We start from the raw sequence: 250,608 nt of genomic DNA on the forward strand, positions 1-250,608 counted from the left end.
GTGTGTCAGGAGGGTGTGGCCCTGGGGACTATATCTTGTCCCTGACTTCCTCCTGCCTGGTACTCTTCCCTCTCTGTTCTGCTTTCTGGTCCTCGCTAAGTGAGTAGCTTTGTTCTGCCACCATGACATTCCAACCCTGGAGTCAGCTCACCATGCCCTGAGTCTCTTGAACCCTGAGCCAAGTGGAGAGCACTGGGTATGTTGTCCCAGGAGCAGAAAAGCTTCTCAGTGCATCATCTTTCAATTTGGAACAAGCCAGTTGGTGTGGCAAGCAGGAATCCTTTTACTGAGGCTTGAGGAGAGAGACAGAGGGTGTGGGTCAGCTACATACCCCTCCTTTCCATGGCTCCCCACAAGCTTAGAGCCCAGCCCATCCACTCCATGGGCCTCTAACAAGTCCTTTTTCTGGGCCGAAGACCAGTACTGGGGACACACATATGCATTATAAAGTTCCTGCCTCCAAGGAGTAAAATTCTAGTATGCAAGAGAGTGCTGAATACCATGCTGGACCCCTGGACCAGCTGTCTCCAACCCATGCCATCCACACCCTGGCTCCTCTTCCTCTGGTCTTTGCATCCCATGAAGATTTTTTGAACAAGATATATGGTTCATCTCTGTACTGGCAAACATGTACTAATAAAAATGGAAAATTGTAAAACAAGATATGTAGTGGTGCTCAGGATTTTAACCTGCAGTAAAGGACACTTTGCCATTAACCCCCCACTCCTTCCCATCCAACTTCTACACACACTCACCCCACCCTTCTTGCCACTTTCTGAAGCAGCTCTGGAAGTCCACTTTCGTGTCTTTTTGAAGTGTGATAAATATCATGACTGTGGCTTCCAGGACCACCCAATGGGAAGGCACTTTTTTTTCTTTTTTGAATCACTACACAGAATCTCTCTGTGTAGTGCAGGCTGGCCTTGAACTCACAGTGATCCTCCTACCTCAGCCTTCCAAGTGCTGAGATTAGAGGCATGCGCCACCACACCCAGCTGAAAGGCATGCTCGTAAAAACATCACCGTGTGCCATCATCCACCTCATCCACCTGATCTGCTGAGTGCCAGGGAACCCCAGAGTCTGAGTTAGATGGAAATTCGGGGTCAGCACCTCTCGTCCAGGCTCTACCAGCATCTTGGGGCTGCAGTGTGCTCTTGGCTTTGTCCTGGTAGTGGAGCTCTGGCTCATGTTTAGGGAGAGCCCTTCCATTGTGAGAAAGGGCCAGGCAGTTGGTGGGGAGGGGGAACAAGAGAAGAGTCAGGCAAGAGGGTCTTTATGTCAAAGCCAGAAAGACAGGGACCATCCCCACTTACACAGCGGACTACACATTGGGGACCCCTGCAGGCGCCTCATACCAAGCACCCTCCACACCTGCAGCAGCCTTTAGAGGACACGGCCACTTGGAGAGGCAAATCTGTAGTCACACCAGGAAAGGGGACTGCTGGGATTTGAACACCTCCCACTTCATCTTTCCAAGACACCAGACTAAGGGAGCCCCGCTGAGAGAGGAGAGAGCAATGGATGTGGTGTGTTCCGAGGGTCTGGGTCTGGGGTTAGAACTGTGCCCTCTGTGCTGCCTTGGCACTGAATCACTCACATTCAGTCAATACAGTTCAAGGACCCTCATGTCATCCCCGTTTCTCTGCCCTCCCCTCTGGGGGCAGGTCTGACATTCATGGGTGCCTACCATGTCTGCGTGCCTGATCACAACGCTTCCAGCCCTGCTTCACAGGCTTTCGGCTCCTTCACCTCCTCCTCCAGGCTGGTTTTCTGAGGGTGGCAGACCTTAAACCACTGCTACGGTTAACCTCCGGGGTGGAACACTCTGGAGTTCCCGCACAGGCATCCTAGAATCCTCCCCACACGTCTCCTCTGCTTCACACCGGCAACCCACCAGTGGCAGAGAGCAAAGCCAGGAGACAAGTTGGGGAATGTGCCCATCTGCCTGCCACAGGACAAGGGGAGCCATATCCAGCAGAGGCCACGGCGGATACCAGGATGCCCAAGCAACTCCAGTACACTGACAGCAGTGACCTCCTCTGCCCCATCCTCTCTATTCCCCAGAAAGGCGCTACCATAAATGGGTTACACCGTGACCCTTGATGGGGCGCAGCCTGGAGCCCAGCCTCCCAGGGCGTGAATCCTCTCTGGTGACAGCAGAGAACAGAGCGGGACAGGTCAGCTGGCTGCAGGGAGCAGACGAGAGTCCAGCTCAGCTCCAGTTGTATTTAGTTCAGGCAAAGATTAAAGTGTTTTTTAAGTAAGATGTGAAAATATTTTGAGGAAGAGGGAGTCCCATGCACCGTCAGGAACATGCTTCTCAGCGAGGCTGCAAATGAGTCATAAACAACCAACAGGGCAGAGGCTCAAGGGATCGAGCAAGCTGTCCCGTCTCATGTGGCCGGCAAGCGACAAAGATTTAGACTGATTTGATTCTAAAATGTGCCTTTCTCCAACTCTGCTTCAGAACACCGGAGATCAGGACAGGCAAGATGATAATGTCCCACAGAGGTGTCCACGTGTACCCAGTACCTGTGCAATCCATGGGACAGACAAGGTGCTGTGCGTGCCTACACACTAAAAGGACTCTCCCTGGGTTTCTGCTAGATCCAATGTAGGGGAAGGGCCCCTCAATGTGACAGGGACACCAGAGTGACACATGACATTGGGAACAGAGGTCTGGGGCTGAGCCTTGAAGATGCCACACTAAGGGCTTGGGAGATAGTGGGAAGGGACACAGTCAAAGTAAGGCCAGTGACCTCTAGAAGCCAGGACACCAAGCCCCAGCCCGGCCTGCTGCAGAATCGAGATCTGACCCGCGCCAGGCTTCTGGTTCCCAGAACTGAGACAATGCACATTGTCGCCTTGTGGTACTTCAGCCTCGGGCTCAGTACCATCCATCCATGCAGCAATTCAATGGGTTCTACAGGAGCTGCTGGATGGGCATACCATGGTTTGACTGCTGAGGAAGTGATGTATTCAACACTGAAACAAAGAGTCATTGGCTGTATGTCACATCACTGCTTTCGGAGTCATTGTGTGTCACATCAGGGCTCCCACCACTTTGTGGCGGGAACCAATAACTGAGGACAATCCAAAGGCACAGAACCCTCTGTGTATGAAAAAGCATACATTTTAATGTACAAAATTACACAAAGTATACATTTAACTGATGTAGAAAAATACATCTCAGTAACAAGAGAAAACCCAGCCTCCTGTACACAGACAGAACCATCAAGTGGTACAAAACTCAAAACCCTGCAGGGAGGCTGAGCGTGCACACGGCAGGCTGGAGAATCTGATGCCGCCTCTGAGGACTGAGTGCTCTGCTGACTGTGGGCAAGGGCTGGGGACAGCCAGGGTTTGGTGACCTCCGGAGGGGTCTGTGTGCATCGCAGGACCACGCCTAGGCTGCACTGTCCACATCCATCCTGGGGTGGCTAACACTGACCTACAGGACGCCTTCTCATGGGTGTGCGCAGCTATGGGGGTGGCATCATTGTCCCTACAGTACCCAAAGGGGAGGCGCATGCTTTTCAAACGGATGTGTGTATCACAGTCTCTTGTGGTTTCTGCCCAGGATTCAACCTGGGAGGAAGGAGACCAGGAAGGTTCTGCCAAGAGAAACAGCAAAGATTACTCATGGCTATGGCCCGTGACACTCGCATCCTTCCCTGCCTGACCAGTGGAACCTGAGCTGTGTCAGGCTCCGGCTTGGGGCGGCAGCGCACACTTCGGCCCTCTGAGCCTCCACACAGGCCCGAGCTCATGCCTTCCCTGCTTTTGCTACGGAGAGGCGGAGGGGTGTACACTGTGCAAGTGTGCACAGCTGAGTGCAAAGCCAGGGGGTGTGCTCCACCCCCACCCACCTGTCTGCTAGGGCTCTGTCCTTGTCCTGGTGAAAAGTCCAGGTTAGCACTTCCAAGATCACTGCAAGGCCCTTTATCTCTGCGTTTCTGTCAGTCATCCTTGCAGGAAGACCAAAGCTGTGTTATGTCAGTCTACTTTAAAATATATTGACAGAGTCAAAATCTAGTTTTGAGCCATGTTGAACAGTCTGATTTATAACAGCAAGATGGTCTTCCTCTTCCTTTTCTTCTACCATAACAACAAAGTGCCAGAGCCTGTTGTTTTCAGAGAAAGAGGAGAAAAAATGTTGAAGAGAAGCTTACATTCCCGGGATCAGCGCTCCCGTGGTCTCCCCACAACTCTGCAAATCATGTTTACGCCAGGCACACGGGGACTGGATTCGGACGGAAGCTGCGCTGCTGAAACTAGGACGGGGTTCAGAAGGGATCACATGGGATAAAGAAAACCCAATCCTTCAATCCCACGTCCACCCGACTTACTGAAGACAGTTTAGGTGCAATGTGTGAATTATCTTCTAGAAATTCTTATGACACAGGGAGAATGTCTAATATGCCAACAAACCCCAGGGGGTTTCTTTCTCTGCTTCCTTAAGGCCCCAGGGATTTCATTTCGAGGCCAAGTAGGAATACAGCAAGCAATCGTCGAATAAAAATCTACTCCTGTTTGCTTCTCCCAGAATTTCTCTTTCTACAAGAGTTTGGGGTGCTGGCCACAACAGAACCCAAGAGATTTATTCAGCGTGGCTGTGGGTCAGTCACACATTCTGTGGACTTTCAGGTGTAGGGTAGTGACCAGCCACCAAGGGTCAGCATGTGTCACATATGCCACTCCCTTAAAAATTGTCACTTCAAAGGCTTCCACCGGATACACTCCAAAGGAGACTCAGGGCCGGAAGTACCCTCGGTTAAGAAGCTTAAGCCAGAGGAAACACACCAAGGATGGTGGGATTTAATTAGCACTGCATACAGGGGCACTGGACGAGACTGGCACTGTAGTCTGCAGAGGGGCCCTGCTGGGACAGTGACCCCAGGGGCTCGGGAGGGGCTGGGTGCCCTTCCACCTTCTAGCTGCAGAGCATCCAGCCAGCGAGTGAGGTGAGAGTGGCCACCATAGGATCCAACCCTCAGGTCCTAAACACCCTAGCCTCTGTGGTGGGCCACGGGTGCAGAGTGCTGGGGACCCCCGCACCCACCACTGGCCTCCCTGCCCATTCCCTCTGGGGCAACAACAGCTCAACAGAAGAAACGGTCGCGTGTCTGAAAGATGCTGAACGCATCCAGCACTGCCCTCTCAGAAGCTGGGCGAGTCCTGGAGAAGTTTCAGGATCTAGACCTGGGATTTCACTCTGAAATCCAGCCAGAGCTGGGGATCTCTCAAAAGCAGCTCAGCAGCATGGGGGTGAGCAGTTCCTCCTCAAGTTTACTGTTTTTTCAATAAAACAAAAAGGCCAAGTAGGAATACAGCTGGGTCCTGGGGCAGAACTGGGCTCCCACCCTCATGGTGACAGGTCACTGGACTCCCATGGTAACCACTCCCAGCGGTTCGTATGTCTGGGATCAGTTTGGCTGCTTGATGTCACACACTGAAGAAGGATGCAGGGAAGGCCACTGAGGGGTGGGTGAAAACCTCAATCCTGAGCCAGAAGCAGTGGCACTGATCTGCAGCCTCAGCTCCTCAGGAGGCTGAGGCAAGAGGATGCAGGCTCGAGTCCAGCCAGGGCAACTTAGCAAGAGCCTGGGCATGTAGCTCAGCACAGAGGCCACAGACCCCACCCTCAATTCCAGAAAACAATCAGCCATATGAACCTAGCCAAGAAGTCAGGGCTCCCCTTACACGAATGGCTTCCATGGAAAGGAATGACACCCTCACTCTGCCCCGCCCCACTGCTTGACTAAGTAGGGCAGACTGCAGCCCACCGGAAACCCAGGACTTCCTAGGTTTGCTTCCTAGGACTAAGACCAGAAAGCACTGCACTGGGCCATTGCTGGGGACTCCTTTGAGAAAGCCACAGAACCAGGCTCCATCTGTCTGGAGCCAGGGGTGGGATCACGTGACTGTGGATTGCCTGGTGACCTGCTTGGGGTTCAGCGTCCTCACTTGCAGGACAGGGAAGGATGGGCATCTATGCTGAAGTCTAAGGCCCTCCCCAGCCCCAATAGTGGGTGTTCCTCACCAGTGTTCACAGCCCCTGCACGGAGGGCAAGGGCATGCTGCACCCTGAGCACAGGGCCCTTCTGGGTGGCACAGCCACCGAGCCACACTGCCTCCTTGGGCTCAGCCCCACCACACCTCCAATGAACCTATTTTAAGCCACGCTGCCTGGCAGTTCACAGGGAAACGTTGCCATGCCAACCCGCGGGCTGTTGCTAATCGTGATCTATGAATGTGCCGTGCAGCCATCTGACGGGCGAGTCCATCCTCCCTTAGCCCGAGGACTCTTCCGCATTGTCTGTAGATGCACGGTCTGGTCTTAAATGGCACACAGCAGGTGCCTAATGAATGGCACCGCATTAACGACCCGAATCTGCATGATGCTGAGGCCCGCAGAGCGCTTTCCCACAGATCCTCCACACTGCTGTACCGCCAAGGCAGACGTTCGCTACCCCATTCGCCAGGTGAGGAAACTGAGGCAGGGAAGTCGCTCTCACTGTTCTCAGAGCTAACAAGCTGCACAATTCTGATGGCAGCCTCACTACTCTGATTTGAACCCGAATCTTTTCCTCTGACACCAGTGGCCTCTGTCATCTCTCTAGCACTGAAGTCCATGTAGTTCTGCAGAATGCAGGAGTCTGCCAAGTGCCTTTCCATCCGCATTCTCACCTCACTCAAAGCCGAGGGGCCCTGTGGGAAGGGGGCGCCTGCTGCTGGAGGGCAGAGGTTGGGGTTCTGCTTTCTCCCATAGCCACAGGGCCTACTGCAGAGCCGGGGACCCCATGCTCATCATCAGGTTCTGTTGTTGAGTGAATGAGCAGTGACACCGGTGAGTGGCCGGCCATTACCTCAGAGCCTGTGCGCCTGTGGCGGGCCTGGGAAGGTCCCTGCCCCTACCAGTCTGTGAATACTTGGAAAACACACCAATGCATCAGCTCGGCAGGCAGATTCTTGCCTGGGAAGGGAAGACAGAATCAGACGACGCTGAGCCCATGCTGCTGCGGGCCACCGCCCAGGGCTCTTGTTCCTCCTGGTGTGAGGAGTGCGGCGCCGTGGCCCCAGCTACCCACAGAGCACTTTGCGCATCAGACCGGTGGCTTTGGAATCAGGACGCTGAGTAACAAAGCAGGACTGTCCCCCACGATGTCCTGCCCCTCACAGGGAAGGTGTGAAGCCCCCAAGCATAGTCCCGCTCATGGTGCTCCACATGCTGGGCCTCAGGGGTCCTGGGGAGGACGGGGGGGGGGCGGTCCCCTTCCGCATGCAGCTCAGGGATCAGACCCACACGCCAGGGTGCGAACCTGCTCTGGGTGCTGTTTGTGCTTCAGTTTCCTGAACGTAAATGGGTTCCCTGCTCTGTGTCTTCGCCTTCACTCTCTTCCTTCTAAAAGGGGAAACTGAGTCTCAGAACAGTTAGGGGCTCCGCCCCAGATCCCTGCAACAGGCAGGCAGCAGAACCAGAAATGGAGCCAGTCCAGACCCCCTTCCTGGGGGACATTGCTGGGGTCAGTGTCATCCGGGGAGTTTGGGGCGAGATTGGTGTCCCTCCGCAGGCCTCTACATCATCACCGTCCCATGAGGTAGCGTCACCAGGGCCCAGCCAGTGGGGTCAGGCAACTTGTGTGGTGAGCAAGAAGAGCCCCCGGGGCGGCTGCCCTGCAGAGGTCAGGGAGGGCCAATCTCGTGCAGCTCCCACCTCAGCCAGAACGACAGGCGTCCGAAGCTCTCAAGCCCACTGATTTTCTGACAATCAGACTTTATAAGAAATCTTTGCTTGTGAAAGGTGAACTTGTTAATTCCAGTATTAAGAAACACAGCAGAGGTGCATGTACACTGATGTTCACGGTGGCTTCGTTCACGACAGCCAAAAGGTAGAAGCGACCCTGATTGATGAGTGGAGAAGCAAAATGTGACCTGGCTCTATGGTAGAATACTATTCAGCCAGAAAAAAGGAAGGGAATCCCAACCCATAAACCTTGGAGGCATCACACTGTGTGAATTAAGTCGGTCACAGGAAGTCCTAGGATGCGTGATTCTATCACATGAGGCCTGGAGCAGTCACTGTCACAGAGGAAGAGAGCAGAAGGAGCTGGCAGGGGTGGAAGAGGGGAAGGGAGGAGTTGGGGTTTTAGGAGGACACAGTCCAGCCTGGAAGATGAGGATGCTCTGAAGCTGGGTGGTGGCAATGTCTGCAGAACCATGGTATGACAGGGATAGGTTTTGAACTCATCAGGTATCAGAGGGGGACAAAAGGGCACATGGTCATCTCCATTGGGCAAGTGAGCAACAGAGAAGCCAAGGGTCGGTTTGAAAGTGGCCAGCAAGGCAGACTCAGAGTTGGACATCTGGATACCTCGGTGGCCTTCTCTCCCCCAGAGCAGTGGCGCCTGACCATAGAGGGTCCCAGGGCCTTCTGAGGAACTGGCAGGACCCCCGATTCCTCTCTCTCCCTAGACAACCTCCTGCACAGGCTGGCAGCTGCACGGGAGCTACCATGCACACCCAGGGTACCGTCCCAGTCAGGAGACCGCAGTCATCACACGGGCAGGAGGACCCCACGCAGGTGAAGAGCAGGATGGATGGAGATGGTGAGAGATCAGGGCAAGGTGACATGGCGTGGAAGAGATAGAGCCAGCCAGGATCTTGGAGCTCCAGACCTGTTTCCTGCCTCCCTCCTGGGCCAACAAAATCAGCATCTAACAGTTGGCAGGCACCGCTGGGGCTCCCCGCTGGCTCCATGCAAGGTGGAAAGGTTTCTGTAGATGGCTGGGCAGGCTGTGGTGGTTTGGCTTCTACGCAGCTCCAAGGAAGTGGTCGTAAATCATGGAGCCACCTCCACTCCAGGGGTCCTGCATGTTCCAGAGGGATGTGTTTGCCTCTCTGTGGTCTTTCCTGCAACAACAAAAGCAAGATTAGTCCTGAAAGGAAGCTAGCAGCCCACAGGACTCCTGCATGCAGCTGTCCTATGTAGCAGCTTCCTCCCTCTGGTGCTGGGTCTGCTGGGGGTGTCTGTGCTACAATCTTCAGCTGCTCCCTAGAAATGAATCTACTTCTTGGAATTCACAGAGAGAAGCCTCTATTTGGGGTGTTTAGAATCCTGAGTGTAACCTGGAGGTTTTATATGACTCCACATCCATGTACATTGTGCATAAAGGGTTTCTAAACCTCCAAGCCTGTCCCAGAGCCCAGTGGCCAACAAGAGGTCAAGAGCCCCTGGGCCAAAAGAAGAGGGAAACTGAGGTTCAGGGATGTGTTCATTCCTCCGTCCACCTGCTACATGCAAGCCCCAGTGCCAGGCTCCAGGGTTATAGGCTCAAACAAAGAGGCAGAGGGTAGTGTAGGTGTCATGGGATGAGCGCACAGACCAGCTGCCACCGTAAAGAGGGAGAGCAGAGTGAAATGAGCTCAGGGCACCGAGTGGAGGCCAGGACAGCAGGAGCATGGCGGAGGGCAGTGGGAGGGAGTGTGAGAAACCAGTGTGCAGAGATGAGAGAGGCTGCATGGCAGGAGGCCTGGGGGGTGCTGGGGTGCTCTTAGGCAGTGCTGAGATCTAGTGAGGGCTCCATCATAAGTCTGAAGGATGGAAGGGAGGTAAGAAAGGGACCCAGGATGTGGTGATACTTGGACAGAGTGCTGGAGAATAGCAGAATCTTCTGGGCAGGAAACACAGCTTGGGTGGGAGCCTCGAGGTGTGAGACAGTGCAAGCCGGAAGGGACGCAGGGAACTCAGTTTCCCAAGAGAAAGAGGAGCCCGTGGGGGCACTGCCAGATTCCTAAGCACATCCGGGAGATACTGCAGCTTGCAGAGGGGAACCCAGGAAAATCAAAACCCTTCGGAGCTCAATGTCCATGGGTAGTTCTGAGTAGAGGCAGGCTGCACTGTGTTGCAGGGTCCCTGGGGCCCAGAGGGCCTACAGGGCTGTACAGTGACAGTGCACACACAGCCCACACTGCACCTGTCACGGGGATGGCAGTGAGGAGACCATCCCGGCCACCCGCGTGGCCCCATCTTGGCACAAAGTCAGATCTTGCTCACTTAGCCTGTGTGTAGGTGTCTCAGTCTGCTTTTCCTCAAGTGTATTTTTATCTCTGTGCACACAGCATTGCAGGCTTCTTTGTGGGGGAGGGAATTAGCAAGACAAAAATAAACATAATTCAAATCTTCCTTCTTCAGAGGACCGAGCGCTGGTACCCACACTTCACGACACATCAGAATTGCTTAGATTTATAAGAATTCAGATCCCCAGGCTCCATCCCAGATTCCAGCACCCAGCGTCTGTGAGGCAGAGCTCGGAAGTCTGGGTGCAGTGAGTCCTGTACCCCTGCATTACGTGGGGGGATTATTCACTGTGGAACCTGAGCTTCTCCTTGAGCACCTGACATCCAAGTGTCACTGCACTGAGCCACGTCCGAACCTGAGGACGGGCAGAAAAGCAAAGTCACTAGAAGCAGCTGAGGGACGTCAGACACAAGATGTCGTCGGTTTCTCGCCTGCATTCCAAGGAAGGCTGCTCATTCATCTTGCACTCGCCGAGAAAGTAACGTAACAACTGTCCCAGAATTAATCAATTCCATGGTCACTGCCAGAACCCAAGGGGGACACTCGCATATGATAATTCCTGATAAAGATACTTTTATTTATTTATCTTTTTTTTTTTTTTTTTTTGGTGCTGGGGATCGAGCTCACGACTTCACATTTGCCAAGCAACTTACACTGCTAAGCTAAACCCACTACCCCAGATACATTAAAATACACACACACACACACACACACACACAGTTACAAAGATACATCCTGAGAGATCGTCAGCCAATGTAGAAAATAGGAGGAATCACTTTGAGGGTATTCAGATTCCAGAGAGGACTTTAGCATATGAATGAGCACAGCTTTGACTTATGTCTTGTAGGATTAAAAACTGAGTCACTGTCATAAGACACCTACAGGCAGGTTAGATGATAGTCTAGACACAGGTGGAGAAAGACTGAGGCGACTGAAAGACAGATCAGAGGAAATCAGCAGGATTCAGCATGGAGAAGTAAGACATTCTCAGGAAAGGGCTGCTGCAGATTAAGTGGTCTCACTGCAGAGGTGACATTTGAGTCGAGGCCCCAATGACAAGGAAACTGAGCCATGTAGAGAAACAGGGAAAAGGGTCCTGGGCATCAGGGGCAGAGCGCACAGCACCACAGGTGTACTGGGCAGGAGCGGGCTGGTGCCTGTGGAGAACAGGAAGCAGACCTGCAGCGCCAGTGTGGGAGGCAGGGAAGGCCCAGCTCAGACCTGCTGGTGACGTGAGGCATGTTCTGGCCGGAGGCGAAGGAGGACTTTTTGTTTTGCTTTGTTTTTTCATTTTTTGAAGCACAGCCTTGCTATGTAGTTCAGGCTGGACTTGAACTCGCTTCTATCTTCCTGCCTTCGCCTCCAGAGAACAGGAATTACAGGTGTAGGACTTTCTAATGGTGAGAGCTGACCACACAGCCACTCACTCACTGACCTGACTGCCCATTAACTCACTCATTTGTCTGCCCATCACCAAGTACCTACGCTGAACCAGGCACCCTGTTGAAGGCCAGGGGGCATGCAGGCCCTCCATCCTTGCAAATGGACCAGCACACAGACTTCAGTGTTGCTGGAGTGCACAGCTGTGGGGAGCAAGGGTGAGACCACAGAACAGACACGTCAGGCAGGGGGCAGGGAGCTCGTAGCACCGTCAAGTGGGCACCAGAGAGACTCCTATGCTTGGGGAGCATTTAACCAGGACCTCCCAAGCCTGTGCTGAGCGAGCTTATACAGTGGTGGTGGCACCCACAGGACAGGGAGGTGAGCGTGGCCCTCAGAGAGGAGACAGGAGTATGGAGCAGGTGGTGGCGGGGATCCTAGGAAGGGCGGCGGCCACATGGCAGGCAGGAAGAGGCCTTGGGGTATCAGAAAATGAGGCCAAAAACGGGGACACCAGTCCTTGCCCTACTTAGCTCCAGACTCCCGTGAAGAGGAGCGTTCCTCGATGGCAGGGCGCAGGCGACCAGGAGAGCAGTACAGACGTGACTGCCCTTGACGCCAACCCCAAGGTCTCAGCTCTGCAGGGATGCACAGTAGGATGGCAAGACCAGGCTGGGGACTGCTGGGTCACTGTCCTTTGTCCCACCCTGACCTGTCACTCAAAGCAGAGTTGACCTGACCCTTTTTGCAGATGAAGCGTACCGGGAAGAACTGGAGTCCCCCCTGCTGTCCTTCCTTCCTTGTGCTGTCACCTCCAGCCACCCACTGTCGTACCTGGACCCCACAACAGCCTCCTCACAGGTCCCTGCTGCAGCCAGGTCCTGCCCCATTCACACAGAAGCCAGAGCTTCTAGAAAGCGATCATGTCCCTCCCTGGCCCACATCTGTCTCTGCTCTGAGATATTCCCAAGCCCCTAGGGAGAGGCACTGGTACAGAATGTTCTGCAAGTCTAGATCTGCCCACCCATCCAAATGCTCTCTGGAAATTAAGACCCTCACAGCCGTGCAGTGCCACACAGACTCCCTGCAGACCAAGACACCATGCGTGGGGCCAGGTGCCCAGCGGGGTGGGTGGCGAGCGTTCCGGGGATGATGCAGGCTGGTGCCTTCTCTCTTCAGCTTCCTTCTCTTCTTGCCATTTGAGACTCAGGGTCTCCCATTTCCTCTGCTGCTCCTTCACGGGTTACTCCTGGGCCAGAAATAGCTTCGCTTTCCAAGTGCTCCTGTCTGTGAAGGCCAGCTTGGTCCATCAGGCAAAACTGTGCTCCAGGTGTGTTCTGGACACTGCCCAGAGCTTGGGGCAGGTGGCAAAGCAGGGTTTGTGCTTCCAGGAGTACATAGCTTCCAGAACAGAGGGATGGAAGCCTCGAAGGGCACAGGAACCATGAGGAGGATGTCTGTAGGGTGCAAGTGAAGAAGGTAATTTGGGAGCAGCAAGGGGGCACCTGTCCCAGGGGCCCAGCATGGAGAAGTCAACCTGGTGCTCTGGTAGGAGGAGGAGCAGGCAAAGCATGTTATCCATGGTCACAGGACAGCTGCCTGCATGAGACCCGCTGTTCAGTGGCCACTACACCAAGTCCTCACAGCTCCCTTTGATGTGTGTGTCACTCCCTCAGGTGCAGATGACACTGGCGCTGACAGAGACATCCCCAGAGATCCTTGTTGCAAATGACGGTGCTGGATTTTAAGAAAATCTCCCTTATGAAGGCCACAGAGCAGCACACAGGACACAGCCTCTAGCAGATGGGAAAAGTTCTCAGGAACACATGAGGACAGATCGAACCCAATGCCACAAATGCAACTCTTAGGCCAGGAGTTTAGCTCAGTGGCATAAGTGGCTGCCTGTCAAGTGCAAGGTCCCGAGTTCAATCCTTGATGCGAAAAAAAAAAGCGACACTTACTGAAGAACAAAATCGTTTCCCCAAGTTTTACCCAGCACTTCTGTGGCAGGTAAAGGGAATCAGATGTAAAATTCATGCTTTTTCCAAACAAAAGCCCTCAAAAGCTAAGCAGCAAACAGTCTGCTCCATCTGGCCACTAATTCTCATAGTTCCAGTGACGTCTGTCTATGAGTCCCACTACACTGTAAACAGGATTGGCGTGAATCTTGGGGTTTTGATTAACACATTAGTAATGCCTACGGAGTCATCTAGAATACACCCTATAAATTAGCCAAGAAAATAGAGCCCAAAGAGGAAAAAGTGCTCCTGGTAACAGCCCTGCTTAATCACGGCAAAGCATGGGACAGCTTCTGGGTTCTCCGACCAATGCCTGGTCTACTCACCTCGGGGTGCACTCACTGCAGAGCTTCTGGGTCTCCAGCCTTGGGCAAGCACCTGTCTGGGGCCCACGGAGAAATCAGAAGTCTCCCTCCTTGAGCCATACTGTTAGGGGGATGCTTCCCTGTTGCACTTGGACATGGTCTTAGCATGTTTCTTTCTCCAACAGATTTCAACAGGGATGATGGGGTTCTTTCTGCTCTACGCCTACACATCTTGTGGGATTGTCACAACCTTCTCGGAGCCAGATCCCCAACCCTGCTAGGGTATCTGTGAAAGATGGCTATAAAACTCTACTTGGATCCATTCTCCAATGGGGAGCTTACTACCTGTGCCTAGGAAGCCTGTTCCGTTGGGCAGCTCTACACACTGGGAAAACCATCTGTGAGCACTGTTATAATGAGACTTGCTAGGATGTGTGTGGAGGAATGTTTCACATGTCATCCAGGGTCCACTTACAGAGAGGGGCCTCTCTCCTGACACACAGACCTGGCCCCAGGTGACTCCCTGGCCACCCTGTGGCTCCTTAGATAGACAGAGAACACACTGAAGGCCAGCTGTGCCTCCTTCTGCTCAGAGCTGCATGATCCCTCTGACCTCCACCAAGCTGAGGACAGGAAGGAGCCTTGCTGCTCTCAGGCCCTGGGCACAGAAGAAGAGGACCCAGTGGGAGCTGACAAATGCCTAAGAACTGACTCCCCAGTGAATGCAGACCCCATTTCCAGCATCTGCCCATTTCTGTGGTATAAATGAAATCAAGTCACTGACACAATGACTTGAATGGAGGGACTGGTAACATATGCACACCAGTGGGTCTCAAAGTCAGGAGAAGCTGGCTCCAGCTCTGTGTGTGTATGTGAGAGAGAGAGAGAGAGAGAGAGAGAGAGAGAGAGAGAGAGAGAGACAGAGACAGAGAGAGAGAGACAGAGACAGAGAGAGAGAGAGACAGAGAGAGAGCGAGCACGAGCCTGGGGGTGTATCCACGAAATCCATGTAAGAAAATGAATGAATGCAGGTATGGACAAGATGAGAAGGGGACCTTAATTTTGCAAAGTAAGAAGCGGGAACTAGAAAAGGCAAACTGCAGAGCTTCAATAAAACTTTGGGAAGAAAGCCAACTGGGACCAATGTCAAAAGCATTTTTAGCAGGGTCTCCATATCACCTTCAAGGAAATATGTCCCCACATTAGACGCATGATGGCAAAGGGAGCTGTGACCTAACAGCTACCTGGGAGTTGGTTGTAAGCAGCTAATGGAGATGTCAGTGCCTGGAGAGAACAGTTTACCACTCACTGTCCATGGAGGAGGACGAGCCCAGATAGGACACCCCCGCAAGCCCTAGGCAGCTGGAGGCCAAGGGATAGAGGAAAGCAGGCTCCAGAAAGTCTCTTAGGAATAAGTGAGGCACAGTGACAGCTGAGCAAGCTCCAGATTAGACCGTCTGGGGGACGCTGGCAGCTTCAGTCCAGAGAAGGGTCGACCCCAGGGTGACATGGGGCCGTGGGCTTTGTTTGCCCTGCTGAGGTCAGACACAGAGGCAGCAGGGTGCAGGTTTGGGCCATGAGCAGTGCCAGGCTGCCTTTCTGAGTGTAAGCCAGCCTGACCCAAAGAGTCTGTGCAAGGCATCATAAAATACAGAAAACAAAAACCAAACGGATTCATACACACAGCTTTGGAACTTACTACTCAGGCTACCTTGGGCGTCTGACAGGGCTGCTCTCCTCCTCCTCAGGTTCACAATGAGGACAATAATTCCCTCCCTCAGAGTCCCAGCAAAGCTGGGTCAGCAGACACCAGCCACCGAGCCTTCCCACACAGCCGCAGCCCTGCGTGGCAGCAGCAACCCATTCCCCTGGCCTGGGCTGTGGGTGCGGGTGTGAGTGTGGGGGTGCTGTGTGTGGTGTGTGTGTAGGCGGCGCTGGAACCCTCAAGATAAAATGCTCTTTTCTCAGCATGTACTAATCTGTTTCGATACTGAGATTCATCAAGGCCATTTCCGCTTTCCTGTTCTCAACATTCTGCTCTAATTGATGGATTTGTTCAGGAGTCGGGCCTCTGAATCTCATTATGCTGGGGCTCTTGGGCGTATTGATCCTGTGTGGAAATACAGCAATAAATTGTCCCACAGGCTGCCGGGAGGGAGCGGAAAGCAGGGAAGCCCCCTATACGGTATTGTCTGCTTTTAATTCAGCTTTCATCATGAGTTCAATTTCTGAGCCAGCAATAGGTATCAATGACTTTGAAAATGTTTCTTCTCTCTCAGGTAATAATCTGATTCCTGCAAATCAGTCTCCCAGAAACAGCCTTTTTATGAAGACAAAGATACACACACACACACACACACACACACACACACATATATTCATACTATGATAATCAGCACAATATTTACTATAGAAGAAAGGAAGCCGCCTGAACACTCAGTAACACGTATCAGGAAAGTTCTGTGTTAGAAAAGTGAAGTTGAGGGAGCCAGCATTACCCTGGAGGGACTGCCTGCAAGATGAGGCCACATTGAAATGCAGTGTATAAATTGCATATCGATTAGGATCATAAACACTAAAGGAACTCTCTCCATGAGAAGACAAAACAAGGGCCAAAGGCTAACAGTGATTCTATGTGGATTTTGATGTTTTCTTCGTAAGTATTTTTCTCTTATATTTTTTTCTAAAAATAAACCCACATCGCCTAAAATTAAGTTGAATAATTTAAATTTTTTAATAGCTGCTTAGTAAACTATGGCCTTTTTACAAAGCCAGCAGATGTGGTGGAAAGAACATGCACATTAGTACATCTGCCTCTTCCCTTGCTAGAAATGCCTAGAGGCCCACGTCCTAGTCCCTGGTGTGTTTTTTTACATTTTTATTCAGTATATGTTTGCAGTTCACAGTGGTCACACTCAACACAGAAAGCTGGCCCATGTATGTTGGAGCCATTGAGGCTAAATACATATGCAGGGCTGTGGGGTGGCCTAGGCATGGCTGAATTCAGAATGAGGAGGTGCCTCAGTGGGCAAGACAGGCCACAGCTGAGGCCACCAGGAGGCTATCTGGGTAGTTCTCCTTAATTAGCATTGTTGGTTGCTCGGAGGGGTCCTTGGACCTTCCCAAGATCCTGCTCAGGTTTCCTCCATTGGCCACTCAGTTCCTTGATGTTCTGATTAAACACAGGCTGCCCAGTGTCAGCTGGTCAGGCTGGCTAGCAGAGTTACGAGCTCTGCCAAGGACGTGAGTCCTCCTCAACCCTAAAGACCATGCCACGTGTCTCATCCCTGTGGGCCTTTACCGTGCACCCATCTGGAGGTCTGGGGGGTTGGCACAGACCCCGACACATGTACTCAACATGTCTTCACTCTGTTTACTTCCTCTGCCCCCGCCCTCCCTCCCTCTCACCGCAGCTTGTTTACACGGCTGAGTAACTGTGTGCAGCCTAGAATTTGCTCGTGCGCACAAAAATGCAAATGAAACCACGTCCTTCAACTAAAAGTCAGATTCAGGTGCCATCTCGGTCCATTTCCGCACCAGGACCGATTCTGCCACCTTCCTCATGAGCCTTAGGCTCAGCTGTCCCTCCCATCACTTCCCAGGTCCACTCAGCCACCCATGAAGGCGGCACTCTAAATTCTATACCGGGGAAACAGCAAATACTTCTGCTCTTCTCCCAGGCCAAATACCTTCCCAGCCCGCTCCTCCAGGTGTCAGCCAGAGAGAGCTGTCCAGGGGGTCCAGTCCCGAAGCACCCCCTTCCACCACCTGGCTTAAGAAATGGAGAAAGTGACCCCTTCTGCCTTGTTGGTGGGAATATAAACTACGACGACTAATGTGGAGATCAGCCCGGAGATTCCTCACAAAATGAAAACTAGAAATCCCACTCAACACCGCTACTCTCATTGGAGGAATTGTCCGCAAAGAGTTACATTGTAGTACAGTGATCCCCGCGGCGTGTTTACAGGAGCACAATGCATAATCGTCAGAGCTTGGCAGCCATCTATATGCCCATCAAAAGTAAATGGATGGGACAAAAGTTGAGTCTCACACAATGGAGCACTGCCCTGTCATAAAAAGTATAAACCTGAATCATGTCGGAAAATGGATGCACCTTGAAATCTTAATATTAAGTGAAATAAATCAGACACTCAAGATTAAGCATCCCACAACTTCTCCTATATGAATAATCCAAAGTATAAACAATTTTTAAAAATAAACGACAGATAATAGGAAACGGAGATGAGGCTCTTGCAAATGAGAAAGGGAACCAGAGTCGTGGGGAGGGCATTAAACGGGGAATTAAAAAGGAATTAAAGTGCGTTAAGTATATGCACGGCCTCCTGGAGGTGCAGGTAAACATTATGTGCCGCAAACACACAGTAGGAAGATTAGAAACAGCTCCCTCCGGCTCCTTTAGGTCCTCCTGCCTCCTCCTGTTGGCTCCTGGTTCCTGTCCCACCACACAGGCAAGGCGGGATCACTGCCAGGCGCAGGCTGCTCTTCATGTCATCCGGCGTACTTAGAGGGCTACCGGGGAAAGACACAAGCCGCGGGCTGGGCCGCACTATTCCCAGTCTCTCTGAAAAGGTGGCGATGGCTCTCACACTGATGGGCAGATCTGGCCAAGGAGACACCAAACAATGTCCCCTGGAGCCATGTAGGAGACTGGCCTCCTCCTTTGTTCCTGCACAGCTTGAAGCTGTAGCAACAGCTGTGCCTTATGACCCTGAGGCTGTCACCACCAGGAAGCTACTCAGTGACACGAGTCCATGAGTCTCCATGTGCCACTGTGCCACCTGTGAAGTCGGCCAGGCACACGGGAGGGTTTCTGGCAGGCCCAGGACTGCCCCCAGGAGGCCGAGAGGACAGACTGTCACCACCTTCCGGCTTCCTGCCAGATGCCCACAGAGAACTGGCTGCGGTTGTTATGGAAGCTCAGAAGAGTCTGTTTCAGCATGAAAATTCCTTCACGAGTTCTGATTGGTCTGGAGCAGGTCAGGTGGCATACTTTCAGCCAATCAACATGGGGAGGTCAGGGCCATGTCACATGACACGGAGCGCTGGGGTCTACGCATTACAGAGGCGGTGCTAGTGTAGAGCTCAGAGCACCCTCTGCACGCCCTCTCGGCATACGGTACCCCGGGTGGGTTTGGTGGGGGCTCCCCCAAATTCAGAGCCTGAGACCAGGATATGGGGGCAAATGGGCTCAGGAAGAAGGGAGGAACCAAGGGAGGCAGGGAAGGCAAGAAGTGACATCCAGTTTGGGTATTGAGGTCGCTCCTGCAGCCTCGGGATCCTGACTGCAGAGACCTCATAGATTTCCACGGGGAGGCTGGAAGCCCGTGCTGGAGGCAGGCCCTGGAGGTTGAGTTCAGCAGCTGCAAGCTGAGGGGAGAAGCAGGCTCAGGAGCTAGGGCTATGGGCCCCAAAGCATCTGCTGCACAGGCAAGCAGCTGTGGGGCCAGGCCCGGCTCTCTGAGAAGATGGAAACTACTAGCCTGAGACCCTGCCCTAGCAGAAGTGGCCCCGGCATTTTCGGCCACCCACACCCTGCCCACCCTGCCCATGCCACCACATCTTTTCAGAGTAGTTCTCTAATCCTTCAAGGCCTGCATCTTTATCCCTGCATTACAGATGAGGCAAACAGATCTGCCTTGGTCCATGCCCAGGCCCTGAGAGGCACACGCTGTCCCAGAGATTTTCAGCCACAACAAATGCTGAAGGAGATCTGGTCCCCACGGCCCCCGAAGAGGCTGCCTTACTCAGGCCTGCACATCCAGCCTGGGTGAACAAAGCTGGCTTCTCACTGCTTACAAGGAAATGCATTTGTGAACTGCGATGTGCAGCAAGTATAAGGGAAATGGAAGCGGCCCTTCAGAAAGGGTAGTGACCCGGCACCTAGATTCAGGAGCGGCAAAGGGCGTCAGCCCCTGGTCTCAGTGGAAGCCATGGTGCTTTCATTCGGAGTCTGGCAGCCCTCATCCAGTCCCAGAAGGGTTTTAATCATCCAGCACTCCGGCCTTTCAGCTGCGCCCACCCCAAGCCTTGATTTGCACAGGTTGAGTCAGTCAGCCTGCCTCAGACTCTCATAAATCATTGCAGCCCAGCAGAGGCCTGGGCGGGACGGGATGGGGCCACCCAATCAGTGCACCATGGGATGAGACGCAGAGGGTCATCCATCAGCGTGCCAGCAGGACCGAGGCAAACGCCTGGGCCAGGCACCAAGGGGAGGGCAGCCCCCGGAAAAGAAACCATGTTGTCACTCTGTCGTCAGGAAGAAGACCCCAGAAACAGGAGCACCTCCAGCTGAGCCACAGCGAGGAGAGGAGAGGTCCCTCACAAGGCTACCTGTGCTGTGTGAAGGGGGCTGGGCTGTGCAGGCTGCAGGCTGGCCATTGCAGTTTTCAGAAAGCAGCTTTATGAGGGAGGGAAGAGAGCAAAGCTGTCAGCTGGGCTTGTAAATTGACTTTTCCCCGCCTCCGTGTCCCAAAGGGACACTCAGAGTCTAGTAGCCACTCTGGTCCTGCTGCATTTAATTCCCTCTCTGCAAGTGGCTCCCGGCACTCCTGGGGTGCGGGTGGGCTCCCACCTCAGGGGTCACCTGCTTGTGCCCGCAGCACAGCCCCATGGGCTTTCCAGGCTGTCAGCCCCTGGGCCCTCCATGCACACCTGACGTCTCAGGGCAGAGACTGGGCCCTGCTGTCCTTCACTCCCCAGGGGTTCAGATGTGTCGCCAGGGCCGAGACTCCCAGTCATCTTCCCCTCTGCACAGGTGGGGAAACAGACTGGGGTGCCCAGGGCTCGGTGCTTCTCACAGAGCGCTGGCCAATTCTCTGGCAGACTTGGCTCTCTCTCAAGGAAGACAGTGCTGAGTGCCTCTGGGGCTGGAATTGGGTCCAGGTGGTTCTTCCTCTGCCCTGCTGCTATGCTGTGTTTCTGGAGCAGAGAGTGCTGCCCCGACTAAGGGCCATTTCCACTGAGAGGAGCCAGAGCCTTTCTCTGGTTTCCATGGGTACCATAGCTCCGAAAGGTTCTAGAAGTCTGCATGGGCTTGCCTGGAGGAGGTTTCAGGGCCCTGGCAACACAGCTCATCCTGTACTCATTCCTCGGGTGAAGGGACTGAGGCAGGTGTGGGTCACAACCTCCTCACCAAGCCCCTGTGGGTGGTGGGGTGGGGTTGGCTCCCAGGATGGCAGCTTTGGCTCCACGGTCCCTGCGTCTGTCCTGACCCAACCCAGCCATCTCGGTAACCCGGGTCAGCAAACCCCACAGCCACTTCCACAGGGCTCTGGAAGGACCTCACCACCTGAAAGGTCACAAAAGAGGCAGGAGTAGAAATGTGCTCTCACTAAGCTTCCACAAGGAGCACAGTGGACAGTGCTTTCTAGGAGCCCACGGTGAAGTAGGAAGAGATCGTATTCATTAGATCGTGGCATTGCAGTGAGGAGCTCCGGCTCTGCCAGGTTCCAATTGGCTGGGTAACCTTGGGCAAGCGAGTCAGCCTGTCTTCACATGGCAAAGACGGTGTGGAAACCGCTCCAGCAGAGCCAGCCGTCATGCTCAAGGGAAGTGCTGCACACAAAGGCCTCGTGGCAGGGCCTAGAGCGTCACAGGCACTTACTATGCACTGTGAATGTCACTTCAGCCTGGATGACAGGGGATGGACCAGTGCTGCCTTTGCTTTTCAATCATGGCTACCATAAAGTGGGGCCCATCAGTGACTGCTGACTGCAGACATGTCAGTTTGGTGCCTCAGGCAGGACAGGGAAGCTGAACCCCAAGAATCTGCTCTTTATGAGGTGAGTGACCTGTGACCTTGAGACCCAGACCCAGCAGCTAGAGATGGGTGGGAAGAGCCAGGCCACACCCCCACATGCCAGGCGTGGTTCCAGCTTCCCATCCTGGCTGGGTGCTTCCAGCGAGAGGATTGTCAAAGGCAGAAGGGGACATCTGTGTCTGTAGATGGTGGCACCCACCCAGATGTGGACAGAGAAGGGTTAGAGGCATGGACAGGGCAGAGCAGGGGATGAAGCCAGAGCTGGACCTGGCTCCCAGCTGCCGGGCCCCCTGCAAGGCAGGGAAAGCGTGTGGGCTTCACCTTGTAGACACCAGTGAGACGAGTGGAAGAAGCATTTTTGCACACAGAAGTGACATAAAAAGTGCTACCCTTCTAAAGAAAGCACAGGCTCACAGCTGGAGCTGGGAGACGTGGAGAACAGGCAGAAAAGCAGCTCTGTAGGCTCAGCAGAGGAGGCCCAGCTCTCCCAATCAGACAAGAAAGGCACCATGGGCCCTCTGATCCCACCGGGGAAGTCCCATGAGAACACAGCAGAAAGTGACCATAGCCACGCTCTGCCCCAGCACATGGACTGCAGCAGGATAATGGTGACACAGAGACAGCCCAGGCCTGGGGGGTGGCAGGTGCAGCCCAGCTCAGATCTCAACACTGCTGCAGGAAAGAAGGGGACATCGGGGAGCAGGTTGAGAGCCCAGGGTGCCAACAGGTGTGGAAGGAGTGCAGGGGCGCAGTAAGCTGAGAAGGGAGAAGGCCGGAGGGGGAGGGACCCTTTGTGACCACGCCCCTGTCCTATCCCTTTCACCAGGCCCCGCCTTCTAGCAGCGGTCAGTTGTGAGCACCGGGATCCATCACCCCCCAAAGGCCCCTTCTGAGTGCAGGAATCTTTGAAGGACATCTACATAGCACCCACGACAGAGCGGCTCACTAATGCCCCACCCACACATTAGGGCAGCTCAAGGGCAGAAGCTCAGCTGACCCCTGCCCTGCCTGCCCACCACCCGCAGTGGTGCCAGGCACAGGGCAGCTGCCCATCCTGGGCTGCCGGAAGGGGCAGAGGATACTGTGCTGCAGCCACCTGTCACCAGGTACCACAGCTCAGGGCTTGTCCTGCCTTATGATTTCTTGCTCTGTGTCTCAGAAAGCCTCTCGGAAGGAGAGATGATCAGCGCACACCATGCTGCTCCCCCAGCTGCCCTAAATTTTAATTAGTAATAATCATCATAAACGGTTTTATAGCACTTCAGCACTTACAAGCCACCTTCCTCTGATTATCTCCCCAGGAGCCCACCACTGTGAGCAGGTGCTGGCTCTTCCCGCCACAGGGGCCCCACCCAGGCTGGTCCTGGTGCAGTGGCTGCTTCTGCACACGGGTCTGGTTTGTCTCAGCAACACCACCAGGGGGTGCTGGGCCTCCTGGCTTCTGGGGGACACACAGGGTGTGCGGACAAGCTGGGCACCACTCTGAGGGTGCAGCTGGACAGTATGGGGCTGGGACCCAAGCCAGGCTGACCGTGACAAGAGTGATGACCACGAGGACTACTGCCTGATGCTAGCTTGGAGCCAAGCTCAGGGCCAGGTCCTTGGCATTGTTTTGTGGTTCTGGAGACTGAACCCAGGGCCTTTGCACTGAGCTATGTCCCCAGCTCCTCTACCCTTTTTAACTTTTGGAACAGGTCTCACCAAGTTACTAAGCTGCCCAGGCTGGGCTGGGCTTGTGATCCTCCTGCCTCAGCCTCTCAGAATGCTGAAATTATAGACATGTGCCTCCATATCCAGCTTACTGTTCAGCACAGGACTCCTGGGAGACTGTGGGGTCTGGAAGTCACAGGGAGGCCTGGGAGAGGGGGCTGCGGACCCCACAGTGTGCAGGTGGCGAGGAGGCCTGGCCCAGCAGTGAGGGGATGGGAGGGCGAGGGTGGAGGTGACACAGAGCAGAGCACAGCCATTCCAGGAGATCCTGTGGGTGCAGACTGGCTGGGGACAGCCCAAGCTTGGGGGCGGGGTCAACACCACAGGCCCCTGGAGGACCTGATGGAGAACAGTCACCCACAGAGACGGTGGTCCCCAGGGCCAGTCAGTGGGAGCCACTGAAAGGATGGCTGCACCCCACCTCTGAAAAGCTCATAGAACGGGGTGTCTGTAGCAACCTGTCTACCCCACAAACCTCAGCTGCACAGGGCACTTTCCAGGGGGTGCATGTGGGGTCCCGGCCTGTGGTCTGCTCAGTCAGGGAGGCAGACACTGCCCAGGTGCAGGGTGGGATTAGGGCTGGGGCAGCAGCAGGGTGGCCCAGGGTGAGCTACAGTTACAGGAGCTGCAGGGCTGCGCAGGGAGGACACTGCCAGGGAAAAGATCGGCAGTCACAGAAGACCTCAGGGAAGGTTGTGATGCTACATAAAGGGGTCCCAGAGGAGCTCACTGGTCAGAGAGGAGGCAGAGCCATGGAGGGTGGTGGTGATGATCGCTGGGAGGTAGGCCCAAGGGGAAGTTTCTTTTACTCTGTGTGTGTTTCTGTAAGATTTAGATTTTTACAATTAACATGTATTAACTTGGTAATTTAAATATGCCTAACTGATGAGCAATGGAAATAATCCAAACATTACCAACTGAGGGATGGGAAAAGGAACTGTGGTATGCCCATATGGCAGAATATTATTCACCCACTAAAAAGTATGCCATGCTCTGTCTGCTACAGTGTGAAAGCACCGTGTGAAGCTTTGAAAGAAGCTAGGCACAAAGGCCACATATGCAGTGTGATTCTATCAATATGAATACCCTAGAAGAGGCAAAGTCAAGCAGCAGCGGCTGCCAGGAATGGAGGGAGATTTCCCAAAGGGAACCGAGACTCTCTTTTCAAGACAATGCAAATGTTCCAGAATCAGACAATGCTGCCAAGTGCCCACACTGCCACCATGCAGATGCCGCTGGCCTGTGCACCTTACAGTGGTGACCCAGCCTGTAAGACTGCCTCTCTGAGCCAGATGGGAAGCTAAATAAACTGGGTGAAGCCAGGTTATAAACACCAAAGCCACTGTCCCCTTCTCCCCTTACTGCCTAGGGCTTCCTATCTCCCACACCCCTGGAACAGTCTCAGGCCTTGGAGGGGTCCTGTCACCCATGTGCATGTTAATCCATACACCCACCCAACCATATTCACCCACCCAGGAAATGCTCTATGAATGCAGGGACCAGATTGCTGCAGGGGTCCCTACTTCCCAGGTCTCCCCAGAAGCAGTCCCCTGCATGGCTGTACAGGTCCCTGCCATAGCTCTGGTCATCAGCAGGGGACTACATAACCAGGGACTCGAAAGCAGATCCCTAGGTGACAGATCTGATGGTCACCTGGGAGCCAGGCCACCAAAGGGACCCCTACTACTACTCAGGGGCAGGGTCCTCCAACCCAGCCCCTCTTCACTGCCCACTGCCCACTCCCTGGCCCAACACCCAGCTCCTCCAGCTCTCCATCCATGCCCCCTGCCAGCCTTCATAGCTCAGCTGGGTGCAGCCTCCTCCTGAGAAGCCCTCCAGGAAAGTTGTGCCAAACCCCTCCCTGGGGCTCCAGCTTTGTGTCCACAAGTGTGGACCCTAAGCCCCACCAGGACAGGAGCCTGGCCTCCCCCTTTCTGAACCCCAGTTACAGCTCCTCCAAGGCCTCTACAAATACGCAGCTGATATTAATATGGGAAACTTGCAATATTAAGAACCATAACGTTTACAATCTTCTATAAACCGTAAAATGTTCATAATACACATGGCGATTTAATCCAGGTAGAGTTCATTATGGTGAAAATAAAAATAAAATCCTTTCGTGAAATTCCCTGAAACAGTGCTGATTTTATGCTCACCGGGTGACTCCCGTGGGCAGGTCCTGGAACAGAGACGGCACGAGCTGGCTATGCACAGGGCGAAGCGGACTGCAAAGCCCAGAGGTAGGCTCAGCCATGCTGCACCCTGCATGTGCCCGCACTGAGGCCTGTTGGGATCAGTCCCTGCCTGGGGACACCTCAGGTCACTGCCCGGGGCACAGAGCCTCGCTTCTACCTAAACGTGGCAAATGCTTCCCAAAATCATCCTCGTTTTCCCCACTGTGCAAGTTTCACGGGCCCCTTAAAGACATCGGGGAAAGAGATAAAAACAAAGCAAGTCAGCCTCACCAGGTCGTGTGTGCAACAGCCAGGATCACACAATTTCCCGGGAGTTTCGGCTCCGCACTGCACAACACCCCCAGCCCCACACTCCCAGCAGGCATTGCTACAGCTGCATGCCCGCCCACTGAATGCCGAATGCCCAGCCCCAGTGCTGGCCTGGGTATACAGCAGGCACTCAATAAATGTGTGCTGGATGCAAGGTAAGGGGCCAGTGTTTTGTCACATGGACATATCATTTGCTTAATGCCAAAGGAGACATTTCTATTCCTAACATGTTGCTATATCAGTCAAACCATGATAAATTGTGCAATTAGTTACCTCTGTGTCTCTGTGACCAACCAGTACCTACTCCAAAGTGTAAACACTTCTCAGGCTTCTGACGTGCCTCCCAGCAGACATTTTTTAAAGCCAGCACCGTATGGCATCCTTCTGAAGGTGGTACTCGAGCTCAGTCTCCTGTATCCCAAACCCAGCAATGGAGGCAGGCAGAATTCCCATTGTTTTAAAAGCGAGCATGTGCCACTCAGAACAGCACTGCGTTTTCTTGACTTTTGTACCCATGAGAAACAGATCCTTTGGACAAGCCCCAGAAGGATGGCTCCACAGTGAGTCACATCTTGATGCATGTGCAGCCCACAGGACGCTGCCAGAACCTCCCCAGGGAAGGAGAGCTACGGGACACTGGAGTGAACTGGAAGTGTGAGTCTGATCCTGCCGGTTGCTTCTACTGTCACCCCATAAACAGCAGCTTAGGGTTGCAGATGCCACACCAGGAACAGCTGTTGTGACAACAGACCACTTGGACAGGGGCCACACCACAGCATGCAAAACGAATGGGGCTCTCCCAGAGAGAGGAAGCATGGGACAGCCTTACATGACAACTTGATCCACTTGCGAATGTTTCAGCCTCTGAATTTCACTCTGGTCTGAATTTCACTCAGGGGACACTTCCAGGCATGATGACAACCTTGCTCGAGGCTCTGGCTCTCCAGTCTCCTCTGCTCGCAGGGCTCCTGGGCCAGATGCCCCTCCTGCGCCTGGTGTTTCAAGGGCACCTGGAGGCTGAGGCCAGACCCCGAGATTGTGGAGCTCTGGGCAGGGGCTTCCTCTCTCCTCCTCCCCACTGCATGTCTCCAGCTGCTCCATGCTGGGTTCCCCTGGGCTCTCACACAGGACACCCCAAGGGCTGAGCCCACAACTCCCTGTGTCCCCAATCAGCATGTGGTGGTCCAGACTCCCTAGGCGTTTGCTATCAGCTTCCTCAAGCAGGGCTCAGTCACCTTGGGACACTGGCTGGGGAGCAGCCCCGTGCCCCATGTGCTGGCCCCACATGGAGGGCACTGTCCCTGGGTAGCGCTGGCCCTAAGTGCCAGGCCGTGACAAGAAAGCTCGGGTCAGCACAGTACTGCCAGAGTTGGAGCTGTGTGCCCATCTGCATCACCACCGCCTTGCTCTCTTCCTGTGCAAAGAGCACTGACTGCAAATTCCTTCTCATGGGGACCCTCGGCACAGGTTCGAGATGCCATTTTGTACCTCTCGCACAGAAGGCGCCTGTTATCATCCCCTTGAAGGGCAGAGTCCCCGCTCACCTGCCTCCTCTGGGCTTTGCTGTTCCTCCACAAGTTTCCCTCCCAGCTACCCCGGTCCCTGGTGCACTCACGAGGCCACACCCTGTAGGCTTAGGAGACAAGCCTAAGTCACTACGTCACCCAGCTGAGGCTGAAACTTGTGACCCCCTTGCCTCAGCCTCCCAGAATGCTGGGATTATAGCTGTGCACCACAGTGCCTAGTGGGTTGAACTCCTGATGAGCGTTTCCCTCGGAATCACCTGTGATCTCGAGGTCACCGCAACCACACGAGCTCGGCCTCCTCCTGCTGCTGTGCCAGCAGCTGACAGGCTCTCTGGGCAACTGGTATCACCCTGGCCTGAAGAAAGCACTGCCCATGAGCTCCAGGAGGGCAGGCCTGGCAGCCTCGCTCCCTGCGGATCTTGGATCAGGCAATCTGGCCGGCAGGATGCATGGGAAGTATTCACGTTCCCCTTCTAGGCAGGGTGGACCGTGGTCACAACCAGGCTCCTGGCAGGAGGCCCACATGGTGCTCACAGCACCCCACAGAAGGCCTCAGCTGAGTAGTTCCCCAGCTGGCCTGTGCTTTCTACAAGTGTCCCTGGAGCCCCAGACTGAGCTGGACCTGTGCAAGGTGTATATGTGGGTGGGTGTGCACGTATGTAACAACCAAGGGGCTTCTCTCTTCTGTGTCATGGTGACTGGTGCACTCTCATATGGCAAAGCACAGAAAGCATCCTCTACAGGAAGCCATGGGGCCTCAAGCCAGTTAAGAGACACCTTCATGAGAAACGATGACTCTGCTGCAGGGAGCCAGAGACATCTGGGCCAGGACCCTTGGAGGACTGCTAGGAGGTGACAAGCATGTCAGCCAGATTTCCATCATGGCGACAAAGAGCCTGAGAGGGTCAGCTTCCAAGGAGGAAGGTTCACTGTGCTCTTGGTTTCAGGGGTTCTGTCCATGGTAGCTTGGCCTGTTGCTTTGGGCAGATGGTGGCACAAGACATCATGATAGCATTGGTGGCACAGGAGGCCGACTTACCTCCTGTGGGCTGGGATGGAAGAGGCAAAGAAGCTGCTGTCCCATATCCCCTTCAGAACTATAAAGCCCCACTGACCAAACTCTGTCCCACTAAGACCAAAGTCCCAGTAGTGACCACAGGCTGGGGACCAAACCTTTACCACAGAGGCCTGGAGGGGGACAGTCACAATCCAAACATAACGAGAGAGAAGCTCGCTCAGCCCAAGTCCATGTGGGGACAAGCCTCCCTTGAGGGTAAGGAAGCGCAGGCCTCCACCTCCTAGGATTGGGGGTGACCTCATGCCTCCCACATGGCCCAAACCCCCGATCAGCATATGACCATGCCGTTCCTGATGCCCCAGAACAAAAGTCCTCTGATGTCCTGAGCCCAGATGCCCTGGGACTAATCCTGAGATACAGGAGTCCTACGGATACAGCCCATGGGCCGATTTACCCGGTGCTTGGCACAGCGCTGCATTCGTGCAGACGTAAGACGTGTTAATGAACAGGCCAAGTTCCTTTAAGAAAGCAAGTAACAGAATGACTGAGGAGACCCTAAAGTAGACTCTCGAAACATTAAAATCAGGTCCAGTGCTCACGCAGCCCTCAGTCTGCTTTATCCTGATCACTTCATTTACCCGCATCGAGCCTCAGAGCGTTGTGGAAATTCCCACTAAGGACGAGGGAACTGAGGCACAGATCTCAGGGCCTGGATCTGAGCCCCAACACTCTGGCACAGTCTTCCTGACACAGAAGACGGGGAACTTGGGACCCATCTGAAGAAATTACTCAGCTTACGGTCAGAGAGGCAGTTGGAGACACAGAAGAGAGGCTGTGCCACTGCTGAAGGGAAAACAAGGCAGCCCACGGGGTTACTGTGGGGTCCGGCAGGCAGAGCCGGTGGAGGGGGTCCCCACCCTAAGGGCCCAGACCGGTCCAGGGACACTGAAACACACAAATGCTTCGATTCAGTATCACAAGCCCCAAGAAATACAATTAAAAGTCAATATATATCTCTTGTTACAGAGACATAGAATCCTAAAGACTAAGAGAAGATGCTAAAGGAGACAGACACAGAGACACACAAAGTGACAGACAGAGAGAGAGAGACAGGGTAAAACGGCCATTACACCAGTCACAGGCATTTGACAAAAGCCACCAGAAGACAGGGTAAAGCACCATCATATTGTGAAAAGGAATGGTCGCCTAATAGCAAAAACAAAATATTTTCATGCAAAGATGAGGCATTTTACTGAAAGGTCTTGCTACAAAATACATACCAATAACGAATGCGTTTCAGAGAGAACTGAGTTGAGTCCAAAAGGGGAAATTAAAGTCCAAGAAAGACAGGAAGCAAAGCAATAGGCAAATCTAAACAGGTGTGGCGATGCAGAAACGGTCATGAGGAAGCAGCAGTGTGAGAGCAGGGAGGAAACGTAGCACCAGGCCGCTCAACAGATACAAAAGCAGGGGCTGAAATTAAAGCACCGGGGCCCTGGAGGAGTCCAGCGCCAAGAATCAGTGTGGCTGCGTATCAGACTGGTGGTCAACTTAACTTAACGCCAGCTGGATTACATCAGCATGCACTGAGTGAAGATGCTCCACCTGAGAAGGGTTGCCAGGATAAATAGGTGGAGAAGAAGGGAGGTGTGGAGGGTTGAGGCGTTAAGGAGGCATTGTGGGTTCTCCTACGAGGTGCTGTCTGAGCTGTTGGTTCTCCTGGAGAAGCTTTGGTCCTCACATCGAGCATTGCTTCCTGGCTCCGGAGGGGAAGACATGTGCTGCTTGGTCTCCAGGATGAGCTCGTCATGCTGCTTCCTGGCATGTACCCGACTATGCTTGTCGTCAGAGGAGCTCGGGGCCTCCATGTCGCTGAGGATGGCTGTGATGCCTTTCAGGATAGCCCCGGTCTTTGTTGTGAGTGTGACTTCTTGGCTCCAGTGTAGAACCCTCATCCCACTAGCACAGCTCCTTCATCCTGCTGGCATAGACTTTCTGGCTTCCACCGCTGACCCTTGGGCCTTCCCAGCACAGATCCGTAAAAGAGACTGGCGTGAGTCCTTCTTATGGGCTCTGGACCTCCAGTTGGACTTGTGGGAGGTAATGTCATGAGCTCTGGGTTTTCATCTGGACTCCTTTGGGACATTGCTGTGGGATTCAGGCCCTTGACTAAATATTCTGTATCTTTAGTGTTGTGGATAGATTTCCTGTGTTAACTTCCGATGGCCATTAAAAAAATACTATAAACTCCATGTCCTAATCCTAGCTGTTCTCTGTATACAACCCCTGACTACAACACAGGCCAAGAGTGCACACTGAAATTAGAAAGAGCAATCAGTAAACAAATAGAAATATAATGTACACCCAGGGTGAGACGTGGGGTGAAGAAAATGTAATTGGTTTTACAGGAAGCAGGAAAAGAGAGAAACAAGAAACAGCAACGATAATAACCATCAGTGGACTACACCACGGAATACAGCAGCGCTTTGCCTTCCCTTCCTTCCCTACCCTAGAGAAGGAAAAAATAATGCAAGGCAGTTATGCTGCTGGTTTCTCTGGTTCACAGAAAAGAAAAGTTCATGCTAACATCATCTAGAGAATTTTTATGCCCACATCTTATACTCTGAATAACTACTTTGAAGATAACAATATACAACATATTAACTATCTTTAGTCTCATTATTTTGTTTTTGAAATTTCATTTTTTCTGTAAAATAAATAAAATAAAATGCAGGGGTTATTCTAAATTTTGAAAATTTAAAATGTAGCTAACTGCTCTTACCAGAGACATATCTAAAGTAAAATGAAAAATGTTAGCTGTAAAAGACTAAAAGTTCTACCAACAAACGCTAGTCAAGGGACCTCAGTATCGGTACATTAATACTCAAACAGGCTCAAAGCACAAGAGTGTGGTTAAAACATCACAGTCACCACCTAACTGCAAAACAAAGATTCCCAAAATTATTAAAAAGTTATAGATGCCTTTTCACTGAATAACACAGCCTGAACATATACAAAGCAACTAAGAAAATTTAGAAATTATGAAATCTATCATCATGGTTAGATGTTGAAACACGTCTTCCTCAGAATTTGACAGATTATGTACACAAGAAATACACTAATAAGCACTGAGAATTGTGAAGGCTGCAATTAACAAATTTATAATGCAATAGGCATAAGGAGAAGGCTGAAGCCAGCAGTAACCAAACACTTGCTATTCTCAAGCACACCTACAACATTTGCAAAATGTGTTAATGATCGGGAAGCAAGCAAAGTCCGCACAAGTAAAAAGAGAGATGTCTTGTAGACCATCTACTCTGATTAAAATCCAAACAACAAAAACAAGGAAAAACCCAAACACTATGAATTTGAAAATGCCTTCTTAAATAACTCACGGATCAAAGATGAACTGTACAGTAATACAAACTGGTGGGCTCACACAACTTCCACCACCTAGGGGCTCAGCCAGGGACACTCCCACAAGGGATGTATGACAACAGGCTAAGTGCAAAGAGAGGGACCACCTGAGCCAAGGGGCGGCTGAGATGGGAAAAGACAAGACTTCCCAGCACTGGGCAAGAAAAGACAGGCGTGACGGTGCACACCTGTAACCCCAGCACTCAGGAGGCTGAGACAGGAGGATCGCCATGAGTTTGAGGCCAGCCTGGGCTATGTAGTGAGACTCTGTCTCAAAAACAAAGAAGAAAGAAAAGAAAACAGGATTGTTTTGCAATCCGGTTGCTGGATCCTTGAACGAGCCGCTTTCTTCTCCCTGGGACTCAGTTTTCAGTAAAGACAGAGCCAAACTGATCTGTCCCCAAGTCTTAGGTAACTGTTTTATATTTTTTCCAACTTAATTTGACTCTATCTCTCATTTCAGTTCTGCTTAATATCCCACTGATCAAGATAAATTTTTCTCTCACTGCAAAAACCTGCCCAGCCCCTTTCATAATATAACGTCAGCTTTCGTTTCTCGTTCTCACTGAGGACGAACGACAGTCCTCGCCCGCCTGGCTTCACCCGCGCCTTCCCAGTTTGCAGCCGAGACAGATGGCACCTCCGTCGAGTCTCCAGCCTGCTTCTGTCTGCTCCTGCGTATCTGCTTCTTTGATTTATGAAGGAATGGGACAAATCAATCACTACCCGGCCCCCATCATGGTCCACAGCCAGGCGAGTCTCACCGTCCCCTCCTCCTGCTCTCTCCTTTTCTCCAGTCCTCTCACTACTGGGTCCAAAATGGTTTCCGAGCTCCACGTGGTCGTCACATTGCCTGCAGCTACCACTTGGCTCTCAGGGCCAGGAGCTCGAAGTCCACAGCCTCCACCAGTGGGCCGTTCCCTGGCAGAGCCTCACTATGAAGGCAACGGTGACCTCTCTTCCATTTTCCTTCTCCCATTGGCCCTGCCCAGCTGCAGGACCTGGCACACATGTGGGCAAGAATCCAGCCAGTTTGTGAAGTCCTCCCACCTCTGCTGTGTGGTCCCCCTGGACCAGAGATGACTGTCAGCTTTTGTTACTATAACCTGAGATAATCAACTTAAAAACAAGAAAAGCTTATTTTGGATCACAGTTTTGGAGTCCCATTTCATGGTTTCTTGGCCCTGTGGCTTTGAGGGCTGTGGTGACATAGGACATCGTGGTAGGAGCACGATAGCAAACTTGCTCACCTCCTGGGAGTCAGGTGCATAGAGAGAGGGGGGAAGGGGTAGGAGCTCAATATCCTGTCATGGCCACGCCCCCAGTGACCTCACTTCCTCCTGCATGACCTCACTTCCTCCCACATGGCCCCTCCTCTTAAAGGTTCCACCACCTCCCAATAGCATCACAGGCTGGGACCAAGTCTTCAACCCACAGGTCTTTGGAGAACACTTAGATGTAAGCCTAGCACCAGGCTGCACTGTCAGCTTGTACCCTGTTCCTACAAGGCAAAGGAGCCCAGCGACAGACTCTCCTTTCCAGAATGTGGTTCCTTTACTCCTAACCGCTTCAGCTGCCCTCTGAGGATCTAGTTGGATAATTTTTATATTTCATATGAAACGGCCTTTTTCATTGCTCTTGGTGGAGAAACTTTCTGCTGCTACCCACTCCATCAACTCAGAATGGCATCCTTCTTTTTTCTCTCTCTCTTTTTTTTTTTTTTTTTTTTTTTTGTACTAGGAGTTGAAACCAAGTGAGCTACTGTACATCTCCAGCTTTTAAAACAATTTTTATTCTAAGTTGCCCAGGCTGGGCTTGAACTTGTGACCCTCCTGCCTTGGGGTTCCCAGAGTGCTGGGGCTGCAGGTATGTACCCCCATGCTTGGCTCTGCATCTTACAGGCTTTCCAAGTTCAAAGGGTGGAGCACTGAGTGCGTGCATGGACAGCCCTGGGACAAGGACATTTAACATGGCCGCAAGATCGACAGGAGCCAGGTCATTCGACCTCCCCAGACCCAAGGGCCTCCAGAACCTGAGTCCTGTGCCTGTGAGCTGCAGGGGTCTGTAAAGCCCGGCCTGCCCATACGGCCTATCCACCCTCACCAGAATACCATGTGCCTCACCTTCCATGTCCCTGGGAGCCCACTGCCCCTGGGCCTATGGTGGAGCTGGAACCCCACCTCTCACCATGTCACAATTCTGCAGACCTGCCCTGGACATTCCTAGCGACGCCGAAAAGTCCTGGCCTCACTCTGCTGGCCAGGTTTGCTTGTGTGGGTGATGTGTGTGCCTGACAAAGGGCCCGGAGAGCCACTGGGGCCTCAGCTGAGCCCTCCCTGCAGGGGGACCCTTGCAAACTGCCTGCAAGTCCCCTCCCCCCATGTGCACATTCATGCAACTCCCCTGGCCCCATGCCTCAGGCTAGCACTGTCACTTATCCACACCAACAGAAAGGGAGACAGGTCAGGGTTAGGGTGAGTGACCTGACCACAGCCATCTTGAGTCCTGTCCACCATGACTGCCCCTGAGTAACCTTGGCCAGTTCTCCCTAAATGATTGCCCAGCCTAGATGACAAAACCATTAAAGGGGTAAGAGGACCCCAGCTCCAGAACTGTGCCTGACTCTTTGCTATTAGTTGAAACCGAGACAGGGATGGTCCAGTCAGGAGGAAGCCACTCATCCTAATGCTCACACCTGTCTCAGACCGAATTGTGGGGGTCCAACAGGATGGTGCTAATTTCCACAGAAGCCTCAGAGCCTGAGCTGGCGCCCAGCATGCACAGGAAGCGTGGAACACACTCTCTGCTGCCCTTGCCCAGTGGGGCCGGAGAGGTAGCATCGCCCTTGTGGATAGAGGAAATAAATAAATGTGTCCAAGGCCACATGGAGATGGAACCAGGGGATGTCATCCTGAAACTCTCCCCAATTTACCATGCTCCTGGGGTTTGCAAGCCCCAAGTCCTCTCCAGACTAAAGACTCTGCTTCCTGTCTTTACCCCGTGGGGTCCCAGATCCCACTCCAAGCACCTCCCCAACTGTCCGGCCATATGTAAGAGCGGTTTTCAGCCTGCTGGTGCACATTCATGGAATGCCAGGCGTCTGCCAGTCCCTGGGGAAGAGGGGGCTCTGGGGACTCCAGGTCCCAGCTGTGGAAGGGAGCCTCAGGGAGAAGTGGCAGCTGGCTGGAAATAATTGGGGGCAGGGGTTGGGCTGCAAATGGACTGCCAAGGCCTCTGCTCTGCAGACTCAGCCCCGGGGAGCAGCAGCAATAAACACCAGACAGGTGGGAGGGAGCAGGCTGCTGGGCCCAGGACAGGGAGGGGTCCAGGGCTGGCAGTGTTGGCCTGAGTCTCATCAGCTTCAACGGCTGCACACTGGGCAACTGTCATTCAAAAGGTAAATAGGCCAGCCTGTGTGGAAAATGCCCAGCTCAGAGTAGATGGTGGGTGGGGCTTACAAATGATAACCTGGTAATAATGAAATAAGAGTTCTGTCACACATTCCATGGAAACCCAGTGTGCCAGGCCCCGTTCCAGCCTTTATCCACTGACTCTGTGTCTCCCATGAGCATGCAGAGAGGGGCCGTCCCCCCACCCCATCTTACAGATGAGGAAACAGAAACACAAAGGATGTAAACCTCCACACAGCCAGGAGGAGGTGGGGGACAAGGAAAAGGGGAAGAGGGAGGAGGAGGGGGGAGGAGATGCCCAAGCAGGGCACCACCATCCTAAGCAAATGCCACCCTGCAGAACAGTGCACTGGTGACGCTCACCAGAGACAGACAGGGCCGTGAACTGTCACGGTGCCCAGCTCCACCTCGGTATCTGTGAAAAGGACAGGTGTCAAGGCACAGAAAGCAAACATCTCTCACTTGGGGAATTCTGTGCGTTTCTATGACTGGACTTCCTATGTTTTCCAAGTGTTGTGGATTAAGAACTGGTGGTCAACTTAATGCCAGCTGGATTACATCAGCAGGCACTGAGCGTAGATGTCCCACCTGAGGAAAGTTGCCAGCATAAATAGAGAGATGGAGAAGGAAAAGCTATGTGTTGAGGCGTTGAGGCATTGTGGGTTCTCCTATGAGTTGCTGTTTGAGCCGTTGGTTCTCTTGGAGAAGCTCTGGTCCTCACATCAAGCATTGCTTCCTGGCTCTGGAGGGAAAGACGTGTGCCGCTTGGTCTCTAGGATGAACTGGTCATGCTGGCTTTCTGGCATGTACTCCACTGTGCTTATTGTCGGAGGAGCTCAGGGCCTCCATGTCGCTGTGGTGCTTTTCAGGGCAGCCTTGGTATTTGTTGTGAGTGTGACTTTTCAGCTCCAGTGTAGAACCCTCATCCCACTAGCACAGCTCCTTCACCCTGCTGGCATAGACTTTTTGGCTTCCACCACTGACTCTTGGGCCTTCCCGGCACGGATCCATAAAAGAGACTAGCGTGAGTCCTTCTTGTGGGCTCTGGACCTCCAGTTGGACTCGTGAGAGGCACTGTCATGAGCTCTGGGTTTTCATCTGGACTCATGTGGGACATTGCTGTGGGACTCAGGCCTTGACTAAATATTCTGTATCTTTAGTGTTGTGGATAGATTTCCTGCATTTTCTTATATTAACTCTGGGTGACCATCATAAATAATATTATAAACTCCATGTCCTGATTCTAATTGTTCTCTGCACAGCCCCTGAGCACAATACCAAGTGTATTCAAGATAAACACACAGTAGTTTCTAGAAGCAGTACGGTGTTCTGTGAAGCATGTTTCTTACTGCCTGCTGTGCCAGGCTTGGTTGACGCTGGGCACATTTATTGTAGCTCCCCAGGCAATCATGGGGTATGCAGAGGCTCTGGAGCCATACGCCACAGCTCCTGCTGTGACAGTGGGGGTCCCAGTTGAGGGGCAGACGCCAGCAGCTTCCTAGCCGGGTCACATCTGTTCCCAAACCACTCTGAACACCACAGAACCAAGCGGCACCCTCATGAGCTGCACCTCTGCCTTCACTTTGGGGAGAAGCCTCTGCCACTCTCCAGGGTGACATCTTGGAGCCTCACATGCAATGGATGGATGTCACCAGGGCTGCACAGTGGTGGGGTGTCGAGTCCCAGGAAGGGACTCCAGGTGTGCTTTCTAGAAGGTTCTACTGGAGCTGGCAATCAGAGTAAGCCAGCCTCTGCCCTCCATCCAGCTGAGCAATCATGCAAAGATTCATTAGCCTCACTGTGCCTTAGTTTCCCAGTGTGTTAAACGGGAACCCTCCTCCTGCCCCTCATCCTCACAAGGGTATTATGAGCACACATACGGAGATGTCATCCTGAGTCCCCTCTCTCTTGACAAACTGTGTCACAGCCAATAGGACAAAGCCTGGACAGGAAGTCAGACCCACACTCCGGTCATCTAGCTGTCAAAGGGTCCCATACTCTCCCTTGTCCCCACCCAAGTCTCAGGCAGACTGGGCTCTCAGCATCTCCTGGGCCTGCTAGCTCCTCCCTGAGCCCCACACTGGAGTCGGAGACCCCCTTCGCCCCTCTGCCCTTGGTGGGAATGGGCTCTGTTTACAGCACTGGGGATAGAACCCAGGACCTTTGACCTGAGCACATCCCCAGCCACTGCTTTTTATTTTTGAGACAGGGTCTCCCCAGATTGCTCAGGCTGGGCTTGAACTTGTTATCTTCCTGCCTCAGCCTTCCCAGGTGCTGGAGTTGCTGATATGTACCACCATGCTTGGCAAGGAATGGCCTGTCCAGATTTTCTCCCCCTTGCTCCCTCTTCCCCTTCTCCCCCCCCTCATCCCCTCTGGGAGCTCCCCTCCCTCTGCTCCCTGCTACCCCACAACACAAAGCAAGCACTGTGGGACAAGTGATTTGCACATGCCAGGTGTAGGGTAAGCACCAAGAACGTGACCTGAGCTTTCTGGTCACATCCTTCATCAGGACTTAGAAGTTTCCAGAACCTTCTGGAAGCACAGGAAGGCAGTGCCACCTGACCTTCCCTAAGTCACAGTCATGAGACCAACCCAGGGACACAAGCTGGGCCTGTCCTCTGGGACCCGCTGTGGAAACCCAATTGGGAAAGCAGGCAGCCGTCACCAGGGATCCAGTCAGATCCACTGCTGACCTTCACTGTCACACTCAGCCTGGGGCAGACACACCCAGATGTCACCATAACACAGCGTCCCAGCCCCTCTGGCTCTCTTAGAGGGGTGCTCCTTCTGTGATCCATGGGCTGCTGTCTACACCCCAGGGTCACTGTCCCCTTGCACAGAGGTCCCTGCTCTCCTGGCTCTGTGACAACTGGGGGAAGGTAGTTCTGTGACCCCCCCCAGCAGTGCACAGCGGGGTCCAGTGACCGTGAAAGGCTCTGTGTATGTGCGCAGGCCCATGTGCACATCCCCTGGAGGCCGCTGAGAATTAAATGAGCTGAGTCACAAAGAACACACACATGGAAGCTGCAGGGTGACCCCACAGCCAAGGGAGGGGTGTGCAGTGAGGGTGCTCTGGTTTGCACCCACGAGCGGGTTCAGGAACCCAGGCTCCTGCCTGGAGGCTGACATCATGAAGACACAGCCAGACATGTGGGCCCTGGCGGAAGAACTCAATGCACAGGATGAGGCTGTGGAGGCTCATGCACTCTGATGCCGGGAGGCTGAGGCAGGAGGATCACAAGCATGGTTAACCTAGGCAATGTAATGACTTGGATCCTAGTACAAATTTTTTAAAAATTTAAAACTGGCTGAGGGATGCAGGTCAGTGCAGAGGCTCTGGATTGGACTCCCAATACCAGAGTTTTAAAAAGTCTTAAAACATACCATTGACGCTGGACCACATGGAGGTCCAGCAGCTACCTAGAGGGTACAAGGGCAAGGTCAGTGGCCTGACTTCTTCCACAGAATATTGCAAGAAAACAGAAAAAAAGAGGAGGAGGAACTTAGAGATCAAAAGAGTGAAAAGACTGCCACAGGGGTCACTGAAGCTGAGGGCAAAGCTTGGGGGCCTCTGCAGTGGGCAGAGGATTCAGCCTCAGAAGACTGGACATCTGCGTGCGCTCGGCACAGCCCCCAGGACTCATGTTGAACGAGATAAGCTGGCCACAGGAGGAGCATGCCGGTGACCCCGCTCTTAGGGGGCCCCTGGCAGGCCGTGCATGGATGAAGGTGGACAGAGGGTGCCAGGCTGGGGACAGGGTCCAGTGTGGAAAAATGGAGCGATCCAGAGATGGAAGGCGACGGAGGCTGGGCACACTGTGAACACTGCGATGGTGACCGTGGTCCATCTCATGTTACCTGTCCCGCCCGGCTCTTCCCTGCAATCCAGACCTCCTCCGTACATCCCCTCCACCCCGTCCTCCCTCTGCTTCATCACCCAGGTCCCCAGGCTCTACTTCAGGGGAGCGGGAGCCACGGAATCACTCGGATTCAAGCTCCCTTCTCCCTGCCCGATTTGTCTCATTAATCTGCATCCAGGCCCCTTTCATACCCACCCCAGCAAACACAACCAGAAATGTCAGCACCTTTTGCACACTTATGCTCCCTGTTTGGGCTTTAGCTCAGGCCACTGCTGGGCCACAGGGGCCTTGAACCAAATCTTGAGGAAGGAGCTGCAGCTGTCCCTGGGGCCAACCCAAACCAGGACTTTAACCCGCTGGGCTTCTTGGAGGAGCTGTAACTACATGTCACTTGCTTGGCTGAGGGCTCTGCAAGGCAGCACACGAGGGAAGTCAGTTTTGCCAGGCTGAAGGAGGCCACCCAGACAAATGGTGAAACTCTGGCTCGGTTTATGTCCCGCCCGGCTACCGCCCTGGGGTGTTACATGGCCCTGGACCCAGGAGGCCCAGAAAGCAAACCGATTTGACAGATGCATTTTATCCCCAGTATACCCTAGGTATTCAGAAAGATCCAGAAACAGGAGACAGGCCTCGAACCCCCCAGTAGGAAATAATTTGGCATTCAAAGCTTCTAATGACAGGGACGAAGCTGACACAAACAGCACCTTTCTGACGTTCAGCTCTCTGTCTCAGCCACAAGAAAGCCACAGCTGAAAGCCAGACTAAAGTCCCAGCCACTGAGGACTCCCCACTCCTCCAGGGTCAGGATTCCAATGCTGACAGCCTGGGCTAAGGAGTGCCACAGCCCGGGCTCCTCCATGCCAGTGCTCCCACTTTGCGACCCTTCACTGGAGGTCACACTGCCCTGAGTTGGGTTCCAGCCCTGGAGTCTGCTCTCAGGGTCCCCCGGCCGGCTCTCTCCAGATTCCTCAGACTGGTGACAGATGACCGACACTGTTCAGAAACTCTTTAGGCCTCCTGGGCCATGTTGGACACTGAGCTCCAGGTCACCTCTGTGGGAGGGGAAGTCTGTATCTTTTGTGACAGAATCGGGACAACTCTTTCCACCATCCCTTTCCCAAGAGCATTTCCTTTCTGCCAACATCCATGGTTGGTGAAGTCTCCAGGCCTTGCTTTCAAAACTCCTCTCCTACTGGAGAGCATTGAGGCTGAGCAAATGTACAGAGCTGTCATGTGGCCCAGGGAATGGCTGAACTCAGAATGAGGAGGCGCCTCAGCGGGCAAGAGAGGCCACAGCTGAGGACACCTGGAGGCTTTGTGGCTAGTTCTCCTTAATTAGCATCGTTGGTTGCTCTGAGGGGTCCTTGAACCCCACCCAAGGTTCTGCTCAGATTTTCTCCATTGTCCACTCAGCTCCTTGCCTGTTCTGATTAAACACAGGCTGCCCAGGGTCAGCTGGTCAGGCCGGCTAGCAGAGTTACCAGCTCTGCCAATGATATGAGTCCTCCTGCAGCCCTAAAGACCATGCCGTGCGTCTCATTCCTTTGAGCCTTCACTGTGCACCCGTTTGGAGGCTGACACTCTACTTTGGTGTCAGTCAGGACAATGATTTTCTCCATTCCTTTCCAGTCATTCCCCCCCCCCCGCCCTGGCCCCCCTCAGAGGTGCTATCCCAGCCCCCTCACCATTCCCAGGCTCTTCAGGGTAATTGCGCATTGATCCCGTTAGCCTCCACTGGTCATGTTAATCACTGAGTAACCCCAAGGTCCCCACTGGGGGGACCCAGTCACCTCTCACCCCCTCTCCAGATTGTCACTGCTCCATTGCTTAACACACACACCCATCTCCACGTTGACTGGCAGCTCCCAGGCTCTGATTCGCACACGTGGAATCGCACACTCAGGCCCATGCTGACCACCGCCTGGCGCCCACTCTCCGTCACCCTCTGAGCAGCTGGGAGTAGCCACCAGAGGCTTTTCCTTTGCTGGAAAAACCGAACCGCAGCCACTCCTCAGTCCTCAAACTGGAGCCTTTTCCACCGCTAATGGGTACCATTCCGTCAGGCACTGTAAACATTCAGGATTAAGAGGATGGGAATTTAAATAGCTTTCTGACGTTCATGACTAATCGTATTCACCAAGTCAAGCTGCTTTCTTCCTCTGCGGACCTTCCACCTGCCCACACCTTCTCCCAACTGGACTGGACCTGCACCCTGGAATACTTACCCCAAACATAGACACAGCCCTGGGAAGTCGGAGCCTGGCTGGTAAAGGCCCAGGTTCAACAGCTCAGGGCCTCTCCTTGTTCCTGCGGCAGAGAGCACCCCACCACTACCTCTCCTTATCTCACTCAAAACCTTAGAGAGAGGAGGCCACTGTCACTTTACAATCCTAAACCGACTCTTCAGCAGCAGTAACCGATGAGGCTTACAGCTCCTAACAGCCGTGATAGGTGGCCGATGCCCCTTCCTAGGACAAGAGTTGGTTTTACACAAACCCACAGGGCGCGGTGCAAGATGCAGCAAGTAGGCTTGCTGAAAGGGCCTCAGACCCTGGACCGCATGTGTCTGACTGCTGGACGATGCCCGAGAACGGGTCAGGGCTCCTCCCCTCAGCAGGGCCCAGGTCTGTGTCACCCGCTCCTTCTCCTGTTTGGCCCCGACTTTTCAGACTCCTGTCCCAGTTCTCACAAGAGCATAGCCAAAGTCACCCATCAGCAGTGGCTGCCCTTCTCCCCGATGTAAAGCAACTCACCAAGGCCTCCTTCTCATGAGGCCGCCCACCCAGCCCACGTGTCACGCAGGAGGCTGCCACTGGCACCCATTTTTCTCTTTTCCTTCTTTTCCCTTTATGTTTATAGTAACAAAAAAGACAGAATGTGGGGTCGGAGTTGGACCCGACTCCCCCAGCACCCAGTCTGCTTGCCCGCAGAGGCAAGGCTCTCGCAGGGACTCAGCTCAGTACCAAGGCTGTGCTCGGCAAACACAGCATGTCATAAAAGAGATTAGAGAGGACAAGCAATCTCACAGGTCCCCAGAATCTGGAGACCCCCAAATTTTCCACTGGACGCCTCAAGGACTCTGCCCCCTGAGGTGCAGAGGATCGTGAGCAGAGATGTGTATGAGCGTCTCCCGCCTAGTGCCCCTCGCCCTCTCAGTCCCTATAAAAAGGCCTGCTTCTCCGCATTCCCCACAAACGGCCTCTGACCTCCGGCTGCCTGCAGGTTTTATTCCAAAAGCCTGTCCAGCGGTCTCTGCCTTGCCTCTCATTCCTTACTGTGTGATGTCCCCTTTTCCAGGAGGAAGCTGGCCTTGGGTGAGTGGTGGACAGGCTTGGGCTCACACCCCAGCCATGTCTTGTGGGACCATCTGTCCACGTGTCCTCAGCTGTGCCCCAGCCACCCCCATGTCTGGCTTCCTCTGCAACTACCAGGCTTCCTGTCCCTGGAGGTTTCCCTATGGGAGCACCATGCCCAGCATAAAGCCAGGGTCTGTGTACCTGCCCTCCAGGATTGCACCGCTGTGCCATCACCGTATCACCCCTCTCAGCAAGAACCAAAGGCCACCTCTCTGCTGCCCACAGCCCTCAGACTCCCAGCACTTTCTCAGCCCCCACAGCAGCCAGGTGTGCATGGGAGCCAACGCTTTCATCCCGAGATGGCCCAGCCCTCCATCTCCTTCCACCACTGTGCTACCGGAGCCCAGGACCCTTCCTCCAGGAAACCCTGTCCCTTCTCACTGCTCAACTGGCCCTGGCCCCCGCAGCCTCCCCACTCATTCTTTTTTTGGCAGCACTGCTGGGTCCCCAGAAGTCAGGAGGGCAGAGACCTGGAGCAAGAGCCCTGTGACCTTCCCAGCAGGTGCATGGGGACCTGAGGGCAGCAGAAGGCCTCAGCCTCTGCCTCCAGCTACACCTCCCCAGAGGCAGGAGACCAGCCCAGCGCAGGCAGAGACACTGCAGGCCACACACCCCCCCAGTGGTCAGTCCCCCTGGCTCTTGTTGCCTGCTGACAGCAGATGACAAGTGGCTTCTCATTGCAGCCACAGGGCTGCTCCTTCTGGCCCATCTCCAGAAGCCCCCAGGTCACGCACTGGTGGTGCCCACAGACCAACATCCTGCCTGCCCCTCTGTCACTCAAGGTAGTATCTGGCCCCAGGTGTCTGATAATATCCGGCCTGCGAGGGGGTGGCAGAGGCCACTGTGTGCCTTGCCAAGGGCTGCAGCTTAGAGTCAGCAGGGGAGGTCAGAGTCTGCCACCCATGCTGCAAAAGTGCCCAGGGGAGTCAGAGTGCAAATTAGGACACGGTTTGAGGGACCTCAAAGTGCCAGCCCCGGGGGGGAATTCACAGCCAGCAATGGCATTTCTGGCCTGGCATATGATTTATTACAGGATCTCAGGGCCAAGCTCTATAGATTGCCTGGCTTCCGTTCATGGATTTCCCTAATGTCTCTCTGCAAGGCCCAGAGGCGGGAGGAACAGAAGTGTGACGCCTTACTTCTGATCCTCCCAGGAGTGTGGGCTCCAGCAGTGACTGAGCTGCACCTCGATGGCTCTGCATATACCTCACTGGCCACCCTGCCTGCGACTGAACCTGGTTACTATCCTCTCTCTCTGCCATGTTTCCGATATCATCAGCTCATAAAATTGTCCCAAAATAAAGAGGCAGGAAAAGGGATCACAAGGCCAACATATTAACCACCTCTGCAGATGCCTAACCATTGCAAATGATGGTTGATTATGTGTAGGTATGAGCTTCAGAAAAAAGCTTTAAAAATGATCACACCAGTGCTTTGCAACCAGGAGGCTCCATCAGGTAGTGTCGCGGCCATGGGGTTCCCCAGGGGCCTCTGAGGTCGGAGACAGAGACACCTACTTTCCTTCTCCTCCCCCAGCATCTACACCAGGACCCGGCATGCAGGCAGCAGCAACCATGCATCCTCATGAATAACAGAAGGACAGGTCCCTGGCAAATCAGCCCAGGCTGCACGCACAGGTGTGGTGGCCCCCATCTTCCCTCGAAGCTCACTGAAGTGACAGCAGTTCAGGGCACTTTGCTTCCATCTCAGTGGCTCCTCGGCTGCCCTGCAAACAAAGCTGATTTCTAGAATCGTCCAGTGGCCAGCACATGAGAGGCTGGAGACAGGAAATGCATGAGGGAGCGCTCACTTTTTCTTTCAAAATAAAAGCTAACACAGGTCAACCAAAGTTCACGAGCCCTGCTCACTTCAGGACCTTTGGTCCCATCCTTGTCTTTACAGGAAGCCACTTTGGGGAAAGGAGGTAGTACGAGCCCTCAGGCCCCTTCCCCAAGAGGTGGGTCCTAAACCTGACTTCCCAGGCCCCTAAATCAGGGCCACCGAACCTCCTGTTCTCCATCTCTTGGGGCACATGTGTCCCCTGACTGCAGAGCGATCGATGTACACATGCATCTCCACCGTTGCTGGTGAGGGCCCAGGAAGAGCCCGGCATCAGCCTGTGACTTTCAAGCCACATCACACTGTGCCTGACATCCAGTCAGTTGCAACAAATGATTTTGGAGTGAATGGGCCAATTAGGAAATTCTAAAATAAAACTATTCTCTGTCACTGACAATTAGGCGCTACTAAGCCAGTCCTGGCCCTCTCCTCTTCCTCTTCTTCCTCCTCCCCCTCCTCCCCCTCCTCCCCCTCCTCCTCCTCAGCAGTGGGTGGCCCTTTGTTCTGGAGGCTGCTTGGTGCACAAAACACATCTCACGCTGTCCCTGCCCAGTGCCCACCAGGGCCAGCCGCCTCCCAGCTGTCATCACCAAATGTCTCCAGGCACAAGGGGCAAATGCCCACCTGGCTGAGAACGGGACCACCATGCAAGAGGCTTGGGTGCAGGAGACCACTGTGCCACCTCCCTGGCCTTTCCCAAAGCCGGCTCCTCGGAACCCATGTGGCACAGCCTGAATTCTTGTCCCCAGTGGCGGACACAACTCCCCGAGCCAGGCAAGACCACTTGCCACTAAATAAGGGCTTTGATTGCTACCAATTTCTTAAAGCGCTCTCTGAAGGTTGTGCTTCAAATATTTATGGAGTCTGTGACATGGCCCCGGAGAAGGAGCAGTCCTGTGAGATTTATAACTCGGGCGGTGATTTATTGACCCGGGAATTGCTTTGAAGGCTTTGTCTGAGCTTGGGTGGGAAGAGGGGAGCTTCACGAGGCTCAGGAACTCAGGCGCAGCCGGGCTGTGGGTGTGGAGGGCAGGGTGGAGCACAGCGCTGCTTTCTTGAAGACCTAGTGCAGGGGCCAGGCTCATGGCGACCGACACAGCGGGGCAGCTGAAGGCCAGGGCACGGCACTGGTGTCTGCATCCACATGTTCACAACGCCCCCTGGCACCAAGGATGGGCACCTGGGGAGCACTTTCTGTACCCGGCACCAGATGCTCCCGGCCCAGTGCCCATCCTGCTGTGACAGCTCCAGGGCTCCAGTGGCACCGGGTCCTGCCTGACGTGCCAGGGCAGGGCTGCCACACCAGGCCACCGGCAGGTGCCTGCCAAGGCCAAGGCTCACGGGCACAGAGGCGTAACTGGGGCAGCAAAGGGGGTGGTCTGTGCTGGGTGGCACATTTTTAGAGCCCATTATTGGCCAACAGGAAAAGGCTGCTGTAACAAAGTATTCCATTTTAACCCGGCCAAATTTAAATGCACAGAAAAACAAATCCGAATGTTGCATCTGCAGTTTGTCATGCTCTTAAAATGGTATCTGTTTACTGTATGCACCCTTTGTAGCCTTTGTAATGTTTAAAGTATTCTTTTCGAAGTATCATTGCTAATATTGTTATATTTTCTTTATTCACATCTGCTGACCATTATCATGACTAACTGTGGATCATTATTATGTTAGCAAAGGCTTCCAGCACTGTCTCTAGCCACCAGACTATGTGCCCACAACTGTACTGCGTGGTTTTCATACGGGTCCCCTCTGTTGTGCCTGCTTGGGTACAATTCATGGGTGCACAGTCAGGCGGTAGAGAGGATTGATGCACTGACCAGTGAGATGCCCCCAGATAGAGACCACACTTGTACACTGGTTCCATTTTCCTGACTGTGAGATATTGCAGAAATTTTGTGGGGTAATTATAGCAAACTATATATTTAACATCATGCCTAAATCTATGCAAAAATCACCTTACTTTTTCTCTGTAGGTCATTTTAATTTTCTACTTTAAGTAGCATTGTAAAGTACTTTATTTTTATTTAATAGATAAATAATTGTTTTTAAAAATCTCCGTTTTCTCTCTAGGTCATTTTCATGTTCTGTTTTAGCTGGTGAATATATTCCCATAGGCTAGAGGGTGGCAAATTGCAGTTCACCCAAGCAGCAGGAACTCCCCCTGTACCGCCGGTGGCTGTCCTCACAGACGTGGTTTTCTCTGAAGGTTCTCGTCCCCAGTGGGGACCTTGCACAGAAGGCCAGGCTCCTGTCCTGGGTGTCACCATCACAGCCAGCAGGCCCAGGCCTCTCTTAGAGCTCCACTGTGCTCAACCCCTCCACTCCCCGGGAAGCAGGATGTGGCTTCCGGGACTGCACACACTCAGTCCAAAGGAGCAGCTGCAGAGTACCTCGAGCCGGGCCTCACCGGGCTGTCTGATTCCAGGCACCCTCTGTCTATCTGTCCCTGCCAGCCACTTCTGCACACAGCCAGCCTTCATCATCCGTGTCCCATGCTCACCGACACCCCCCTTCCCAGACATGCAGGAGGTGAAGCCTGGCTCAGCAGCCTATGCATCCTCCTGCCTCTTCCTCCTCTCTCATTAGAGCAGGAAATCAAGGGACGGGCAGGGAGCAGAGGAGAGGGACAGTGGTTCCAGGTATAGCCAGCCCCGCCCTCAGAGTGTGCTGCCCCTGTAGGCAGCCCACACATTACGCCAACTGTGCTGCAGAGCTCAGGGGAGGAGACCCCCCAGGAGTACAGTGTGACTGGCCACATCACTGGGACAAAATATCTGACACAAAGGACTTCAAGGAGGGGAGCTGTAATTTGGCTCACAGTTCGGGGAATTTAGTCCATGGCTGGCCAGGCCCGAGGCAGAAGCTGCATGGTGCAAGGGCACGGCAGCAGACAACTGCTCATGGCATGGGAGACAGGAAGCAGAGATAGAAAGGAAGAGCCAGAAACAGGGACCACTCCTACAGGTTACCCCAGGGTTAGCCTCTTCCCACCGGGCCTGCCTCCTACCAGCTCTGAATGCAGCCCTGGATGAAGCCACAGATAAGCACAGCCCCCCCAAAGGCCCATCACCTTCTGCACATGAGAGTCAGGACGGCGCTTTAGGTCTAAACCATGACAGGAAGGGTGCAAGCTGGACTTCCAGGGAGGAGCAGGACACCACTGCATGTCAGAAACTGAGGGCTTCTCCGGGCGGAGCAATTGCAGGTGGAGTGCGAACACCAGCTTCACACCAGGAGCTTTTCTGTGCATTGGTAAAAATCACACTTAAACCATATGACAGGACCGTTTCTGCAGGGGGAACAATAGTGTGACCTCATATGGTCTAGCTCATACGGACGGTGACCATAACTGAGTTTATCTGATGTATCAGTGTCTGTGACAGCACCCTACCATGTGGCATCATTTAATCCTTCCCAGAATGACCCACAGAGGTAAGTGTTGAGTCCCAGACAGGCTTCATGACTTGGCCAGGCCACAGGTCTCAGGACGCTGAGGCAAGATGGGAACCAGCCTGGGTAGCTCCTGAGTTCTCACTGTCGTCTGCACCCCACCCCTCCAAGTCTGCCGCTGGATCCAGGGATGGGGCCACAGGATTAAGTGGATCAGGCTTACAAAGTGGGGTTTCAAAAACTAGAGAGAATGTTTAAATTTTATATATATATATATATATATATATAGTCATGAGTCCCCTTCAAAAGCCACCCCGCATAGAAACACACTTCTCCCAGCCTCTGGCCACTTTCCACAGCAGCTCTGGGGTCCTCTTTTGTGAGTATCTAGCTGGGCTGTGGTGGCTGCCTTGGTTTCCTGAACTGGTTCACATTTGCTTTGCACGGTCACCTTGACCTTGGGGAAGGGACAGAAGCCTTGGAAGAGGACACCGCGTGACGCTGTGAGCTGCCTTTCCTCGGACGGCTCCGGGCAGCAGCACACACAATCACACCATGAAGACAGGAGAGAGGATCCCAGAGCTGCTCTGGGAAGGGTGAGGACGCTGGGATCAGCATGTTCAAAGCCAAGGAGGGGACGCTGAGGGGGCAGTGGCAGGGAGCCCTCGCTGTCGTAGCTTTAAGACTGAAATGCACACCAAATTTCTGGCTCAGCCCTGGTATATTAAAGAGGGCTAAGCAGTCTCCACTGGCTGGTGGCTTCCCCACCTGGTCAGGACACTGGGCGTCTTCCTGGCCCGTCCTGCTTCTTTCTTCTCTCAGTTCAACCACACAAGGCCATGACTGACTTGTGTGCCCTTCCAGACCCCGTGACCTCCTCTGTCTCTGGTCTCTGGTGCCCTGGCCTGGTTCCCAAATGCAGTTCCCCAGGAGGCCCTTCCCAAAGCCAGCCCCACAGGCACTCACCCCGAATCTGCTTCCACTCCCAGGGGCCTGAGACACTGGACAAGACCAAGCCTGAAGCCACACATACAACCAGACAAGGTGCCTGTGGCCTTGCAGAGAAACAGCCCAGCCTCCCTGCCCTAGTTATTCACCCGACACGGACTCAGAGGCCTCTGAAGGGCCGTGAGCTGGGCAAACACAGGGACCAAACATTTCAGCCTCCTGCCCCAAGACACACAAACTTCTGTAGACCAGAGGTGACCTCCAACCCTCAGAGGCTCCCCCAGGGGCTGTTGACATTGTGGAGTTGATGCTGAAGGACCCTGGGATCGGGCACTGAGCTGTACCTCAATGTCACTGCTCACTGCCCCCTGCTCCCCGTCCCCAAAGTTCTGCCATAGATTTCTTCCCAGGTCAGTGAAAGCAGGCATCTGCGGTCCCTGTTCCAGCACAGGGCTGCAGGTTGGAACTTGGGGAGAAAGGAAGGACTGGGCCTGCATAATGGGCAGAGCACCAGTGCTGAGACCACCAGCCAGGTCGGGGCCCCAGCTCTGTCATGCAGAACCATGTGACCCGGGACACAATTCTATCCCCTCTACTCCATCCTCCTGCCAATGTCCCTGGTACCCCGTGAGTGCACATTCCAGACCAGCTTTGCCCACGGTCCCTGCTGCCTGCTTGAGCTCACAGAGGCGAAAGTCAAAGTCCCAGGAGGGGACTGCAAAGTTTCCAATACTGAGCATGTTGGCAAGAATTCAGCACCAAGTCTGCCAGGCAGGGCAAAAGAGTTCGGCGCGGTCACCATAGCTCTGGCTTTTTAAGGTTTTCTGTTTTTTGTTTTTTTTTAATCCGCTACCTGTGCCAGCACCATAACCAACACTTTATAAGCACAAGTTTACTCAAGGTCCCAACAACCCCAAGAGGCACTGTCTTCACGTTTTAGATTAAAAATTAATGTAATCATGGAGATGAGAAAGAAGCCACTGGAATAAGAGATGGAAAAGGTAACGGAACATTGAACTAAATCAGTGATCAGTCTCCCCAGAGCAATGGCTGCTTCTCCTCCCAGCACACAGAGCTCAGATTTTTATTTTCGTAATGGCAGCAGGCGCTGTTGGCCCCAAATAGACAGGGACGGAGAGTTACACGCAGACAGAGAGGGTGGTTAATAAGGCGCAGGGCAGGGGCTGGAACTCGGGTCTGCTCGCCCAAAGCCCCTCAGTTAGGGACGTTGTGTCTGGGAGCCAGTGCAGTGCTTGCTGCTGCCTAATTAGGGACTCAGCCCGCAGTAAGCACAAAAATAAAATCTAAGAAAAATAGAGAGCCACCACACAAGCTGTGAGTCCAAAGCAGAAAGCAAGAGAGAAGCCACAGGAAGACAGCAGAGCATGTGGACACGGTCCTCACTGAGGGAGTGGGGAGCCTTCGTGAGGGGGAAGAGGACTCGGGAACTCCTGGGCTCTCCTCCTCGGGAGCAGGAGGAGGCGGGTGTGGGGCAGAGCTCCTCAGGGCCAGGACCCATCTTTGCTCCAGCCCTACTGTGAGAGACAACTTCCAGCCGGCTGCCACAGCAAAAGGAAGTCCACTCTGCAGGGAGTGACTGTAGGCAAACCCCAGATCAGGCCTCCAGGTTTCCATTCGTGATGTCTGGCACTCAAGGGAAAGTAGCAAGACACACGGCACACAACGTGACCAAAAACAAAACAACTAACTAACAGAAGGCAGGCATGAGAAGCCGGGCGGGCACGGAGTGGTGGTCAGGGTCTACTTCTTGACCCGGTGGTAGTTTTCTTGGGGTTGTGACACTTGGATAATTGGATGAATTACACTCTTTGCACACATGCTGTGCTTCCAATAGAAAAGAAAGGTAGGACATTAGTTGACAGGGACCCTCTCACCTTGAGAGACTCCGGTTGGGCCATCAGTGCCGGCCACTCAGCTTCAGGGATAGGCCAGGACCCTGGGGCCATGGGCTCTGGAGGACAGTGTCCGTTCTGCAATCTGGTGGATATTCCTGAGCTGGACTAGGATATTCCTAATGATGCTTCTACCCAGGTCTCTACTTTTAAAATCAAAGAATCTCAAGCCTTTAGTAGCCTTTTCCTTCTCTTGCTGCCCCAGCTATCCCCAGCTATCCCCAGCCTATGACGGCCTTCGCGTGCCTTTGAGCTCTTCAAGGGCCACGCCCCACGGTGAACCCGCCATGGTCCGGAGCTTTCTAGAACACTGCTTGCCTCAGCTTCCCCTGCAACTCCCTCGGTGCCCGAGCCACCACCTCTGCCCCTGCTGTATCCTTGTACCCCCACAATCTCTGGTGGTGGGGTGCACAGCAGCCTCCACAGAGCTTTCCTGTATATAGAAATATTTATGGGGAAGAAAAAGCCCAGTATTCACAAGGGAACCCCAGGACTGCGGCGCGTGGGCCTCTCCATCTTTCCCAGGGGTGCCCTGATGCTGCCCGACAAGATAACAGGGCGAGGGAGAAGTGGGCCTGGTTGCCTTCGTCTGTCCCACCCTGGTGGAGGGCGGGTCCACCGGCCTGCCCAGTCCACTGTCCTGTGGTCCAGGCTTTGCTGAACGCATGCTCTGCTCATGGAAAACAGCACTGACCTCTTCCTGTGGCCGCATCCTCGAAGTCCACGTCCAGGCAGCAGCTGGTCTGGAAGAAAAGACACCAGCAGTCACTCTGTGTGCCTGGGACCCCCCAAGGGGCGAAGCTGGGCCAAAGCGAGGCCTGGACACCACCCTGCACCCCCTGTCCCCCAGGCCAATGAGCTCTGCCTGCAAGGGAAGCTTCGGCCGCCCCGGCCACCATGTTCCAAGAGGCTGGACTCAGCCAGCTTCGGCCTCGGGACAGGGCAGCCAGGAAACAATTCCATGTCCGTTACTCAGATCCAATCTCCAGCCCGAGCCTGGAGCCAGTGTGTTTTAGGAGCTGTTGTGCTGCAAGCAGGAAGCAATCACCATGCAAATTCAACAATAAAAAGAAATTTAAAAAATAAAATGAGGGCACGCAGTGTCCCTGTGCCACCCAACGGCTGGTTCACTGCCTGGGGATGCCGGGACATGATCTTGAGTCTCCTCACAGACCTGCAGCAGCAGACAGACTGCCACAGACACTCTGAGGATTCCCACCCAGCCCCAAAGCCACCAGAGTCCCTGCCAGCCCCTCAAGGCAGGTTGGGTGGATTCCAGCCACAGCATGGATCCTGCAACCTCTTGGGCATTTGTGGTAGGGTGAGTCCTCTGCCCCTGGCCCTGTGACATCTCCTGATCTTCTCTCTGCACTTTCATGGGTGCCCTCATGGTGTTGGGCACCCATTCCCTGTGCCAAGAAGCCCCTGCTTGCTCACTTTCTCAGAGAACTTCTATGCAAATGCCAAGACCTAATCCAAAATGGCCCACTTCCTATGAAGTCTTCACCAGCTATTCCTGGCAGAGTTCAGCCACCTGCCTCCCACACGGCTCCTCCATGCTGCTCTGTCACAGGGTTCTGTTGCTCTGGGGTCTCTAAAACAGACTGACTCAGGCAGCGGCTGACACCTGGGGTGTGGATTAGGTTCAGTGCCCTCTGATAGGAGCCCAGCTGCAAAGCTGCTTCCATGAGTCCTGGGCACCTGCCTGGGGCCTGCTCTTTGCTGTGCTCTCAGTGCTGATAGCCCTGGCTCACAGTAGTTTGGTTTGTGGCTGTCCAGGTAACAATGGTTGGACAGCAGTGTGAATTCAATAGGACCCCGTGTGAGTGTAACCCGCCTGGCCACAGGTGAGAGATGCTGGCTCCTGAGGCCTGATGCCACCATGTGCCCCAGTCACTGTGCCTCAAGGGAAAACGACAAAGAGAGCCCTGTGAGGCCGATGGCCAGGACTGGCAGGGAAGGCGTGTGGAGCACTTTGCAGCAGAGGGCCCTTGCCCCTGGTAGCGGGCACCAGGGGAGACCCGCTGCGGCTTCTCTGCTGACACCTGCTCCCACGAGCAGTGGGTTTCAGGACTAGGATCTTGCACACCCTCCGGCCTTTGCACATGCTGGTCTCAGCCTTCAGGGCCTTTGCTTCCGCCTTCCACCCCAAAGGCCCCTTTGGTCCTCCAGGCCGATGAGGTGCATCTGCTGCACCAGGAGGTACCTGCTCCAATCTGCTCCACTCTCCGATGGCCCCTGGGCTGACGGCAGGCCCTCCCAGCAGGAGATTCTTTGGAAAGATGTTAAAGCCTCCCTGGGCTTCACATCCACGGAGAAGCCTCAAAGCACTACTGACTTCAGGGCAGCTCTGTCCTCAGTAGACACAGGGATCCCAGTCTCCGCCCTGGTCTGCATCGATCCTGTCACCCGGGAGGCTGGTGGCCAAGCATCTGCAGGCCAAGCATTCTGCTGCTTCCGGTTCCATGACTGGGTCTGAACCCTGCTTCTCTCTGCTCCCCCTGCTGCTGGTGTGTACCCAGCGTGAACCCGGGGGACGCATTCCAAACGTCACACACAGCAGGAGCTGATGAGAAAACCAAGATCCGACCCCCAGCAGTCTAGGCTTGGGCCCAGCTGAGGTGGGTTAGGGGAGACAGCCTGTCCCCACGGGGCCCAGGCCACCCAAGGTGGGGCTGGGACAATGTGGGCACCTGGGGTGTACACCCCCCAGGGGGGCTCTGCCCTCTCCAGTCGGGGCTTGGGGCCCATGATGGCCCCTGTCTGTTCTGCACCCCGAAGCATCTCCCCAGCTGCCAGCTTCCCCTCTGCTCTCAGCCAGCGCCCAGGGTGGCTGTCAGGATGGCCACCTGCAGTCCCTGAGGTGGCAGCTTCTGCCCACAATGGGAGTGCTCTGGACCTGCTCTCCATCTCATTGCTGCTGGTGTGGGGAGCATTGTCCCACACCCAGCATCCGCTGGGCTGTCCAAGCAGAGGGGACAGCCCGATCCAGGACCTCTAGCACCCCATCTCCCCATAACCGCACCAGCAGCCAGGTGACTAAGGCAGTGGGAGGGAGGTGCCTGCAGTGGCTGTGGGTGCAGCCTCCGCCCCCCAGGCCTCGCCCTCAGCGGCCTTGGGCTCTTGGGTCCCTACCCATCTTGCTCCTTCTGTATTTCACACACTGCCTAGCAGGGCCTGGCAGGGCTGGCCGCCTGCCTTCCCCCAGCTCCACCCGGGACCCCTGCTGCCATTTTCTGCATGGCCAGGTACAGGCCCACTCACGGCCCGGAGCTCAGGGGCTGGCCAGGTTGTCTCTCCGCCTGCAGAAGGTGCCACACCTCTGCCTGGCAGCTCGGACCACCCCCACCGTACAGATGAGAACCCGGGGCTCCAGAAACCAGGGTCTCGCCCAGGACACACACATGCAAGTCACCCCCGTGTGGGCCCCTGGTGTCTCCTTCATGACCCATAGTACAAGGAGCCAATGTGACCTCACATAGCCCCTCCCTGCCCCACACCTCAGCCCCAGGCCCGGCTCCGGCTCTGGTCAGCAGGAGATCACTGGCTAGATTGGCAGGAGGCAGCAGAACCGGGGAAAGGAGCCGAGGTGTCCCATGGCAGGACAGGGACCCAGCAGCCCAAAGTGACTGCTGGGCTGGGGCATGCACGGAGCTCAGACGGAGCCTGAGCTGGAAGCAGCTGCATGTAAGGAGCACACAGATGGGCGTCTGGGACGGGCTATCGAGGACACAGCTGGCTGTGTGGCCTCAGAAGGTCACACCTGAAGTCAAGAGGAGGTGTCTGGGCCGCAGAACATCCTTTCAGAAAACAGCAGTGCTTTGGACCCAGACACCCAGGCCCCCTCTCATGACCCGTCCTAAGGAACGAATGAATTAATGAGCTTGATGCCCCAGGCTCTGAGAGGACAGTCGGTTGCTGCCTTATCCACGCATCCTGCCTGCAAAGCCCTGCGGCCTGTCCAGCTTTCACAGGTGACAAGTGAATGTTCCCATTCAGAGCAATCCGCTTCTGTGACTTGGGCCAACCCCATGGACACCTGGGCTGTCGCTTCTGGGCCCAGCAAGACTGGGGAGCCTCACTGCTGCGAGGCCTGTTGGTCAGACGCCTGCTGCATACGACACTTCTTGGACCTTTGCTTCAGTCCTGCCTCACTCAGCAGTTATCAGCTGGGAACTTCAGCAGGACTCGGGGTTCCTTCGTCACCCCCTCCGCCAGCCCTGAAGACCTTGGTCCCCTGGAGCAAGCCTTGGGGTCTGCGCTGTGGACCCAAGCTCTGACTGAGCTGCTGAGCTGGGCCACCAGGCAGACCTTGTGGCCTGAGGTCCCCTCCCACAGGCAGGGAGGGTGAGAAGGGGACTTAGCCCACTTGGAGCCACCCGGCACAGCCCTGAGGCAGTGGGCATGCAGCCCTGGCGGTATTTACACAGGAGCTGCGTCCGCCCGCGCACCATCAGGAGCCTGGCTCGTCTGTGGGGCGTGGCTGGCTAGTCCCCAGGAACAGAGTGGCTCGGGTGTGTGGGCAGCCCTGGCTAAGTGCTCACAGTGCCCAGCGCACTGCTGCTCAGAGCCAGACAAAGCCCAGGATCGGTAGGCGCCCTGGGCCTGGAGACCGGGTACCCTTCATGGCCAGGGGATGCTCAGGGACTCTGCTGCCAGGCAGCCCGTGTCTGCTCTTGTCTTCCCACAGGACTGGACAGGGCAGGACAGGACTGGACAGGGCAGGACAGGACTGGACAGGGCAGGACAGGACTGGACAGGGCAGCCTCCTTGCTCACAAAGTGGTTATCTCACTGCTTAGCGAACTTCTCCACTGGGCCAGGCACTGGGGAGCCAGAGGGGGCACTGGGGGCTGCTCGGCCCCCAATGTGGGCCATGTCATGCGTGTCCATGCATAATGGCACTCTGGACATGGAGCAGAAGGATAAGAGGGAGGGCCACACCAGGTGCCAAGGGAACCACCAGGGCAAAGGTTGGAGGCCCATGCGACAGTGCCAGCAGGATGGAGACACAGCACGATGCTGACACACGAAGTGTCCCCTCTAAAATGACTCATGGGTTGAAGCCTGCTCACCACGGGGCACTGCTCAGAGGTGGGGTCAGGGAAGGGACTGGGTCATGGGGTGCTCCCCTCATCGGGGACTACAGGTGACAGCACAGCCTCTGGTCTCTCTCTGCCACTGCCTCTCTCTCTCTCTCTCTCCTGCCACACTCTTCCTCTATGATGTTGCAGAAACAGCAGCACCAAGGGCCCATGGACTACACCCTCTGAAAGCCAGCACTGGACCTTTCTACTTAGAGCTGAAGTCCTGGGGCATTCGGTCCCAGCAGCAGAACACTGACCTACACGGTGATGCTTGTGGGTCGGTGAATTCCAGTCACCGTGTCATCCCCTGTGTCACCATGTCCCGAGCTCTTTAAAGGGATGCCAGGCAGAATCCCCACCTCAGCCCAGAGCATAAATGCTGCCCAGAGGCGGCGGCAGTGATGCTGCAGGTGGGATCAGTCTACAGAGGGGAGGAAGACAGTGGGCCAGGCAGGTGGACGGGGATGGACTATCCCCTTCCCCCAGGTTTTCTGGGACTGGGCCATCTGTGGGACGCACCTCAGTGACTCCAGGGATCAGGAAGGTGGCCGTGTACTCCATCAATGCCTCGTCGTGGACCATGCCCTGCACCAGCTCTGTGAGTGACGAGCTGGCCAGGCCATGTCTGCTCAGCTCCTGCAACAGGCGCATGATCAGGCGGTTCCTCTGCAGGCACTTCTGGACCAGGGACGCCAGCTTGGCCTGCAAAGGGGAGACAGAGGGTATGGGGGCCCTGGGGTGCCCAGCTGATCTGGGGACACCTTGTTCTTTTTTTTTTTTTTTTTTTTTTTTTTTTTTGTCTTTTTTGTTTTTATCGGTACCAGGGATCGAACTCACAACTGCCTGCTTGCAAGGCAGGCGCTTATGCCGCTGAGCTAAATCCCCAGCCCCGGACACCTTGTTCTTAGCTAGACTTTAGCCCAGTGTGGCCTCCTCCTCCCCCTCCCAGAAACCTGGCCCTGGCTCCCCACTGCCCTCCTCTAGGGTTCAGGCTAGGAGGCAGGGACAGGAGCAGGACATGGGTGCAGGCTCTGTCACTGCCCAGCTCTGTCCACACTTGTCCTTCTGCATAGCAGGGCTGTGGAGGACAGCAGGTGCTGTCACAAGCCAAACCCCAGGGAGCCCTGAGATGTCATTTCTCACTCCCGGTGGTAAGCACAGGAACCACTGAGGTCCCCATGTAACTCGGGGTGCATTGAATAAGGCACATAAGGCAGGGGCTAGCACCTTCCCCCAGCCTCAATCTCCAGTTTGCAGACACAAACTCCAGCTGAGGACGCAGCCCCCGGGGAGGGGAACTGGCAGTGGAGACCGTGGGGATCCAAGTTCTGATCTAAGAGCCAAAGACACTGAGGCCCTGGAGGACCAGCAAACCCAGGTGTCCATGGTCCTGCTGACACCCAGCCCACGACCCTGCCCTGCCCACCGCCCCTAGAGCAGAGAGGCAGGACAGATCCCCGGCCTGGGCCCGATCTGGCTGAAGGAAATGCGCCAGGTTAGCAAATTCTGGCCCAGGTAGCAAAGGACATGTGAGCCCCTCAGGCCAGAGGGTCCTTTTGGGGGTTCTACGCCAGGCACACATTCCAGACAGGGGCGCTCCTCTAAGGAAAACACACAGCACAGTGTCTGTGTGGAGTGGCATGCATCAGGGACACAGACACAGACAGACGGATGCAAGCCTGTGCTCAGACACCGAAACCACCAGGAGTGGTTCCAGGGACTGAGGCCGCAGGCTCTCTGGCCCCATGTGACTAAGAGTCTCCTGGTGACAGGCTCCAGGTTAGTCACCATAGAGACATGCTTTTTTCAGAGCTGGGCACTGAGCTGAAGGCCTCTGCCTGGAGCTCCCATCCACAGCATGTTTGGTGTCACCAGGCCTCTCCGGATTCCTGGGATGACAGAGACAGGTGGTGGGCCCCTGCTCCAGGGGCCAGGCCCGGCTCCAGGGACCCCTTACCTTCAGGGGACTCACGGCCAGGCGCGCTTCCCGCTGCTCCCTCCGAAGCTCTTCAAGCTGAAAGGGAAGCACCAACAGCCTGTCCCTGGGCCTGGGGCTGGCTCTCCCCAGCCTGCATTTGGGCTCCATACCCATGCAGGGTCCTCTCCAGGCCCCTGGGCAGGACCACCAAAGCTGAGCTGAGTGACCCACACCTGCCCAGGGTGCCAGCAGCATGAGTCGGCAGAGCTGCCCTGGACGCGGCCTGTGTGCCCCCCGGAGTGGGGGAACAGATAAAGCAAATGCATCACACGGTGTGGGGTACTACTGTGCCATGAAAAGGACACACATGTGTCTCCCAGAGGAAAATGGGGGCTCCTGAGATCATAATGCTACGTGAAATAAATGAGAGACATGGCTTAAATATCTCATGGCTCCTCTCACACAAGAAGCCCAAAGTATAGATAAATCAAAAGGTAGAATAAACACCAGCCGATAGGAGACGGCAAGGTGGACTTGGTAAAGAGGTGAGGAGAGGTGAGGGGGAGGGGAGAGGAGAGGAAGGCAGAAGGACCAGGCTGTGCACAGCAAACGTATGCAGATACACAGCGCCAGCGTTTTAAAGACTGAGCTCCGTGGGCCACCGGCCCCTCCTAGGTCGGTTCTGAGGGCTCTGCCTTAGGAAAGACCCCGACCCTGATTCCTTGGCATAGCTGCCAGGCTCAGGAGAGACACTCAGTGCTCCCAGGCCAGTGGCCTGCAGCCCCCCAGCTGGGGCAGGTCACGGTTTCCCCCGCCTTGGTGTTTCCATCTGGAAAGTGGGGGTGGACCCAGTGCAGCCTGGAGGCTCCCCAGTGACGATTCAGGGAGGTGAAGAGCACAGAGCAGGGCCGGCATGCAGGCAGCACTCAGTACTCTTTCATCGTGAGCCTGACTCATAACTGTATTTTTTTCTTTGTTGTAGGAACGAGGCTTCTGTGGACCATTCTGGAAGCTATTTTGGCCGGAATTCTGAACAGAGTCAGAGGCCAGGTCCACCTCAAGCAGACTTGGATTTGAAAGGCGCTGGAGGACACCCTCGGGCGGCACGGTGCCGCCTGCCAGTTTAGGGCTTCGTTCCAATTCCTCTGTGGTGAGTGAGGTCACCGCGCTCGCATGCAGCTGTCAGAAGAGGTGTGGAGAGGCTCCAGCCTGGGGTCGGAGGGATGCGGCTGTGGCAGCCAGGTGCCCTCCTCGGTCTCCACAGCACGTGGGGGCAGGCTCGCCCAAGGTCAAGATCCTGAGTGTCCTTGGCCCCAGGTCCCTCCCACTGCCCTTTACAGCCACTCGGTCTTCCCGTGCAGAGGAAGGATGTGCGGCTTTCTCTGCAACAGCCTGTCTGTGAGTTTTCCTAAATTTCAGTTCAGAGTGGGGTGGACGGCAGATCCACACCGTTTTCTGCCCCGAACTGTTCTGTGTCTTAAGCATCTGATAAACCGTCCCACGCGCAGGGCACAGGAACCTGGTGGGAAACAAGTCTTACTCCCTGCTGGGCCTCCTGTGCCATGGAGGGAAGGAGAGGGGAACCCCGCATGCCACCCCCGCCAGAGGGGAAGGAAGCACCCGCCTACCTCACCCCTGAGCGCATCCTGGAGGTGGACAGCCTGGTCCCTCGCGGCCTGCAGCTCCCGGTTTGCCCAGCCCTGGTCCCTGAGCTGGCACTGCAGAGTCTGCACCTGGTGACAGAGCCGCTGAATACACAGCCGGGGCTCTTCCTCCGCCACCTGGGCCTCGGCGTCCTGGGGGTGCAAGCAGCACAGAGAAGGGGTGGGGAATGCCCAGGTCAGCATCCCTGAACTTGTTTAGCAGACAGCCAGCACTGTGCACCTCCTCCTTCCTCTTTCTCGACCGAGTACATTTTCCTCACAGTGAAAAGAATTTAGAAAATAAGGGGCCAGGAGCCGGGTATAGCTCAGCAGCACAAGTGCCTGCCTGGCAAGTGCAAGCTCATGAGTTCGAATCTTAGTGCCGAAAAAAATAGGGAATATAAGGGGACAGACAGAGGTGATGGTGCACACCTGTCATCTCAGGAGGCTGAGGCAGGAGGGGACTGCCACAAATTCAAAGCCAGGCTGGGCTACATAGTGAGTTCAAGGCCAGCCTGGGACACATATTGAGACCCTGTCCTAAGAAAACAAAAGAAAGGGGATAAAACTCACCCTAAAGGCTACCGTCCAGCACAGCCGTGTCACGGCCCCTGTGTGTTCTACACAGCCTGTCTGCTGTACCCATGGGCACGCACATGGTTTGGGGCTCAGCTCTGATGTCTGAGGGGTCCCCAGGGCCTGGGAAGTCTCAGAATAATACCCTAAATGTTACTCTTCGAAACATGCAAGACGGAGTCAGACATGGCAGGGCCCGTAGGAGAGCTGCCCTCCGCACAATGGAGGATGCTGCAACCCCAACGGAACCCTGGGGCCCGATCCACGACAAGGCACCATACACTAAAACACAGCATCACCTGAGCGGCAGGGCCACGACTGCCCTAGCAGCCCTGCAGTGTAAATCCTCAAGTTTACTAACCTGCTCAGGACTGACACAGACATGTGCGCACGTGTACACACTTATTTTTTTTCTTTATTGAATCTAACACGTGACACTCATCCTCGACTTTCTCTCTGAATGCCGCAGCCCATGGCTGCCATTCTGACAGTGGGGGATGAGGGACATCCTTGTCCATGACACTGACCTCACCTCTGCACTCTCTCCTGGGACAAGCGAGGGGAGCCACCAGGAGGGTGGCATCCAGAAGGAGGGTTCCGCTGCCACTCTAAGTTTCCGTCTGGGCAAGGATGGGGAGCCTAGAAACTCACAAACGCCCTTCCCTGGCGTGCAGTCTTCCACCTGCATTCAAAGCAGCCACTGGGCATTTTAGGGCATGTTAGCTCAGGTCCCCTGCTAACCTGACCTGTGGGCGTGGTCAGAGGAGGACCCCCACCCCTCTGCTGGGAAAGACAGAGGAGACAGTAGGGTCAGAGATCTGCCTTCATCATCCCCTGCTAACAGGGACGGTGACAGCTGGGCGTGATGTATTCTTCATAACGACTCGAAATCCACTCTGTGCGGGCCTGCTGCACAGGCGGAGCCCGTCAGGAGCAGATGGGCGCCCACTCCCAGCGCCTCCATCGGGTTCAGCTCCAATGCTTCAAAACAACTTGGCCTTTCAGGAAATTTGGTGCCGAGCAGCCGCCTCCCTCCTCTGGCAGTGCCTTAGACCAGGCTTCTCCCAGGGGTCCTAGGAGGCATCCACAGGGTCATCTGGAGAGGACAGCAGTGGGGCAGGGCCTGCTGTCATCTGGGACTGTCCACACGCTGCCACCGAGAAGCTCCGGCAGGTGGGGAGAGCGACAGAGACTCAGGAGACTGCACGGCGAGGTGTGGGGAGGAGGGGCTGAGCCACGGCCCCATCCGTGCCAAGGGGCAAATGCTGCGGTTCCTGCCTGGGGGCCACGCCACTGTGTGGCACTTGCCCATTCTCGTGGTGTAAAAGCCCCACCACAACCAACTGCAAACCATCTAAATGACACCAGTGGACCCAGCTCTGGGAGGAGACGCGTGTGAGTCAACCCCAATGCCCCTATCCTGAGCCCCCAACATGAGACCTGAGGATGGGCAGTGATTCCCAGAAGAAACTGGATCACAAAGAGGGGCAGGGAAGGTGCTGAGAAGCGGCAACCTGGAGTCTGGAAGACCGGGTGTGGTGGGTAGCTGAGGTTTGTGGACTCTGGGCCTGGGCTATCACCAATCTTGAGAATCTGGGTTTTACACCCAACGCAGCAGAGAGCTGCAGAATGTTTCAAGAGCAGGGATTCTACCTCCTGCCACTGACTCCAAGTTCCCAGCTCCAGGACACTCTGGGCTGTGAGACCCAGCCTGATCCTCCCCCTCCCTTCAGTCCACCTAGCTCCTCCTCCTTACAGCGGGCAGTGGTCTGTTAACAGCAAGCATTGGGCTGTGTTGTTTTCCTGCTCCAGATCATGGGGACTATAGAAGGGGTCAAAGGAGGCCACAGAGCCTGCTGTGACCCCAGTCATCACAGCTTCAGCTTCATCTCCTGCCAGCTGCTCCGGCCTCCTGAGTCACAGGACACCAGCCACCTTCGGTCTTCCAGCAAGTCCAGCCCTTCAGAGTCTGGTCATTTGCCCTGAAATGCTCTTCCTCAATGTTTCTTTCCAGGCTTGAAAGTCCGAGCCCCACAGTCCTCCGAGCTCCAGTTCCTGCTAGGCCAAAAGAGCCAGCATTGGAAAACTCTACACTCTGGGGAGAACACACAAATGTAATTCTGGGAGCACTGGAAGGCAACCAAGGCAGAGCTACATCCTCAAGCAAGAGGGAGCACAAAAAGGCAAGTTCCCTGGATTTCTCTCTGAAATATTTTACAACCCATGGTTCAGTAAAATTCTCCATGGGAGGGGTGTTGCAGCTGGGTGGAGGGGAGAGAGGGAGCCCAGGGACGAAAAGAAGCTGGGGTTTGTGGGACTGAGAGGAGACAGCTGCTGAGGAAACACCCAAAATGCTGTCTTGCAAATGTTCCTGGGATCCTCAGCAGGATCATAAGCTGCGTGGCATGGTGGAGAACTCCACACTGTGCACAGCACAGCAGCTGGACGCTCATTACGCAAGATCCCTGAGGTCACATGGCTCTGAGAAGGTGGCATCGGTCTGGCTGAACCAAGATGAAGTGGCCTTGGTGAATATGCTGGGAATTCAGTCAATATCTTCAAAAGCCGATGCCCAGGGGTGAGGGCCATACTGTGGGAGCCACAGCAAGCCCAAAGGCTGAAATGGTCTTGCATATGAATGAGATGAACTGCTAACCATTCAACTACCTGTCAATCATTCAACCACCTGCCAATCATTCAACTACCTGTCAATCATTCAACCACCCACCAGAATGAAACCCAGTCAGCATTCCCTGGAGGTAGATGGAAATCAGGGGTCTCCACAGCGTATGTAAGTCCTGTGTCAAAAATTCTTTTAATTCCTGGACATGTGATGGAGCAAGAAAATGTGGGTGTCATCAAAAAGAAAACCACAAAGAGAAGCAGGCAAGGAGATGATCTAGGCATCACCAATAACAGGTAAGGTCTGCAAAAGAACTTTCTTGTGTATGTTTATACACATGAAAAGACAAGTAAATGGAGAAGATGAAGTATGTCAACAGAAAACTGAAATTTATTTTCTAAGAAAAGAGTAAAATGCATATTCTAGACCCACAAAATATAATTACTAAAATTAGGAACTCATTGAATGGATTTAACAAAAGGCAGGTGCAGTGGAAGACATGCTTAGTGGATAAAAGAAAGGTCAGTAGAAAATACAAACTGAAATAAAGAGAAAAAAGGACAATGTGGTTTTCAAAAGATGTGGGATTCAGTCAAAAAATCTGGATTTCTTGGAGGAAAGACAGCAAAATGAGGCAGGATAAAATATCTGAAGAAATAACCAAGAGTTTTTCAAGTCTGACAAGACATAAATATATGACTTCAAGCAGCTCAGAAAATCCAAGAAGGATAAACACAAATAAAACCATCCCAAAGGCACATCAGATTCAAGCTATCAAAACCCAGAGAAAAGGGAGTTCTTCAGTGCAAGACATTTCTCTCAGGGAGAAAGACAGTTATGACTGATTCCTAAGCCAAAACTATGGGAGGCAGAAGGCGATGGAACAAGTGTACAGAGACAGGGAAACACCTGCTTATCCAAATTCTGAATCAGGGGAAGAGACTTGTAATAGGATGACAGACAGCTGCTTTCATGAAAAGTAACATGAAGCAGCCAATCAGCAGTGAGTCTCAGTATAACACACACCAGTGATCTTACAGCAGAAAGAAAAAGAACCCAGCCCAAGAGCTACAGTAGTAAGGCAGTAACCATGTTTTGTAAGACTGAGCACACACAGGTACAATCCACAAGGCAAACATAAAAAAAAGAGAGAGAGCAAATAAGTAGAGTTAAACCATTAAAAGACTTCTGCATGGTTTGGGACATGAAAAAACACTAATTCAAGATAACTAAATGGATAAATTTTGGGATTTCTAGGGTAGTCACTGAAAGAATGGAACTAAAATATATAACACAGTGTATTACTGAAAAAGAAAATAGTTATTAAAAAACTATATATGACTAATACCAAAAACAAGAATAGGAAAGGAAGAATAAAAGAAAGTAGAATAGATAAAACAACTTAAAATAGCAAATAAGTAATATTCTAACACAGGTGTGTAAAATAATACACCTGAAAGAAGAAATGTCCACAAATGCACACTCAGAGCTGGTGATTTCACAATGCACCTCAGTACAGACAAACAGACAACACAGCAGTGAGAATATGAAGATCAGGTCAGCACCCCTGGCCATCGGGGTGTTCTAACACCCACTAGTCACAGAAGGCCATTGTTTACGAAGATGCTGTGGGTTATTCATCAAGATAAACCATTACCTGGTCAATAAAATAACTCTTGCATTTTCTGACAATGAGGTCAAACTAAAACTCAATAGTAAAAATCATACAAATCCCCCAGAGGCTTCAAAATTAAGAAACATTCTTAAATCACCCAGAGGTTGAAGGGGAAATCACAAAGAAGTGGAATGAGAAGCCATGGCAGTTTGCCCCAAATGCAGAGCCTCTCGTGTGTGGGGTGCCTGGAGGAAATCAGAGCTTTAAATGCACAGATTTCAAAAGAAGAAGTTGGAAACCAATGACCTAAGCTTTCAACACAAGAAGAAAAGAAAAAAAGAGAGAGAAGAGAAAAAACAATGGAGCTATAAAAAGAAGCCCACTGAAATGAAATACAGACAAATAAGAAAATCAATAGAACCAAAAGCCGCTGCTTGTCAAAGGGATGATAAAGGGGGAGAGGAAGAGAAGAGACTGAGAGACCAATGGGGAGGCAGAGGAGGTGGAGAGAGAGGGAGAGACACAGTCAGAGACTGAGAGCGGCTGACTGACCCCAGGACCAGTGGGCCCACAAGAACACCTCGTGCACATGGCCCTGGGGCTACTGGATGCGCACTGTTACAGCCAGAAAAGTGACTCTGAGATTTGATTGTGTCTGGGCCCGCTGCTCTGTCTACTGCACCTTCAGGACCAGTATGCAAAGTGAGGACCCGCACTCTTGGGACACTCCCAGATCGGGAAATCCTGGGTCCGACCCTGAAGCAGAAGTGACCCCCTGCACACTGCTCGGGACCCACCTGGAGGCAGATCTCAGCCAGGCTGCCTGGTGAGGCCCCACTCACCTCTCCCTACTGTGTGACCCCAGGGACCCCCTTTGCCTCTCTGTGCCGTGTTTCCTCCCGTACCTGGGGGTGCAGAAGGCACCTCTCTCCTGGCTCCCCAGGGCTGCGGAGTGGACCCTGGGACAGACCTCACCCTGCAGGAAGTAGTGAGTGACTCACCTGGAGGCCACTGCCGGGGGGCCTCAGAGCTTGTGCCCAGTCCACGGAACACCAGCGTCCTTTCTCCTCTCTTCCCAAATGTGCCTCTCCTGCTGCTGCTCTACCCGTGCTTCCTTGCTGGGTGCTGGGTCCTTCTGCATGTTCCCAGGGTGACGATGGACTGGGAGACCCAGCACCACATGCAGAGTCGTGCCCTGTCCCCACTCCGCACACACCCTCCTCCTCCTCCAAGGGTGGGCCTGGGACTCTTGTCATCAGTCTCCCCGAGGCTCCAATCACCTGAACTTCTTTGTCTAAAGCGTGCACCTTGTCCCCCATCCTCGTGGCGTTTCCCTGGGGGTGCTGCCCGTTGTGCACCAAGACCCCCATGTCGCTGCTCATCTGTTCCAGCCCTCGGACCCTGCATAGAAGATACTCGTTCTCTCCCTTCAAGGCCTGGAGCATGTCCCTTACGGCCAGCTCCACGTCCCTTATCAACTCCTGATACCTGAGCCCAAGCTGCGGTATCAGAGCCTTGAGCTCCTTGTTCTCCAGGCTGATGCAGTCTATCACGCCTCGGGGCTTCCTCCTGCGTGCAGACCTGGCTTCCCGCAGCTGCCCCAGGTCCCCCTCCAGTCTCTCATTCTCATCCTCAAGCTGCACGATCTTGTGGTAACTCTCACGGTTGCAGCGCTCCAGGTCGGAGATGGCCTGCAGATAGGAGCCCCGCTCACCCCGTAGGTGCGCCAAGTCTGCCGCCAGCTCACGGTTGGCCTGCTCCAGCCTGCGGATCTCGCGGGCGTCTCTTGCCCTGGCTTCCTCGAGGTCACACACTTGACGATGGCACCTGTCCCGGTCACTCTGAAGTATGGCGTTGTCACTTAAGACCTGCCTCCTTTCTTTTTTAAATGTGGAAAGGAGCTGATAAAAGCTGTCTCTCACCCTCTCCAGGGTCCTCCACTGCCCTGCAGGGTCTGGGCTGGCTGCACTGCAGTCAGGCGCGGTCACTGGAACCGCTGTGCCGGGACACAAGGGCTCAGTCTCCTGCAGTCTGATGCGTCCACTGCCCACCTTGGGCTCTGCTTCCCAGCCCTGGCTGTGACCCAGCCAGTGACAGCCGCTGCCAAGCTGCAGGGCATGCAGCTGCTGGAAGCAAGCCTCCACCTCCCTCTCAAACTCATCTATTTGGAGAACGCAGCCATCTCGCCTTTTGCCTAAAGGAGAACTGGGGGCTTCACACCTGGCGGCCAGCACAGCCAGGCTAGCAGGCTGCAGCAGACTGCGCTCTCCTGCACAGGAGAGCATTTCCTGGCCCATGAGTGCCTGGGAGTCTGGCTGCCCAGGGACAGGGCTGTTGCCCAGACTGGACGCATCTCCAGGTGGAAGCTTCCCCTCTTCCTCTGCTCCCTCCTGTTCCCCTTCCTCCTGCAGGGCCAGGGTGCTCCCAAGGTGCCACTTCCGGTCCTTCCCATCCTGCAGTATCCAGGGGTCTCTGTCTCGCCCCACAGGGAACTGTAATGCTCCAATCCCATGAGTCCTGGAGCCTGTGGCTGGGGGTGCTGTGTTCTCTCTGGCAGATGACAGCCCTTCCAGGAAGCCTGAGCCACACCCTTCCCCCCTCCTGCTCCTGCTCAGAGGCTGGGGACCCTCCAGCGCCCCTCCTCGGAGAAGCAGGACTGGACACTCCTGCCGGAGCCACAGGCTGCAGGCAGGGGCTGGGGTCTCTGGAGCCTCATGGTCATCCTGTCCACCCTCAGAGGCTCGGGCCACAGTCCCCAGGCTCAGGTCCTTGCGGTCTCCATGCCCCAGCTTCCATTTGGCCCCAGGCCCTCCCTCTACCCTAGCTGAAGCCCTCCTGACCTCTCCTTCCTCCACTGTTCCTGCTGAGGTCCCTCCTCCTTTGTTCCAAGTGTCTAGGCCACCCATGGGCCCCGCCCTCAGAAACGTGTGGTTGGAAGTACGTGCTGACTCCTGGCAGAGGTGGCTTCTTGCCTGGTGACAGTCCCAGCCAGGGTGTACAGTGGGTCTGGGGGCTGGCACGGGCCTGGTGTCCAGCTCTTCCTGGGCTTGGAGCCCTTCTGGGGGCTCCTGCAGCAGCAGTGGCAGCACGGACCCTGCGTCCCTGGATGGCCCCCAGAGAGGCAGCACGGATGCTTGCGCCAGCACACGGGGCTCCTGGATGGCTGTGAGACTCTCAGAAATCCAGGCAGGATCCAAGGGGCACAGCGAGGCTTCTGGGGATGGTCCTGGGGGGCAGCCACACACCAGGAGGAGCACCTGTCCATCTGGGCTGGGCTCTGCCAGAGAAAGCTGTGGGCGGAAGGGCAGAGCAGTGTGAAGCAGCCCCCCACAGCTGGCCGCCCCGCTCTGGTCTCACGTCTGGGGGTGCCCTGAGTGCCTCACCCCGAGGCAGTGCCTCCAGCTCTTCCCCACACAGGACGAACCTGCAGCTGCCCCCAGACCTTTGTGCCAGCTCTTTCCTCTGCACAGCACCTCCTTCCTGTCACGTGCCCACCCTTGATTCATTCCCAGCCCAGCTCAAAGGCCGCTTCTTCTACATGGCCCCAGTCACTGCGGCTCCATCTGCCACCAACCCATCTCCCCAGCCTATGCCTCCCCACCATGCCCTGTCTTCCTGTCCTTCCCTAACCCTGCTAACACGATGTCCCTGCCCCAGGGCCAGCAACCATGGGCTGCCCTCTGAAACCGTGAGCCAAACAGCCATCTCCCTTTAAGTCGCTGGTGTCAGGTGTTCAGTCTCAGCAAGAGAAAAGCTGATGACTACACTCTGCTCACACAGCAGGCCTGGTCAGCTGTAAGACAGATCCGTGCCCTGTCCTGCTCAGAACCACAGAACTACGCTGGCACTAGGGCTGCAGCAAACAGCTCAGCTCTGTTCTTCAGCAAAGGCAGACAGACGTGGAGAAAGGGAGTGACCGGGCCAAGCAAGAGGAGACCCAGAGCGGCCAGTGAGGGGCAGCGTGAGGATGGAGCCTGGCACTCTGGGTGACCCAGGGATGGGAGACCCAGCTGCCATCAGGGTCTCACCCTCCCCTCCAGGGCGGCATGAAGTCCCCATGCCACATGGCAGCCCTGTTGGGCTCCTTCCTCCCCCTGTCTCGCCAAGACTCAAGATGCCACTTTCTATGGCCCCAAACCCCCTCCAGCCACTTCTGCCTCTGCACTGTAGCACCAGCAGGGCACGCACCACGGCTTTTTTCCTCACCTGTTCACACTCAGACCCCGCACATTCTTCCGGGAACTCGCTTGTGGTCTCTGGGTCTGGCACCATGACACAGGGACCCTGTCCATCTCCAACGCAGCCACAGGTGCAGAGTCCCTCAGACAACTGGCCTGGGAGCAATGTGACACAGAGGTGCTGAGGGTTAGACCCAGAGGCCCCTGCGGCTCACATGCCCAGGATGGTGACTGGACCGAAAGGCTCTGACTTCATGGAGGATTTATCCACCAATGAACTCACTATGGCCTTGTTGGGCAGGACGGAAACAGGAAGTGGGCCCATGTGAATGGATGGGTCATGGGGTGTGACGCTGGGGACGGTGCTGGTCCCTGGCCCTTCTTCTCTGGTTCTTCCCCCCTTTTTCTTTTCTCAGCCATCAGTTGAGCAGCTTTTGACCTTGCCCATCCACCATGGTGTTTCAGTTTTACCACAGTCCTAAAGCAATGCAGCAGCTGACCATGCACTAAACCCTCTGCAACCCTGGCCAAAATAATCCTCTCCTCTCAGTTGTTTGCCTCAGGTATTTTGTCACAGGAACAGGGAACTGACTCACATGCAAGGTTAGAGAACGTCTCCTGGGACCTCACCGGAGTGGCCACCAGGGACCACCCCATCTGTGTGAGGATAAATGGCCCATCCCGACCTTGGACACACAGTGGCTCCCAAGGCAGCCTGATGGTCCCCACCCTCATCAGGTGAGGAAACTGAGATTCAGAGAGGTGGCACAACCATTGATTACCTGGCAGAAGACCCAGGCCACCATGCCACCACCTCAGGGCCCAGGAAACTTTCAGACTCACATCTCCATAGTGGGCAACCAGCACCACCACCAAGGAGGCGTGGGGATGGGTGAACAAAAGCAGTTCACTCAGACGAGACCTGAGCTGGCTGTACCTCTGCTCCCCAGAGACAGGCTGAGGGGCACATGGGTGGTCAGCCGCACTGGCAGCGCTGCACAGGACAGATAACACACAGCATGCATGGGCAGTGCGGGGCCAGCTGCAAGCGTGGCTGTGCTCAGAGACAGGAGCAGGGAGTGAGGTTTGTTATGAGAGACAGTGGTGCCAGAACCATGGTGGTACACACCTGTCATCCCAGCCAGTGCTCTGGGAAGCTGAGGCAGGAGGCTGGCAAGTTTGAGCCCAGCCTGGACAACTTAGTAACTTGGAGTCCCTGTCTCAAAATTTTTTTTAAAAAAAAGTGAAAATGGGCTAGAGGTGTGGGTCAGTGCAAAGGCCCTTGGGTAAGACATCAGGAAACACAGACTTGTTAGAAATGAGAGGCTTTTGAGCCCCAGCAGCTCCCAGACATGCTGGGCACAAGTCTCATTCCCTCATGCCTGAGTGCACCAGGTTGTCATCCCCCATCATCCTGTGGGGCGGTTCCCAGGCCAGCACCCCCAAGGCCGTGTGTGTAGCTGAGTCTTATATGCCCTCAAGGGTACCTCACACCCTGACCCCACTTTTGCCAAAAAAGTGACACTACCTCTCTGTGCCTCAGTTTCCCCCGTGTCACCAGGACGTCATGAGGACTGGGCTGACCTAGTCCTGGGGGCGCCCACCCTCCACACACTCTGGTCCCCACAAACCTGCTGAGGCCCCTGGTTCTTGCGCCTCCTCCTGCCTGCCTTGGCTCGTGCAGGGGTCCTGCTGCCTGGACAGGGGTGGGGAGTCGTCCTGTAGGCAGCCCAGGGTGGCCTGGGGGAAGCAGTTTAAGAGAGACTTCTGTGCCCACGCCACTCCTGTCCCCACAGATCTCTCCCCACCTCCGAGGTGAGGAAGCCAGGGCTCTGAGAGCACAGCCAGGCCCCACACTGGGCCCTGGGCCCGGGGGCCACCCAGGACCCTGCTCCTATTGGCACCCAGCCCTCTCACAGATGACAAGGGGCAGCACTCCTGTCCCGAGTCTGTCCCAGGCTCTGAGCTCCAGGAAGGGCAGTGTCTCCCAGCCCCACCTTCCTGCTGTCTGCTTGGGCCCTGACTGTCCTGTTCTGTCCTTCTGCCACCACCAAGGCCTGGGTGCCTGGGCATCACCTCTCCCTGCTCTGACAGTGAGCTGAGTGCTCAGGCAGGAGCTCACCAGTGGGGGGTCCATGTGGACCCTGAATTCCAACCCGCTTCTCCCCACCACTGCCGGGGTGGGGCGAGGGGCAGGTCTCCAGCACCATCCTGCCCCTGACCAGCAGCTCCTGAGGCAGGGATGGAACTCAGCTGCCATCTGCGGACAAATCCCTCTCCCTGTCCCCACCTCTGCACTGGCTCCCCACCCCCTCCCCACAGAGAAAGCCCCCGCTCGGCCCCACCTGCTCTGCTCATGTGGGAGACTCAGATCCAGGCTGAGCCCAGGGCTACCTGGAGCCAAGGACTCTGGACAAAACGCTGGCTCTTTGGGCCTCGGCTTCTCCTCTGCAGACGAGGCTTGGTGACGGGCCTCTACAGGAGCACACTTGTCACAACACAGTGATAAGCAAAGAGACTCAAGGACAAGTGCCCAGGCCCGTGGAAATGCTGGCCAGGTCCACAGCAGGACTCCCTGGCCTTCCTTGACTCCCCCAAGTTTGGTCCCCATCACCTGCACTCATGGTCTCATCCTCTTTATCTGGCAGTTTGTGCTCATCAGCCAGGGACCCCAATCCTGGCCACAGCACAGAACCTCCAGGCAGAACCCTTGACCCACACCTGTGCAAACTGGAGGACTCGGCACCAGCAGCCTCGCGTCCTTAGGGCATCTGGGACTGTCCCCAAGCTCGCAGATGTCCCTGCCTCTCCTGCCACCGTGCAGCTCCCACTTGATGGGAACCGAAGGCGCTGTCCCCAGGGCAAGAGGCGAGTGGAGGAGAAGCACCAAGGGAGGAGGAGGAGGGGCAGGCAGCAGGGTGAGCAGGGAAGGAAGGAGAGAGCAAGCTGGGGGGAGAAAGGGAGAGGTGGAAATTTAAAACTAACAAGAGAGAAGTAGGCAGGAAAAGGCAGGGACTGACTGATGGCAAAAGGAAGAGGCCAGGAGGCAGTGCTCAAGGTCACTCATCACACTCGAGAAGGGGACCTGCCACCCGCACGGATCCCAGGTCTTGCTTGGATTTGTTGCAATACCCAGCTTGGCTTCAAAGCAGTGCATCCAGCGCACACAGCACCAGTGTCAGTGGGGCCCGAGCTGGGTAGGGGACACAGCCAGGGACAAACACACACACTGCTGTGCACCTAGGAGAGGCTGTGCCAGTGACACCAGCTGCGGGGCAGCCCTCTCCATCAGCATTTCCTGAAAGCTAAGGGAAGGCCAGCGAACGAGGAATCAGGAGGCGCCCAGACACAGACACTGATGCGCTAGGACACGGCCCTGGCTTTCCCCAGGTGTAGACCTCTCCTCCCGCACAGGCACCATACAAACGCTAAGGGTACGAAGTGTACCACGTTTTCCAGAAGGATCGATCCTGACATCCCCTGCCATGCATGGTCTGAGTCACCAAGCCGCCTCCTTCTGACGGGACAGTGGGGTGGTTTCCAGACCGTGCCCACTGCCAGCTGCACGCACCCTGCTTCCTTCACACAGCTTTGTAGGCATCAGATGGCCAGGCACCAGCATTGTAAGAGATCTTCCCCTCATCCCCCAAAATGTGCCGTTTTATACTTCCAATGGCTGAGACCCTCCAAAGCAGGGAGGCCTTTAAATAGCCAAATATAGCAGCAAAAATGGAATTCTGAGCAATCTTTTTTAGGTTTTTTTTTTTTTTCAGACAAAGTTTCACTGTGTAGCCCAGGTTGGTATTGAACTCACAATGATCCTCCTGCCTCAGCCTCCCAAGTGCTGGGCACCATAATTAGCTGCTGAACAATCTATTTTTAAAAAAAAAAACTTTCACCTCATAAATGAGTACAATCAAAAATAACTTTGATTGGAAAAAAGAAAAGTCTCCCAACAATTCCGTATTATTTTAGCAAGCTTCCACCTCGAGAATCAAAAAGATGAGCAAAATAGATCCAAAACACTAAAAGGCGAGCAGAGACAAGCTGATACAGCTCGCTCTGACACTGCACCGTGGCTGTGACCTCGCGCATCGCAGGATGGATGCCTTTCTCCAAATCCCTGATCCCTAACGCACCTGAGCTTTGGAGCCCAGCTTTGGAGCCTCCCCGAAATGCAGCCACTCTTGGAGCGGCCACCAGGGGTCGCGCTACACACGCCGTTGTGGCGGTGGGGGGGGGGGCCCTCCTGGAGATGCCTCTGCCGCCCCCTAGCGGCCAGAATCGCCACTGTCCACACTTGAACCTGTGTCCCCCAAAGTTTGGGGAGACCCCGTCCTGGTCAGGTCATCTCCTGCATTCTCACTGCGCAGACACAGCACCAGGCTTGACGGAGTGGCCTTGACTGGAAGTGACTGGCAGATGCAGGAAGAGCCTTTGGATCCAGGGAAGCTGCGGGTGCACATCTTGGACACAGAGCAGAGTCTGGGGAGCCACTGAGCTGCAGGAGGCCTAGGCAGGGTCACCAGGGGCCTCCCCAAATGGCATGGTTAGGAGGGTGAACCCCCAGTGGGGAGCCAGGGGCTGTGAGAGATTTAGCAGGGCAAGCTGCTAAGAACCTGAACAGCCCCATGGACAATGCACCAGCAGCTCGGGGAAGTCACACAGGATAGGGCAGGCTCTGGACTCACTGGAAGTCACTGCCTGGGCCACTGAGGCTGCACTGCTCCCGTGCAGACAGGGCGCTCAGCGCCTGGCCGGGCACTTCCTCACCTGCAGCTCCTGCATGAGAGCGAGGCTCAGGCCACCTCCCCTGAACCCTGGTGGCCCATGGCCCTCTGCCGTTCACTGTGCCCCAAGGCCAGGCTGTCACCACCCTCCAGGAGAGCAGAGCATTGGCACCTGCAGACTGGGGTCCAGCCCCGGGGCAACACCAGGGTGCCCAGCGGGGCCCAGTCCTTTCCCCGCCCTGCCACCTTCACTGGCTGGTTAGTCATGCTGTGTATGTGTCTCAATCCTCACCCTGTCCATGTGGACCTCAGTCAGTACCAACCTGGCAGTGTTGGGCGAGGTACAAAGCCTGGCCACACCATGCTGTGGTCTCAGTGTCAGTGTCCCCAGGCTGACACACATCCAACCTAAATCTACGGGGTGATGGCATGACAGGAGTGGGGTCTCTGGGGTAACCCAGTCATGGGCAGGGAGCCCCAGTGCAATGAGGGCCCTCACGCATGCCCTGCCCTGGACACCACCATAAGCAGGAGGCACCCACACCTGTCACAAATACCCAAGGTACCAACTGGGAAAGAAGGGAGGTTTATTTTGGCTCATGGTTTTGGAGGGTCCTGTCCATGGCTCCATGGTGTTTGGCTCTGCTGCTTCGGGGCCTGTGGCAGAGCAGCCGTTGCAGCAAGACGCACAGGGAGGTGTTCCTCTTACAGTGCCCAGGAAGCAGAGGGAGCGAGGCAGGGGAGGAGCCAGGTCCCCAGGTGCCCTTCAGAGGCATACCCCAGTGACCTGACCATCCCTTCTCCCAGAGGTTCCTCACTTCCATAGTACCACGGCTGGAGACACTCAGGTCCATGGGGACACTGATTCAAATCCTGCAGGTGCCTTGATCTTGAACATCCAAGTGCAAGAAAGTTGCCAGGTCTTGGCGACTTGTACAAAGGGACTAAGAAGTGACACTTGGTATCTGTGTGACCAGGGAGGTCAGGGACCTCTCAGTGTCCTGCCCCTTGTCTGTCCAACAGGACAAAGGCCAGCAGCCATGCTTGGCACACAGCACCCTCGGTACTGTGTGGGGCTGTGCACACCCCAGGCACAGCTAGACACCGGGGCCCTGGGGTTCAACATCTTATGGGTCCTCGTGCATGCAGAGGATTCCTTCAGGGGTTGAACTGGGTCCCCATGACTCATGTCAAAATCCTGACTCCTGGCACCCAGGATATGACCTCATTTGGAAATGGGTCGTGTGGGTATGACAGTCAGGATGAGGTCACACTGGGATATAGTGGGTGTGTGATGGGGTACACGAGATCATAATGGGGTACGACGTCCTCCTGAGGTCACATGGGGTGTGAAGACAGCACAGTGGGGCCAGGACGAGGTAGGAACCGAGCATGATGAGGTAAGGAGCTCGCAGAAGGATGAGATAAGGTCACCGTGGAGTGGGACGGGAGGGGAACAGGAGGCCACGAAGGGTGAGAAGAGGTCAGAACGGGGACATGCAGTCTCGGGGGAGGGGATAGGTACAGTCCAGAGAGCTGAGGTCACGTGGGCTAGGATGAGGTCAGAGTGGAGCGAGACAGGGTGCTGGTGGGGGCCCCATTCTTATACTGCGTTTATGCTTTATTTTATATTTATCACCTCAGCCTTGGCCAGCTGATAGACCGTGCAGGTCGTGTTTTACAGGTAAACTATTGAGGCGGAAGAAGTTAGACGACTTTCAAAGCCCATAGGACCCAAAGGTCAAGGTCAGGGCTGTGGGCCCAATCGGGTCTCCCAGCCTGAGCAGGGAGCCCCGCCCTGGGGACACAAGGTCCCTGCTGGTCCCCACCTGGACAACCCTTACCCTGTGGCCTCAGCAAGCAGTTGAGGGCGGTTCCACAGCCTATGGGTGACAGCAAGGTGCAGGCCTCCTACAAAGCCCAAGGAGCAGCCACGCAGATGCCACCACCCCCAGCCCACACTCATCGGCACCCCAGCCCGGCCAGTCACACACTGCTGTCCCTGGAGGTCACACTCATCGGCACCCCAGCCCGGCCAGTCACACACCGCTGTCCCTGGAGGTCACTGGACCCTGAGTCATGGTGGGTCATAGATGAACCTGCACTGGTCTAATGCTGGAGGGCCCCTCCCAAGCACTGCATTTAAGGGAATGAATGCAGGCCCTGGGCTCAGCGGGGGGCTCGGCCCAGAAGGGTCTGAAGGACCAGTCAGCGTGAAGGCCTGGTGCAGCCAGAGCTGCTCCCTGGGGAGTTAATCAAGTCTCACTTATCCATGCTTTGCCCTTCCCACATCCGCTCTGCTCTTGGTAAAGAAAAGACTGATACGAAGCCAGAGGAGACTGTAAGGGCTCCCACAGGCTGCCTCCACCCCATAACGGGGTCTCTCATTTTCTTTTCATCCTGTCACCTCATAGAAACCAAATCACACTGTCCCTCGGTGCCGTACGCCGTTGCAACCCGCCGCTCTTCCACCCGCCAGGTCCATCTGTAAGGGGCTGTCCCCTTCAGCGGTCACATTCTCCTCTAAGCCCCTGGGGAGACAGCAAGCCCTGCCGCCTGTCACCCGTGCAGAGCCCAGAAGCCAGGGATGGGGCTCTGAAGCTTCTCAGGGGTGGCTCGGGCCGGGCCCTTGTGACCAGGGCAGTGGTCTCCCTGCTTCTCCTGCTCCTCATGTCCTCCTCAGGCATCTTTCCAGGGGCAGGTATGGCATGGACAGACTGTGGGGCAAAAAGGGCACTGACGCAGTGAGATTGGTGTCCTTGCATGGAGACTCGAGCAGACATGTGGAGGGAGGACCCCGTGTGTGAGCACTGCTAGAAGGAGCAGGGAGGAGGCAAGGCGCACACTGCCCCCGCCCCACCTCGGATTCAGACTCCTCCTCCTGGGCCGGACAGCAAGGCTCAGCTTGCTCTGAGGGGATTCAGCTGCCCCGCTGGCACTGTTCTGTGACACCGCCTGCAGGACCGTGCCTCACTGGGCCTCACCGGTGCCCTGGGGACCCAGCAACCTGGCCCTCTGAGCCAGCCAGGGGTGCCCAGCTTCTCCTGTCATGCTCTGAGGCTCCTCCTATTTCCATGTCTTTTCCTCCCCCAGGGCAGCCCCTGAAGTCCCTGCTACTGCCTGGGGACAGGAGCAGATGCCATCCCCACTCACACAGAGGGCCACTCTCCAGGACATAAAGGGCAAAGCTGCCAGCAGGAAATCCCCAGATCAAATCCGCACTCTCACTCCTGGGTGCGTGAAGGTGGGCAGCAGGTGACGCCCCTGCCCGATATGAAGCCTGGGCACACCTACCTGGGGTAGGAAGCTCCTGCCATGAAGGCCTCCTCCCCAGCTGGGGCTGCCCTCCTGAGGGGGGTTGGTGCATCCCTGAAGGTCACCCCAGGTCCCTTCCCCTCGGCCAGGCCCCAGGGTGCTGTGATGCCGGAGACCAGGGACCTGGCAGCCTGCAAGTCTGCCGGGCTCCGACAGGTCCACATGGGCAGGTGAGTCATCGGCCTATGGCCCCCGAGGGTTGGCCTGGGGAAGACTGAGAAAGGGAACTCAGACAGGCAGGACAGGTGACCCCACACACACACAAGAGAGGAGGTACTGGCAGTGGGAGTCTCCATGGTGATGGGAGAGCTAGCTCACTATGGAGCCAGTCCCCAGGTTCCTAAACAGGGCCCTACTGTCCCCTTGGCTGAGCCATGAGTGGCGGGTGTCTTCCAGTGCCAGGTGGGGCACTGGCTGCAGACCATACTCTATGGGCACCTTGGGGACCTTTCCCAAGACTCTGACCATGCACCCCAGCCCCTCACGCAGCCTTGAGAGCTTGAGCCCCATATAAGACGCAGCATCCAGGATGCCAGGATGCTCAGAGGTCACACAGGCAAGGGACTCATGTGCTGAGGCCGTAGAATCTGCTGACACGGCTAGTGGGACAGTCCACACCCAATAGCCACCCACTCTGGATCCCACGGGAGGGACAGCAGGGGTCACAGCTCCAACCTGGCTGGGCCTCCCTGCCACCTGACACTTGGTCCTAAACCACCTCCCTCCCAGGCGGCTTCCCTATTTGTTGGGGCAACGGCCCCCACCCCTGGACCCATCGGGGTGAAAGGGGAGAACTCAGAGCACGGAGTGTGAGCAGCACCCGCTAACTCTCCCAAAGAGCCTCTGGAAAAGATTGGGAGCGGCAGGGCGCAGGTGTTGGAGAGGCGGAGAGAGCCAGGGTCTCAACCCACTGCCTACACAAAAGCCAGATTTAGGAAAAACTGCAGAAAAGATTCTGCGTAACTATTTCCATGGAGGCCGGATTTATTTTCCAAAATTGAAAGGAGGCGCCACTGTTAAATGCACACTGTTTTCCTTCCACCTGATAAACAGAGGCAAGGAAGGACAGGAACCACATGAGTGACGGGGGAGAAAAAGCGGGGAAAGGCACACTGCCACCAAAAATGAAGCCATTATTAAAGTGACGTCAGCAAAGCCGGCAGAGGTGTAACCCAGCTCTCAGGAGCTAAGGCAGGAGGACTGCGGCTACCCAGTGAAACCCTGCCTCAATAAACAAACAAATGAGTAAGTAAAAACATAAACAAATGCTCTCGGCAAGATATACATCATTATCATGGGAAAACACAGGGCACTTCTGGTTCCGGGGTCGATCCTGCTGTTGGATGTGTGACCCTCGTAGGGCTGGGGTTCCAAACTGCAAACGAACACGGAGAAGCGAGTGGATGCCCCGTGGAGGAGCCAGGGAGGGGGCCTTTCCAGGGAGGCGGCTGTGGGGCAGAAGCGCAGGCTCTGCACCGACGCGAACTGGGCTGGCGCTCCAGTTCTGCTCCTTGGGAGCTCTGAGCCTCAGTTTCCCATCGCTGGAGCGAGATGCTGAGGCCTGCCTCAGGATGGTAGCAGGGCCGAGGCCGATGGGTGGGGGTGGAGTTGCCAGCGTGGGTGCATCCATAGGGGCTGGGAGTGACTGGTTTGGATGGGTGTAGACAGAGAATGAGGGAGTTCAAAGGTCAATGATTTCCCCAAGTTGCTGGACCACAAATTCCAAGAAAAGCCTAGCCGGGCATGGCGGCCCACACCTGCAATCCCAGCACTGCGGGGTGAGGCAGGAGGACTGCCTGGGGCTGGAGGCCTGGCTGGCTCCTAGTTCAAGGTCAGCCTGAATGAACTGCATAGGGAGCGTCTGTCTCCAAAGCAAGAACAGGGAAGCACATCGTCCGTCACTCCTGCCCCGGGTTCCGGCCACTTACCAGGCTGAAGTGCCTGGCTCCCAGCTGCTCCCGCAGGCGCAGGCCGTGCTTGTGCTCGGCGAGCTCCTTCTCGCGGCCTGGCAGGCCCATCTCCGACAGTCGCAGCCGGGACACGCGACCGCCCAGCTGCTCCAGCTGCCCGCATGGTCCGCGCTCCCCTGCGCGTGGCTCCCGCAGCCTGCGCGCCGCCTGCGCACCCTCGCGCTCCGTGCTCTCAGCTTTGGCCTGCAGCGCGCGCGGCTCCGCCAATGCCTTGGGGGAGCCCAGAGCTCCTGCTGAGGTGCCCACTTGGGCCAGAAGGAGGCCCGTGGCGCGGCAGAGGCGCCGCACGTCCCGCTCCAGCCGCTGCACCTGCGCCCGCAGAACGCGCTCCTGACCTCGCACCAGGCCCAGCTGGCGCCGCTGGCTCTGCCTGCAGTGCTCCAGGGCGGCCGCCTGCAGCCCCAGCGCCTCGTCCTTGAGCCGCAGCCGCTCCCGCCACCGCCGCAGCTGCTCCCGCTGCCGCTGGGCCTTGAGCTCCTCTTCCCGGACCTACAAGTTGGCGGGATGGAGGTCAGGAAGTCCCCGAGGCACGTGATCGGCCACGCTGATCCCAGCTGAACCTAACATTCCCATACCTGCACACAGTGCGGTTCACTGCATTAAAATATCGCATCACAGCAGCACAGTGTGTATTTCGGTGGCAGAGGCCTTTGGTTGTCGCTAACATTTTGTCCAGGACCACCCTGGCCCTGCACCCCTATGGGCTCCTCAGTCCTAGGAAAGGAACTGTGCGGGTGATCCGAGACGCAGAGGCCAGGCACAGCCCCAGTACCAGACACACCCACACCGGTTTGGAAACTCCACTCCAGAGAAACAGTGCCCTGCCCGGCCAGGTCAGAGGGCCGGGGGCCACCATCCGCCGCAGCTCCCCAGAGGGACGGGCTGGCACTGTCCCTCTGTGCCACTGTGAGCCTCATGGAGGTGCCTGTGTACCACGTCAGAATAGGGCCCACCATGGAACCCGGGATGGGACTCAAGCCATTTCTTTCCCTGTCTGATCCCTGCCTGTCCCAAGGCGTTGCTGGCCTGTGGTGCACCATGACCCCAAATACTGGGAGTCCCTGCCTGATTTTCAGAATTAATTGTGGGAAAGAAGTGAAAGGATCTCTCCACTTAGCGCCCTCTTTCTCTCATTTTTATTTATTGTTGCATTCCTGGAGCTGAAACCAGGGCCTGATGCATGCTACACAAGAGTTTTACCACTGAGAACTTCTCCAGTCCTTGGCATGGAATTTTTTTTTCGAGACAAGGTCTCACTAAGCTGGCTGTGAGCATTTGATTCCCCGCCTCAGCTTTCTGAGCAGCTGGGATTGTAAGTGTGCCCCAGCAGGATCCTCTGTGAAGCTGTCCTCCAGCCGCCGCCGGCATCTGCTGCCTCACCCTCTGCCAGAGAGTTTGCAGGAGACACACAGGAGCAGTCAGCAAACAGGAGGGAGACCCCTGGGGAAACCTCAGGTTGGCTTTGTTCAAAGGAGGGGAGAGACTGATTAAGACCAGGCAGAGTCTCAGGAAGGAAAATTGTCCCAGTTTTCCAGCTTGCAGGGTGCCGGGGCCTTGGGGTGTGCAAGCCCGTGCCAGCATAATAACCACAGCCCAGGGTGGAAGTGGGGTGTCCATGTGCACACGCCTCCCTGGTGACCACAGAGCAAGGGGCAAAGGACACAGAAGGCGCACCCACGTGCACCCATTAAGTTTATGAGGATCAGAACATGCTGTGGTGAGAGTGTTGTATGTGGATGGAAGTTTATGGCTGAGGCTGCTCATCCTAGGAGTCATTACATTAGAGAAAAATGGGAAGTATTAGAATTTGGGATATAAATGATGGTAAATCTCTATTTTTTAAATAACTTTAAAGATGGTGTTGCAGAAAATATTGAATTGTGAAAGTTTAAATACATTTTTTTTGTCTTTTTGAAACAGAGTCTTGCTATGCAGTTCAGGCTGATCCTAAGCTCACTTTGTAGTCCACGATGGTCTCGAACTTGCAAAGATCCTCCTGCCTCAGTCTCCCAAGTGCTGGGATTACAGGCGTGAGCCACCACCCCTGGCTTAAATACATTTCCTAAAATTTATTACAGTAAAAACTGCCATTAAAGCACTCCCAGCTACTCTACACCACTTTCCCCATCAGTCATCCTTTGGGGCGGTTCTTGGATGTTCTCTTTCCCAGGTGTCACCTCGTGGCTGTCTTGCTGTCCTGGATTGATTCAAACTGCTCATAACGATTTCAATCAAATAAAACATGTGACACTGAGTCCTCGTCCACCTCCTGCACCAGACCTGGCACCGTTGACTCGTGGCTCTTCCCGAAGGTCACGATGACCGTGACAGGTATACAGGACACTGAGGCAGCTACACTAGGACAACCAAGGACACTCATGAGGGAGGACTCCAGAGCTGCTCCAGAAAGTGGCGTGAGCAGTGGGAGCAATGAGGTGTGTCCGAGCCAGGCGGATGGGCTCTGAGGGCCCCCGATGGCAATGTGTCTGCTACTGTGATACTTTCTAAAAATGCAAAGGTCCCTACATTTCTGACCATGCCCTGTACTGCACAATACAGATGCCTCCAGCTGGAGACTGGGGGCCAGGCTGCAAAGCAGCAGAGGGTCCCGGTCAAATATGAGCCCTGCTCTGAACTTCCGGCCCTTTTCTGGAAATGGGATTGGTGAAGGGCCTGTTCCCCGTGCACACCTCCCAGGAGATGATGACACACACATGCAAGAAGGCTTAACACTGGTCCTGCCCAGGCTGGTCACCCCCTTGCATGGTTGTCACCACTGCCCTCCTCTCCATCACACTAGAAACCTCTCCACTGCTGGGAAACCCCATGGGTGGAGGAGGGCATGGCTCTGAACCCTTGTCAGGCGCTTTCCCAATAAAACCCCCTCAGAGCGGAGGGAACAGGTGCTGGGAGCCCAGGCAGGAAGAGGCTGGACTTGACACTGAGGGCCAAGCCCCGGAGACGTCAGGCTGGACCTGTCCCTCGCACCCACAGACTCAGTGTGCCCGGACTCCCTACAGCCCACTCCCCCGGCCTTCGGAGGGCGCCCAGCCAACGCCCCTCTCCTGCAACACCCTCTGCTCTTGGCCCGCACACTTCCCCTGTCCCCACCACCTGGGCCTCCGTACACACCGCGCTTACCGACTGCACGCTCTCCACAGCTTCCTTCTACTCTGCCCCACACAAACTGAGCAGTGTGTCCCCCACCCTGGTCCCCAGCCTGAGGTTGTTTGCCTGTTTTCATTTTGGTTTTGGTTTCGGTTTTGGTTTTCTGAGGCTGGACTTGAGCTCATGGTGACCCTCCTGCCCCAGCCTCCCACTGGAATTGGAGATGTGACCACCACACCTGCCTGCCAGCCCCACTTCTCTGTCATTGCTGAGGGTGGCGATCAGGTCACCATCTCCTGTCCTTGGGCCCAGAGGCCAGTACGCTGAGCCCGCCCCTCCTGTCCCAGGGCTTTCAAGGCCAGCAGGGCAGGACCGGATCCCATTTCCCAAGGCAGCCTGGCTGCACATCTGGGACAGAACAAACCGTGGGAGCAGGAAGGACACAGGACACACATACCTGGCTGGCCAGCTCCGCCTGCAGCGCCCGAAGCTGCTCGTGGGCCCTGAGCGACGCGCTGCGTTCCCGGACCAAGCGGGTGCTGAGCACATCCACCCTGCGCAGCAGCTTCCTCTCAGCCAGCTCCAGCTCCCGGACCCTGTGGCCAGATGGGGGATGGGGTGCTCAGGACAGGCAGGTGGAACCGGGGCCGTCCCCCCTCACCCTGTAGTCACTTCGATGTCCTGACACTGCAGTTTTAAAAGCGCCCCTGCCTCACCTCCCAGGCTTCACAGCCATCCCTGGAGTAATAAAGGGGCCGGGGTCAGACTCGCACACTCTTCTCACTCCTGAGTGGCAGCCCCACTTCCGCTGAGCCCACTGCTTAGGCTGAGAGCTTTGTCTACACTGGCTTCAATTAATTCCACCAACATTACCAGCCATGGGGGAGGGGTTGCCCCAGCCCTACTTCCCAGGGAGCAGATCAGAGAGGCCAGGCGGTTTTCCCAAACCCACACAGCACTGTGGAGTCCAGTCAATTTCTACACTGAGTTTTTAACCCTTTACTATATTGCTTCCCCTTTAGCTACATCCACAAGAATCTCTTCTAAGGAAAAGGCTATATCCTCACACTTTCAAGTGAGCAGGGAACAGAGCCTGACCATTCAGCAGTGTGGGAGGCTGGAGCCCCAGGGGCCCAGTGCTGTCCTGGCCGGCAGAGGCTGGACACTGCCCAGTCCCCTGAGGGTTCCAGCCTTGGCACTGTCACAAGAAACCAGGGTGCCCTTTGGGGTCCTTTCCCTGAATCCAGGCCTGGGGCCCTGCACACTCAGGACAGACACCCCCACACACGTGTGTGTGCACACACATGTACGTGAGCTCTGCAAAGACTCGGCCAGCACAGGGCTCTGACTGGTCTCCTGCGCCTGGGGACCCCAGGATCTTATCTGTGGAGCGGAGGTCCTGCACCCTGCCCCCCAGGTTAAATGGAAGGAGTAAATGGAAGGCAGCATGCTGTTGATAAATAGTCCCAGGGTCCCCTGTGCTACCGCAGAGCTCAGGCCTGGGAGGGTCTGGAGGTGGCGAAGGGCATGCGTGTGACCCCCGAGGCTCAGTGATGACCTGATAAGCCCTTTCAAAATGAGCAGAAGAGCAGCCCCGTCCCAGTTGTGAGTCAGGCCGGGCCATCTGGTCCCTGACACGACATGCTGAGAACCAATGGAAAAAGAAAGGCTTTCCTCTTTTTCAGAGCAGCCAACAACAGAAAATGTAGGCCGAGATTCCGACCTGACACGGTGGCTGCACACGGGCTGAGCAGACTGCCATGGTTACTGGAAGGCTGACCTGGGCCCCAAGACCAAGGGACGCAGCCTTCAGAGGGCAGAGGGGCTGCCAGGTGGTCAGGTCCAGGCCAGGAGTGGGGGGCACCCAGAAGACAGGGGTCCTTGGCAAAGCGGTCGCAGGTCAGTGGGACTGGGAGGGCTGGGAGGGAGAAGCGGGATAAGCAGGGAGCCCAGGCCTAGAAGGAGCCAGGAGTCCTGGACCCACAAGGGAATAGACAGATGCCCATGAACCCTGGGACAGTGCAGACCAGGACACCTCAGCAAGAGCAGGCTGTGAGACAATCCTGGGGCACCATGGTCACTTGTTACAGCCGCTGCAGGGGACTCACGTGCCCACCAGTGTGGACAGGCAGTGAGGCGCCAGGTCCTCACAGTTCAACCAAAACAGGTTTAAATACCATGCAGTAAAGAGCCACTTCATTCCTGGCTCCAGGGTCCCCATAGACAGAATGAGGAGGACTCCATCACCCCCTGTCCAGCTCTGTGCTAAGCGCTCACCACGGGATTCTCGTCAGGCACAGGAATGCCATCCAGAACCTGCTGTCTTTAGAGGAAGCAAGTGTGCAGGGTGGGGCTGGGAGTGCAGTTTCCCTGTCCCAATGTTTTAACACTGCTGATACACTCTTTAAAATAAGTACTTTTAAATTCTAACTCTTTTTTTTTTTTTTTTTTTTTTTGGTCTTTTGAGACAGGGTCTCTCTATGCAGTTCATGCTGGCCTTGACCTCACTTTGTAGCCCAGGCTGGTCTCAAACTTGCAAGGATCCTCCTGCCTCAACCTCCTGAGTGCTGGGATCACAGACATGCGGCACCACGCCCGGCTTTCTAGCTCTTTCTCTGAAGTAAATCCCTTGTGCACCACCTCTATTCCCCTCCAGCTAGGCCAAAGCCAGAGCTGAAATTAGCCTGCAGCCTGCCTTTAGGGTTGTGCTTGAGGGGACACTCAGCAATGGGCTTCACCCTCCCTGCCTCAGTTTCCCAACCTATAAAAGGGATGAGGCACTTTTGCCTCTTTACAACTCAAGGGAGTTGGGGGCAGGGTTCTCCTTCACCCACCACGAATCTGACCCCCTCACCCCACACCATCTCCTACAAGATGTGACTGATCTTCAAAAAGATGCGGGCACAGATCACAGCCCCCTCCAGCCTGGCTCCCAGGTGGGATCTCTCCTCCCAGTGCTCGTGATGTCCCCAGGCCTCTGTCCCACTCCCCGGAGGGGTCTCCCGTCCGCCCTTCGCCCTCTGCTCTTTCCTCTGCCTCCTCAGGAGGAAGCACCGTCTACCCCGGGCTGCTCTGAGCTGACTGCCTATCATCCTCCAGTGCCCAGCCCCCAGGACCTCAGAAGCCCCTGTGCTGGGAGACAGGGCTGGGTGAGGTGACTGAGTCACCAGGGCAGCCCGTTTCCCATGTGCCCAGAGCCCTCATAAGAAGAGATGGGGACACAGAGGGACAAACACCTGCCAGCTGAGCAGCAAGGCCTCCAGGGCACCCTCCCTGGACTTGGGCTCCAGACACTCGTGGAAACTGGGCAAAGGGCACCGCTTCCCTGTGACCCACGGTGCAGATAGAAGGAAAGAAGGAAGGAGGGAGGGAGAGAGGGAGGGAAGGAGGGAGGGAGGGAGGGAAGGGCAACCACACAGCAAAAGAGAAGAAAAGAACTGCTCTGCTTCGTGGAGTTCTTCATGTGAGCACTTTACCAAGGTGGAAAGCAGAGCATTGTCTGTAAATTCAGTTCTTGACTCCCCCTTTGAAAGCAAAGACAAAAACCAGAAATCAGGGGCGCCCCACAAAAACCCGAGGTGCTCGGTTGCTGGGATACTAGTAAATCACCATCGTGGACCCAGCCAGGGAGGACTGTGGGCTCTGTCCTGCTGGCCAAGGGCGGAGACGTCTCTGCGGGCGGGAAGCGTGGCTCAGCTGCGGGGCGCTCACCTAGCAGGCTGGGGCCCTAGGTTCCAACCCCAGCACAGGAAAGAAGGATGAGAAGGGTGAGGGAAGGAGGGATGGAGGAACAAGGGAAGGAAGGGAGATGGATAAAAGGAAAGCAGGAAAAGAGGGAGGGAAAACAGAGAAGAGGAAGAGACAGAGGGGAGGAGGAAAGCCTGGGCCTTGGAGAAAAGCCCGAATGAAACACTGCCTGGGGATGTCATCCTGTCACGGGGGCAGAGCCACAGCAGGGCAGAGAAACAAGGCAGAGCTCCTAACACAGATACAAGAAGACAAGGGGCAGAAGGCAGGCAGAGACCACAGCCACCCAGAAGAACAACTCTGGAGCTGGGCCACCCCCAGGGCTGGGATCACAGAGGAGGCTCAGCCAGGGTACGAGGAGGAGACACGTGGCCTCGTCCCCCATCCCTCCCTTCAGGTGCCTCGAATGGGCAGCTCCCATGGGAGCCAGAGCTGGGGAACCACTGCAGGTGGAAAACGGAGGCTGGGAAGGGCAGGGGACCAGGGCGAGGGGCACATCTGGCCAGCCAGTCCCTCCACAGGAGAGATGGCACTGCATGACATCACACACAGCTGTGATGCCCACCACAGAACACGTACCTGCTCCTCAGCTCGGGGGACTCCAGCGGGACACCCTTGTCAGCTGTGGCCACCAGGTTCTGTTCCAAGGATTCTAGCTGCCTCCTGAGCCCACCAGTGTCCACATCCAGGCTGCCAGCCACTTCCTCTGGAAGTCGCCCCTGTTCCCCACCGCTGTCCGCTGCATCCTGGAATATCCAGCACGTGTCAATCTTCAGGTCAACGTCCATGACATCCGACCCATCACTGCCGGGGACTCTGATGACATAGCTGAAGCTCTTCTCAGTCCGTCCTTGGGAGGTGGGCTCCATCCCGCAAAGATGTCACAGGTGGAGATTTATAAAATTAAGCCAGGTTTCATGATGGAGTTTCTGGAGATTCTGAGGAGGCCCTGCGGCCAGCAGATTGCTCAGGAAAATACCGTCTGAGGAGCACAAGGACAGGTGGATTATTCATGAGTGGGGGCTCGGGTTTCACTGGCACGAACCTCATGCAATATGGATGAGGCTCTTAGCTTACACATGGGTGTGCCACAACTCACCCAATGGGAGGCCACAGCCCTGAAAAGTCAGCTGGGATCAAATGTTAACACTGCACACAAAGGAAAAATCACACCTCCAGGCAGGACCATCAGGATGTCACAAATTCTTGGAGGTCAGTGGAGCTCAAGTGTCCACCTCCTAATGAAGAAGGGTCTGCCATAAATACGTGCTGGGACCTGTTTGTGCAGAACCTGAGAGGCTGGCTGGGTGAAGGGAACCGAAATCAGCACTGCCCCAGGGTTCCCTTCGTGCCCTGCCCGGTCCAGTTCTCCCAGTGACTCTTCAGGGGATCAACATGACCGTTTTACAGAAGGCAAAAGGAAGGCTCTGAAAGCTTGGGGAGTTTGTTCCGGCCCCACAAATGGGATGGAACATGGCAGGATTGGGTTCAAGCCCAGATCTAATTCCAAAACTGAGAGGCTGTTTTTCCCCCGCCGCCAAGAGCTACAACTCAGGGACAGCGCAGACCAGGCCCCTACGCAGGGGAACACGTGAGTCTGAGGGCCACAGATTGTGCAGGAGCCGAGGGCTGACAGAAGTGGCCAAGGACTTACGGGTGCAGCTCTCAGGCCACAGCCATGTGGGACAGAGTGGCCGGGTGGGGCTGTCCCAGCATACCCGGGGTTTAGGACCAATGCATCACTGCAGGCTGAGCCCCGGGGGTTGGCAGGGCTAAGCAGGGAGGACCCAGGAGCAGGGATGGGGTGGCCAGGTTGAGGGAAGTGAAGTGGAAATTCAACTCCAGAGGCTGAACTCCTGCTGTGAAAGCAAATGCTGGACACCCTCCCTATCCCCCCACCCCCCCACTGCCCACCCCCGCACTCCTTTCCCTTAGTTCCCTTAGAAGCCCTGCCAAAGCTTTTCTTGTCTCTTAGAAACACCGCCCTCCTGTGGTGTCTGCAGGGGACCCACCTGGACAAAGTCTTTCCTCTTTGTGCCCACTGCCACGGCTCTCTTCACTAGTGACTCTTCTGGGACCCTGCCTGCTCTGGATGAACTTTGGCAGCCCAGGACACCCACAGTGCCACCACCCACAGGGCCCAAGGCCCTATGTGAGATAGCGCAGTACTTTCACAGAAACTGCACTATCCGCCACCGCTATAAATCACCCAGTGACCATGGTCCCTGATCCCGAGGCCCAGTGTAAATGCAGTGCTGCACACAGCTGTCACGCAGCCCCACTTAGGGAACAGTGGCCCAAGAAGTCTGTCTACGCTCAAGAGAGACACAGTGTCTTCAGATATTTCCTGCCTGCAGCCGGCTGGATCCAGAGCAAGGGACTGTGATGCCGGGGGCTGAGGTCTGTATGAATCTTTCTTAAGGTTAAACAACCTGGCATCAGCGTTCTGACCTAGCAAAGTCTTCCTCAAGGAGCTGGGAAACAAACCCTGCTGGGGAGGACACAAACCAGTGAAGGCCTGGGACCAGCTGGACCCTCACCAGGGGCCCCTCTAGCCCTCCCCTGCATCCTCCCTCCACCCAGCATAGCAGAGAGGCGGCTGGCACCAGGCCTCTGCCTGAGGAAGGACTTGCTAGGGAGAGCCGGAGGAGGTGGCTCGCACCCCCAGGATTGCCTAGGTGGAGGCCAGGCCGCATGCAGCCGCTAGCTGCACCGACCGACTGGTGAGCCCTGAGTAGGGACAGAGCAGATGGATGGGGAGCAGCTGTGAGGGCAGGGCCTGTGCCTCCCGGGGCCTTGGTGACACCCCACCGTTGAAGGTGGTCATACGAAGGACAGAGCAGGGCTTGGAACCGGGTGAGGCACGGAGGCAAGTGGGGTGGGAGATCCCCCCCACCCCCGACTGACCTCCACCTGCCCCAGAGCACCCTCTGGGGCTCGGGCTGGCATCTGCGGAAGCCCCCATGAGAGCTTCAGCAAGCTGGGGAGGAAGAGGGGCCCCTCGCTGGCTGGCTATGGGGCCTTTCCACCGCACTGTGTGGCACCGTTTTATGGTTATATCTAGATGTCCCCGCGAGCACCCGAGAGTCCCCAAGGGGCTCATGTGCTATGATCATGGGCCAGACCTTTGGAGGTGATGGCCGGCTGTGAGGAGGCGGGGCCTATGGAAGAGCCATCGTGGTGGGCGTGGCTTGTGAGGGTTCCGCCCCCTCCTGGCTCCTCCCTTGCTCTCAGCTTCCTATCCCCCATGCCATGAGCAAGCCCTTCCACCGGGGAGCCTCTGCCGACCAGGCAAGGCCTGAAACGTCTGTAAACTGTGAGCCAGGACGAACCTCACCTCTGTAAGTTGTGGCTGTGATATTTCTGTCCCAGCAATGATGAAAATGACCTAAGACCCTTTTCTAACAGGTTCTGGTTACAGGTACAAAATAAACTGAAATCGGCCATCAGAGTTTGTCCTGGGTGTGTCAGGGGGGCACTCCGGAGACCAGCTGGTGATGGGAGTCAGGGAAAGTGGGAGCCACTGAGCCCTGACCTGTGGAAGGGAGAGAAACCAGAGTGGACACAGCCTTGCCCAGCGCCCTACTCTGAGCTGCAGGTGCTTGGTGAACCTCTGGCTGGGCCCTCGCTAACCACTCAGCCTGGCTTATAGATCCTGCGCCCTGCGTCCTGGGTGACAGCACCCACTCTGGGGCCAAAACCTGTCTGAGAGTATGGGAGCCCCAGAGGGAAGAACATCGCAGTTGTGGGGACATTTCCTCATCCCTGGCTCCCTTGTCCCCTGGCTGTCACTGCTCAGAGGAGCAGGAAGCAGAAACGCGTATGCAGGCTGCTCTGGGAGGGGAGGAACAGGACAGAGAGTTGTGGGACAGGGTCCACCGCCTTCCTCCTTTCTGCATGAGAAAGTGACCTTGTAGCTCCGCCCCCCGGGAACCCCATAGGTGTTGCTAAGCAACACAGTACTGAGGCTGAGCCTCCCCAGATGTAGGCATTGTGGGGGAAGACCATACCTGATGGCCCTCGGCTCTGTGGCACCTCAGGCACCATGACCTACACCCAGGCCCGCCCTTAGGGACCTGGGACCTGGGTGGGGATGAGAAAAGCTGGGCCTCCAGGGGCAAGCAGCGCCTGCATCCGATCACGTGCGCCTCCTTCCCCGGGCCTGAGCTGTTGCCTGGGCCCAGATGGGGCTACTGCGAAGAAGGTAGCCCAGGTCTAAAGCAGGGACATGGCCGGGCTGGGAGTGACCAGGCACATCTGACTGCAAACCCAGGCCACTCCATCGTGTACTGTCTGGGTGGGATGGCCAAGTAGACAGGGAGAGAGCCCTGGTCCTTGAAAGGCAGGGACAGAAGGGCATGAAGACCCGAGTCCCACAGAGCCCCATGCAGGGGACCCCATGCCCTGCCAGGGCCTTGACTGCCCTCGGGTCCACTTTTTCACACAGGAGGTCACCTCCGTGGTACCTGACCACCTAATCTTGATTCATCACGGGCTGGACTTGAGGATGGTTTGAGGTTTGGGTTTCAGCAGAGATGGGCTCATCTCAGCTGTCCTAGCTGTGTCCATTTCGAGCCCAGATCCTCCCGTGCTGAGCTCACATCCTTTCCTCTCTGTCCTTGCATCCGGCCCTCTAGGGATATTGGTTTCTCTTGACAGCGTGAATCTCAGTTGTTTCTGTTTCCTGCAGATCTTGTCACGGGGCTATGGCGGCTCCACAGCCAACAAACACAGAGCATGGATGGCGGCTGCTGACGTGATGCTGTGTCCTGGTCTGTGATTTGTCCTCTGTGTGGCCTTGTGGTCCCAGTCTTCACGCTCACCCTCCTTAGCTATACCATGGTGATGGCACATCCTCCCTACCCCACATTCAGGAGAAGACGGCCACCTGAGCAGGTGACTTGTGGGGGCCCTGCCCCACCCTAGCACAATGGCAGGGATGGCATTCGAAGGTCATTTGTCTCTTCTCCGGAATTTCCTCCTGGGGTCCGCTTCCGGCAGCTGGTATCCAGCCACCCCAGCCTGCCCTTCACCCACTGTCAGGGGCATCCACCCCTCCCCCCAAAAAAACTCTCCTGCCCCACTCAGGAGTAAGGGTCCTTCCTGTATGATGTGGCAATGACCCTGCTCTGACCAGGAAAGGCTTTTTCCCAAGGGGCTTTAGTGGTTCCCTCCTCCCTGGTGGTCCCCCTCAAACTAACCAAATCTTGAGGCAGGTGAGTATCACCTCCTCGATGGTGGTGTCTGTCCTCAGTCCTTGGGCTACCTGGCCCTAAGGATACCATGTTCTTGGGTTTTTGCTGTGTCATGCCCACTAGAGTGGCATATCCTTTGGCTTCCCGTGGAAATTGGGGGCTCCTGAGGCCCACCCCATCACTTCCACAAGGCTGCAACCCTGTCGGCCACCAGCTGCTGCTACATCTGGTTCTGGGGGTTCCAGCAACAGGGCCCAGCTGAGGGCTCAGATTCAGGCAGACAGACTCCGAGATGCGCACAGCACAGTTCCTAGGGTTTATGTACACAGGGCAGAGGGGGCTTCTGTGTCCAGCTGTGCACACACCACAGCCAGGGGAGGCACGTGCGTAAGGACAAGGACTCGAGCCCTTCCCCACTGTGCAGCAGCACTCCTGCCCCTTGGAGTCTGTTAATTGCACTTAGTTTCCTGACATTCGGGTCTCTGCCCCTCAGGTTCTGGAAGGTGCTGTGGCTGGGAGACAGCCCTGGCTAAGAGGGTGACAGCCCCATTGTCCCTGCCAAGTCTGTGCAGCTTGGGCTAGCCAGGACCCAGGGGTACACCCAGAAGGCCTGCTGCTGTCAGACACATGTGAATTCATTTTCCAGTCTTGGACTTCGAACAGCGTGTTTTGCCATTGAGTTTTGGTTTGAGTGGGGTTGGAGTGGCTGGGAGTTCGGCTTATTCCGCAAGCTCTTTCTCTAGCCTGTAAGGTTAAACACAGTCGGAAGTGGCACCACAATGGAGGATCACAATGGCATCGTCCACTCCTGCTACCCTCCCCACATTGGGGCACCCCTCCTCCAGCCCCCATCCCAGCCTCACACCCCATACCCCTATCAGCAAGGCTTCCTGTGCATTGTACCCAGACTCAAAGTCACTCCCTCGTTTACTCCACCAAGGAAGAGCCAGCCTGTCCCGGCTCCAGGACAGAGGTACCAGCCCATGCGCTACGGGCAGGGTCTGCATCAGGGATGCTGGGGAGTCAGGGGGGGCTGGTATCAGAGCTCAGCATGTGGTGTCCTGACATCTAGTGGGTCCTGGTGGTCTCCGAAGCTGGGGACCTCAGACTAGGCTGGTCCAGCAGCAGAGCTCTGGAATCTCAGGGTCCTCACGGACCCCACCCTGTAATGGGTAGTATGCAGAAGGGCCTGGGTGTTGGGGCATGGACTCAGGATGGCAGCTGGGTGCTGGGGACCCCGGTCAGGGAGGGATGAGATGCCACATGGCTTGATTCTGGCAGAACAACACATTGGGGCGAGGGCAGCAGGAGAGGAGGGAGGCAGCAGTGAGAGTCTGGCCTCGTGAGCCACTCGCCTTCCAACCTTCTGCTCCTGCAGACCCCTTACCAGGGAGCCCTCTCACTCAGCAGAAAATGTACCCGTCCCCTTGGCAACAGAGAGGACCAGAGGCTGAGCAAATTCGAAAGAGTCTTCAGGATAAGCAGAGGCTCCTGCTCCTGTGGTGGGGCTGCAAAAACCCCAAACCCCAGAGCTCAGGAGCCAGGGGCGAGAACCCCAGATCCACCCATGTTGCAGGGTGCTGGTCCCTTACAGAACGCCCAGCCAAAGCAGGGAGGAACCCCATTGGGCTAGGAAGCCTGGGCTCTACCGGGGGAGGGGAAAGGTACCAACCTGAGTGCTCAGCTCCCTGGGGTCATCAAGGCCACAGAATGAATGCTAGTGAGAAAAACAAAAAAAGGAACAAAAACTATAACATAAGACCAAAAGAAAATGAGGAAAAGAAAGAAAAGAAAAGTAGATGTAAGATAGGTAGCATGAATCCAATGACAGCATCTTATAAGAACTACGACACAAGGCAGGGAGGAGCGAGAGGCAGGCTTCAGGAGCGGCGTGCACCTGGGCACCGGCCTCCAGCATCCCACACCGAGTGAGTTTCCCTCCATGCTCCCCAGCACCCCACCAGCCCTGGTACCACCCATTCCAGAGACCCGGACTTTGCTGTGATGCTTGACTTGGCAGGGCAGGGTAGAATGTGGGCATCCAAACCTTAGGCGGGGGCCAGGGACATAGTTCAGTGGCACAGTACATGCCTGGCAAGTGCAAAGCCCTTGAGTTCGATTCCTGGTACACAAACTTCTGGTGGGCCTTGGCCACACTGAGAGAAGGGGGATTGTTTTGGGCCACAAATATATATGTTAACATTTATAAGCAGCAAAACTGCTTTTTATATTGTCCGTTATAACATTTAAAAGAAAGGGTGACAGAAAGCTCGTAGCAAGACACCATGGATTTTTCTTTTGAGGCAAATGTCTGACTGTAACTTCATACATTTCCAAAATTAATAAGCAATTCGCTTATTTTCTAGCATTAGTGACACTGTATGTGATCGTAACACTATCATGAGCGAAACCTCCTTGATACGTTTGTATTTCCTATATCACAGCTACTGAAAAACCACTTTCACTTGTTATTCTATGAAATAACACAAGCCCAAGTTTAAGAATATAAAAGTGCACACCGCTGCTTAATACCCACGAAAGCCTTCTGCACAGGTGCACACATGGGTAGCTGCTTGAAATACTATGATCTCAAAGGGAAAATGTCACATAATGTTAAAGTCATGATCTTGTGGGGCTTCTGTCCAGGGCCACATGAGCCCTTGAGCTGGGGCTCAGATGCCCCTGGGACAGAGGTGAGGACACTTCCACGGTCCTAGCTGGCTGCTCCAAGGACCCTGTACACCAAGGCCAGGAGAGAAGCCCTCCAGATTGCCTTCCAGCTCACAGACAGCAAGCCCTCCCACCCGGTCTCTGTGGCTTCTTCTTTTAAGACAGTCATTGTTTAAATTATTTTTCTTTATTCCAAATCTTTTTTTCCCCATTCATTGATTTTTTAAATGGGGGGGGTAGCCTTAAAGGTATTAAAAACTATACAAATCAGCATAAAAGACTTTTTTTTTGAGACAAGAGTCTCATTATGTAGTGCAAGCTGGCCTTGAACTAGCCTACGCAGCCAAGGCTGGCCTCAAACTCAGCAATTCTCCTGCCTCAGTCTCCCTAGTAATCCCAGCTGTAATCCCCAGGTCTGTGCCACCACACCAGGCTCAGACTTTTTTTCCGTACTTATTCATGACTTGCTTCGTTACACAGAATTGCTGGGAATTAGATGAAGCGTATTTGCAACATTACTTCCAGCTCCTGAAAATTATTCTTTTGTCCCCCAAACAAAGTAATAGTGCCCCTATATTGTTCAGTGGTGGTAAAGAAACTCCAAACAGCCACCAACTTCTCTCAGAGTCTCAGAAAGTAAGAGCTGGCAGGGCCACTGGAATCACCCCGCCTTCACGTTCTACGTGGAGAAACTGAGGCACAGGAAGGGGAAGGACTTGCCAAGGCCGTCCAGCAGGGCATAGCCAAGTCTCTGACCTCTGAGGAGAGACAGATGAGCCACCAGCGACGGCAGCCAGAGTGCGCAGTAAGACACAAGTGATGGGGCCTCACAGAAAGCTCCAGGTCCTGTGGCCTCACCAGGGGCCCAATATCCTCTCCTCCTGCCCCGCCACCTGCTGGCTCAGTTCCCTGGATCGAGTGAGGCACATCTGCTTTCAGAAGAGCGGAAGACGGCCAACAAGCCATCCAAGCGCTTCTCAGTGTAGCTGAGACTGAAAGTGTCCCCAGAGCCTCCCATGCTCACAGGCGGGGCTTTTGGAAAATCAGAAATGGTGAGGATGCCACAACTGACTTCCGTGAAGAGGCGGGGCCTGGTGGGAAGAGGCGGGTCCAAGGGCGGGGCCTGCCAAGAATAGGCGGGACCCAGGGGCGGGGCCTAATGGAAACAGGCAGTCCTGGGGTGTGGTGTGGTGAGAAGGGGCGGGCTCGAGGGTAGAGCCTGGTGAGAAGAGGTGGGCCCGGGGGCGGGGCAGATGGGAAGAGGCGGTTCTGAAGGTGGGGCCCGGCGGGCAGGGCCTGGAAGGACTCCTTTCCATCTTGGCTCCTCCTTTCTCTCTGCTTCCAGAGCCATGTGCTTTGAGCAGCTCCCCTCTGCCAAGCCCCTGTGCCCTCATGTTTTGCCTTGGAGCCAGCCAACTGTGTACTGGAACCATGACCCAAAATAAACACATCCTTGCTTAAATTATGGGTATTATGTCCCAGCAACAAGGAAGTGACTAAGGCCCCATGTATCCTCTCCTACCCAGTAGGAGCCCATCACTTTGCATGTGTGCCTTTTCCACCTGAGCTTTTAAATTTTCATCCGCAAGGACAATCGGCCATGTCCTAAGCCTTTTTTGGCTGTCATCAATGGCTGTGTGATCCATTTGGCCATCGAAGTCACCAAGCTGTTGGGAGACCAGAAGTGCCCCACTTCAAGAGATGGTTAACCTCGGGGACCTCGGGGACACTAGGTACACGCACAGAAAGTGATAAATGCCACACTGGGTCCTTCTGCACATGAGGTCCTCAACAACAAGTGTGTGCCTGCCCTGATGAGTGGCATGGTGCCAGCAGGCAAGGGGAGCGCCACACTCCCAGGGTGTGCCACCCCTTCTCACTGGGACCAGGGGCCAGGATCCCAATCTGCCCCAGTCCTCAGCACATGGGGCTAAGTGGAAAATCCTGATCAGACCGAGGGGGCCCAGGGAGGCCAGCCTTGTTTGCTTCCTGGAGGAGAGAGACTGTGGTTTTTTTTTTTTTTTTTTTTTTTTTTTTTTTTTTTTCTTTTTGAAACAGGGTCTCGCTATGCAGTTCAGGCTGGCCTTGGGCTCACTTTGTAGCCCATGCTGGTCTCGAACTTACAAGTCTCCTGCCTCAGCCTCTCTAGTGCTAGGATTACAGAAGTGTGCCACCATGCCTGGCTGAGACAGCATCTTCTTTGAACATACAACTGGTTCTGGTGTGTGGAAGTCATTTATGATGAATGAATCCTTAGGAAAGGACCATGGCTATGGCAGGGGACATGATGGCCTTGTCACAGCCAGTCATCTCATGCTTCCTAGTGAGGTGGCAGCAGATGTGGGTGGAAAACACACAGGTATATGCACACACACACACACGCATGCATGCAAGCATGCTGCCTGGCAGTGGACATCCAGACAACCCTAAGGAGGGGGAGTCTCTACCAGTAAGCACCCACCGGTGGACGCTCAGATTTCCTGGGGGTGCTGATATGGGGAAGGGCAGAGCCTCCTTGTGGGACTTTAGGAAACCATCAGGAAGACAAATTCCCCACCCATATCTGGGGCCACAGCTGGCCCCTACCTTTTCCTCCAGCTCCTTCAGGTGCCGCTTCTGGAGCTCCAGCTTGCCCTCCAAGTCCCGGATCCTCTGAAACACACAGGGCATGCATCACACAGCAGCCTCTCCAGGACATGAGCAAGATGACAAACAGCAGGCAACTTCAAGAGCCGGGCTCAGCACCAATGCCAGTGGCGCCATCACCCACACTGACCGGGGTGACATCCCAGCACCCCAGGCTGGGTCCAGATGTCCCCAAAGCCTCATAGAGTCATAGGTGGGGATTTTCAGAGGAGGCTGGATCTGACGCTAGGACTTGATTCTTGGTGCAATGCTAGGATCGATGGCGCTAGGATTAAGGGTGTCAGTGCTGCCCGTCCTGAGTAGTCTGGGTAAGATGTAAGGGGTGGAAAGAGCTGTAGTCACCCCTTACTGCTTTGTTGACGTCTGCCTGCCATGAATTGTTCTCTTCAGTGCTCCTCTGCCACGCCACCCTGCCTTGGAGCCAGCCAACTATAAACTAAAACCTCTACAAGCTGTGAGCTAAATAAGCCTTTCATCCTTTAACTGTGGGCATTGGGTATTTTGTCTCAGCAACAAGAAAAGTAACTAAGACAGTGCCACTCCCCTCCAATCAGTGCTCCCAAAGGAACTGCATTGTGGTTTCTGTTAAAGATGGGTGGATTTTAGCTGGGCATATTAGTAATCCCAGTAATCCCAGCTACTTGGGAGGCTGAGGCAGGAGGATCAACCTGAGCACCTTTACCAAAATCTCGCAAATTTTTAAAAAATAAACAAGGGCTGAGGACGTAGCTCACTGGTAGAGCATTCCCGGGTTCAGTCTCCAGTAGAACAAAAAAGACAATGACAGATGGATGCTGTCTCTTCCTCACATTCATGGAAATAGGACTAATGGCATATGCTTTTAAAAGAAGATCTTTCTAGTATATGAGCATCAAGACTGAACCTGGACCCTGGGACACCCGGGGCAGACTGGTAGAGAACAGAAACCAGGCACGAGTCCACATCAGGTCTCTGCACATATTCATTCTGCAAAGAGCTGCAGGAGGGGGTCAGGACAGCAGCAGGTGACAGCACACCCACCATGTGGGGCCTCTGGGCCTTTCTCAGTTCAGCATTGAGCCCTGGATCCCTCAGTCCCTGAAGACCAGGATGGCTGGTCACACTTGGCACTGCCCCTGCCCTCTCCAGGTCACCAAGCATTCTTCCAGTGCCACCACAGTGCCCAGCCAATGCAACCTTTCCCAATTTAGTTTTCCCTGTGCACTGGGGAGGCCATCACCCTAAGGCAGTACCCCAGCGACCTGTGTGCACCCGTGGCTAGCATCACTCATTGGGCTCCTAGGCCCAGGCGGCCAATGTGTGGCCTGGAGGTTCCCATTCGCTCCACGAATGGGGGCATCCATGCCCACGGGGACCCACAGATGTGTGGTGTGAGGTAGAGACATGGGAGCCCCACCTGCTGGGCCTGCTGCAGCATCTCCATGCGCTCTCGAAGGATCTGGCTGTCGAACTCACGGCTTTGCCGCAGGATCTGCCTACGGACCTTCTCCACCGCTGCCTGCAGGTCCTCGCGCTGGCCCGCACTCAGGGCCTCGCTGGCCCGCAGCCCTGGCTCCTGCTGCAGTGCATTGTACAATGTGGCCTCCAGGTCCTGGATTTTCTGTGAGGCCCAAATCACACAGACAGGGACAGGTTGCAAAGGGGTGGACAGGCACCCTCAGGAGGCTGTGGCGGGACAGTTCTGGGGCAGAGAGGAGATGTGCAGGGCCCATAGCGCAGCAAGCCATCTGGGGGTACTGGGGGAGCCTCTGTCCTGTGCACACATCACCAGGAACATTTCCCCCTGGATGGCCAGGCGAACCTCCAGCTTATGTGGGGGACAAAGGCAAGCAGGAGAAATAACCACAGCCTCCCCTCCTGTGTGAGCAAAGGGCTTTGGGGTTCACCTGCTTGGATTTTTGTTCTGATTTTTGATACTAGGGTGCTAGGATTAAGGGTGGGTGATTGCTAAATCAGCCCACTGACTGGTTTGACACTGCCCTAATCCTGGGAGCCCAGACAAATATAAAAGGGGCAAAAAGAAGCTGCCGAGGTCCCTGGCTTGCTTTGCTCTCTTTTCCTGCCATGAACCATTTCTCCTTTGCCATGTGCCACCCTGTCCTGAAGCCAGCCACCTACAGACTGAAACCTCTAGAACTGTGAGCCAAATCAACCTCTCGTCCTTTAACTCTGGGTGTCGCAGATTTTGTCTCAGCAATGAGAGAGGTAACCAGGACAGCCATGTCTGACACAGCTGCCTCCCAGTGGGAGTGGCACCGAACCTGCAATTCTCTCTGGGATGGACACACCCTGGAAATGTCCATCAGCTCCCCCATCACCGCAGCCCAATGGGACACAGTCTCTCAAAGACATAGCATGTGGCTTCGAGGGTGAAGACACAGGAGCCCAAACTTTAAGCACAGGAAGCTCAGAACCAGTTTTGTGGCCAAATATAATATTATACAGAACTTTACAACCAGTTGCTTTGGCTTTGATGTTGTCTGACCTCAACAGCTTCTGTTCTGCATTTTGGGGGAGCATCTCTTCTTGCTATTTATAGAAAAACTCACTTTGGGGCTTTAAAGATAAATAAATATTTAAGCACAAATAAACATAAGAAATAGTTCGTGTTCATCTCCAATGATGTCTAGAATATCATAAGCACATTGAGAAAAAGCATTAAGGTAACTTTGAATATTTTTGAAAATCATGATCGGTTTGGAAAACCAGCCACCTGCCAGTCTTTGTCTACACTGGTGGAGCCGGAACACTACTGCACCCCCTTACAGCCCAGCGAGCACCCCAAATGCCCTCCCAGCCTGCAGAGGGAAAAGCAGCCCTCTAACGGTCAGTCTGAAAAGCCAAAGTGTCACACCCACTTCAGGTCCTACCAGGTAAGCCTGGTCAAGCGCTTGCTTCCTGTAGTCCAGCTCCTCCTCCAGGTAGCCCTTCTGCCTGCTGAACAGGTCCTGCAAGACAGGGGGACAGGTCAAGGATGCGGCCAGATCGAGCGCCCAGGGCAGCCCAGGCCTCCAGAGCCCAGCAGTAGAAGGGCCCTGTCTCTGAGCTGGGATGGACACTGGCTGGGGAGCTCAGTAGCCTTCTTGGCCTGTTCCTGCATAGAACCTTGGCAACTCACGACCCGGTCTGTGGGGACCAAGATATCCAGCCTCGCCTGGCCTCCTTCCTCCTGTGTGCCTCGCCCCATGGAGGAACGAGAGGCCCAGAAAGGTGCAGGGCCTCGTCCTCAGTGCCCCAGTGCATTGGTGGCAGGCATGGACTAGAAACCTAGGCCTATGACACCTGTCCACGGCTCTTCCCACCTCACATCTGCTCCCGGGCACTCCCGCCCTCCTTCCCTTCATGGTTACTTGGGTTTGGAGAACTCGAGACCTTCTGGGAAGCCACCTCTGCGCATCCTGGCCAGGTGAAATGGCTCTCCTGTGCACCTTGGCACCCGGTGAGTGACCCTCTGCTACCACTGCTTGGGAACCCAGGTGCCCAGGTGCCCAGGTGAGCCCCTCATGACACTGGCTCTGCATTGGCACCCTCACATTCCCCAGAGGGGGTGCAGAGAAGCCAGGTTCACCCACAAGCCCAGCTCCCATGCGCTCATTGGCCCACAAAGATCCAAGCAGTCCTAGTGTTTCCAGAGCAACCTGGCCCAAACCTCAGCATCACACTGTGTCTCTGATGTCCCAAGCTGTGCCCATGTGGCCACAGGAGCACAGGGCCCCATGGACACAGCAGAGGCTCTGCAAACGGGCTTTCACTGATAACTGTGTGTGACAGAGGACACAAGGGGATGCTAATCTTTTGGGACAGCCGTGAGGCAACAGCAAAGCTTAGAAAGGTGTCCAGAGGAGCAACGTGGAAAAGTACGCCACGCCCCCTCAGGGGAGGACTCCCTGCCTCTCCCTGGCACCTGCCCCAGCCATGGGCCTACATGTCCTACCTTTTCCTTCTCAAGGTCCAGCATCTTCTGGGTCAGGGCCGCCTCAGTCCCCTCTATTTGCTTCAACCACTAGAAAACAGCAGGAACAGGAGGAAACAGCAAGGTGAGCACCAGGCCCCAGGCCTGAGGTTCACAATCCCTACAGGGAGCTTGCATCACCAGGTCACCAGGTCTGCGCGGGCTGGCAGGGTCCTGAGAGTCCAGGGCCTGTGTGTGTGCATGGTGTGGCTGTGTTACAGCCAGGCCTGGCAAAAGGAGGCGGGAGATGTGTGGTGACTGGTTCATGGGTGCATAGGCGTGTGTGTGTGTGTGTGTGTGTGTGTGTGTGTGTGTGTGTGTGTAAGGAGGGATGTGTGACTATGTGGGATTTACAGCTGAGCTATTAGCATGTATGTAGCTAATGTCACCAAATGCATCATATGGGTGACCTCACCTGAGCCTCACAACCTCCCCATCTGGCAGCGGGAGATGAGGAGACTGACCACTGCCCTGCCCAAGGTCACATGGTGGGGATAGGGATTTGGAGCCCAGCCTGCAGGACCCCCAAGCCTCGCCCTCTCCCCTTCAGCAGGGTGTGACAGGAAAGCAGGTGCAGACGGGGAAGGGCTGAGCAGGCACAGGAGGGAGCTGCAGGGTCCTCACAGGAACCACCCAAAGCCGGAGTCCAGTCCCAGTGGACTGACATGCAGAGAGGGTACAGGGTGGCACAGGCACGGGGCATCCAGATGCGACAATGGGTCCCAGTGAGCACCTTTGGCTCTCCTTGCTAAAGCCCAAGTTCTGGCCTGGACACCCCACCCCTCACCCAACAAGGTGCTCCCCATAGCTGCCCTGGGCTTCCTGCTGCTTCCTCCTCTGACCACAGTCCTTCACAGCCACCCTGCCCTCTCCTGCCTCAGCTTCCTGCTCTGACCTCCTTCCTCCGCCCTCTGCTTGCTCCAGCCCACCCCTGACCCTAGCACCTGCTGCCCCCTGCAGTCTCGCCTCTGCTCCTCCCTTTGTAAGACCCAGGGGAGTATTCCCTCAGCTCCTCATTTCTGTTTCTCAGGCCACCCCCTGGCTCCAACCTCTGCCCAGCAACCAAACCCCAAATCCGTCCTGCCTCCTGCCAGCCTGGGGTCCCCAAACCCTCATCTGCCTGATAGGCTGCAGCTCCTCAAACAGCTGGCCTCCCTCTGCTCAGGGCCTTTGCACTTGCCACTCCCGCTGTCTGGAACAACCCCACCCAGCCAGACCCTGATGGAGCCAGCATCTGCCCAAGCTCTGGCCTGGTGCTTCTGATCCTGTGTTAGTGTCACCTCCTCCAGGATACCCACCCTGCTACCTAAGCCCCAGGTCACCGTGTGACTCCTTGTCACCACACTCAGAGGCTGTGATTAGCTCCCCACTGCAGCCCCAGGCGGGGACACATCTGACTCCTGGTGCCTCTCCCTGCCCAGCCTGGGGCCTGGCACATGGCAGGTATCTAATAGACGCTGGCATTGGGGGCTTGGTGTGGGAAGGGCAACTGCACCCAGGGAGGGAGAGGTGGCAGAGCCATGGCCACAGAGGGTCCCCAACAGTGTCGAGGGCAGCAGGCTGAGCCCAGCAGCAGAAGCAGGGCAGAGGGTGTGTGGCCCCTTGCAAGAACAAATTAAGCTTCTCTCTCCTGCTATCCCAAGGCGAACAGTCACAAAAGGAGCTTGTACCAGGAGTTTCCCAGTCTGACTCTGCCACCAGTGGCTCTTGGGACAGCTTCTGTGGAGCCTCGGGGGATGGCTGGCAAGCATAAATACTCATGCGTATGAGGAACCGTGACGGGACAGAGAGCTGGCCCAGGTCTGGGCTCTAGAGGCTGGGATCTGTCCCAGCCTATCAGGTAATCTCAGTGCCCTCACTCCCGGAGACCCCGGATGCCTGTGGGCCACTCAGTGTGACCTTGCTTAGCAGGGAGACAGGAGTCTGCCCGCGGGCATGCAGCTGTAAAGCTGGGTCTCTGCGCCACACTCCCGGGGCTCCCCAAGGGCTGGCCTGGATCCACCACAGCTGGGGACTGGTCTCTCCTCCCTTTGGGAACGATGCCCCAACCTGGAGAAACTATCAGAAAGCAGACCTGTGGCCCTGGCCTCAGCCTCATCCTCCAGTCCACTATGACAGCAAGAGCTGGATGGGTCAGTTCCCTCTTTCTACACACCACACCGTGCCTCCTTCCTGATGGGCTCAGCTGGGTGTGAAAAGCAGCAGCCTGGCCCCGGCTGCACACCTCCATGGGTCTCATGCTAAGTCCGTGTCACAGTTGCTGGCCTCCAGGCAGCTAAACAGGAAGGCGTCCAGTTGGGCCTGGACAGGATGGCTAGCCTGCTCCCTAGCCCTGAGTGGGCAGCTGTGGGTGAGGTAGGCACCGCCCAGGAGATGCCACTGCGGGAGGATCGGCCTGGGACACTCCAGACCAGTTGTGTAATGCTTCAGTGAGGCTCTGAGGCTCGGGCCTGCTGCCTCTGCCAGGACCCTGCACAGCTGGCCTCTGCATGCCTGGACACTGCACTGACCAGCCGCTCGTAAGATGAGACGCACAGTGTGGGAGTCCACCCAGGAGGAGCCCACTGTGGCAGCGACACTGCAGGGACCCGTTTCCTCTGCCTCCCTCTGCAATACCCATCAGTTCTAGGGGGACCAGCTTGCTCCTGCTGTCCTTCCACTGTCCCTGTTTTAGCACTGGAGTTCCCACATCCCAGGACCCCTCTGTCCCAGGCAAAACACACTGCTTATCATAGAGCCATGCTACTGGCACGTCAGGGTGCTGCTAATCCAGGGCCCACCCTGCCCAGCAGCCCCCTTTTCTTCTCAAGTCTTCTCTCCAGGCAGGGAGGTGATACATAGCATCTCCCAGACCAATGTCACCTTCACTCACTAACTAGCAGCATGGCCCAGTCTCAGGAACCCAATCTGAGAGAACACTGCAGTCCTATCCCTGAGGACAGTTCCAGAAGGGAACTGGACTCCTCTGGGGGCACCATAAATGTCAGTCATGGGGCTCCCCTTCCTCCCATTCTCAGGCCTGTGCAGAGGCTAAGGTCAGCGCATTACTCTTGGGCATTCAGGGCGCTAAGCATGGTGCCAGGCTGGCCAGTGGGGTCCAGTAGATGGGCAATAGCTAGCAGAGGGCTGGTGGAAGCGGGCAGGGTACAAGCCAGGAGGTGGCATGGGTGGCAAGGGTCAAAGCAGACAGGGGCCAGATGCCAGACAGGTGCCTCTCCCCCAGCTGCAGGAAGAGGAGCTAACCTGGAGTAGACAGGAGGTGAGGCTCCGGGGATGCAGGTGCATGGCCAGGGGCAGACGGGAGGGCTTAGGGGTACACCCAGCACCCAGCAGAGGCCAGTAAAGTCCTGAGCCTCCTTGCCTGTAGCCCTGGCCCTCCAGAAACTAGGAGCTGGAACAATGGGAACTCCAACACCCACCACCCCCAGCCCACCGCCAACCAGTCACACAGAGTCCTGGGCAGTTTCCTGCTGTCAAGCAGCCCACAAGCACTGATCTGGGGATCCTGCATTCTGTGGCCACACAGCTGACCTGCAGCAGTGACAAGGACCCAGCTGGGAAGGCCTCTTTGACGCTGAGACAGGAGCTTGCAGACCCGGTGTCTCTTGTGTCCCCCAGGGCAGTGGGCCACACTCAGTTCCTGGAGGCTCTCTTTCAGCAAAGCCTCAATGCATGGTGACTAAACAGCCATGCTCGTGTCACCAGCACTCACAAAACACAGCATGGAGCCCTGCTCCAGGGCAGACCCCGCTTGGCTCTGCAGATGGCAAAGGTGTGTCCCGCAAGTGCCCTGTGCTACCCCATGGGACCTGCCCTGCACAGCCCATGTGGGCCACCATGGACCCTCTGTCCCCTGGGGAAGGTTAGGGGATCAGAACAGCAGCAAGGGCTCAGCTCCACTCCAGGCTCCCCCTTTCCAACCATGTGACCTGGGGCCAGGCCTTAGTCTGGCCATAGTCTGGCAAGGACATTTAGATCCTTTGTTCAGCTCCATTGGGAGAGGCTGGACAGATGCCCAGGAAGTAAACCTGTACTCTGAGTGTCCTCCCCAAGACACTGGAGGGGCTCTTGATTAAGATCATTAAGACCTCAACCTTTCAAAAGTAGCACTGTAAAGTTTAAATAAATGTTTTGAAAGGAAAAGGTATGTTGGAAGGACCACAAAACCACTGCGTATATCTAACATATCCTACACGGTTCATAAGACAAACAAACGAGGAAGGTGTTTTTACAAAACAGGTCAATGTTCGCATCTTTAATATGTAAAGCACACACAAACACACACACACACACAAAAATAATTACACAAATACCAGTGTGTTGGATGGATGGATGGATGGATGGATGGATGGATGAATGTATGGATAGACGGGGTGCATGAATAAATGGACCAGCCCCATAGGAAATCCTCAAAAGAAATGCAATTTCAACCACACAGAAGAATAAAACAGATACTATACATCAAAAACATTCAGTGACACTCAAATAAGTGAAAATGAAAATGGTGACATCCCACATTTCTCTCCCTGTCACAGGACCAAGCTTGCTGAGTGGGGAGACGCTGTGTGGAGGATGAGGTCAGACATGTGGCGGCCAATGCTGCAGGTGGGAAGGGAACCAGAACCACTATCCAGGACACCGATGCCACCACCAACGCCCTTGGGATGTTCTCACCATCTGGCCCAGGGCTTCCACTTCCATACCCTCTCCTGGGGCGGAGTGGGGCTTCTCCAATGAGACAGAAGCTTATGTGCAAAGATGCTCACGAGTGCATGAGCCATAAATAGGAAAAGAGTGGGTTCGCCCCTAGACACCTCGCTGGCGAGGCTGACTAGGGAGCTGGTGTATAACCCCAGGATCACTGATGCAGAGCCACTGGGATGGTGTTGGGGAACCGTTCTACATGGCTGATAGGACAGGATAAACAGTCGGCTATATGATTTTAGTATCTTTCTTTTTAGTTCCAAATAGAAAATAAAAAGAGCACTGATGTCCAAGGAAGCTCATCTGCAGAATAATTGTATGTCTCATTCAAGTCACTAAAAACAATGGTCATGAAACTGTTTCCAACTACAGGCACATGATCTCACTATGCCGGCTTGCAGTTACTGCCAGTGCCCGGGCCGGACAGATCAAGAATTTTAGTTTCTCCTGGCCATACTTAACACTTGCTCAGAATAAATTATTATGTTCAAAAAAAAAAAAAACCATGGGCTATTCAAGTATGATTTCTACTAAGCAGAGAAAAAAGGGCGTGGGAAAGGCCGGGAAGAAACACACCGTGTGCCAAATCATTGCTGATGAGGTGTGTGTTTCCTCCTGCAGCCCTGCCGCTCCACACCAGCACAGGAAGAGACATGCCTGAGCACATGCAGACGCAGACAGACCCCTCGCATGCGCCCCAATCAAGCATGACACCAATGTACAGTTTCTTGTATGGAGCTGGGGTGCCAGGACGGGCGTGCGCACAGAAATGCGGCCAGGCTCTGACCTTTTCACATAGGGCAAGCACAGTTCCGGCCTGGATTATTGCAACCTGTTCTTCATTTCTCAAATTCTAAAACACAAAAAACGGGCAAGGGCATTTTACACTGGATCCCTGGCCCGCAGCCAGACAGTCAGCATGGGCTCCTCTCTAAACTGCACCCAGAGAATCCACCCGGCTTGCTAAGGGGGAGGGGAGCTAGCTGGTGATTCAAGGCAGATGGCTCCTGCCCCTCTGCTGGGGGACACTTTGTGTAGTGGCACTTTGCAAAACAGAGCCTCATGTAAGCCAATCCTTTAAAAAGACAGAAACCTCACTTTCTGACTTCAGCACCCTCCAGGGACCCCGAATTCCTCTGGGGGACTCGCTCTTAGGCTTCTTGCCCCCTTTGTCACTCACTGGCTCTAAGGACGAGTCACTTGGGAACCCCACTTCTGACCAATGCAGACCCAACCCCCTACTCAGAAACAGAGCCATACAAAAGCCTTACATTGTATTTATCAGGTCTCTTAAATTAGTAAACAATTTAAACAAAACAAAACAAAAAAAATTTAAAAATCACACAGAATACACCCGGGTCAAAACAAGAACACGAAACCAGAAGCTGATTGCTCATAGTTACCCCGTTATCGCCAAGGATATCTAATTTCTTCATAAGGTCAGAAATATTCACATCCTGGAAAAGATTTCCAAGGTTCATTTTTGTGTGAGCCAAAGACCATGAACACCAATTCCTAGACGCCCACAGAGGATGGAGCTTTGCACTTGGCTCCTTGGAGGGAAAAGGTAGAGTTTTACACCGGGAAAGACCCTGGGTGGGTCTGCTAGATGCTGCATCGCCCGCATGACCTAGCGGGGCTCCAGCCCCGGGGCAAACCCTGGGCCTCGCAGCAACCTCAGCCTCCTCCTGCACAGCACTTCCAGTCTGCCAGGCCCCATGCTAAGCTCTTTGCCTCTGTGTGTTATGCAACCGCATGGCTCATCGAGGGGCTGCCATTTGGATTTCAGTGCCCACAGCGGAGGTTCAGAGGGTCTCAGGTCGCAGCTAGGCAGCCAGACTGGAGTTGCCTTTAGATTGCTACTTTCCATAGGGATAAACAGAGGGGACACTGGGTAGCTTTTTCAACAATGAACTGTGACTCTCAATGGGCATCTAATGCTACCCTGGTCTAGGGACACAGTCCCCCTTGACCCCCGAGCCTGGTACTCAGTTGGCTCAGCCAAGGCCCCCCAGGCACGCTACCTTTACTCCTTCCTGGTGACAGAACAGCTGGAGGGCGCTGCTGTTGTTCTCGGGGAAGGTGGTGATTTGGAGGTTAAAGGCTGGCGACCTCCTCTCTCTCTCCTGGGGAAAAGATTTGGTTTAAAGACAGAACTTGATTGGATTATTTACCACTTTGCCATTTTCCCGTTATCAGAAAAAAATAAAAACCAACGCACTCCAGTTGGCAAAGGGTTAACAATCACACAGCATAGGTTAGGCTCAGGAGTCGTGTCTGCGATGCCCAAGTCTTCAGGCAGGTCCAGACAGATGGACCCTTTGAGGCATGTTTCCTTCTTACCTACTCAGCTAGGAAGAAGCAGTTAACAGGGCCTCAGGAGGCTGCCTGAGGCAAGATCAAAGCCCAGGGGATCCCAGGATGACAACTCTGCTAAGAATAACGGGGCTACGTTTCCATGGGGAACAAAAGCCACAGGTGCAGTGTCACTCCATGCCAGGCACGTGGTGACCCCATCGACCTCATGCAACCTAAGGAAGCAGGCAGCACCACTCTCTCTCTGCAAAGAGGCTCAGGGACACTGAGTCCGAGGCCCGATGCGTGGGAGCAGAGGGCCAGCCCAGCTCCTGTCTTCACTTTCTTCCCATAAAGGCTATTGGTGCTGCTCACAGTTTTCCTTGAACCACACTAACAGAAGCAACGATGACGCTCTCCCTCCCCTAGGTTTACTGTCATGTCTCCAGGGTGGGGGTGGGGTGCGGAGGATTTTCCCGGAAGAGGCATTTATGAATCATACACCAGGTGACAAGGCCTTACGAAGGCCCAGAGGAGCTGAGTGGCTTACAAGGGTACAGCACACTGGTGGGACAGAACCCTGGCCTCAGACATGGTTCCTGCTTTACACCTTTGGCACTGGCGGGGTCACAATGGGCCGGCAGGGAAGATTCTTTTGAATCGTACTTGAAATCAATTGTTCTGATTGAATTAAACTATGATTAAAAATAACCTGCTTTGGGTGAGGCGGTGCAATCTGGCTGTTGGCCAATGGGCTCCAATAGTTCAACCACAGGAAGCCACAGAATTTAGAAGGCAGGTCGTGCACACTGCCCTGGCGGGCACAGCAGGAGGGGCTGAAGGAATGAGGAGGGACTCCCGATCCCATGACTTCCAGGAAGCCCCAGGCCAGCCAACCTCGGGGTCCAAGTCTTAAGAGTCAGTAACAACCCTAGGCAGCCTTCCACCAGGGCAGTGGATTTAAATGGGGTCTCCGGAGGAAAGACGAGCTGAGAAGCTCCTATCTTACAAGAACAAAAGTCAGAATCTGGCTTCCGATGGTTCTGAAGGCCAGCAGAGACATTTAAAGAAAATTCTAGTAAACTGACCAACATCTCCCGACATTGGCTTGCATGAGTTCCCTCTCAGTGACAGAGGAATGAACCGGGACCTCCTGCTTCGGGTCAAAAAAGTGGTGCTGGGCACCTCCTCTGCCCTGTCCCTGGCAACGGGACAAGGTTTGGGCAGTGAGTTGTAACTCAGAAGTTCTGCACCCAAGCAGCAGGGAAAACGAAATCAGAATAGCCACAGACACTGTGAAGGCGCTCACTGGGACGGACAGGGTCACACATGCAAGGGGTCAGCGGAGAGCAGCAGCGCTGCCGGGGCTGGGAGCCCGGCACAGACGCAGGCCAAGTGGGAGATGCGATGACTTTCACATGGAAACACAGCGGGTTATGAGGCACCACGAGCGCAGGCAATGCAGTAACACACCCGAGGGGATGCTGCGGGGAGCAGTGAAACCGTCAATATCCGTAATCCTCTGCCCCTGCTCCCGTGCTCCTGGAGGGACAGCGTTCAGTCCCTCCTGCCCAGGAGTTCAAAGTTGAGGTCCGAATCCCAAAGGCTCATTTCTTTAACCTAAATCGCTGCACTGCCCTGGCCTGCATTTACTGGGTCAAAGTTTGAGCAAAATAACTAAGTTTTCTTAACTGCCTGTGCAAATACACCCTTCTCCCCTGCCTCTACTTACCTTGTGTGACCCTTGGCAAAAGGCAAGGGACCCAACTAGCACTAAACACACTAAAGGGTCAAGAACTGGCTGGGTCGGACCCTTGACTTCAAAAGGTGAGAACTGCTACATGCAAGGTACTAGAAAAGGTGTGTTACCAACTGGACAGTGCTTCGGCCCGGGTTTGCATACCACAGACCCGGTGACTACGCATGCAGGGAAGAACTAGTTATGGAAATGAAACACAAATAAAAAAGGCAAAATATTGCAAAAACAAATTATTTTATTAAGTGCAAAACAAGCCGTAGGCAATAAATATATTAGCTCTGGTACAGGTCCATAGACTTCGGCGAGCATCCTCCCAAACACGTTAAGGCAGTGAAATTATCCCGAACATACAGATTAAAAAAAAGAAAAGGAGGAGGAAGAAAGGAGAAAAACGATAACATGTCCCCTCACACATGCTTGGAACAGAGGGAGCTTCACACGAATTTCAATTTGGGCTCAAAGAGAATGTCTGCTCCGTTTGAGAGCTTACAACAGAGAGAGTCTCTTACTTCAAGCTCTAGCACTCTGAATTCTAACAGCTCGTTCTGATCCTTCGCGTCTTGCATTTCGCTCTTCAGCTGGTTCTCCTCCAGCTCCAGCCTGTAAATCTAGAGCAGAGACACCTGGGCGTTAATGGTGGGACAGCCTCTGTCCTGCACCTGGATCCCGGATCACGGGCCACCTGGGGAGGGGCAGGAGCTAGGGCTTGCAGCAAGGGCTCAGGCAGACACTGTGGGAAGGAGAGGGACACAGGCTGGGCTGGCTTCACCCCATCACGCCAAGGCTGGCCCAGGGAACTGGAAGCTCCTTCTACTTTGCTGAATGAATGGATCAGGGCCATCCAGTGCCTTGCCTGAGGTCACCACAGGGGAGCAGAGTTCGACAAGTTACTACTGTTCCAGTGCCCCTCCAGGGTCCCTGCAGCCCAACCCCAGCCCGGCCCACGTGGGCAGAGCCCGGCAGGCTGTGATGTGAGCCACTCAGTTCCTACAAAGCTTTAATAAGGATAGCACGGCCAGTGTGGGGAGTGAGTGGGTCACAGCTACCCAGCTGCCTGACACACAACTGCTTCTGGCCTTGGTTTCTACCCAGGGAGGGTGACAGCTCTACCGTGGCCCAGCCCAGGGAGGGGTCACCCAGACGGCAGGCAGAGGCTTGGGCACCGGGCATCCTCTGAACCCGCTCTCCACCCCCCTCTTCCTGGTCAGAAGGACCACAGAAGCACCATGGTACATTGAGAAATGGGCTCCGAGCTCAGCAAGCAACATCAAGGGTGTTAAAGGTCTCCTGACGCCCGGGGCTGCCTCAGAGAACCTTGACTGGCTCCGCCCGAGGGCCCAATCAAAGTGAGGCCAAGAACCAGCCACGGCCAAGGTGCACCAGCAGAGCAGCAGGGCGGGAGGGACCAGCACTACACCCATGCAGTCCTGGGATCCAGGGACACTCCACAGTGAGGCCCAACCCAGGATGTGGCCCCCTCTTGAGGATCGCCCACAGGAGATGAATCCCCAAATACACAAACAAATGGGGTGAGGGGTGCCAGGACCCAGGGAGTAGGGACATGCAGGGACCCAAATGGGCAGAGCTGAAACATGCTAGTCCTATAACATGACTTATTTAAAAGTGACTGGCCAGGTGTGGTGGTGCATGCCTGTAATTCTACCACTGAAGAGGCTGAGGCAGGAGGGTCGCTGAGTCCAAGGCCAGCCTGGACTACATATCGAGATTCCGTCTCAAAAAAACAATGCTAATAATAAAGAACTGAACTGTACACCAACAAGGAAAGAAGCCACTGTTTTTATCCCAACTCATTCCATCCCCCCACCCCGTATGGGCTCCCCTGGACACCTCTGGGAAGGCCACAGCTAGCCTGGGCTACGGTGCCTTGAGGTCCTGCCTTAGGTGTCCCCACCTAACAGGGCCCTGGAACCCCAAAGCAATGACAGAGGCATCCTGCAAGTCCACTGCAGGGGACAGCCAGCCCTCCTGCCTCCTCAGGGAACCCTGGGGACACCTCTCAGCTCTGCAGGCCCAGCCAAGAGGATGGAGGCAGGGCTGGGCCCCTCTCCTCCTGTGACAGCCCTGGGCCCACTGCCTGGACTGGGCCTCGGCTCCACAGTGTGGCATACCTTTTCCAGCAGGTCTTGATTGGTCCTGATGAGCAGCTGCTTCTCCTCCACCCACGTGGAATCCTGTGGGAAAGCACTGAGTGTGTTCACCCTCACAGGAGCAAAGGTGGCCAGAAAAAGCTCAGTGCCCGTGCAAAGGCCATAAGAAGTCTGCAGCTGTGGGACCTCATGCTTGCTCTTGGCCTTGAAGGCAGAAGGCGGGTGTGCGGGACACCACACCCCCTCTCAGCCCCACAGGGCCAGTCTACCCAGTGTCGGGCACACAGATGCTGCTCCAACGGCAGAGTCCCACCCTCAAGGCTGGCTCATGCCTGGCTCCTCAAGAGCAAGGTCCCAACTTGGGATTCGATCCCAGGCCCTGGGAAGGCTCAGGATGGCCTCAGCTGCTTTTGGCTTCCCCGAGCACAGAACCCCATCCACCCTGCCAAGGGTGGTGGGCGCTTACCTTCCCCATGCAATGGGACTCCAAGGCCCTCCCAGCAGCCCCACCCCAACGAGGCATCAGCAAATGCAACGTGAGCAGAGAGCAGCCAGCTCGAAGGCGGATAGCCCATGTTTCCTGCCCTCAGACCACCAGGCAAGGAGGCCAGGCTACATCAGGGAGGAGCTGCCCAGGCCCCAGCTGGCACTGATGACCAGCAGGGAGGGCGAGGCCATTCTAGCCTTCTAGTCCTGAGTCACTCTACACCCGCAGGCAGAGCTCTCAGCCCTACCTGGGAATAGTGGAAGTGGCCTCTGAGCCCTCCGCTCTGCAGTATCCTCTCAGGCTCCTCCTGGAGTCCCCTGCCACCTCTCACTGTCCCCTCTTTTCACATCTGCCTCCCCATTCCCAGCTCCCTCCAGCCCTGGGGCCCAAGCCACCAGCCATTCCCCTCCCCTGAACACTCGTTCCCTGGCACCCGGCAGACAGTAGGCCCTGACACCGAGGCAGGGACAGCTTGGTGCTGAGCTGCAGGTGAAGGGAACCAGCAGATGGCCCTCAGCCTGCGAACACAGGGGTGCCAGCAGGAAATAAATCAACGAAGCCGCCAAGAGGTACCAGCTGTCTGCTGCCATGACAGGGCTTTTCTGACGTGGAGCAGGGCCACCACACAGCCTAGGGCTGGTTCTGCTGCCGGGAAGCTGCCCAGGGTCACCCTGGTCCAGGGATGGGGCAGGGTCCAGGAGTTGAGACTGAACCCAGAGCCAAGATCCTGAGGCGTCTCGAGAGACGCACAGGGCTGAAGTTCCTTCAGTGTGGCCTCTGGGATCATTCTGTTAGTCACAGGACTTGGGAAATGGCAGTTTTCCTCCACGGTCAGGTCATAAAAAGTTTTGGGCATCACTATGCTTTTGAAATTATCTCCTGTTTTTGAGCATTTGCAAGGAAAAAAAGGAAGAAAAACCCCAATTAGACCTTCAACATGCGCTCTGGCTTTCAGACATTTCCTGGCATGCTATTGTCTGGGTTCTGCTCGTTTTTCCCATCATTCCTAAAGCCTCCCATTCGGCTCCACAGAATGGCGTCCCCTTGGCCCTAGGGACACCACCATGGGGACGGGAACATAAAGATTCTCGGCATGTGACCATGCTGCTCACCTGTCCCTTCTCAGCCAGCAGTTTCTCCAAGTCCTCAATTTTGGCCTGGCACCTCAGCAGATCAGCCTGCAGCTGCTCCCGAGTCTGGAACAGCGAGGACCGGGAAGTGAGTGAGTGGGTCACCTGGGGGCAGTCAGAGAACCCCAAGGATGGCCCGTGCCCACACGTGGCCTCCAACGTGGCTCTGAGGTCACCTACAAGCTTCTGACATAAAACTGCAAGGGATCAAAAGGTCACAAGAGCTGCCAGCTCTAACTGGGACTTCAGAAAAGGAAACAGAAGCCTGGAGAGGAAACCCGCTGCTTTCAGGGGATGAGGGAGCCAGAAACCACAGCGTCGGGGGCTGCCCCAGCTGTGGCCAGGTCCACGTTTGTTCATTCAGCAGTCACCGAACTGTCAATCGCTTAGCTGCCTACTTGGGTTTTTGTCACCTGCAGCAAGGACTAAAACCCAAAATGCTTCAAGGACCAGGCAAGTCATGTAAACCTGGGAAGCCGACTGAGCACAAGCAGGACCGCCGCCACCCAGCCAGCGATGCTATGTGGGGAACAGGAGCCAGGGACTGCTGCGGGATCTGCTCTCTCAGGGGAGTCTGGATTTCCCTGCGAAATCTCTGGACTAGGTGCCAGTGCACAGGTAAAGATAAAAAGCAACGCAGCGGAGCCACTCACCAGCTCACCCGCTCTGACTCAGGACAGACTGAGCTTCCCACTGTGTCCTGTCCCTACCAACCTGCTTCTGCTCCCCTGGGGCTTGGCTACCCCAGTGCCCTAGACCGCCATACCGCACCATCCCCCCACTCCCCAGCCCGCTCTGCAGCAGCCACTCCTCCTGCTTCTGCTTCCTATAAGAGGACCCAAACACACCCAGGTCCAGCGCACCCCTCTGGGACCCTCAAACTCCACTGGCGGGCTTCTCACTCCTGTTAGGGACCATGCACAGCCTCAGTTTCTTCATCTGAAGCTGAGACTGATCCCTCCCACCTTGAGGGCAAATGTGGGAGTGAAACAGACACAGGGCAGTGCTGGCCCAGTGTGTGCCTCTGAAGGGACATCAGTTCTCCATCTACGTGACTCCAGGGGGAGAAGGGACGGGGAGGAAGTTTTCAGAAGGCAGAGCACAGCCCAGTGCAGGGACTGGTGGCCGAGACCAAGGGGAGCTGGCTGTCCCCATCACTAATCCTCAGAGAAGCCTGAGGCCCTGAGCCCTGCAGGAGAGGAAGGGGTCTGCAGCCCTTTGGGCTGGCAGAGCCTGCGGCCTCCACCCGAGCTAAGGTCCTGACAGCACCGTCTGTCACCCAGGTGACAGGCGGGCAGCTCCAGGTGCTAGGGCCCCCACTGTCCCGCCAAGGATGAAGACAGTTCCAGGACAGTGCTGGCACAGAGGCTCCTCTGAATGCACGTCAGTCACCCCAGAACCCCTCCCCGTACCAGAGCCAGGGACACAACAGGATTGCACCCCAAGGATGCACAGCACCTGCCTTCTGCCCCAGCCAGCCCTCAGGGCAGGTACTCACCCGGGCCTCTCGCTCGGCATCCAGTGTCCCCCCAACCTGCTCCTGAAGCAGGGCATAGGCCCGCTGCAGAGCCTGGTACTCCCGGGTCAGCTGGCAGAACCTCAGGTCAGCCTCTTCTCTGGTTGTGGTCTTAACGCAACACAGAAGGAAAGTCAATCAACTGGGATTCGACATGGCTTTGCCAGAGTCAATGTGGACAAACTTGCGTCCACGTCACGACGGCCACAACTGCTGCCCACAAGTACTTAGTGAGCCGGTCAGCATCAGGAAGTGTAAGAGGACGCCTTCCCCACCAGCACCCTTCCCGGGAGCCCAAGCAGGGAGAAAGGGGTGGGGACCCTGGAGCCACCGGACTCCGGCATGAGGATTAAACTGTGAACCACGCTGACCCACGCGTCCCGCCTGGGAATTTCTCCTAAGCAGAGAGCCGCACAGGAGAACAGGGAGGCACATTCCACTGGGGCAGCATTCAGTTGTGCAGAACTGGAAACCTCATGAATGGCCAGGGGAGGGAGCCCCAAGATGCAGGAGACACACACATGTGAAGTCTCCATGAGGCAACGTGAAGGGAAGATGCAGAGTCGTGTATTCTGATGCTAAATGAAGCCCATTACATATCTTTGGCTGGAAAGGAAAAGCAAACCAAAAAGCCTGTGTCTGCTGACCCTGCCCAGGGTCACGTAAGAGGATGTCCACACAGGGGTCAGCGTGGGACCACAGCCCTGTCCAGAACCTGGGCAGCAGGCGCAGAGGACCACAGTGTCTCTAGCATGACCAAGTCCCCTCCCTGGACCACGAGGGCTGAGGCCGAGGGGCTACCAGGCAGGACACTGTCTTTCAGCATTCGAGGAGGCGTGCCAAGGGGCCCGCTGGAGTGGTGACATGATTCTCCTTAAGCTTTGACAGGAACGGCAGAGCAAAGAGGAGGCCATCCCTGGGAACAGATGTGACAGTGCCTACAGCACGTGCCAGGGTTTCCTGTGGCCTAATGGACTCAATGGAGAAAGCCAGCCTGGATTTCATTCTAAAAGGCCACCAAGCAGGGGAACTCCAGCTCTGAGTCTACAGAGGCAGCTACCTGGAGTCCTGGGGTGGGGGTGCCTGGAGCTACAGTGCCCATCCCGCAGCTAGCAAGTGGCATGGGGTGGTCCTGGCACAGAGCTTGTGAGAGCCCAGAGGAGTTCCATGAGAGGCCACAGCAGCCACCTGTTCCTGGCATGGCCACTTATACACTGTTAAGCCCAAACGGAAGCTGCCCAGGGGATTAGGAAGGCACACTTCTGAGTGTCGGGGGGCGGTGTGACTTTGGGGGTCTGTGTCTGCTCCCTGGCCCCTCCTCTCTGGCACTGCTCCCCTGCTCCACGGTCACCATGAACTTAGCAGCTTGACTTCTCCACATCAGTCCACTACGATACTCCTGACCACAGAACCCTGAGCCAAGCCTCCCCTCCTGTAAGTGGTGGGTCGGGTATGGTGTCCCACTGACAGGACAGCTGGCTGAGACAGCCACCCTTGCCTTACCAAGGTCCTGGTCTAGGGAAGTCACCAGGTGTGACCACTGGTGTCACCGGAAGACCCAGAAACCACAGGATTTGATGTGGTGCTCCTAGGGGGATTCAGCTGGGGGTGGGGAGGAGAGAGAAGGCAGTGTTCGGTGCCCCCAGGGATGCATCTCAACCTCCCCCAGGGGGCTGTGACCAACTCGGCACGACGGTCAGGAAAGGGGGTGATGGGAACCCCAGGAGACACGGGGCTTCCACAGTGTCTCCCTGATTCTCCCTGCTCGGCAGTGTTCGAGTTTTCTGCGACAGTGATGCTCCATCTTTGTACTCAAAAAGGCGAGGGTGCTCTTCCAGCAGGGCTGTGTGTGTGTGTACACACATGTGTGAGAGTGCATGTGGGCAGATGTGGGGCTGGGGGCAAGGGGTGGGACAGCCACAGACAGCAAGCACACCAGGGCAGCACGGAGGTTGTCCCTGCTGACTGCGGCGCTGGTAGAGGCCCCGGGCCGCCCGCTGCCGGTCGTGTAAGGGTCGCCCATGCCAGAGGTGGGGGGGGGCACCACTTCCTGAGGGCTGCAGGGAGGAACCATGACTGGGGCTGAATTCCCAGAGCAGTGGCCAGATGAGGGACACAGGTGGTCATTCTATACATGCTGCGATCCGCTTACATCGTCCAGATCTTCCTCGGGGGTGGCCGGGGTCCTGTCGGTCCTGTCTGTGTTGTAGGATGTCTCCGACAATGTCTCAGAGTCCACGGACTCCTCATCAAATCCAAAAAATGTCTCCACAACATGCTTCTGTAAGAGGTGACAGGCAGGAAGTCAGGCACAGCCTAAGACTCCGCTGTCACTGTCGCCCTGGGGCAGTGGGCACTGGCTTGGACCTGAGCCATGAGGTTACCCCTTCACCCCAAGTGGCTGGCGGCTTAGTAAGTGCCAGGTGGGAAGGACGGGGCACAGCCCAGGCTCCTCTGCACCCAGCTCCTTCCGGAGCCCCGCCTCTCTGCCCCACACCCACAGAGGAGTCCGGCACTTGGGATGCCAAGCAGGCACACAGCCAGCAGATGTCTGGCTCTGCAGAGGGGAATGTGGGTGCACAGGGACGACCAGGGCTGGGCGAGGCCCTCTGAGAGCCCCCCATGCCACCTGCACCAGGATGCAGGCCCAGGAACGAGTGTGACATGTCCTCCCCTGGACATCACCAGTCACACTGCACTTCAGCCCCTGGGCTGCAGACAGCGCCTGGCAGTCAGCAGACCCAGGCCGCCTGTCTCTTCTCTTTCCAGGAGCCCTGGGAGGACCGTGATCTGCTGTCACCATCAACAGATGCCACTCCTGAGCAAGGGGCAGACCCGCAGGCCATCACAGGCCCATGCGGGCTCTCGACAGCTCCTCCAGGGCCCCAGGGACCTGTGGAGGGCAGGATGCACCCCCACCATGAAATTGAGGGCTCCTCCCAGCTGGGACTATCTGCAGTCACAGCAAAATGACACTGAGGCCACCAGCAACAATGCCACTGGGAAATAACCCCCACTGCACTGCCCTCCTGCTCACTGCCTTCCGGGTTTAATTATGTGGGGCACCTGCCTGCCTTGAACCCCAAACCCAGGTGTCAGTGATGCCAGCAGCATAGGGTCTCGGTGGGCAGTTATAAAGCCCCAGATCTGTTTCGCCGCCACTCCAGCTGTGTCTGTGGAGTCCTCTCAGGCGCTCAGGCACACAGCCCAGCTGGGCACCCCACTCCCCTGTGCCTGTCCCCCAGCCTTCAGCCCAGCACCGACTTCACCCAATCCGACCCCCTGGTGGCACTGCAGCACCCTAGGGTGAAGCCAGTGTCCCCACCAGGTGTGAACGGTCACCAAGGCCCCTCTCCTCCTCAGCCCAGAGCTCACCTGACCCTGACCCTCGCACACACAGCTCTGGGCTCCAGGTTCCTGGATTTTTTTTGGGCAGCGGCCAGGCCAACCTTACTTCTCTTAAACAGCAATGACTGCCTCTGGGGACATCTGTTTGCTTCTGCACCCACCAGACAGAGAGCCCTGCCTGACCCCACCCAAGGGGCCCCCAGAGGCATCCTCAGGTCACTGGCTTCCAAACAACTAGGATGCCACAGGGCCAGGCTGTGACTGCCTCGGCCAGCATCATAGACTGTCCTGGGGACACATGGCTGCTCACTACAGCTACTGGGACCCCAGGGTGCTGCTGGCTAAGTCCTCACCGCCAAGCCCAACGCTGGACATTCGCTGCTGCCGCTGCGCTGCTGCTGGGGTTCTGCAGCAGAGCCACACTCATCAGCAGCCCGAGTCAGACCCCAGAGGAGCCACAGCATGCCCACTGCTCTCTAAGACCCAACCACAGCTCCGGGCCATCCTGAGGGTGAACCCCATACGCATACAGGACAGGCAGTGCCCTGCGCCCCACAATGCCTGGAGAATCCAGCCCCACGGTCCCTGAGATTCCCTTGGCAGTGAGAGGGGAGGCAGAGCCCAGCTCCCAGCCGCAAGGACAGGGCCTGCATGCCTCCGATACGGGCTCCTCCACCTAAGAGAGGGGAGCCTGCTGTGACTGATCTGCTCCTGGTTTCAATGGTACCAAACAAGCCCCTCAGCCTGGCACCAATGAGGATACGGTGCTGTCTCTGAAGACGATGCGGCCTGCTCCATGCTGCTCTGCCCCGGTCTACAGGGAAGAACCCACACCCGCTCCTGAGGGCGCAGGAAGACCACCGGAGGACACTGCTTCTTGAGTGCCTGATACAGAACAGGCTTTGCAAAGACGCAGAGCACCTAAATTTCTGGGTCTCAATTATCCTAACCTCGTGGGCATTTCCTCTGACACTGTAAAGCACGGATGCCCACTGTTTGCTCATTCAGAGCACATCTACTATGTTAAAAGGGAGGCTGAGGCAGGAGGTTTTCAGGTTTAAGCCTGGGCAACTTAGCAACCTAGTGAGACTCTGCCTCAAAATAAGAAACAAAAAACAGGCTGGGGGGTGTAGCTCAGTGCAAAAGGCCCTGGGTTCAACACAGTGATTTATGTGCAGTAATTTATATCCTTACAGCCCAAGTCTTGTTCTCCTTACAAACAAATTGGACTTTAAAATGTAATCTGGGCACAAATGACCGCAAAGCGAGCCCTGACACAGGGCCCCCCAGCCCCCCAGCCCCCCAGCCGCCTACCTTCATGCCTGTAGGTCATCTCCTGGCAGCCCGAGAAGTAGAGGCACACCAGGGCGCAGAGGCAGAGGAAGAAGGAGAAGTAGAGCACGAACAGGACATACGCCATGGGCAGCCGCACAGCTCAGCAGTGAGCCCCAGGCTCCGCACCCACCCCAACCCCTCCTGTGCCCTGCTGGGACCCTCAGGCTACCGGGGCTTGGACCCAGGACACTGGGAAGATGCAACCTTGGCAGAAGGAAGGTTCAGCGGCAGAGCAGGTCCCAGATGCCGGTGACACCACTGAGGCTGGGGAGGCAGCGGTCTCCAGGCAGGCCTGGCGTGTGTACGTCACAGGGGACAGCATCCCTGCCAGCCTGTCCCTGGGGTCTTTCCTCCCAGGCTCAGCCTCTAAGCCCAGAGCCGTTGCCAACACCACGGCACAGGCTTGGGGTCCCTGGACAGCTGCAGGGCCCCAGGGACAGCAGTAGCATTAGCAACAAGGCAAGAGCCCCGGAAAGGAGACGCCTCCTTCCTGGACTCTGGGAGGGGTCCCTGATGACCGCCACCTGCCCCATGAGCCTCATTCATGGGCTCCCTGGCAATCCTTTCTCCAGGACTCATCCACCGTCTGTGCAGCCAGAAATAAGCTGCTGTCTAGGGGAAACGGCAGCTTGGAGTGAGACCCAAGTCCTAGAGTCCTCTGCCCAGTGAGCACCCAGGAAAGTCCTACATTTAGTGAACAGGTTCTGCCAGGCATGAAATCAAAATCCAAGGCCCTGGCACACGGTACCAGAAAAATCAGCCAACTTTTACATAAAAGAGTAAAACGTCTATACTTTCTTGACAGACACCACGGCCAACAATAAGACAACAGTCAGCCAGGCACAGTGGCCTATGCCTATAGTCCTAGGTACTCCAGAGGCTGAGGCAGGAGGACGCAGGTTTGAGGCCAGCCCAGGCAATTTATCAAGACTATGTTTTGGGTGTAGCTCAGTGGAAGAGTGCTTTCCCAGCACGTACAAGGCCAGAGTTCAACGCCCAGGACTACACGCGCGCGCACAAACACACATACACACCTGCTTAGATCCCACCTCTGCCGACCACCAAAAGGGAGAACTGGGCAAGGCAACACTGTTCTTCCTAATCTTGTTGTCTTGGGAGATCCCTAGCAACCGTAACCCTTTCCTGACTTTGTAATCGCGTTCTTGCCCCTGTAACCACAACAGCCTAGCTGAACCTAATTGTGCCAACAAGCCTTGTGGTCACTACTTGCTCGTGTAACTGATGGTCAGAATCTAGCCCTGTAACTGATGATCTCACGCTGCCAGCTGATCGGAAGCACCGCCAGGCTGCCTGGTCCCCTGTGCCACCCCTGCGGATGCCTTCTCTAATGCTGGCTCACAGACCCTGGGCTGCCTGGCTGTTGGAGGTTATTCTGCCAGGACCAGTGTGTAAACTAAAGCTGTTCACTGCCTCCTGACGCCCTCGGGTGTTGTTCCTTTCCTGGACTCAGCTCTGCATCAATACCACCAGAGCCCACTGTGTCCAGCTTCAGGCCCTGGCCAGCTCGGAGGAGGCAGGGTGTCTGCAGCACCCTCTGCTTCTCCTGGCACTGAAGCCAGACTGTGCCAGGCTCCAGCCTGCTCCTGGGCAGAGGTGAATGGGGCCCCCATCTGGCTCCCTACCCCCTTACTCGCTCATCTGCCCACTGCATCCACTCAGCTTGCCCCGGTGCCGAGCCCCGCAGGCAGTGGGTGCAGACATGGACGTGGTGCTGCTATCCAGCTCATCATCTGGCTGGAAGTGAGCCGGTCCTGAAGGAGCAGGGCGCGCACAGCCTCCTGTATGTGCAAGGGACCCACAAAGTGCAGGGTACCACACCTGCAGGAGGGGAGGGGGCAGCCTCAACAGCCCCGGAGGACTGACATGCAAGCCCAGGGCACAGACGACCCAAGGGCCACTCCCGCAGGCCCGGCACAAGGCTGCACTTAGCAGGAACAAGGCAGGGAAATGGCTACACTGAACCTTGGGAAAGAGGATCAGGAAGAGGCTGGAGGCCCAGGATGCCGGGAGCTGCCTCAGGACGGTTCAGGGCAGACGCCCAGGTGGGCGTCTCTCACTGAGATGGCTTCCCCCAAAGTGGCATCCTGTTCACATGCATTTCTCAGGGACAGCCGTGCTCTCATCCCCCTGGGGCTCTCTGGGGACACCTACACTGTGCTGGGCAGTGAATGGGCAGGGAGGTAGGAAAGGCAGCCTGCCCCCACCCTGGGTACCCACAGATGTGCACCCCCTGTCAGATTCTCTGCCCGTCAATATGCTCAGAAGTCAGGAAACGGGGACAAAGAGGCTTTTCATCCCAGGGCCCAGGTATCCGTCAGCTGAACTGCTTGGGACTCAAATTTCAGAGTTTCCCAGATTTTAGAATACATGTATACATTTTACCAATTTTGTGCCTGTAACCTAGAAATCCCAAAATCCCAAACCCGAAACTTTCTGAGCATTCTGTCAGTGTTCAAAGACTTTTGAATTTCTTTTTTTTTTTTTTTTTTTTTTTGTCTTTTTGAGACGTCTCACTATGCAGTTCAGGCTGGCCTTAAGCCCACTTTGTAGCCCAGGCTGATCTCGAACTCACAAAGATCCTCCTGCCTCAGCCTCCCAAGTGCTGGGATTACAGGCGTGAGCCACCACACCCGGCTTATTCTTTTTTTTTTTTTTTTTTTTTTGGTACCAGGGATTGAACTCACAACCTTGCGCTTGCCAGGCGACTTTTGGATTTCAAATTCTGGGCCCTTGGGTTAGGGATTCGCTTCCTGTGTAAGTTTGAAAAATAAAGTCATAGCTCAACAATAGGTTTCCTGAAAACCCCACCCAGAAGACTCATGGGGTGAATAATGCCAAGCAAATCTCGTCAAGGGGACAAGCTAGCAGACGCCTTTAGATATTAATACCTGTCCCACGGAGAAAATAAACCTGATACAACAGACAGGAGCACAAAACGATGCGATGCTCCCGGGAAGGCAGCAGGGGGCGCACGAGACCCAGTCAAAGCCTTTCACCGCGGCTCCACTCCCCAGCCGCGGGGAACTCCTGCGGACACAGCTCTCTGCACAAAGAAGCTTTGCTCTGGTGACACTGATACAAGCAGGAAGTCCAGCAACTGGGGAAAGGGGAACTAAGTAACAGCACTGGCACCGCTGCTGAATGAAATGCTCGGCAGTCAGGGAATAAAATGGAACTAGCCCAGAAGGCAGGGGCACATTTTTTGCATTATTCATAACCCCAACCAGCTAGAGGCCACACCCCCACGAACCGAGGGAGGCGGGGAAGAGCATGGCCACTCTACAGGTCACACACCGGTACAGGCTTCCAGGTGTGATAGCCGCACACGCCGGGTAAGTGCTCGCACATAACAGCCGAGGCGGGTTCTGCGGTCACAACTGGGGGTACGCATTCAGAGGTCAGGTCACTTTTATTTCCCAGGTCTTCTGAAAACTGGAGCTATCATTTCCGTAAGAAACATGCATGTTGGATTTGGGATTTAGCTCAGTGGCACAAGCGCCTGCCTAGCAAGCTCGAGCTGGTGAGTTTGATCCCCAGTCCCACAAAAGAAAGGAAAAGAAAAATGTATGTTGGATCAAAAACAAGCTTTCCCCAAACTACTCCCCCTCCAGAGTTTCTAAGATCAGGCCGCAGAGTTACACCTTGCTCCACCGGGCCCGGTGGTGAACGAACGCTTGGGCCCTCGTCATAGACTGGAACTTGGACCTTGGCCCTGCCCACCTACTGTTTCTCTTTGACCTGCTTCTGTATTTATCTGCAAGGTTTCTCTTGAACTGTAAAATGGGGAAATTAACACCAATCTCACGGGGTGGCTGTGGGGATTAGATTAGACTAGACACCACTCACCTGTGTGTCCAGGACTCAGCTAACGAATCAATGCACCCAGACCCCTCTTAGCAGCACAGACCCCAGGATGTGCGCCCTGCAGGCCACATCTGGCTCCCAGATTCATCTGATTTGCCCCACAAACGCGGAATTTGGCCTCTAGTTTTATAGGTGTCTCACACCACGTAAGGTGCCGCAGACTGAGCTGTGTCCCCCAAAGAAGGTATGAAGATGTCCTCAGCCTCGCGTGGCAGGATGTGACCTTGTTTGGAAACAGGGTCCCTGCAGATGTAATTACCGAATTAACAGGTCACCCCTGAGGAGGGTGGTGGTTCCTAGCCCAATCTGCCTAGTGACCATGTGAAGGTGGTCATGTGAAGACGGAGACCCACGGGGGAAGCCACGTGAGGACAGAGGCAGAGATCAGAGTGACGCAGACCCAAGGCAAGAGAGGTCAGAATCGCTAAGAAGAGGCGACAGAGTCCCCGAAGGTGGGGAGCACGGGTGTGCCAAAACTCTAGACCTCTGACTTCCAGCCTCTGTAACACAAAATGACACACTGCTGCTGCGCCAAGTGACCCCTTCGTGGCACTCTGGAAGACAGCCCAGGAAACAAGACTGAGGACTGATACCTGTGGGATGTCTGACACTGCCTGGTCCACCTTCTTTTGCTTTTGCAGTCCCAGAGATTGAACCCAAGGCCTGTGTAGTGAGCTATGACTCAATCCTTTTCAATTCAATTTAATTTTTTTGAAACAAGGTTTCACTAAATTGCTGCATTATCCAGGCTGGGATCATACTTGTGATCCTCCTGCCTCAGCCTCCCAGAGTGCCTGACCTGATCCTGTTTCTTATACCAACCAGCGTGCTGGGCCAGTCAGACACAGTCCCCTCTGCTCCCTACTGTCGCCCTAGGCCAAGCCACATGGCTTTGGCCATTCCCACCACCCCTGCGCTGTTCTGCCTAAGGAGGGCTCTGCTGTAACTCCGTCCCTAAAAGAGGGTGAAACAGGCCCCGTTCCACAGAAGGCAGGGGTCCGAGTCTCTCGGACATGGAGAGCAGGTTTCTAGGGTTAGTGAGAAGCTTGCCCCTCTTTCCAAGTCACTCCCGTCTCTGCAACGTGGGCAGCTGGATATCTGGGCGTCACAAGCCAGCTCTCTGCTCTGCCCACCATGACCTGCAGGTGCTGTCACCTTGGGGACAGAACCATGTTTTACAGGAGCACAGCACACTGCTGCATTATTCCAAGAAAAACACAAACCCAAGTTTTCAGCACAGGATGTTAGATGGTACAGGCCGAGCCTGCGTGTCCTTTAAATCCCTCAAAAGCTCTGAGAATTTGTTTTTCATTTTGAATGACTACACCCAGAGGCCTAAGTACAGAATTCCATCAGTAAGTCCTCCACGAATAAATTACCATACACGGGTCACATCACACGGCCATGACTGACGCTGCTTAGGGAGGTAGTAACGCAGGCCCCACCGAGCATGGCTTGCACCTGCCCTCCCAATGCCAGCCGCATAGTCCATGATGTAGCCCCAGGACAGGGCAGGGGACGCCCCGAGCTCACCTTGGGTGGCTTCAGGCTTTTCCCTCGATGCTTCTTGGAGCGCAACAGCCGTTCTCTCTCCTGCAAGGAAACACAGTCTGCTCCTGTCACAGCCAGCAAGCATCGGACCCCCAGAGACCCCAGGGCCACCACGGCTTCCTGTGTGCACCAGCACAGACAGGCAAACAAATGACACCATTGTCATAACTGAGCTGAGGGACTAGCCATGTACACAAGTTCTGCTTGGGAAAGAGACCCAGCACTGCCCAATCCTGGCTTTTTTTCTGGGGTCACTGAGCAGTGGGGATTGCATACTGGCTCCATGGTGCCAGCGGCAGAGTGGGGACATCTACAGCTTTCGCTGATAGAGCTGGGCTCAAACCCCCAGAGCTTCTGTCCACTCAGGGCACAGCTTCGTCTCCTATGCTCGGTTTCCTGCTGTGCCGAATGGGGTCAGAGCCTGCCTGCAGCACTGCTCTGAGGGAGGAATGAGACCGTGGTAGTCGGGCACCCCGTCCGTGGCCCTTGTGGGTAGGAAAGGCCCTGGAGCAGGAGCAGGGGCCAGCAGACACACCGTGCCAAGGAGGCCTGGGAGCTCCAACTCCTGCTGTGGGCTGCGGCACAGCAGGCAGGCGCTACACTCCGTCTTGGGCTCCGCCTTCCTGGTCTGACCACTGTTGTCTTTATGTTCCTGTCCTAGTTCAGGTTTATTATTCCTCGCCCGACTTCATCAGTACTGTAATGGGCCTGCTTTCTCATCCAAAACCACACCAGGTTTGTTTGTAATGAAGCAAAGACAGGTGGCTGCATGCACGGGTGGAACGAAGGGTAGAAGGAAGACGAGAAGGAAAAGAGGGAAGGAAGGAAGGAAGGAAGATAGGAGAGAGCAAGGAGGAAAGGGAGGAAGGGGAGAGGAAAGGAGGAGACGGGGAAAGAGGGAGGAAGCCAGGAGGGAAGGGAGGGAAGAGAAAAAAGGACTGAGGCCGAGGAGCAAGGCCAAGGGAGCCTCGCAATTACAGTGCAAGCCTTTCCCAGAATCCCAGCCTGCCTACGCTTCAGAACCCCCTGCACGTGATGGGAGCCACCGCAGGCCTCTGTGACAGGCAGAGCACGCCGGGCTCCTAAGACCCAGCCACGGCCCCTGCAAGTGCAGCCCAGCCGGGAGAAAAACACCCCAGCCACCGAGGGGGGCCCACTGCACCCCAGGGTCCCGGATCACACACGGCCTTAGCGAGCCCTCCATTTCCGGCCTGAGCACAAGGTTCCGGTGTGCAAGCTCACGCTCAGTCTCCAGCTTCTAAACTAAAAGCTAACCCGAAAGGAAGGAGAATTACAAGGCCTTTCAGGGCCAGGTTGTGCCCACTCCACAGAGACGCAATCAACAAAAGAACACTGCTGCTTAGGCCTGGCAAGGCAGAAACGCGTCACCATGGAAACGGTTCCCAGGCAGCAGCAGTGCAATTTAAAGCAGTGAGGCTGCTTTCTGATGGAATTAGGGGGACAGTGCATGTCTCTGTGAGGCTCCTAACAAGGCGATGCCTCATCCAAGTCCCAGGTCCCTGACGCCCACGCCCGATGCCTCGCATCACCTGGTGCCACCCGTGCTGAGGGCGACATACCAGCGAGAGGTCTTCGATGACGTGCTGCTGCTCCAGCACCTGGAGTCTCAGGAACTCAATCTCCTGCTCGTCCCTCGTCAGGCTGAGGTCGGTCAGGGATGTGTGGCGCTTCAGAGAGGCCTGGGCCGACAGCTTCTCTTTCTGCAGCCAAAGGGAGAGATCACACGTCCAAGAGAGGCAGGGACAGCCCTGGACGGGCTTGAGGGCACAGGGAGCGAATGACGCGTCATGGCAGCCACCAGGCCACCAGGCTGGGGCTGCAGCCAAACTCAAACCTGCAAAGGATGCTCTCTGTTTGGAGCTCCGAAAGGTGGCAGGAAGGTGGGAGGTGAGGTACTCACACAGCAGTGACCACACACTCACACCTGGGTCTGCCGCAGCACGGAGGAACGGCCTTGACTCTCCGAGCCTCAGTCCTCTGGGCTCTGAAATGGGTGGGTGTGCTGCTAGACAGACTAACCTGAGACCACCTTCTAACCTGCTGTGGCCAGAGTCCAGCTGCGCTGCTGGAGGAGGAATGCCCTCCTGCACAGCACACAGGGCAGGAGCTGGGGTGACTTCCCAGCCCTGGGAGCAGCCTTTACTGCCACTCCTCGTGGGGAGGGAGCACGGGGACTGAGCCGGCGCAGCCCCTCACCATCTCCACATTCTCCCGCGTGAGGCTCTTGAGCTTCTCCTCCATCCGCTGGATGCTCTGCAGCAGGTCCTCGTTCTTCTTGTTCATCCGCTTGTTTTTCTCCACGAGCGGCTTCAGCTGCACCTCTGTCTCTCGAGTGCGCTTCAGCTACAGCGGTGACAGACACGGGGTCAGGGGGTTGCTGGGCTCCGCCATCCAGGCGAGGGGATGGGGAGGACCCAGGGGCTCAGGCCACCCCTGGTGAGCGGCTATGCTGTGTCCGCCCATCTACCTTGTCCCCTGCCCAGGCACGACTCCCAGAGGTCACAGGTCACACAGAGCCCCTGGTTCCTCCCGCCTGCCCTGCCACTGTCCCCTGGATAAAGGATGCTGAAGCTCAACACTGGTCAGAACACACTGTGGGCCCAGCCAGCCAGGCTCAGAGCTGGGCATGGGGCTGGCACAGCCATCACCATGCAGGGCCTGGGAGGACGTGACCCTGCGGTACACCAGGTGCCACCAGGGACAACTCCCCCACAGACCCATCTTGGCCATGGAGTCACCGCCTTCAGCCCCTGAAGACTTTGAAGCAGGAGGATTCTGCGGCCAGGATGGCCTTCCAGAACCATGGCTCTGACATGGAGGCCACACCGTCGAGCAGACCCTGAGAAACCATAGTGGCAGGGGAAGGGAAGAGGGCTCAGGCGGGAGCCATCCAACCAAAGAACCCTCTCCTCCTCTTAAGCAGCAGCCCTCGATGGGCTCATGTTTTAGCTGTGTGATCATAGTCAAACTCTTTGTCTCAGTTTCCTCCTTTGCAGAATGGGAGCCATGAGGACTCGCGCCACAGACCTGCAGAGAATTAAATGCACAGCGGCTGTCTCCATGGGCTTCTTTTAATGGACAGAAAACCAGGAAATAACGCCCACAGCACCGTGACAAGCACAGGCACAGTCACTGTGCACCAAGTCCTCGCTGTGAACTCAGACAGCCCTGGCCTGTCCAGCATTCTGTTGCTGGACCCCGCACAGAGACAGGAGAGAAGGATCCCACCCTCGGGAAGGACACCAGGGGAGCTGTTCACTCTGGTTGGGCTGCTGCAGCAGGCTTCAGGAGCAGACCTAACTCAGAGGACCCTACCCTGCGGGCCCCTGGATGACTGCCCCTCAGCAGCCAGTCAAGGCCTCAAAGGCTCCGACTCCCCTACCCGCGGCCTGTGGAAGTCTGATGCTGCCGCAGGCCCACTCTTTCCTCTGCAAGCAACCTCCCCACACCCTCAGCAGGGTCAGCCTTGTGCCACTGGCCCTTGTGTAGGGTCATGAGTCCCGGGCCGAGTTCCAGCACAGCGTGATTTCTCTCGGGGAGCAGGCTGAGCTGGTGCGCCAGCAGTCAGGCATGTCAAAGGCGCTGGCACCGAGCCACCAGCACCAGGCCTTCCTCCAGTGGAGCTGTTGTCACCTAAAGAACTACACTGCCGATTTGCGATTTTTCTAAGTACTGAAGAACACCCAGCTTAGAGCTCCCATCCTGGAAATGGGCCCAGGACCCTCCCCTCAAGATGGCCCTGAAGGAAAGGTGGACAACAGCCACGGTCCAAAGCAGCCTCGGGAGAAACCCACATTTGATCTCTCTCCTACATGCGGCTGAAATCCCAGGTGAGCCGGGAGGGACATGAGCAGGAGGGGGCAGCGCCACCTCAGTGCTAGGGACAGAGTCAGGGTGAAGTGGTCACAAAGAAAGTGACAGAACCAAGAATCGGACCCAGAGGACAGACCTCAGACCCCATCTGGGTCACATACTGTACATAAACACCTGAAGCCCTTGCTAAGGCACAAAGTGCACTGTGGGGCCCATGTCCCACTTCCAGGAATCTGCCCTGCGTAAATCAAGGTTCCAGTGGGCAAAGACAGACAGGTGTCCTCCAGGTGCATGGTGACAGCGGAGACACTGGCACAGCCCCTCATCAGGGGGGAGCAGCTGGGTGGGCACAGTGTGGTCCCGAGACGGACCCCCTGACAGCTGTGGGTGACAGAACTGGGGCAGGAAATGCTGAGGGCAGAGACGCCCACCTTCTAACCAGGAGGCCAAACCAAAAGGCCTCTGGGAGGGAGTCAATCTGTCTCCAGAGGACGCCTCAGTCTCCCTGGAGTCGCACCCGCGGTCTCAGGGTTGGCAGCTCACAGTGCTGGCAAACTCACTGCTCTCTTTTACACACCTGGGAATGGTTACTTCACACAATCTGTGTTTCCTAATCCACCCAGAAAATTACTATGCAGCTCATACTGGGGGGTCTCAAGGGTATTTAAGTGGAAAGTGGGAGCATATTAGACGTACAGTCTGATTAAAACTGTGTAAAATGCGCCTTTAAAACAATAAGGGTAGAGGTGGGTGCAGTGGTGCACCCCTGTAATCCAAGCACTCGGGAGGCTGAGGCAGAAGGACTGCTTTGAATTCGAGGCCACACTGGACTACACAGTCAGTTCAAGTACAGCCTGAACTGCACAGCAAGACCCTATCTCAAAAAAAAAAAAAAAAAGAAAAAGAAATACTAGCAACAAATCAGTTTATTTTGATGCTGTTAAAATTGTAAAGAAGTGCAACTTCTTAATGCTTCTTCTACATTTTAAACTATCCTGAAGGTATACGTCCCTTCATGATAAAATCAGAATGAAGATGCAGTGTGAGGCATCTGTCAGAGAGTCCACACATTGACTGCTGCTACCTAAGAATGGGTCAGCTCTTTACCCAGTGAATTCAAACATACCAGTGAAACTGCTGCTTTTATGGGAGATTTATTTTTATGGTTTGTGTCTAGACGTCCCCCCAAAGCTCATGTGGTCACAGAGTTTTTTCCAGCAGTAGCTGAACCTAGAGCGTGTAACTGATTCACAGTGCAGTACTGGGGTTAAGGGTGGATGAGCACTGATCGGTCTGCTGACTGGAATGGCACCGCCCTGCTCCCCACTGGACACAACAGAAGGGACTGAAAGAGGCCTGTCTGCTCTCTTGCTGCTTTTGCTGTCTTCTGCTGCCACGTGTTGGCCCTGTGCCATGTCACCCTGTCTTGGAGAGAGCCGATGATGGGCTGAAACCTCTACAAACTGTGAGCTAAATAACCTTTCTCCTTTAACCCTGGGGGTTGGGCACTTTGCCTCAGCAAAGAGGAAAGTAACTGTTATTTTTAAAATTAGAAGTATCTGAACTTTTATGCAAAAGAAACTAGAGGTAAGGAAAAAATGAAATTATCTGTATCACTGCACCGCCCAAAAGAACAATTTCCAGCTAATGATGATTTGTCTTTGATCCGTGAAGAGCAGTGGACACCCGCTCCACACTTCCCACAACACCTGCAGCTGCGAAGGGTCAGTCCCTGCAGAAGCAGCAGCTGGAGCTAAGTGTGCGCGCAACTTTAATAAAAAGGAAATGAGAGAGAAAGAAAAGAAATCCAGGAGACCTCTGCAAGAACTTCTGTGTAAGGCTCCTGGCAGTGGGGGCCTCCTCCCCTGCCCACTCTGCCACCCTCTGATTACCAGCTCGTTCCTCTCATCTGCCAACAGGGTATTTCTGTCTTCCAGCTTCCGGATCACTGAATTCAGCTCGGCAATTTTTAGCTGAAATCGCCTCGCATCCCGCTCATCCATATGCTGATCCTGAAAGAAGAATTAAAATACAAATGTACTCTCAAGAAGCCGAAATGGTTCGGAGTGCCCCACAGAGCCTTACAAAATTCCTGTGACGACACAGTAGGTGAGATCCTTGTCAGGACTCAGTGCTGCATGGTGGGGTGACAAGTGCTCCACATCCTTGGGAAGGCCTCGGACCCAAGCACCAGACCTGTGGGGACCTCATGACACAATTCCTTCAGTAGGATGCCCCCTTACTCAGTAGGATGCCCCCCTATTCAGTAGGATGCTCCCCTATTCAGTAGGATGCCCCCCTATTCAGTAGGATGCCCCCCTATTCAGTAGGATGAACCCTATTCAGTAGGATGCCCCCTATTCAGTAGGATGCCCCCTATTCAGTAGGATGCCCCCTATTCAGTAGGATGCCCCCTATTCAGTAGGATGACCACTATTCAGTAGGATGCCCCCCTATTCAGTAGGATGCCCCCCTATTCAGTAGGATGCCCCCCTATTTAGTAGGATGCCCCTCTATTCAGTAGGATGTCCCTCTATTCAGTAGGATCCCCCCTTATTCAGTATGATGCCCCCCATTCATTAGGATGCCCCCTATTCAGTAGGATGCCCCTTATTCAGAGAGTGAATGAGTGAGTTAAGGAATGGGTGTTCAGCTGTTCGGCCCCTGTGAAGGGCCGATCTGCGACTCCACAGCCCTTCCGCTGTCCACCAGTAACTGGCTTAGCACCTCTTGGTCTTACCAGACTCTGCCTCTATTACTCCCTGCCTGCTGGGGTCCCCTCCTGAGCTCTCCCGTGCACCCTGTTGGAGGTGGCCACAGGCCACAGCAGGCAGAGGCAGGCAGTCTACATCACAACATCTCAGTGCCTAGGGCCAGGCCAGGCCCCTGGGGAACATCTGTAAATCCAGGAAGGGACACAGGAGTGAGGAAAGGGTGTACAGATGAGCAGAGGAAGGCAGGCAGGCTGACCAGGACGACAGTGGGGGACGGGGGAAGTGCCAGCCTCACCTGGGTGCCCATGAGCTCCGCCATGTCCCCGATGCCCGGCGGCAGCTCCCTCTTTGGGCTGCTGTGGTGCCGCTCGGCCTCCTTGACCTGGACTAGCTGCTCGTCCAAAGCTTCCTTCTGCAGAAGCAGCCGCTGGGTCTGCCCGGCCTGCACACCTAGCTCCTTCTCCAGGGCCAGAATCACCCGGTCTTTCCCTTTGATCTCATCCATCTGGAAGAGAGGGGAGCAGTCACTGCGGGGCTCTGGTCAAGGAAACCTCTCCATGCTGCAGGCCTTGGGACGGGTCAGTGGAGCTGGCGCACTAGGGACACAGAGCAGCAGAGGGGCCAGAGCCTGGGCCTCCCCTTACTCCCTGGAGAGCAGATGAAAAGGAGCTCTGGGTCCAAGGACCTGCAGTCACGCCAACACCTGCCATAGGAATTCAACATGCATACCCCACTCTCCTCCATGGAACACATGAAATCACTAGGTGGAGCCTCGGCTGCTCACAGGAGCCCCTGGACCACTGTCCGCCTTCCAGTCTTGACCAACACCAACCAGGATCAGCCAGGCCTCTGCTTCCCGCTTGTGAACTTGTTTTCCAGCCTCTTTATAGACACAGTGTCTTACTATGGCTGCCACTGAAGCCTATGGTTAAACAGGCATGGGCTCTCTCTTTCTCCTCAGTTCCTTCCATCCAACTGGGCTCCACACTCCAAAGCCATAGAATCGCCTGGCTGGTGGCCTGCTTGACCTCGGGGAACCGCTCCTCAGGGAATCGCCTGGCTGCGGCCTGCCTGGGAGACGGCCCCTCTGCTGCTTCCTGGAAGCTCTGCAGGTGACCTTTTGGCCGTTAAAGTGAGGCCACAGTGGAGCACACGGGTCCTTGTAAGTGGTCTCCTTACGAGAGCACGCAGAGGACGAGGCCATATAGGGGGAGCCAGAGACTCCCCAGCCACAGTGACAATGAGAGCCAGAGGCAGGAAGGACCCTCTCCAGGGCCTCATGGCCCAGGTCCTCCTCACACTGTGGCTTTGGCATCCAGGCTCCAGAGCTATGAGAGACACACTTCTGCTGTTCCAGCCCTGCCAGTCTAACAGTGCTGTGTCACAGCAGCCACCAGAAATGACGGCAGACACTGAGAGGTGACTGCCCAACACCGGAGTTCATGGCTAAGAATCACAACAGCATCAGCTGGGGCAACTACTCTGTCAGCATGTCACCTACCATAAGTAGGACTTACACCCCACAATTTGTAGATGAGATCTGTAGGTGGATACAAAAAAAAAAAGTCTGTAAAAACACTGCTGCCCAGGTGAGGATGGTGTCAGCAAACTGTCCTATGGGCCAGGAGACACAATGTCTGTGGCACTGTGCTCCCACTGAGCTCCACGGGTCTGGCAACCAAACAGAGACACTGCCTCGATTTGAAGGTATAGCTAAGGCCCCTTGATACACACCTGCCTGGCCAGGTCGCAAAGACTAATGTCTGGAAGCCATGGGGGACCAGAGATACAGTGCCCCCAGGATGCTGTGGGTCCTCCTGCAAGTCCTTGGATGCCCGGTGCGTTAAATGGGAATGTAGACCAGCGCCACTAAGTGAGCATGAGGATGAAGGTGACAGTGGGAACAGGCATCAGTGAATTAGAGAAGGTAACGCAGGTGCAGGAGTGCACTGCACAGGGAAGTGGGGGACACGGCCAGGCCAAGAGGCATCAGCCGTCCTGTCTGTCTTTGCTGCTGTTGGCGCCTGGCAGTCGGATAAACAGCCGTTCCCATTCTTCCCGGACTCCTGTTCCGTAGGTACCAAAGACCGAATAATCAAAAGAACTAGCACTGCAGAGCCTGAACCACACAGGTCCACTTCCTGACCCCTGGCACTGTGAATGTACCCATTGGGAAAAGGTCTCAGCAAATATAATCAGGCTGGGGACTTGGAGATGAGGACACCCTTGTGGGTCAATGTGTCATGACAACAGAATGGACAGAGGAAGAGGTCCATTCCTCTGGGAGACAGAGACTGGGCGAGAACGCACAAGCCAAGGATGCCGGGGCCCCCAATCTGGGAGAGACAGCAAGGGCCTCCCTAGGGGCTGAAGAGAGTAGAGGTAAAGGCACCTTGAGTTAGGGCTTCCCGCCTCCAGAGCCACTAGGAATACACCTCTGTGATCTCAAGTCTCTAAACATGTGCCATTTAAGGCAGCTGCAGGGGGCTAACGCCAGACTCTCCAGGGCCATGTGACACATGAGCATTGTGATCTGCCACTCTTACTTCCCAGTCACACACTCAATCCAAACACAGACAGCCACACACGGCTGTGGCACAGCGCTGGAGAGGAGCCCTGCTCTGGTGGCTCAGAGAGGGGACCTCACCACCGGCCCTGCTCCCATGCAACCAGGCAGTTTGGGCCACCTCCCTGGCAGCTTCTGTCCCTGCACAGCCGAGCTCTCAGGGGGCTGCAGGACCTACCCTGCTGAATGTTAGGAGAGTTCTGGGCCAACAAAGGATCAGCACAACACCCAGGATATTCTAAGCACACATCACCCCATCCTGACCTCTGTTAGCCTCTATCTGCCATAAAGCTCTTCCATTTAAAAAGCAAGCCTCTGGGTAGCAGGACAGAGAAGGCTTTCAACTCCACACTGGAGGGATTCCTGCCAAGAGCTACAAGAAGTTATCAAAAATAAAATAGAATAAAATAAAATAATACTTAAAACTTTTTTTTTTTTTTTTTTTTGGTGCTACTGGGGATCGAACTCACGACCTCACACTTGCCAGACAGGCACTTACGCCGCTGAGCTAAATCCCCAGCCCAAAACTTTTTAAAAAATACATTATCCTAAAAAACATGTTGCCAGTATTTTGAGAGAGACTAACAGCAATGTATCTTTTACTGTAATACACTAAAATAAAAATCAAAATATTCACTGCAGTTTCACATACTGATAGACACATAACTGTCCATCAATCAGTATTCACATACTGATAAATGCTAGCAATTTCCGTCCTATAAAAACCTTACAGTGGGTCCTCATCTACCGTAGTCACTGAACCGGGTACCATGGGACTTCTGGCTTGGTCCAAAGTCAAAATGACCATGAATGGGTTCCGGACATCAAGGCAGCCAGGATAGGGCGACTAGAGATACCCAGGAAAGAGGATTCCAGAGCTGCTGCAGAAAGCGGCAGGAACCGTGGGATGAGCATGCTCAAAGCTAGGAGGGGAAGCTTAAGGTGGATGAGTGCCACTGTGTCTTTCACTGCAGTAACTTAAAAATAAATTTTAAATGTTAATCAGATCTTTAAATCGTATCTTGTGTGACCTGCTGGCCCTGAGGCACCTTCCCTGGAATCAAAGGGACACCCTCTCCCTGCCCCAGGCAGGCTCCCTGGACCCGGCAAGGTGCCTGGTAGCCCTGGTGTTGCTCTTCTCAAGCCACGCCAAGTGGGCCCACCATTCCCCCGGGTCAGGACCCACCAGCATCCAGATGTGTCACTGGTCCTGGCCCCCAAGTGAGCAGGTGCACTGCCTTCCTGGTAGACGCTCCCCTGAAGACAAGGACACTTGCACAGGCAGTGGGGACAGCAACCCAGACACAGAACTCAGGTGGGAGGAGTCCACTGGTTTGAACACTTGCCCACATATGCCTGATTCAACAAACGCAGAGCCGTTATGGGCCTGGGAAACACGGATGAGCAAAACAAACCCTGAACTCTGTCCTCCAAGCCACTAGTCTTTGTGGGGAGGGACAGAGTAAACACAGGAAGTAAAGGAATGCAGTGTGGACTTCAGAGTGATGAGCACTAGGAGAAAACCAGCCACAGCACAGAGAATCAGCACCAGGAGCCAAGCGGGGAGAGCACAGGGTTCACCCACACTCCAGGCCACCATCACCATGTAAAAGTTTCTAGAAAATATTCTCAATTAGTGCAGATGGCACCCAGGGATGCATGGATAATGCAGCACACATTCTGGAGCCGACTTCTTCCAGACTTCTGGCCCCCAGACTCCTGAGGTTCAAGACATCAAAAGCCTGGCCAAGCTGACAGCCAATGCCAGGTGCTCCTGCCATCTGCTGGTTTCTGGCTGGCTCCGGGCTGAGCTCTTGGAGATCTCAGCTCTGCCTCAGGAGCCTGATGGAGAGGAGCCAATGATGCTGAGTTTTCCAAGCTCCTGAACCATTCATTGGTGTACAGGATGTCCTTGTTTTCCTCTCAGCACCCACTTTCCCTTCTGCCACACCCCACTCTCAGCCACGAGGATTAGGAGAGGGTAGAGCTGAAACCACTCCAAGCTCCCAGGGCAGTCAGTCCCTGATTGGCTCATGCCATCCACATGCCCCTCCCCACCACTGAGAGTAATTGGTTTTGGATGGATGGGAGCCAGCATCTCAAAGGGCCAATCGCTAGACCCCTCTTGTTTGTCCTTCAGAGCTAAGAAGGAACCTTGGGTGTGCACAGGGGTGGCAGTTCACCAGCACTGCCTGAGAGCCCACAGCTTCAACACGATGTGACATGAGACAGAGCATGGCCTTCAAATGTGACCTGGATGACATCATTTTTGTCCCTGGTACTATGCCTGAAGCTAAACCTACAGCTTCATGGCTGCAAGAGCCAACAGCCCCTCCAGCTGGCATGAGGGGGAATGTCCACCACTTAGAACCAAAACAATCCACACTGACACTGAGTCTGAAACAGAGCAACAAAGGTGATGAAAGCCATCACCTCTCCTTCCAGGCTTTTGTGAGCTGGTGCCACATTTGTACATCAGGGACCCACTCAAGCAGCCTTCAAAGCAGATGTCATTCACCCCATTTGACATGCAAACTTGAGGCCCACAGACATATGAGCATCCACACGCTAGCTAGTGACAGAACCACGACTAAAACTCAGCCTCTCCCAGCCCTCCACTAACCCAGTATGCACAAGGATCTGGTCACCACTCCCAGGCAGGCCCCCAGGACACACAGCTCAGTGGGAACCGCAGTTTGGCCAGCGGCCAACAGCCCAGGCGTTCCACCATCATCCTTGCCAAGCTGAGGGGACCGAAGATGGAAGCAGAGGCCACCATCCCAACACCCACTATCACCTCCTCCTCGGCACATGTGGAAGGGAGAATGGAGTCCTCCAAGATGTCATTCCCAACAGAAAGTCAGGATTTGGAAAGAGGGTCTTCGCAGCTTAATGAAGATGTACTTAAGGTCATACCAGGTTAGGGTAGGCACCAAACCCACCCGCCGATGACCCCGTAGGGAGAGGATGTGCTGCAGGCACACCAAGGACGGCCACGTGAAGATGGAGCCCAGAGAGATGCTCCAAGGAACGGTAAGGGCACCAGCCACCTCAGGAGAGGGGACGGTGGCGACAGGAAGAAGCCTCCTGCAGAGCCTTTGGAGGGAGCGATACACAGTGAAATGATGACAATTGTGACCTAGGAGTTACAGTTTCCTAAAAGCACAAAACAGGGCTGGATGTAGCTCGGTGGTAGAGCACTAACCCAGTATGCACAAGGCCCTGCAATCTCCATGACTGCCGAAAAAGAAAAAAGACACAAAGTAAAGCATAAAACAAAATCCCTGAGAATTTCTGCCACCATAAGGTTTAGCTTGGAGCAGATGCTCAGTCAATGGAATACCACAGGAACAGAGTACAGCTCAGCAGCACAGCACCTGCCCGGCAAGCACGAGATCACAAGTTCGATCCCAGGTACAGGGGGCGGGTGGGGAGACACCGTAGACAACTGTAAAACCAGTCTCCCTCCTATGGCTGTCGGGGATGGGGAGTGGGGAGAAAGAAAGGCAGAGGCAGGGCAGAGAGAGCTCCCTCCATCACCTGACTGGTCAGAGAAACCCCCTCCACCTGCCGCCTCCTGCATGTGCCCCAGAGTCTAGGGCCTGGGGTGCCATTGCGTTTTCCCGAGTTGTCACACCATTCTGCTTCTCTAAAAACCAATTTCACTCCTTGTTACAGGAGAATACATTCATTACTAGAAAGGAGGGGTATGCAAAAGGACACGGAAGAGACAAACTTCCCATGCCCCCCACCCCGGCACCCACAAGGAGTTCTTTTCACCGGGGATCGAACTCACAACCTTGCCTTACCAGGCAGGCACTATGGTGCTGAGCTGTATCCTAGCCCCAACTCACAGAGTTCCGCTCCCATTCTCTGCCTGGCTCCTCCACAAGACAGTGCTGTGATTCCAACTGTTCACCCGGGTGTTAAACCCCACCCCTCACCATGTGTTCACTTCCGAGTCCCCACAGGGGCACGCACGCCCCCGCCAGACGCAGGACTTGGAGGCAGGGAAGGAGGACACTGCACACTGCCCCGCACCCGCACCTTCCCAGCATGAGCCTCCGAAGCCAGCGCTTTTCTGATGAATTTGATGAACTCTTTTTACCTCAGGGATGTTACCCTGCTGCTTCCAGAACCTCCCCAACCTGTTCCCGCAGTCTTTATTTCTTGAACCCCCTGCATGCCACGTGTGTGGAAGCCTCTGTTGGAGACACTGGGATAGAAGCACCACAACCTGAAACTCTTTTCAGAGCTCACTGGGCACTGCTCTTAACCCTGCACAGCAGAGCTGAATCTCTAACGATGACCAGTGACCTGAGACAGCGAGGAAACCCCACTCTACTTCCAGCATAAATAGGGCCACATGGCCATCCATATCCCTCCAAAATCTCCAGGATAATGGGAAGCTTTATAGATCCCCCCTCGGCAACAGTAACCACGTTGGGGATCATCATCAGGCAGCTGGTGTCAGGCCAGTCAGCCTCCACAGGACAAGCCAGAACCCTGCTTGCTTGAGGACCCGGGGTCGGGGGGAAGCCACCATGTTGGCTTTGAGCACTAAGACCCAAGGGCAGGAGGGCAGGGTTGCTTCTGGAATATTCCATAATCACAAAAGCCCTCTCTGCAGAACCAGAGAAAGCCACTTAAATGAAATGAGCTCCCTGGCTCCCTTGCACTGGTGGGATAAAGTTGGGGCCTAGATCAGAGGGAGCACAAGTGTAGTGGGGAAGGAGTCCCTGTCTTCCAGGTGTGTCCAGGTGCACATGGTCCCCTGTGCTTTCCACTGGCCTCCTGCACTCTCAGCTCCACAGGTCCTGGCCTCGCCAAGCTCCTTGCTGGTCAGTGGCCCAGCCCAGCACCACCCAGCATCCCTCAGCCTCTGCCAGAAACCAGCACTAGCAGGTGTGGAGCTAGAGAAAGTCACGGTGCCTGCTGCCGTCTAGACCCCCTGGTCTGGCAGTGCCTGCTGCCGTCTAGACCCCCTGGTCTGGCAGTGACACGGCTGAAGGGACAGATGGGCTGCGAGATGACAGAGGGGAAAACCCAAGCCTAGGCTTCCATTGGATCTCTCCACACAGCAGCACCTGCACCAGGGGTCTACAGACCGGCCTCTTTCTGAGCCAACTGATTTACCTCGCTTGTTGGTGCTGCTGTCTGCCCCTCGCAACCCCCAGGGCTGCAGGAGGACGGTCTGTCTGTGCTGTCGGGAAAAGGACCGCACAAGGCTGGGTCCCAGGAGGGCACTTCTGCCCTCCCACCCCTTCCTGCCGGTCTTCTCCATCCAGGGGAGCGAAGCTCTCAAAGTCCTCAGCATCAGGGTGTTCATCCTCCCCCTTCACAGGGACCAGGAGGATGCAGGACTCAGGTGGGGCCTTGACCTGCTCTGCAGGTTCAGATGTCTCTAAATAAGCCACCAGAGCCCAGACAGTGCCAGCACTGAGAGCCAGTTCTGCTTTTACAGGAAACATTACCGTCTGTCTCTCCCTCCACTGGCACGTGTCTTACTCTTTGATCGCTCAGTGTGGTGCAGAAGGTAATTGAATGCTATCTGCTGGTGCCCTGAAAACCCTAGCAACGCTGGTTATTTTTTTAACATCCAAGTTTTTAACTGAAGCACACCTACGGAAGTGTGCAAAGCTTAAGTGTGAGCCCAGTGAATCTTTGTGCATGGGCACCGCTGGCTTTGCAGGGGACCCTTGCGATCAGCAATCATGCAAATCAGAGCAAGGGCCTGGCACCGCTCAGTTCTGCCGTGACAGGTTTGATTTGATCCCAGTCACTGGAAACATGCAAAGTGAGGACCCCGCTTGGCTACGCTCTGCACACAGCATAATGTACCCTCCTCCCACCCCTGACTCTCAGCACCCAAAAAGTTGCTTCCTCAGTACCCCGCTCCAGGGGCAATCCATGCTCCTGGATCCAGCATGGAAGATCATCTGTGGCCTTCTTCGGCTTCCTGAAAATGCAGTCTGCGAATGGCCAGTGTGAGTGAAAAAAACTGCTCACAAGGAAGGAACAACTGGGGTAGGGGAAAGGAGAAAAGAAAGGAGGGAAAAGAATATATATATACACACAAACAGGTAACTATACTTCCAAGCTCTGTAAGTTCATCAAAAAGAATGGTTTGTGCTTTCAGTGATCATTTTTCATGTCTATATCCTGTAATCTGAACTACTTTGAACCACTGTTAACCTATTATTTTGTTCTCAAATTCTGTATCATTGTCTTTATTCTTCAAAAATAAAAACCAGGATTTTTTTTTTTTAAAGTGAGGTGGATAGGATTTGTGAGATTTTACCACTTTGCCATTTCTTGTTTGTCTTGGTATTTTTTCTCTTCTTGACCCTGCTTTCTGCCTTCTTTTAGTATAAACAATGTACTCTGGATCTCGTTTTATTTCCTCAGTTAGTTTTGCAGCCTAGCCCTGTTTTTGTCCTTGATTTGTGTCTCCCTGGATTAATGTCGTGCACCTCAGGTAAGATCTGACTTTAGGGGGAGGGGGGAAAAAGATCTGACTTTAGAAGAGAACACAGTGGTGCCTCGGTTCACGAAATCAGTTTGTTCCACAACTGGAAAAGATGACCACGTCTGCGTGTGTGCAGGAAAGATGGCCATGGTCGTGTGTGTCACCCAATGCAGAATTTGCAAACAGAAACAGAGTTTTGCCAAATGCTTTTGCAAACCAGACAGTTCCCAAACGAAAGCGTTTGTGACCCGAGGGGCAACTACGATTCCTGTCACAGCCAACACCTCACCCTGCCGTGTGCTGCTGTCTCACAGATTTTGCTTCTGTGTGCCATAAACCTTAACGGTCCCATGTAATTTTGCTTTAAACGATCGCTTGCATTTTAAACAAAGAAAAGCAGTCTCATATATAACTCATTTGTTCGGGTCTGATGCCTCTCATTCCCTTCCTATAGAACCAAATTCCTTCCTGGCGTGGCTTTCTTTAAGGCCTTCCCTTAGCACTTCCGCGGTGCGGCCCACTGAGAGCCGTCTTACCTCCCATTTACCAGGAATGTCTGCGTCTCATCGCCCTCTTTCCACCAGCTTCTGCTTGTATGTCACCGTGAGGTGACTGATTCTTCCCTGTTTCATCTCACAGCACTGCCACTCGTGGAACACTGCAAGGGACTGCGGGGGCCACACCTTGGTCCTTTCTGGGACCAATCAGTCTTTGGAATGCAGCCGGCCTGGAGCTTGTGAGCTTCCTTTCTTATTACAAACAGGAAGAATATTTTCCAACACAGACACAAGATCCACAACTACACTCTGATCAAAGCGACTTAGGTTTCCTAGATTACCCACGGGTGTGTCATTTTAAGCATTTTCAGAGAACATGTTCCAGGGTCTACCTGGTTTCTGTTAGTTTGTTGTGCTGTGTGACCATCAATACAGTGTGTTTGGGACGCTTTCCTCAGTCCAGTGAGACCCTCAGGCCCATTTCCAGCTAATCTCCAACCAGCACCGCATCAGCCACTCCAGCTTCTGGCCCACGACTTCACAGTCTGGACATTCCTTTAAATAGCCTCTGCAGTGGGCAACCCTCCATGTCTACCACCCGGCACACTGTTCCCACGCCTCTACTGCTGCGGGTGCCAATATTCTCCTTTTTATCACTGAATAACGCCCCACTGTACAGCCCCACACACTGCAGGGATCCCAGTCTGACAGACTCAGGGTGTCCCCACGTCTTGGTTATAACGGATGCTGCTATGGACTGTCACGCACAAGCCTGACACAGACTTATGTTTTTGCTTGTCTTTGGTGGGTGCCTACGAGTGGAACTGCTGAGTCATTGGGAAATTTCATGTTTAACATTTTAAGAAACCACCAAACCATTTTCCAAAGTGGAAAATCTAACCACTCAATAATCCTGGTAGCAAACAGTGTAGGGGGGGAAGGTTCCTGCTGCTCCTCAATTTTTGGTATTTAAAAAAATAATAGCCATTATACTGGATATAAATTATAACATTATAATTTTAATTTGCATTTCCCTGATAATCAGTGAGCTTGGGAAAACTTCCATAGGTTTGTTAGTCATTTAAAGTATCCTCCTTTTTTGCCCATTTTTCAGCTGGATTATTTTCCTTATAATTTTATGGTTATTGCCAGGCATGGTGGCTCACGCCTGTAATCCCAGCACTCGGGAGGCTGAGGTGGGAGGATTGTTGCAAGTTCAAGACCAGCCTGGGCTACAAAGTGAGCTCAAGGCCAGCCTGAACTGCATAGCAAGACCCCATCTCAAAAAAGACAACATAATAATAATAATAATTTTATGGTTATTGTTATAACCTGAGCACAATTTCTTCCTGGCACACATCTTCTCCCCGTCTGCAGTTTCCTTTTTCTCTTTCACTGGTGCCCTTTGGTGGGCAGAAATTCTTCAAGCTCCAGGTAAAACCCTTCTGGATGATGACTGGTGCCTGATTACAGATAGTGTACTTACATGAACAGCACATCTGCATCCTGCTGGGACACATCTGCCTACCCAAGACCACAGACGTGATCTTCTGTTCTCTTCTAGTAACTTCCCTGCTTGCTTCGTCAAGGTCCGGGGCCCACTGTGAGTTAGGTTCTGAGGACCGCACGCCACAGGGCCAGCACCCTCGTGTTCTTTCCTTTCTTCCCTGCCGACCCCCAGCTCTCCCCACGCTGTTCTCGGAGCCCACCCCTTTCCAGCTGACCTGTGACACCCTCCCCCTCCTGGAGCCCGGGTCAGATCCAGGCACACAGGTCTGTCCTGGGACTCTCTGTTCCCTTGGCCTGCCTGTCCTTCAGTCCCACTGCCCCCTCTGCCGCAGCACTGCGGCCAGAGCTGGTCCATGTCGTAGGAGGCCTCCAATTTTTCCCTCTTCCAGACTGAGATTCCAAGTCATTGAAATTCCTTTTTTTTCCTCAAAACTTTTAATTAGTTCATTTTTACAGCACACAGTAAACACATTCACCTCGGGGGAAGTGGCACCCAGTGACACCTTGCTCCTCTCTATCCCTCTGCCCCCATCTCCCCATCCCTCGGTACCGTACTTTCAAAGAACCAATACTTTGATTTATTGATCTCTTTTATTATTTCTTCAGTCTCAGCTTCCTTACCTCTGTTCTCACCTCTGTACTTTTTCCGTTAGTCTCCGATTTGGATGTTTGCATCCTTGAAGACTCTGGGACGGATCACTAGGCCCCACCTCCACCTCTTAATGAATCCAGTCGAGCACCGCAGTGGCCCATCACAAATCTATACGACTGTGGAAAAACTTACGTATGCTGTGTTCTAATCATGGAAGCGGTATCTCTTTCCATTTATTTAGGTCTCCTTTAATCTTTTCCAGCAATACTTTTTACCTTTCATTAGATTTATCCTAGGCATTTAATTTTTCTGGTGCTTTATTTTTAAATTTTTCATTTTATAGTTGTTCACTGCTCATCTATAGAAACAAATTTACTTTCCTGTATTTACTTTGTATCTAGACACTTTAATAATTTGAAATTCTAAGTTTGCATTTTTAATTCTAATAGTTTGTACTGCCCTTTCACGGTCTGCATGTGTTCCACCAAAATTCACTCACTGTAATTTAACTGCCAGTGTGGTGTTACCAATGGGGGCCCCTAGGAAGTGGTTCAGTTAGTGACCTTATACAAGAGGTGTGGGGTTGCTGTCTGCCCCTCCCTTCCCTCCAGCCACCTACGGGCACAGCATTCAAGGTGATCTTTGGGAGCACGGCCAGGCCTTCACCAGATACAACCTGCTAATGCCAGTCTTGGGCTTCTCCACCATTAGAACTATGAAAAATAAACTCCAGTTATTTTCAAATTGCGCTGCCTAGTACTTTGTCATTGCAGCAGGGACAGCCTAAGCCAGGCCCGTGGACTTTCCACATCACGGTCACCACAGTAAGCAGCTAAATAATTAGGTCTCCCTTTACTGCAGTCTGTAAAACTCTTGTTTCTCTTATGGTCTTTTTTATTTGAGGTCCTAGCCTGTGAAATATTGAACAGGAGGAGTAATAATGGCCATTATAGCTGGGCCCTGAACCTAAGTGTAAAACGTTAAACATTTCATCTTTATGTACGTTTGCTTTTTGACAGAACAATACATTCAGATTAGCGAAATTCCTTTACATTCCTGATTTGTTGGGAGTTTACATCATGAAGCTGCATTTCATCAAATGCTTCTTCTGCATCTGTGAAAATGATCATATTAGTTTTTTCTCCTTTATTGTATTACTACATTGAATTATATTCACTGATTTTAGAATATTAAATCAATCTTTGCATTTCTTGAGTATATTCAACTTGATAATGACTAGCCTTTCTACACATTGCTAGATTTGATCTGTTAACACCTTATTACTATTCTTCTATTTTTATAGGTGAGAACCACCAAATTTTCTTCTTCAATAATATCACTGGTTTTGGTATCAAAGCCGTGCTGGCTTTATAAATAAGCTCAAATATGTTTCCACTGATGATTGGAATTAGTTTTATTCCTTATATACTCAGAAGAATTTGCTTGTGAAGTCATCTAAGTCTGGGCTTTTGTATGGAAAAAAGATTAACTGCAGACTTAATTCTTTAACAGTCACAGGATTGCTTAGGTTTTCTCTATCTTCTTGTGTCAGTTTCAATTAGGTTGTGCTTATTCAAGGAATACATCCATTTTATCTAAGTTTCACTTGAAGTTTACCTTCGCATGCTGCTAAAATATTTTGCACATCTATGGGAGTTGTGTTACTTCCCTTTTTACATTACTTTGGTGAATCAGTTGGGTTTTATGTTTGTCAGTATTGCAGGACTACGTCAACTTAACAATTTAATTAATTTTTTAATTTGTTGATTTTCTGTATTAATTTTATTTCTATGATTTCCGAAACTTTATGATTTCCTTCCTTTTGTCTTCTGGGAGTTTAACTGGCTATTCTTTTTCTTCTTTAGATGGAAGCTCAGACATTTGATTCCCAGCATTTCTTCTTTTGTCTAAAATATATTTGTGCTCTGTGGGCTGACTGACAGCTCACAACTTTTGAAATGCAGCTGGTTTAATAAAAAGTGTGTCTGTCCCATCGAGAAGGACAGTGTCCTACTGCTGGCTGGAGCACAGTTTAGTCTGACTTGGTTAATCACATTCAGATCTTTCAGACCATTATTTTCTATCTCTGTGTTCTTTATCTTCAAGTATAACTGTAGATCTATCTGTCGACCCTTTTAGTTTTGAGTTTTTCTTGTATATTGTTTTGTTACTAGATACATTCCTAGTGACACTATTATTAAAAATTGTCCCTATTAATCTTTAGGACTATTTTTTGTTCTAAGTCTTTGATATAGCCAGACCAGCTTCACTTCTGGTTAATGTTTGTATAAGGTATCTTTTCTTGTCCATTGATGCTCTGTCTAGCCCTGTCTTCACCAAGATACAGCTCATGTCACAGGGGCATGGTCATGCTATTCATGCCAGCTACTTGGAAGGCCGAGGCAGGAAGACTAGAAGTTCAAGACCATCCTAGGCAACAGAGTAGTATTTTGTATTTTGTATTTTGGTCTCAAAATACAAAATGGTGCCTTGGTGCCTGCCCAGGCACACGAGGCCCTAGGTTTAATACCCAGCACAAATAAATAAGTAAACAAATCTCTCTAGTAAACATCACTGCTTCTTCCACCCCATGAATCTCAGCCTCCTACACCAGGCTGGGTCGGCCCTGTGCCTGCCGCAGGCCTCCATCCTCAATGGAACAGTGCTTCCTACACCCAGTGAGACTGTGGATAATGGCACTCCGGCCTCCCTGAAGGGGCACACAGGCCTCTCGCATCAGCCCAGAACTCAGAGAACGTTCCATGGAGCGAGTTCTTTCATGTCACCCTTCAGAGATAGCAAAAAGTCCTACTTCTTTCTCAACATGCAGTGGAGGACCAGCCTGGGGAGCTCCATGCTCCACTCCACCCAGACCCAGAATGTCCCAGGAGTGTGGATGGGACTGGGCATGGCCCCCAGAAGGAGCTCCTTCCCTTGCCCTGGCGAGTTTTGGTGCATCCAGCCCTCACAGCTTCCCAGCTCCTCAGCATCTCTGAAAGCGTTTGCCAGTGATGTCTCCCTGCATGTCGCAGCAGCACGGTTGGCCACCCTGGTGACCTACTTACCAGGTCTTATCTGCAGGCAGGAGTCTGCTCCTAGATTAAGCCAATGAATGAAGACGCACCTAGCACACCAATCCTGTCGTGCAGCCCTGTCTTAACACAGCCCTGCCCAGTTACTCATCAGCCTCACTTTGCAGAAGAGATCACTACTCTGAGCCACCTGTGTCCACACACCAGGTGAGGGGAGACCTGTGGCCACCTCAACACCTCCTTACCGTGCTCTGGTGGGGAGGACTTCGCTGGAACCCCAGGGCCTGGAACAGCACCGGGAGCATTTTGGGACCACAGAATCTTGCACCAACTGAGCGTGTGCACTTTGGCAAGAGCCGGAAGGGAAAGATCTGTGCAACACGGGTAGTGTCAGGAGGTGTGGGTGAGGGGGTCGGGGGCACGTACCAGCCTGCGGATGTCACGCTCACACTCGCGCTTGATGCGATGCACCTCATCCTGGTGAGCCTGGTAGGCAGCGCGCAGGTCAGCGGCCTTGGCCTTGTCGGCCTGCATGCAGTTGCTGAGCGCCTCCTCGGCCTGCTTGCGCGCTGCCTTGAGCTCCAGGATGTCCTGCTGCAGGCGCAGGCGCTCGCCCTCAAAGGTCCTGCGCGCCTCCTCTCGTGCCTCAGCCAGCAGCGCAGGCTTGACTTTGTCGGCCGCGCCATCCCGTAGCACGTTCAGCGTGGCCTGCAGCCGCTGCAGCTCACCCTCCCTGATCTTGGCGGTGCGCGCCGCCTCCTGCTCGTGCTGCCGGATGAGAGCCTCACGCAGCGCCTGCAGCTCCTTGGTTTTCTCCTCGTGCAGTTTGGCCTTGAGCTCCGAGATGTAAGCCGTGTGCCGCCGCTGCTCCTGCTCGCGCTCCAGCTTGGCCTCCTGCAGCCGCTCACGCAGCTTGCCCACCTGCAACAGGAGTGCAAGGCGGTCAGGGTCAGCTGTGGGCCGGGAGGGGCACCAGGTCCTGCGCTTCTCTGTGCCCTGAGGCCCCAGACCCCACACTCACGCTCTCCCGAGTCACCCTGACAGTCCTGAGTGCTCCTTAGTGCCCTGGCCCCCTCCCTCCTAAAGACTTTCCCTGGAGGCGGCAACACCCTAAGAATATTGGGGAGTCCAGCCCTGTATGCCACTCAGTTCCAAAGGAACAAGAAAGGACTGTGTGCCAATCACAAAACACACTGCAGAAACCCTCTCTTACCAACACCGGGCAGGTTCTGAACTAGAAGTGCATTTCCAGCGCCCTGTACGTGTGGCTGCAGCCTGGGAGAACACAGGGCAGGTGCAGGTGGCCAGGAGGGAGGAAGGGAGACTTCCCCCACCAAGCCCTGCACTGAGGCCCGTGGCTCCAGGGCCGATGCTCTGCAAGTGTCAGGCCACCAGACAGCCTGAGTCTGTACATCTCATCAGCAAACAATTTAGTGTTGTTTGTAAACATGCCATGGGATGCTTCCTTAAAATATCCTGAAACACTTCCCCGGAGTTTTTCACTTCAAATGCCACACAGTACTCAAGTCCCTCAGGGCCCTTCACAGCCCATGTCTGCTCCATGCGACAACAGGCCTCACAGAACTGCAGCCAGCAACCTCCAGACGACCATCTACTTCAGCGGAGAAGGACACCGATCCCAGACCACACCACATCTGCTGACTGCGGGACCATTCACCTTAGGGGAGTTGTACAACACCTAGGCATGGGTGAATCCTCCCTCAGAACAGCAGGAAAAGCAGCAAAGCCGCGAAGCAAGCACATGAGACAGGTCAGCATCTCCTTAGATCAAGCAAGGCGAACAGCCACCCCAGCCCACCTCACTCAGAGCTGAAATGGTCTTCTCCTGGTAGGTTTAGTGTCAGGAAGCCAGGACGCTTAGGTGTTTACATGATTCCCGAGTCAGGGACAACACACCTCTCAAAGAGGCCATGTGGTCCTAACCTCTCTGCTCAGTGTGGACAGTGACAGAGGTCAGAAGGAACGGGCCCACTGGATCACAGAGCCGCATTCCCTGGCAAATCAATCACTGAAACGCTGAGATGGTTCACTTTCCACGTCAGCCTGGTCAGGCCAAGCTGCCAAGCATCTGGTCAGTTACAACACTGAGTGCTGCTGCGTGGATACGTGGGAGCTTAGGTGAAGTTAGCATTCATATTAGTGGACTGAGTACCGGAGTGAGTGGGCCTGCTGTGGTCAGCTGAGGCTCTCAGGAGAAGACCCTGAAGCACCCGCATTCTGCACCAGACTGAGCTCAGACTGCAAGAGGAGCCCATCCTGCTGGCTTGTCCTTCACACCTCAGATCTGCCAGCAGGGAAGGGGAAGGTTACAGAGTGACACCCAGAGGTCTGTTGTGTGGTCCGGAGTATGTATGCCAGGGGTGAGCACGCCCAGGCTCGAGTCACAGGATGGTGGAGAGTAAGGGGTGGACAGGTGAGCACGGGGTGTTCCAGGCAGCCCAGAATGGGTCTGGGGCAGGGCAGAGGGCGGAACAGGCCTCCAGGGCAGGGCATAGGGTGTCAGCGGACGAGCTGGGTAACGCAGGTGTGTGGGGCAGGGATGTGTCACACACCTCCATCACCCCAAGTCCCCTGAGTCCCATGGGGTACAGCACAGCTCTTCAGGAAACACTATACACAGCTGAACAACTGGGAAAGCAGAGGGAAGGAGGGAAGGATGTCGGGAGGGTGGGGATTCTGGCCCCTCACTGCTGCCGCGGAGGCTCCGAGGTGAAGGGCCAGAATGACTCAGCCGCCATGCATTAGTGTAGGGGACCTCAGGGGGACGTCACGTGTAATGTCACACAGACACAGGTATCACACAGACAGCCATGCACAGATATGTGTCAGCACACAGGTAGTTGCACATGCTCCTGGCCCCCTCATCACGGAAAGGCTGAGAAGCACTATACCCCGTCAGCACTGAGCACGCCAGCATCCCCACCTTGGTTTCTAAACACCATTCTCCCATAAGAAGAACCAACTTCTCTGAGAAACACTGGGCCCAAAACTGGGGCAGGGCATACAGAAGATGAATACCATGGAAAAGCAAATAAAAAATAAAAACACAGCAAAACCTCTGCAGTGATGGAGTCACAGGAACACCAGTGCCAATGGATCAGCTCTGTGTAGCTGAAGCCCCAACAGCCCAAGAGTTACAGCTGACACACTGTGAAAATTTGAGTCTAGAAGTTTAACGAAGAGCCCTAGCAGGGAGCCAGGGTCCTTACTTTGTTAATAACCCCAGCCTGTGCAAGAGGAGGGCACAGAGGTGGGGTGAGTGCTACATCTGCCCTGGGGGGCCGAGGTGGCCTGTGCACAATCTAAGGGAGGAAAAGAGGCTTGTTCTCCCACCATTTGCCCTGGCTGCTGTTGCTGGCTTCTACTGCCTTGAACTGTTGCCCCTGTGCCACGCCACCCTGCCTTGGAGCCAGCTGATTATGGACTGAAGCCTCCACAAACAGTGAGCTAAATAAATCTTTCCTTCCTTCATGTTAGGTGTTGAATGTTTTGTCACAGCAGTGAGAGAAAATTAACCAAGAAGTGTCAGAATGAAGTGCTGTGAGTCTACAATGACATAAAATAGAATTGAATACACACCAAAACATAAGAAAAAAACAAAAAAACAAGAGCCTCTCAGTACTGAGGACAGGCCCCAGTCCTCCCCAGTCCTCCCCTGGCCATAGGACTGACCTTCATGGCTCTCTGATTGATGTTCTAGCCAGGCCCTGACTGCCCCGCTCTTAACACCAGGTACCTCTGGATGCCCTGACCCCTGTGCCCACCCAGCTCAGCCACCCCACCCAGGAGCACCTGCCCCAGCCCTGGACTTTCCACAGGGCACTTCCATGCCCTTCTCTCACTTCCATTTCCCCACATGTGTTCAGGATTGATTGAATGTGTGTGAATCTCGACATTCACCTCACACACACATGTGCTCCAGAAGGAGCACTGGGCTTCTGGACTAAAGCAGGCACATGGCAGACGCTCAGGAACTGGTGTAGACCGAGCTTCGGGAAGCACAGAGGGATGGCCGGCCCGACAGAGCTGTAAACACGGGGCACCAAGGGCACAGGGACAGTGAGGTTGGGCTGGACAGTGCCCACCATCATGATCAGGTCCAGCTGCAAGGGGCCCATCCCCTGCCGAGGCACTCCTGCCCCTCCCTCCCTCCAACTTCAGTGTGGGGAGGGGGAAACCTCTCTTAGTCCCAAATAGGTCTGTGCTACCTCTTGGGGCTCCACTCAGATGGCACCCAAATGCCCACCCTCCTGCCCCATGCACTGATGCCAGCTGCCCTGAAGACAGGACAAGGCCCACACCTTTCTGCAGCCCCAGGTCAGTGGTCAGTGTGGCTGGTCACAGCAGGAAGCAATGACTCAGTGGTTGGTGGTGGGTAGTAGCTGAAACCTGGGCAGCCTGGGTCCAGCAGGCAGCCACCCACTGGCCTGTGGGTCTCTCCAGGCTGGGAGCTCTGCCCACCACTGACTGACACACAGGATGCCCATGGCTGGGCTGGGCACCGCTGGGCACATGGGGCAGTGTGAATGCCCCCACCCCATTCCAGCCAGCAAACAGGGTTTGCTCCGTGGCTTTTTCCACACATCTGCCGTAAGCCGGGATGCAGAGTGCCAGGTACTGTGGGACGTGGTCTCTGCCTCGCCCTGCCTGTGGTACAGGCTGATTCTGAGTCACTCCAAACACACACCACAGCCTGCAGCATGCACGCAGGGGGCTTGCTGGACAGATGGATAAGTCAGTCACTGAATACGTCTACATGTCCTCACCCTACAATGTAACCAGGATCTTTTGCTAAAATAACAGCACTGTAAACCTGACACTGACAGTACGAAACCAAAGTAAAGATAACATTTAAGTGCAGCCGTAAAGTTTATATTTATGTTTTTCAGACCAGAATGCAAGCACAGTGCTAAAGGCTTGGAACACAGAAATTCTCCTGGTGGCCAGACAGGTAAAGCCCCATGGAGCAGGCATGGAGGCACCGGATGGACAGAGTGGCTGTCCAGCACACCCACATGTGGAAACTGCCATGCGTCCAGGGCAGAAAAGTGGCCCGAGGATGGTGCCTCCCACGGGCCTGTGTCTACCCAGCAACACCACCAGCCCTGTGCTGGCCACTGTGTGTGCTGAACCACAACTCCCAGGCCCTGGGTGTCTGTCTTACTCATTCCTCAAGGACCCAGGGGGCAGACACGTAACAGATGGGGAAACTGGGCCATGGGTCACTTGTGGCTCTGAGGGTAGGCGGTGGGGTGGCACAGGGCCTGACATGACACCGGCACGCGGCCTCCCCCATAACCACTGCTGTTGCTACTTCCGGGTCAGACCTCCGAGACACTCAGCCTCTGCCCTGAGGACGCTGGCAGGTGCAGCCTCCTAACCAGGAAGGCTGTGGACTGTGCCATCACTGGCAGCCTCAGCTGGAAGAGGCGGCTGCCCAAGCGGGAATCACAAGCGCCAAGTGGTAGGTGCACTCTGCCCTGAGCTCCAGAAGCGGCCTCCTGGCGCAGCCTAGGGTCACACACAGCCTCTGCCCTTTCAGCAGGTGTCCTGACCTGGGGCCAGAGCCAAGGCCAAGGCCTAGGCCCCTCATCTGCCAGGACCCCACTCAGACACTCAGCTGGGCTTCAGTCCCAGCACTCAACAGGACAGGGCTCCCTGAGGCTCTGGTGCCATGGCAGGGCCCAAGGGCACTTCAGAGGCCCAAGTGTCCCTCCCCAGCTGGGCCGGGGCCTCTATTACTCACACCACCCAGGCGCAGGCCCAAGTCCCACCTCTTTCTGTGGTGACAGATCTCAGGCTAGTGCTACTCTCAGTCCCACCTGAGGCAGAGCCACACCAACGAAGAGGACAGTGGCAGCCAAGGACACCAGATGCCAACGAGCTTTTCACTGTGTCCACTGAGGTATGCACCAGGTCTGCAGGATCAGGTCTGGGCTTCTCTCCGGGAATAGAATATACATCACACAGCCTGTGCCTTAACTGTACTCCAGTAGCAGGCCACCAGCTGGGCAGCACTGCCCTCCCTGGCTCTGGAGCTCACACCTGGCCTCTCAGGGGCAAACAGCTCATGGGACAGAGCAGGCCTGTCCTAGGTCCTCTCCACAGTGCCACGCCCTATCCAGAGCCTGGCAGGGGATGCCTACGACTCCCGTCTTACACTTCTGCAACCTGACCCAGGTGCAGTCCACTTCTGTGGACCACTAGAAAAGGGCTGCCCAGTACACCCCAGACGGGAGCACACCCTCCACACGTACCCAGGACACAACCATCCCCCTGCGACCACAGCCAAGCCTTCACGGAGAGAGACGGGGCCATGCAACCCACCTTGCTCTTCTCCTGCTGGAACTCAATCTGAATGTTGGTCAGCTTGGCCCGCAGCTCCTCGTTGGCCATCTGCACCGGGTCTGTCTCCATTTCGGGCTTCTCGCCCTTGCTCCGTCCTTTCTTAGACATGTTTCCTCTGGGGTTAGACGTCCAGGTCCTGAGGTTCACGCCCGCCCTCCGGCAGGTGCGGCCAGCAGCTCTGCCGTGCTAAGCAGCTGTGCAGGGTTCAGCCTGTCCTCCACGTACACCACCATCACTTGGGATCCTGGGGGCGAGGGAAACCGAGTTAGCAGAGAGGGACGCGCTGGTATCCTTCTGTCCTGGGACACCCCAGAGCCAGCATTGGCGCCTCCAGAGGACACCCTTCTTCCCAGGTCAGAGATCTGGCGATGCCCCTAGGCTACATCACCATCGCCCAGAGGCTGTTAGGTGCTTTTCACTGTGCCCTCGTGTCCCTAAGGATGAGATAATCCCGGCTCCACAAACTGCAGGAAACGCTTGACTCCTGTTCCAGAAGGCAGCTTCCAGGCCTCACCTGAGGTGTGAAGCAGGAGGCAGGGGTACAGGGAATCTGGGTCCCACCCTGCGCTCCCCGCAGTTCTGGAGCAGGGTCTGAGTGACAAAGCAGAAGTGACTCCATCTTTGTTTTAGGACTTTGTTTTTTAGTTTGTTGTTAACCTTTGAATGAACTCAATCCTCAAAACCCTCTCCCAGTTAGCCATGAAGGGAGGGGAAAACATTTACATCAAACAACAGACATGCTGACCGCTGCCCCCATCCTGCTTAACGACCCATTTGTTTAAGAAAGACCTTATGGTACTCCTGCAAAATTCTAAGTAAAGACAGAGGTTGCTATGGTTACAAGGGATTTTTTTTTTTTTTTTGTAAATGTATAAAAATCATGGAGAACCAAGCCTTAGGGCCAGTGCCTTAGGTGACTGCTGACCACCGTTCACCAGCTAATAACGTTTGCTCATAGCCATTCTCGGCCTCCATGAGCATCTCTCGTGATTCTGCCCTATCGTGAAGGCCACTCTGCGAGAAGCATAGGTTTAGATCTCGTAAGGCAAGTGATTTTCCCCTACAAGGTAGATGAGGTCACCAAGGTGACATATAAGGAAACTGAGGCCCACACAGGCTGAGTGCCAGCCACATCACACAGCTCAAAAGAAGGAAGCTAGGAACCTGACCAATGTCCACAGCCCAAAGTGGACAGTGAGGGCTGGACCTCACCTCCAGGCCCCACAGAACCACAGCTGCTCCCCTTCCTCCCCTTCCCTCAACCCTTCTCCCTCATTCTCCTCTCCTCTTCCTCCCCCCTCCCCCACACCGGGCCTCACTGCTGTTTCCCGTGAGGCTGCAGCTCACTGACTTCCTGCCTGCTTCCTCTACTTTAGGGTCTAAGCTCTAAGCACTCGAGACCTGGGTCCACCTGGATCCAGTGTCTTTGGGCCTAACACTGCGTCCAACACGTAAGCAGCACCCAGACACCTGAGCGAGGGATAACTGAGGGCCAAGGGGACAGTCATGAGGATGCCCTCCATGCTAACTCCTCCAGCACGACCCTGTTACCTAGGACATGGCCAAAGAGCTCATTTAGACATGAGACCCTTGCAAATGGGACCTCACAAGTTCAGAGCCAATCGAGTATGCTGCCTAGAGCCACACAGCTCGGCAAGGGTGGCACCAGTCCTTGATGGCCTGGGGAAGAAATGCAATGAGAATGAGAGACAGCAGCCTTGCAGCAGCAGGGAGAAGCTGGCACGGAGCACCACAAACATGAAGCTCACAGATAAATAAAGAGGAGGAGGCTGCAGAGGCTGCTCCTGAGACTCCGACGGGCACGACTCCCGGGCTGCTGCTTCCTTGGAGCTGTGGGGCCTCAGCCTGCAGGCAGACAGGAAGTGCAGCACACGTGCTGGCAGGAGGATGCGGGGTGTCCGTGAGGGGCAGTCAGCACAACCCTCCATTCAAGGGCCCTGTGGTACTGCATAGGGAACTGAGGGCCTCCTGCAGGTGGGGCAGGCGTTCCATCCCCGAGCTGCATCCCCAACCTTTAATTTTTTGAGACCTTGCCTAAGTTGCTCAACTCTGCCTGGAAATTTTGATCCTCCTGCCTCAGCTTCCTGAGTAGCTGGGATTACAGGTGTGTACCCCACATCTAGTCAGTCACACTCCTCTTGAGCAGAGTGCAGAGCTTCCACCACCCTAGGAAGGATTAGCCAGGGTCACGGCATCACCACTGATGGATTGCAGGAAGGCACAGCCTGTCCTCGGCTAAACACGGGATCCCTTTGCTCTGATCTGCTTTCTTACAGCTTCATGCATAATTCAGTCCCGGCTCCTCTCCCCGGGCTGTTTTCTATCTGCAGTAGTTCTCGGAAACTGGCTCCCCTCTCCGACCTGAGCAGGAAGTACTCTACTCTGAAGGTGCAAGTTCGGCCCCCCACCTCCTGATTGTTATTTTTGTTTTGTTTTGTTTTTTTGTCTGTTTGTTTGTTTGTTTTTGAGACAGAGCCTCACTATGTAGTTTAGGCTGGACTTGAACTCACTGTGAGTCCAGGCTGGCCTCAAACTCACAGCGATCTTCCTGCCTCAACCTCCTGAGTGCTGGAATTACAGGCGTGCATCACGCAAGGTGCAGTTTGTCCCTTCCTGTTCCCATCCGTGGCCACTTCCAGGCACTGATCAGGGACACGGCGCAGTCTCTGACACCAACCTGGTGTTTGTCCCGATGGCACAAGGCTCAGCCCAAGGGATAGATGATGTTAATTATGTCAGCGCCCTCATGACAAACACCACAGGGGGACAGGTGAACATCAAGAGAAGGGTGACATGCAAGGCCAGACATCACTCATGAGCTCGATTTTTTCATCACACATTTGTGCATTCTTTTTACTAAGTCACAACTATTCCCAGAGCCCCAGCTCTGTGCCAGGCCCTGTCCTCTGGGGGCACAAAAGGTTAATGACAGTCCTTAGGTGACACTAATTTGCTTCTTTATCCTCTTCCAGATATACCTAATTATAAATTTTTATTACTGCTTTTGAAAGAAAACAATGTACTTTGTTTTGTCCTTACAGGAAGGCATGCAAATTTCAGAAAAGCACCTGCATTTAAGTGGGAAGGGTACACGGCAGAGCTGGAAGGAACAACCAGAGTGACCCGTGTCAAGGCTGCCAGGCCCAGTGCTGTCACCCTGGGAGACCAGCACTCTGACTCCTCTCTCTGTGTCCAGCCCGAAGCCCACGCTCAATGTCTCCAGGGTGGATAAACCAACTGCACGAGCCACCACCAAGCCCAGCTCACAACTCCCCAGCCACCCAGTGCCCCAGAAGCCATCTGCTGCCTATTTCATACACAGGAAAATGGCGCTCGGAGAGACACAGCCAGCTTGGACTTGGACTGAAACCTCCTGGAGCCCAAACCCCAAGTCCAGCAGGATGGCTGGCTCTCGCAGGAGCTCTTACATCTTCAAATGGGCGCTCAGCACCCTGCCTGGAGGCTGGGGAATGAAGAAACAGAGGCACCCCAAGACAGTACACAGTGCCTGGTACCTCACTGCATCCCGGGCGGACTGTCCAACCCCATGACCATAAATTCCCATCTTAGCATCTGGTGAGAACAGCTCCCTCTGGGAGCAGCAATGAGGGGAGGGTACCCTGACCAGGGGGCTGCTAGAATGTGCCAAGAGCTAGCAAAGGGTGGAAAGGGCCGTCTGTTTACTGCTGTCCAGGCCCTAGGAGGCTGATCTCCTCAGTTTGCATGTGAGACAAACAGCAGCCACGACCCAAACTAAGCCAGGCACAGTGGCACACGCCTACACTCCCAGCACTGGGGAGGCTGAGGCAGGAGGATGGTCACAAGTTTGAGGCCGCCTGGGCTCCACAGTGAATTGAAGTGCAGTCTGAACTACATAGCAAGACCATCTCAGAAACAAAAAAAAGGAAGCATCTAGAATTCCAGGAAACAGCTAACCCAGAATGAATAAGTGAATGAATAAATAAATAAACAAGACCCTCCCTCTCCACTTGGGCTGGCCAACAGTAGCCCTCAAGGCAGCAAGGCGTGGACAACACAGAAAGCTCCGGAATCCTCAGGAACCAGAACAGCAGTGTCTGAGGGTGTCGCTCCCCATCACTGGCCACGCCGCTGAACAGAGCTCTGAACTGACTCTCAAGGAGGAGCTCGTGGAATCTGGCTGGCAAGCCCATTTTAGAGAGGAGGAAGCTGAGGCTCCAAGCAAGAGCCACGGTTCCGCCTGCACCCTGCCTCCTCCAGGCCTTCACCTAGCAGGGCCACACAAGGCTCTTCTTCACATGCAGTGAAGACATGCGGTGCAGACGTAGGAGCACCAGGCAAGGGGGTACAGCAGCAGGGTGGGGGAACCACGGTAAAGGAGAGGCCACAGTGGAGGGGTTGCTGTATCCTGCTCCGGGATTCAGCAAACTCATGGGGCGCTGCCTGCGTCACACCAGATGCAGGTCCCGAAAGGACTTGCACCTCACACTGCATCCTTGCCAGCCGCTCTAGGGAGGAAGCGCCGCCCCTGGCCATACTCATGGGCCTCCAGGAGATCACCCCAGAGGGCACCTGAGGTGCTGCCTGAACATGGGAGCTGAGGAGCCCCGACTACCTTCCCCAGACTCCTCTGGGGCCTGGTTCTGCCAGGGAAGAAGGGCCAGCATCCATGCAATCCCTCAGGTTGCTCAGCCTCAAGGGCCAGAGCTGGGGCTCCTGGGGAGCCAGATGGGAGTGCGGCACCCCTTTGCTGGTCTGAACCTGCAGACATGGAGGGCTCTGTGGCTCGGGGTCCCACTGTGGTCTCCTCATTCCCGGCTTATAGAGGTGGCCCTGGGATCAGTCCCAGATCTGACAGAACACTGCCCCCGGGACCCTAACACCAAAGTCACAAAGTCACATCGCTCAGTTTGAAGTAACTGGACAAGGAGGCTTCTGAGGTCCACCCAAGCACGCGTGGCAGCTGGGGCTCCCAGAGCCTGAGCAGAGCTAAAGAGAGAGGCACAGTACAACTTTAAACAAAGAAGCAGCGAATCAACTATTTTGTTCGTGAGAGCTACGAGCCCTCCGTGCCCTGGTGGGACCCCACACTCCCAAGTTTCTGAGCTTCTGAGGCTGGGGCTGCAGCACCTCAGGCCGCCCTGGCCAGGGTCTGTCTGTCCGAGACAGAGTCCTAACTCTGCCACTTACTAGCTGTGTGTGCTGGAGCAGGTGACTTGTCCTCTCTGAGCTTCAGTCCCCACTCCTCCAAAAAACGGAGAACAATAGTGGCTGTTGTAAGTTTTACCAGAGTTAATGCAAATGGCTCATCAAGAGACGGACCGGGCCCTGAACAATGCCTTCTGTATGGTCTCGATGGTTCACAAGGGTCCCGGAGCCTCCTTCTGTGTGAGCACCTCCCACCCACTCCTCCTCTTTGTTCCCTAAGGCCTCAGTCAACTGTAACTTCCCCTGTAGGATGTCGGAATCACACACACACACACACACACACACACACACACACACACACACGGCCCAGCAGGGGCCAGCCCTGTCCCCTCTCTTTGACATGCTTTTGAATGTTCACATGGGCTTCAAGATAAATATTTAAAAGGGCTGCACCATGGCTCCAAACCCACTGAAAACCACAGCCTCGCAAGGACATCAGGGACAGTGAAAATGCCCGGGCATGCTCAAAGGTTACATCACCAGTCCCCTAACAGGAGCTGAACTCCAAAGCCCCAGCACCTGCTGAGTGACCTCTCTGGGCCTGTGGGAAATAATGAAGGAGAAATGGGGTCCCAGGGCTGGGGATTTAGCTCAGTGGCTTTAAGCACTTGCCTGGTAAGTACAAGGTTGTGAATTCAATCCCCGGTACCAAAAAAAAAGAAATGGCCAGGAAATGGAGTCCCGGAGTTACCACCCACAGTGATCAGCATCTTTATCTGAAGAGTTGAGGATGCAGAGGCAAGAGAAATCATGCAAAGACCAAGGCGGAGGTTGGGACTCGGCCTCTGTGAGCCACGGAGCACCAGGAGCAGCAGAGGCCCAGGATGGTCCCCTGCACAGCCCCGGGAGGCCCAGCCCTCTGACAGTATCATCCAGGCTCCCGGCCTCCAGGACTGGGGGACACTTGTTGCATAAAAGCCACTCCAGCACCCCCAGACGCTAGCTCTGAGAAGCACGCACCTCCATCATGTAGTGAGAACAGACAGGGAATACTGGCCCTGTTGCTCTGAGAGCCTTTCCATGTATAGAGAGCAGAGCCAGACAGAAGTGGACAGACTCTGAGGACCTCCTCCAGCCACTTGCCTGGCTATCCCCTCTTGGAGGGGGTCACCTCAGGACACACATCTCTTCACACACATCTAGGGCATGCCTCATGATGGGCTCACCATAAAACCCCCAAGTAGAGCAGCTGGCTCAGGGGGCACCCACTCCGAGCTACTGGGGTGCCCTGCTAGACTCCCCCTGCCAGACTCCTACATCCAAGGCCTTCACTAGACGTGGGCGCCAAGGGCCTGCGTTGTCCACACTGGTGTGCAGGACTCTCATCTTCTGTGATCAGTATAAGGTTCTGGCCGATGGATATGGCTGGGTTCCACTCTGGGGCAGGGTAGGACCACCTACAGGGGAAGCCTTGGAGCCCACATGAGGACCATTTAGCGGGCCTTTGCCACCACTGTTTCTGGAGAGGCAGAGAAATACGTGACTTTTTAGTCTTCTCTTCCCCAGTCTTCTCCAAGACTCTGTCCACTGTGAGAATGTAGTATTTTACGTGGGAAGGGGATTCAGAAGCCCTGGAGAGGACTGTGCAGAACCGGGTTTCTCTTACTTGCTGGGATCCTCTGGGCATCAAGAAAAACATAAAGGGGGCTGGGGATTTAGCTCAGCGGCATAAGCGCCTGCCTTGCAAGTGTGTGGTCATGAGTTGAATCCCTGGCACTGATAAAAAAGAAAAAGACAAAAAAAAAAAAAAAAGAAAGAAAGAAAGAAAGAAAAACATAAAGGTGCAATTGCAATAAAGATTATTAAAGTCACCCGAAGACACATGACAGAGCATGGCCTCAGTCCAACACCTGGCAGGCAGGGGATGCTCAGAAACGGTGGCCACCTCCTCCCGCCACTTGCAGGCTCAGAAAGTGAGATTTGCTAAAGGAAAAGTGCTTGCCCAGGAGCCCAGGGCTAAGGGAGAGAGGAGTCAGGTGCACAGGACCCAGACCCTCAGCACACTGCAGCCTGAGCCTGGCCCCATGGCCAGGGGCAACACAAGGTGGCAGGGGCCACACCTCTCTACCATCACAAGAGACCACCCTGACCACCAAGCGCACCACGCGGAATGAGGTACAGCGACCGTGTCCAAAGCGAACACTGCGCCCTTCCTGCACTGCTGCTTCCCAAGCAAACACTGACTGTGCTCCTCCTGAGCCCTCCACAAACTGAGGGCAGCAGCCAGTCCCTGCCCACTGCCTGGCCTCACTGTGTCCCTTTTCCATCCTGCCGCAGAGACACTCCTACCTACACACTGGTCCCTCCCCAGCCCTCACCTGCAGAAGCCAGCAGATAGATGCTATTTCTGCACCGAACGGAGAGCTCCCCCAGTACCACCCTATTGACCGGGTGCCTACAGTGTCCTTGCTGGCCATAAGCAGCCCAGACAGAGCAGCATTAAAGGGAAACCACTCATCATTTCAGCCTTCGGGCTCTGGGAAGGTCATGGGGAAGAGGCCCAGCCATCATTTCCTCATTTTTAAAGTCAAATATAAACTGAGTTTAGCATACATCTGTAATCCCAGCCACTCAGGAGACTGAGGCAGGAGAATTGCAACTTCAAGACCAGCCTGGGTAACTTAGTGAACCCCTACCTCAAAAAATGTGAAAAGGCACTGGGTATGCACAGCGTGCACGCACAGGGCCTGGGTTCAAGGTCCAGCACACAAAACAAAAAAGATTAAAAGCCAAGTAAGTGCCATAAAAATAAACCTAGAAAAGGAAGAGAAAAGGACACTGCCCCCTTGTGCCCTATCTCACCCTGAGTGCAGGTCACATCCTGTGACTTCCTCCCGACTGTTTCCCTTCATGTCATTTTTACTTATTTAAACTCGTGCCTCTTGGTCTCTTCTAGCTTCTCACTTCTGCTTCATGTCACAAAGCAAGCACTCTGCAAGCTGCTCGGAGGGATGGTGGCGCCACTCAACCCCTTCTCTCTCCGGCAGCCCAGGGAGTACACAGGGCCTGGGAAAGCTGCAGGGGAGCCCTGCTCCCTCCACTTGTCCTGTCCTCCGCTCTCCTCTCCCTTCTCCTGTCTGTGGCACAGGCTGCTGCTGTGGGATGCGAGGGGTGGGGCCCTGCCCATCTGAGCCTGGTGGCTGGTGTCCAGTGGAGAATTAGGAGGAGGATCAGAGACACTGCTTACAAACATGAGGCAACAAATCTTCTAACTTCTATGGCCCTTAAACACCCTGACCCTATGGGCACTGCTGCTCCAACTCAGTACAGCTCCAAGGCCATCAAAGCACTGAGAGCTGTGACACCGTGAACATCCACAACCCAGATGCCAAACCAAGCCAGGCCGAATGGCCCAGCAGTGAATTCTACCAAGAATTAAAGAAGAATCAACACCGACCTCCTCCAGAAGAGGAAGGAACTCTTCCCAACTCAGCGCAAAGACATCCTGAGGAACAGAAATTGTAGGAGGATCTCTTGTGAACAAAGATGGAAAAAGCCTCCACACATCCACAGGGAACCACGTCCTGCAGTGCACAAACATGTACTCTGACTACGTGGAATGTATCCCAGAAAGGCAAAGTGGGTTTAAGGTGGAAAAATGCATCCATATCCTATTGTAGCACATGAATAGAACAAAAAGTGTAAAATCCCTGCGGTCATGTCAATCGATGCAGAAAGAGGCATGGGGCAAAATCCAATGGCTTTTCACATGAAGGCACTCAAAGAGTGAGGAATGAACAAAGGAACTTCCTAGCCCTATTCAGGGTCCGGGAGACACAGGCAGCTAATACCTTCCTGACGCTAAAAGGCAGGGTGCTTTCCTCTAAGGTTAGGAACAAGAAGAGTAAGATGCTTATTCTCTAATTCTATTCAACAGTGGACTAGAGGTTTAGCTAGGGCACCAAGGTAAGAAAAAGAAATAAAGATATCCAGTTTGGAACAGAAAATGTGAAACTATATTTCTTTTAGATAGAAAACACTAAAGAATCTACTACAATAAAATGAAACCATTAGGACTAATGAACAAGTTGAGCAATGTAGCCCTACATCAGCTTAGTCCGTTATAGCTTGTACCAGATGCCCTCCCTCCAAGCCTCCGATCTCACAGGTGGGGGCTTCTGAAGGTGGCTGATTAGGGTGTGTGAATGTGGATAAAGGGTGTGATACTGGGATTAAGGGTATGAGGGGCAACAACCAATAGGCTTGTAGCCTAGATGGAATGTAATGGGACAGAAAGAAGGCAGGCGGCGGCTGCTGCTTGCTGCATGGCACCTTCTGCCTGCCACACCATGAACGGTTTCTTCCCTGCGATGCTCCTCTGCCATTCCACCCTGCCTTGGAGTTAGCCGACTGTGGACTGAAACATCTACAAACCGAAATAGATTCTCCTTTAACTTGTGAGCCTCAGGTATCTTGTCCCAGCAACAAGAATGTAACTAAGACAGTATACGAAATCAACTATTCCTGCACACTAGCAATGAACAAGGGAAAGAGGATGCAAAATTAAGAAAACACCCAGAGAATCCAGGTGTGGTGGCACACACCTGTAATCCTGACACTCTGAGGCTGAGGCAGGAGAATGGCAAATCAGCAACCAGGCAGACGTAGCAATGGACAATGTAGCAACTCAATGACACCTTATCTCAAAATAAAAAATTTTAAAATGGGTTGGTAATGTAGCTCAGAGCAAAAGCCCTGGGTTCAATCACTAGTATCAAAAAAATAAATAAACATTTCTAAAATAGAAAACCATATGGACCAGCAATTCTGGTTTTATATATATATATATAATCTCCAAAACACAAAAGTCAGATTCTCCAAAAGATACGTACACATCTTTGGTCAAAATAGCATTAATCACAGTAGCTACCACCAAACACCAGTGACAGTGTGGCCTTAACAATGGAAAGCTGCTCTCTCACAGTTCGGGAGGCCAGAGGTCCCAGCTCCTCCTGAAGCCTCTCTCCTCAGCTTGCAGAGAGGCATCTTCCCCATGTCCTTGCACGGTCGTCCCTCTCTGGATGTCTGTGTCCTGATCTCTTCTTACAAGGCCAGTCTGGTTGAATGGGCCATAATGAGCCCATCTTGCCTGGTTACTTCTGCAAAGAGTCGCTAAGATACTGGGGGCTTCAGCATATGAACTCAGGGGACCACTCAGCCCAAAGCACAACATGAATGTCCATAGGTAGATGGGCAGCATGAGGGACAAACACACAAAGGAACATCAGCTTTAAAGAGCAAGGAGATCTGACACATGCTTGCCAGGGCAAGCCTTGGGGACTCAGTGACGTGTAAAATAAGACATTCACAAGAGGACTGATGCTAGAGAAGTCACGCTGGAGCTGGATGAAGGGGTGAAGAGCTGCTCAACAGACAAAGGTGCAGTTTTGCCAAGTGAAAAACTTCTGGAGATTGTTTGTCAACAATGTGATGAGAGCCAACACTACTGATGTGGACAGTCCAGGAGATGTTCTATGTTCTGTCTAGTTTCTAGTCTGCAGATTTAATGTTCTATGTATTTTGCCCACGGTGCAGGACCTGCTTTGACCCATAGTATTTTCTAAGCAGCCAGGTGACTGCCACTGGCAGCCTGGGCACGTGGGTCAACAGCACCTGCCCTGGCTGGCAGCACCCTCTCCACTCTGCCCTCCTGGAAGGCGCAGGCTGCTTCCTAGGGCCCTCAGCGCACTGCGGGGCTCTCCTAGGGCCCTCAACACAAGCCCCAAATCTGGCACATTTGTCCTGCAGGGCTCTCTTGACACTGACTGTGGTGCAGATGGTCGTCATTGGTTCATACGCATCACTGTCACCCTACATGGGATGCCTACAAGGACGCACATGGCATCATGATGAAAACACAGGTGCAAGACCAAGAATTGGATGTCTGCGGCTGGGTGCAAAGCTCTGGACTTCCAGCCAGGGATTTAGCTCAGTGGCATAAATGCCTGCCTGGCAAGCGCACAGTCATGAGTTTGATTCCTGGTACCAGAAAAAAAAATAGCTCTGGGCTTCTCGTGTTTGTCCTGGCCTCACAAGATCAGAAGCACTATCCCTAGTACAGGGTGCGTTAGCTCAGAAACCCTCATAACTCTTTTGGGGCGATGTCATCACCCCACCCAGCCTCCTGACAGAGGAAGAGGCATGAAGAAGCTGCCAAGGCCAGGGCCCAGACATGAGCCCTGCAGTCAGGGCTCCCTGACTGAAATCTCCACTAAGCAGGAACTTCTCAAGGGCAGCAAGAGAGGCCCTGCCGCCTGCACATCCCTCGGCCCCGCCAGGCCTGACGCAGCAGGTCCTCAGTGCTATCTGCTGAGCTGAGCGTCTCTGTGTCCAGGAATAGCTACCTGCACAGAGCGGGCACTCCGCCATGCACCACCACAACCTTGATACAGGGACCCTTCTGTCCTCCCTCCTCCCCCCGGCCAGTGGGCTACCTCTGGGCTCCAGGAAATCGCCCTACAGCTACAGCAAACAAAACCCCGGTGCAAATGCAGGGCTCTACCTCAGCTTCCAGTTTCTGCATAACAGAGCAGACCCTGGCATCCCCCCATCATCCAGCCAGCCCTGACACCTCCGAACAGAGGACACCTGGCTCCACACCTGGAGCACGTCTCTGGTGTGCTCAGGTGATACACATGGCCAGCCACGCAGTGGCTCCCTGACAGCCACAGAGATGAGACTGGGCCTTGTCCAGCCCCATCTAACACCCTAGCTCTGTCCCCACTCTCTCTGGCCCATGATACAAGCACTCGGCCCTGTCACCTCCCTCCCTGTCTGTGACACAGCCACACCAGCCCACAGCCAAGAATGAAGACAGGGCCCACTGTCTCTGGGTTCCATGCGTTACCTCTCTTAACCTCACCACCCCAAGAAATACATTCTGCTGTTATCACCAGTCTACACACGGGAAAACCAGGCTCAAGGTCTGGAGCCTCACAATGCAGAGCCAGAACCCTTGACTTCCCTCACAGACCACTGCCTGCTGACCCCTGGGCACAGCACCCCTCGAGTGCCCGTGCTGTGGTCCAGGCTGCCCTCTCCACCTAGAAGCCCTGGCTCCACCCTGCACGCCCACCGCTCCTGGCCCACGCAGCCCCTTCCCTGGCCACCTCCCCCGCCCCACCATGATGCTCCCCCACTCACTAGCTGTTGTCACACCCCTGCAGCTGTCACACCCCACTCCAGCCCAGGTCCCTCAGCCTCCTGGCTGCAGCCGTCCACGCAGAGCCTGCTGGAGCCTCGAAACCCCGGAGGCTGCACAGCAAGGTGGTGAAGGTGACGGGTGAGACCTCGGCGCGTCCACTTCCTGCCTAGATCTCGGTCTGTGCCTCTACTCGGGCTCTCGAGCAGCACCAGGATTAAACGGCCCCACAGCCCAGACACTTGCCAGCCTTTCCCTCGATGACAGTCGCCCATAGTGTCCCTGTCACTGTGGCCCCTAGAGCCACCTGTTAAGGGGCTCCCAGCTGAAGGCAATGAGGCAGTGGGGAAGATCCCCCCGAGACAGTGTCAGGTCCTGCAGGCTGAAGGCTCAGTCCCCAGGACTGCCATCCCTGCGATCACTGTGCTGACCACTCCTCCTCAGGGTCAACTGATTTCTCAGTGCGGCTCACAGGACTCAGGGAACCACTCTGTGTAACATGTAAGGATACAACAAAAGATACAGACACAATACACAAGGGGAGGATAGCACACCAGCCCCACCCAAGGGTCAGCTGCCCAGAGGCCTCTGCAGCTGTCCACTGAGCCTGTGCAGAGGATTCAGCCCTAGACCTGATTGGTCCTGTCACGGGCAACTGGTGAGCAGCCCACCCAATCCTCTCCTGGAGGCTGGGCCATGGGGCACTAATCCCTGCCACCCCAAAGCTACCCAGAGACCTGGCCACCAGACACCAGACAGTGGCCAGCACACAAAGACCCTTATTACTTCAGAGATTCTGAGGCTTTCAGGAGCTATCTGTGTGCCCGGAACAGGGGATAAAGCCCAAATATAAACTTCACATGGTCACCAAAGTCACCAAATCAGCTGGAATGACAGCATTTGCCAGCATGGGCAGCCACAAGGCCAGCATCCCCTCATCTGCCGGGACATCTCGTGGTGACTCTAATGAACTGTCCTAACTTACCAGGAATACTTTTGGTAACCTTCCACCCCACCCCCAAAACCCTGCATGCCACTTTGCAGCGTATCGTCACTTAAAATTTCCCTTTAGACTTACCTTTGAAATAACTACATATGTAAATACATGTTAATTCAACTGAACCTAAGCAAGCAGTTTCCTTCATACACACCAACACACACAGGTAAAATATTTGTCTACACAAAACCTAAAATCTCATGCAGCAACATGGGCACTGGGTCCACCGAAATACATGGTGAAACACTGGCTGACAGCTCAATCCGGACGCCACCCCTCACTCAATGTAGAGCCCAGCCCAGGCCTGTGCAGAGCAGATGTGCACTACACATGGTGGGCAGAACCCAGCAAGAGTTCAGGGCCCACCTCCAGAGCCACGCCTGGCTGGCCCTGGTAAGAAGCGGCCGCTGCACGCCCCACAGAGACGATGGGGACTGTGCTTGAGAAACACCTGCTCCAGCTAAGAATACGAGGGTCAAGGCAAGGGACAGGCGGCAGTGGACTCCTGTCCAACAGAGTAGTTTATGGTTCCTGGCCTGTACTTGCATCTGTTATTTTAATAATTCCATCATTTTCCCATCAAAATCATGGCAAGAAACACTGCCCGGGATGTGAAGTTTGTACTCCCAGAAGGGATTTACTACAGAACAGGCTGGTCCCCTTCCAAGTCCTCGATCCACAAGCTACAGAACTGATGGGACGCCTTCTGTGCCCTGTGCAATTAGGCAGCGAATCTGTCAGAAGTCTACCATCCTTTGAAAAATGGAAATAGAAAACCCACAGGGAGGGTGCTCTTCAGCTAGAAAGAGGCAGTACAGGGAGGGGGCCACAAGGAGACTTGGTATGATGCCAGTGTCCCCAGGAGCCACGCCCAGCTCCTAGCCATGGTGAGGGAGCTGTCCAGCCAGCGCAGTGGCACTCCATCATCACCCATTTACTGTCCAAATCCACTCCCAATTCCCTGTCCCCTCAGCGGTGACCCATGGACGGCACCCTAAACATACCTACACCAGTGCCTTGCTGGTTCACCCGACAGCCCTTCACCCTTTCTCTGCCTGGGAAACTCCAGCTTGTCCCTCCAGACCCTTCAAACCCTGCCTCCCCAGGGGCCTTCCCCAGAGCATCTGCCACTCCACAACGCAGCCCACAGCAGGCGGGCAGGTCCCTCCTCCCCTGTCCAGGGTGGCAAAGGGGTTCGCTGCTCAGCCCAAATGGCAGGAAGTCAGGCAAGAAACGGGAGCAGAGAGACACAGGCCCGGGCCAGTGTGCTGGGAAGCTGTTTCTGGTGACAGCAGGCGGGTAGATTCACATCAGAGTTGGGATAATGAAGTTGAGTCTTCAGCAGCAAAAAGTATACAGACGCCTCATGCCTGCATCCCTGCTCAGTGACACTGTTGGGGAAAGCAGTACCCCCTTCTCAGCCTCTAGGGCTGTTTAGTTCCCACGACCTGCACCAGCACGGCTACCACCCACCCGGCCCTGGCAGCCACAAACTCTGTTCTTAGCACTTTATGGTTAATCCTGACAACAACCTAAAAAGTAGGCACTGCTCGGAGAAGTTACAGAGCGGCAAAGGAACCTGCCCAACCTAGCAGAGCTCCCGGTGAGCTTCAAGCAAGACAGGTGGGCTCTAGGGCCATGGCGGTGGGCGGAGGAATTAGAGCAGACTCTGGTCTCCCCCTTAGAAACCCACCTGCAGCACCGAGGGCCCCTAAGCCTGTGGGATCTATGCAGGTGTGCGCTTACGGTGGGGAGAAGAAACCATGGAAATACTCGTGACATATCCCGCAACCAACGTGCCATGGAACATGAGCTGGGTGACACATGCTAGTTCAAGCTGAGGTTTTCTTATCTCCACTGTTGGTCTGCAGTGCTGCTCTGGTCCCCTGGGTGCTGGTCAGCCTGTCGCTCCCTGGGTCCCAGCCTAGGCCTAATGAGGCAGCAACCTGGCCATCAAAACTTTCTGCACATAAATTTTTCTGCAAAGGGATGTTTGAGACCGTCAAGGAGATGGACGCTTGCTGCCAGGGAAAGACTCAGCTCTGTGAGTGGCTTTATCCCCCAAGGGGTGCCCTCAAGCCTGGCACAAAGTGGATGCTCGGGAGTTATTTGGTGGCTAAGGTGATCTGTCAGAATTTCAGAACACCTGGCCTGCCCATGCTTCTGGCAAGCAAATGGGTTCAGCAGCTGGCGTCTCTCCTCATGGTCCCCAGTACAGAGCCAGCCAGCCAGGCACAAAGCAGCCCTCACAATGAGGCAGGAAGATCACTGCCAGTTCAAAGCCAGCCTAGGCTACAGAGCAGGACCCTACCTCAAAAAGCCAGAGAAAAGGAAAAGAAATGCTCTGCCAACCAGGAATGCGTAAGTGATACCATATGGCAGCGACCGGCCACACACAGTTTCACTTCCTGCCACTTCTGCAGTCAGGGTGCCCTGTCATCGCTTCACTGGCAGAGTTTCCCCTTTCCTTGGTGGTAAAAAGCACCGATGTGCCTCACAATTGACGGCATCTTTGCTTTACTAAAATATGGTGCCTAACAGAGTCCATAATTCTGATCTAAAAATTTAAATCAGATGCCAACGCACCCAGCAGACTGCCATGCACTCCTTCTACTATGATTTGCAAAACTAAATGCAATGCCATCTGTTTGGAACTTTGGAGTTCAGCCCCCGGGCATCCTGCTGACCCAAGGGCACAGCCTCTGTGATGCAAATTGGAGGACAGAGGCAAATACAAGGCTGCCACCCATCTCCACATGGGAGCTTCTGACAGCAGCAGCTGGTTCTGAACTCCACCTGGGCAACCTCCCAGCCCCACTGCCCAGGTACCTGGCCCAGGGCACTGGCCATGGCCATCCCAGCACACACAACTTGTGGGTGCCTCTGGGGGGCCATGCCCATTGGCCGGTGCCCACAGCCCAGTGCATTTCCAGTGCATTTCCTATAACAATTCATAGCTAAGGGCCCAGGCTTCTAGGCAACAGGCACAGGCTAAGATGTGGAATAGATTCTGAACATTCTGAGAAACCAAAGGAAACCAGTTAACTTGAAATTGCTCTGAAAAGCAGAAATATCCATATAAATACAGAACTACACGAGGAAACTACAAATATGCAATATGGGAATCATCAAATTTTCAAACAAAACCTTGGTGTGTATGTTCCATAACAGCTTTTTAAGACTAACATCCCCATTTTCCTACTGCTCATAAGACAGCAGCACAAAGTGTCACACAGTTCAGAGCCAGGCTCTCCAGGCTGGAATTGCGGCACCACCACCTTCCCGGAGCTGCGGACACAGCAGCCTGGGCGCCATGTCTGGACAGGCTCTCAGCACCTCTGGCTTCACCCCGATGCGCATGCTAGGCCCACCCTGCCAAGCGCCAGCCGAAACACCCAGGATGGGACGGGGTGAGGGAGGCATTCCCGGGGCAGCTCCACTGGCAGTAACAGCACTAGCTCTCAGTGCAGCTGCTCTTTCTCTGCATCATTTTTTTTTCTGAAAGAAGAAAGCTTCTGCAACTTCAGAAGAGTTATCTGGGCCACATTTCCAAGGCTGCAGCGATGCAGAATCACGCCACGAGGCAGGGCCGCCCCTTTCCCACGTGCAGCCCCGGTCTCCTGCTTTCTCTGCCCAGCCGGGAGGATGACGGGAGAGGGGACTGACCATGCTCAACCTGGCCTAATGCCCCAGCTGTGGACACCAGGCTTCCTACCAGGGCACAGCTGGCTTTAAAGCACCTGGAAGCCAAGGACCTTCCATCAGAGAGGCGGGACAGTGGCTGGAAACGGGGTCATATGCCTGCCAACCTGCTTCCAGGTGGATGACTACAGATCCAGGATGGGTCTGTGGAATGAGAAAGACTCTCGAGGCCTGGGGACAGGCACCCTCCTTCCTTCCTCAGGGATCCCCGCACAGGCCCGGCCGGAGAGGGATGCAGGGATGCGTGGAGACCTCTGGAAATTAATGGCTTGGGTTGGAGCTGCGGTGGACCACGTCTGGGTTGGAGGAAAAGACGAGGCAGGTGTGGGGGGATGATCTGGGCCCCTCCAGAGAGTACCTGTCATCCTCCCACAAGAAGTCCCTCTTTTTAGTTTATGTTGAAAACTTCGAGGCAGAAGTGTCTGCCTCTCCATGGGGATACAAAGCGCTTCTCAATAGCCGAATTGAAGCGCCTGCCCGCTACAGGCAGGCAGCTGCAGGAGGCTCCCAGATTCAAAGGAAAACAGAGCAGTCACACATCTCCCACTAGCAAATATGAAAAGACTCTCAGGAGGAGGAGAAGGAGCTAAGCATCCGAGACCAGCAGAAGTCTCCAGGTTCTGTCCTCCAAACCATCAGGAAGCAAAAACACCAAATCACACGCTGAACAAAAAAAATACCTGCAGCATACAACAGAGCAGGGGAAGAGCTTCTGCAAGGAGGAGCCGCAGAAAAGCCGTATAAATACAACAGAAGCAATTCTCAGAAGAGAGGCCCACAGGCCAGAATCGTCACTACCATGAACAAAGACGGCACACACTCACAATGGCAAGTTTCCAGAACCCACTACAGACACCGTCTCCTAGAAAGCTGCTGGTAGTTTCAGTGAAGTGGCCAGTGCCCGCTGTGGGCTACTTTTGGTCAGCAGCTGCCCTCCTAGAACTGGCCCTAACAGGAAGATCATGGGACCTGGCTCGCTGGTTCCTGGCAGACCCCAGCCGAGGAGGAAAGGGAAGACGTTTGTGATACCCGCTGCCTAAAAGTGGGTCACAAATGGCGACATCCCATCATCTAGGAGGAAAAAAGATCCACATCACATGCTCATTAGTATTGCAACCCTGAAGATCAGAAGGCACTTCCATGCGGGGTCAAAGAAATGAGGCTGTCTAGAAAGAGAATTTTCAGAAAGCGAAGGTGGCGAGCTCCAGACAAAGGCTGGGGCGGACGGGAAGCCAAGAAAGCAGAGAAGAAATCAGGTCAGAGAAAAACACCGGCAACACTCAGGTGGCCAAAATGCCAGGGCTAAGAGGTAACTCATGGGGTTCAGAGCCCCCCAGAGCTGCTGGGTGGGAGGTAGGTGGCAAAGCACTAACATTCTTTCCCATCTACCAGCAGCACACCGCAATCGGGTAAAACTGGATGGTCATTCTGACTATAATTGAGTCACAGGAGCTGAGAATAAATGTCACAGAATGGGAGGGGGCGCAACAAAAGACGGTATTTGTCTTCATGAAGGACACAGAAGAAAGCCATGCTGAGAACCAGAAGGCCCACCCTACCCCCCCATCCCCAGGAGACCACCCTGCCCCTCCTAGCCCCACCCCTCCCCAGTCCAGGCCCTGCCTCCTTCCTGCCTGCACCCCAGCTCCCACACATCTCCCCTCTGCATTACCAGACTCAGCCCACATCTGGGAACCCTTAGTGGGCTCAGATGCCATTGGCCCATCTTCCTGCTCTGAGACCCTCCTCCCTACAGACACCGACAAATGGGGTACAAGGGACCAGGGGCCAGAACATGATGACTCAGGCTGGTCCCACCCAGCACCCAGTCTTCCTGGCCCCATCTTGCTGCAGGGCGGGGTATCATCAAACTCAGTCTCCCCAGGTGGCCAGGTGGGCTCCCCTCACTATATCAGTACCCTGCAGCTGCTGAAAGGAATACGCACAGTGGGTGGCATGGAACAACAGAAGCTGGCACAGGGGCACACACCTGCCACTTGAGCATTTCAGGAGGCTGAGACAGGAAGATCCCAAGCTGCAGTCCAGCCTGGGCAACTTAGTGACTTAGGGAGACCCTGACTCAAAAAATAAAATGTGGCTAGAGATGTAGCTCAGGTTCAATCCCCAGTACAGCAAAACCAAGCGACAGACAGACATTCTCGCCCAGCTCCAGAGGCCCAAGTCGAAATTCAGCATCCCCAGGCCGAAGTAAAGGAGTAGGTGGGTTTCCACACCCTCTAGGATGCAGGGCGAACCCTCGGTGCCCTGGCCCCAGCCCTGCTGCTGCTGGCTCACTCGGGTGTGGCTGCATCACTGTCCTCCAGCCTCATCTAGCCTGGGGAGGACGCCCATCACGTCAATCTGAGAGGTTCCAATCATTAATCCACAGGTTCCAAGAAGTAAGGTGGGGACCTCTCCATTCTGCCCTGACAGCCACCAGAGGTAAAAACTAAGCAACAGGCGGGGCGTCCAGCCTTGTAACATACAGCAGCTATGGTGGGGACAGCTCACTTTCCTCCAGGCTTGCCGAGTTAACTGTGTGGTCAGTTTATTACCCTCTCTGTGCACCAGTTTCTTTATAATAATGGTTCTCACCTCTTAGGGTCTGGCAGGCATTCTATGTGGGACCCCATGTGAAGCACTGGGAATAGTGCCCAGCACTGTCTGTATTATCAGAATATTGGAATCCACTGTCTTCCTAAAGCTCCCTCCCCTCCTCTCCCCCCACTCTCCTCCCGTGCCCTCCCCCTTCCCCTCTCCCTCTCTTGGAGCTGTGAGTATGACCTTCAATCAGGCACCCAGGCCAAAACCTGGGGTCCGCCTAGAGGACGCCTCCCTCCCTCTTACAGCCACCAGCTCCCATGTCCTCCCAGAGTAGTTTTTCCCCTCCTCATGTGACCTTCTTCCTGGCAGTGGCCGTCGTCCTCCTCCAGCCACTTCTCCCTCCACCCTGGACAGCCCCCACTCCACGAGGTAAACAGGATTCTCGACAGCCAGGGCTGACAGCCAAGCTGGCACACGACCAGCACGCTGCAGAGTGCTGCCCAGCCTCCGAAGGGCCCACGCCCGGCCTAAGGTCCTGCACTGCCCGCTGGAAACCCGGTCGTTTCTGCTCACAGGCCCTGGAAACCAAGAAGTCGGTCACTCCTGATACCCTGCACTTCTGTGCGACCTGAGCTCAGCCCCTACCAGGCTATCGCCACCCTGGCCTTGCACATGTCACCTGCCCAGGGCACAGCTTCAGTAGCTCTAGGGATGCCTTAAAGTCCACTTACAAGCACCTCAACTTTTAAATCAGAGGACAAATGAATGTAACAAAGGTTTTGCAGAAGCAAGTGGTGGCCAAGACCACTTGGCCTGATCCAGCCAGGTCCTGGACACCATTCAGACTCATCTTCCAGAAGTGACAGCATAGAGACAATCAGAAGTGAGCCTGCCCGGATCCACCCAGGTTCTGCAAAGAAGACACACAAGCAGCCTCAAAGAGCCCCAGCAGTCAAGGACGATGCCTCTCAGCACCAGGTCAGCCACGCCGCAGAGGCAGCACAGTGCCATGCCACTGGCAGGCGAGGGGACCACCAGCCCCAATGTGTGCCACTGGTGCAGCCAGTCACTGCTGCTTCCTGAAAATGTCCTCAAAACGTCACAGTGCCACCTATGATGGAGCTCTTAAGTGTATCACAGAAGGAACGGAAACACACACACACCATCATGTGCACAAATGATGTGCACAAATGTCCACGGCAGCCTTATCCAAAACAGCCAGAAAATGGAAGCAATGCGAATGCTTGTCAGCCGTGAACGGGTAGACCAGGCAGCGGATGCAACACCACACACACGTGCACATACACAGGAACATGGAATAGATATGACACAGGATCATTTGCTATGAAAAGGAATGAGATCCTGCTCTCTGCTTCAACATGGATAAACCCTGAAACACCACAAAGTGAAGAGACCCAGTCAAGAGGCTGACAGACTGCACGATTCCCCCTTTCTCAGTGCCTACCACCGGCGATCCACGGCTGGCGAGGGCTGTGGCGAGGAAGCGGGGGTGTAGGTTTCCTTTCTCGGGAGATGAGGGTGTTCTGGAATCACGCCATGGCGATCGCTATGAACAGCATATTGTAAACACATGAACCCGCTGAGTTACACACTTCAAAGGGGTGGGTGCTCCGGTATTTGAATCATAACTCAGTGAAGCTATTAATATTTAAATGTAGGTATTAATGTACGGGTTCAACAGTGTCCCCAGAATACACGCGTCCTCACAGTGGAACCTCAGAAGAGGCGTGGCAGATGTCCTTGGTTAAGATGAGGCTTGCAGGACGAAGGTGGCCCTTAACCCAGGTTGACAGGTGTCCCCGCGAGTCAGAGACCCAGAGGAGGCCATGCGAAGGGGGAAGTGGGGCCTGACATGAGGAACCCACAGCGAAGGCAGCCTGGAGCCAGCACAGAAAACGTACCCTACCCCACCTTGGCTTCAGCCTCCTGCCTTTCTACCTCAAGCTGCCAGTTTACAGAAATGGGTTTAAGCTGGGTGTGGTGGCTCACACTTGCAATGCCAGCACTCAGGAGGCTGAGACAAGGGAATAGTTGCAAGTTCGAGACCAGCCTGCGATACAAAATGAGCCCAAGGCCAGCCTGAACTGCATAGGGAGACCCTGTCTCAAAAAGACAAAAACAAAAATGGGTTCCAGAAGCCACATGCAACTCGTGTGTGTACACATGCATGTGTCTACAATTTATTTTCAAGCCGACTCATCCATCAAGCAAATGAACCAAACCAAAGCCCCAAGCCCCACAGAATCTGTCCCTGCCCCGAGCCTAGCAAGGTCAGCTGGGACCTGGCCAAGTGAAGACACAAACAATGGCCTTGGTGACACAGCCTGGGGAGAGGCAGAAGGGCGGTCCAGGGTTTGCAAAGCATCAGGAGGCAATGGTCAGGGACTCGGGGCCACAGCCTCTGGGACAGGGACACACAGAACAGCAGACCTCAGTAAGGCAGGCGACACTCTGCCAGGTCCAGATCAAAGGCACTGACACCAACAGTGTCTCCTCATAGGATCAACTGAAAACCCAAGCGGCAGGCACACCAGGGACTGTCCCAAGCTTCAGACCTCCCTCTGGCCTGCACAAACCTCACTCCCCAGCCGCACAGGGGCTCCCCCCAGCCTCCAGAGGTCTGCACTTTCACATCTCCCCACCCCAGGAAGACCCTGCCAGCCCCGCAGCCAGAAGTCTTCTAAGTTCTCCTCAGCCGACAGCTCAGGAGCCACTGGAGGTACCCAGGCCCCTGGGGGCCGCCCAAGCCACAACACTGGACAGCTACCGTACATCACCACAGGGATGCTGTGGCCAGCTTAGATTTTACAGCACCCTCTACCATTCTCATAACAAACTCGCCTGGTGACGTATTTCTTTGAACACATCCCTGTCATGTTCTGTATGGTTATAGCTTATTTCCCATTTCAAAGAGAAAGGAAGGGTGCAAGACAGGTCACATCTCTGAAACTTACATGCTGGCAAAACACTTCTGCCCTACCAGCAAGCAGGGAGGCTGGACACCCCGAAGTGGTCCCTAAGGCATGCATCTCGCAGCTGGCAGGGAGTGGCAGGAGTTGGGGAGCACCACTTTGTTCCAGGCAGTGGAATCCATCCTGGTCCCCCCCACCGCCCCACGCTGGTGGGGCAGAGCCACGTTCGACCTGCTCAGATGGTTTTAACAGGCATCAGAGACAAAGAAACCACTCTGGAGCACTGGCACCACGTTAACTGCACATAAGAACCACTGAGTTAGTTATAGTACAATCCCCAGGTGACATGGTCACACGCGCAACAGCAAGAAACACCCACCCTCCCGTCCAGCACCTACACCTTGCCCAGCAAGGCCCAAGACCTGTCTGAAGGGGATGCTGGGCCTGTCACAGTTCCCTGGGGGCAAGGCCACAGTCACACAAGCCAGACCCAAAGCTGATAAAAGACCGTGTGGGCCGGAACCACAGAGGTTTAGGGCAACTGTTCTCGGACTTTTATCTCCGGACAACAACCTCCTAGTAAACACTCTGACTCTCCTGCTGGCCTCTCCCTAGTGAATGGGTGTGTCTTTCTCACCTTACACTCTGGGATAAAGCACTCAACTCCCACAAGTTAAAGGAGGAAAGGTTTATTTCAGCTCATGGTTTGTAGAGGTTTCAGTATACAGTCAGCTGGCTCCAGGGTGGGGCAGCACGGCAGAGAAGCATCACGGAGGCCAAACGGTCCATGGCAGGGCAGGCAGGAGGCAGGAAGTGGCAGCCTGCTCTTCTTCTTTCCCTTTATATTCCACCCAGGCTACCAGCCTATTGGTTGATGCCACTCACATCCAGGGTAGGGCTTCCTTCTTCAGTATTTCCATCACCCACGACTATCCCAAACCAACCAGTGGACCAATCTAGTTACCACACTCATACTCCAGGAGCACACACCAGGATCCAGCTACTCCCAGAAACTCCACCTATCAGTACATGAGACTTTGAAGGGCATTTTAACACAAGCCCAGTGGGGTGCTCCTGCCCAGCAGCCAGGTGACCTGATACAGCTGATCTGTGTGGCTAAGATCTAAAATGTCCCAAAATTCTCATATATTCAGAAGTGGGGCTTCTGGAAGATGACTGGATTTTGGGGGCCCAAGCAATGACTTTTAAAAAGTGAGGTCTGGTCAAAACAAGTAGGTCGAGGGGATGTGGCCTGGAAGAATTTATCTCCTCCTGGCTCCTCCCTCCTCTTTCTGCTTCCTGGGAGCCATGCTGTGAGCCGCTCTCCTCTACCAGCCTCCTTCACCATGCCTTCCTGTCTTGGACTAAATCCTCTAAAAACCTCTTCCTTTAAATTGTGGGAGTCAGGCATTGTGTCTCAGCAATGAAGAATTGACTAAGATATGGTCCAAGGATTGTACTGGGTCACCTGAGTTTAGCAGAGACTCTGTAGCCAGCCTATGGAACTCTGAATCTCAATTCTGCATGCACTGTGTGGCTGAGTCCAACAGGGTTGTGTGTCAGTTACTTTTCCTTCACTGCTGAGACAAAACACCCAATGCCCAAAAGTAAGGAAGGAAATGTTCATTTACTCATCATTTGTGGAGGTTTCAGTCCATAATCAGCTGGCTGCAGGGTAGAGTGGCATCACAGAGGTCAACAGTTTGCGGTGGTGGAAGACAGCAAAAACAGGGAAAACAAGCCTCTATTTCTCGCTTACATCGTATGCTGGCTACCCACCCTCAGGTAGGTATACAACTCACACCATCTCCTGCCCTTCTCTTGCACAAGCTCAAGATGCTTACAAAGTGAGGACCCTGGCCCCCTGCTGAGTCACTTAATTAAACTTCTAAACTTCTCAAGTTGACACAATGAATCAACCATTCCAACATCCTATGGCATTAACAGCTGTCCTAGGGCATGTTCTCTACACCCTAGGATGTGGAACTGCTGAATTAGCTAAGCTTCTAAACTTCTCAAGTTGACACAATGAATCAACTATAACAGGTTGCCCAGAAAATGGACAAGAGTTGGTATCTACCCCAAAGATTGTTATGAGGAGGTAATAGATTGAAATAATACTTTAAAAGTGTCTATGACACACCCTGTGTGTAAGTTTCATCCTCTGTACCACCAACACCACTCACCACATGTACATCACCACTACCATCATCACTGCCCTATTGACTCTGCCACATCTTCATCTCTGCTACCACCCCCTTATCACCATTAACTACCACCACAATCTCCAGCTGTCACCACTGTTACCATACTTACCAAAGCCACCACCAGTACCAGTGGCATCACCATACAAATCCAGCCATCAGAAAACAGCAGACGAGGGTAGGCAACTGCGGGTAACAAAAAGATACAGAGCCTGCTGTAATGGAAGCAATAATGACTCTCTTCATAACTTGTTCAATACAAAAGGCCAGAAGCACACAGTAAAACAGTCATGGGTGTGGGCAGACAGAATCTTCACATGCCTTAAATGTTGGTAACTCAACCCCAAAGAGTACCGAGTCCCACAGTGCTCTGGGAGCAGGACTGCCTTTTCCTGTGGACTCTTTCGTTGGACGCATTCTGCCTTCACAAATTTACTACACCACTCAGTTCATGCCTCTGTGAGGGGGCCACATGCTTACTTCTAATCCAGTGACATTTATATTCTTGCAGAGCCATGCAGACATCTAATAGCCAAGCACTACGAGAGATGTTTATGCTTAATAAGTGACAACTAATAGTGATGTTTACCACTAATAAGTGACACTGATCACTCCTCCCTGGACACATCCCATAGCTCCACTACGCAGTTTCCAACCCACTCTTCTCCCTCATAGAAAATGCTTCTGAATATTAGTCCACTGCCTCTGATCCCTGGGCCCTCGATTAGACTAGCCCACACCCCTCCAGTCTGACTTGGTAGGAGAGCTCAGGGGAGCTGCCCATGGCAAAGGATGCTGCCCATTTTGGCAGGTTTCACAGCCTCTTCAGCACCAATCAGACAATGTGCAGATCACATTAGTAAGTCCCAGCTGTAGGAAACGGTGTCTCCCATGAGGCAGGAGGAAAGCTTGTGCCCAGAGAGAGACCAGGCCAAGGCCACATTTAAATCCTGCATGGCTCCAGCCTGGGATTGTGCTCCTGCCTGTCACCCCCAAGACATGTCGCTAGTTCTGGACCCTAGAAAGGAGAGAGGACTCAGCCTTGGCCCTTCCTAGGTAACTCAAGGCAGTCCATCAGAGCTAGTGTTGGGGGAGAAGTAGCCAGGGAATTGGAGCCCCAGGACAGCAGTGACCATGTTTTCCCAAGTGCCCAGGGCCCTGAGACTAGAAGAAATACTTGAACAAGAAAATTGCCCAATCTGCAAGCTCTGTGCAGGTGTCTGCCTCTCCCAGGACACTTTCCCTGCCCTCCACAGTACAAACTGCACATCTCCTCAACTCCCAGCTCCACCACAGATAACATGAACGGTGGTGCCCAGTGTCATCTGAAAGAGGAGAGGAGGTGGCTTAGAATCAGATGACTACACTGGCGAGAGGTCAGTGCTCGGAGCTAGGGCTCCCTAGACATAGTAACCTCTCCTGAGTCCTCCTGGGTGGTAAGGACAAACAGCCCAAACAAGGCGGACAGCCCTCATGCCCCAGAGGCGTGCACGGGCATCTGACATGTGGCACATGTCCCTACACAGGACAGCACCCAGGAGGTGCCGTGACCACCGGCTATCCACAGGGACAGATCTGGAGCAATGGGAGCAACAGGACCCTTATTCTCCTCCCTGTTTGAATAGTTACAATAACCACTTCCGTGATTTTCAGAGGCCACAAGGCTTTAAGGAAAATAGAAAAAAGACAATGAAAGTTTGAAGGAAAACTGGTCAACGCACAATCTCGAAACATAATAATTTCTCTATAGGGGAAGAATGAATTTCATCAAAATCCTCCGCCTCTAATTCCAGTTGCACCCCCAAGGCCGTCCAGGACACAACTGGCGTGAGCGATTCCTTCCTCCTCAAGGTGACCAAGACCTGGAAGGGTGAAGACCACAGGTCCAAGAGACCGGGGGACACAGCAACTGACACCTCAAGATGCCTCTGCCATCAGTAACACATTTGAAGACGCCGTATTGTGTGAAGTTTTCAAACTAGGGAAAATAGTACAAGTAGAAGAACAGCTACACCTGCCCTGATATCTGTATCTGATTGCGCCTCTCTGCATCTGCTCTGTCCACCGTGAGGACACACTGATTCACGGATGTGTCTCTTTCTATGAATCATTTGAAAGTTGCAGGCGCCATGACATCTTACCCTAAGCACTGCGACCTTGATCTCTCGACACCAAGGATGTTATAAAATTATAAAATAGCCCTCAGTGGCTGTGGCCGCCACACCTGGGGAATCAGACACATTTTTTTAATGGCATCCGTACTGAACACACACAGACCTTTTCTTTACCATTCCTCCCTGAACAAGACAGTGTCACAACTCTGCACGGCATGGAGCCTGTATCAGGCACAGTAAGTCTTCTGGAGATGATTTAAAGCACAAAATCAACCGTGCATAGATAAATGCAAGGGCAACACCATTTCTGTAAGGGTCTGGGTTATCCTCAGGCTTGAATACCGAAGAAAAACTGCACAATTTTCAAAATGAGAAATTTTGTCACGGATAATTTGTCACCTTTCAAGTGTCACAACAATGGCCTATAAAGCAAAATGACTACTGTCCTCCATCCTAGCCTCAGAGCACTTATTTAAGAGCAGTTGCACACAGGGTCAGCAGGTTTCTGCAGGAAGTGCTCTGAACCACCAGCTTCGCCAAGGTAGCGATGAGGAAATGGACAACTTGCTGATCAAGAGCGGCCCCCATGGTCAGATAAAGAATACTTTGCAAACACAACAGAGTGGGATGGCTGAAAGGGGCCCTAGGTGCAGTGACAAAGGACTGGGCTCCTCGACTGATGCCAGACCTGATCTTTGGCACCATGCTGAGGAAACCAGAAGCCACCCACCCTCAGACCTCATGGCCCCATCCTTAGCAGTTGGACCAGAGCAGGCCACAGTGCAGAAGACCTAGGGCACTGGGCTTACACCTCTCACCTGTGGGATCACTGCAGAGAGGTCACCTTGGGCCTCCATGTCCCCATCTGCAAAGCCACCAGCTCTTCTCCAAAGCCTGTGGAGCTTTGGTCACCAAAGGCTTCCCTCTGCCCCTTCCCCTTGTCTCTCAACACCTCTGAATTAGACCACAACCCCCATCCCCAGGCAGCCCCCATGTGTCAAGGACCAGTTCCATCTGTGCCCCAATCTACTGTGCCCATGGCACTTCCTTGCCCTCTACCACCAGCCTCCTATGGCCTTTATCTGCCTTCTTGACCAAGGCCACCTGAGCCACACAGAGATCTGACCCAGTGTCCTCCCTACATGGTAGCAGTTATCACTGCTGTTCTGAGCACCAGAAAACAGTAAAACATGTTCACAAACTGCCCTGGGCTCACCTACTGCCCTGAAAGTAAACTCCAAACTCCCTGCCTGGCCCCCACCTCCGGCTTGGGGGTGGTACAGCTGAGGCCCCAGAGCCTCAGACTGACAAGGAACTTCCCTGAAGTCGTAGCTCCTGTGTGACAGAAACAGGGCACAAATACATGAGCTGCAAAGTAGGCTCCCTTTGTGCTCCACGAAAACTGAAATATCTGTCAACATCAACCATTTCTGCATACTTGTTGCCTCTGGACAGAGACTGAACAGCACTGAAATCAAAGGCTGGAGAATGGCGGGGACCAGATGGTCGCCCTTGTTTTTCTTTCTACTACACTTTCATTAACTCTGCACACAGTCTTCAGTGTTCGCAGTAGCAATTAGGAGTAGAACTGAGATCCCAGGCAATAAGGGTTCCCAGTACCTCATTCAGAGCTGATACACTATGTGCAGTGATCTCAGCTGGGACTCACCCAGTGTGGCTCTGCTCAGCTGTGGCCAGGCAGAATGACACTCCCACAGTCACAGCGTGCCTACTTGGCTCTCTCTGCATTTGAAAAGACTCAAGAGTCAGGGCCCAGAATCTTCTTTCCAATGAAAGTAATAGAAGCCCAAGATCTACTGTGAAAGAAGGTAAAAAGGTGAAACGAATCTTTACTCAATGATCATCCTGACCTATCCAGGCCCTTGTGCTCTCTGGGCCTCAATTTCCAACAGAGATAATTCTGACATTTTCCCTAGGGCTATGACTGAAATTTCTCCTAGCGGATGAGGTACCCTACTCAGTGGAGTAGCGCAAAAGCTCTCAGAATCAACATGGAGTCACTTATGTCAAACCTAGTAACATGCAACCAAGGAGCCACAAAGGGAAAGTCACACACATAACTGCCTAATAACAAGAACAATCACACACACAAACAAAAAAATCCCAAAACAATACATAAATAAACAAAACCATAACTTTGCAGTTATGCCACGTGTATGAGACCATCTTTCTAGTAACAGGCAGTCCAACCTAAACCCAGCCATTTGATACTCAATACACACAACCATCACCTACCATAAGTCCTGGAACTAATGAAGTTTTGATTCAAAACCACCTGCACATACTTCTTTTTGCTTTTAAAAGTTTCTCCTTAAAAAAATAAAATAAAATAAAAGTTTCTCCATGTCTCAAGTTCCCCAAACAAACCTATAACCTGACACAGGATACGCACTTCAGAGGGCAAACCCTGCAGGTCCCTGACTGATTAATCTCACTGGAGCTCACCTCCCTCAGGTGGTACCTTAGGCTGACAGTCAGCATCATATGCCCTGGAGTCAGAGACCTAATGAGAAAAAAGGATTATAGGTCACTGACAGGCGGGAATTTGACCTTAAGCGAGAAGGAACCATGAGATCTGAGAAGTCAGAGAGCCACGCATTTCAGAGCAAGCACTTCGGGATCAAGGTGAACGCTGCCTGGGGAAGACGGCCTGGGGACAGAGGACGGTGCAGAGCCCAAAGCACCTCTGTCCAATAGAAGACTCAGAAGCTGCAGTGAAATATAGATATGAATATTCTGGGAGACAAAACTAAACAGGACTCACAGCCCGACTGAATACAGACAAGGAAGAAACCCTAAAGCTCCCATTAAAGCTGTATTAGACATTTTAATCTATTTTCCAAGCTCCTTATCTCCCCTTTTCATTCCTATCACTGAGAGTTCTTTTTTTCTGCAGAAAGGGGAAGCAGTGCTGTGCTCCATCACCCTGACTCAGGATGAGGCAGTGGGGTCAAAGCATTTAGGGCTAGATAATATCATCTCTATGTTTACCAATAAAGAAAGGAAGGCTCACAGCAGGGATAATTCATCGCAGCTCCCACGGAACACGACATCTAAGGATATCTCTGCCTGGCCGCTGGACTTCCTTTGCAGTATCACCCCACTGGGTAAATTTCAAAGCAGCACTGTCAGCCTGCTCAGCCAGAAAGGCCTGGTGCCTGTTACTGTGTTGCCACGTACACTGACCCTGCCTGGACATTCGCTGGCATCTGAAACCACAAAGGAGCTTGGTGTGGAAGAAGGCATTGGTGGAAAGATGTCAACTGTACCAAACAGAAACAGTTGGCAAACCTCCCCAAGTACAGATGGGATAAGGCACTCATAAGAGGGCGAGCCTCACTCAGAAGTACAAGAGGAACAGGATTTGAACCCAGCCTCTTAACGCTCAATCCTGTGCTCTTCCACCCTGGATCATATACTGTCAGATCTTGAGTCAGATCCCAGATCCCTCTACAACCTTCAAGTTGTGTCATCTCTCTGAGTCTCACAGTTACACACAAATTAAGGGATCCAGGCAGGCTCTGAGGCACAGGAGCCCCCTTTTTCATTGACACAAGTAAAGGTCGTACTTACAATGGTTGCATTCCCTGGTCATTAGAGAACTCTCTGTGGACCTGCAATGCCACTACCCAATCAAGACCAGCATCTTCACTGCGACCTGGGCTCTGTCCTGACTCCAGGCACAGCACAGGCACCGGGTTGTCCCCTTGCCCACGCCTCTACTCCTCCAGCCCCAACAAGTCTTCTCAACGTTACATTTTTTTTGGGGGGGGGGGTACCGGGGATAGAACTCAGAACCTTGTGCTTGCCAGGCAGGCACTTATGCCACTGAACTAATTCCCCAGCCCTCAATTCTACAATTTTAAGCAAAAAGTGGAGAGCTGAGACCTAAACCCACCACACACACACTAACCACTTCCATTTCCAGTGTGCCAAGCTTCACTTCCGGTCCAGCAGGTTTCACTTCCAGCCTGGCTTTAAAGTCAACATAGCCTTTCCCTCCCTTTCCAGCTTGCTGCAAGCCTTCTGCCACACCCATTTTCCTGGACTTCAAGGACTAGAAGGAAGCCCCACCTTCAACATAATTAGCCATGCCCTTGATGAGTACTCAAAAAAATGGATCCTTTAATAATGTTTCCTCTCTTAACTGAGAGACCTGGATCCCTTAGCTAAGCAGCTCATCCTTCCCTACTCTATAGTCCCCTGCATCCTGCCCTCATCCCACCCAAATGCAGGTCTCCCTCCTTCCTCACAGCCTCCTGTACTTGGCTAGGTCCCTTTCATGTCACAGGCACTGTCACAGCTGTCTCCCCACACCACCACTGCCTGCCTGGGATACTCCTGGTCATTCATTTGCTATCAGTTGTTTCTCTGGGATAAAGAAACTGCCCCAAAGCCAGCAAGTGGCCGAAAAGACTTCAGGACTGATTGCTACATCTACAAGAATCAGGTTACAAAGTTGGTGCACTGCGTTCCCAGGAAAAAGTAAAGCCAGCCAGAATGCTATGCTCAGAAGGGAGGAACACAGGAGACTTTTGAAACATTTTGCTCTCTCAGCAGTCCACATGAAGCTGCTTCAGGGAAAGCATGCCATTCCCCCACCCACACCCCCACCATGCCTCGCTCTCTATTCACCTGGATGGAAACCACCTGAAAAGAGGCACAACTCCCATCCCAGCCCAGACTCACTAACCTGACCCTGCAATGACTATTTAACCTCTCCACATCCGGGCTTCCTCCTCTTCTCTGCATGGTGATTGAGAGGTGAAGGAGGAACAGAAAGCACCCACCTCCGGAAGCACTCAGTGAATGCAGCTGCGCAGAGCCCAGGTGGATGGAAGGGGGCAGGAAGGCTGAGCCCACCCCAAGAGACCCTGCCCCATTCACCACCACATGCCTCCTAGTCCTGCCTGAAACCCCACAGGCACTGTCAGAGGGAAAACACTGCAAAGCCACAAACCCACAGGAAATGGGGCTCTCACCACACATACACACACACCCTCCTCTGCAGGTGGTGACCCTGCCCACTGTGCCAGTCAGAGAACAAGGCCCAGGAAGTAGCCCCAGGGTGGCCCCAAAACAGGCATACCAGGGAAGTCAGGCCTCCAAGCAACAGCTAAACCAACAGCTGCCATTTTTTAAAAAGCTGCTCTGTGCCAGGCGGGGTGCTGGGCACAGCTCCTCACCATCCACCTCAAAACAGTAACACTATTCTCTCTGGAGGACACAGAAGGAAACTAGACTCAAAGAAAGGATGGCCCATGACCCAAAGCTTTAAGTGCCTCTGGGTCTGTCTGGCACAGCCACTTTCCAGCTGCCCAAAGAACCTTGAGTGTTTGTTCCCCCTAGGACCAGCATGGCATGGAATGCCCACAAAAGACATCCAGCAATACTGACAGGTTCAACATAATTAACCACCCCAGTTCACCCCAGCAGTTCCATTAAACGGTAATTTAAAAATACTCCAGTTTGGGGGCTGGGGATTTAGCTCAGCGGCATAAGCGCCTGCCTTGCAAGCAGGCAGTCGTGAGTTCGATCCCTGGTACCAATAAAAATGAAAAATACTCCAGTTGGTGAAACTCTTCCAATATCATCAGAAAACAACCTACTTTAATTCCCTACCCCAAAACATAAACAATTCCAGATAAAATTGCTACTTATAACATATTCAGAGCCCACATAAAATCCTCATCAAATATAGGAGTACTGTTTATCAACATTCAGAAAACAGAAAAATTTTCTTTGGAGTATTCTGGGCAAGTAGGTTTTTTTCCCCTTTGTTTAGCTTTTTACTGTAAAATGTGAGGTTGGATAGGAGATGTGGAGTTGAATAGAAGAGACCCTTTGAGGCAGGGATGGGTGAGACGGGTCTTGCAAGAATTCAGCCCCGTAATCATTCTTACCTCAGACAGAATCGGATACAACTCAACAAATATCCACCAAGTAATAAATACAACAAGCATCACTGCATAGCTCTCATGTGTGCCAGGAACTGTTCTAAAGTATCCAGATTACCTGGTGTTCCACAGCCTATGACATGGATATGCCCACAGGAAGATATGCCCCTGTCCCAGGAGGAAGGGGAATTACCTTGCTAACATGACACAGTTACCACGTGGCAGCGGGGGTGACAGCCAGGCGGGCTGGCCTTAGTGTCTGGGTTCTCACCTGCTCTGCTCTGTGGCTCCCAGGTATTAGGCTAGGACCTGAGGCTAGAGCCAGGAGTGGCTCAGACACTTCCGCCAGCGAGGCCAGAGGAACCTTATGTATAGGACAAGGACCTAAGCTCCAGCCGGCCAGTTCACCCAGGGCTGCCCCTACCTAGGTGGAGAGAGACCTCACAGGCTGTTTTGGTTTAGCTCTAGATGCCCCCTCCCAAGTTGCCTGCACTCATAGGTGCCACTGTTGGGATGGTGATGGGATGTGGGGGGATTGGAGCTGATTTGCTGAGGTGGTGAGACCTGATCGGAAGAGGGATCATGGCGGGTGTGATCTGGAAGGTGCAGTTCCCTCCCTTCCCCCTCTGCGTCCTGCCCTCTGATCAGCTCTCCTCTCCAGGGCCTTCCACTGTACACTTCTTGCCTTGGAGCTGGGAGATCATGCAGGAGCTGAGACTTCAAAAACAGCCAAATAAACCTCTCCTCTTTAAAACTGTGTGTGTCAGCGATGAGGAAAGCAACTGAGACAGTTACTTTACACGCGTGACTTTGGTGCCCGAGTTCCTGGACTTATGATTTCCCCCTCTTCAATGTAAAGCAGGTCAACAACGTACTCCAGTCTTCACTCGAATACAAAGCCTTTGCTCCTTTAGCTGCTCCTTGCTGGCTCTTGGCAAACTCCCTGCATCATTTCGGAACCCCCTCTATTTATGTGGGAGGGCCTCTGAAGCACCTCCAGAAAAGGCCCCAACCATCGGATTGTTTCAGCCCCACCTCTGCTGCTGAGTCATAGATTACAATAACCACACCAGCAAGAACAGGCAGGCGTGGCCGGTGACCACGAGCAAAGAGCAACTTCTGTGGTCTCCACATCCTTTCTGCACCAGCCTCTAGACCCGGCTTGATGTGCTAGGACAATGCTTAACCACCACCCACCAAGCGCTGCCATGTGCATGCAGCTTGGGAAGCAGCCTGGAGGACTGGGGAATCGAGGGGCCACAGTGCGCACACATGTCCTGTGTCTTGTAGAAAACGCAGGTCCTGTAAAGAGATCCGGGATGCTGAGAGGCAGGGAGGGGCCAGGACCTAACAGGTGACATGATTACAGCCTCCAGGGGCTCAGCCAAGGCGCATGGGAGGAGGGAGGGCAGGGGCCTTGCAGGTGCACATGTGTGTAGACTCCTCTTCATGCTAGCTAGGCCTGAGTGTCCTGACGGCTCCTGCACAGTTGGGAAGCTAAGCCTAAGCGGCACCTGGGAGCCTAGGAGACCAGGGTGGTGGAGGAGGGGACATCAGAAGTGGACTCTGGACAGTAGTACAACACAGGCACGCAAAGCCAGGCACAGCACTGGGGCAGGGAGAGCAGAGGAACATTGTTCATTAATCACTCCTGCAGTCCCTCAGCCTCCCACTCATCCATGCTGCAGCTCCCCGAGCCCACACTAAGCTTAGGAGCCTCAAACCTGAGCCCTGCAGTCCTTGCCTCACAAGGAATAAAGATTGCAAGGCAAGAGCCACACAGTGGGACAGGGCTTGTGCCCACAGGGCGGTGCGGAGTCCCTGCCTTGCCCTGGGATGGGAGGGGAGGGCCCAAGGAGGGGGGTGGGCCACCTAGTGACAGGATGAGCACAGGGAAGCCGGTTCCAGTTCTGGAGCATTTGGATCAGTGCTAAAATCCAGAAGCATGGGACTCCAGAACTCCTTTGTGGAGAACCAGGCAGGCCCTGTGTCAGGGTTTGCGGGGGAGGGGTCCGTCTGTAGGAGGATGGTGAGGATGGTGACCTTAGGAGAAGACACACGAGCAAGCTTGCGTCCACTGCATCCTCGTCATAGGAAGGGACAGCAAGGTGGCCCTGCAAACCAGGAAGAGAGCGCTCGCCAGGTAGGGAACTGGCCACCCCTTGATCTCAGTCACACTCAGCCTCCAGCACCAGGAGAAATGAATGCACTGCCAGCCCCGCCCCCAGTCCAAAGTTGTCAGGGCAGCAGGCACAGAGCATCCAGTCTCAAGGCCACACACACAAACACACACCGCCAAGGAAGGTCTGCACTTTGTACCAGGTGGGGCAGGAGCCCCTTGAGTGCTGGGTGACACACAGCCAGGCCTAAGCCGCAGGGAGACAGCGCCCCGTATCAGTTCAGCTGCTTTTCCTGCCAAGGGCTCCCTGTAACTCCAGAGCCACTGAGGAGGAGGCGCAGGCACAGGCAGGACCCAGATGCTCAGAGCACACGGACTCTCACAGCCTGCTCAGAGACCCTCTGCATCTGCTCAGCTCAGTCCACAGGGTCCCGCAGTCTCCAGTTTCCCATCCCTGCCTTAGAAGCCTGAGGACACTCAGGCTGGGACAGACACAGGAGCGAGACACTGACAGGCAGAGGCCAACACAGGGACACGCAGGCCCAGGGATGATCAGCTGCTCCATGAGGCTCCGGGGGCTGATCGAGGGAGCCTCATGCTTTTACCCAGGTGTAATCATGTTAAACTAAGAAAAATGCTATTCTAATGCAAATGACCTGCACCCAAATGGTAGCCCTCTGTGGGCCCCACAGCTAGACCTGAGATGCAGGTGTGTACTTGCATTGGGCCAGGGACCTCCTGCCACCTTCAGTGACACACACCCAAGCATTTCCAGCTACAGAAGTGCCGTGTGAATGTCACTGCATAGGCCACCAAGGCCACCAATACTCAGCTGCCATGACTGTGTCCACTACAGCGCCCCCTCCCAACTTTCCATTTTAAAGTTAAGCTCATCCCAGCAAAAGGAACTGCAAATTAAAACACTATTATTAGAGATAAAGAACTGCCATTTTATAGCTACTAAGCATCACAGGTTCAGACACGTTAGATAATATAATAATAAACCATCACGCCACTGTTTTGTACATTGTTATGGCCTGGGTCTAGATGTCCCCCCAAAGCTTCCTGCCGCCATAGGTGGGGCTTTTCAGAGGCGGCTGGGTTTAGTGTGTGTGCATGTAGCCCAAGGATGTGTGGGTATGGATTAAGGGTGTGAAAACTAAATCAGTGCACTGATTGCTTTAGCATAATCTGTGTGGACAATGGGACAACCCCATCGTGGGTGTGTGTGATACCACCCAAAAGGCTTGCGGCGTGGATGGGATAAAAGGGAAAGGCGCTGCCTCCTGCCTGCCTCACCATGGACTGTTTCTTCTCTACTAAGTCCCTCGCCATGACTCCCGGCCTTAGAGTCAGCCAAATGAAATCTCTACAAACTGCGAGCTGAAATAAACCTTTCTTGCTTTAATTTATGGGTGTCAGGTATTTGTCCCCAAAACAAGAAAAGTAACTAAGGCACTGGTTGCCTCCTCACGAATCATCTCTGCCCCTTCCTGAGAGTCAATGCTGAGGTCCCCAGCTGTGCCAGCTGAATTTTCCCCTCTTGTCTTTGTTTCTCTGGGGCTTTGTGTTCTGCAGGTAAGTGCTGTTGCCTGGGTGCAAATCTGTCTGTGATTGTTATGTATTCCTGATGGTCTGAGCCTCATAAAACACTGCTCTTTACCCCGCATAACAGTTTTGCCTTAAAGTCTATTCTATTTAATGTCAGTATTTACACTTTTAACGGTTGCTTTTTGCATGATGGGAAAACCATCTTTTGTGCCTTTGAATCTAAGGTACATTTCCTGTAGGCATTACTATGGTCTGAATGTTAATGTCCACCACAGAATTCACATTTAAGTCTAATCATCAAAGGAATACTGTTAGAAGGTAGGTGATACATGGGAATTTCTCCTGGTGAATGGCATTAGCGTCCTTACAAAAGACAATGCTGAGCCGGGGATATGGCCCAGTGGCACAAGCACCTGCCTGGCAAGCGCAAGGTCTTGAGTTCAATTCCCAGTTTTAAAAAAAAAAGATAACCCTGCTGGGCATGGAGGTACCTGCCTATAATCTCTTCAACACTACGGGAAGCTGACACAGGAAGAGCACACGTTCTAATCTGGGCAACTTACTGACTTAATGAGACCCTGGCTCAAAATTAAAAAATAAATAAAAGGGACAAAGTGTAGCTCAATGTGAAGGCCTTGATTAGAAGCCCAGTACTGGGGGCAAACAAACAAAAAAAGACTCCAAAGACCCCTGAGAAGCAGCTCACTCTTCCTACCATATGAGGTCACGGTGAGTAAACCCCATCTATTAGAAACGGTTCCCTCCAGACCCCAAACTTGCTCATGGTGTGCATAATTAGTGTGGCGCATTGGTAACCGGTGGCCAACTTAACACCAGCTGAACTGAATCAGTGTGGTGCTGAGTGTGGACAGCCCCCTGAGGACTGCGGCCAGCATTAAAAGGAGACCTGGACAGGAAGAGTAGCATTGTGGGTTCTCCTAAGTGGTGCTGTTTGGAGCCACTGGTTCTCTTGGAGGAGCTTCTCATGCTGGCCCCCCTGATATGAACTCAGCTGTTATCATCAGAGGAGCTTGGGACCTTGTTGCTGAGAGTGGCTGCGGTTCACTTTGGGGAAGTTCTGCTCCTTACTTTGAGCATCAATTCCTGGCTCTGGAAGGGAAGATGTGTGTTGTTCACTCTCCAGAAGAAGCTGTCACGCAAGCTTCTGATATGAAATTGGCTGTTATTGTTGGAGGAGCTTAGAACCTCGTTGTCACTGAGGATGGCTGTGGCACTTTTCAGGGCAGCCCTGGGCCTTATTTTGAGCACTGCTTCTTGGCTCCACTGCGGAACCCCCAATCTGCTAGCACAGACCCTCACTCTGCTGGCACAGACTTTCTGGCTTCCACTGCTGATCTTTGGACCTTCCCAGAGCAGGTTCGTGAAATACACTTGTGTGAGTCATTGTTAGTCTAGATTTTCAGCTGAATTCACGCAGGTCATTGCCCTGTGATCCAGGCCCTCAGCTGGCTTCTCTAAGTCTTTAGTGCTGTGGACAGATTTCCTGCACTTCCCTGGTGTATGACTCCTTGGGTGACCATTATAAATAATGTTATAAGTTATGTGTCCTGTATGTAATTGTCCTCCTTGGAACCCCTGACTACAACAGTTGGATGACACACGTTTTCCAGATCTGATAGCTTCTGACTGGACCCCATGACCCACTCTAACCCCACGTTACCGGCCCCGCAGGATTTCCACCCGCCACCTTATTTGTTAGCTGCTGTCCTTTATTCGTCTTTTGCACTGAATGAACCAAACACTGTGGTGGCAGAGAAGCTGGGGCAAGGACCCCAAAGAGCTTCTTTTTCTTTTAATTTAGACAGCAAAACCACCTCGCTGGCGATTTGAAGTTATTTAAATGGGTCATTTTTCAAACCTATCATTTTTTTTTCCTCTCAGGTTCCAGTAAATGGGAGCGAACTGATTACTCACTTAATCATGAAAGGATGCCTTCTACAAAAATATCCATTACAGCATGCTGGATGGAGGATTTGAGGTCTCCAGCTTGGCTTTCCCACCGGAAGTGGGACAGGCCATCGTGTTTGGGGGACCCCCCTGTGTCAGTTCCTCAGACCAAAGTGGGACAGAGGGTGGGGACTTTCAGACACCAGGGCACTCCTGCTGGCATGGGTGTTAAAGCTCTGATAAGGGGGTAAGAGTGCACACCTGTAATCCCAGCACTCACGAGGCTGAGGCAGGACCGCCAAGAGTTCGAAGCCAGCCCGAGGCTACACAGTAGGACACTGTCTTACAAAACAAAAATAAATAAAAAATGTAAAAGGCTCTGATGGCCCTGCAGTCATCAGCTAAGAGGCCTCCGGACTGCTCAGCCTACACCCCTGCCTAGGCACTGACACAGAGACATCTCCAGACCTCCCTGTCACACCCCTCTTATGTTTACCCACAGCCTTCTCTACTCAACATAAATGAGGGGAAGCTACACTCCAGGGCCCAGGGACTGTGAAATCCCACCCGAAGTGCTGGATTACAGGTGCACACACCTAGCTAGGACTTGTTTGTACCACTGGGCTGAAGCTCTCTATAAAAAATCCAGGCTCTGGCACACACAGGCTGCATGATCCTGGCTCAGCCCAGAGGACAGGCTTCGGGGAGGGCGGGGTCACACCAGGAAAGCACCCATTTGCCCAGTGGCTGAAACAGGTCAGGGAGCACGGGGCCACCACGCCCTTTTCAATGAAGCCATCTGGCTGGCAAAGGGAAGCTCTGTGAGCCTGGAGCCTGGAAGGCTGCAAGCCTGGCTGCAGAAATCCAATTACCGCCAGCCTAACGAGCTCACTTGCCCAGCTGCCCAGCCCTGCCAGGCAGCCCCGCCAAGTCCGGAGAGGTCTGTCTTCCAAAGCACGTTCTCAGGGCCAGTCGGGAGAAAAGGAAAATAAGGCCAACTTAGTAAGCATGGCCACCATGAACCGGGACGCCATGTGGGTCCAGAAGAAGAGCTTTCTAGCATTTCCTGCGGCCATAAACTAAAAGCAGGCTGCACTGTTGGGGAAAGATATCCCCATCCACAGAGAGGGAAACTGAGGGTTACCAGAGGGCCCCTAAATGGCCCCTGGACTGACACAACAACCCGGTGTGTGGGACCAGAGACCCACACTCTGAGGTTTGCCGGCTGAGTGTCACCAGAGGGGACTGCGTGTCCCATGCAACACCCTGAGGTCCTGCTAAAGCCCCTCCTGCCGCCGACATTCTGGGACCCGAGACTGAAAGCCAAGATCTGCTCGTGACCCACACCCACCTCGTGCTCCAGAGCAGCCACACAGGGCTTGGTCGCAGGCACAGCAGGGCAGGTGGCAGGAGTGGCTCAAGCCTGCACTGGCCAGGCCAGAGGGCAGCAGCAGCAGCTCCTGTATCCCACGTCTGTGCCCGGGCTGCTCCCTTCTGAATCCAGCTCTGTGATTTCATCCATGCGATCTGCATTTACAGACCATGCCAGCGGCCTCTCCTGGGGACCTAGGGGTACACAGTGGCATCCAGACAGGCAGCATGGGAGAAGGGCCATGCTCAGAGGGGGGTGTGGCCCTCTGACAGGAGAGAGGAAATGATCTGGGAGAGGCCAAGAGGACCTGAACCCCAGGCCAACAGGGTTATACTTCTTGGTTTTTGTTTTTTTTAAAAAAAAAAATTTTACTGTATATGCTTGAGGCTAACAACATGCCAGAAAGGGAGACACAGCAAAACAGTTATTTCAGTGAAATCTATTAACATACCTAAACTGGGCGTGGTGACCCACAGCTGTAATTCCCACCACTTGGAAAGCTGAGACAGGAGGACTGCTGTGAATTCAAAGCCAGCCTAGGCTACACAGTGAGTTCAAGACCAGCCTGAACTACAGAGCAAGTCCCTGTCTCAAAAAAAAAAAAAAACACAGAACAACCACCACCACCAAAAAATCCCACAAAAAGCAACAAAGGTTGGTAAGAATGTAGGAGGAAAAAGAATCTTCTATATTGTTGGTAGTAATGTAAATTAATACAACCACTATGGAAATAAGTACAGAGAATCCTCAAAAACTAAAAATAGAAATTCCATTTGACTGCACTAAACCTCCCCAGGATGTATTCCTGCAAGGTTAAACACACCACACTACAGTGATACAGGCACACCAGACTCACAGCAGCACAATTCACAATAATTAAGCTGTAGAAACAGCCTATTTTCCCATCAACAGGCAAACGGGCAAAGAAAATGCAGGATTTATACACCATGGAGTATTATTTTGCCATACATAAGAATAAAATCATGTCATTTGCAGGAAAATGGATGGAACTTGAGACCGTAATGGTAAATGAAGCCAGTCAGACTCAGAAAGTTAAACAGCATATGTTTCTCTCACACGAGAAACCTAACATATAAATAAATGACTAAAACAAAGGAGATGGTGAGAAACAAGCAAGCAGACTCTTGGGATATGGGGTGAGGATGGGGGGGTCAGGGTAAAAGGGACCAAGAGTGATCAGGACACATTGTATGCTGAACCAATTCCATCAATTCCCCAAAATGAATACCACATACATGCATCACAAATTCACACTATTAAAAAATGATTGTCTTGGGTACTTTCATGTTACTGAGACAAAATAATCCAATACCCTTAAGTTAAAGGAGGAAAGGTTTATGAAGCTCACGGTGTATGGAGGTTTCACTCCAAAGTTGGCTGGCTCCACGGCCAGGTGGCATGGCAGGGGGCAGAGCGGGCAGGAGGCAGCAGAAGGGAAGCCTTATCTGCCCCTTGTACCTCACCAAGGATCCCCACCCCCAGGGCAGGTAGCACTCACACTCTGAATCCCAGTGGCACATCCTGGATCCCAGCATCACATACTCCAAACCCAGCCACCTCCGAAAAGCCCCACCTGTGACTGCGCAAGGTTTGGGGGGACATCTGGACACAGCCAAAACAGTTATGAGCCTCCCCAGGGCTTGGATCTGTTTTGCGTGAGCACAACTCACCTCCACCCACCCTTGGGGGGCAGCACACTGCCAGGCACCTGCAGACAGCTGTGCACACGGATGAGGACCCTGCAGCACCCAGGGCTGCCTCTCTTCAGGCAGCTCTCCGCCTGCAGCACACGAAGCGGAGACCCCACAAGACAAAGCACTCCCAGGGCGAAGGGGCTGGTCCCCTTCCTGGATCCTGGCTGGATGGGACCTTGATCCATAGTCCCCTCCCAGGCTAGGGAAGGCAGCAGATTGGGGGAGCAGAGAAATTGTGTAAAACAAGCGAGCAGCCCGTGCCATGCCCTCAGAACCACTGCGTCCAGCCATCCATCTGCCCATCCATGGGGCAGTGCCAGGCTGGGAAGCAGCAGCAGCTGTGCCCATACTGGGAGATGCCCACGGAGGCCTTTGGATTCCTGGATTCCAGGCACATAGAAAGCGAACCCGGGGCTCCAAACCCTGCAGCACTGGTGTGATGAATGTCACCGAGGATGGGGAAGGCAGAAACTGTCAGTGGAAACCACTCAGCGGAACGGACCACTCTCGGGCCATGCCAAAGGATCGCTGTGGCTGCTGGCTGGCACGAAGGAGCTGCGTGGACTCCCTGATGGCTCACAGCCAGGGACCAGGCTGTTCCTGAGGGACAGTCCACATGACTTCCTGTGTATGTCCTTGACTGCGCTCCACTTAGATTGTGGCTTGCAGGTCCCCTCACCCAGAAAGCAAGTGGCTCTGGTGGGCGTATCTCACCTTCCTGGGGCTCTGGACACAAGCAGGCCTGCTAGGAACAATTGTGCCTTGTCATCGTTTGTCACCAACCCGGGCTTCTTGAGAGGAGGAAACCGTAGCACAACACCCTGAACTCCCCTGCATAAGGTCACACACGCAACAGGAGGCAAAGCCCAGGTGCCAACCCAGTGCCCCCAACTCGGAGAGGCGTGCCTGCCCTCAGAGACTTTGCAGGCCACTGCAGCACTGCCCACAAGGGCACTGTGCGTGCCTGCACAGAATTCCAAACTTTTTAGTAGCCATGTTTAGAAAAGTAAAAACTCGGAGCACGTCTATATTTCCAGCGACTCAAGAGGCTAAGGCAGGAGCATCGCAGGTTTGAGGCCGCCCTGGCAGCTCAGCACCATGCATTTTAGGAGGCTAGGGATGTGGCCAGGTGTGGAGAACTCGCCGCACACGTGCAAGTTCCTGGGTGTCGTCCTTGTACCATAAAAATAAATAAGCAAACAGATAAAGAAACAGGTCAAAGGAATAAATTAAAATTACTCCTGAGACTTTTCAGGTTTTCTGCTTCTCCTAGAAAGTCTCTGAACCCCACTCATTTCTCACTCAGGGCCCAGGCTGTTGATTCCCAGAAGGGGAGCAGAAGCCAGGCGAGGAAAGGGCAGGTGAGGAGCATCTAGGACAGCAGACAGCAGACAGAGGCTCCGAGCAGGAGAGGCCACCATTCCAAGAGGAGGCAGAAAGGCGGCCAGGGTGCCACACCAGCTGCCTCTTCCCCAACTTTGACCCCTGCCGCAGGCGCCCTCACACCCCTGCCAGGATTTCAGAACAAGTCAGAACACCTGGTGTGGCGGGTACATTCGCAGCTGTCTGAGGATAGGAGGGTTGACCACCTAAGAAGCCAGGGACAGTGGCAACGTTAGCACACACTTCACAAGGGTTGGCAGGAGCTCGATGTGCGAACACCAAGGGGGGACAGGACTTAGCCATTAAAAAGGAATGGAGTCAAACAGCCACTACCAGACAGGCGAACCTGCGAAACACCACGGAAGTGTGGACCCTAGCACAAAGAGCCATGAACCACAGGTCCCATTTACATGACACGCCCCGAAAAGGAACCGAATGCAGATTGGGGTGTGAGAGGCGGGACAAGGGGCAATGGGTGCAAATGCTGGTGGGTACAGCTTTGTGTCAGTGGTAAAAGTGTTTTGGAACTAAACCGAGGTAGGTAAAAATTATACAATGTTACCCATTTACTAAATGCCAGTGAATTGTACACATTTAAAATGATTAATTTTATGCTACATGAATTTCACTGCAGGTTTTTATAAAGGAGAAAGAAATGGGGAGAAAAAGAAAGAGTTGCTTCCGTGGAAGATGTGCGTTGCAATTGCATTAAATAAAATCTAGAATTGGAACAAGCAGGTAAAAGGCGAGTGCTGGCCTCCAGAAGCAGCCAGGGAGGAGAGAGCCGAGAGCCCCTGGGGCCAGAGGGGAAGCCACGCTGGCCAGCCCAGCCGAGTCCACGGGAAGCAAGACACTCCCTGGCGTGCATCCTTCCCCAAACCCTCAACTCAACAAGGCCTGGGGGAGAAGCCGCAGGCCAGCACATCCCCTGACCTGGCAGGCACAAGAGCATTACTGCCACAAAGAGCGGCCCGAGGCGCACATAGAACCCTTTTCATTCCTTAGCCAAGTCTGGGCCACAGGGACAGAGGGGTAGGAGGGCTGTCCCCACACAGTCTCTGGATCCCCAAGGTTGTGATAGGGACTCTGGACTTGTGCCGGGCCCGAGTATGCTTCCAGTCCTAGAAAGGACAAAGGGGACATCTTAGACCACAGAGAGTCAACTAAGAGCACTGTCGAAGGGACTCCACCCAGAGCCACTGCCCACTGCCCAGTGCTGGAGTTGGCCCTGGAGCTGTCCCCACTCCCAAAGTGAGGAATGAAGTCCTAGAGAGTCCCCAGTGGTGCAGATGCCAGCACAGGAGTGGGGGTAAAAGGCAGGGCTGCGCCGAACCCCAGGCTGACTTAACACCTTCTCTACCACACCAGCATGCAGCTGATGTTGCTTTGCCTATGAAAACACTCCCAGCCCTGCCCGCTGAGGATGCTGGGAATGTCTGGAGGTACCTGGGGGTGGTGCTTACACAGCAGCGCGGTGCTGCTTGATGCCACCGAGCTGTGAGCTTTAAAAGGCTAGCAGAGTAGCCATTATTAATTCTATGCACTTCACATGAAATAGTTTAAGAGTGGATCCTGTACTGAGCTATTAAGAAATTGTCGGTAAATTTTAAGCTAGATATTGTACATATCACCGGGTAAAATTCAGTGAGAAGACAACAAGAAATAGACATCACCTGGGGATGAGGTGGGCTTTTTGGACTCAAACTCCTGCCCTGAACTTACTAACTGTGCGACCCCTCTGTGCTTCTTGCCAAAAGGCAGAAGACAAGTGTACCTTTCTCAAGGATGGAACCAGCTCAGGGGGTTCAGAGACAGCACGGGCCGTAGAACACCAACCCACTTCTGCAAAGGGCTGGGAAGGAAAAGCCTCTGGCCCTCCAGGGTCTGCTGTGGTGGCTCCATTCTGCCAGCACAGAGCTGAAGTGACCACAGCCAGCACTACATGAACAGTGTGGCTGTTCCAATAAAACTTTATTTATAAAAACAAGGGGTGAGCCACAGAGTTGGCTGGGCCCTGGCATGGACGTGCTTACATACTTTGCAAACTATCATAACTATGAAAGACGACATTTAGCTCAGTGGCATAAGCACCTGCCTTGCAAACAGGCGGTCGGGAGTTCGATCCCTGGTACCGATAAAAAACGAAAAAGACAAAAAAAAAAAAAAAAAAAAGAAAGAAAGAAAGATGACATGGCCACTCTGAAAACAAATGCTGACACCCAAGACAAGAGCAGCAGCCTGTCCACTCTGAGATCCCCAGCACCACAGTGGACACAGCCCCCGGCCAATCCCTGCCAGCACTTTGCACCCTGTCCCTTACAGACCCATGTCCCTGTGCTGTACACCCAGCCCTGGGAAAACCTTCTTGGAGGCTTTCAGGGCCACAACCAGGACACGGCAGGTGCTCTATCCACCCAGCCTTAGATCCCAAGAGTACCAGGGCCACCACTGCTGCCAGCACTGGGCTCAGCATGCTGTGGGGCAACCTCTGCTGGGCCCGCTCTGCCTGGGGCTCCCCCCCCCCCCCCCGCAGGTGCCCACGTGTTCCTTACCTAAGGGAGCCGCACAGCTAAAATGGGAGAAGGCGGCAGGAGTGGGAGGCGAAGTGATTGCAGCTATTCTCCTTATATAACCCTCACGCCCACCCTCCAGAAGATGGCACAGAGGCTGAGCCTCATGCCCAGGGTCACAGAGCCTGAGGTCTGGCCTGGGCTGCAGTGCAGCCCCTCGGACCCAGCCTCCACTGCTCCTCTGGTCACCAGCTCCATTGGGAGCCAGAGAAAGACAAAAGGGGCCCGGAATTGGGCACATGCCCTGCGACAACACCAAAGCATCTCTTTGCCACAACTCACACGCGCTTCCTCCTCTCCGGGGCCCTGTATCAAGTCCTACCTGTGTCCAGAGAACACACCTCCAATCCCCACACCAACCCAGCCAAAAGCTGCCGCCCCATCTGTACAGGACGCATCGGCTCAGAGAGGTCAAGCCTCTTGGCCAAGACTGCACAGCAACAAAGAGTAAAACACAAGGGAATCCAATTTCAGAAGCCCTGCAGGGTGACCCCACCCCAGCAGGAAAGGAGAACTGGGGCACCCTAGAGTAACCTCCTCTCTCTCCCAGGAAGGACCCCATTTGGTTGAAAACTCCAGGCGGAGGGCAGGGCTGAAATGGGATCCCCAGGGCTTGCAGAAAGAGGCTGGCCATCGCTGCTGGCCTGTGCCTTAGGAACCATCCTCCTGTCCCAGCCTCAAGCCCCATATGCCAGCAGAGCAGCCCAGCTCCACCTTCCTGGTCAGGCTGGGGCAGCCTGCAAACTCTCCCCTGCATTTCTGCACATGTTCCTCTTACCTGGCAAGCAGCATCATGAGCCTGAGCCCTACCCAGGAGGCAGAGCCCCGGTCACAGCCAGCTGAAGCCCTGACCACCCCAGGTCCCAAGTCTGCAGCAAGCTCAGTTGAGGAAAAAAACCACACCAGTGTGTAGGTACATGGGGTGCACAGATGACAGAACACCCAATCCAGCAATTAGGGAGGCCCCAAGGGCAGTCACGTGGGTGCCAGGCTGCACAGTTCAAACAGGAATTCTCCAGGTAGACCAGGAAGGGAGGGGTTTTTTTGGAAGAAAACAAACAAATAAACAAACATAAAAAACCAGCACAGGGAAAAACTAATATGAAGATAGGTCTGGAACACACAGGTGGCAGCAGCTGACACAGGGTCCAGAGGAGCAAACAGGTGGCCCAGGGAAGCCAGGATAGGAGGAACTTGTGAGAGGGGGCCAGCCAGAGCCACAGATGGTTTGAAAAGAAGGAAATTGGTTAAGGCGGCTCCAGAGTTACGCACACCCAAGCCTGGAGCAGAGAGATACCCGGGGGCACGGCAGACCTGGTAGTGTAAGACTTTACAACAGCCTCCACACCTCCAGTGTGTCACAGCCGGAGTTTTCTCCACTGCCTAGGTCTCCGGCCCGTTAGACAAGGAACCTTCGGTGGAGGCACGGTCCTCACCACTGCACCTGTCCCCAAACCTGCCCCTCCTTAAGACCATGTCGCATCAGGCCCACAGCCTCGCCTCCAGGTGGCGCGGGTGGGTCATTTGCCTGAGGAGACAACACTGACTAGGCGGGTGCAGCCCTGGGTGGCTGTCGGGGCTGAGGCTGCTTCCAACACTTTCCCCCACCTCCCCTTCTGCTCTGGGAGGCAGCACAGAGGTTCGAAAGGAGACAGCAGGGTGACCGGCCTGCAACACAGGAAAATTCAGGCGGGACCGGGGGCTCCCCTGACCTTGGCATGCCAGGAGCTCAAGGAAGGGCACTCCCAGAGAGGGAACAACACGACCAAAGGCCAAGGTCAGTGTAGCAGGAGTGGCGCAGAAGGGGCGGCGGCAGAGGAGGCTGGAGATTAGCTACAGAGTCGCTGAGCTTAAAGGGCAGGGCAGAAGCTGGCAGGGAGCCCAGGACGGCCAGGCCTCCGAAGAGAGGATGGCTAAGGTGTGTGGGAAGGGGACTTATAAAGCCAAAAGAGCCAGCCTGGCAAACGAGGCCCACTCCAAGCAGCCCGATCCACAGCGGGGAGGACGGGGCGCGAGGCCGGTGATGGGGAACGCAGAGGGCCCGCGAGGTGCCCGCACCGCAGGGCCGACCAGCGAGCGCCTGTGCGCTCAGGGCCGGCGCGCCGGCCGGCGGCAGGGTGGGTTCCAGCCTTTCTTCCATCTCGCCAGCCTCCTCCCCTGCGCCCACGTGAGCCGAGCGGCGCGAGGCTGTGCGTGGCGCGGCCTCGGCGGCGTGTGGTGTGCGTGGGGCGGAGAGGGGTGCGGCCGGGACGGACGCCCCCTCCCGGCCCCCAGCCGCCTCGGAGTGGCCCAGGGCTCTGGCTCCATCTTCTGTACCACCTCGGCAGGGGTCCGAGGCACAACCGGGAGCCTGGCCGGCCACGCCCCCCGCACCACTCCTGGAGACGTGTGGGTCCCCCGCCCGCAGCCGGGCTCGGGGGCGGAATAGGAAGAGGAGTGGAAATGGGGTGGCGTGAGGGACGGGGGGGGGGGGTAGGGGGGGCGACGCGGAGGCGGATGAGGGAGACGACGCGTGGCTACGAGGTGTGACAAGGGGTATCGAGCCAAAAGCGGAGTGGAGAGAACAAGAGGGGGGCCGCGGGGTGGGGTTGCGCGTGCCGGGTGCGCGTGCGGGCTGCGCGCGGATGGGGGGTCGACGGGGCGGGGCGGCCCCGGTCCCCAAGTCCCCTGCCGCCTGGCCCGCCCATCAGCCGCGGTCCTCGGGTCCCCTCCCCCCCAGCGCACCTGTACTCACCTGCTTGGCGTCCCGGCCGGAGCCGGGCAGCAGGGGCAGGCGTCGCGAGCGCAGTCCCGAGCCGCATCCTCGGGCCGCCCCTCCCCGCCCCGCGCGCACGCCACTGTCTCCGCTGTCGCCCTTGCTTCTGCCGCCTTAGAATGTACTAAGTGAAACGCAAAATAAATGTATGCAAAAAAAATATCACGAAAAGCAAGTGACGCACAGGACAGCAGCGGCTGCAGGACCGGCCCAGGGAGGCGACCGGCGCGTGCCGCACGCTGGCGGCTGCAGCTCCGGCGGGCACCGGGCGCCGGCTCGTAGCACGTCCCCGCTCCTCCCGAGAGGTCCCTCCGATTGGCTCATTCCCCCGCCAGTCAGGGAGGGGGCGTGGCGCCCCGCCCCGCCCCGCCCCGCCCGGACGCTGGGCGCTGTTCTACCCCCGGCGAGGCAAGGCGAGCAGCGGAGCGTGCGCAATGGGCCAGCAGCTTGGGGGCGCGAGGGGTCCCGCTGCGACCGAGCAATCCCAGGAGGGACTTTTAGGCTCCCAGGAGGGTAAAGGTCCCGGAGCAGGCGTCCTGGTCCGCAGGAGGTTCACTCCCTGAGGGCGAAGTGAGGGTGTATGTCTAGCAGGGGCTGGAGGCCGTGCTGGGCCACGCGGTGGGCAGGGCAGATGCTACAATCGCGGGTGTGCGTTTCCTTTTTTGTACGGACAAGGAATCTGAAGGTCAGTGGTGAAAGGGAAAGGTTCAGGGGGCCAGAAGTGGAGGAGATGTCCCAACCAAAGGAATCCTAGTTCTGAGCCCATAATCTTCGCCATGTGTGCCAGACACCTCACCAAACAGTGCTTCCCAGAACAATGCGATGTCAAGCTGAGTCCTGAAGGAGGGCAGGGTTTGGCCAGGCAAAGATGCAGCCCTTCTTTCTGTGTCTGACACGACTATTTACTGAGCATCTGCTATGTAACGAGCAGTCCCTAAATCTAGGGGTAATAAAGAGAGAAACTGTTGCTACCAGCTTGGGTTTATGAGCTAGCAAGGAAGAGAGGAAAAAGCTGGTTAGCATTCTTCCAAAAACAGGACGCATTTGAGAGTCGGAAGGATATAGATGTCCCCTGACAGAAAAGGTGAGTAGAAGGGCCTGGAAAGATGCGAATGGGGAGGTGCGCAGAGGCCAGCACTTGTGAGGTCCTGTAGGTTGGGGAGAGAGGTCAGAGCTTACCCTGAGTCTATCTCATCCAGAGGCTGGGACCAGATTTGCAGTTTAAAGTGTATGAGTCAGGATAAGCTATGTTGAGCCGCAGTAACAAGCCCAGAGCTCAGCACTTTTTGTTTCTTGTGCACACTTCGTATCCTTCCTCCTCAAGTGGCAGCCAGAGCTGTCTGGGCTCTACCTGTGCTGAGTACACGTGGCCTGGATGGCAGTGTGAATCCAGGGTGGCGACATGTGCTGGCTTTTAAAGCTCCCGACTTGCTCATGGCTTGGACATGGGCAGGAAGGAGAAGCTATCAGGGCTGAGGCTCAGTTGTGAGGGGCAGAATTGTGGCCCCCCATGATATGTTAAAGTCCCAATTCCTTGTACCTCTAAGCATGGCCTCATTTGAAAACACAAGCATTGCAGATTTGGTGAGGTAGGAGGAGGTAATGCTGGAGAGTGTGGGTCCTTCATCTGATCTGACTGGTGTCCCTATAAAAGGGGAATCTGGGGGAACCCCAGATATGCACTGCAAAAACACCCATGCGAGTAAGCAGGCTGATGCAGAAACTAGCCAAGGACGCCAAAGACTGACAGCAAGCCAGTGGGGAAGGGACAGAGGCCTGGGGGACCCTGTCCAAGGGACAGCACCCTCTGACTCGGTGAGGCTCCCAACTTGCAGAATGGAGACACTAAATTTATCTTAGTTAAGCCCCCTTAGTAGGGATATTTTGATAGGATTATGTTTAGCTAAGTGATCAGAACCACGATGATACAATGGATTAAACAAAGCTTTTTGTCACTTAACAGGAAACCCAAAGGCCAGCCATCCCTATTGGTTTATCCTTCTTTCACTCCTTCGTGCTCTGTATCCAGTTTTATTTCACATAATATCTTCAAGGTGACAAGAAGGCTGCCTCGCCTCCAGTACCACATCTTTATTACAGTCAAGAAGGAGATAAATAAAAGTCCTCTTCCTCCATCAGCTCTCTTTAAACACTTTTCTAGAAACTCTACCCAGAGATTCATTTTATCTGATTGGCTAGAATGGTGTCTCATGGCCACTCCTGCCTTCAGAGAAGGCTGGAATATTTAAATTTTTAAAAATATAGATACAGGAGGTACCACATTGGCTCCTGGAAAGAAAGAACAAAAGAAAGAACAAACAGCGAAGAGAAGAGAGGAAGAGGATTTGTTTGCTTTTTGAGACAGGGTCTTGCTGTGTAGTTAGGTTGATCTTGAACTCACTGTGTAGCCCAGGCTGACCTTGAACTCAAGTCAGACCTGCCTCTGCCTCTCAAGTGCTGGAATTACAGGCCTGCACCACCGTGCCTGGCTAACCTATACCGTTTAGTGTTCTTATTTTGAAACAGGCCTTCCTAAATTGCCCATTGCTAGAGCTGGGCTCCAGCTTCACATCCTCCTGCCTCAGCCTTCTGGAGAACCAGATTATAGGTGTGCCCTACCACACCTGGTTCTTATTCTCTCTTAACCTCCTGAATCATTTCCATTATTTAATGGTTCTTGAACATATGACCCACTGTGCTGGATCCAGGCTTCCTAAAACATTCTGCAATTTGGGGCACCCACCCTTAAAAAAAAAACAAGGTCACGAGTTTGATCCCCAGTACCAAAAAAGAAAAAGAAAGAAAAAGCATAAAAAGTTACCAATACCAACTTGATTACAAAATGAATACTTAAATAGAATAGTACAAAACACAACAAATTTTTCAGTGTTCTCACTGTTGACAGATATCACAAGCATTACAAAATCCAGCAAGACAACATAATAATTTTACTAGTTAAGAAACTCATATCCACCTTTTTGATAATTTTCTACATCTTTTAGCTTCCTCGCCCTTTTTTATTGTCTTTTGTTAGAACAGTAATTTTATACTAAAAATCACTGGGTAAAATAGAACAGGAAATCAAGTCAGATTCCCCCAAAATGAAAATATAAGAACAGGGAAAATAAATTTAACATAGGTTAGGAAGCTTTCCTCGGTCTCAGACCTCATTACTGTAATGTGTGTATACTTCTGGGCTTGCTCGAAAGTTGAGGGGGAAACTACCATTTGTAAGTGAGTGCTAAGATATAGAAGAATTACGTTTATTCCAGTTTTCTTGTGACTATTAATTTTCACGACAAAAGATGACTCCAGTTGCACCCTAGAAGCCCCAGACCAGGGCTTCCTGAAGTTCCATCTTGAGAAGAAGAAGGGAATACAGAAGCCCAGGGCGCCCACATCCTGCTGGGCAGAGCCCTGAGGGCCCAGGGCTTGGCTTTCTGCTGAGCCAATGCCCACTGAAGCCAAGTGATCTTGGATTAGGGGGCCTCTCAGCTCCCCACGACCTTTCCCACCTGGTCTCTTCTGCCCACGTAGTACCAGGTGACTAGAACCAGTCCCCTGTGGTGTGTGTCCCCAGCTGACACTTGAGGATTGGCTTGAGAAGTGACTCCACCCACTGTACCAATCCTCAAGTGTCAGCTGGGGACACACACCACCCCGGGAAGAAGAGGGCAGGATGGGAGAGCAGTAGCCTGGGGCCAGCGAGGTCAGAGGAAGGAACTTTTACCAGTCCAGAGCGGTGACTGCTGCTGCCCAGAGCCACGACGCTGTGTCCTCAGCCGCTTACTCACCAGACATGGCACCTTGTGACCTCCGCTCTTCCTCAAAGTCACCATGACCATGAAAGGGAGATGTTTTGAATCCACTCAGGACATCGCGGCAGCCAGTCCAGCACAGCTAAAGACACTCGGGAAAGAGGACTCCAGAGCTGCTGCGGAAAGTGGCAGGCCCCGGGATGGGCGTGCTCACAGTGAGGAGGAGGACTCGGGGCGTGGTTCATGGCCATGTATCTCTTACTGTATTAAATTCACTGTATTTCTCCATCACACCTCTTATGCCAACTCCTCTTAATTCCCACCTCCTCTCTGGGTGCTAAGGAGTGGAGAGCCTCAGTAACTCAGTCACCTGCGGCAGGCGGCCAAGCTGACACTCTGTTCCTGGCTCAGTGTGTCCTGAGTGGCAGGAACCTAGTTCGGTGCTTCTGGAAGGAGGTGAAAGGAGGGCACCAATACCCACCTGAGGCAGAGAGGCCCAGCAGAACCAGTGAGGAGAAAGGAGTGCGGACTGGCCACCTGCCGGCCAACGTTTAGCTGTGTCCCCGGACCAGCCCCCGCGCTTCTCTGGGCTGCAGGCTGCTCCCTGCCCAAGGGAGATGGAGCCACACCTACACCTGCGGATGCTCTGGGATTGGGTCCCGCTCACTGTGTGTCCCAGTCACCTTGAACTTCAGCCCTCTCCTGTACAGAATGGGGAGGTCGCCCCATGTCCATGTCCACTTCATTTCACATTCAAATCCAGTACAACAGAGATGAGAATTAGGCTGAGCAAAAACATTGATCTGAATTATGTAACTCTAAAAACAACTAAGTCAGAATGATTGGAAAAGAGCTGACTGCCAGAAATAGGGAGGGAGGGGGCTGTGAGTACACAGGGCCGCAGGGGATCACTGGAAGGGAACCGTTGTGTGTCTTGACACCCTTGGGGGACACAGCAGCTACACGTGTGAGCACATTCACCCCAGACACACACAAATGTGCACACATATGCAAGCTCACATCAAACCAGGGAAGTCTGGAGCGTTTCCAGGTTAATTTCCTGGTTGTGATGTTGCACTGAAATTTTGCAAGATGTTACCCTTTGGGGGAAGTGTGGAAGGCAGAGGGGACTTCATCACATTATTCCTTACAACTGGGTGTGACTCTGCTGTGATCTCAAGATATAAAAAGTTTAAAAAATAAAATAAAAAGGCAACAGCAAACCGTTCTTCCTGTGATGACCACCGTGTCCTGGGCCAAGGCTCTGTCTGCCCGAGGCGCCTCTCTGGGGCGGGGATGTGAAGCCAGCTCCCGCTCCCTGGTCCCTGGTCCCTCTACCAGGCCTGGCTTCCTTCCTTTCTTTGCCAATACACACAGCCTTTTTGTGAGTCATGTGGGCTCCATGAAGAGCGCTTCTTAATGTAAAGCACTGGAAGAGTGCAGGCAGATATAAAGAAGGAAAAAAAGGTCACCTTGAGTCTTTGCACCCCAGGGCGACCTCATAACCACTTGGCAGCTGTGCCTTTGTGTCTCCACTTGTGTAAAGATGCATGTGTAGAGTGTCCCATGCACTGGCTCATCGAGGGACAATGTCCCACAGATGCCCCTCCTCCCCTCCTCCGCATCACACCTGCCAGGCCTCCCATCTCCACGGCATGGCTTGTGTCTTCCCGTGTTCTCCTGCAGCACACCTGTGACAGCATCCATCCGTCCAGGGCCCTGGGAGGGGGTGACTCAGAGCCGGTCCACCCCAGTCCTATGACCCTGTTTCTCACTCTTCACTCATCTGCCCCTCAAAGGTGCACCCCAGCCTCCTGGGGTCACCAGTTCCCTGCATGGCAGCCCCCCCACCTCAGGTGCCATTTCCTCTTAGCAGGATGTTCCCCTCATCACAGCCACCCACAGGTGACTTAGCACCCTGATGAGACCCTGTCACAATATAAATGCAAAGAGCTGAGGGTATACAGCTCAGTGTGGCCAGTGCTTCTGTCCCTGAGGGAGAGAGTCCAGGGTAGGGATCACTGGTGCAAAGGTCTAAGCTTAGCTTTTCCCGGGACTCTATTTCCCGACCCCTTCCAGCTCGGTGCGTGGATTTCCGTGTTCCCATCGTCAGCCCATAGGACAGCACCCTGCAGTACTGAGATACCGCCAGTGGCTGTGACAGGTGTGGCCTCACCTTCGTTAGCTATATTCTGTCTGTCGGGAAATTTGGAAAATATATAATACACGCACACACATGGATATGCACACATGCATACACGTGGACATGGGCAACTCACACAGTATAAATAATCACCTACTCCTATTTCTTGACCACTATCTGTTCCCGTGCTCTGCCTGTTTTTTTTCTGAAACTGGGGCTCAAACCCAGGAAACTACATCTCCGGTCCCTTTTAGCCTGTACTTTAAGGCAGGATCTCGCTAAGTTGTCCAGGCAGGACTCAGACTTGTGATCTTCCTGCCTCAGCCTTCCACAGTGCTGGGATTACAGGTGCGCGCTGCCTGTCCAGTTCCTTCGCCCATTTGCACCTGGGGCTCTTCGTTCTGCCGGTTGTTTAGAGCCATCCGTGTAGCATCTACACCTTCAGCTGTTCAGGTACTTCCTCCAGATCTAGCATCTCTGCTTTGTGGCATCTTTTCCCACACAGTAACCTTTTCTATAGTCACAAATACCACTTGGCCAGGTGTGATGCTGTAGGTCTGTACCCAGCTGTTTGGGAGGCGGAAGCAAAATCAGGTTCAAGCCAGGCTGGGCAACTTAGCAGCTCAGTGATACCCTGTCTCAGAATAAGTGAAAAGAGCTGAGGGTGTCGCTCAGTGGGAAGGCCCTGGGTTCAGTCCCCAGGACTAAAAAAAAGATGTCATTCACATTTTAAAAAATGGGGTCCAAGTGTCACATCCAAAACAGGCAGACTAGACATAACAACCTGCTAGGTCTTCTTGTCGGTACAAGAAAACTTGGCTTCCTTGGGCAGATACTCTGCTTGTGTATGCACCATACAAAAATCAATGTGTGGTTGACTGTGTGGACCTGAGGCAGCCCCAGGGAATACTGTCATTTGTCCCATCCCTGTCCCCCACACAGAAATTTTGGTACCCTTTTTTTTAGAAAAGGGGCTAAGCAGAAGACAAATCATTCGATAAGCACCTGAGCTCTCGTGGACACGTCACTCCAGGATTTCACTGCAGTCAAGAACTCTAAAGTGAGAAAGTGGTGGAGCCAGCATGCCATACACTGAAGTGGGCGTCCTGTCCCCTACGGCTCTCCCCAGCTTAACCATCAGCCAAGTGTGTGCTGACTTTTCTCCTAGTTTCACGTACATGGTGTCATATCTATGCATATTTTCCTCCACACTTCACTTTTTAACTAAATATCAAGCTTTAAAAATTCATCCATCTTGAAGTCTGTGGCTGAACTGAAAATAGACTTCCTTTTTAAAAATATTTAAACTGTGCTACTATGGATATGCACATTCCTGTCTCCTGATTTCTAGAGCAAGATTCCTCAACAACAGAACTACTGCTATTTCAGGCAGGATCTTTCTTGGGGGTGAGGCTTTCCCAGGCATAACACACTGGGCAGCAGCATCTCTGGCCTGCAGCCGGCAGATCCTCCTGAGACGCAGAAAGTGGAAATGCTTCCATCCGGCGTCCTGGTAGGGTGAGGCAGCCCCGGATGAGAGCATGGAATGGCTGGCGAGGTCATGAGCACGAACATCCTCCGCTTTTCAACTACTACAAAACTGTCTTCCAAAATGCTATGCGGATTTATTATTCAACTGCTAGGGACCAAGTGTGCCACCCGAAATTCGTATGCGAATCTCTACTCCCAGTGTGATGGTATCTGCAGATGAGGGACTTTGCCAGGTGAGGTCGTACGAGTAGAGCCCTTATGAATGAGATTAGTGTTCTTCTCAGAAAAGACCTTAGAAATCTCCTTTCTGCCATGTGAGGGTACAGCTGCAAGGAGGCCATTGACAAGCCAGGGGAGGGGCTGTGTCAGTCGGCTTTCTGGTGCTGGGACAAGACACCAAACCCCCACAATTGCAAAGCAAACAGCCTTGATTTGGCTCATGGTTCTGGAGGATTCAATCCATGGTTGGCTGGCTCCAAAGAAGAAATATGATGGAAAGGCATGGCAGAATAACGCTGCTTAATTCATGGTGGCCAGGAAGCAAGCTGGAGAACAGGGCCAGAGAGGAAGGAGTGAGGGGCCAGATCTAGCCCCAAGGTCATTCCACCATGATCCCTGTAGACACACACAGAAGTGTGTTTTACCACTCACTGGGTGGCTCCCACTGCCCCTCAAGCTGACAATTGATCTTAACCTTCATACCCTCTAAAAGCGGTCGCCAGTGACCCCCTCCTCTGACTCAGCCCACCTTTTAAGGGCTCACACATTGATGAGTCCCTGACCCCTGTGACCCAGCCACCTCTCACAAGTCTCTCAGGCCATTCGAGCTGCCATTTAAGTTCCATTTGCACAGGGCCCTCACCAGGACACCACCATGCGGGCACCCCAGTCCTGGACTTCAGCCTTCAGGACATCTGTGTGGTTTTGGCTATGGTATTTCCATAAAATCCCAAGCTGAAGACATCACTGACAGTCTAGGAATCCATTGCCTCCATGTCTTTATTAGTACACGGCATTGGCTGGACAGCACATTTGCCTGTGTGGTGAAAGTGACAGTTGTGTCTCACATCAGCTCCTGAATTCCACTGACCACCAGCGAGGCTGTGAATCAGATGATCTGTTTTTGGTTCTTTGTCCCTTGTCCCCAGTGCCCACACCTTCTCACGTCACCTGCCTCTAACGGGGTCATCTTTTTCGAGGACTGCATATATTTTCTGGAACCCAAGGAGCTTTGGGTATCTGCAGTGCATGTTTCCTTTTAGCTAAGGGCTTATTGCCTCAGACCTATCATTTTGATTTCCTTTGGTGAATAGAAATATTGCTTTTAATATGATCAATGTTTTCAATATTTCCTTTGTGATTTATGCTTTTTGTATTCTGTTTAAGTAATTCTTCTCTATCTGGAGTCAATAAAAATGTTCTCCCATATTCCTTTCAGAATGTTTTAAAGCTTTGCTTTTTAATTTTGAGAATTAATGGCCCTGGAGTTGAGTTTTGTGCACAGTGAAAATGACAAATCTATTTCACTTTTTTTCCTTGTGAAAAAACCCAAAATCCACCCTTTACTGGAAACTCTATCCCTTCTCCCTCACAACACACTGTGTCTGGTGGCCGTCACGCACAGTCTGCTTACCTTGTTCCCCTGTCTGTCTCTGCTGCTATCAGGCTGTCATACCTACTTTACCCCTGGAGAAGGCTTGACATCTGTCTCAGCAAGCTGCCTTAGGGTGGCCACCTTTTCAAAGCATGTAAGCCATTCCTAGCCCATTTCTCTTCTGTATGAGTTTTGAAATTAGCTTGGGAACTTTTGCAAAGAATTCTGTGGGGATTTGGATCAGAACTGCCCTGAATCAACCCTGGAGAGAGACCATATAAAATGAATTCTTTCCAGTTAGGGTATCTTCTGTCCATTCAGGTCTTTTAAGTATCTTTCAGGAGAGGTTACCATTCTCTGTGTAAAGGCTTTGCATGTGTGTCAGTGGGTACGTTTTCCAGTAAATTTGTTCTGCTTCTGTAAAGGAAATCTTTCTTAAAATTATAAATGTTATTTGTGTGAGAGGTGGAAGATTCTGGAGGTGTCCATCAAATCAAGCGTGTGTGTTATATTATTCACATCTTCTGTCATGATCAGTAGCTTGTACTCTTTGGCTTATCAATGGGAGAGGCAGGTTGACTCTCTGTGCCCACTAGGATGGCTGCTATGATTTCAGTGTTTATATCCCCAAAGTGTTATCAGTTAAAGCCTGATCTGCATATAACAGTATTAAGAAGTGAGACCTTTCACAATCTGTAATAGCTAAACCTTAGAAACATCTCAAATGCCTCCAACCAATGAATGGATAAGACAGGTGTGCTTTTTTATATACAATGGAGTACTACTCTGCCAATAAGAAGGATAAGCTTGAGACATTTCCAGCCAGATAGACGCACTAGACCAGATTCTTAAGGTGAAATAAATTGGACACATATGTGCAAATACCACAGTGTTTCTCCGGTGTGAGAAACTGAAAGTGTAAGTAAGTATTAAAGGGTATAACTGATATTGGGAAATTGGAAGACAGTGTCCAGATGGGAAGAAGAGTTAGGGGAGGGAAAACAAGAAAAGGAAAAGGAAAAAGAGAAGAAAAAATGGAAACAAAACTTTTGTAAATAAGGAAGGGAAGGGGTTGAAGGGAGGTAATGGGGGAAAAAGAACCCAGTGATAACATGCACGAATACAAATTCCCTGTGATGAATGTGATCATTATGTATACCTAAAATGTCCCAATAAACTCAAAGGGAGAGAAGTGAGGCCTTCAGGGCTGTGCCTGGGCCATGGGGTGGGTCTTCATCAGTGGGATTATTAACCCCATAAAGGGCCCAAGGGAGCTTGAGCTCCACTCCGCTGTGCGAGGGTGGGCCCAGAGTGGACCTTGGGCATCCCAGCCTCCTGAGCCATGAGCCATGAGTTTTTATTATTCATAAATTATTCGGTCTAAGGTGTAGGGAGGGGCTGAAGCTGGAGATTGATCACACGTGTGGGGCCAAAGCAAGACCAGCTCTAAAAGCACAGAAAGCTCTGTGAAGAAAAAAACACCCTTAATTAGGAGAACTTCATAGACATTTTGGGGGGAGGCTCTTTTTTGTTTGTTTTTTAGTGGGGCCTCACTAAGTTGCCCAAGATGATTTAGGACTTGTGATCTTCCTGCCTCGGCCTCCTAAGTAGCTGGAATTATAGGCATGCTCCACCACACCTAACTTTTGTGCAAATTGTGTTGTTACAGAAGTCTAATGGAATGTTGTCATCCAAGAGTACACTTCGCTTCCTTTTGGTCCTTTAAGTGGATTGAGACATGTTCAGTGGCCTGGCTGTGTTCTGTCTTTGTGAATTTTCCTACTCCCTTGAAAAAATGTGATTTCTGTTGCTGTGGGTGGGAGATGCTACAAACACCGACTAGGTAAAGTCAGCGGTGGGGGCGGGCAGATCTTCTTGTGTGCCCACCGTGTGTCTGCTGTTTCTCGAAGTTCCTGGGAGAGTGCTGTTGGAAAGCGTGGCCCTGTAACGGTGAAGTTGCCCGTCCCCCCTTTCAGTCTTCCATGTTTAATTCACGCGTTTTGAGGCTTTATTATTACTGACATGCAAGATGGATGTTCTCACATCTTCTTGACGAATTGATCCTCTTATCATCATGGGCAGTGCTCCCTGCTGTGAGGTTTGGTTTGTCTGATGTGTGTAGAGTTTATAAATCCCTTGGCCTCGGTTCTTGCATGGTCTGCTTTTCCAGCTGTTTCCTTTCACTTCATGTCTGGGGGTTCATGCCAGCGGCACCTGCTTGGAGGCGCACCTCTGTCCGGTCCGAAGGTCAGCCTTGGGTCTGAGGCCCATCTACTGTCTTGAGTGAAATTACTGAGACGCTCAAGGTAAAGTCTCCCACCTCAGTATTTGTTTCTTTTGCTCTTTGCTCCTTGGTCTGCTTTCCTTTCCCTCTTTTGGAATAAGTGTCTTACATACATGTGCTATGGTTCCCTTGACCTATGAGCCATCCCTCTGTATTATTTTTAACCAGTTGACTGAGAACTTACAATAAGCAGCTTTAATTTCCCACAGTGTACCAAATAAAACTCAACATTTTCTGTGCACTGAAAGAACTTTACCATCTCCTCTTCATTTCCCTCCATCCTTTCTTTGTGCCATTGTCAGCTATTTCACCTCTAAATTTCTTTTAAATTCAAAAATGCACCACAGAGAGACACAGTGACACACAGAGACACATAGCGACACACAGAGGCGCACAGACACACCCAGAAAACTAAAAACTGTCCATTACATGTTTCTTTTTGCGATAATTGCATCGGGGTACAGCTGTGTAGCGTTGCTCTAGCAAACAGAAACAGAAATGCAGGATTTGGAAGCAGATTTGTTTCCACCAATGGGCACTGATCAGTCCCACTCCCAGAATATCGGCAGGTCTCTGGTGCCCTGGGGCTTTTATTTGATGCATAAGCAGGAGGTACAAATGTGAGATGGACAGCCTGGCTGTTTTTGTGACCAGCTAACACGGTGAGACCATCGGTTACAAGGCTGGATCAATGATCATCAGATAGAATCAGACATCCCGAGTGTTTGGTTACACTTTCACAGTTACAGAGATCAACAAAGTGATTCCAGGATCCCTGGAGCAGTTACAGAGCTAGGCAGCTTCAAAACATGCAAAGTTTTAAAAAGAACAATTTCCCTCGTGCAGCTTTTCCCTTTCAGAATAAACTGCACAGCCATGAAACACAGATATGTTTTAGCATGTGTCCACACCTGCACAACTGTCCCCCCAGCTGTGACCCCGGAAAGTTTCCTCTGGCCCCTCACTTCCTGTTTCTCTTCCTGAGCACCCACCCCACATCCCTAGCATCTTTTTTTGTCATGTTTCTTTTCTCTTTTTTTTTTTTTTTTTTTTTTTTTTCTTGTTTCTCCATTCTAGGACTTGCCAGGTGGTTATATGTAAAAAGTAAGTCATTTTTATTTATTTTTGTGTGTGTGTGGATCAAACCCAGGAATGTGCCGCTACATCCCCAGCCCCCTCTAGCCTCCTTTTAATTTCCTTTTTTCAAATTTGAGACAAGTTGCCCAGGTATGCTTGAACTCGGATCCTCCTGCCTCAGCTTCCCTCGATGCTGGGATTACAGACGTGCACCCGTACACCTGGCCCATCCTGCAATTTCTACCAAGAGCAGGTCTTCCCGCTCTGGGTGACTGAAGCCACAGAGTCCTCCAAATGCGCAGGGATTCGACGATTCTTCAATTTTTTTCTCCCTCGTGGCCTTCTTTGCCAGGACCCAGGAAACTCGCCCCGAGCTGCTTCCTTCGCCTGAGCACAGCTGAGAAAGTGGCTCCAGCAGACGCCGTCTTCTCTCCTGCGCCCCCGCCCTGCTCTGTCTGCTGTCCGGCATCAGAAAATAACTGTTTAAATACAGTTGGCCACTTCTCATGGGCAGAAGCAAAAAGCTCAGCTCTGTTCTTATGTCCTCCCAGCTCGAGTAACACTTTTTGCTCTGCCTTTGGTTTCCCAGGGCCTCCGGCCAGGGACCCCGCATTCATCCCCCTCCGCCCCCTACACCCAGGGGTCTGTGAATGCAGGGCCCAGCACTCCTGCTTCCCAGGCCGGAGGAAGAACTCTGCCCAGCAGAATTAGAGACTCCGCAGGGAGGGAGATCATCCCCACCCAGACATGCCGAGCTGTGGGGAAAGTGTTTCTCTGAACTGATAAAATGCTGTACGGTCTTTTTCCTTTTTTATTGGTACCGGGGATCAAACTCACGGCTGCCTGCTTGCAAGGCAGGCGCTTATGCCGCTGAGCTAAAGGAAAGACCAAAAAAAAAAAAAAAAAATGCTGTACAGTCACTTTCATTTTTTTGTAAAACACTGTATTTTCTTCTATTTTGTTGCAATTTCTAAGATTTCTCTTTGATGTCTTACAATTGAATCTGCTAGATTTATATGTAGAGTTTTTATTTACACAGCTTCATGGATATTGTTGCACCCAGACCCGGGAGCTTGTGTGGGGGTTCTAGCAGGAGAGCCCAGCTGCTGTATACCCCTGACTGAGGGCCGGTCCTCCTCTACCGGAGTGGTCATCTTCTTAGACCGAGCGCGCAGCTTGGGAGGGATGCACATGGATCACTGAGGGAGGTAGGGGACACCCGCCTACAGCAAGATCAGCCGAATCAACCCTGGTGACCAGTGGGGTGACAGATGTCCCAGCCAGGTCCCCTCCGCATCCTCTAGCTGTAACTGAAACACGCCATCTTTGAGCAGCCATGAAAAGTACTTGGCCAGCGACTCTTCACACATGGCCTGTCCTCTGTTTTCTCATTTTAATCTGCTGGGACAGCAGCGAGACAGATACCACCCTCTTGTCTGTATCACAACCGTCTCCAAACCTCTTCCCTTCCCACTCTGAGTCGCATTCTACAATTACCTTTACTTCTGTCTCACAGTTCACTGCACTAATTGATTTTCTGTTTTGACTAATACAGAGGTCAACCTATCAGTGGAAGGCTTTATTTCAAGTGTGATATTCTTATTACAATCTATGTGGTTCTCTTCCAGATTTCCTGGTCATGTTTTACTTTGTTCTCTGTACTCTTTAATTTGCAGGGGTGGTGGGGATGGATTCATTATGGAATCCAGGCTGGCCTTGAACTCACCTTGTAACCCAGCCTGGCCTCACACTCATTGGGAGTCTGGCATCTTTCTACTCTTTTTTGCTCCATTTTCAATTTTAAAAAACATTTTATAGCTGGGCGTGGTGGCACATTCCTGTAATCTCAGCAACTGGGAGGTTGAGGCAGGAGGGTCACTATGAGTTTGAGGCCAGCCTGAACTATGTAGTGAGACCTTGTCTCACGATACCTTCCCCACAAATATGTTTATAGTTTATTAGTTTTACCCTCTGAAACATGTACATGTCTACTAACAGAAATACTTACATCTAAATACATTGTTTTTCTGCTGACTCTAGCTTACATTGAGAGAGAGAGAAAGAGAGAGAGAGAGAGAGAGAGAGAGAGAGAGAGAGAGAACGGACAGAGTAGGATGTTTTTCTTCAGAGCACGTTGGATTTGCTGCTTCTGTGTCTCCTGGGGGAACTCCTAGCCTATAACTAGTCTAACTAGTATCCTGGGTGATCTTTCTTGGCCTTGGAGGAGGCAGGTATAGATTTGGAACTTAGACACATTGAAACAGTCTCCTGGCTACAAATGCTTAGGAAATGACTATGTCATATTTTTATGGGTTTTTTTTTTTTTTTTGACCCAGAAGCAGTGGAATTGAACTCAGAACCTCAAGCTTTCCAGGCAGATGCGGTGTCACTGAACAAGACAGGTTTGCCACTGGCCCTCCTACTCACATCCCTACTGCGTCTGGTTGACTCAGTGTTTCCTGCAGTGGCTGCTGTGCTTGGTGCTGGTCCCTCGATCTGTGGAGAGGTGCAGTCCTTGAGTAATTCCTTGGATTTCCTTGTGAGTTTAGCAGATTTTAAATTCCTTGTCAATAACCCTCACCTGCATATTTTACTCTCAGAGGGTGTTTCTGCTGGGCAGTCCCAGCTGGTTATACTGCTGGAATCCCAAGGCCTACTTGCAAGATTTTTTTTTTTTTTTTAATCAGTACCAGGGATCGAACTCACAACCGCCTGCTTGCAAGGCAGGTGCTTATGCTGCTGAGCTAAATCCCCAGCCCAAGATGTTTGTTATTTATTACATTTAGGCCTTTCCCTAGAATCTGCTTTTGTATTTGGAGTAAGACTTGAGCTCATTGTTCCTCTTTTTCAGATGATCAGCCAATTACTATTTGTTCACTGAGCTGGGCAATAATATTTGCCTTAAATAAACCTAATGCACATTCTAGATTCGATTTTGGTGCCATTACTAAGCTCACTTGTCATAGTTTATGTCAGTCACACACACACACACACACACACACCCCGCAAGTCTCAAGCAATCCTGGACTCGGCTGAATTTAGCGTTTGTGATTGGTTCATTGTCTAGCACTCAGACAGGTGGTGTGAATGCTACACCTGCCCAGGGGTGGAGCCAGCATATAATGTAATGGTGGGGAAGAAGGCATGTCTCACTCTTTCCCTGTTGGTGCTTGCTGTTTACAACGGCTTACAATGCCACCCTGCTGCTTGGAGCCAACTGAATATGGACTGAAACCTCCAATGTGTAAGAAGTAAACCTTCCCTTCCCTAACTTTGGACGTCAGGTATTTTGTCTCAGTAAGGAGAGGGAAAAGTAAGACACCGCTCATCCATCTGTCCATGACCATGTCAACGCCCCACAGGTTGCACTCCAATGGCTTTCCTGTGGTCTAATGTGAGAAAAACGAGTCTTGCTGACTGTTTTGTGAACTTCTGAGCTAGTCTCAAGGACCTGCTTTCAGGGAATGCTTTTCCCTCATTTTTGTAAGGCAGTGGCTCTCAACATGTATTCGCTACACTTACCTGGACAGAATGAGGGGGCTGCCTGGGGGAGGTAGGAGGAGGTCTGCAGGGCGAGCCTCAGTCCCTGTCCCTCCCCTCTGGGCTCTTTTGTCACTGCTTAAGGCAGCTGTTTAAGTCCTTGTAGGCCAAGCAACACACAGTGGCTGGACCAGTTACAAGCACCGTCATGCATTCAACCTCAGGAAACAGCCTCATTTAATCCCCAAAGATCCCCGGAGGCAGGGGCTGTAAACATCACCTTCATGCTTCAGAGAAGGCAACTGGAGAACCATTTGCGGAGTTTGGGAGTTGGTTACAAAAAAGAGAACGGGATAGGGTCAGGGCTTCTGGTATGAAGTGGCCAAAGATGTGACTCCGTAATTAGTGCGCCTACCCTTGATGCACGCACCAGACCTGGGTAACAGCAGCTCACTTCCCGCTGAAGTACTAACTCATTAAATCCCGGCGGCGGAGCGTCTAAAACGCATTCTTATTATCCCCACCTGGCAGACGACAAGGCTGAGGCTCAGAAATGCGAGGCATCCAGCCCAAGGTCACCTAGCAAAGGCAGAAGGATGAACCCAGGACTGCCTTGGGTCACCTGCACAGGTAGAGAGCTAATGTGCACGCCTGGATGCACTGCGGTGGGAAGGGAGGTGGCGTTCGCCACTATTTGTAAATATTTTATTCGTTATCATTTACATTTTATCTTTAATTTCTTTTAAGATCCAGGGAGGAGGCATGCCAAAGAGTTAGCAGGTGTCTGTCTTAGGATCCTAGAAAGGCTGCTCTGAATCTTCGAATTTCACAATGGCCGTGTAGCACTGGTGTTCCTGTGGAGTCTGAAAATACAAAAAGACGCTTGAATAATTTAGAGTAGAAGGCTCCTTCTACCACGCTCTGGCACCTTATGTAACTGCGCGGCAGGGGGCAGGGATGGGCTCCAGGAGCACCCGGACGGGGCGGGGCTTCCTGTTAGACACGCCCACTCCTGGACCCGCCCCCTTCCGTGCCCCGCCCAGGCCCGGCTACTCGCAAATCCCGGAGCCCGGAGCCCGGAGCGCGGCCCGCACCCCGCCGGGCGCCTGCGACCCGGTCCGCAGCAGCGGGAGCCGGAGCCCCGGGACCACAGCTGGCTTCGGCTTCCCCGCAGGCGGGTCCCGCCCACAGTCCCCGGCGGAGCGGTGGCCGGCGGGCGGGCGCCATGCAGAGGGACGGCGGCCAGGCTGCGGGTCAGTGGCTGGACTTGCGTCCCCGCCCCCTGTCGCGTGCCTCGCTGGGGGTGGGGGGGTGGTCCCGGGCCGGGGTCGCTCGGCGGGGGTGCGCACTCCCGGGGATGGAAGGGGTCCCAGGCCCTGGCACTGATTCGGGCCTGCGTCCAGCCAGGTCACTGCGTGTGTGGCCAGGCGCAGGTGCCTGGTGCGCACCCTGGAGACGCGACATCGTGGTCTCCTCCCTGGCCGCGCGGGGTTCCTTGCACCCCCGTGTTCACCGGTCTCCACCCGTCCCGAGCAGCACCACTGCCCAGTCCCAGCGGGGACCGAGATGTTTAGTTGCTTGACCCCAACCCCACCCCCACGAGTGGCGCAAGCAGGATTTGAACCCCCGCGGTGGCTGTGTCAGTCTCAGTGCGAGTGGTGCAGATGCTGGAATTGAGCTGGCGGGGTCTGGCCTTCTGTCCAGAGCGTTCTCTGTGCAGAAACCACTGTGCCACGCGCTGGAGGATGATGGAAATCCTAGAATTTGCTTGAGGCTATAGTGAGAGGGCCAGAGGCCTTGGCCGTTGGTTTGAGATCACAGTTTTCTCCTGTTCCAGGATGGAGTGACAGCAGTTGTCCCTTGCGTTGGTGCTCTACATTATTCATAGCCACTCGGGAGGCTGAGGCAGGAGGATCTGAGTTCCAGGCCCACCAGGACAACTTAGTGTGACCCTGACTCAGAATGTAGAAAGGGCTGGAGATACATCGTGGTGCTAGAGTTCCCCTGGGGCCAGGCCTTGCGATAAGCTAGCCAGTCCTCAGTGACCTCCTCTTAATAGCCCCACCTCACAGAGGAGAAACTGAGGCACGGACAGATGACATAGCTGGCCATAGCTTCAAATCAGGAGATAGGAGTTATAGATGTGGCCACCACACTGTCCAGTGGTCTCTAGGGCCTGGGTCCCTGGGCAGACACCCCCAGTCTGGGGTAGTCTTGGGCGGGTCATCCAGCATCCCTGAGCCTCCTCCTACCCATACTGAAAACAGGAGTGTCAGGCAAGGCAGTTGCTGTAGCTCTGCTTCTGGAGCTTACACTCAGTACTAACCGAGTTCCCTGCCACCCCCTCCCTCCTTGTGCCCACTGGCTCTTCTGTGGCCCCTCTCAGGGGCTTGGTACCTTTCTGCTTATGTCTGGCTGCTGTGTAAAAAGCAAGCCAGGGGCAGTTCCCTGGGGGCGAGGGTCCTGGCTGCACTGGTTGGAGGGGGTTCCGTCTCCTCAAGAGCTGCCAGGGAGATGTCAGTGTGTTACTGCTTCAGGGTCTTGTCAAAGTTCAAGTGACAGAAAGCCACAGACTTGCCCATCAGAAACACCTCTGGAATAGCAGCTAACACTGATGTCCAAAACAAAGGATTGGCAGGACACCCAAGAGTGGCAGTAGGGTCAATGATTTATTTGAAAGAAAAAAGAGGACCCACTCCCAGCTGGCCAGCTCAGGATTGATACCTGACAACCCAGCTCAGGTTTTTGGGGTTTGGTCTGAGGTTGACCCCCACCAGGGAGCGGCTTGACTCAGCCTCTGCCAGGAGGTGTTTTTGACTTTTATGGCCCTTGGCAGAATTGTCACAGCATCCAAAGCCCCCTGGGTCAGATCTGCACAGCCAGTGGCATGGTGGGTAGGGTTGATGTCCTCCAGGGTCTCAGGTGACCCCTGGGCAGCACCAGACACAGCCCGTGTGAGCTAAGTTAGCTAGCCACCTTTCCCATGCTGTGGCCCTGGTGTTCAGCGCCAGGCTAACGTCTGCCTCAGAGGGTGGGTCCAGCCCCAGAACGAGGCTGAGGCTGGAGACTCAGGCCTGCCCTCCTCTTTCCCAGCTGTTTCCGTGGTTACCGGATGCCTCGGCTCTCACCCAGATAGTGCTCCAAGGTGGCTCACCTCCCCTTCTTTCCCAGCCGTTTCCCCAGCTACCTCCTGGCTCAAAGTGCAGGGCCCCCTCTGCCCCTGCCCTGCCATGGGCACGGGGGAAGGCACTGGGCTCTGCAGAAGGATTTTGGATGTTTCCATAGTGATAAGGGTTAAGGTGAAGATTGACTGGCACAAGGTGTGAACAGGATGTGGTCATTGTCCATGCTGATCATCCTCCTTCCAGAGCAGGGCGTGTGGCTTGGAGGAAGCCTGGCTCCCCAGAGCCTCAGGTGCCAGTCTGGGGCACTTGGGCTTGGTGCCTAAGGATGATGCAGCTGAAAAGGAGATGGTGGGGCCCCCACCTGTGGGCCCCAAAGCAGGATCCCTGGGAGGAAGGTGGGGTGACACGGCCCAACCTGAGCAGGAAATGAGCCAGCAGGGACCTTCTGGGTTACAAACCCCCATGCAAACTGGTCCTGCTTCCCTGCAATGTGATATCCCCATTTACACATGTGCATACATGTACAGCTGTGCATGTGCATGTGTGTGTGTGCACACGATAAATCACAGGTAGCTGGTGGGTGAGCCCTACCACCATCCACTTGCCACCTCCCTCCTCCCCTGTGTAGGGTGAGATCATAATCCCTGCCCACTTCCTTCCTGGGCTTGGGGACCAGATCGCAGTCAACTCTTGACATTTCAAGTGACAGGAAGCCTCAGACTGGCCCATGGGAAATGTCTCTGGAATAACAGCTAACGTTTACCGAGTTCCCACTGCCCAGAGCCGAGTCTGTTTTTACTGAATCCCTCGTGTGCCCTGGAATGTAAACGGGGGCCCAGGGCTTACTCTGCGTGCTGATGTCCCCAGGCCTGGCATGGGGCAGGCACTCTGCAAATCCACGTGGCGAGCACAGGCCTTGCGTACCCCCGGAGGGAAGGAGGTCTGCGATGCACCCCGTTGTATCAGAGAGGAATCCAAGGTCGCTAAAGATGTGCTGCTGACTTGTGGGGCTGGGGGTTCAGGGTCTGGAGCCCACACTTTACCTAGGATGCCCTGCCTGGAAGAAGAAGGCTGTGTCAGGTCTGACAGCACCTGTTTGTCCCTTTGCACTTCACAGTCACTCGTGTCCAGATCTGTGGCCATCAGATTTTAGGATTCGCTTGCTATCTCATGTGAGCATCTGAAATACAGGTGCCACCCAGCCCTACACCCACACTAACAGACTCCGAGGTGTTGGGGACCCCATGTCATCCACCTCATGGGGCTGTTCCCTGCTGTCTCACTGCCCGCAGAGCCCCTCTTCCTGCCTCCTGGCAGTGCAGGTGACCTGTTCCGAGGGAGCTCTGTGATCTGGACCCACAGCCGTAACCTGGCCTCTCTGCCCGTGCAGCCAGACACGATGGCCGACCCAGGAGACACAAAGGAGCAGGACACAGAGGAGCCCAAGGCAAGTGTGGCACCTAGGGGCTCGGGCCGTGCTGCATGAGACCAGCGGGCATGAGGTTCACATTTCCTGTGTCTCTTCTGACACTCTCGCCCGGGGAGTCAGTGCTGTCATCCCCGCTCCCACCAGGGATACAGAGGGCACCCAGAGAACGGAAAGGCCCTGGCCCTGGCCCAGGGCTGGGAAGGCAGCTGCTGAGGACGCTGTGAGAGGACTGGAAAGCGGCCAGGAAACAGTCCTGCAGCTGGGAGGGGCCAGGGCCAGGGGGGTCAGGTCCTGGCTCTCAGACAGTTAGCTGCCTTCTCGCGGTGTCTTCTCACAGCATGGAGAGAGAGAAGGGGTCCTGGAAGGCCACAACCCTATGGACAGGGTTAGGGCCCTCCCCTTGTGACGTCATTTAACTCCCGAAGACCGGAGAAGCCGTGCAGTCACTGAGATTAGGGCTGCCTCGTGTGAATTCCAGAAGATGCAGTTCAGCCCAAAGCCGTGTCAGCTTCATTCAGAAATAAATTCACTTGAATCCTAACTCAAGTTAGGGCTGTGATATCTAAAGGCAGAGCCCAGCCATCAGCAGTTCTCCTGATGCCTGGGACGGAGAGGGATGAGTGTCAGCTCATAATATATACCTCCCTGTCCCCACAGAGCCCTGGAACCCCAGCATGTTGGGAAGCTGAGGCAGGAGGGTTGCAGGTTGGATCTCAGCCTGAGGAATTTAGTGATTTAGCAAGACTGTCTCAAAATAAAGAGTGTGTGTGTGTGTGTGTGTGTGTGTGTGTGTGTGTGTGTATTTAGCTCAGTGAATGTCTTGGGTGCCATCTTTAGTACTGCAAAACAGTGAGTGGGGAGGACCATGCACCCTGGACTAGAAATAGCAGCCCTGGACGTTGCTAAGGCACTTGGTGAAATGTGCAGAGACCTTGGGCTGGAGTTTGGGTCCCCGGTGGGTGACATCTGCACTGCACGGACTGCTGCCTTTGAGCCTGACTCTGGTGCCTGCAGAGCCCCATTGTTTGTTTCCTGCCTGCATCCTGCTCCTTCCTGAAGCAGAAGGGAGGCCGCGCTGTGCTGGGCACCTGCTCTGTGCCCGGCCCGTTACAGGAGCCAGCAACTCACCCACTGCTGCCTTTTGCTGTTTCTCGTTTGGGAGCCACAGAGATGAAGGGGCTGACAGTCACCCGTGGCCGGCCTGGGCCGAGCTGTGCCCTCACCTGAGCCCCGCTGCCTTCCCTTCCTTATGAAACAAAGTCCCGTGCATAGAGCCAGGACCCTAAACGCGCCGCTAGCTGAGGGCGGAGAGTCGCAGGTGCCCACTGGTGGAAAATCCCATGGGCACAGAGTTCGCCCCCTTGAATTTTGCCCGTCGGTGGATTTTCTGCTGTGCCACAGGCCCCACGCTTATGAAAACCCATCCTTCCTGCTCAGCAAGCCCTCTGTCACCCTTTCTTTCCCAGCCAATGTGCGGAGTGCGTGGCTGTGCTGCCTACGTGTGACCCTGCTCTGAGCTGAGCCCACGTCTGCTGCCTGGCTGGGCTCGGGGCAGAGGCAGTTTCCTAAAAGCCCGCTGAGACGTTCAGCAAGAATGAGAGCTTCTCGGAAAAAGATCCCTGAGCCTCCTGGGGCTTTTGTGTCAGTCACCGAGGTTTCTGGGGAAACTCAGAAACTCTTGGGAAGGACTTTCTTCGTGAAAAGACTGACACGAGGGCCCGGGATGGCCGTGCAGTGATCAGCCCATTCGTTTCGATGTCTGATGGATGTTAGCAGGCTGTGGGGCGTTAAAATGAAGAGGACAAGGTGACTGCATGATCTGGGTGCCGCTTGTGCCCAGGCTGTGGGTGGAGGCACCAGGTCTAATGGAAGCTGTGATCATGCTGTGGGCTCAGGGCCTGGCCATGCCTGTCAGGGTCTCCATCACATCATCCAAGTGATTTCCTGCAACATGGCATTTGCTTCAAGTGGGGAACAGGAGGGTCAGGTCCAGGATGTGCATGTGTTAAAGCCCCAGGTGACCACACACGTGGAGACTTGTCAGTAGTCACCAGAGGAGATCAGGGCCGGCAGGGGCCGGGGGCTGTCCATGGTGCTGAAGGCCGTTCTGCACTGCCTTCCTCGTCAGCGCTGCTAATCAGCACCATCTTGGCTTTGGAGTGAGTGGCAGTGGCCCTCATGGAGCACTGGTCATGTGCTCAGAGTCTGGTGCCTCCCCAGCCTTATCTCCTTAACACATGTGGTCACCACCTGGCTATGTGCCTCTGGCCGGCCCAAGCTCTGCCCTGCTGCTACCTGAGCCCAGATGCTCCCTGCTGCCCAGACCAGCATGGCCTGGCCGCCTCTGTACTTCCAGCCCTGGCACATCCAGCCTGGCAGTGGCTTGCTCTGCATTTTCAGCCTGGGCAAGGCCAAGGTAGGTGTGGCTGGGCATGAGCCCAGAAACTCAGAGGAAGCTGTCCATGGCGACAGAGAGTGTTAGGCCGCCGTTTGATTACTCTCCACCATTTGGGGCACAGAGGGTACTTGGTTAGGGAAATCTAGGCTGGGCTCTGAGAACAGGGGACTCAGTCTGGCAACCCAGGGCCTGGAGCCCTGCAGTAAGTGATGGGGTGCAGTTCTTTGTGTAGCTCGGGCCTCCTCCATTAGATGGAAGCTGGACCTGTGCTCATTCAGCCTGTGGGCCCGGAGCACGGCAAGGGCCCCTACTGTAGTGAGGCTCCTGTCACCTGCCTGGGCAAGTTGGGGCTGGGACCTGGTGTCCTGCCTGCCCACTGGCCTTCCTGGGAGAGGATTCTGTGTCATGTGACAGCCTGCACTCAGAGAGGGTTTCCCTTCTCTGATCTCAGGACTGTGTGACTAATACCACAGTTCACCCTCATTGTACCGGTGAGGTAGGGATAGCCATGATCCTCTGTGCAAATGGGGAAACTGAGGCACTGAGCTGTTACTAATTTGCAGAATGGCACGGTGCAGGTAAGTGGCAGGGCTGATACATAGACCCTAGGTGAGCATTGCTGAAGCTCAGCTGTCGGCTCCTTGCCCCCTGTGCCCCTGTACCCCTCTGCCAAGGCTGGGTCCTGACCTACTGTGACCCAAATGATTTACCCCGTGATCAGTTTCTTGTCTGTGCATGGTGACCATTGTGCCACTTGGACAGGAAGCAAAGTCCTGACTCCCACACTTGCTGGGTGATGCTGAGCAGCTGTTTCATCTCTGTGCCTCAGTTTCCCCTCTAGGAGGTGCTCACTCTTGCTCTATGTAGAGCAGAGTCCTGCAGAGGACTTCGGTGCAGCCACCACTGTGCAGAGGACCCTGTCACTAAACTCTCATTGTCATAGGTGACAATGAGAGCATGCCAAGTGCTGGTCATGACCTGAGGTCTTTCTCTGTGGCTGTGTTTCAGAAACGGAAAGGAGGGTGGCCAAAAGGCAAGAAGAGGAAGCCCTCCAGGGACCTGTCTGTGCCCCGAGCACCCACGACAGGGTGAGGTGTGGGAAGAGGCTGCTGACCAAAGTGCAGGTCACAGCCAGGGCTCACGGTGTAGCCTGGGCGGAGTTCTCTCACATCCTGTTTCTTTAGGGCTGCTCATCTGGAGGGACACATAGGTGGGCTGATGTTCCAGCTTTGGATCGAGCTGGTGCTGGAACCGGAAGGGCTGGACCCGGGTCACAGATGGAAGGGTGGGGAGCTCGGGGTCAGTGGGTCTGGGCCTGGGTCACTGGTCTCCACTCTGGGGTTGCAGCACAGGTGCCCCATGGCTGTGGCAAGCCGATTGACCTTCAGCAAGGTCCCACCCCCTTCCCAGCACCCCAAGATCTTTGTGCCTTGCCGGTTCCTCATCCTCTGCATCTTGTGCTGCAGCAGTGAGGCTCTGGACAGCTGCTGTCACCGCCCCGAGAGTCCCCTTCCTGCTCTGGAAGCCTGTTTCTCTTTGCCTCAGTGCACACCCAGTTCTGCACTTCCTGGGTTCCTGTGCCACCCAGGGGTGGGCCTTCCGGTCTGAGACTGGTGTGGTCCCCACCTCTCTCTGTCTCCTTGCTCACGAGGGTGGCAGACCCGCACCTGGAGGACTAGGCTGCGAGCAGATGGCATTGTGCCCATGCTACAGAGGAAGAAACTGAGGCTTGTGTGGGCTAAACAACTTGCCCATGGAAGACAACATGGGCTCTGAAACTGTCCCCTGTCATACCAGGCCTCCCTGTCCCCTGCAGCACCCCCTGGGCTCTTGGGCTTTCATCAGGCTCTGGGTGAGGCAGCCGCATGAGTGCCATCCTCCCTAGATCTGACCTCCCTTGTGCTAGACTGAAAACGCAGACAAACTAGACAGTGGACCCAGTGTCCAGACCCGCTGACCCCTCCCAGTGGCTGTATCTTTCTTTCCTGCGCAGGTACGTGATTTTCCTAAATGAGCAGAGAAGCCAGCTGCAGGCCGAACACCCTGACCTGCCTTTCACGGAAATAACGAAACTGCTGGCCACCCAGTGGGCACAGCTGCCTCAGGAGAGGAAGCAAGTGAGTCCTTTTCTCCCCAGTGTGCAGAGGGTCCCTGTCTGCAAAGGCCTGGCTGCTGCAGCCTCAAGCGGGGCCTGTGGCTTCCAGTCCCTGTGTCCACCCTGAGGGCGGGGGTCTCTCCAGACTGCAGGTGCCAGGTGCCCCTCTCCTACCCCTCTGAGCACTGACTGGTTCCTCTTGCTTTTTACTTTTTATTTTTTAAGTATCGGGAACTGAACCCAGGGCCTCCACATTGAGCTGCATCTCCAGCCCCATTGTTGAGTCGGTGTCTCACTGAGTCCTGAGTGTCAGGTTGGCTGTACTTTCGATCCTCCTGCCCCAGCTTCTCTCAGTGCTGGGATTACAGGTGCGCCCCACACACCCAGCTCCCATGGCTTTTGTAGCCTCCCAACAGCCTGAGGCATCCCTGGAATGTAGTGAGTTGTCTGATCCATGCAGGAGTTCCGGGACAGAGCAAAGGGGACTCGCTCTCCCCCCCCCCCCCCCCCGCAAGGCTTGGTACAGTTTTGTTCACTTGGAGTCACTTGTTCAGTTTTGTTCGAATATTCGTGGGTGCTTGGTGTGTGCCTGCTAGCCGCTGGGGACACAGCTGGGAGTGAGGAGATGCAGTGCGGTGTCCTGAGTGACACAGGGCCAGGAGACAGAGCCCCGTGCATAGAGCATGAGCGTGAGTGTGAGCAAGGGTGAGCAGTCAGAGGCCACCTGGTGTCCCCGCCCCGCCCGGAAGTGTGTGCTGGGGCCATGGGAAGCAAATGTCAACTTGGGGGATGCAAAGCCCTTTAGCACCACTGTCACTTCTGCCGCCCCTCCCTTCTGGCAATCCCCCTTCAGATCAAGCCCTGCCTGGCCCAGTGTCACCTCCTCCTGGAAGCCTTCCAGGACTCTTTACAAAGATATCGGATCCCAAAGTCTGCGCCTTCCCCCATCCCGCTCCCTCCCTCAGCCGCATTCCTAGGCGTCACCCACAGGGCCCTGATATGGGCTCCTTTTATCTCCTCAGTTACCGCTTGTGTTGGGCATAAACTCACGGTTTGCCTTCCTGCTGCAAAAACGCTCATTGTGGGTGAGGGGTCAGGCACACAGAGTTACATATACACACGCTCAGGGTCACGTGTGCACATTGACAACATGGGTCACCTGAGCACACACTAAATATGAAACACGTCAAGCCTGGCTGCTGTGGTCAGCGCCAGGTGGGGACGGTTCGTCTTGCTGTCTCTGTGACTTGAGCCCCTAGCATTTCCAGACCACTGGCAGGGACAGATGACAGCTGGCTTTGACCTCGGAGCACAGGGAGCTGTCACTTAGTGAGGCCCAGAGCCTCCCATGGGAGATGCAGGGTCTCTGGCTGCTGCCACAGTTTCAGAAGCCCCTGTTCCCAGCCTGGGGGCTCTGCCTGACACCACCATTGGCTGTCCACTCGGCTGGCGCCAGTCCCTATAGGAGTGGGACAAGGGCCCAAGGGAAGAGGCAGCCTAGGAAGTGTCCACAGCCCAGGTTTCCAGGACCATTTACATCAGAATATCCGGTGCATAAAATATTGTTATGCATCTCATGTGGCCGACAAGCATTCTCAGGGAGGACCTTGGCTGTCCCTAGCTGTCCCTCAGTCTACTGACCACTACCCACTAGTGTCCCAGACGCCAGCCTGGGCCTCCTCTACAACTGGGAAGCAGCCACAGCCCTCCTTTCAGCCCCAGTCCCTGGGTGACACATGCAATCCAGGGCAGGGGACCAGGAACTGTGGTCTGCCAGGGGCTGGAGACATCACAGAGGCCTCTCAGGATATGGCTATTCTGTGGCAGGTGTGGAGGGATGAGTGGGATTTGACCAGGGGAGGCGGAGGAGGAGGCTGGGACAGCTCGGGGAGTGTCCTCAGACTTGGGGCTCGGTCTGATTCATCTCAGTATCACGGGGCCCGCCCCAGGCCCTGCATGGAGTAAAGAGCTCCAGTGTGCACGAGTGACAATCCTGTGGAAGTCCAGTGTCCTTAGCCAGCGTGGTGGCACTAACCCCAGCACTCTGGGAGGCTGAGGCTGGAGGGGTCCAGATTTGAACCCAGCCTGTGTGACATAGGGAGAAGCTAAATAAAGTCGGCTAAACAAAAAGCGCTGAGGGTGTAGTGAGTGTGAAGGCCCTGGGTTCAACTCTCAGTACCAGAAAAACACTAATTTAAAACCAGTCTAGTATCCTCAGAGGAAAAACTGGCAGTACCGCCTTCCCTGAGGCCCTCCAGCCTGGCCCAGCAGAATGGAAGGGAAAGTTTCTGATTTCTGAGTTCTTGAAACAAGGAAAAAACTTGTTGGAAGGTGATGCGACTCTCGTCCCTGGGGGTGTGCAAGTGGAAGCTGAGCACTGCTTCTTGAAACATCCTAAAGAGCGCCTGGCGGGTTGGGTGGGAGCACCAGGCCCCAGCTCAAGCGGGTCTCAGAATTTCTGTCCACTTCTTCCAGAGGTACATTTACCAAGCTGATGAGGATAAACAGCGCTACATCCGCGAGCTGCAGGCCTACCAGAGCTCCGAGGCCTACCGGGCCTTCCTGCGGAGGCGGGCGGCCCACGAGGCTCTTTGCGGTGAGTGGGGCGGGTCTCGGCCTCCCTGTGAGCAGCCACTCAATGTCCACTGGAGTCCGGCCTTTGAAAACCCGCCTTCCTGCTGCCCAAGAGGAACACTGCTCCTCCCCAGGGTTCAGCCCACCCTGAACCTGAGAGGGGAGGCGTCTGGCTCCCTCCAGCGGCCAGGGCCGGAAACAGCCCTCGCCAGGGGCCTTGGCCACTCAGGAAGCGGGCAGCTGTTCCTCCACCATGCACGCAGCCGTGGGGCCCCTTAACAGGCAGGCTCCAATCCGCTGCTCAGGGCCGGGTCCAGGGATCTGCGTCTCTCACATACTCTGGGCAGCTGCCACCGCAGATGCAGCTACCTGGACCACGCTGGTGGCGCCCAGCCCTGTGCCCGTGCAGCACTCACCAGCCTGCAGGCTGGCAGCACCCTGCCTCAGCCCCAGATGCTGTGTAAGCAAAGGAGCGTGGCTGGGGGCCAATAGTTTCATTAATAAAAACAATGCAAGGGCCAGGTTGGTCAGAGGCGGCAACATCCTGGTCCATTGTACCTTGTGGGTTTCCACTCGGCATCATCTGGAAACCGGTCCAGCAAATGGGTCAGCCATAGCTGAGGCCCCCGTACCTGGTCTCCATTCATCTGTCACTGTCATAGTTGTAAGGTTGGGTCCCAGAAGGACCTGAGCCCTCTCACCTCCTCTGCGGTGGCCAGGGGGTGGACCCTCTGCCCAGGCCTGCACCTTGATGTGCCTGGCCTGGGAGCTGAGTGCCCTCATCCTGCTTAGTTCTTCATTTGCAGCGAGGCCCCGTGGCCCCTCCTTGCTCTGTGTGTAGACTGTGATCTTGTCCCATTAGGAGCAGGGATGTAACTCAGCAGCATGAGGACCTACCCGGCAAGCACCAGGTCATGAGTTCGATTCCTGGTTCCAAAAATAAAACTGACATGTCACGAGGAAAGGCCACTCCAAGGAACACTGCCTGGCCTTAAACAATTAAAATGCGTCACTGCCTCATTTAAGATATGGTAACTTTTTTCACATTTCCTATGTAAACACATAATCATGATCATCAGAATAGACTTAAAAAGCCATAAAATAGAACACAGTGTCCCCCAAAGTCTGCTGCCCAGATAAATGACCTGGTTCCTGCCTCCTCCACACACCACAGCCGGCCAGGCATTAGATGTGGTTTGTGGGGTGTTCACCAGGTCTGGAGCCGAGCAGGCAGCCAAGACCCCTGAGGGAACAGCTGTGGCCAGAGGGTGCTGCCAGGCAATCTCTGGTCTCACCCATGACCTTTGTGTCTCCCCCATGCCCAGGGACCCCAGGAGACGCAGTAGAGAGCGAGCAGCTGGACTTCTCAGCCATCGACGTGAGTGTCTGGGGCAGGCAATCACGGTAGGCTGGAAGGTATCCCGTCCCCATCCCCGGCTTGGCCACGGGGTCCTCTTTGAGGGGGTAATAAAGTTAAGGCTCTTGGGCTGGGCCTTCCCACTGCCATCAGTGTCAGGCAGACTGGACACAGAGAGGAAGCCCAGGTGACCCCAGAGACCATCAGAATGGCGTCTCCAGAGAGACTGGTCTCTGCCCCGACCCCCAGGGAGAGGGCCCCACACCTGCACCCCAGCCCAGTCACACCGATCTGGGGCTCCAGCCTCCAGAACTGAGGGCGAATACACTGCTGTCGCTTGGGGTCGCAAGTGGGTGGAGGTGGGTTGCAGCAGTGCCAGGCCGGGACACACACAGCACAGGACCTGCGCTGGCCAGGGCACAGCCCAGCTGCTGGGCTCACCAGGCTTTCTTGCCAGAGGGCAGCGATCCTGAGCCGGCGTCAGTGAAGAGTCCATAGAAGCTGGCCTTGGGGAGCACACCCCAGCTTTCTGGGAGGCTGAGGCAGGAGGACCACACAAGTTTGAGCCCAGCCTGGGCAGCATAGACTTAGTGAGACTCTGTCTGAAACCAAAAAAAGAAAAGGGCTTCAGATATACCAAAAGAATACCCTCTGAGCCCTTCTCTACCCATCCCGCATGGCTGCAGGCCTGGAGGCCCTCGGTGTCCCGCGGGGCGCTGTCCTCCTGTCCTCCCTGGGGAGAATGCATGGTACGGTGGCGCCCCCTCGTGGTGGATGGAGGTATCAGACAGAGAAGGCAGCGGCCGCTGATTCCTCCCCATGCTGTACCTGGTCTGTGGCTGGGAGCTACATCATAGTTGTAACACTGGGCAGCAGAAGGACCCCCGGAGAAGCGGCGTTGAGGTGCTGCGTATGCTCTGCAGCGGTCGGATCTGGAATAGCCCCCAAGCCCCTGTGTGTGCACAGAGGGCCCCTGTGGCGTCCTCCATGCAGGGTCTTTTGTGGCCTCTTGTCATCGGGTATAATAACCACGAAGTCCCTTCTTTCCTGATTTCCCATTTCTTGTACTTATGTTTGGTGACTGCTTTACAAAAGTGGCTCCGTCTTCATTCTAGCAACTTTCACAACTGGTTTGCAGATGTAGACAGTTACAGATGCTTTTTAACCAACGAGGTCTCATTTAAAAATAATACTTGTGGGGCTGGGGATTTAGCTCAGCGGCATAAACACCAGCCTTGTAAGCAGGCAGTTGTGAGTTCGATCCTCGGTACCGATAAAAAGGAAAAAAGACAAAAAAAAAAATAATACTTGTTCATCATTTAAAATGCAAAGAAGCCAGGCATGCTCACACCTGTGATCCCAGCCCCTGGGAGGCTGAGGCAGGATAATCACCATGAGTTTGAGAACAGCCTGGGCTACATAGTGAGTTCAAGGCCAGCCTGAACTACACAGCAAGACCTAGTCTCAAAAAAAGAAGAAAAAGCAAAGAATCTGCTGCAGGTCATGGTGGTAAACACTTGTGATTTCAGGCCCTGGGCAGCTGAGGCAGGAGGATCATTAAGTTTGGGGCCAGCCTGGGAAATATAGTGAGAACCTTTCTAAGAAAAATATGTAAACAATTCAGCAAGAGGTGGGTCCTCTCCCAGGCAGGCCTGCACCCCAGCCCACGGGTCCAGCCCCACACCCAGGGACATCTGCTGTAAGCAAAACGCACCCAGAAATACTCTGTGTGTCCACACGCAACTAGGGTTGGTGCCCAGAGGACACGTTCTGGTCGCAGAGGTCGCTGTGGTTTAGGATGGAGGTGAGCTCTCCTGCCGCAAGCCTGCCAGTCTCCCCCACACACACACCATGAGGGGACTGCAGTTCTCGGGTGTGCCCAGAAGGCCTCACATGGGGCTGGCTGTGCTCTGGGGTTCGCGCCCCAGCTCTCCTGCTCACCAGCACCCCTTCCCACCCCCAGGGCACGGGAGACGGGGACCTGCACTGCCGCACCTGCCACCAGTGCTTCAGCTCCCGGCACAACAAGAGGGAGCACCTGCTCGGCCGGCAGCACCTGCACAACCTCACAGGTGACTGCGTCCTGCTGGGGACCCCAGCGTCGCCACTGCACTGCTCCCCAGCCTGGCCCCTTCTGTCTCCGCACAGTCTCAGGACTCGGCCCAGGGCCCGTGGGCCTCACTCAACATTGGGGGCCCCCGGTCGATAGCTCCATTTAGGTTTCTCTTCCTATTGACACGGAACGGGCGTAGCTGTTTCTGGGCGCAGTGCACACCGCATAGATGCACGGGCGGAGCCCCCTCAGCTGCGGGTCGACCCCACCGCTGCCTCCTTAAGCAGTGCTGTTTCCCGGGGAACAGAACCTGGGGAACCCCCTCCTCCAGCACTTTGGGGCGCACCATCTGTGGTTATTAACCACGCCTGCTGTGCGTTCACCACTGCCTGCCCCTCCTGTCTGCTGGGACTTTGCCTCACTGACCTCGCTCCCTCCCCATCCTCCGGGCCCAGGAACCAGTCCCCGCTCTGCACTCTCTCCATGCACAGACATGGCCTTGGCTCAACTGCCACCAGCCCAGGAAGCCATCCCTGGTGACCACGCAGCCCCTGCCCTTTGCTTCCCTCCTCCCTCTCCTCCTCTTCACCTCTCCACAGGCTTCTAATGCCTCTTGGCAGCTCACTCCTATTGCTGGCTCTCAGCGCCCAGTTCTAGACGGGATGCTATTGCCTGATTAATTCATTGTAGAGAGAAGTCCCCCCTGCTGCTTCGGTCCCCAGGCCTTGGTGCCTGGCTTGCCCATCCTCTGCCCGCCACTGGAGACCCACAGTGGAGCCAACAGAGGCTGGCTTGACACTTGCTGCCCATTCCGTGCCCTCGGAGGGCTGTGCTCTGCCATAAAGCCCTTTGCTCTTCAGGGGAATTCGAGAAGGACTCGGCCGAGTACCTGAGACACCTGGAACCTCCAGAGGAAGAGGAAAGCCAGGATTTGCACCCAGCTGAGTCAGAGGAGGAAGCCGAGGGTGCCAGTGTGCTTGGGCTTGGGGCTCTGGCTCCAGGGAAGAGCTTTGCCTCCCTCGACCTGCGCTTCTGGCAAGAATTTATCTGGAAACTGCTGAACAGTGAGTGGCAGGGTCCCCGCTCCCGGCCCATTTGGAGCTCAGGGTTTCAGGGTCCAGGTGGGAGCCCTACTTCAGGAGGAGCAAGGGAGAAAGAATGGGAAATGACTCTAGGCACAGGCGAGCTGGGGCCAGGGAGCCAGGCAGGGCTGGCGTGCAGGTGACACCGCCCTTCGGGGGAAGGAGCTGCGGGTGCACAGTGGCACCCGCCACTTAGAGGGGGCAGAGCAGCTGGAGCTCATTCTCTCTCACACAGCTGGCGGAGGTGTAGGGCCAGGCTGCCGGCTTCAAGCCTGTGCTCCTCCCAGCCCCCAGCCGGCGCTGTGTAGATGCGGGATCCCGCACTCACTCACATGAATGGTGCCAGGGTCTGTGGTTCTTTATTCTGCTGTGTGCCGGCCCCATTTCCCCACGCACCCACATCTCCTTGTGTTCCCAGAAGAAAGAACGAATACCCCTGAGTGGCTATTCGTGGGTGCCATGGGCTCGGCCCTGGCCTGAGTGAGGGAGGCACTGGTCGCACCTTGCACCACCCTCTGAAGATACCAAAAGTACAGCACAAAAAGCCAAGGAACTGGCCCAAGGACTGGCCCGGGCTGTACAGCAGGGAGTGGGAGGCTTGGCTGAGAGGGGCTGACACCTCTCTCGCCTTTGGTCTCAGTGAAGGAATTCGAGCTGGGGGAGCTGCGCAGCACCCTGGAAAGAGCCCAGGCGGAGCAGGAGGCCCTTCAGAGGCAGCTGGCAGAGTTTCAGGTGCGAACTGGGGCGGAGCGGGCGAGGGGGCGCGCCTGCTGCCACGGGTGCTCAGAGAACTGAGGGTGCAGAGCAGTGGTCCCTAAAAGTGACGCTTGGGGCTCCGCCATGCAAGGCCCTGGCTTTGCCTTTGGCACCCAAAACACCCAAATGAAAAGTGTTGCAAATCCTGGTGCCCGTCGCCTGCCCCCATGTGTGCCTTATGTGTCCTTCGGAAAGGAAGTCAGCCGGGCGAGGGACGTGTGCCTGTCATCCCAGCACCCAGGAGACAGGCAGGAGGACTGCCGTGAGTTCCAGGCCAGCCTGGGCTGCACAGCGAGACACAAAACAAAACAGTGCACGTCTGATCCCTCCACGTCTCCACTGCTCAGAGATACACCTGAGCTGGCCACGTGACCACACATGATGCCACCTGGCATTCTGCCCGCTGGCGGCAGCTCCCACCACGACAGTCCCACTGCCCCTTGGAGGTGCCTGCGACCATCTGTGCCTCCACTGCTGGCTGTGCCTTTTGTAACTGTGGCTGCAGGCACCTGTCTTCCCCACTGCCTGTCACCCAATAGTGGCCTCAGAGTGGCCCCAGAAGCCAGAGTAGCCATGGATGAGCAGGCTCGCATGAGTACTCAGCACAGTACCTGACAAGTACCCAGCACCCAGCACTCCTCTGGAGCATGACCTGGTCACATTCCCCTAATAGCCCCTTCATCGAAGACCTCTGTGTGCTCCAGACTCCGTGGGAAGCCTTTTCCCAGAGTATGGTTCACTCTTTCCCCTGCGCTTGTTAAAGAAAGCAGAGGAGCACTGCCTGAATGTTAAGCCAAAAAGCAGACCCTGTTCCCCACGTCCCTCAGGGTCTGTCACCCTCTTAGCACGATGCTCCACCTGGCTGAGCCCCCAGAGGCAACTCTGTCACCCCCAGGATGACGGGGTGGGGGGCAGAGGTGGTGTGCGGGGAGGGCCCAGCAGGTGCCGGTTCTCGAGAGCCCAGCCTATAGGCTGTGATCATCCCAGGGCGGCCCCGAGATTAGGGTCCCCCATGTCTGCCTTTGAGGCTCTGCAAGTGGAGCTGAAGTCAGGTGGCTCCTGAGCCCCTGAGCCTTCCTCCAGCCCGCACTGGCTGCCTCCTCGAGGCCTCTGTTGCTGACCCACTTACTGTCTGTCTGTCTGTCTGTCTACTCACCTAACCACCGAGCTGTCCTGTGCTGCTCCGTCACTTCTGCAGTTCCTCATTCAGAGTTTACTCCCTGCTTGTGTCTCGGGTACTGACCCCCTGTCTGCTTGCCTCCCCTGTCACGTTTGGATCCTCCTGTCCACCTGTCCGCCCATCTGCCCATTGTCTGCCTGTGCCCTGGCCCCACGCACGCAGAGCCAGCAGCAGAGACTGGAGGTGGAGCTGGCCGGGCTGCGGACGTGCGGGCTGGTGCTGCAGAAGGAGCTGGAGAACCTTAACTTGCTGCTGCTGCTGTCCTGCTTCGGCCTGCAGGCGGCGGATACAGGTGAGCCGGACATGCGGGCACTGACCACCTCCTGCTTGCCCTCCTCTTCCCTGTGGTTCAGGAAGCCCTGGCCGAGACTCCTATCTGTCCAGTCTCTGGCCCACATATGTGGCCATTCTTTCTTTCTTTCATTCAACAAACATCCCACGTGGCCCATGCATCCCAGCTCACACTGGCTGCTAGGGATGCGGTAACAGCACTGATAGGTCCTCCCCAGTGCAGTGACCATGGGTGTCAGCCCAAAGCTGGGCACCAGGCTGGGGCTGCAGAGATGAGGACCCCTGGCATGGAAAATGTCAGGGTGCTGTGGTCTCTTTTCTGAGACCCAGCTCTGTGTCCTGCAGTGGTGACCCTGGGCACTCTGGGGACAGGTGGGATGCCAGGAGGGGCTGGCTGTCACCCAGGTGTGCTTTTGTGAGTGTCCTTCTGGTGCTGGAGCCGGACTGGGCCTGTGCAATGTGGAAGAAGCGGCCCTCTGGACGCCTTCAGTGATGTCCAACAAGCACCCTGGCTCCCGTTCCTTCTCGACTCCAATCACTTACTTCCTGTGCCCTCGAGGCCCCACCCGCTTCAGTTCGTGCATCTCTGAGCAACTCCCACCTGCATGCCCTGGACTGGGCCTTGTGAGCTCACAGAGCTCAAAGGGGTGGCACCCGGGTCACTCAGGGGTGCAGGGTGACACTCTCCTGCCACCTTCGCTTTGGGCCCGAGGGGTGTGGGGAGGGCTCATCCTTCCAAACGCAGTCACAGCAGGGCTCTGAGCTCTGTCCCAGCTGCAGAGCATGACAGCTTTGCACCACTGGGGACAGGAGCAGGGACTAATGAGCAGGGTCCTTTGTGCATGGTCCTGTGCTGTTTTGCTCCCCTCCTGACTCTGCAGCATGAAGCCCAGTCCCAGGGCAGCACCCATGGGACCCCAGGATGTGCCCCAGGCACCCCGGTGGGAGAGGGCAGAAGGTCTCAGGGCCTCAGAGGGACAGTCAGGCAGAGAGGAATAAACTATATGTGAGCAGCAGCCTTCGCCTGTGTCCTGTGTCTGTCCGAGGAAGGAGACCAAGTCCACAGAGTGACCCACGACCTGGGTGGAGTGCTGTCTGTCTCCAGTGGTCTCCCTCAGTAGGCACTTGGGCTGAGCAGCCGCGGGGAACCAGGAACACCTCTGGCTGTGGCTTCTGGGGCTGTGAATTTGACCCACCCCTCCTCTTACAATCCAGCTCAGGGACTTGGGGACACTTTGGTTTTCTCCATTGGATTCTAAGACAGTCCCCCATTCTCATTGGCTCCTAACATGTTCCAGTGGGGTCCTCTGGAAGCCAACCCTGAAAGCAGGATTTGCAGGCAAGTGGGTTCTTTTGGAGGCAACTCCAGGAAGGAAGATCCAGAAGGAGGACAACCACACAGGGTGGGTCATCCAGGCTAGAGCTGGCCCTGGGAGGAGCCGGCACCAGTGTGGGGCCTCCACTGTCAAGGTGCTGGGGCATTTACTGCCCTGCCCCCACAGTCTCTATTGGAGAAGGGGGATGAGGGCTCCCTCTTTCTACTTCCAACCTGCAGGCTTCGGGCAAAGTGGGCTCAGGCCAGGAAAGCCCTGGGCCAGGCAGATGCAGCAGGTGTGCACAGGGTGGGTGAGGGCTGGCCGGGGTGTCCAGGGGTGAGCACAAGCGCCTTCTGTTGAAAGGATGCCATCACAAATGAGCGTGCAACTGTGAAACAGGATGAGGGTCGGGTGGCTCCTGCACAGCACAGCGGTGTGGGCAGCAGGGACTGCAGCAGAGGCCTGGTCAGAGCACAGAGCCACATAAGGAAAGCCCAGCAGTGAGCAGTGCAGGCTAGGAGGAGCCAGGCACTCCTGCCTTCAACATAGCTCCCCTGGTGTATGGTGTTCTTATGCCCAGCCCCCAGCATGGCTGCCCGACCTCCAGCACCACTTCTGTGCTTCAGGCAGCGTGGAGGCAAAGGGGACAGAAAAATGCAAGTGCCCCACCACCCCGCCTCCTTGTAAAGAGCTTCCAGAAGGCACCAACCAGAAGGCACACTGCATTGCAATGGTGGCACTTTGCTGCACCCAGCTGCAAGGGAGGCTGGGACATGTAGTTTTAGCTGACATTGTGGCTGCCCTAGGCAAAATTTGGGTTGGGTGAGAGACAAAGGGAACAGAAAAGTATAGGGCAGGCAGAGAGCAGGGCCATGTAAGTCTGCATTGCACCAGGAACTTTCCGCAGGTCGTTCCACATGTGTGGCACACCGGGCCCTGCACAGATGGGTAGAGAGGCCTGGTCTTTGGTGGTGGTGCCTGAGCAAAGGGCTGGCTTTACTTTCCATCTTGGCTGGGTCAGGGAAAGCCTGGCTCTCTGCTTCAGCCTCGGGGCCATCAGAGGAGGAGAAGGGGCATCCTTCTCTTTCAGGGCCAGCTCCTCTGTGCCACCCTGCTCCTGTTCAGCCATCCTTCCTCTTACCTCCTGTCCGTCTCTGTGTTGGATGTTCCACCTCACCCCTAGACTGGCTGCTCCTCCAGAGCCGCCCTAGGACCTGTCTGGCCTGCCTTGACAGGTCACCAAGAACACACAGATTGTCCAAATGAGACTCTGAATAGGTTGGCAGGGAAAGCCAGGGACACTATAAGGCCCCGGAAAAAGCTAAGCTTCAGATGACCAACATATAACTGTGTAAATGGATGCCATGTCTGGGGTATGTTTATGTGGCAAAACGTGTCTGAACTCAGATGCAGTAGGGTGTCCTGTGCCATACCTGACAACCCAAAAATGGGTACCAGACTAGCCCTGGGCTCATTTAGCTTGGCCTCTCCATTCCATCAATGTGACAGCTGGTGCCAGAGGGGGCAAGGATTTCTCTCAGGACACACAGCACATGGGTAGCATCTTCTTCCAGGCACCTGGGACCAGAGTGTTTTCAGAAAACCCCACAAAACATAGATCAGGAGAAGCAGGAGGTAATGGGGTAGATGCAAGGAGGGTGCAGGAGGGGAGGAGGGTGCCTCAGGCAGCCTTGGCTCCGTCCCCGAAGCCACAGGACCTCCAGCTTCTTCCCCTTTGTCACCTCCGCATCCCCACCCACCACTAGGCAGGCAGACTAGCAAGGTCACATACTTCGGGTCTGAATGTCAAGAGGATGCAGCCAGCACCCTGGCTCAACTGCCGGGGCCCCTCAGCTGGGGTGGGGTGCCGTGCAAGCGCTTCTCCCCACACCTCGGTGTTCCACTACGGAAGGGGCTCTCAATGCCCTCTGGGGTCCCTGCATAGATGAAGGCAGGTGCACTTTCTGCAGGCTCCAGGCCTGGGGTCCTTTCTGAGGACCGCTCCGTGTGCGCATGCCCAGCCAGTGAGCTGGCATCCGCAGGACCCCAGCCTGTCCTCCGCCCTGGTCGAATCTGGCGTGAGTCAGGGTTAGAGGAAGCTGAAGCCCTCAGGACGCTGCGATGGGGACACAGAGGACACTGGAATGCAGCCCTCAGAGCCTGCCTGCTCCCTGACATGCAGCTGCTGACTGATGGTCACTGCACCCCAGACAGGCTGCTGCAAGACCTGCCTTTCTGGGTGCAGTTAATGTACCCCGGGAATCCAATTCCCTGGGGTGATGAGACCCAAAGCAAGACTGCACTGCCCTTGGACAAAGGGGAGGCTCCCTGTCAACCAGGAGGAGCCTGTACCCTAGGGTGTGACCTGGCGGGCTCTCGGTCACATCCTTGTCTAAGTCCAACCTTTTGTACAAGTAGGTCCAGGAAGAGATGCATTTCCCAGGGAACCGGGCACCGACTCAAGGACCAAACCCCTGCCCAGCAGCACTCACCCTGCTCCAGGACGCAGTCTCACCTGTGCTCCGTTTCATGTCTTACAAGTGCTGGGCACAGCCCACCATACTGACTTCCGGATGTCCTCACAGGTCGTGGGCTACAGTTTAAAAACCCTACCTGGCCCCACCACAGAACTCCCCTCCCCCAAGTCTGATCACCCACATTTGGGACTAAATAGAGGGGAGCCCCACACCTGGGCTCTTTCCCCTCGTCACTCTAGGTGGGGTCTAGCAGAGACTGACAGCCCTGAGGACCAGTGACAGGCGATCCTCGGGCCGGAGACCCAGGACTGAGCCCTGCAGCTGACAGTACCTGCTGAGTCCGGAGTGTATTTGACTCCTGGGGTACTCAGCTCCGCTGTCCGCGCTCCAAAAGGCCATCCAGATGGGTTAACACCACGTCGTCACTATCCTGAAACTCTTCACTTTATCCTTGAGCTTTTCTGAGTGACAAGGGGCAGCAGAAAATCCATTCATGCTACCAAGACACTGCGAGCCTTGGTGTGTCAGGAGCCAGGCCTGGGGTGCTGGTGGTGCTGGGGGAGGTAGTGGGCACCTCTGTGCCCGAGGTCCTGTGTGAAGACAGCTCTGGCCAGCAGAACAGGTCGAGACTACTGCAGGGTGGTAAACTGAGTCCACAAGTTAAGAGAGGACATGGGTGTGCAGAACGCATGGGGGACATTAGAACACTTCCGTGTTTCCACTGAACCACTCCAAGGTTCACACTGCCAGCACTGCGGAAGAGTCCCTGTCAGAGTGAGAAGTGACCGAAAGTGGCTCGTGAGCTTGCATCTGCCAGCGCGATGATAGCCCTCCCAGTGTTTCTGATGGAAAGTGAACGTGCTGGTAGTCTGAACCTTGGAACTTAATGGTTTGGAGGAAATGAGAGCCAGGAAAGTCTTAAAATCAAGCTATCACACTAACCAAGCATCGTTAAACCTAAATTATGATTCTCAAAATATTGTTCCTAAAATGTGTAAGTTTGTTACACATCAGGATTATTATTTTTTTAAATTGAGTCTCGCTGCATAGCCAGACTGACCTTGAACTCATGGTGACCCTCCTGCCTCAGCCTTCTAAGTGCTGAGAGGAGATTGCAGGCATGTGCCCTCACAGCTGGCAGTATCACATTCCTAGGACTGAACCCAGGGTGTTATGCTCTATGCTTATCGACCTAGTAACCACGTACGTGGAGCACCGACCACATTGTTATAAACTTGTTATAAATTAACTGACCGCATCATCATGCTGTTTTGTATGCATCCGTTGCCCCCCACCCCAGTAGCCTGTTTGCTGTGTCAACCATTGTTCCCTTTATGAGAGACAAATGTTCCTGGAATTGGCAGACTAAAGGCTATGAACTGGCTAACCACCCACTGTGAAATGCCTCTGACCTCAAGCAAAGGGGAACAAAGGCCCACCTTGTTTCTGTTTCTCATCACTATGTACTTAATGATCAATGAGCTAATCATAAATGAACTATAAAAATCAGTCAAAATTCTTACTCAATTGTACAGCTTTGCAAACTCCATCTGCACTGTGTGATAACTCGGACCCCAGTATAAAATCCAAGGAAGCAAGAAATTAAAATTTGGGAAGCAAAGGCTTTATTAGGTAAAATCCAGGCCTGGTGACGAGTCTCCGAGTATCCGGGAGCCAATTTGGAGACTGCGCACCTCACAGCTAAAAGTCAGGACTTTTTATCTTGTAAATCCACAAACAGCTGCTGGTCACACAATGTAAGGAGGGGGATGGGGGTGTGACGCACTACAAAGCAGAAACGGCAATTGCAAGTCTCCCTGCATACTAGCAAGTTTAGATAAGAAGAAATCTTGTTTTTCTTAGCAAAGAATAGAAAAGTCTAACAGCAATTAACAACCTTAGTTACCCTACTTTAGCACCACAACTGTTCTATTTGTAGAGGGCAACAATGGTTAACATATCAATTAGGTAAGATTTTAGAATTCTTTACAGAGGAGAGCATTGATTAACATATCAATCCTTTGCCCAGAGGGAAAGGAAAACACACATTTACAGTAAGGCCAAGTTACAGGTATTGCTATGATATAAACAAAGCCATTTTTTGTGAAGAATGTACAATCTAATGCAATCTAATGTAATTAACACAATTTGTGACGGGCTACCGGGTAGGGAAGACCCGGGTTGTCAGGAGCTATTACCTCAGGCCTTTAGGAAGTTAAAACTTAACCTAGGTAGATTTGAAGGAAGAAGGGGAGGGGAAGCAGCAGGTGGGCTTATACAGAACAGACCTTACGGCGATAGTTAGGGGGCCTTAGGTTATAACAACTGTGTCGCTGGGCCAGCTAAAATAAAAGCGCTTCTTCTTAAAATGGTGTCGTTTTGCCCCGTTCTTTTTTCATCTCAGGAATCTTGCCCCATTTTTCATCATGGGGCCTTTTTGGGAAAGTACAACACAGGGCACAGTACACACAGTACACACCAGGCAAATGCCCTATCGTTCAGCTATATCCCCAGCCCTTTTTGTTTAGAGACAAATTCTAAGTTTCCCGAGATGGTCTCAAACTAGTGACCCTCCTGCCTCAGCCTATCTAATAGCCGGGATTACAGCTGCCAGGAATAGAATTTTAGGGAAAAGCTTTCCACTTTACCTCTTTATCTGCACTTTCTGCCCTACTTTTTGCTCCAGGTGCCTACATTTTTATTTTGCACTGGGTGCCTCAAACTGCCACCCCTCAAATCATACAGATGCTCCTGCAGTGGAGCACTTCACTCCTTCAGCACCCTCCACATCGCCAGGGGGTGGGTTGCGAATGCAGAATCTGAACTCATCCCTGAACTGCCAGGTATTGCAGGAGGATCTGCAGGCCTGCGAGAGGCTGGGAGGCACAGTCCCAAGTGCTGGGCACCTTGGGTCAGGCCTAACTGTTATTCAAAGTGTGGCCGGCAGGGGGCACCAGAGCCGCAGATTGGCTATTCCATGTGTAAACCAGGAGCGTGAAATGTGGGAGAGGGCGGATTCCTCCTGGAACCCCACCCCACTCTGTTCCTGAAACAGGGGTACCTGACCAGTCAGGGCTTTGAGTCCCCAGTACCCCAGCGGCCATGCACATTCGTGTCTAGCGGTGTGAGGCTGGTCAGGGAGGTAAAGGTGATCAGGGCAATCACCCCGCAACAGCTCCGATGGGGAAACTGAGGTTCAGGGGAGGGGAGGGCCGAGTGCTGTGACCCATGCGGCTCTTGAGGTTCCTGGGGTGAAGGACCCTGAGAGGATGAGAAAATACAGAGGAGACAAAAGCTGGGGTCAGGTGGAGCCCTCACTCTCCTGATTGGGGAAAGGGAACTGCTCACCCAGCTACACCTCTGTCTACACACTCAGGGGGACCATGTGAATTTCAAGCCTGCTGCCTAGCAACCCGTCTGCCTGGCTGGCTGCGCCCTGCCTTCTTGGAGCTGGAACAGCTTGTTTACCTGGCTCTGTTGTTCCCTGTGTTTGCAGGGCTGGCCATGCTTCAGCCCCACACACGTGATGAGTCTCCATCTGCACCGGCTCCCTACACCCCAGAGCCCGCACAGCCCAATGCTCAGGCCTCCTTGCAAGGCCAGGGGCCCAGAACTGATTGGGTTCTCAGTGCCCAGGACCAGCTGCCCAGCACAGGGCTCCGAGCCTTGGACAGCAGAGCAGGCTGCAGGGGCCACCATGGTCCTAATGCTCCTGGAGTTTCTGCTGAGATACAGAGCACAGACCGGGCGTGATGGCACACGCCTGTGATCTTAGCACTTGGAAGGCTGAGGCAAGAAGATCGCTGTGAATTTGAAACCAGCCTGGGCTATGTAGTAAGTTCAAGGCCAGCCAGAACTACATAGTGAGACCCTGTCTCAAAAAAATCAAAAACTAAATAAATGCAAAACTAGAACAGGGTCTGCTCCCGGCACCTCTGCTTGGCCCCAGACACATTGACTGGAGACCTCTGGCCTGCTGTGGAACACAGTTAGGTCCTGGACAGCCCTGCTCACAAGCCCATAGCAGCTGCTTCTTCTTTTTTTTTATCGGTACCGAGGATCGAACTCACGACTGCCTGCTTGCAAGGCAGGTGCTTATGCTACTGAGCTAAATCCCCAGCCCCCATAGCAGCTTCTTGACCACAGGGATGTTGGCAGCTGGCACTCTTCAGGCTGGCATTTGCCATCCTGCAGACGTGGGACTCACCTGCGGCCCTAAGCCTTTTCCCTCTGTTCACAGCGCTGTTGTGCACCACTCTGGACATGGGGGGCAGCAGTGAGCAGGCAAGTGGACCTGGCCAGGCAGATAGCACATCCCACCTGAGCCCACTCCGTGGGGAGGGTGGGTCGGTGTCAGGAGCATCATGGGGCAGAGAGTGCCCCAGCACCTGAGTGTGCTCGGTTTGCACTGGGACCCACAAGACCAGGGAAAGGAAAGGGGAGGGCCACGGGGCCCAGGGTTGCATGGCCAGGCTGAAGGTCTGGGGGCCACTCAAGGATGAGGGCTCCACACAGGAAGGGACCTCATGCTGTCAGCTGGCCCTCCCTGTACCCCCAGGTCAAACCACTTCCTTTGCCTCTGAATCCCCACTTCCCTTGACCCCCACAAAACTAACTCATGAAAGCATCTGCTCCTGTACCGGGTGCTGAGTTTTGAGAGCAGGCACCTCACTGGTCCTGCCGGCCTGGAGTGAAGCAGCTGACTGTGTGCGCAAGCCAAGGTCCAGCAGCTGCAGAGGCCCCAGGACATCAAGCAGGCCCTCTGAAACCTCCCCCAGAGTTGGCCTGAGACTCTGCATGGCCCACCCCAGTGATGGGGAAACCTCCAGTCCTGCCGAGAACACTCAGGACGGCATGACTGGGACCTGCCCCAGGTCCACGCAGGAGAACTGGCCCCACCACACTGTTCCACGCCACTGCTGGAGCATTGCTGCTGTGACCTGGAAGTCGTGCACCTGAGGACGCAGTGTGCCCTAGACACGGGCCAGCACATGCCACTGTCCCAGTGGTGGCTTTTCAACAACTGCTAGGGTCTCTCTTGGTCTACTTTGTTTCGTTTGGCTTTGTTTAGTACAAGGAATCAAACTCAAGACCTTGTGCTTGCCAGGCAGGCACTTGTGCCCCTGAGTTACATCCCAGCTCTTGGTTTACTTTGAGTATTATTCAGATAATACCCAAACCCATCAACAAAACCTTTGGAAACCGGCACAGGTCTGGATTTAGGTCACCCTGACCACTGTGAAAGTGGAAGATTTGAAGATGTTCATTCAGTCATTCAACGAGTGATAATATCAGTGCCCACTCCCAAGTCCACGGATGGAGAGAGGTGACCTGGAGAGTGTGGACGTGGTGGTCAGGGCTGGCAAGTGAAGATGACTTGGAGCAGAGATGAGGAAGGGCCACGAGCAGGGCCACAGGCCCAGGGTCCCCACAAGTGTCCTTTCTTCAGCTGCCTGCCCAGTGCTGCCCGACTCTCTGGGTGCCACCTTGTTTACTGCCCATTCCCGATGCTGATGCTCGCAGCAGCCTGCAGGCCTTTTCCATCCCGTCTGTGTGACTGAGACTCTGCAGTTTGCAGAACCCTGCAGAGCCACTCAGCACACCTCCCACGCCCCAGGTGAGGGAGACACAGCTGCAGGCGGATTCCCATCTCACCCCGGAGCCTGACCACCCGCTCTGCAAGGTCACCTGCTGGTGCCCCAGAGAGAGGCGGGGCAAGAGGCAGCCTGGACACCCTCCTGTGAAACATTCAGTCACCTCAGCCATGGTAGGGGTGTGAAACTGGCCATGTCCAGTGTGGCCTCAGGCCAGAGCCTCCACCAGACCCTGGCTCTGTGCTTTCCGAGCCTCAAAGAAGGCCATTCAAGTGTCACATGAGGCTCAGAGGAACGCACGGGTCAGGCTGTTGGGTCTGAGTCCTGCCTGTGCTGCCCAGCACCTGTGACCCAGGATGGACCACTTCATGGCACTAAAAGGAAAAAGAGCAAGTCCTAGCTGGCAGTATCCCCTCTCAGGAACCTGGATTAAAGGGTCCCCGTCCCAGCTGCCCATAGGTTGCATCTGGACTTCGTGGTGCTCCTTGCATGTGTCGTCCAGGCAGCTGTCCCTGGAGCTCATTCCGAGACACTGCATGTCTGTCCCCAAGGCTCCTGTCCCGGATTCCCAGCATTCTCTAGGGGTCTCTGCTCCCCTACCAGGTCAGACTGCCCTGCTGTGCTTGGGGATGACGGGAAGATGCACCCTGCGGATGGAGGCTTCTGCTCACTGTGTCAGAGCACAAACGCCAGCAGAATTGAGTGCGGCCACCAGGGCAGCATTCCTCCAAGAAAAACTTGGAATTCAGTCCATGGGTGCAGAATTCCAGGGCAGCACCCCGAAGGCGAGAGCGGATCATTCCTGCCCCCCAGTTCCCTCCTCTTCTCCCCTGAGGCCATCTAGCATCTCAGGGCGAGTGGCAGCAGACTGTGACAGTTTCCGTGGCACGGAGAATGGGAGGAGAGGAGACCTGTGTCGGCAGGCTACTCCAGGTCAGTCTCTCCCTTGTCACTCTGTCCGGAAGGCTCAGAAGCGCAGTGGGCCAGCTCCATGCCAGCGTGTGGCTGTGTAACGGTGACAGCTGTTGCTAAGCCATGTGGGGGTCCGGAAAGTTTGGGGAGGATTCTGAATTGGGCAATTTTCACTCCTCCAGACGGCGCTTAAGTGCTGTGAGGCTGAGACTGTTCTATTGTTTCCTGCTAAGCTGAACAAGAAACTCCTTCTCCCACCAGCTCTGAGTTTTGTAAAGATGACATCAGGGACTCAAGACTGAAAGCACTTCCCAGGCATGGAGAGGGAGGAGACACTGCTGCCGCCCCTGCTCCCGCCCACACCCTGGGCGCGTGTTCAGAACAGGCGCTGGGACACGTGTGTCACCTTCCTCAGAGCCTCCTGAAGCCCACTGGTGCCCTTGTTGATTTTCAGATGTGGGCAGGTAGGGTTTGCATGGCTGGTCACTGTCCCCAGAGGCTGGGGGCAGTGGGATCACAAAACGTCCCCCTGCAACCCTGGCCAAACCCTCCTCTCTCGTAGCCTCCAGGTCCTGGGTCATGGTGTGCAAGTGGGGACCATGGCGACCTCCCAGGATTGCCCTGTGGCATAAGGAAGCACGAGGTGTCACACACACTCAGAAAAGGATGCAGTGGCCCCAGTGTGAGGATGGAGATGCAGGAGGCCAGCATCCACCAGTCCCACCTTGTGCTGGACACATCCCCACGGGTCAGCTCCCAGGCCCCCCACATCCCCGCGGGGTGCAGGGTCCACTGAGTGGGCGAGGGGAGTGGGTGGGGGATTGCAGCAGCTCCCAGCCATCACCTCTGCTCCTGGGAGCCAGGTGATGCTCTTCAGCAGAATAGCAAAGAACACAGGAGTGGTGTGTCAGGCACGGGGCTGGGTTTGGTGCCAGAGAGAGAGGGAAGCTGGAGCTGCGGGCTGGCAAAGTGGGAACTCGCCTCGGATCACAAGAGAAAGTGTGCTTTCCACCTTAGCGGGTCCAGGGAGTTGGCGGACTGGGCCGCAGGGGAGGATGAGGCGGACCGAACGGGCAGCAGAAGAGGATGATCAGGGCGGTGACACTGCTCTGTGATCAAACATACAGTCAGTGCTTCTACTACAAACACAGCAGTGCCACACACCTTGCTGACCAGCTGCGCACCGCGGGGCTTCCGTCCTTTCCCCAAAGCCAACATGGCCACGAAGGGAAACATTTTGAATGGATTCAGGACAGAGGCAGCCACGACAGTGCATCCAGAGCTGCTCAGAAGGTGGCAAGGAGGACGGGAGGAGCGTGTCTGAGGCAAGGGAGGGTCTGGGGGGACCCACGGCTGTGTGACTTTTACTGAAATGCATTTTCAAAGGGTTAAACATGCGCTGTGGTTTTTGATGACTGAGTAGAACGCCTGCCACGTACCTGTCCCTGAACCCAGAGAATGCAGCGTGTGCGCACGGGTGCATGGTGTGGATCTGGGCAAAGCCTCGGGGTCATTGTGTGGCCTGTGCCTAGAGTGATGCTGTGGGGCAGAGTGGCCAGGAGGAGGGGTGGCAGTCGTGGGTCTCCTCCATATGCTCCACTTGGCTTCACACTGTGAACCTAAAATGCAGGAGTGAAGTCTGTTTTTAGTTTAAAAGAGAAGAGAGGCTGGGGATTTAGCTCAGCGGCATAAGTGCCTGCCTGGCAAGCGCTAGGTTGTGAGTTCAATCCCCAGTACCAAAAAAATAAAATAAAATAAAAATAAATAAGAGAGTAGGAGTGGAGTGAAATCGGCACCTCCTCCAGGAAGCCTGCCCTGACTGCTGCCAGGAATCTGCAGCTTGCATGGCTGCTCCCCTGCAGGTGGCTGCTGTCCCCAGCTTCCAGGTCCCTTCAGGGCAGGGGTGGGGTGTGCCACGGACCCTCCACTTCTTGCCCTGGTGCCCAGGGAGGCTCTGAGGGAGTTTGTGGTGTGTGTGTGTAATGTGCACTTCACACCCCTGTGGAGGACGAGACAGCATTAGGATACACAGTGCTGGGTCCCCGACCCACTGGTGCTACTACAGTCACCGTGTGCAGACGCAGCTGGGGACCTGGCCACTGCTGCATGGTCCTACACGTGTTTCACTGTCACCCTGCCCTGAACCAGGGCAGCAGGCGAGGGTGACTATGCGGGGATCTCAGCCAGCTCTGCCCAGGGACCCACGGTCTGCGGGGACGTGGGGAGCCCGGGACCTGCTCCTCTCTCCCAGCAGCATGAGTCCTTCTCAAAGTTCTCCTCCTCCCCCAGGGGCTCTCGAGTCCCACGTGAAACTTCCCAAAGAGCCTGGTGACTCACGGAGACGCTGGGTGGCAGTCGATCCCTGCCCTCCAGGATGAGTCAGTCACAACCCGACATGTGGGCGGGTGCAGGGCCCTGAGACAATGCTTGTGGGTACCAGGCACCCCGCCGGTGACGCAGCGCCATGTGACCAGCACCAGCCACCCCCAGCGCTCCCTCCACACGCACTGAGATTCCCAGGTTACTGTGGAGTGGGCACAGCTCACGTTTCTAAGGCAGAGAGAGAAAGGCGGGTGGCGTGGGAGGCACAGGCTTGCAGGGAGCATGGCCAATGAGACCCAGGGCTTGCTGTATCCCCAGGGCCCCCATGAAGCCCTCTCTGCCCCAGACTCCTGCCCAGTTTCCCCAGCGTGGTTCTGTGTGCAGCCTGGGCAGAGGCCCTCAGCCCTGCAAGGCTTCTTCCATGCGCTCCTGCCTCTGCATGAGACCTCATCACTGCGCATTGTGACTCCAGGGTCCCGGGCTGCTGCCCCAAGCCTGCACCCAAGCCATGGTGCTGCACAGAATTCATCATGTCACAGGTCTGGCTCTGCAGCTGGAGGCGCAAGAGTCTTGTGTCCTCTGAGGCCCTGTTACAATGCAGATCCCTGGGCTGGCACCTGAGTTTTGGGAACAAGGGTTCCCAAGAGTCCCCCATGTGGCTGAACACCTCATGGTGGCACTCTTGTCCCATTCTTAAGCCAGTGAGTTTAAAACCCTAGACTATAGGTCCTGGGGTCATGAGGACCTTGAGTCTCCGGAACATTCAATCCGGTCCAACACCCAATAGAGCCTGTTTGTTTGCTTGTGCTTTGTTTTGTTTGAGACAGGATCATGCTATGCAGTTCAGGCTGGCCTTGAGCTCACTTTTGCAATGATCCTCCTGCCTCAGCCTCCCAAGTACTAGGATCACAGGTATGTGCCACCATGCCCAGCTCAACCTGTTTGTTCTGCTAGGACTCAGACAGGTGATTCGGCACCTCAACTCCTTGATCTGATGGGTATCTGTCTAAGTGCCAGAGGGTTGGTTCTGTTTTCACCAAGGGCACTCTGCCAAGGGTTGGGATTGCCCTGTGTCCACCCAGCCTCATCCTCGTGCTTGCCTGGATGTCAGACCACAGCAGACCATAGCTCTGGCGTGACCTGCCTGGGTCTCTGAGTTTCCTGTAGCTGCAGTCACACACTGCCCCAACTCAGCAGCATAGGAAAATATGTTCTCAGCAGTCTGCAGGCGGGAAGTCTGCAGTCAATATTGCAAGGCCCAAATCAGAAAGAATCTGTTCCTTACCTCTTCCAGCTTCTGCTGGTAGCCAGCTCTCCTTGGTTTATGGCTGCATCACTCCAAGGCCTGGGCCTTCCACTGTCTCTGCTGTGTGTTCACATTGCCATTTCCTCCTGCAAAGGTCCTCAGATTAGAATTAGGGGCCATCCAGTAATCCAGGTTACGGTCCCAAAGTCCTTAACTTTATCAGATCTGCAAAAGCCTTCTTTCTAAAGAAGGCCACATGACGGGGTGCAGGAGTTGAGACCTGGCACCTCAGAGGGGTTGTGTGGCCTGGTTCTCCAGGATCTGGCCAGGAGACAGAAGCTCACTGAGCCTCTGCCTCCACTTCACTTTCTAAGTCTAGTGTGTGGCCCAGTGTGCAGTTGGCAAAAAAGAAGAAGAAGGAACCGGGCGTGGTGGCTCACGCCTGCAATCCCAGCACTCAGAAGGCTGAGGTGGGAGGATCGTTGTGAGTTCAAGACCAGCCTGGGCTACACAGTGAGCTCAAGGATGGCCTGAACTGCATAGTGAGACCCTGTCTTAAAAAAAAAGAAGAAGAAGAAGAGGACGAGGAGGAGGAGGAGGAAGAAGAAGAAAAGGCCAATCCTGTTCATAAAGTAAACAGGAATGGGTTTTTAATGGATGTGAATCAAAGAGTTTGGACCTTGTTGTACAGGCCAGAAGGAACTCACATGGGGCTGTCATCCATCTATCCATCCATCCATCCATCCATCTATTCATTCCTCAACAGGGGAGCACACACTCAGCTTCTGGGGAGGATAGGCGCTCTTTCCCACTCAGCCCGAGCTTCCGTGAGCCCTCTGAGTCTTCCTGGATATTACGCTTGGAGTGTTTGTCAGCTGGGCTTCCTCGCCTATTGAGATTGACAATGACTGAATCTCTGTGGGTTCTCGTGCACCATTACATAACACCCTTTAATAACTGTTTCTACATTCAAGTCCTCCTTCTCAACCACATATGTTGGTTTTTAATTTCAGTTTTCAAATGTCCTCTTGGAACTTCTGTTTGTCAACATGTTTCTTAAAAATACCACTTATCTGGATTTTAATTTTTATCCCCATCTCACAGCCTTTTGCTGGGAAATTCAGCCCATGTGCATGAATCCTGAAAGAGTTCTGGCCCAGACAGGACACTGTAGCTGGTAAAGCCTTAGGTGGAACCAAAGAGTTCCTATCTCCCCCACCCCTAGGAATTTTATCTATGGCACCAAACAAAGACCAATGGGCTACCTGTGCATCCCTAATGCTCCCTCAGGTTCCATCCCAAACCTAGGCTACTTATATGCCCCCACTCCACATGTTCCACGGAGAGATCACCAACCCTGGGGTGGGGGGAGATGCCGCGCCCCAGGGGGTCGGGGGTGTCTCTCCCCACATTCTCAAAATAAAGGTCATTTATATTTCATACTTCTTATCTTTTCAGCCGCCGCCGATCCCCCACAGTTCTATCACATGGTTCCCTGACCGGGAACAGCAGACGAGGGACTCCTGGGGCTTACCCAGTTTGAGTCCCCTGCCGTTCAGGACCAGGACCGGACTGCATCCTGCATTAATTCCTCACTTCTACACTAGGGAGCTGTAAACTTGTCACTGCCGGTTCACAAACAATACCAACCCAATTTACCACAGGTGAGCAACCCCCTGGAGATTGCTGACAGGCCAGGCCCCAGGTGGGTTTTCTCCCCCTTCTGTGGGTTCACATAAAGCTCTCGTGTCCTTAGATAGCTCAAGGCAGAGTCTTTCTGGGCCAATCTGTGTCCACACTGGGAGACTCTCACGTCCTTTTGGGTTCGGACAGCCCAAGGCAGAGTTTTCCTGGGCCAGCCCACACTGAGAGACTCACATCCTCTGAGACTCTCTCAGAGCTTTTGAAGTTCTCACGGGCAGAGTTGTTACTAAACCCATGTGAAATCCACTCGTATATATTGGTGACGGCCAATTATTACAAAGCTTTGGAACCATATAATAACTGATTGGTCTATAAGTAAAAAGTGACAACTTACACTTACCAGAACACGATCCGTTGCCTCATCTGGCTATAACTCTGTGGGCTAGACCCCACACCAGATTTTATGTTGGGGACCACTTCCTGTCTCCCCCCCAAAAAAACCATACCTATCCATGGCTTATCACACTGAGACAAGTTTACAAAACTATCTTTAAGCCTTTGTTTTGGGAATGTGTGTCCTTTCCCGCTCCTCCAGGATCCCTCCCCCACCCCACACTTAAACAGATAATAGCATCTTTCCTTGCAGCCTTTCAGAGCTTTCTCAGCGTCTCCTTTCCTCCCTGCTTCCCCTCCCCCCCACCCCACACCAACCCATTGTCCACCGAGATTTAAAAAATGAACCCAAACAGTGTTGAGAGATATGCGCAGGCTACTTTAACTTCTCAAGCATGCTCCAGCCCAAACAGTGTTAGGAGATACTGCTGCTTTAGGCTTTCATGCCATGCCCCAATTCTGTGCAGTATCTCAGCTCTCATGAGGGCACCATGCTCTAATCCATGCATCCTGCAAGTGGTTCCTCCACATGGCGGCTCAGCTCCCCACCACCCGCACCTCCAGGAGCAGCCCCAGCTTCACAGGCATCCCAGCTTCCCTCCCAGCTCCGCCCCCCATGGCCTGCAGTTACTGCATGTTTCTGGGGGCAGTCCCAGCCCCGCCCACGCACTTCTGTCTGGGTCCTCCCCCGCCTTCACTCTGCATGCACTGCCCCACACTGGACATGCTCTGTGAGTGCACCAGACCAGTCCCCGCCCCCAAGCTCAAGCATGCGCAGCAGATAACTCATTATATTGTTGATCTGATGCTGTTCGTGTTTTCAGATATAAAGTTCAGATTGTTTCTGCTGCCTTTTTTTGTGTGTATGTGTTCCAGCCATGACAAATGTTTTCTTTTAGATCCAGATATATGCTTAGAGATATACAATCTACATGTTTAACAACTAAAATTAAAAAATAATTATGAATTCCTTTTGCTGGGAACCACTAGCTCTTTTCCAAGACAAGGGTTGTATGATATATGCAAAACAGCAAAACCGGCACTGTGGCAGAAGCCAAACTTAAACCTTTCCCAGCCTATCTGCCTGCGCTAGCTCAGCCCTCCACCAAGCCATAATTAACTATATTCAGCTGATATTAAATAACACCATAGCCAATTTCTCTCCTAAATAAAAAGGTAAAAAATTAAACAGGTCATCCTCCAAAAATCAGATGGCATTAGACATTTTAATAACATAAAGAGATACTCATATATATGATATAAATAACAT

At 54.3% G+C, this 250,608-nt stretch overlaps 4 protein-coding genes across 18 annotated transcripts; 1 reads left to right on the top strand and 3 right to left on the bottom strand.

The window, feature by feature from the left end:
* Positions 1-3,114: 3,114 nt before the first annotated feature.
* Positions 3,115-90,310, bottom strand: CUNH4orf50 (chromosome unknown C4orf50 homolog). Of its 6 annotated transcripts, none has more exons than XM_063230185.1 (12): positions 90,172-90,310; positions 85,550-85,952; positions 81,681-81,819; positions 78,074-78,604; positions 69,732-69,840; positions 68,129-68,256; positions 64,924-67,212; positions 59,094-59,261; positions 57,505-57,561; positions 56,067-56,249; positions 51,156-51,204; positions 3,115-8,914 (listed from the first exon to the last, which is right to left on the bottom strand). In XM_063230185.1, the coding sequence occupies exons 2-12, from the start codon at positions 85,837-85,839 to the stop codon at positions 8,844-8,846; spliced, it is 4,014 nt and encodes a 1,337-aa protein (XP_063086255.1). In that variant the 5' UTR covers positions 85,840-85,952; positions 90,172-90,310; the 3' UTR covers positions 3,115-8,843. The 6 variants fall into 6 exon arrangements, 5 of the variants coding, with proteins under 5 accessions (XP_063086255.1, XP_063086253.1, XP_063086254.1 ...); XM_063230183.1 differs by having other exon boundaries at positions 88,981-90,278; XM_063230184.1 differs by having other exon boundaries at positions 88,308-90,278.
* A 148-nt stretch (positions 90,311-90,458) lies between these two features.
* Jakmip1 (janus kinase and microtubule interacting protein 1) lies at positions 90,459-199,544 on the bottom strand. 10 transcript variants are annotated; one of them, XM_063230190.1, is made up of 23 exons: positions 199,247-199,544; positions 175,975-176,048; positions 151,113-151,377; positions 145,191-145,685; positions 130,395-130,604; positions 129,278-129,397; positions 125,769-125,915; positions 125,132-125,272; positions 123,534-123,593; positions 115,585-115,713; positions 113,415-113,543; positions 111,899-111,982; positions 110,321-110,383; positions 108,701-108,799; positions 106,162-106,263; positions 105,541-105,594; positions 104,925-104,990; positions 99,416-99,484; positions 98,340-98,429; positions 96,878-97,081; positions 95,422-95,487; positions 91,838-91,882; positions 90,459-90,909 (listed from the first exon to the last, which is right to left on the bottom strand). In XM_063230190.1, exons 3-23 carry the CDS (start codon positions 151,239-151,241, stop codon positions 90,655-90,657), a joined length of 2,757 nt encoding a protein of 918 aa, XP_063086260.1. In that variant the 5' UTR covers positions 151,242-151,377; positions 175,975-176,048; positions 199,247-199,544; the 3' UTR covers positions 90,459-90,654. The 10 variants fall into 10 exon arrangements, with proteins under 10 accessions (XP_063086260.1, XP_063086263.1, XP_063086259.1 ...); XM_063230193.1 differs by lacking the exon at positions 175,975-176,048 and having other exon boundaries at positions 98,352-98,429; XM_063230189.1 differs by lacking the exon at positions 175,975-176,048.
* Positions 115,720-123,527, bottom strand: LOC134471409 (uncharacterized). Its single transcript, XM_063230200.1, has one exon. It carries the CDS (start codon positions 118,198-118,200, stop codon positions 118,012-118,014), a length of 189 nt encoding a protein of 62 aa, XP_063086270.1. The 5' UTR covers positions 118,201-123,527; the 3' UTR covers positions 115,720-118,011.
* Positions 199,545-199,701: 157 nt separating the features above from the next.
* On the top strand, positions 199,702-234,450 carry LOC101788838 (SWI/SNF-related matrix-associated actin-dependent regulator of chromatin subfamily E member 1-related-like). The gene is made up of 12 exons (XM_013146537.3): positions 199,702-199,780; positions 216,138-216,347; positions 219,512-219,666; positions 223,055-223,134; positions 224,040-224,163; positions 226,617-226,737; positions 228,041-228,093; positions 230,036-230,144; positions 230,986-231,189; positions 231,848-231,939; positions 233,306-233,435; positions 233,780-234,450. The coding sequence occupies exons 1-12, from the start codon at positions 199,702-199,704 to the stop codon at positions 233,851-233,853; spliced, it is 1,431 nt and encodes a 476-aa protein (XP_013001991.2). The 3' UTR covers positions 233,854-234,450.
* Positions 234,451-250,608: the final 16,158 nt, after the last annotated feature.

Source organism: Cavia porcellus, unplaced genomic scaffold (genome assembly GCF_034190915.1).
Source record: "Cavia porcellus strain 051 isolate PalLab524CR breed Dunkin Hartley unplaced genomic scaffold, mCavPor4.1 scaffold_18, whole genome shotgun sequence".
Classification (NCBI taxonomy): domain Eukaryota; kingdom Metazoa; phylum Chordata; class Mammalia; order Rodentia; family Caviidae; genus Cavia; species Cavia porcellus.

What these genes read in the sequence shown, in the direction of transcription:
- Jakmip1 (XM_063230189.1), bottom strand. Translation starts at nt 151,241, where the DNA reads ATGTCTAAGAAAGGACGGAGCAAGGGCGAGAAGCCCGAAATGGAGACA. An exon ending in TCAGAGTGCTAGAGCTTGAA is followed by an intron (nt 106,264 to 108,700) that starts GTAAGAGACTCT and finishes TCTTTTCCCCAG; the next exon opens with GAGAGAGAGAGGAGGTCGCC. An exon ending in ATATCCTTGGCGATAACGGG is followed by an intron (nt 104,991 to 105,540) that starts GTAACTATGAGC and finishes TTTGTGTTTTAG; the next exon opens with AATTTGAGAAATGAAGAACA.
- CUNH4orf50 (XM_063230185.1), bottom strand. Translation starts at nt 85,839, where the DNA reads ATGGAGCCCACCTCCCAAGGACGGACTGAGAAGAGCTTCAGCTATGTC. An exon ending in AGGCGGAGCTGGCCAGCCAG is followed by an intron (nt 78,605 to 81,680) that starts GTATGTGTGTCC and finishes GCCAACTTGTAG; the next exon opens with GTCCGGGAAGAGGAGCTCAA. An exon ending in CGGGGTCTGAGTGTGAACAG is followed by an intron (nt 67,213 to 68,128) that starts GTGAGGAAAAAA and finishes TTCCGCCCACAG; the next exon opens with CTTTCTCTGGCAGAGCCCAG.
- LOC134471409 (XM_063230200.1), bottom strand. Translation starts at nt 118,200, where the DNA reads ATGGCGTATGTCCTGTTCGTGCTCTACTTCTCCTTCTTCCTCTGCCTC.
- LOC101788838 (XM_013146537.3), top strand. Translation starts at nt 199,702, where the DNA reads ATGGGCCAGCAGCTTGGGGGCGCGAGGGGTCCCGCTGCGACCGAGCAA. An exon ending in AGGACACAGAGGAGCCCAAG is followed by an intron (nt 219,667 to 223,054) that starts GCAAGTGTGGCA and finishes GCTGTGTTTCAG; the next exon opens with AAACGGAAAGGAGGGTGGCC. An exon ending in GGCAGCTGGCAGAGTTTCAG is followed by an intron (nt 231,940 to 233,305) that starts GTGCGAACTGGG and finishes CCACGCACGCAG; the next exon opens with AGCCAGCAGCAGAGACTGGA.